Here is a 288358-nt window from a genome sequence, read left to right on the forward strand (position 1 = left end):
TCGTCCAACCTCGTTGTCAGTCCCTCACGTACCGTCTGACACTGCCTCTTTGTCGCTATCAAGTCATCTTATAGTTCTTTCTGTGTCGCTTTTAACCCTCCGAGTACTGCAGTGTTCCTTTGAACCTGCTCCACTAACTCCGTCTGTCCCACTGTCAGTTGTTCTACTCCCAGCGTCAACTCCTCTATACCCCCTTGCAATTTTACAGTCCCCTTTCTCACCTCTTTCTCCATGCGCTCCTTACAGTGCCTCACCTCCTCGCGCACTCCTCCGACCTCCTCACTCACTCCTCTCCTGATCTCCTCTCCCATCACTTGCATCTCCTGCCCAGATGCCACCCTCATCTGCTCCATTTCCTCCCTGTGAGCATCCAGTTTGGTTTCTACCCCCATTCTGACCCCCTCTATCTGCTGCCCCATTTGGTTAACTTCCCTTTCCGCTTGGTCCCTCATGTCCCTCAATTTGCCTTCCATGGTGTTTTCTAACCCCTCTAACCCTTTTTGCATCCCTTCCATTTGATTCTCTTGAGCGGCCATTCTGTTTTCTACCCCCGTTAACCCCTCCTGTATTTCCCCTAATCTATCGTCTAATTTCCCAAATTTCATGTCTAATCCCTTAAAATTATTGTCTAATCCCTCACTGGTACCCCTCGCTTCGTCCCTCATTACCCCTATTTTGCCCTCCAATCGCTCACCCTGAGCATCCATCCGGTTCCCCATTACCCCCATTTGGTCCTCCAATCGCTCACCCTGAGCATCCATCCGGTTCCCCAACCGCTCACCCAATCGCTCAATTTGGCTCTCCATACTCATCTGTACAGCTGCCTGTAACTGCGCAATGAGGGCCTGCATGTCAATCGGCTGCATGTTAAAGCCCGTTGATACAGCGGCCTCGGCTACCACGCGCTCTTGCGAGGCGCCATTTTGCGCGCCCGCTACTTCGTGCGTGACGGCGCTATTTTGCGAACCTGCCGCCCTCACTGCTTCGCTCTCCTCTTGTCCCTCAATTTGGTCCTGGATCGACCCTACCTCACTCTCCTTTACCGGACCCCAGCTGTCTTGATCCGCCATAGCGCGACTTTCAAAATTCGGTTTTTTTTTATTTTCGTAAAACAAATTCAAATTTCGTCGTTATAATTTCGCGCGGGAAACGCGCTCCGAATCGATTCTACTTGTTACAAATTTGGGCCTAATAACGCGCGGGAAACGCGCTCCGAATCGATTCTACTTGTTACAAATTTGGGCCTAATAAATTTAGTCCCGGGTTCGAATTCCACTCCTCGACACCAATTGTTACAGACGTGGCTTAGATGTTATTTTACCGAGCGGTTTTGGGATGACCACGTCTGCACAAGTTACCGATTATACTCGAAGTTGACTAGTCGCGCTATGCTAGGTCAATGAAGGAACAGACACACGGCTGGGTTTCAAATGACACGACTCCAAGGGTTCAGTTCTCAAGACCTCCGGAGGAGATTATATTCGTTACGGAAGGTCAGATTACAGGGACGAGAGGGACAGCAAAGGAAGATAGGCACTTAGACACAACCTTATATTAACCCCAACAGACGACAGGTAAACGGGACAAGGCTGACTCACACGGGGGTTGATGGCAGGAAAGCGGTTGTCGATGGCTCCAGGTGCACCTGGGCTCAGGGCAGGATCGACCCGGTCCGGTCCAGAGATGCGGAAGGTTGCACAGCGCTCGAGGTGGCGTCTTTTCGTCTCAAGCTGGGGGCGCATCTGACGTCACATCCGGGTCCGGCGCGGGGCCGCGTATATCCGGCGGGGAGTGACACGCCCTCGGCTCGTTAGCTCCGCCTCGTGGAATCGGCACGTTGCTTCTCATTGGGTGCGTGCGGGGGGGTTACCGGCTCCGCCCTTGACGAGGAGCTGACAAGGAGCCCCTTTGTGGTAACCCCGTGGAGCGCATGGTCTGGAGCGCGTTGTCTGGAGCGCATTGTCGATGGCGGCTAACCGAGCCGGTGGGAGGACGCACACTCCCCCCCGCGCAGCGCCGTGCCCCTCTGTTGTTGTAGACGGGGAAGAAGATGGGAGGAGGTATGGGAAAGGTCCTAAACTCACTACTGGTGCCATATAATCACATTCTGGTGCAACGAAGAGTCATAATTAATGGAAACGAGGCCTTAACTGACATAGACTAAGAATAACTAGCAAGATGTCCGAAAGTTGTCTACGTGTGATGCGGTGGACCTGGGCACGACATTTAATGGGGGAAAAAGGGGAAGGTCGGCTCTACTGATTGTTGTTTACAGACAATGGGACTAGGGAATGGGGGATTGGGGATAGTTGGGGAGTATTGGGGAAATAGGGGAATATTTACAAGCGGATATGGAGGCCAAATTCCATATTCGCAACAGTATGTATAATTAGAATGTGAGTACGTCTATAAATTATGTCTGGAACAATTGGAATGGGAGTATAGTACATCTATAAAGTATGTATGGGGCAATTAGAGGGCGAGTATGTCTACACGATACGTACGATAAAACCACACAAAACAATTCCGGGCGAGGTACATCTTTTCCGGGCGAGGTACATCTTTGCTTGTTCTCGTTCATTTTGGGGTTTTTGTCCTTGTGTTTTCCCTACAATATATGGGATCATGGAAAAGCAAGGTGGCAGATGGTATAAAACCAACATATTTGAGAGTGGGACTATGCTGAGGTGGAAAAAAAGCCAAGGAAAACATCAAGAAAAGAGGGGAAGAAACACAAATACTTAACGGTATGGATCGAAGGTATGGACCGAAGATATTAGTCGATTAGACTCTATTAGATGATGAACTTGTTATTCATACAAATGTTCATGTTCAACTCTACTGTAATCACACAGATAAGAAACAAACTGAAACTGGTTTATTCTTTCATTTTAATTTGAAATGCCATAAATATACAGTTCTGGAAAAAATGTAATAATCACCTAGGATTCGCACAAATTTGCGTAATCACTTTTCAAGTCAGTTAGCATGAAAGAAAGAAGGAAGAATTAAAGAAAGAAAAAAGATAATGATCAAAATTGCCACTGAGTGAAAGGGTCTTTAAGAACAAATAGCACTGGACCGAGATAGGCTCGGATCAAGCATCAATAGCGAACGGGCCTCGAGTGGCAGACTAGCCAAATGGACATCTTCAGCAAGCAGGCCACCAGGCCGACACAGGCCGGGGAGTGAAGCGAGTTCAGCTGGCAGGGACTCCAATGGGTTTCCACGTACATCAAGTAGGGAAAGGTTGACTAGATCCATGATGCGTGCTGGCATCTGGCGCAGAGCATTTCCAGCTAGACGTAATGTCTGCAGGCGCGAGCATAAGAATAGGCCGTCTGGGATTGTGGAAATCTGGAAGGTGAATGTGTAGGAGATTCAAGTTAGAAATGCATGATCAATACTCTATCTCAAACATCTCCCTCTCACAATTCTCTTGACGTGATACAATAACGTTACTGTATAATTATTTCTGAGAGGTTTCGACCTCATTTGGGAATGTCCGTTTCCAGGTCTGTGCACGTGGACATTGGATCTTCGGTTCTTCCTTCCAGTTCATCAAAGCTAAGTTTTCCTGTGTCTGTTACATTTTTGTCTTGTGTTTTCGTCCAATTTTCCATGTTGAACAGTACCATGTGTTGTATTGCCAAATGTATGCCTTACTTGCTGCCGTGCAAATTCTGTCTCTGCTCTGACGCCACATGGATCATTCCACTTCTTTTCTCTCGAATATTGTGCTTTAAACTTCCTCAACTTTACCCTATTCCCCCTTCTTCAACTTTTTTCACTCAAAAAAAAATCACGAACTAAATCTGCCTGTACTGTACTTCCTTCTGTCTGTACTTCCTGTACTTCATTCTTTATTTTTCAACTTATTTTTACAATTCTTATTCAAAATTATTATTTTACAATATAAGTGTACAATTCAACTTATTTTTCTCAATATTACCAAACTGAATCTTCAATGAATTAATTAATTGCTCCTTCCTTTAAAAACTCTTAATGACATTTTAAAATGCTTCACTTACCTTATTTCCCCATCGGGAACACTCTACTTGTTCCTCTTCTTCATTAGGATATATTATTATTATTATTGTTATTATTATTATTCATAAGACTTATTTATTAAACCTGTCACACTCCAAAACGCTTGGTATATGAACTCTCTTCCCATACCAACAGCACCACTTTCTTCCATGCCTTCAACAATCGTTCATTCCACCTCTCCCATGATGTCTGTCTCCGTATATTCAGATTGGGAATCTTTAGAAATCCAGTTTGCAGAGGTTGCCTGCACAAGACAATCACTTCTCCTTCACGTCCATTAACAGCATAAAATCCCTCCATGTCAGTACCATCCATGACCTGATTGGACCTCTGACCTTTTACCTCTTGACCCCGTAATCTAATTGGTTCATCTTTGCATGATTATACATACTAGTACCAAGTTTAACTTAGATCCCTTCAGCCATTCTTGAGTTATTGCAGTAAAGAAAACCTACCACGAACGGATGGATGGACGGACAGACAACTCAAAAACAAAATGAAGTCGCCAGAGGCGTAAAAACAAAATCTGTCATTGTGAATAAAATTTAAACATTCTTCGGAGGACTCCTGAAACATTTTTAAAACTTAGCCTTATTATTGCAATTTAAAACAAATATTCGTAAAGCTATTATACTTCTCCATTATCTATTTTACTGTTCTTTCATTCCCTTGCTTGTTGTGCCAACCTGTTTCTCCACTGCACGACTGTCAGCATATTGCCTTTTTACCTTCCGTCATCTTGTCACCTTACCCATGAGGCTACATTTCATATACAAAATCAAAAAATAAAACACTCTGTATAATGTTTCATCATTTTCAATTTCAGGCTGCCCCAGGGTATGTTCAGAAAGTGATAACGAGTTGCCCAGTAACAAAACGAAGTGGCATAAAAATGCAAGGGTGGTCGTTCAACGATTGTATACATGTAAGGAATAGATGCCTTTAGGTTTTTGATTCTCTTCAAGCATGAATGTACAGAAATGGACATAAAATTTGTTCAAGCAAGTTTCAGCGCAAAGTCAAGTGAAAATTCAAAGTGAACTATAAGGCTATTTTAAAATGCAAAGTCCGTCTGCGTCCATTTGTATTCAGACGTATTCTTCTTCTTCCGTATGCTCAAAATACCGAAAACAATTGAAAACAATAAAGAGCAATCAGAGATTACAGACCCTCGCCAGGACGTGTTTTTAGTGTTTTTTAAGGCTTTTGTTTGAAAACAAATATGGCAGCCGAACGACATGACCGATGACGTCATTATTCTTATTTTTTCTCCACCAATTTATCTCTAGATGACGCTCACCAAATTTCATCTTGATCGGATGAAGTTTTGTGCTTGTCAAATTATGACGTCATAATGGAGACACCTATGGCATCATCATTAACATATGTTATTCCTTATGGAGAGCTCTTTACAATGAGCCATGTCTCAATTATTTCTATGCAGTGTTTTCGGAGATATAGAGGTGCAAAGTTTTTCGGTTTTTCCAAGATGGCGCCTGTACCACGTGACCTATGATGTCATAATTATCATTCAAATTATACAGGAGGAGGTGCACCTATGGTGAAACTCTCCTGTCAATTGGACCAACGGTTGCAGAGAAAATCATATTTATTCTGTGTGGACAAAGACAGACAGACAGACAAACAAACAGACAGACAAATAAACAGACAGACAAATAAACAAACAAGAAATATGTCGTGCATAGCAAGATACTTGCGAAATCCCTAAAATAAGTTGTTGGCCGATGATGACCTCAAAAATAATTGGTGGTTGAGTTCAGTGACCAGATATACAAATCCTCTTCAAATTTCAAGTTAATCGGATAAAAATTGAGGATTTTAGAAATTTGTATTCACCCCTCCAAAGTAATCACATTTTAATGCCACCTAAACTTCTTTCATGATGCTTTAAAATCAAACTTAATATATAGAGTCTTCACAAACTACTCCAAAGTGATAAAGATTTTTTTTAATGCAGATAAAGTGTGAAAAAGTTAGATTAACAGTGAAAAATCAGATGATTCAGTTGCATAAATATTCAAACCCTTTGCCTAATTAACCCCAAATCACTTTAGGAGCAAATTATATGACTGAAAGGTTAAAAAATAAGTGTGATAGGTTTCACCTATATGTAGTCAGCAGCTCAACTGAAAAATTAAGCTCCCCCACTTATCCAAGGAGTTTTAAGGTGCAACTCACTTGGTCAACCAACAAGGCAAACATGAAGATCAAGGATCTTTCCAAAAAAGTCAGACATAAAGTGGTGGAGAAGCACCGTTCAGGAAAGGGTTCTAAAAAGATTTCAAATTCACTCGTTATCCCTTTGAGTATGGTGAAATCCATTATTAAGACGTGGAAGACGGATAATACCACCCCGACTCTACCCAGATCAGGTTGTCCATCCAAACTCAGCAGCCAGACAAGCAGGAAACGGGCTTGGGATGTCACTGTAAATCCAACAATTACTTTGAAAGATCTGCAAGGCTCTGAGACTGGGGGTCAGTGTTCATCAATCAACAATATCCCATTTCTTTCACAAAGCTGGTCTCTATGGACAGGTTGCAAGAAAGAAGCCATTACTGAAAAAGATGCATCTAAAACCTCACATGGGGTTTGCAAAAAAGCGTCTTAATGATACTGCAGGCATGTGGACAAAAATGTTGTTGTCAGACGAGACAAAAATTTAACTTTATGGTCTAAATTTAACACGTTATGTCTGGCGCATGCTGAACACTGCACACGACACAGTCAACACCATCCCTACGATCAAGCATGGTTGTGGCAGCATCATGTTATGGGGCTGCTTTTCACTAGCAAGGACTGACAAGCTTGTCGGGATAGAAGGAACAATAGACGGTGCAAAGTACAGGAGAATCCTTGATGAAAACCTGCTCAAGTCAGCCATGAATCTGAAACTCGGTCGGAGATTCACATTTCAGCAGGACAATGATCCAAAGCACAAAGCTAAAGCTACAATGGAATGGCAGAATAAGTAGAAAATAAATGTTCTTGAGGTGCCCAGTCAAAGTCCTGACATGAACCCAATTGAGCATTTATGCCCAGACTTGAAGATTGCAGTCCATCAATGATCCTCATCAAACTTGGCAGAACTAGAGCAATTTTCACATGAAGAATGGGCAAAGATTTCACCATCTCACTGTGCAAAACTGGTATAGACCAGCCGTACCCAAAACACTCATAGCAGTCATTGCTGCAAAAGGTGCTTCTACCAAGTACTGACCCAATGGGCTGAATACTTTTGCAACCGGTGAATTTTGAATAATTGTACATGCATTTTGCAGGTATTCCTGACATGTAACCTTTTCAACTATAACAGTGTTTAGTTTTATCTCATCAGTTATGAATAAAAAAAGCTCATTTTGAAAAATTGTTTCGACATCATTCATAATTCATCTAAATGTGGCATTATTGATAGAGGGTGAATACTTTTGTAGGCCACTGTAGATTAAAAAGAACTCTACATACTGTTCTTTTGTGCCCATAAAAATTAATCAATGTCACCTTCCCAAGCACCTTGTTGTCTCCAACATCGAGAAGCTGAAGGTTCTGGAATGCAGCGACCTGAGCTGGCAGAGTCGTGAGCAAGTTGCGAGCAAGGGAAAGCTCTCTCAAGCGCACGCAAAAGAAGAGGCCTGACGGCAAACTCCGCAAAGAGTTCGCAGTGACATCCAGTGCCTCAAGGCTTCTGAGGAACCGGAAGTGATCAGGCAGCGTGGTAAGGCGGTTACGAGGTACACGGAGCGATGTTAAGCCCCAAAGAGATTCCAGCGACGACAGCTCATCAAGTGACTGCAGACCATTGTCCTATGGAAGAGATACATCCATTGGTAGTTTACCTGCTCTGTAGCAGGAGGGTGAAGGTTTAGATCTAAGTCGACCAAACATCCAGTTTGTGCATTTACTCGATCACTCCGTATTTGCGACACAACACCTCTAGCTATTATCCTGTGCACGCAAAGCGAAAAGCAGGGTTAAGCAATTGGGTCACTTTGTCTAAATGGCTGCCTACAAATGTCAGTTTATGATCAAAGATCAACTTAACTTAAATTGAATGTTATATTTTGAACACGAATTGGAACATGAAATGGTTGGCTCTGAATTCGTCCCAATTGCACATGCGTAGAGACGAGTGAGATTTAAAAAAAAAATAGTCTATCTGCCTATCTGGCAGTGAAACAAAATTGAAAATCATTCCAAACAGGAAACTTGCTGTTTTTAAGGATGTCATAAAGGACACAAACAACAGGTATGAATAATAATGAATGTGACATGTTAAATAGGGTGGTGTAAAAGACACTGCATCAATGGCGGTAGTGTTTAAACTCGCAGTTTTCTTTCCTACAATATTTTTAATCTTTATTTTATTTCAATTGAATTATACATTTGTACACTGCAGAACACAAATCGTCTTTTTGGCACTTTCAAAACCCTTCCATTTAGTAGTACTAGGGCATGCCCGTACGTGGGTGCCCGTTCCTTGCCAAAAAAAAAACAAAACGCTACCCGTACGCTCTACCCCGCCCGTACGCCCGTACGCCCGTAAACAAAAAAAACAACGCTCTTCGCTTCCGCCCTTCGCTCTGACTGAATTGGGAGAAATAATGCGCATAAGAAATCGAGAAATTATTATTTTCTCCGGAAGAAATCGAATTACGAACCGTAATGGCGCACGCGCTCGGCTCGGCTCGCTCTCACATCGGCCACGCCTACGCAACAACGTGTTCTGTGATTGGCTGCCGGAAGTGCAGTCTTCACTGTCCGGAAGGTCGCATATCGCAGTTACGATGAATCGCAAATTAGTTTTAATTAGTTTTAAAACATAGTTGAACGCCAACATAGTTTGCCAACGTGAAATAAATGAATACGCTCTCAAATGTGCCGTCCGAGGCAGAGTCTGTTCGCCACGTTCGGCACACGTGATAGCTCGCTGCTCTCTGATTGGTTGAATCGTTTTTTGGACATAGCTGGGTAACTACTTCTCCGATTAATATGAAACCTTGAAAAGGCACATCCTCGGGTCCCCAGCAATATACCTGGCAAGTTTAAAGTATATCGGACCGGTAGTTGTCGAGAAACAGCGGTCACAGACAAACAGACATACATACATACATACATACATACATACATACATACACACAGAGATTACTGGAATTATAGATAGATTGGATAAAATATTATGGCATTTTACATCATCTTGATCAATCAAATTTGCCAATCACAGACCCCGCCCATGTCCTTGTTTCTCAAGACTGTGTGGGGTAAGGTTTTCTATGAACTCTCTAGTTGATTTTGTTACAACAACTCTTCTTTTTTTCCTCTAAATGTTGAAATTCAATGATATTTTATTTGCCTGAGCATTTATATTTAGTATTGGACCATTTGGTGCAATTTATAAGAGGAGAAGTTTGAACTAGGTTCCTTTTCAAAGATTTTGCATTTACTGTATCTGCTTGCAAAATAGCAATCCACAATCGATTCCAAATATTCATCGGTCAATGCAAAATGAAACCTGTTTCGAATCAGCTTATATAAAAATTTTAATTCAGTATTTATCAATCTAATGAATGATAATTTGATTTGATGACAAATTCAGTTTTCTGGTTGCGTTATGAATGAGGGGCAGCTATGCCACAGATTGACTTTTAACTGAAAGTGAAACATTGAATCAAAAGACAGAAAAAACTTTTCATTTCCAGCTGTTTTCAATCTTAAAATCACAGTTTATTATAATTGAAAGATTAAAGATGATACTTTCCATTTATGAACCTTTCAAATATTTTATCCCAATATGACATGCCTCAAACGCCAACACAATATGATGGACCATTCCCTGATATTTAATTATAGCCTGGTGTTGGCTTAATGGTTAAGGTGGCTGCCTTGAGATCTTAGAGTCCTGAGTTTGTGCCCTTGTCATGCCGTTGAATAAACACGAGGTGCGTGACTCAACAAAATGAGTACCAGATGACTGGTTATAGAGAGGCATTGCATCAGTGACAGCCACACCCCCAGAAAATGATGCAACCAGCAGCCACAGGCTACACACGAAGCACCACCCCTGATATATATATATATATATATATATATATATATATATATATATATATATATATATATATATTGTTGTGGATATGAGAATTGTGTTTTTTTATTGTTTTATTGTGGACCCTCCTGCCTCCAGTCTGTGTATAAAGGTCAACGGTCGTTCCGCAGTTATTTCATAAACATCCACCAGCCAATCATAGATTTCCTCCTTGTTGGTAGTTATTTCCTTATTCTGTGTATTAGGCTAAGGATTTGTCTTCCATTAATTGACACTCCATTGCACCGAATTCAAATAGATAGATCCCCTTTCATTCCAATTCCCAAAGCCTTTCCTGCCAACTGCATTCGTCGCAGCTGCTGGGCGGTTTTCACCGCGACTCCATTAGCCACGAGGTAGGCTTGGAGAAGAAGGGGGAGGAGGTGCCGAATCCTGGGCGTGCCCGCCCATCGTCATCAAGGGTGGAGCCAGAGGGCCCGTGCCGACCAATCAGGGCCGAGGCGAGCTCACCGATGGGTGTGTTCTAGAGGCCGGCGGCTTGATCGCCCGCGGGCGTTATAAAAAAGCGCGGGGGAAGCCTTGACACAAGTGCGAAACCAGAAGTGCGCCAGAGACGGCAGAGGAGTCCAAGTCCAGAAGTGCGAAACTAGAAGTGCGCCAGAGACGGCAGAGGAGTCCAAGTCCAGAAGTGCGAAACCAGAAGTGCGCCAGAGACGGCAGAGGAGCCCAAGTCCAGAAGTGCAAAGAAAGAGTTCTGCAGAGAGCCGCTTCAACCAGCCGCGTGAAGCCCTGGCGGGGCAGCGAGTGACCCTGCCGGTGTGCTGTGAAAGCCGAATACAAGGAGCTGCCGGCTCCTTGCTTCCCGCCCGGAGTGGACCTGCTCGCTGTGCCCTGTGATTCCACCTGCTCATCCCTCCAAACGATTCCTGTCCTTCCATCCTTTTGTGTACGTGAGTTTGTTTTGTTTGTTCTGTCCAGGGTATAAGTTAAGCCTGTGTAGATAAGCTAGCATTTCACTGTGTCTCCTTGATTTCTTCTGTAAATTATTTTATTATCCTTCCTTCTCCTTGGTTTCTTTTGGTTGTAAATAACAAATAAATTATATTCGTATTTCCTACTTCTGTCTTCCTCTTCTTCACATCTGTGTCGTCTTTGTCTTTTCCTCATTGAATATCTGTGGCACGATTTGGCCAACGTTTCAGGATCGGGTCTAGTCATTGTAAAAACGGTTCGGGCCGCGGCGCCATCCGCTCGGCAAATTAACATCTTATCCGCGGTCCGTAACAATTGGTGCCAGGAGTGGGATACGGACCTGAAGCGCTCAGTGCGCTCAAATTACGAGTGGGCCGAAATTTGTTTTATAAAATCTTAAATTGAACATCGTGCCATGGATAGTCAAGGCGGCGGGATGCCGGTGGGGGAATTATAAAAGGGGTTAGGGGTAACCCAGGACCAGAGGGAAGATATGGAGGAGAACAATGAGGAGGTGGTTGAGGGGGTATCAGGTGCGCAAGATGGCGCCCTCGCGCACGTGGTTGGAGAGGCGCAAAATGGCCCCTCGCACAAATGCGCGGTAGCCGAGCCCGCTGTACCAGCGGGCTTTAACATGCAGCCGTTTGACATGCAGCAGTTCATGGCACGGTTCAGCGAATACATGGCAGAGTCGAAGTGCGACAACGAAAAAAGAAGCAGGGAAATGAAAGAAATGGAAGACAGAAGAAGGGCTGATAGTGAGAAAATGGAAAACAGAATGGGGGAGCGACTAGGAAATCAAATCGGGGGGCTAGAAGCTAAATTTGAGGGTTTAGACAAGAAATTTGAGGGTAAATTTGAGGGGTTAGACAATAATTTAAAGGGGTTGGACAATAAATTTGAAGGGTTAGACAACGGGATAAAAGAGGTGAAGAATGGGTTAACGGGGTTGGAAAATAGAATGGCTGCCCAGGAGAACCAGATGGAAGGAATGAAGAATGGGTTAATGGGGTTGGAAAATACAATGGACGACAAATTGCGGGAAGTAGGGGAGCAATCCGCCCGGGAAATCAAACGGATGGGGAACCAGATAGAGGAGGTGAAAATCGGGTTGGAAGGTAAACTGGATGCTCAGAGGGATGAATTGGGACAGATGAGGGCGGCATCTACTAAAGAAATGGAGGAGATGGGGGAGGAAGTAAGACGAGGTATAAGCGAGGAGGTCTCGGGGGTACGCGAGGAGGTAAAGCGAGGTGACAAGCATATGGAGAAAGAGGTGAGGAATAATACGGCTAAGTTACAAGGGGGCATAGAGGACCTGACGCAGGAGGTGGAACAGCTGACGGTGGGACAGACGGAGTTAGTGGAGCAGGTACAAAAGAACACTGCGGTACTAGGAGGGTTAAAGGCAACACAAAAAGAACTAAAAAATGACTTGATAGCGACACAGAGGCAATGGCAGATGGTACGTGAGGGACTGACAACGAGGTTGGACGAGGTGACGGAGGCAATGGAGACAAAGGACCGAGAGGTGAGGACGCACATAGAAACGGTTAAGGTGGCATTAGAGGACGAAATTGAGGAGACGCACCGGGAAATAAAAGAGGTGAAGCAAAAATTAGAGGAGGTGGAAGAGGGGGTGAGTGAAATTAAGAAGAGACGGAGGGAAACTAAGAGGGAGATAAAGGAGGAGGGGGTGGAATATGTACAAGGTCGGTGCTCAAATCGTGATGTTGTGCTTGCTAATCAGATAAAGAGTTTGCAGGTGGCGAAGGAGGTGCGACGACGAGGTGCCGAGGTGAGTGGCGATATACGCGGAAATGTATATGGTGTGAGGGGAGCTTCAGTCGGCTTGGAGGTTCGTGTGGACCCGGGTGTTTGTGAGAGGCCGCTGGTGAAGTGTGCGACAGGTACAGAGTGTATGGACAGAGGAGGTGTGCGAGAATGTCCGACTCTGGGGTGTGTGAGGAAAAAGTGCGCGCCAAGGAGTGAGTGTGCTGCCGAGAGTGAGTTGGTCGTAGCGCGTGTGCGAGGGGGCACATGGAAGCGCGGGATGGGGAGTGTTACAGAGGATGTAACGAGAGAGTGCACACCTGTGGTGAGTGTTACGGAGGATGTAACGACAGAGTGCACACCTGTGGTGAGTGTTACAGAGGGTGTAACGAGAGAGTGCACACCTGTGGTGAGTGTTACGGAGGGTGTAACGGGATAGTGTGCGCGAGAAAGGTGTGTAACGGACGGGTGCATGAGCACAGAGTGCGCTGTCAAAAGTAAGGGTGAATGCGCGACCGAGTGTGGTGGTGAAAGTAGTAAGAGTGACACGGAGCATGAGTTGGTTGTGGCAGGTGAGAGAGGAAGTACACCTGGAATGGAAGGATGCACACCTGGAATGGTAGAGCGCGTATGGGAATGCACACTGGAGTTGGTAGTGAGGCACGTGATTGGGTGTGCAAGTGAGTGCACACCCGTGGTTGTCACAGAGGAGGTGACCGAGGAGGGAGCGCGAAGAGGTGTGTTGGTGAGGTGTGCGAACGACGAGTGTGTGTAAAGGTGTGCGGTGGTCAGGTGTGTGACAAAGTCTGTAAGCGGTATGAGTGTACCTGGGTGTGTAAGAGAAGGTGCAATGACGAGGAGCATGGGAACGGCTGGATGTGTGAGCAAGGAACGGGCTGCGGGGTGTGAGCATGCGAGTGGAGCATCGACGCTAACCGGGTTAGCGGTTAGAGCGACTTATAGCCGAAGCGGGCCTTCGGTGCGTGCCGGGCAGCTAGGTGTGCCGCGGGGAGCCGCGGCGGTTTCGAAAGAACCGCCGTACGCGATCCACGCCGGGCCTCGCTCTGAACGGCCGCGTCCGTGCTCTGCTAGGCGGAGCGGGCGGCCCGGTAGGAAGGGTCGTCATGGCGACCCCCTTTTGTTGAGGCGTTCCGGCAGGGCGAGATCGGGCCATTGGACGGCTCTGTGCCGAGATGGTGCGTGGGATCTCGGCCCAGGTAAACCTCCTTCCCTGCACCGAGTGCCGGACGGATCCAGCCGCCGGCACCAAGCAACCCGCATTCATTGCTCGGCTTTACGAAGCCGAACTTTAGAAATGAATTGGCGCACCGAGAGGCTCAAGTGAGTAGACGTGTGATGAGGATAGTGTTTTGGACCCGAAATTGAAAAGCAAAATTTGATGATTGGCAAAGGATTGGCAGATTGATGAATGGCGGACGATTGGTTGTGATTGGCAAATTTTTAATTAGCTGGAATTTGGTGTGCAAAATTGGTAGTGGAAGATGCCCGATGTGGTGGGATGGCAACTTTGCCATCTCTCACAGCGGGGGCAAAGGAGCAATAGATTTATGGGGTTGGCAGTGAAAACAAGCCCGGGAGGGTTAGGATAATGATAGGGATCTAGAGAAGATGACCTTAGGTAACGTTAAGGTTAGGTAGTGACAATGATACCTGTAGTGGGGACGCAGGTAGATTAGTTTGGATGATAATGACGTGGTATGTGCTTAGTTTAAAGGGAAAACGGGGAGCACTAAGTTAGCAGGGCAACAGGTAGTTCAGATGATGCCGTGTGTATGGTTAAAAGGTGTGATTTGGTCCAGGTGTGCAACTGGACAGGTGTATGGAGCAGTGTTTGAGTGAGTAATAGTGATGTGAGTTGTGCTGACCAAATGGTCCAGGAAGGAAGGAGGGTGCAGGAATCACCACCAGGATTGATTGCACAGGTGTGCAACACCAGGTGAATGGAGTACAGGTGTATGGAATAAATGGTCTGGAGTATATGGAGTATTGGAATGGATGGTCGTGGAGTGAGTATGGTGGAAACTGTGGAGTGGAGTGGATGGTGCGAAGGTGTGGATGGGGGAAAGGAGGATGGACCCCATCACGAATACCCGGGGAGGGTAGTGTAAGTGTTAGGTAGAGGGTACAGGTAAATTGTGGTTGGATATTGGCATCTGTGGTGCGGATAGTTGCACAGGAGTGTAGTGGATGGGTGCATTAGTGTTGTGGAAATGGCTGGGCGTGTAGCCTGTTAGTGTGTGTAGTTGGTTGAGCACTCCACCACTGTGAGGATGTCGGCCAGGTGAGGCCGCAGGTGGGCTCTGGGAGCCGGTAGAGTTGTTGTGGATGGGGCCCGAGGATCCGGAGGACGGACCCGGGTAGCCCAGTGCCAGAGGGCACCAAGGGGTGACAGAGCCAGGAGGGGCCTTCCCCAATTAGATAGGTTAAGTCAAGGAGCTGGGTAAGCTCGGGTGGCAACTACAGTGGTGGAGGTGTGCAGATGGGTAGACCTGCTGGGAGAGCTACACGACTCAGCCCGGAAATTGTGCAAGGGCACAGGGAGTTGCATCGGGGGAGTGAGACCCCAAATTGAGGAAGCACCACAGTTTGGTCAATGGGAATTTGGTTCTTAAAACCGCATAGAGTGTAAGATGGCCAATGGTTTGGCAGGGAAAGACCCCGGGTAGGGTAAAAGTGTGTTAATGTCATTTAGAGGATAGTTAGGATTAAGAATCTCCTCGCACCATCTACATCCACTCACCTGAGGTGACGCTACTCCACACCATGCCATGGATGTTTTGTTATTTCATTATTTTGTTGCAAATGTTTGGAATGTGAGATGCATCATGACGTGGGTGTGACATTGTGCTGATGTTCCATCTCTTCCTCCTTATGAGGATTGATGATGAATTGGGTGATGGCAAATTTTGGTTAGAGGGATTGTGGAGACGAATTTGGTATAGGGGAAATATGGGGAGGACGTGACAGTCGTGACGAATTTGTAATGTGTAGATTGTTGTAAATATGGGGTAAGGGCAAGGGTAGAGTAGGTGACAGGGGGGGTGACGTACGGTAGGGACGAGCTTTTCTCCGCTCCGTCTCCATACGCACCTCACCTTGCATTGCCTTGTTTGATGTGTACCCTTGAGACCTTACCCCTCGCTCATCTGTCTTTTCCCCCCCCCCCCCTTGTCTCCCACACGAGGACTGTGCGCCACTGGGCGCCGAGGGGAGCGTGCGTGAGGCCGCCATTGTGCGCCCGGAACTCTCGCAACCACAGCTGTCTGCATCGATGCACCACCTTATGGACCACATGTCTGTGGCTGAGCACCACTTATGGACCCCATGGGTTGGGGCATGGCCCTTCTGCTGGAACCGGCCATGAAGGCCCGAGATCTTGCTGACGGACCTTGGTCACAGGGCACCGATGCCCCACAGGTGAACGACACATAGTCGGCCCTGTGGGCCATAAATAAAAATGGACACGTTCTGTGCTTTTTATTATGACAAATAGGCCGCCAGCAAAGAAGATGACATCAGGAAGAGAGCATTAGCCAGCAGAGGGGGCCGAAGAGCAAGACACCACCAAGGGTTTGTTGTTTTTATTTTTATTGAACAGTGATGACTGTGCACCGATTGGTGCTTGAGGGTGTATTGGTGCGTTTTTGGGTGCTTCATGGTGCGTCGATGCAGAGCAGGCTGTCTCCCCCCCCCCCCCCCCCCCAAAAGAACAATCACAGGTCCTGGGTTAGTTTTGTAAATACCAGTAGTCATTGTAAATAATGCGCCCCCACCGTAAATGTTTAGTTTGAAGACAATTCCGCAATTCGGTTAGCTGTGGGCGTGTATCTGTTAGGCAGGGTGCAATGGAGCAGCGGGACATATTTATTTATGTTTTAAAACTGTCACACTCAGGGTCAGGTTAAATGTAGAGGGAACTACACCTACGTGCCACACTAAAAGTAAAGGTAAGAGGCCCGGGACGTGCCTAAGAGGAGGATGGTGCAGTGTTGTGGATATGAGGATTGTGTTTTTTTATTGTTTTATTGTGGACCCTCCTGCCTCCAGTCTGTGTATAAAGGTCAAAGGTCGTTCTGTAGTTATTTCATAAACATCCACCAGCCAATCATAGATTTCCTCCTTGTTGGTAGTTATTTCCTTATTCTGTGTATTAGGCTAAGGATTTGTCTTCCATTAATTGACACTCCATTGCACCGAATTCAAATAGATAGATCCCCTTTCATTCCAATTCCCAAAGCCTTTCCTGCCAACTGCATTCGTCGCAGCTGCTGGGCGGTTTTCACCGCGACTCCATTAGCCACGAGGTAGGCTTGAAGAAGGGGGGAGGAGCTGCCGAATTCTGGGCGTGCCCGCCCATCGTCATCAAGGGTGGAGCCAGAGGGCCCGTGCTGACCAATCAGGGCTGAGGCGAGCTCACCGATGGGTGTGTTCTAGAGCCGGCGGCTTGATCACCCGCGGGCGTTATAAAAAAGCGCAGTGGAAGCCTTTGACACAAGTGCGAAACCAGAAGTGCGCCAGAGACGGCAGAGGAGTCCAAGTCCAGAAGTGCGAAACTCGAAGTGCGCCAGAGACGGCAGAGGAGTCCAAGTCCAGAAGTGCGAAACCAGAAGTGCGCCAGAGACGGCAGAGGAGTCCAAGTCCAGAAGTGCAAAGAAAGAGTTCTGCAGAGAGCCGCTTCAACCAGCCGCGTGAAGCCCTGACGGGGCAGCGAGTGACCCTGCCGGTGTGCGGTGAAAGCCGAATACAAGGAGCTGCCGGCTCCTCGCTTCCCGCCTGGAGTGGACCTGCTCGCTGTGCCCTGTGATTCCACCTGCTCATCCCTCCAAACGATTCCTGTCCTTCCATCCTTTTGTGTACGTGAGTTTGTTTTGTTTGTTCTGTCCAGGGTATAAGTTTAGCCTGTGTAGATAAGCTAGCATTTCACTGTGTCTCCTTGATTTCTTCTGTAAATTATTTTATTATCCTTCCTTCCCCTTGGTTTCTTTTGGTTGTAAAATAACAAATAAATTATATTCGTATTTCCTACTTCTGTCTTCCTCTTCTTCACATCCGTGTCGTCTTTGTCTTTTCCTCATTGAATATCTGTGGCACGATTTGGCCAACGTTTCAGGATCGGGTCTAGTCATTGTAAAAACGGTTCGGGCCACGGCGCCATCCGCTCGGCAAATTAACATTTTTTCCGCGGTCCGTAACATTATATATATATATATATATATATATATATATATATATATATATATATATATATGTATATATATATATATATATGTATATATATATATATATATATGTATATATATATATATATATGTATATATATATATATATGTATATATATATATTATATGTATATATATATATATATATATGTATATATATATATATATAGTATATGTATATATATATATATATATAGATATATGTAATATATATATTATATATATATATATATATATATATATATATATATATATATATATATATATTGTTACAGATCGCGGTTTTGATGTTACGATGGGCCGAGCGGATGGTCCAACCGCGACCTAACAGGATCCCCAATTGGCCCGATTCCACCCGACGTTGACCAGATCGCACCGCAGATATTCAATCGGGAAACCTCTAAAGCGACCGAAAGAGAAGGAAAAGAGGAAAAAGACAGAGTACGGAGGAAGAACAGATTTATTATACACACACAAGCAAAAAGAAAGAGCGACCAAAATTATTTACAGCAATGGATGGAAGAAGCAGTCACACAGTGCATCGTTAGCTTAAACTATTCAATTTACTTAACCCCAGGACAACGATTAGGACAGACGACGTTCACACTTACACGGGGGATATTGCAGGCAGGTAGGGCTTGAGGGTGGATTGCTGGAGAGGGAGGCAAGGTCGGAGGCAGCAGCTCTCAATTCCTCGCGTTTTTGGCGGGGAAAACCCTCCGTCGCGTATCCGCTGCCGATGCTGTAGACGTCACGCGCTGGCTCGGGCACACCTGCTCCTCTCCTTCTGGTGGAGCCGTCTCCCTCCTTTCAGCGCGTCTCTCCAAAGCTGGTTTCCTCTCCGAGTACCTCTCCTCTTTGGCTTGGAGCGTCTCGCATCTCACCGCTCCTCTCGTATGTCACCTCTTCGCTCATCTCCCAGGTCATCTGCCGAAGCAGTCCCTTCCAGTCCCTTTTATTACTCCGGGCGGAATCAAGCCGCCGGCTGCGAGGGCACGCCTACCGGGTCGCTAACCGCGGTGCTGGTTGGCCAAGTGGGGTTGGCTCACTCCTCCCCTCTATGACGAGGTGGAGACACGCCTTTCTTCTCCGAGATGAGCACATGGGCAATGGCGGCTTGCGGGATTGAACACCACTCGCACCGCTTTTGAAAGGAACTTTGGAGAGCGGAGATGATTGGGGAAATTGGAAGGGCCTACGCTTATTTCGTTTGATACAATGCAGAGTCAATCTAGTGGGAAACACATATTTAGCCTACATGGAATAAGGAAATACACTATTTAAAAAGATATATCGTGGCCTGCGTGTAAGTTTCATGGAATTAACTAGGAGGACGGCTGCGACCATTATTTACATTACGAGGGTGTTACACATAACAAAACCATACTTTTTACATTCGTTACACTTCCTCCAAAATTGTTACACTTCTCAAAAACCGTTACACTTCTCAAATTCGTTACACTTCTCAAAACCGTTACAATATATATATATATATATATATATATATATATATATATATATATATATATATATATATATATATATATATATATATATATATCTATATATAAATATATATATATATACATGTATATATATAAATATATATATATACATGTATATATATATATATATATATATATATATATATATATATATATATATATATATATATATATATATATATATATATATATATATATATATATATATATATATTGTAACGGATTTGGGAAACCCTGCACTTGGTGTAATTATTGTAAATACCACCCTCTGTAAATGTAATGATTCTTGCAAATACCTCCGTTTCATGTAAAGATCAAGGGTCGTCCTTTTAGTTAGTCCATCGCACACACGTAGAGAACCATAGGATCCCTCAATAGTTATATCATTATTATGTATTCCAGTTTAAGGCTCTGTTTTCCATTAGTTGACTCTGCATTGCACCAAATCAAATAAGATAGATCCCCTACAATATCGCCGTGGCCTCCAAAGCGCCAGCACGGCAGCGTTCGCCACCGTTGCATTGGGTGGTTGTTATTGGCATCATCATCGCCCCAAAACTCCATTGAACACGAGGTCATCTCGGAGCAGAAGGTGGGAGGAGTCAGCCAAGCGCCAGGAACAAGGCGTGGCTCTGCCAGCACCTCATCAAGGGGCGGGGACCGGTGAGCCCTCGCGACCAACCAAGGCCGAGGCGAGCTCACCGGTGGGCGTTTTCCAAAAGGCAGGCGGCTTGATCGCACCAGGCACAATATAAGCGCACGCGCAAGCCTATTCAGGGAGATGCGTGATCCAGCTGAACCGGAGAAGACAGAAAGACGTGAGGGGGTGCTGATATTGCGGCAATAAACCGAGACCCTCTAGGGGCCCTATTGTCGCCGGTTGTGAAGACGCAGAGCTGCCAGCTGCTGTTCGCTCCGAGCCCGGAGCGTGAACTTCAATGCTTACCGCTGCCTGGATCCTTCTCCCCCCCCTGACGCATCCTTACCATCGGCCTGGACCATTCGCTCTCTGAGCCATTCCTGCCTGCAATTTCCCTTTGTCGTGTAAGTCCGTTGGTCTGTCCTTTGTGTTGTCTGGATATAAGTTAAGCCTGTATAAGTAAGAATTGCCCTGTGTATCTGCTTCTTCCTCTTCCCTGTAAATTACTTCGTTCTTCTTTTCTTCTTTGGGATATTGTATATAGTTAATAAATATCTGTTCCTCCATTCTTTGATTTCTTCTTTCTCATCCGATCGTTTTAGAGATTTCCCAATTGAGTTCCTGTGGTGCGATTTCGGCCAACGCTTATGAATCGGGTTAGTCTTTGCTAATGGTTTCGAACCGCGGGCTGCTAAAACCGCTCGGCAAATAACATCCTGCCCGTGGTTTCGAGCGGAGTTGCCCACCTGCCTCGTGGAGGGATTGCCGGAGGTGTACGGGAATCCCCTTGACCAATCACTTGAGGCAATCCCGCCCCACAGGGGAGTGGGGTAGCTTCAGGATCGGAGACGCCAGTGCAAATAGAAGGGGGATTAACCCCTCCCCCACCCTCCCCCACCCCCCCCCCCCCCCCCCCCCCCGCTAAGGGGAGCGCCGTCCTCCGTTTCCGTAACAATATTATATATAAATATATATATTATATATATATATCTATTGTTATATCGATGTGGTAGTGATATGTAGAGCAGATAGATCTGAGTAGGTAACATGCTTCGTGTGTCGCGGTAAGGAAAACTACCTGTAATAAGTTTCTCATGTGTAGGCGTTTTGTCGGGTAAGGAGTATACTTGTGAACCTACCAGGAGGTTCGTGTGTTAAGTAGAGTTAGGGATTAAAAAGTAGCGCCCCTGTGTGTTCTCACCTGGTCAGCCAAACCTTTGTCCCTTTTGGCACCGCAACCACTTAGACACTTAGTTTAGGATCCTTATTGCAACACTAAATAACGCCCTCCCCTGGCATGACTTAGGAAGGAAACCAGGCCAGGACACCGCCGCATGGCCGCCGCCATTTGCACCTCCGACGGACCTAACCAGATCGAGTGCCACGTGCTATGACCACACCACAGGTCTGTGATTCGGTGGAGGGCCACTGATTGGGTGGCGCGCCAAGGCTGACGTCACCGCCACGGAGTGATACGAGGGGCGGCAGGACTTCTTTTCGTGAGTGAGGGAGTTGGCAAGCAGAGATCAGCAAGCGCCGAACGCGATTGTGGAGTCTGGCAGTGGGTCTTGCAGTGGGTCAGTTGGTCTGGCAGTGGTCATGTGGCCGAGTGAGTCTTGAGAGAATTGCTTCTGGCAGTGAGTCTTGAGACGCAGTGGAGTGAGTGAGTTGGAAAGCAGAAGAGTTGGCCAGCAGTGGAGTTCGGACAGGGAGAGAATTGTGAGAGTTGCTTCGTTGGCTTGAACTTAGCTCGAAGCGGCACTTGGCGTGCAGTGGACTCGTGCTCTCTTCCCCCCTTTGCCGTTCTTTGTCGTTCTGTGTTCGTGCTCGAGTCGAGGGTCGACCTTGTGTGGAGCTCGCGGGCCTGCGTTGGACGCGTGGTGCTTGGTGCACGGACCTCGTGGGCGGTGAGAGGATCGGAGCTTGGAGCGAGGCCTGGTGGCGGCCGAGCAGGGCCGTGTTACACGGAAGACGACCAGAGACAGATAAGACCAAGTTGCGCGTGCACAATTACATGACGTGTTCTTTTCCTTAATTCAAATTCCCTCGTCTCGTTTCTGAAATCAGTCATGTGGGGACGTCCCGATTAGGATATTTATTACTGGCGTGTGCTTTTCCCTGTCCCGAATTTCTTTGCAATAAACCCTTGTATTATTTTCTGTATATATTCCTAAACGCAGTTTTCCGTGTGATTTGTTTAATTTGCAGCAGCATTGGAGACGCCCCGAGAACAGGTAAGACTGCAAGGGTCTCGCTGCCCCCCTCCATCCCCCGCTCTTTGGTGTAGCTTTTTGGTTCCGGAGTCCGCCATTGAGTTTTCGCCTCAGGGGTTAAGGCCTTCGCAATCGGCATCCGTGACCGCCTGATATTAATCAAAGGCGGCCGCGCGACAATATATTACATTACATTACATTACGTAATCAAGCATTACATTATCTTCTATCTATCTTCGATATACAGTGCATTCAGAAAGTATTCAGACCCCTTCACTTTTTTCACATTTTGTTATGTTGCAGCCTTATGCTGAAATCGTTTATATTAATTTTTCCCCTCATCAATTTACACTCAATACCCCATAATGACAAAGAGAAAACAGGATTTTAGAAAGTTTTGCTAATTTATTAGAAAATAAAAAACTGAAATATCACATTTACATAAGTATTCAGACCCTTTGCTATGACACTTGAAATTTAGCTCAAGTGCCTCCCATTTCTCTTGATCATCTTTGAGATGTTTCTCCACCTTGATTGGAGTCTACCTGTGGTAAATTCAATTGATTGGACATGATTTGGAAAGGCACACACCTGTTTATATAAGGTCTCACAGCTGACAATGCATATCAGAGCAAAAACCATGCCATGAGGTCGAAGGAACTGCCTGCAGAGCTCAGAGACAGGATTGTGTCGAGGCACAGATCTGGGGAAGCCTACAAAAAAATCTCTGCTCCATTGAAGGTTCCCAAGAGCACAGTGGCCTCCATAATTCTTAAATGGAAGAAGTTTGGAACAACCAGGACTCTTCCTAGAGTTGGCCACCCGGCCAAACTGAACAATCGTGGGAGAAGGGCCTTGGTAAGAGAGGTGACCAAGAACCCGATGATCACTCTGGCTGAGCTCCAGAGATCCTTTGTGGAGATGGGAGAAACTTCCAGAAGGACAACCATCACTGCAACACTCCACCGATCTGGGCTTTATGGCAGAGTGGCCAGACGGAAGCCTCTCCTCAGTGAGACACATGAAAGCCCACAGAATCTTGTTTCTCACAGTCTGAGAGTCCTTTAGGTGCTTTTTTGCAAACTCCATGCGGGATATATATATATATATATATATATATATATATATATATATATACACATGTTGGAACCCATCTGTGGATCGGTCCCATCGGCCGATGGGTCTGACCCATCTGTGGATGCACGAGAAATGACAATGCAGACCCATCGGCCGATGGGTCTGCGCCATCTGCGGATGTGTTGTTCACCTTGAAGGTGAACCCATCTGTGTTTCCTATGCATCAATGGTGGATGAGTATGTTTATTTGAACCTAAAAATAAGCAATTGATGTCATAAATGTTTATAAAGCAGTCCGTGACATGTGGTTTAATCTGTTAAACATTTAAAAATCATCTCTGTTAAATTCCTACCACATGTAATTCCAATGAATGTGTACCTGATTGAAGAGCACCATTCTGTCAACACATTCCTTCAAGGTGAACAACACATCCGCAGATGGCGCAGACCCATCGGCCGATGGGTCTGCATTGTCATTTCTCGTGCATCCACAGATGGGTCAGACCCATCGGCCGATGGGACCGATCCACAGATGGGTTCCAACATATATATATATATATATATATATATATATATATATATATATATATATATATATATATATATATATATATATATACATATATATATATATATATACATATATATATATATACATATATATATATATATACATATATATATATATATATATATATATATATAATATATATATATATATATATAATATATATATATATATATATAACTGTAAGAAATAGTAGAAACTCCAAAGTACGAGCAGGGCGTCTCATTTGTATTGAATATATAATCGTTAGATTAAATAAGACGCGGACGTAGCTTCAGGACGTCGATCTTTAATTGTCGACCAAGCTTTCGACCAACAAAGGTCTTCTTCTGAGTCAGCCCCAAGTTCAACGGAAGTCACACACATCACGGCAGGGGCACATACACATCCACATGCAGCAACTACACCTGGATGCGTACATACCCCCCACGCCCAGCCAAAGTCCTCTGTCTTTAAACCCAACTGCCATCCTCTTTGCTCGTCAGTCAGTGACTGTTTGCTGTAGAAATATATATATATATATATATATATATATATATATATATATATATATATATATATATATATATATATATATATATATATAAGTTCAAAACACACCTGGACATCCTGGACACATCGTTCCTGGACACATCGTTCCGTTGAACTTGGGGCTGACTCAGAAGAAGACCTTTGTTGGTCGAAAGCTTGGTCGACAATTAAAGATCGACGTCCTGAAGCTACGTCCGCGTCTTATTTAATCTAACGATTATATATATATATATATATACATATATATATATATATATATATATATATATATATATATATATACATATATATATATATACATATATATATATATATAATATATATATATATATATATATATATATATATATATTATATATATATATATATGTATATATATATGTATATATATGTATATATATATATATATATATATATATATATATATATATATATATATATATATATATATATATATATATATATATATATATCTAACAGCAAACAGTCACCATATCGGGCCGAAACGGGATGACGCTGAGGACCTCGACTGAGGACCCGGTCAGTGCGGCACACTTGTGACCAGGTGTGTTTTGAACTTATGTTTGTGCTGGTGCTACCAGTGACTCCCAGGGAAGACTGGGTGGCGACCAGGAATAGGCTGGTGACGCTGGAGAGACAGCATCGGGGGTAGGTGGCCTTGTCAGAGCCGGATGGGTTGTGTGCGTAAGGTGGGTGAGGAGGAGGTACAGCAACGCAGTGCCTTTGAAAAGGGGACACGTAAGACGGCCGGGAGAAACAGCCAGGTAGCAAGCCACAGTGTTGTATGTCCTGGGGTTGTACTTCAGCAGGGAAAGGATGTGATGAGGAGAGTGAAATGGCCAGGTATGGGAGAAAGGGAAGTATAAAGGTGGGTGTTTGAGTGTTCCACCATGTTTGTTTGGTGCTGTGGATTCTGGATGTGGAGGCGATTTTGTTATTGTAGTCTGCATTCGCACTGGCTGGGCGTGGGGGTATGTACGCATCCAGGTGTAGTTGCTGCATGTGGATGTGTATGTGCCCCTGCTGGCCCACCGTAGCTGACCGTATCGAGGTTGAAAGGCCGAAACGGGATGACGCTGAGGACCTCGACTGAGGACCCGGTCAGTGCGGCACACTTGTGACCAGGTGTGTTTTGAACTTTTATATATATATATATATATATATATATATATATATATTTCTACAGCAAACAGTCACTGACTGACGAGCAAAGAGGATGGCAGTTGGGTTTAAAGACAGAGGACTTTGACAAAGTTCTCCAATCTTTTAATTATGATGAATATACGTAACATTTTGGCAGGCAACGCACACCAAAAAACGATTTGTGTGTGCTACTGTCTTCATTGGGACTATAGATTACTTGTCTAATTCAAGACGAGTAATCTATAAGCCTGATGGATGAGTAATCTATAAACCTGGTCCAGTATGAGCAATGTTTCGGCCAATTCCAGGATGAGTAATCTGTAAACCTAGTCCAGGATGACTTATGTATAGTATAGGCCTGATGAAGGCAGTTGCACACACAAATCGCTTTTTGGTTTGTGTCGGCGGTCGAAAGATTGCATTTATAAATCACAATAAAAAGGTTGGATACCGGTACAGTGCCCTCAATAAGTATTGGAACAGTTAAGTCAAATTTGTTATTATTGCTTATATACTCGATAAATTTGGATTTGAGATGAGAAGATGAATATGAGGCAAGAGTACAGGTCAGCTTTTATTTCTTGGTATTTCTATGTTTATACAGTGACTTCAGAAAGTATTCACACCCTTGACTTTTTTCACATTTTGTTGTTTCACAGCCTGAATTAAAAATGGATTAAATTGAGATTTTTTTTTTGTCAATGATCGACTCATAATACCCCGCAACGTCAAAGTGGCATTTTATTTTAGTACAGTGTAACTCCGCCACCAGGACGAGGCTCAGGTCTATCATATCGGAGCAGGGAGTAACCAATGAGAGATGCTAAGGAGTCAGGGATATCTTGAAGGAAGAAACTTTCTGTTAAGCAGATTAAGTCTGGTTCGTGAGAAGCAACCTGTATGGAGAGATCAGTCAGGTGTGAGCGAAGGCCCCGGATGTTTGAGATGAGCAAATTGACAGTTGATTGAGGCGTGCCTTTGTTGTGTTTTAGTGTTAAGGCCAAATGTTTAAGGGGTTCTTTTATGTGCTGGAGGGGGGGGGGGGGGGGTAAGACTGTTTATTTGTGACACTGCATCATATAAATACTTGACGTAAATGCATGCCCTTGTTAAAACAATATAGACTTTCTAAACCGACATGACTGTCTGTTTCCTCCATTTGGTTATACTTAGTGTGTAATAAGGAGACGGCAGGTTGTATCCCACTGATTCACTAAGGTCAGACTAGCCAACATCTCACTTGCAGTTCCGCTCATCTGTATGTAATTAATAGATAAAGGTGGGGCATCGAGAGGATGGTTCCCCATCTGGGATAACTAACTCGCCCAGAAAGTAACCCGTTGTGCCATGATGTTGGTGCTAAGATGCTTAGCAACCGATCGTGCAGCGGAGTTATCTGCGGCTCGTTAGATTCAGGGTCAAAGATAGGCCACTGTTGACCCGGGCCAACATACCCGTCACAATATATGCACACACTGTCTATAGTGCATATTGGAAGTGATACACAATCTCTGAGCTAATTTTAATTTTAAAAATAAGAATTGCTGCTTACTCCGAGATGAAGGTGCTGCAAGTGTCTGAGGCAGCCGAATACAGGTAGAAGGCGTTCTATCCCACAGCCTCGAAGCTCCAGCTCTACCAGACCGGCCATGCGGCGCAGTGGGGAAAGGGTTGCAAGACGAGGTGTGCAGGCAGCCCGTACTGCAAGCCTCCGCAGTCTTGCAGCTGCTTCTATTGGAAGCGGTGGAAGACGAAGACTGGGACCCTCAAGTATGAGGATGAGTGAGGAAAGTGCACGCAACCCCCCTAGAGAAGCAACGACATCCCGACTGTCATCATCAGGACCTAGGGGTCCACGCAATTCCAATTCTCGAAGGCTGAGGAGGGCAGGAAGCCAGGCAGGCATGTCAGCTGTATCGGAGAAATGGACACGCAGGATCTAGGTAGGGATTGTTGGAAATGAAGTTCATTACAAATGAGGTTTGATACCCTTTTAAAAATCGCTGAAAACCTTTCTCATACTGCTCCAAGGTGTTTTGGAAAGTAAACTTTCAAGAAAAAAATTGTGAAATTCTAAGGCACATTTAATCAGGAATTTAAAAAAATTTCATCTTAAACACCAATCACGCAAGTTCTGCTGCTATTCAAAAAACCTGTAGCTGAGAAGCGAGAAAGTCGAGTGCCTCTGGATGTGGGCGCACAGGTGAATTGAAGAGGCCAATTTCTTTTAGGCTGCTCAGCTGGGATAGCCATGCTGGCAGAAGCACATCATGCATGTCCTCCAGCTATATCAAGGGGCAGAACAACGTTTTCCCATTTGTCATTTTGTGATATGATTAGGCAAGAACATGCAAAAACAGCAAAGCATAAAACTGTAATTTGGAAACAATAGAGATAAAACATCTATGGAGGCCATTATAGTAAACCATCATCATCAATGTACCATATTCTTTACCAAAGCAATCTCTTGTGCTGGATATCTCTTGGCAAGGCTTGTGCTGTGTCGTTTGCCATTGTATGAATTTGCCCAGGATGTAGGCGAGAATCTAAAGATATCAACATTATTGTAATTTCCCACGATGAGGCTGAATGAATTGCATAAGGCCTGTTGCTCTTACATCACAGGCAGGCCTATGACTTCTCTTTTTTACAGTCTCTCCTTTGGTTTGGCCCACTCACCCAGCCCTCCGACCCTCCCCAACAACTCCAGGATGCACAGGTTATTCCAAAATCTAAGCTGATTGTCCACCATTCAAGTTCAGTAATTCAAACTCCTTGGACTCACTATCAGCCATGATCTTTCTTCGTCAAACCACATTTCAAAATTGGTCTCCAAAGCCAGCCACCAACTGGGCATCCTTCATCATACAAAGTCCATCCTTGGCACACCTGAACTGCTATCCACCTACAAGGCCTTCATCTGTAACTTAATGGAGTACTGCTCTACCCTCTTGGCTGGCTCCCACTGCCTCACATCTTACTCAACAAGATGTCATGGAACCAAGGCCTTCAAGATCATTGGAATCTCCTATGATGATGCGTAGTCTAGGGGCATATCACTTCATCATTGCAGACAGGTCGATGGTCTCTCTGTCTTCTACTGCCTGCTTTCTGGTCTTGCACCCTCTGCTCCTTCTGTGATTTGTCCCTCAGCCCCCCGTCCCCCTCCCAGGTCCCATGTTTCTGCAGGGCACACAGGTCCACCAACAACCCAATTCTGGTGAAACTACCTAAATCCAGGATCACTGCTCACCAACACTCATTCGTTCCCCTTTTTTCCTTCCTGTGGAATCAACTTCCACATTCTCTTCAATCTCATTCTTCCTTCCAGATCCTCAACCAGCTGCTCACCACCATCTCAGATCATGTACCCCAATCCAAAACCATGACCTTTTCTTAACCCCTACCCCTCACCCCCCTGAAACCAACCCCAATCCCTCCTTCCAAATTTCCAGTTTTTCCTCCTCAGAATTTCCTTCTCTATCCATATTGTCCAGCCCATACACCATCCTGTCCACCACATCTTCTCCTGCTCCTCATTCCTCCCCACGCCCATTGTTTGTCCAAGTCTGCCTCTATTTTGGCCTTCGACACTGCTGGTAGTGTTTCCCCCCTCTCTCAACTGTCCGTTTTGTCATGTTGTGTCCTGAGCCTTTCAATGTACTCGTACTAGCTCTTCCATGAGCCTCGACTATGTATACAAATTAATTTTTTTAAATACAAAATAAAAAAATTAAAATCACCAAACAGACCTCCAGTTGGCCAACCACTGTGTCGGTATAAAAACATCGAGCAAAGCCTTTTCTTGTTCATTTTCAGCTCAAATCATTCCACAACAGGTTCATCCAGAGTGTTATGACATATGGCTCTATTTGATGGGTTCTCCCTTCTCTGAAGGCAATGGAAAGTCCCACAGTCTTCTCTTTAACAATAGACACAGGTTGGTGTCCTTAGGGTCTTGTACCATTTTCTTCTAGTCATGTCCTTCCTGCTATCTCTCCACTCCATCCCTCCACATCCTCACTAAGTTACCACATTGATCCAGTCACATTTTCTTTATTATGCTCCCAAAGTATACACTTTCTACTTACCTCTAGTCCTTTGCCATTTTTACGGCGTAGCCCCGAGGTCAATGCCGTCTGGAACAGTGTTTGTCTCTCCGTCCAGTGTATGTATGACTGTATGTCCCTTCCGCTGGTATTTTGTGGGCTTATTCCCTTTAAAATTCGTTTTCTCTGCAACTGTTGATCCGACTGACACGAAATTTCCACCATAGGGGCGCCTCCTCCTGTAGAATTTGTTTAATGATAATTATGACATCATAGGTCATGTGGTATGGGTGCCATCTTGGAAAAAAAGAAAAACTTTGCACCTCTATATCTCCAAAACCGCTCCATGGAAGAAAATTGAAAGGTGGCTCATTGTAAAGTACTCCCATGGGGAATAACATATGTTAATGATGATGTAATAGCTGCCTGCCTTCATTGTGATGACATAAATTGGCAAATAGGACGCTTGATCCGATCAGTATGAAACGTCTTGAGCATGATCGAGGGATAAATTGGTCGAGAAAAAAATTGATGACATCATCAGTCAGGTGGTTGGGCAGCCATATTTTTAAGGTGTAGCCTGTAGGACAATACCGTCTAGAACAGCATTTATCTGCCCGTCCTGTGAATGTATGTCTGTCCCTCACAAACGTCCACCAATCAGAGCTGAGGATCTGGTCACATGACAGGGAAACAGCTCATCCTCCAATCAGCAGATCCACGCCCAGCTATGCCGTTGTTCGGCGATCGATCTTGTTTCTCTTATCTGTATAAATACCTTTCTGCATTTGTTATGTTGAGATCCTTTAGTCTTATAGCTATCACCCCATCAGAACATTGTCTTGTCTCTAATACCTATCCATGAGCTTTTCTGTTCTCTAAAACTCTGCCTTCTATCAGCCTGTAGCTTTATCTACTCACTCTGACTCATCAACAACTTTTGGAGGTTTGTTGCCCACACACACTGTTTTTCAATGCTTTCACGACTCTTTCACTCTTCTATAACCACTGCTACCATGTCGAGATTAGTGAATCGGATGAAACTTTACAGCAAATTGACAATGTCCCCAACCGTATTTGGTTGGTGAAATGTATGTATGTATGTATGTATGTATGTATGTATGTATGTATATTAAATGTATGTGTATATATATATATATATACATTACATGACCAAAAGTATGCGGACACCACTTCTAATTAATGGATTCAGCTGTTTCAGCTACACCTATTGCTGACAGGTATATACATATAATCAAGCACACAGCCATGCATGCTCAAAATCTCCATGGACAACGGCAGTTGAATGGCGAAACGAAAAAGCTCAGTGACTTTCAACGTGGCATCGTCATAGGATGCCACCTTTCCAACAAGTCAGTTCGTCAAATTTCTGCCCTGCTAGAGCTGCCCCGGTCAAATGTAAGTGCTGTTATTGTGAAGTGGAAACGTCTAGGAGCAACAACAGCTCAGCCGCGAAGTGGTAGGCCACACAAGCTCACAGAACGGGACCGCCGAGTGCTCAAGCGCATAGCGCGTAAAAATCATCTGTCCTCGGTTGCAACACTCACTACCGAGTTCCAAACTGCCTCTGGAAGCAACGTCAGCATGACAACCCTTCGTCGGGAGCTTCATGAAATGGGTTTCCATGGCTGAGCAGCCGCACACAAGCCTAATATCACCATGCGCAAAGTCAAGTGTCGGCGAGAGTGGTGTAAAGCTCGCTGCCATTGGACTCTGGAGCAGTGGAAACGCGTTCTCTGGAGTGATGAATCACGCTTCACCATCTGGCAGTATGACGGACGAATTTGGGTTTGGCGGATACCAGGAGAACGCACCGCCCGAATGCATAGCGCCAACTGTAAAGTTTGGTGGAGGAGGAATAATGGTCTGTGGCTGTTTTTCATGGTTCGGGCCCCTTAGTTCCAGTGAAGGAAAATCTTAACGCTACAGCATACAATGACATTCTAGACGATTGTGTGCTTCCAACTTTGTGGCAACAGTTTGGGGAAGGCCCTTCCTGTTTCAGCATGATAATGCCCCTGTGCACAAAGCGAAGTCCATACAGAAATGGTTTGTCGAGATCGGTGTGGAAGAACTTGACTGGCCTGCACAGAGCCCTGACCTCAACCCCATCAAACACCTTTGGGATGAATTGGAACGCCGACAGCGAGCCAGGCCTAATCGCCCAACATCAGTGCCCGACCTCACCAATGCTCTTGTGGCTGAATGGAAGCAAATCCCTGCAGCAATGTTCCAACATCTAGTGGAAAGCCTTCTCAGAAGAGTGGAGGCTGTTATAGCAGCAAAGGGGGGGACCAACTCCATATTTATGACAATGAATTTGGAATGAGATGTGTGATGTTCGGGTGTCCACATACTTTTGGTCATGTCGTATATATATGTATATATATATATATAGTGTTGTGGATATGAGAATGGTTTGTTTTTTTTGTTGTTGTAGTGTAAATTGTTGTTAGAATATCGCCCTCCTTGCTCCAGTGTTGTATAAAGGTCAAAGGGCGTTCCCGTAGTTAGTTCCATAAAGCATACATGAAGGACACCATAATATCCCTGTTCAGTAGTTTATTTCCTTATTCTGTGTATTAGGTTAAGGCTTTGTTTTCCATTAAGATGACACTCCATTGCACCAAGTGAAATAAGATAGATCCCCTTTCATTCCCATTCCCAAAACCTCCATTTCCAACTGCGTCATTGCCAAGCCTCAATTGCCAGCTACATCCCCTCCAAGCCTCCATTGCCAACTGCACTGGGCAGTTTGCCAGGTTTGCTACAGCAGTGGGTTGTTGATTTCGCCCCAAAACCACCATTAAGCATGTGCTCAGCTCGGGGAAGAAGGGCGTGCCCGCCCATCGTCATCAAGGGTGGAGTCAGAGGGCCTGTGCCCACCAATCAGGGCCGAAGCGAGCTCACCGAGGGGCGTGTCCTGAAGGCCGGCGGCTTGATCGCCTGAGGTGCTATAAAAGCACGCGCGCAAGAGCAAAGAGAAGTGGTTGGACTAAGCAAGGGAGTTGTTGAGTTGTTGAGTGTGCGGTTGGACCAAGCAAGAGAGAAGTGTGTGGTTGGACCAAGCAAGAGAGAAGTGTGTGGTTGGACCAAAAGGGAGACGTGAAAAGAGACGTGGTTGGACCAAGCGAGAGACGTGCAAAGAAAGGCGCGTCAGAACGTTGGTTGGTGGTTGGACTAAGCAAGGGAGTTGTTGAGTTGTTGAGTTGTGTGGTTGGACTGAGCAGGAGTTGAGTACGAGAAGAGTTGAGTTGAGTTGAGAAGAGTTGAGTAAGGGATCCCGGAAAGAGCAGCTCCAGCCACCGCAAGTTCAGCCACAGCAGCTTCAGCCACAGCAGCAGCAGCCACAGCAGCTTCAGCCACAGCAGCTTCGGGGCCTTGATGGCAGTTTCGAACGGGGCCGCGAAGGAACGGCGGCTGCTAAACGCGCCGATCGAGAAAGGGGCAGTGGCTGCTAATCCCCGACCCGACCGTGCTGCGGGTCCAGCTGAACCTTCCTCCCCCTCCAGCCATCCACCTCCTGCCATTCCTATCATCATTGCCCGCGTGAGTCTGTCTTTGTTTGTTCTGTCCCTGGGTAATAATTAAGACTGTAGGTAAGCTAATAATTGCACTGTGTCTCTGATTCTTCTGTATATTATTTTATTATCCTTCCTTCTCCTTGGTTACTTTGAGAGTGTAAATAGTAGGAATAAATTTAGTAGTATTTCCAACCTTTTTGTCTTCTTCTTCTTCTTCACATCCGTGTCGCCTTTGTCTTTTCCCTATTGAATACCTGTGGCGCGATCCGGCCAACGTTCGGGAATCGGGTTAGTCGGGGTAACTGTTAGGGCCGCGGGGCCATCCGCTCGGGAAACCAACATCTTATCCGCGGTCCGTAACAATTGGTGTCAGGAGTGGGATCGGACCCGAAGCGCGCTTCACGCGCTCAAAATTACGAGCTGCCGAAATTTGTTTTGTTTTAAAAAACCCGAACTTTGAAATCGCGCCATGACTAGTCAAGGCGATCGGATGCCGGTGGGGGAACTAGAAGAGGGGTTAGGGGTAACCCAGGATCAGAGGGAAGAAATGGAGGAGAGCAAGGAGGAGGTGGTTGAGGAGGTGTCAGGCGCGCAAAATGGCGTCCTCGCGCACGTGGGTGTAGCGGCACCAAATTTAGCGGCGCCCGTGACCGTAGCAGCACCAGTGGATTCGAACCTTTTTTTGCTACAAATTGGAGCCCTTATGGACAAAATGGGTGAGCGAATAAGGGACGAAGTGAGGGCTGATAGTGAAAAAATGGAAAACAGAATGATGGGGGCAATGAGGGACGAAGCGAGGGGTACCAATGCCCAAATTGGGAAGTTAGACAATAATTTTAAGGGGTTAGACAAGAAATTTGAGGGGTTCGACAATGGGATAGAAGGGGTGAAACATGGGTTAACGGGGGTGGAAAATAGAATGGCTGCCCAGGAGAATCAGATAGAGGGGGTGAAAAATGGGTTAAAGGGGTTAGAAAACACAATGGACGACAAATTGCGGGAAGTAGGGGAGCAATCGGCCCGGGAAATTAAACGAATGGGAGAGCAGATAGAGGAGGTGAAAATCGGGGTAGAAGGTAAATTGGATGCTCAGAGGGATGAATTGGGACAGATGAGGGTGGCATCTACAAAAGAGATGGAGGAGATGAAGGAGGAGATACGACGAGGTGTAAGCGAGGAGGTCTCGGGGGTACGCGAGGTGAGAAGCGTATGGAGAAAGAGGTGAGAAATGGGACGGCTCGGTTACAAGGGGGCATAGAGGACCTGACGCAGGAGGTGGAACAGCTGACGGTGGGACAGACGGAGTTAGCGGAGCAGGTACAAAGGAACACTGCGGTACTAGGAGGGATAAAAGCGACACAAAGAGACATCAAGGACGACTTGATAGCGACGAAGAGGCAATGTCAGATGGTACGTGAGGGACTGACAACGAGGTTGGACGAGGTGACGGAGGTAATGGAGACGAAGGACCGGGAGGTGAGGACACACATAGAAACGGTCAAAGTAGCCTTAGAGGACGAAATTGAGGAGACGCACCGGGAAATAAAAGAGGTGAAGCAAAAATTAGAGGAGGTGGAAGAGGGGGTGAGTGAAATTAAGAAGAGACGGAGGGAAACTAAGAGGGAGATAAAGGAGGAGGTGATGGAATATGTACAAGGTCGGTGCTCAGAGCGTGATGATGTGCTCGCTAAACAGATAAAGAGTTTGCAGGTGGCGAAGGAGGTGCGGAGACGAGGTGCCAAGGTGAGTGGCGATATACGTGGAAATGTATATGATGTGAGGGGAGCTTCAGTCGGCTTGGGGGTTGATTTGGATCCGGGTGTTCGTAAGAGGCCGTTGGTGAAGTGTGCGACAGGTACGGTGTGCGAAGGAGGAGGTGTGCGAGAATGTCCGACTCTGGGGTGTGTAAGGAAAAACTGCATGCCGAGGAGTGAGTGTGCTGTCGAGAGTGAGTTGGTCGTAGCGCGTGTGCGAGGGGGCACATGGAAGCGCGGGATGAGGAGTGTTACAGAGGATGTAACGAGAGAGTGTACACCTGTGGTGAGTGTTACAGAGGAAGTAACGAGAGAGTGTGCGCAAGAGGATGCGCGAGAAAGGTGTGTAACGGATGGGTGCATGAGGAAAGAGTGCGCTGTCAAGAGTAAGGGAGAATGCACACCTGTGGTGAGTGTTACAAAGGATGTAACGGATGCATGCACGCCTGTGGTGAGTGTTACAGAGGGTGTAACGGGAGAGAGTGCACAAGAGGATGCGCGAGAAAGGTGTGTAACGGACGGGTGCGTGAGGAAAGAGTGCGCTGTCGAGAGTAAGGGTGAATGCACGACCGAGAGTGGAGGTAAGAGTAGTAAGAGTGACACGGAGCGTGAGTTGGTTGTGGCAGGTGAGAGAGGATGTACACCTGGAATGAAAGGATGCGCACCTGGAATGGTAGAGCGCGTATGGGAATGCACACTGGAATTGGTAGTGAGGCACGTGATTGGCTGTGCAAGTGAGAGCACACCTGTGGTTGTCACAGAGGAGGTGACCGAGGAGGGGGCGCGAAGAGGTGTGTTGGTGAGGTGTGCGAACGACGAGTGTGTGCAAAGGTGTGCGGTGGTCAGGTGTGTGACAAAGTCGGTAAGCGGAATGAGTGTACCTGGGTGTGTCAGGGAAGGTGCAATGACCAAGAGCATGGAGACGGCTGGATGTATGAGCAAGGAACAAGCTGCGGGGTGTAAGCATGCAAGTGGAGCATTGACGGTAACCGGGTTAGCGGTTAGAGCGATGTATAGCCGAATCGGGCCCTCGGTGCGCGCCGGGCAGCTTCGCGTGCCGCGAGGACCAGCGGGGATCCGAACCACGGCGGTTTCGAAAGAACCGCCGTATGCGATCCACGCTGGGCCTCGCTCGGAACGGCCGCGTCCGTGCTCCACTAGGCGGAGTGGGCAGCCTGATAGGAAGGGTCGTCATGGCGACCCCTTTTTGTTGAGGCGTTCCGGCAGGTCGAGATCGGGCCATTGGATGGCTCCGTGCCGAGGTGGTGCGTGGGATCTCGGCCCGGGTAAACCTCCTTCCCTGCACCGAGTGCCGGACGCATCCAGCCGCCGGCACCAAGCAACCCGCATTCATTGCTCGGCTGTGCGAAGCCGGGCTGTAGAAGTGAATTGGCGCACCGAGAGGCTCTAGTGAGTAGACGTGATGATGAGGATAGTGTTTTGGCCCCGAAATTAGAAAAACAAAATTTGATGATTGGCAGAGTGAGGATTGGCAGACGATTGGCAGATGATTGGCAAATTTTTGAATTGTTGAATTTGGACAAGCAAAATTTATCGTGAAAGATACCCGATATGATGGGATGGCAACTCTGCCATCTCTCACATCGGGGGCAAAAGAGCACTAGTTATGGGGTTTGGCAGTGAAAACTAGCCCGGGAGGGTTAGGATATAGTGTGTAGGGACCTAAAAGATGACCTTAGGTAACGTTAAGATTAGGTAGTGACAATGATACCTGTAGTGAGGACGCAGGTAGATTAGAGTGGATGATAATGACGTGGTATGTGCTTAGTTTAAAGGGAAGACGGGGAGCACTAAGTTAGCAGGGCAACAGGTAGTTCAGATGATGCCGTGTGTATGGTTAAAAGGTGTGATTGCACAGGTGTGCAACTGAACAGGTGTATGGAGCAGTGAATGAGTGAGTGATAGTGATGTGTATTGTGCTGACCAAATGGTCCAGGAAGGAAGGAGGGTGCAGGTGGCACCAGGTGTGATTGCACAGGTGTGCAACAACAGGTGTATGGAGAATGGTTGTGTGAAATACATGGAGTGTGGAATACATGGAGTATGGGAATGGATGGTCGTGGAGTGAGTATGATGGAAACTGTGGAGTGGAGTGGATGGTGCGGAGGTGTGAATGGGGGAAGAGTGGACCCCCATCACGAATACCCGGGGAGGGTAGTTTAAGTGTTAGGTAGAGGGTACAGGTAAATTGTGGTTGGATATTGGCATCTGTGGTGCGGATAGTTGCACAGGAGTGCAGTGGATGGGTGCATTAGTGTTGTGGAAATGGCTGGGCGTGTAGCCTGTTAGTGTGTGTAGTTGGTTGAGCACTCCACCACTGTGAGGATGTCGGCCAGGTGAGGCCGCAGGTGGGCTCTGGGAGCCGGTAGAGTTGTTGTGGATGGGGCCCGAGGATCCGGAGGACGGACCCGGGTAGCCCAGTGCCAGAGGGCACCGAGGGGTGACAGAGCCAGGAGGGGCCTTCCCCAGGTAGATAGGTTAGGTCAAGGAGCTGGGTAAGCTCGGGTGGCAACTACAGTGGTGGAGGTGTGCAGGTGGGTAGACCTGCTGGGAGAGCTACACGACCCAGCCCGGAAATTGTGCAAGGGCACCGGCAGATGAATCGGGGGAGTGAGACCCCAAATTGAGAAGCACCACAGTTTGGTCAATGGGAATTGGTTTTTAGAACCCATAGTGTAAGTTGGCCAATGGATTGGCAGGGAAAGACCCCGGGTAGTGCAAAGTGTGTTAATGTCATTTAGAAAGTAGTTAGGATGAAAATCTCCTCGCACCATCTACATCCACTCACCTGAGATGACGTACCTCCACACCATGCCAGGTTGTTTTTATTTTTTTTATGATGCAAATGTTTGAAATGTGAGACGCATCATGACGTGGGTGTGACATTGTGCTTTGTGTTCCATCTCTCCCTCCTTATGAGGATTGATGATGAATTGGGTGATGGGAAATTTTGGTTAGAGGGATTGTGGAGACGAATTTGGTGTAGGAGAAATATGGGGAAGACGTGACATTAGCGACGGATTTGTAAATGTGTAGATTGTTGTAAATATGGGGTAAGGGCAAGGGTAGAGTAGGTGACAGGGGGGGGTGACGTACGGTAGGGACGAGCTTTCTCACTTCGCTCTCCGTAAGCACTTCGCCTTGCATTGCCTTGTTTGATGTGTACCCTTGTGACCTTACCCCTCGCTCATCTGTCTTTTCCCCCTTTTGTCTCCAACATGAGGACCTGTGCGCCACTGGGCGCCAAGGGGAGCGTGCGTGAGTCCGCCATTGTGCGCCCGGAACTCCCAGAACCAGCTGTCTGCATCGATGCACCACATTATGGACCACATGTCAGTGGCTGAGCACCACTTATGGACCCCATGGGTTGGGGCATGGCCCCTCTGCTGGAACCGGCCATGAAGGCCCGAGATCTTGCTGGCGGACCTTGGCCACAGGGCACCGATGCCCCCCACAGGTGAACCACACTAGTCGGCCCTGTGGGCCATAAATAAATAAAAATGGACACGTTGGGTGCATTTTAATTCCACCAATAGGCCGCCAGTAAGAAAATGAAAGAAAGACAACACCTGGAAGATAGTAATAGCCAGCAGAGGGAGCCGAAGAGCAAGAGACCACCTGCAGGGTTAGGGGTTGTCGGTTTACTTTATTCATGAACAGTGATGACTGTGCACCGATTGGTGCTTGAGGGTGTATTGGTGCATTTTTGGGTGCTTTCATGGTGCATTGATGCAGAGCAGACTGTCTCCCCCCCCCCCCCCCCCCCCAGAAAGAACAATCACAGGTCCTGGGTTAGTTTTGTAAATAAAAGCAGAGCCATTGTAAATAATGCCCCCCCACCGTCAATGTATAGTTTGAAGACCATTCCGCAATTCGGTTAGCTGTGGGCGTGAGTCTGTTAGGTAGGGTGCAATGGAGCAGCAGGACATATTTATTTATGTTTTAAAACGGTCGCACCCAGGGTCAGGTTAAATGTAGAGGGAACTACACCTACGTGCCACAATAAAAGTAAAAGTAATAGGCCCGGGACATGCCTAAGAGGAGGAGGGTGCAGTGTTGCGGATATGAGAATGGTTTTTTTGTTTTTGTTGTTGTCGTGTAAATTGTTGTTAGAATATCGCCCTCCTTGCTCCAGTGTTGTATAAAGGTCAAAGGGCGTTCCCGTAGTTAGTTCCATAAAGCATACATGAAGGACACCATAATATCCCTGTTCAGTAGTTTATTTCCTTCTGTGTATTAGGTTAAGGCTTTGTCTTCCATTAAGATGACACTCCATTGCACCAAGTGAAATAAGATAGATCCCCTTTCATTCCCATTCCCAAAACCTCCATTTCCAACTGCGTCATTGCCAAGCCTCAATTGCCAGCTACATCCCCTCCAAGCCTCCATTGCCAACTGCACTGGGCAGTTTGCCAGGTTTGCTACAGCAGTGGGTTGTTGATTTCGCCCCAAAACCACCATTAAGCATGTGCTCAGCTCGGGGAAGAAGGGCGTGCCCGCCCATCGTCATCAAGGGTGGAGTCAGAGGGCCTGTGCCCACCAATCAGGGCCGAAGCGAGCTCACCGAGGGGCGTGTCCTGAAGGCCGGCGGCTTGATCGCCTGAGGTGCTATAAAAGCACGCGCGCAAGAGCAAAGAGAAGTGGTTGGACTAAGCAAGGGAGTTGTTGAGTTGTTGAGTGTGTGGTTGGACCAAGCAAGAGAGAAGTGTGTGGTTGGACCAAAAGGGAGACGTGAAAAGAGACGTGGTTGGACCAAGCGAGAGACGTGCAAAGAAAGGCGCGTCAGAACGTTGGTTGGTGGTTGGACTAAGCAAGGGAGTTGTTGAGTTGTTGAGTTGTGTGGTTGGACTGAGCAGGAGTTGAGTACGAGAAGAGTTGAGTTGAGTTGAGCTGAGAAGAGTTGAGTAAGGGATCCCGGAAAGAGCAGCTCCAGCCACCGCAAGTTCAGCCACAGCAGCTTCAGCCACAGCAGCAGCAGCCACAGCAGCTTCAGCCACAGCAGCTTCGGGGCCTTGATGGCAGTTTCGAACGGGGCCGCGAAGGAACGGCGGCTGCTAAACGCGCCGATCGAGAAAGGGGCAGTGGCTGCTAATCCCCGACCCGACCGTGCTGCGGGTCCAGCTGAACCTTCCTCCCCCTCCAGCCATCCACCTCCTGCCATTCCTATCATCATTCCCCGCGTGAGTCTGTCTTTGTTTGTTCTGTCCCTGGGTAATAATTAAGACTGTAGGTAAGCTAATAATTGCACTGTGTCTCTGATTCTTCTGTATATTATTTTATTATCCTTCCTTCTCCTTGGTTACTTTGAGCGTGTAAATAGTAGGAATAAATTTAGTAGTATTTCCAACCTTTTTGTCTTCTTCTTCTTCTTCACATCCGTGTCGCCTTTGTCTTTTCCCTATTGAATACCTGTGGCACGATCCGGCCAACGTTCGGGAATCGGGTTAGTCGGGGTAACTGTTAGGGCCGTGGGGCCATCCGCTCGGCAAACCAACATCTTATCCGCGATCCGTAACAATATATATATATATATATATATATATATATATATATATATATATATATATATATATATATATATATATATATATATATATATACAGTGCAACGTTGACTTACGAGTGCCCCAACTTACGAGTTTTTCGAGATACGAGCCGTCGCTCGGGCAGTTTATTGCTTTGAGATGCGAGCCGAGATCTGAGTTACGAGCTTTCGCCACCCGGTCACGTGGTTATCTTGCCGTGCAAGTACAGTATCTCTGTCGTATAGCACTGCATTTTTGTTTTCGCATGTTGGTTATTTTGAGTTTACGCCACCAGGTGGGTTCCGGTCACGTGGTTATCTTGCCGTGCAAGTACAGTATCTCTGTCGTATAGCGCTGCATTTTTGTTTTCGCATGTTGGTTATTTTGAGTTTACGCCACCAGGTGGGTTCCGGTCACGTGGTTATCTTGCCGTGCAAGTACAGTATCTCTGTCGTATAGCGCTGCATTTTTGTTTTCGCATGTTGGTTATTTTGAGTTTACGCCACCAGGTGGGTTCTGGTCACGTGGTTATCTTGCCGTGCAAGTACAGTATCTGTCGTATAGCGCTGCATTTTTGTTTTCGCATGTTGGTTATTTTGAGTTTACGCCGCCAGGTGGGTTCCGGTCATGTGGTTATCTTGCCGTGCAAGTACAGTATCTCTGCCGTATAGCGCTGCATTTTTGTTTTCGCATTTTGGTTATTTTGGAAAATTTCATGTTCATGTCGAACATTTCATGTTCATGTTCATGTTTTCATGTTCATGCCATGCCAGGCCACAACTTGTTCAGAGTGCCGGCGATAGCTCGCCTTCTCTTTGTGGAAAACACGGTGAGATCCTTTACATCCAACAACTAATGGGACGCAAACGGGGCGCCCAGTTTAGCGGTACACACATTGATGAATCACCCTGCCTGTGATTCACCCATGACAGGTTATAGCTGGGTCGGGATTCAAACCCAGGCTGGACAGTTTAGACTTTAGAGTCAAGTGTGCGTACCTCCAGTCCAGGCCATCCTGCCAACTTGTATGCTGCATACAGGTGAAATATAAAGCGCGAGATATTTTTATATATACTGTATATTTAAAAAAAAATTGGTGTGGTTTTTGGCGGGCTGGAATGGATTAATAGCATTTCAATGCATTTTAATGGGGAAATTTGATTTGAGAAACGAGCAATTTGAGTTACGAGCTCGGTCACAGAACGAATTAAACTCGTAAGTCAAGGTTCCACTGTATATATATATATATATATATATATATATATATATATATATATATATATATATATATATATATATAGATATAGATATATATAGGAGTGTCCAAGGATGCAGCGACGTGCTGACTGGATCAGCACGTTGCTGCAGGCTTGGACGATTCCTCAGCACCATATTGACACACACCACCGTGTGTGCTATGGAATGAGGTGGTTTTACAGTGGCCGGAGTGCAAATCCTACCACCAACCTCCTTGAGAGAGGACCCAGTACCCTGTTACTCATTTTGCTGACCTCGGAAAGATGACAGGCTGAGTCAACCCCACCTGGTCTTAATTCAACAGCTGAACGGCATTCAAACTCAAGACCTTAGGATCCCAAGCCCGCTGCTCTAACCATTAGGCCAACACCAGCTATGTGCAAAGTAGCAAATATTTAAAAACTTCAGATATTCTGCTGCTGCAAAGTTTGAACCCAGAACCTCCATCATGCCAAGGTAATGACATAAATGGTGCATTCGCCATAAAGTCCTGCAAAAGTATGCAACAAATGAAGATGGCCACTCACGTACTGTTAGAACCTCCAAATTGGCAAGCTGTCCAAGGCCATCGGGCATGCCTATTAGGCCTCGCAGTCTCAAAGTCTCTCGGCCAGTCGTATCATGCCGTATGGCATCACGTAGGCACTCCACCGACCATTCCTGGTTTAACTGCAGTCGCCTGAGTCGACCCTCACAGGACCCCGACAGGAATACGGCAAAACGACGAGCAAACAGGGGGTCATAATGATCCGAGAGGTGCAGCATGAAAGCAAAGTCATTTCGCACATCTGGAATATCATGGGTATTCGTTTCTCGACGAACCTGCAGTCAAAACAGACATATAGAATGAGGATGTAGACAAAGAATATTGTCGCGTTCCCGGGGTGAACACTCCTGGGGACGGATTAGCCGAACGAGCTTAACACTCCGAGGCGTTCAATTCAACTATTGCGGAGTTAATACGCGCGGGGGAATGGGGCAGTGAAGGGTAGCGAAGCTCTTGCCTTCACGGACCCCACTGGACGTCTTCGAACCTGGATAATCAACTCAAACCCGACACGGAATTATAATGCAAAAATACCGGCTTTATTGAAAGAAATGCCGGTAAGAAAAGAATGCACGGTAAAACTAATATCCTAAACAGAGCGTCCCCGCACAGATTCGTATACAACACAAGGGGATGATAAAAGAACGAAAGTAAAATTGTGAATTGTGAATTGTTTGAAAAAATTGCAAAAATGTCAAATTCAGAGATTGTGAATTTGACATTCATTATTATTTACTTTTAAAATTGTTTTTAATGATCAGGAATAGGAACAACATACAGGAACAGGAACAGCATACAGGAACCGACATTAATTTATATATTAGCAAGGTAGCGGTTACGAGGGAATATGATATAGATGTTTAAGATAATGAAGCGTTTCGACAAAATAAGTGTGGAAAGGTTTTCCAGCAGAACCGACTGATAGAACTAGGGGGCCATAGCCTGAGAGTGAAGAAGAGGACAGTTAGGCCAGGGTCTTTTACTCAGAGGGTAGTCAATGCATGGAATGGTCTCCCTGGAAAGGTAGTGGCAGCAAGAACAGTTGATAAGTTTAAATTGGAATTAGATAGGTCTCTAGAAGCATTGGGAAGTGGGGTACAGGGATGTAGGCAGAAATTCACAAGCATGGTGGGCTCCTCCTGCAGCAAACTTCCTTCCATCTGAGGGTAAAAGTTGTATGTAGAGTTGTGTTTTTGGAATTATACATCCACTAGTGTGCCAGTTTTGGTGTGATATAAGCAGACAGTACTCAGAGAAAGATATGTTGTGTCCAAAATAAAGGAAAATTCATAGTTCATGAATATTGCAAATCGATGGTGAAATCGCCCAACATCAGTGCCTGACCTCACTAATGCTCTTGTGGCTGAATGGAAGCAAATCCCTGCAGCAATGTTCCAACATCTAGTGGAAAGCCTTCTCAGAAGAGTGGAGGCTGTTATAGCAGCAAAGGGGGGGGGGGGGGGGGACCAACTCCATATTTATGACAATGAATTTGGAATGAGATGTGTGATGTTCGGGTGTCCACATACTTTTGGTCATGTCGTGTATATTTGTCATGTTGTGTGCTGAGCCGACCTGCGGGTCGGTCGAGATTGCATCACTTATTTACAAACACTGTTTTCATTTGCATTGTGGTTTCATGGAAACTTTTGACTATTTCCAAACTGAAAGGGTTAGGGTTAGGGTTAGTATACACAGTATGAATATTGCAAATCAATGTATATTGCATCACTTATTTACAAACACTGTTTTCATTTGCATTGTGGTTTCATGGAAACTTTTGACTATTTCCAAACTGAAAGGGACAACGAAAATGAACACTGACCTGTTCAAAGGAGTACCGTGTTAGTTTGCACCGGATAAGCCACACAAGCGCGTAGAAGCAGAGGAATCCATAAATGACGAGTAGGCACATGTAGGCTGCAGCTAGTTTCCCAAGCAGCGATCCGAGTCCGTGATGGCACACGAAGTTCTCATAGCCAAGGAGGGCAAGTGCTTCAGCAGCGTGACATGATGGTGGGCTTCCGAGTGACGCAGCTCCAACTAAGTGCCCAGCTGTGAATAGTGCTGCAAGGAATGCACGTAACGCTGTCTGGCGCACGTAAAGACGTCGCAATGATGAACCCCGCTCCACATGCTGTCTGAATTGACGTACCTGCCCAACAGGATTTTGGAAGACAGATTAATAACACGACAAGGGGTCAATTTATTGAAGGGTGGAAAAGTAATTGAGTTGGGATTTTGTGATGACCAGGGGCATTTTGGAAATTGTGTATAAAAAGAGGAAGGTTAAAGCGCGGCGTTACGCGCGCTGCTTGTGAGCAAGGAGGAAGCGGACAAGCGGTAACATATAAACGTCTTTATTGTAAGACTACACTGTAACACTGTACTGTCCCGGGCTGGGCGCCCGGTGTATATCATGAGGCCACGCCTACCCCTGGTGCGTGGCCACCGCCCACTTGGTGCGCGGAATGATGTCACCACGCCAGTGGGCTTTTGTGTCCGCCACACGCGCCCCCCCAGAATTCCCGCGCACCTGGAGGGCCAGTTTGCGGGGCAGACGAATGACCCGGCCGAAGCGCCCCCTGGCGATCGGCGGCGTCCGGGGTGCAGGGATGCCAGGTGGGATGCCCCTGGCTGCCCCTGGGATGGGTGCAGGACCGGGGGGCGGCGTGGCGGCGGGGCTGGGCGGTGCCGGGGGTCCGCCCGCAGGAGGGCGGCCCCGACGTGGGGGTCGGGCCACTGGCGGTGGATGGTCCACATCGAGGTGGGCCGGCTTGAGGCGGTCTACCGAAACGCGGTCAGGAGTACCGCCGATGTCCAGGGTGAAGTGCTTCGCCCCGGTCTCCAGCACGCGGAAAGGCCCGTCGTACGGGGGCCGCAGTGGTGTCCGATGGGCATCGTGGCGGACGAAGACGTACTCCGCCGTGCGAAGCTCCGGGGCGACGTGCGTCGGTGGGTGCCCGTGGCATGCCGTTGGCACCGGGGCGAACCTCTGGGCGGTCTCTTGTAGAGCGGAGCGCTGCTGTGCCGCGGACCATGGTGCCGTGGAGTCGGGGAGGAACTCGCCCGGCACCCGCAGCGGTTGCCCGAAGACCAATTCCGCCGCGGATGCGCGCAGGTCCTCCTTGGGCGCCGTCCGGAGGCCCAGCAGGACCCAGGGGAGCCTGTCGACCCAGCCGCCGTCGCGGAGGGTGGCCCGGAGCGCGGCCTTCAATGAGCGGTGAAATCGCTCACACAGGCCGTTAGCCTGGGGATGGTAGGCCGTGGTTCGGTGCAGCCGGACCCCGAGCCCCTGCGCAACCGCCCCCCAGAGCTCCGAGGTGAACTGGGGGCCGCGGTCGGATGAGATGTCTGAGGGGGCGCCGAACCGGGCGACCCAGGTGGCGATGAAAGCCTGCGCGACATCGGCCGCCGTTGTCGACGCCAAGGGCACGGCCTCCGGCCACCGGGTGGTGCGGTCCACCATGGTGAGGACGTAGGTGAAACCCCGCGAGGGGGGCAGAGGTCCCACCAGGTCCACGTGGACGTGGTCAAACCGGCGTTCCGGCACCGTGAACGGGGCCAACGGGGCCTGGGTGTGCCGGTGCACCTTGGCGCGCTGGCACGCGAGGCACGTCCTGGCCCAGCCGCGGACGGCCTTCCGGAGGCCATGCCAGACGAACTTGTCGGCGATCAGCCTTTGGGAGGCCCTCGCGCCCGGGTGGGACAGGCCGTGGATGGCGTCAAACACCTGGCGCTGCCAGCCCGCGGGCACGATGGGGCGAGGACGCCCGAGGGAGACGTCGCACAAGAGGGCCGCGCCCGCGCCGTCAAACGGCACCTCGGTGACGCGGAGGCCCGTGACGGCGGTCCGCAAGGCCTGGACGTCGGGGTCAGCGGCCTGGTCCGCTGCCATCCGGGCATAGTCGATGCCGAGGTGGACTGCGTGGGCGACGGCCCGGGAAAGGCAATCCGCCACCGGGTTGTCCTTCCCCGCGACGTGCTGGATGTCCGTCGTGTACTCGGACACGGCCGAGAGGTGACGCTGCTGCCGGGCCGACCACGGCTCGGTGACTTTGCCCATCGCAAAGATCAGCGGCTTGTGGTCGACGAAGGCAGTGAACGCCCGGCCCTCGAGCAGATGGCGGAAGTGCCTGACCGCCAAGTGAAGTCCGAGCAAGTCGCGGTCGAAGGTACTGTAACGGCGTTCGGGCGGGCGAAGCTGCCGGCTAAAGAACGCCAGCGGTTGCCAAGCTCCACGCACCCATTGCTCATGCACTGCGCCCACCGCGTAGTCCGAGGCATCGGTGGTGAGGGCGATCGGTGCATCGGGCGCCGGGTGCGCGAGCATGGTGGCGTTAGCCAAGGCGAGCTTCGCGCCCATGAACGCCGTGTCCATCTGCTCGGTCCAGGTAACGTCGCCTTTGCCCGGCTTACCTCGGAGAGCTTCGTGCAGGGGGCGCAGGAGCTGGGCGATACGGGGCAGGAACCGATGGTAAAAGTTCACCATGCCCAGGAACTCCTGCAGCCCTCTGATCGTGCGGGGGCGCGGAAACCCCTTCACCGCCTCCACCTTGGCCGGTAGGGGGACGGCTCCGTGCCTGGTGAAACGGTGCCCCAGAAAATCGATTGTGGCGGCGCCGAACCGGCACTTTGCGGGGTTCACAATCAGGCCATGCTGGCCCAGGCGTTCGAAGAGCGTGCGGAGGTGGCGTAGGTGCTCTTTGCGGGACGCGCTGGCGACGAGGATATCGTCCAGGTAAACGTAGACAAAATCCAAGTCGCGCAGGACGCTGTCCATCAGTCGCTGGAACGCCTGAGCCGCATTCTTCAGACCGAAGGGCATGCGCAAAAACTCGAAGAGTCCGAATGGCGTGATGACCGCCGTCTTCGGGACGTCCTCCGGCCTGACGGGGACCTGATGGTAGCCGCGTATGAGGTCCACCTTCGAGAAGAAGGACCTGCCCGCCAAACGGGCGGAAAAGTCCTGAATGTGGGGGACGGGGTAGCGGTCGGGAGTCGTGGCGTCATTGAGACGGCGATAGTCCCCGCACGGTCGCCATCCCCCGCCGGGCTTCGGCACGATGTGCAGCGGCGACGCCCAAGCGCTCTCTGAGCGCCGAACGATGCCGAGTCGCTCCAGGGTAGCGAACTCCGCTTTTGCCACCGCCAGCTTCGTCGGCTCGAGGCGGCGTGCCCGGGCGTAGACCGGTGGCCCGACGGTGGGGATGTGATGGGCCACCCCGTGCTTGACGGCCCCCGCCGAGAAGGTGGGCCGCGTGAGGGCCGGGAAGCCGGCGAGGAGGCGGGTGAATGCGTCCGCTGCCGGAAGCGTACAGACCAACGTGGCCGGAACCGAATCGTTCGGCAAGCCGCTTGGCAAGCCGCTCGTTGAGCTGGGCAACGCACAAGCAAGCGAGCTGAACGTCTCGGCCTGGACAAGCCGTCTGCGCTTGACGTCGACCAGGAGCCCATTAGCGCACAGGAAGTCCGCGCCAAGCAGTGCCATGGGCACGTCGGCGGTGACGAACGTCCATCGGAAAACCTGCCCTCCAAACCGCAGAGAGAGGCAGCGTTTTCCGTACGTACGGATGGGCGTCCCGTTCGCGGCAAGCAGTGCGGGGCCCCCACCCGCGGCGTGCTTGTCTGACGTGCCGGCGGGAATGACACTCACCTGCGCTCCCGTGTCGCACAGGTAACGGCGCCTGGAGAAGGTGTCCGTTATGAACAGCAGGCTGTTCGAATGGCCGGCGCTCATCGCCACTATTGAGCGCCAGCCCGGGCGTTTCCCGACCCGTTGAAGGAGCACGGCGGATGACACCGCCGAGCTTCGTGGCCGAACTTGGCATGGAACCAGCACCAGGTGGTGGAGCTGGAGGAGCGCGGCTGGCTCCGCCAGGCCGGTGGAGTTGGCGGGTTTCCCCGCGGTGGCGGTTTTCGCCGCGGCGGTGGGCGGGGCGTGGCGGCGTTCACGAGGTGCGTATCAGCATGCTGCTGAACATCAGCGTGCTGTAGAAGCTGATGCTGTGGAACATGCTGCTGAACATCAGCGTCGAGGGCCGTGACGGCCACGCCGACGCTCGCCCGCATGTCCGAAGCGGCGAAGTACCTGTCCGCCTCGGCCGCCAATGCTCGGGGTTCCGTTAGCTCGGTCCCGGCCAACGCGAGGCGGACCTGCGCTGGAAGTTGGCGCCGGAAAAGCGCCCGGAATAGCGAACCGGGGGCTTCGTCGCCCAACAGTGACAGCATATGGTCCATTCGGACCGACGGGCGCGTCTCACCGAGCTCGGGGAGATCCAGGAGGCGGTCGGCCCGTGCGTCGTCCGTAAGGCCGAACGTGGCTAGGAGTAGCCGCTTGAGTGCCTCGTACTTGTGGCCGTTCGGTGGGTGGCGAAGGACGGACACAACTCGAGCGGCCGTGCCGGGCCCGAGGGAGGCGACGACGTGGCAATAGCGCGTGTCATCGCCGGTGAGGCGCCGAAGCTGAAATTGGGCTTCGGCCTGGACGAACCAGACTTCGGCCTGAGCCTCCCAAAATTCCGGAAGTTTGACGAAGTCGGTCATGGCGATGGCATCGCGTGTGGAAGGATCGCTCCAGCAGATCCAACGTCGAGGGTCACCAGTAAAGCGCGGCGTTACGCGCGCTGCTTGTGAGCAAGGAGGAAGCGGACAAGCGGTAACATATAAACGTCTTTATTGTAAGACTACACTGTAACACTGTACTGTCCCGGGCTGGGCGCCCGGTGTATATCATGAGGCCACGCCTACCCCTGGTGCGTGGCCACCGCCCACTTGGTGCGCGGAATGATGTCACCACGCCAGTGGGCTTTTGTGTCCGCCACAAGGTCATGGATTATAATTAGACCCTGTTGGACTTAGTCCGAAACGGGAGCTTATGGATTGGGTCTCGTCCATGCTTCAGTGTGTCCTTCCGCAACCATATCTCTCAACCTTGTATGGAACAATTTGGTTCATACTTGGCACAAAGACAATACATGATGGTATACATAAGCACATCATTTTGTTTCGTGATGCGATCAAACATGACCTCTCGTTGGAGATATGCATCTCCAACGAGATACGTTGTAAAAAATCTGATGTTAAACATATCCTCAACCATTTCTCAGACATGCATTTACCGACCTTGTTTAAACTTGGCACATAGATAATGAATGATGGCTTACATAAGCATGTCATTTTTTTCGAGATCAAGTCCAAGATGGCCGACTGGCGGACATTTTGTTACTTAAACGTGTCCTCAAATATTTTTAGCCGCGTCGCAGATGCTCGTCATAGAGTGCCCTCTGCTGTTGTTGTTGTTGTTGTTGTTGGTCTTCTTCTTCTTCTTCTTGTTCTTACAGAGAAGACAAAACCTCAAAGCTCCACCCATTCTGGGAACCATAGCTCCACCCATTTTGGGAGAGGCTTCATATAAACAAATATCCACCATTTTATTAACTCGCATAGCTTTGAGGCCTGTTTTGTAGGCCCGTGGTGTCTTCCTCTCTCACAGTTTTATTTCAAATCAAATTCGATATATCATTTCATTTTTCACAGTCGCTAACATAGTTTTAGACTCGGTTGAAAAAAAACGGGAAGAAAATCCGATGAAAGTTGCCCTTTATAGAACGAAATGAATTCTCAAAGGCCTGTAACTTCAAGTCCATTGAGATTTTTTTTTTTAAATCGCGGCATGGTCAGTCATACACCGCCCGAAATAACAGACGGGAAAATGCCGAGATATATTTAAAATTCGTCCATTTGATAACAATCGTCACGATGAAATATTTAATTTATACGTCGTCACAATAATGTGGAGAGAGGAGCATAGCTTCGTTCACGTGTCGCCACACACGGGAAATTGCCGAGATATATTTTCACTTTGCACAAAAATAACATCAAGTAATCGAATCAATAGGAATGTCCTATGCCTATAACATCGACGTTATAGGCACAGCTGCATCTAGGCATTGTGTAACATCGACGCGGCTTTTGTTTTAATTAAAACTTTTTGTACTTGTTTGAACATGCATGGACCGATTTTGTTGAAACATGGAAAAAACACAGCACATGATGACATACACCTGCGCCTCACGTTATTTTTCGATGTGATCAAAGATGGCCGACTAGTAGACTGGCGGCCATTTTAGTTGTAAAAAAAAAAACGATATTGAACACGTCCTCAACTATTTCTTGGACATGCATTTACCGATCATATTGAAACTTGGCACACTGATAAGGAATGACGGCTTAGATATGCTTCCATTTTTTTCGAGATCAGATCCAAGATGGCCGACTGGTGGCCATTTTGTTACTTAAACGTGTCCCCAACCATTTCCCGACATGCATGGTCCGCTTTTGTTCCAGCTTGGCACAAAGACAATACACGAGAGTATACATACGCAGAAGAACTTGTTTTGTAATCTGACTAAAGATGGTTGACTAGGGGCCTTTAGCTCCGTACAGCCAAATTACTAAAACCACGGGGGCCATGCCATTTAATGTCTTTTTGTCCTTGTTTAAAATGGAAATTTAAAAACATTGGTAAAGTAGTGTTCGGCAAAATATGGGCCTTGTGGTGAGGGTACTTTGTATTGCCATCTTTGAGATTGAAATCTAGCGAAGGCAACAGTATTAATTAAGGATTGGGATTGTAAGCTTCAGGTATTCGAGCTCATTCCAGGAAACATATAACATTTTGCAATCACACATTGTCAATAACAACATGGTTGGTTCACTGATCTTCTTCTTCCCATGTTGTCTGCATTGCATGGTGGTGGGTAGAAACATTTGCTGGGAGTACAGCTTTGCTGCTTATGCAGTGGCTCCTGTAGATTATAGCAGCAATTTGGCTCTTGTTCAGGAATGGTATGAGTAGGCGAGCTGTCGAAGAATGGAGGTGATCAGCTGCAACTCACGAAATACACTGTGGGATCTTTAACGTCCACCAACTAATACACCGGCAGATGGGACGCCCAGTTTAACGTCCATCTGAGGGAAAGCACATACAGTGGTGAATCACCCTTCCTGTGAAACACCGGTTTGACCATTTGTATGGGAGCAGAGATTCAAACCCTGGCTAGACAGCTTAGAGGTGAGGCTGCGTCCCTCTAACCTAGGCTTTCCTGCCAGCCCTGGTTTACTGATGATATTCTGGGAGAGAGTAATTCATCTGTCTCACTCGGTCTCAGGTGTGTGTGTGTGTGTGTGTGTGTGTGTGTGTGTGTGTGTGTGTGTGTGTGTGTGTGTGTGTGTGTGTGTGTGTGTGTGTGTCACCTGCCTGCTGGACTCGGGGGGTCTTTTGAGTCCTCTCGGTCTTTTGGGTTGTCAGGGACTTTTGGGTCTACCTACTAAATAATTTGGGTCTTTTGGGTCCTCGGGGACTTTTGGGTCTACTGGATAATTTGGGTCCTCCAGGACTTTTAGGTATTTTGGGTCCTCGGGGACCTTTTGTTCTTCTGGGTCGTTTGCGTCCTCAGGGACTTTTGGGTCTACCTACTAAATAATTTGGGTCTTCTGGGTCTTTGGGGTATTTTGTGTCCTCTGGTCCCTCTGGGTCCTTGGTGACTTTTGGGTCTTTTGTGTCCTCGGGGACTTTTTGGTCCTCTGTGTCTTTAGGGGTCTTTGTGGTCTTAAGGATCTTAGGCCTCTTAAAGGGTCTTCAAAGGTCGAAGGGGTCTCAGCAGTCTAAAGAGTTAAAAGGAACATTTCAATTGTAAGTAAGTAATTAATGTACGTACGCAATTAATAGACACAAAAGGTATGCCTCACACACACGCACGCACACACAACTCGTCCATTTCTAGTAGATGGATGGCCAGGGTGCTGGTGGTAGCAGCTCACCTACTCTTCGTGAGGGACACTGTGGGTTCTTTACCATCCACCACCTAGTGCCGGCAGACGGGATTCCCGTTTAAAGTCCATTCGCAAGGGCACAAACATTTATGAATCACCCTGCCTGTGTAACCCCCTGGTGTTGGCTTAGCGGTTAGGGTGCCGGCTTGGGATCCTAGGATCCTGGGTTCGAATCCCGGTCGATCGCTGAATTAACGCCAGGGGGGTTGACTCAGCCTGTCATCCTTCCGAGGTCGACAAATTGAGTACCAGTTCACTGGTAATTCCCTGTGTCGGAAGAGGCGACCAACAGGGTTGGCGGCAGGAAGGGCATCCGGCCATAAAACATTGCTTCAAAAAGGGGACCAAGGTGCCTTTAAAAGGCCAACCCCTGCTCTGTGGGGAAAATGACTGCAAAATGACTGGGTCCAGAGTCCAAAAAAAAATGTCTGCGGGGAAAAGTAACCCCAGGATGACTGGGTCCAGAGGGGGAAAAGTAACCCCAGGATGACTGGGTCCAGAGTCAAACCCTGGCTAAGACAGCTTAGAGGCGAGTGTGCGTACGTCTAGGCCAATCTGCCAGCCCTTTCTGATGTCAGGATGAGCTATTAAACACGAGCAGTTAAAGACGGCCTGAGATGTTTGATGATACAAAGGCAACTAGTATTCAATCAATCGTCAGTTATCTTCATGTGTGTGGATCTCTTCCATACAGCACATGCATACTCTGTTGAATGAAAAACTATCGTCTCGCTGATAGATGTTCGTGTCGATCTTCATCGGCAGACATGTAGAACAATGGATGAAATGAACAAGGCGTTAATTGAGATGCGCTATCTGCCTTGGGAGGCAACGTGAAGCTCACATTTCAGGCGTTACCCCTTCATTGGAGCAAAAATCTCCGATGAAGGGTTAACACCCGTGCTGTTTTCGCTTTGACTCCCACTACGAGTTTTCAAGATTGTTTACCATTACGGACACGCACTTTACCCTTAATCTTTCCAATATGCACTTTATATGTCAGCCTGCGGGTCGGTCGAGAGTCACTCCCAGACAAGTTGGATTGGAGCAGTGCTTCAGTTGTTTCCCATTTCACGTGACCTTAAGTTGGGCTTCAGCCTCTGGATTATTCAAGTGGAAAACATAGACTTTTTTTTTGTATACAAGATCGAGGCTCGTGGAAGAGCTAACATTGATCAATAAAAAAGACAAACTGACACATAAAACATATGATAAAGGGAGTGGGAGACAAGATAGAGAGCAGGGACATCGGGAGATCTGTGGGAGGGAGAGGGCTTGGGGGGAGGAGGCATGGGGGGGGGGGGAGGTAAAAAAAACAAAGCACATGGACACTGCTCGGACTTCCAGGAAAGAAGTCGGTATTTCAAAAAAGTGGATCTGGGGTGAATCAACAGGGGTAGAAAATATCAAGGTTTTGGATGGGGGAAGATAAGAGATGGTGGTGAACAGCTGTTTTAAAGACCTGGAGGGAGGAGTGGGATTGAGGAGAGTGAGGGAGTTTGTTCCAGAGGCGGGAGAAAAGAGGAATGAAGGAGTGAAGGTGAGCAGAGAGTCTTGATTTTGGCAGTTTAACCATGAGGGTTGCAGGCAGTGGAAGAGTGGAGTTTTGTTTTGATTGGGTCAGTCCAATACGTTTCTCCTTACAATACGAGGTCAAGCCATCTCGAGTCCTCATTATGGTGAAACTGTTTATCCTGAGCCGTCAAATATAGGTCATCAGCGCAAATGGAGATAATTTGCCTGGGTGGATTGGTTGGTCCTTTTTTTGTAGATGTTGATTAGCATTGGTGCTTGCACACTGCCTTGTCGAAGACCATTAATCTGGTGAAGCCAGCAGCTGCAATTTCCGCACCATTACACCTAGAATCGTTGATTCCCCAACCGAGTGCGTACAAGCTGCAGTACATGAGGTCTTCGATTATGATGAGAACCTTGACAAGAAGTCACTGATGGTTGACAAGGTTATATGCGGCCAACCAATCGACAAACATGGCTCGTTTCACCAAAGATTTTTCAAAGCTATATCCTCTACCTATTGCGCTAAATGGAGCATGACCTTGAAGGATGGAAGCCACCTTGCTTGTTGATCAGGTATTGTTCAGTTTATAGAGTGAGGTGTATAAGACGTTCAAATAATTTGCATGTATGGCACAGCAGGAAAATTGATCTGAAGTTCTTTGGCTGATGCTGCATCCTTTACTAGTTTCAGGAGTGGCACTGATGACTGATATGATACTGATATATGGCACTGATATGAAATGATATGATAGACCTCCACATCAGACTGCATCCGATGCTCCCCCTCCCTCTTCCTTAACGGTATGGACCTCAAACATCCGGGGCCTTCGCTCAAACCTGATTGATCTCTCCCTACAGGTTGATTCTGACAAACCAGACTTGATCTGCTTAACAGAAACTTTCCTCCTTCAAGATGTCTCTGATTCCTTGGTATCTCTCCCAGGTTACTCCCTCCTCCGGTATGATAGACCTGAGCCTCGTCCTGGTAGTGGGGTTGCTATCTTTATCGAAAACTCTCTTCCTCACTCTCCTTGCACTGCCCTCTCTCCACCCCACCCCCAGGAGTACCTCTGGCTTCGACTTCCTCCTTTTGTTCATATGTGTTTTTTACCGTGTTGTTTGGGTTGTGTTGTTAGGGTTAGGATAGGTTGTTACCGTGTTGTTCGGGTGAGGATACATATTGGGTTTTCTGCTCGGCTTTTGCTGTTTGAATCTTACCCACAGTACACCAGTTGTATAACTGCAGTACTTCTTAAGTATGGCTTAAAACGGCTTCTTAAATCCAAGGTCGCCCAAATGTTTGTGTCATTCATGTGAGGATATGGTTGTTTGTCCTGAATTGGAGTGCGTCGGCCATTTCCAAGCATATGGTAAGTGACCTGGTGCACAGTGGTGTTATAGCTCCGATTCACCTTTCTTGGGTCATTGCGAATGTTCTGTAATGTGGTCCAGACCTTGTTGCTGTTTAGTATCAACTCCATCGATGCAATCAAGGATTTCTGGTGTTCTTCCGAGATTGCCAGTGGATTACCCCACCCATCGCAAAGGCATTGTTACAGATATGTCTTGGGGTTAATTGTATTTAGTGTATACTAGTTATTTCCATAGTACATGTTCAGTACAAGCATAGGCTGACAGGATAGCGTAGAGGTACAGGATGCACAATCACCTCTAGCTATTTAGCCTAGATTTGAATTTTGTTCCAGCTGTAAACTGTCATCCCGGTGTTTCAAAAACAGGGTGATTCATCATTGTGTGTGCCATCCCTCGGGTGTACATTAAACGGGTGTGCCATATGCCAGCATTCGATGGTGGACATTAAAGACCCCGTGGTGTCCTTGCGAAGAGTAGGTGAGCTATAGCCAGCACCAGGGCCAAATTACAAATTCTTGCCCCAACCAGCAGAGGGCATTGCATCAGCAGCACAGCTGCGCCCTCAGTCAATGATGCTACTCAGCAGCCTTATGCTGCATCTATCTATAATTCCAGTAATCTCTGTGTGTATGTGTGTGTGTATGTGTGTGTGTATGTGTGTGTGTCTGTGTGCCTGTGACCGCTGTTTCTCGACAACCACGGGTCCGATATACTTGAAACTTGCCAGGTATATTGCTGGGGACCCGAGGATGTGCCTGTTCAAGGTTTCATATTAATCGGAGAAGTAGTTACCGAGCTATGGCGATTTATTTACCAAACTCCGCAAGCCGTTCGCTTTGGCTTTGCGAATGGACCAAACCATTTCATGTAAATAGAGGGGGGGGATTGTCACCGTACTCGCAAGCCGTTCGCTTTGGCTTTGCGAATGGACCAAACCATTTCATGTAAATAGAGGGGGGGGGATTGTCACCGTACTCGCAAGTCGTGCGCTTTGGCTTTGCGAATGAACCAAACCATTTCATGTAAATAGAGGGGGGGGGGGATATAATTTTAGATATATATATAGTACGGGCATGCCCTAGTATGTATAAAGAACAAAGTGTCAGCATACGTAATAAGTGTATGACAGACAATCTCCCCTCCAAAAATGCTTGTGTCTACACACCCATATCCCCACCTTTGTGTTTTATGCGGTTTTCCACATTGTTTTCTGTTAAGTGTTTTCCTTAAATCGATCATGGTAGCGCAAGATTCCACATAGTGTGTTTGTGGCGCTGGGCAGCCAAGTGGACAGACACACCAAGAACAAGGTACATCCACATGGTTGGAATGCCATGGAGGACCACAAGGCTCCAGTAAGGTGGGGGAAAACCCTCCAGATAGTCAGCCAATGGGCACACAACGGGAGGTCTAAGCACTACCCTGGGGAGAAGTAATAAAAGGGAGCCACTTTACTGGATCGGCTCGCTTTAGTTCCTGGTGGGCTCTGCTTTGGTTCAGCATAAAAGCTCTCTTCAAGGTGTGAGCGCACAAGCCGCCTATCGAGCCGTATGCCTGGGAGTGTTCAGCACCAAGGCGATGCACAAGCAACATCGCTCACTCAAGAGGTTATTCCTACCTAATCCCTCTATGCTCTCCCCCCCACTGCTCCTCCGCCCCCCCCTCCCCCTTTCACCTTCTATCTCTCTCCCCTCTATCTCTCCCCCTTTCCCTCTCTCTCTCTCTACCTGTTATGTCACTCGTACAAATGAGCTAAGGGCAAAAATAAATAAGTGTGATGTTGAAACTCTGGACATGAGGGGTTGTTTTTACCCTCGCCAGAGGAGAAGGTATTGCATTTACGTCCGTTTGTTTGTCTGTCTATCTGTCTGTTTGTCCGCACAGAATAAATATGATTTTCTCTGCAACCGTTGGTCCGATTGACTGGAAAATTTCACCTTAGGTGCAACTCCACTTGTATAATTTTTTTATGATAATTATGACGTTATAGGTCACGTGGTTCGGCCGCCATCTTGGAAAAACCGAAACATTTTGCACCTCTAACTCCAAAAGGGCTGAATAGAAAAAAATTGAGACATGGTTCATTGTAAAGAACTCTCCATGGGGAATAAAATACGTTAATGATGTCATAGGTGCCTCCATTATGACGTCATAATTCGACAAGTACAAAACTTCATCCTATCAAGATGAAATTTCTGGAGCGTCATGTAGGCATAAATTTGTGGAGAAAAAAATAATGTTGACGTCATCGGTCACGTGGTTCGGCCGCCATCTTGGATAAACGGAAAATATTTGCACCTCCACAGTGCATTCAGAAAGTATTCAGACCCCTTCACTTTTTTCACATTTTGTTATGTTGCAGCCTTATGCTGAAATCCTTTAAATTCATTTTCTTCCCTCATCAATCTACACTCAATACCCCATAATGATGAAGAGAAAACAGGATTTTAGAAAGTTTTGCAAATTTATTAAAAAGAAAAAACTGAAATATCACATTTACATAAGTATTCAGACCCTTTGCTATGACACTTGAAATTTAGCTGAGGTGCCTCCCATTTCTCTTGATCATCTTTGAGATGTTTCTACACCTTGATTGGAGTCCACCTGTGGTAAATTCAATTGATTGGACATGGTTTGGAAAGGCACACACCTGTCTATACAAGGTCTCACAGCTGACAATGCATATCAGAGCAAAAACCATGCCATGAGGTCGAAGGAATTGCCTACAGAGCTCAGAGACAGGGTTGTGTCGAGGCACAGTTCTGGGGAAGCCTCCAAAAAAAATCTCTGCTGCATTGAAGGTTCCCAAGAGCACAGTGGCCTCCATAATTCTTAAATGGAAGAAGTTTGGAACAACCAGGACTCTTCCTAGAGCTGGCCGCCCGGCCAAACTGAGCAATCGGGGGAGAAGGGCCTTGGTAAGAGAGGTGACCAAGAACCCGATGGTCACTCTGGCTGAGCTCCAGAGATCCTGTGTGGAGATGGGAGAAACTTCCAGAAGGACAACCATCACTGCAACACTCCACCGATCTGGGCTATATGGCAGAGTGGCCAGATGGAAGCCTCTCCTCAGTGAAAGACACATGAAAGTCCGCTTGGAGATTAAATGGTCAGAATTTTGATGTTAACCTGCACCAACAAAGTGAAAAGTGGGGATAAGCATCTAGTTCACTTTGTCTGTCTGTCTGTGTATACAGACATCAGTTTATGATCGAGGAACAACTCTATTTCAATTGAATGCTATATTTTGAACGGAAATCGGAACAATAACCTGCAGTTTAGTACTACTTTGGCTCTGAATTTGGTAAATTGTTCGGAATCTCGCCTGATTGCGCAAGCGCAGAAAGGTGTGAGATAATTTATTTTAGTCTGTCTGCCTCCGACAGTCATACAATATTGAAAATCATTCAAATCAGAAAACGTACTGTTTTTATGCCTCCATCGACGAAGTCACCGGAGGCATTATGCTTTCAGTTTATCCGTTTGGCTGTCCGTCCGTCCGTCTGTCCGTCCGTCCGTGATAGGTTTTCTTCACCGTGATAACTTGAGAACGGCTATAGGGATCTTAGTCAAAACTGGTGCAGGTATGTATAATGAGGTAAAGATGAACTGATTGGATTTTGGGGTCACGAGGTCAAAAGCCAAAGGTCAGAGGTCATGTTAGGTAAAAATACTATTACCACGATAACTTGTGAACCAGTGATGGGATTCTGACCAAATTTGGTACAATTACATAGAATGATGTAAAGAACTGATTATAATGATGAACTGATTATATTTTGGGGTCAAGAGGTCAAAGGCTAAAGTCTGTAATAGGTCTATAACTGGAGAACGGCTGAAATGATATCATTCAAACTTGGTACAGGTATGTATAATGATGTAAAGATTAACTGATTCGATTTTGGGGTCAAGAGGTCAAAGGTCAAAGTCTGTAATAGGTCTATAACTGCAGAATGGCTAAAGGGATCTAATTAAAACTTGGTACAGGTATGTATAATGATGTAAACATGAACTGATTAAATTTTGGGGTTAAGAGGTAAAAGGTCAGAGGTCATGTCAGGTAAAAATGTGATAACTTGAGAAAAGCTGAATAGATTTAAATCAAATTTGGTAGAAATATTATAATGATGTAATAATGTGGGTGGAGGCATATAGGTAAACGTCGTGACGTCGATGAGTGTCGTTCTAGTTAAGGATGTCATAAAAGACACAATTAACAGGCATGAAGAACAAATGTAACGTGTTAGATAAGGTGGTGTAAAAGATGATGCATCAATGGCGGTAAACCTTTGAATTTTTTATTTTTCTAAAACTCCTAAAATCATTATTTTATTTCAATTGAATTCTATATTTGAACACATTAGAACACAAATCGTCTTTTTGGCACTTTCAAATCCATGCTGCTTAGCAGTATTTGAGTAAAATATAATGGCATTTTACATCATCACGACCAATCAAATTTGCCGTTAGCAGACCCACCCCATGTCCTTTTTCTCAATACTCTGTGGGGTAATGTGTTCTATGAACTCTCTAGTTTTCCTCTGTTTTTACTGTTTCGACAAATATGGTATTTCCATAGTGCTCATGAGGCCTCTCTGCTCATGAATTCTCAGTATGGAAATTCCTCGTATTTTGAAGTTGGCCGTGGTACGATCCACAGTGTATCTTTTACATGCAATGGACATTGCACTGATGTTTCATGAAGGGACTAGTAATGAGGTCTTTTTTAGCTACGCTACCCCTTGATGTTCAAACAAATGAGTGTCTTTGCAAGCCCTGAAAAGGGTCTTCTTTCATTTATAATATTGATGATTGAGCCTGTTTTGACGCATTCTTGGTGCCAGAGTTAGTCTAAGCCGAAGACTTACTCGAAGGTAGACTCTAAGGTGTGAGCAGAATCAGCAGGTTAAGGAACCTGATAGGGTCTGCAATATGAGCACGTTTGCTATGTAGTCTCTAATTTTTTGGGATTTCATTTAGCTGTTTGGATACTTTCCTGACGTGTAGACCATGTCAGCAGTACTGAAACCTGTAGGTGGTAGTCATTACTTCTCGGTTGCTTTTCTATAAATTTTAAACATTGTGGGCATTTGGAAAAATGCAAGTATTGCTTGTCTGTGCTTTAATATTCCCTAAATATGTTTTATTTAGGGATGCTCATATAGCAGCATGATGCAATGGTCTATTGGAAATAAACCTCAGAAAAGGATGAGGTTTGGTTAGTACACTGTTTTTACATGACTATCCACAACTTCTATTTCATTTGTTTACTTGTGGAAAGCCTTATACATAATGAGATTCCCTCCAACTGAACAACTCAACAGAATCTCATCCTGACGTCATTGGTTGCCTGTTGTAAATCGCAATGGCTGTTCCCATTGGTGTGGTGAGCTTCCCATTAGTAAAAGGGGGGGAGGGAGAGAGGAGCGAGACAGAGAGGGGTGGGGGAGAGAAATAGAGGGAGAGGAGAGAGAGGGATTCCGTTGGGGCCCAGAGGGAGAGAGTTGGGAAGGGGGAGATGGGAGTGGGAGGGGGGGGGGCAAGATAAGGGAGAGAGGAAGAAAGGAGGGAGAGGGAGGAGCAAAGCCTCACCACATGTCATTATTCTGTACACTCTGGAGGGAAGGGTAGTGCGAGGGAGAAAGGGAGGAGGAGTGATGGAAAGAGAGGAGAGGAGGGTGGAAGGTGGTGGGAGGTAGAGAGAGGGGGCGGGAAGAAAAATAGAGGGAGAGGAGAGAGAGAGATTCAGTTGGGGCCCAGAGGGAGAGAGTTGGGAAGGGGGAGATAGGAGTGGGAGGGGGGGGGAGGATAAGGAAGAGAGAGGAAGAAAGGAGGGGGGGAGGAGCAAAGCCTCACCACATGTCATTATTCTGTACATGCTGGAGGGAAGGGTAGTGCGAGGGAGAAAGGGAGGAGGAGTGATGGAAAGAGAGGGGAGGGGGGTGGAAGGTGGTGGGAGGGGAGAGACAGGAGGGAGTGGAGGAGTGAGGGGCTAGAATGAGGAGGGGGAGGTAGAGAGAGAGGTGGTGGATGAGTAAGGGGAGGGAAGAGTGAGGAGGGAGAGGGAAGAGTGAGGAGGGGAGAGAGAGGAGCGGTTGAAAATCTGGTAGATGTTTAACAATGATGAAAATCCGGTAGATAATGACGCCCACTTTAACGTCGATTTGAGGAACAACACACACATTGATGAATCACCCTGCCTGTGAAACACTGGGACAACAGTTTATAGTTGGGCTGGAATTTAAACCCAGGCTAGGCAGATTATAGCGAGAACGCATACCTCTCAACCATCGCACTTGTCCCGTTGCTTTTAATCCTCTAATTTATTTTGCCTTCCTAACTCCTGGGATGTTCCCACAAAGTACCGGGCTGCCATATCACCATGAAAGCTAAGTGGCTTTAACACTCAAGCAAGCACTCCAGCAATAAGCCGTTTCAGTTCTATCCTGAGTTTGAATTTCAACTCAGCAATAAACTGTCATCCTGGAGTTTTGCATGCACAGCAAGGGATAAATGTGGTGTCATCCATCAGATAAATTTTTATACGGAGGACTTGATTGCTAGTACTGCATGTTTGTGGAGGTTAAAGATTCGACAGACTCTTTAGCAAAGTGTGGATATTTATCTTCTTTATTTATCTTCTGGTGTTTTGCAAACAGGGAGAGGAGGCATCAATGTGTGTCTTCCCTCAGATGGAAGTTAAACTGGGTGTCCCATCTGCCAGAATTAGTTGGTGAATGGTAAAGATCCCACAGCGTCCTTCACAAAAGGTCCCACGGTGGTGAGCTATCACCAACATCCTGGCTAAATTCTGATCTAACGTGCAATGGGCACTGCATCAGCGGCACAACTGTGTCCCCAGCAAATAATGCTATCCGCAGCTATGTATTGCACACAAAAGTAGATCTTCTCTTTTTTTGTATACAGGATCGAGGCTCGTGAAACAGCTAACATTTATCACACAAAAAAATCAAATAATATCTCTGGAATATTGAGTAAATTCCAAATTCCTGCCAAAATCACTTATAGTCGAACATTAGGCGTGGCCAGTCGGGCCTCTCTGCTCATAAATTTCCAGTATGGAAATTCCTCGTATTTTGAGGTTTGCCGTGGTGCGATCCACAGTGTATCTTTTACACACAATAGACATTGCACTGATGTTTCATGAAGGGACTAGTAATGAGGTCTTTTTTTGGCAACGCTACCCCTTGATTTAGGTCGTAAATGTAAATTAATTACGTAAAATTAAAATTAAAATTACTAGAAATTATTTTTAATTATAATTTTAATTTAATTATAATAATTAAAAATTATTAATATTAATTCTAATTAATATATTATATTAATATTATATTAATTATAGTATTATGTATTAATTATAGTATTATATATTATTATTATATTAATTAGATTAATTATATTATATTAATTATAGTAAAAAATTATTAATTATAATTAATTAAAATTAATTTTAAAATTAATTTTAAAATTAAAAATAAAATTAATTAAATTAAAATGAAAATTTTATTTTAAAATTAAAAATTAAAATTACAATTATTTACATAAATTAAAATTACGTAAATTTACGGGTCGTAAAAAATATAGGCCAAAAATTTTGTCTGGCTGACCCCTTAAGAAGGTAGGAATAATTTGGCCATTAAATAAGTCGTAGTTAGTTGTATGTAGTAGATGGATATCCTTTCTCTATGGTAATGTGCTTGTCTTTTTGCTTTTGAGCCAATATGCTGTCGTTATCACCTTTTCTGGCAAACTGTTTACTGACTTAATTTGTTTCCTTAAAACATTTTCATTTGAGGCAAAGTGTTTATGAATTTAAAATGTTTACAAAAGGGTATTTACATAGTCTTTTAATGATAAACACTTGTTTTTAGCCGCGTCGCAGACGCTGCTAATAGAGTGCCCTCTGCTGTTGTTGTTGTTCTTCTTGTTCTTCTTCTTCTTCTTATTGTTCTTGTTCTTGCAGAGAAGACAAAACCTCAAAGCTCCACCCATTCTGGGAACCATAGCTCCACCCATTGTGGGAGAGGCTTCATATAAACAAATATCCACCATTTTATTAACTCGCATAGCTTTGAGGCCTGTTTTGTAGGCCCGTGGTGTCTTCCTCTCTCACACAGTTTTATTTCAAATCAAATTCGATATATCATTTCATTTTTCACAGTCGCTAACATAGTTTTAGACTCGGTTGAAAAAAACGGGAAGAAAATCCGATGATAGTTGCCCTTTATAGAACGAAATGAATTCTCAAAGGCCGGTAACTTCAAGTCCATTGAGATATTTTTTTTTTAAATCGCGGCATGGTCAGTCATACACCGCCCGAAGTAACAGACGGGAAAATGCCGAGATATATATATATTTTGTTTAAATCGCGGCATGGTCAGTCATACACCGCCCGAAATAACAGACGGGAAAATGCCGAGATATATTAAAAATTCGTCCATTTGATGACAATCGTCACGATGAAATATTTAATTTATACGTCGTCACAATAATGTGGAGAGAGGACCATAGCTTCGTTCACGTGTCGCTACACACGAGAAATTGCCGAGATATATTTTTTTACAATCACGGCATGGTCAGTCATACACCGCCTGAAATAACAGACGGGAAAATGCCGAGATGTATTAAAAATTCGCCCATTTGATGACAATCGTCACGATGAAATATTTAATTTATACGTCGTCACAATAATGTGGAGAGACGAGCATAGCTTCGTTCACGTGTCGCTACACACGAGAAATTGCCGAGATATATTTTTTTACAATCACGGCATGGTCAGTCATACACCGCCTGAAATAACAGACAGGAAAATGCCGGGATATATTAAAAATTCGTCCATTTGATGACAATCGTCACGATGAAATATTTAATTTATACATCGTCACAATAATGTGGAGAGAGGAGCATAGCTTCGTTCACGTGTCGCCACACACGGGAAATTGCCGAGATATATTTTTTTTAAATCGCGGCATGGTCAGTCATACACCGCCTGAAATAACAGACGGGAAAATGCCGAGATATATTAAAAATTCGTCGCCACACACGGGAAATTGCCGAGATATATTTTCACTTTGCACAAAAATAACATCAAGTAATCGAATCAATAGGAATGTCCTGTGCCTATACTATAACATCGACGTTTTAGGCACAGCTGCATCTAGGCATTGTGTAACATCGACGCGGCTTTTGTTTTAATTAAAACTTTTTGTACTTGTTTACACTAGTTGTCGACTGAAAAATAGCATGCACAGATAAGCTGTCACCTGAAAAACGGAAAAATTCCACGCAGATGATGAATGTCTATTTTGCACCAACACAGAAGAAACAAAATTACACAATGATAAAAACTTTATGCCGTGCCCCTAATGGCTCGATAATATGGTTGCATTTTAAAAATGATGATCATGAAATATTTGCAAAAGTCCATGATAAAAATACTATGACGTAAAAAAAATAAACAAATAAGGAAGCCGTTTATTCTTGCACTGGTTGTTAGAGCTAAAAATGGGAGGTTTAATATATTTATTTAACAGCAAAGAAAATATAAATTTGGGAGCAACGGAGGCAGCGGTCTGTTGCCTATACACCGCTTGGCTTAAAAAAATGTTTTAACTGTTCAAAATATTTTACTTTTCCCATAGATCTTGATTAATTTGAAGCAACTTTTACTTCTTTTTTTTCTCTCCGAGGAGCGTTTGATATCCGTGCTTCAGGTTGGGACAGAAAGACAGAGAGACAGCATTGGACTATTACATATGCAGATGTTCATTAAGAAAGCTACCACCTGGAACTTTTCTCACCTTCTCAAAGAGGGCACGAGCTTGCTCTGCGTCTTTTTTGTCCAAAACAGTGAGCCCAGCTTCAGTCTCTGTCCCACCTGGCCCCACATTGCTGCACACAAGTAGGACATTAAACATCAGTTACCATTGTTTTTATCCCAGTATTTCAGAAGAATGCCAACCCATACTTTTGCTACAGTGCCCATTTTACGACTCGTCGGAAAATGTATGAAATAAATATATAGAAAGAAAGCTGTGGTTATTAAAAAAAGCTATGATTATAAAAGAAAGCTGTGTTAAAAGAGGGAATGAGGCATCGCAGGGTTTATAATGGTCAGAGGTTTTATTGCGATTTTGTATTTGAGGCGATGTATCCATTCTCGCCAGGCCAGAGTGCATAGTTACAGTGCCTTCAGAAAGTATTCACACCCCTTGACTTTTTCACATTTTGATGTTACAGGATTGCAGCCTGAATTTAAAATGGATGAAATTTAAAAATTTTTGTCACTGATCTTCACAAAATACCCCATAATGTCAAAGAATGTCAAAGTGAAAACATGTTTTTAGAAATTTTTACAAACTTACTGACAATAATTAAATACAGAAATATCTCATTTATACAAGTATTCAGCCCCCTGAGTCAATAATTCGTCAAAGTGTCTTTGGCATTGATTATAGTTTTGAGTCTTCTTTGGCATGTCTGTATTAGCTTTGCACATCTGGATTTGGGGAATTTCTCCCATTCTTTCTCGCAGATTTGCTCAAGCTCTGTCAAGTTGGATGGGAAGAATCAGTGAACAGCAATATTCAAATCTTTCCACAGATTCTCAGTGGGATTCAACTCTGGCCTTTCGCTGGGCCACTCAAGGATTTTTATGTTCTTGTTTTGAAGCCATTCCAATGTTGCTTTGGCTGTATTATTGGGGCCATTGTCCTGTTGAAAAATAAATGTTCACCGCAGTCTAAGGTCTTTTGCACTCTGAAGCAGGTTCTCCTCAAGGATTTGCCTGTATTTGGCTCCATTCATTGCTCCCCCTATCCTTACAAGTCTCCCAGTCCCTGCCATTGCATCCCCATAATGTGATGCTGCCACAATCATGTTTCATGGTAGGGATGGTGTTCGATGGGTGTTGAACTATGCTCGGTTTCCACCAGATGTAGCACTTCGCATTCAGGCCAAAGAGTTCAATTTTGTTTCATCAGACCACAGAATATTTTGCCTTATGCTCCCAGTCTTTCGCATGCCTTTTGCAAACTCCAGGCATGCTGTCATGTGCCTTTTTCTCAGGATTGGCTTCCATCTGGCCAATCTCCCACAAAGCCTAGATTTGTGAAGTGCTGCTTCTGGCAGGTTCTCCCATCTCAACCAAGGAACTCTGCAGTTCTGTCAGAGTGGTCTTTGGGATCTTGGTCATATGTGGTGATTGTCATATATGTGGTCATATTTTTGTGGTCATATTGTTATGAATTTGGGTAGAGGAATATCTAGAGCCAGGTAGATCTGTATAGGTAGGTAACTCGACTGTCGTGATAGGGAATCTATATGTAATAAGTTCTGTGTGTAGCCCGGATGTCAATATAAGTGCGTATCTGTGTCCCCGCCGCGAGGGGGGCGGGGCAGGCTAATTAGTGCAGGGATTATGGGTAAAATTCTTTTGTCGTTCCCTCTGTCGCCAATCCAGTGTCCATTATGGCAACACACTCACATAGACATGAGATAGGCCCATTAGTGCACCACAGTAAATAATTCCCCTCCCTTACAACAATGACTTTGGAAGACAAGCAGGCAGCGGCCACATACGACACCACCATGGGCGACAAACATCGTGGCAGGCTGGAGCCACGCCTAGGGAACGTGTGATTGGTTGAGGGGAAGGCGCGAACATTCGGCCAATCAGGGCGGAAGGCGCCAAACGACCATTTAGAACCAGGTCGCTAGTTGGAGGAAGAGCGCCGGTGACGTCGGAAGGCGGGAAAGACCACGAAGAATCGAGGGTCTGATTGGTAACGCGCCAGAATTTACGTCACAGGGCGAGTGACAAAACGTCTCGCTCGCGGGCTTTTTGGCTCTCTCTGCGCTGGGCACTTGGAGATCACTCTTCGCTCTTGATTCGTTGAGGCAGCTCTGAGTTCGAGGCTCTTCGTCCTGGGTTCTGGCTTGTGCTTCGGTGTGTTCGGTCGTCGTCTTCCCTGGTGGTCGTTGACGTCTTCCCTGGGTTCTTCTTGGTGCTCGGTGCTCTTGGTGCTCGGTGCTCTTGGTGCGTGGTGCTACGAGCGAGGCTTGCAGGTGGAGCGAGGCGCTCGGTGAAGCCTGATGGCATGCGAACAGGTGCGCATCGAGGCCTGCTTCCCGCCGACATTGAAGCCACGGCGGGCTTGTGCGCTGGGAGCCGTCGATTCCTGACGACGCTACACTGCCAGACAGATAAGCTCGCACCCGCAGATGCATCCACAACACGACGGGACATTTATTTTATTCGTTCTCCCTTTGTCCTGTATATGAAGTCTGTGTGCGGGATCCCGATCTAGGAACATTATTTATTTACCGTCGCGTTCCTTGTATCGGGTTTCATAATAAATCGTTTATTTTTGTACATTTTACCCCCGTCTCCGTTTTGGGTTTATCCCCTGCAGGATCGGAGCTGCCGTCGGATCGCGTCAGGTAAGTGCTTGCCACTTCTTCCTCTTCATTCTTCCTCCCGCGCTTTTATCGTCGAATCCGCATTGATCGTCGCCTCCATTAAAGCCCGTTCGGCTATCCGCGAGCCCACGGTATTAACCGAGGGATTCGCGCGACAATATTTTTGTGGTCATATTCATATATATGGTCATATTTTTCGGGCACCTTGGTCCTCTTTTTTAAGCAATGTTTTATGGCCGGATGCTCTACCTGCCACCAACCCTATTAGTCACGACACACAGGGAATTACCAGTGAACTGGTACTCAATTTGCCGACCTCAGAAGGATGACAGGCTGAGTCAACCTGCCTGGCGTTAATTCAGCGAACGCCCGGGATTGGAACCCAGAATCCTAGGATCCCAATCCGGCACCCTAACTGCTAAGCCAACAACCATATGTGGTCATATGTGGTACATCTCCCTGACCAAGGTTCTTCTTTCCCAGTTGTTCAGTTTGGTCGGATGGCCAGCTCGAGGAATGGTCTGTGTAGTTGCATTTTCTTTCCATTTCCTAATGATGGAGCTCACTGTGCTCTTGGGAACTTTGATCACTCTAGAAATTGTTTTATACCCTTCCCCAGATCTATGCCTCCTCACAATTCTATATCTGAGTTCTACGGACAATTCCTTGGACTTCATGGTAGAATTTCTGCGCTGACATGCACTGTCAACTGTGGGACCTTATATGGAAAGGTGTGTTTCATTCTAAATCATGTCCAATCAATTGAATTGGCCACAGGTGGACTCCATTCAAGTTATAAAGACATCTCAAAGATGATCAAAGGAAATTGGATGCAGCTGAGCTCAATTTGGAGTGTCATAGCAAAGGGGTTGAATACCCATTGACTCAAGATATTTAACCTTTTCATGTTTAGTTAATTTGTAAAAATTAAAAATTAAAAATTTCCACTTTGACATTGTGGCGTATTATGTGTAGATCAGTGACAAAAAAATCTCAATATAATCCATTTGAAATTCAGGCTGTAACACAACAAAACGTGAAAACGTCAAGGGGTGTGAATACTTTCTGAAGGCACTGCATATGGTAATTGAAAATCACAACGTGGGATCACAAATTAGCGATATTATAAAATTTCTTTTATAAACTGAATGTAAACACATAAATAGCTGTGGGTTCGTTAAATTCGTTAAATTCATACAGCTCCACTATACATCTAAACTCTAAAGGAATTGAACGCCAGTCTCCTTTTTCAAATTTACCTGGCTGACTCATGACGTGACAATGAGGTACAAAGGGAGTAACATATGAAAGAGTAACATTGCATTCACAAAACATTAATTTATCTTTCTCTTCCAGTGCCATAATTACTACCAAGTGCACTTAATTTTCCAAGGAATCAGCTTTGGCAATACCAATCTTCTCAAAGGGAACACTTGGACCTGCTGTGAAGTAGATAATTCTGAGTCAGTGCCATAACTACATTACAAATATAAAAGTGCCAGGAAACTTGAAAGTGCTTTTGAAAGTGCTTTTTGCTCACCTCTGCCCTTCTCCACTCATTTGGTCCTCTTTTCTCTCGCATGTGGAACCAACCTACCTCCCCAGTCTGTTCAGTTGCATTCTTCCCTCCAGGATTAAGACAGCAGTTCACCACTACCTCAGGTCATTGCCCTTCCATATACATACTCATGATCTCTTCTACCCCGAATTACCCCATTTCCAAGGACTACCTTTTTACAGGTTATTGTGAATTTTTTTCCTCCTCTCCTTCACTTCTTTTCGTTCGGTCATTCGTTGCCGGTTGGTTTGTTTCTTTTCTGTTTCATCCCCACTTTCTCCTTCCTCTTCTTGCAGTGTTTCATTCAGCTTGTGTACAGCTTGTTCACCCCCAAATGTCCTTCTCGCCCTCCCCTTGATCTCACTCTCTCTTCTACTCTGCCATTTGTGGTTTCCCTTTTCTATTTTGTTCCCTTACATTCTGCTCATGCTCTTCCACGAGCCTCGATCATGTATTCAAAAAGAGAATAAAAAGCATTGTGGAACTCTATGGGAAAATCTACAACGTGTATGCAAGAGAAGGTAGGAGAACAGCAAAACTATAAAGAGGAATTTGAAAAAAGAGAAGGGACGGCATACGTACAAGGACAAAATGGAGGGTAGGAGTGTTTTCTATGAGTAAGAATAAAGAGGAGATTTATAAATCGTACAAGGAAAGTTGGAGTGGGCAGTTGCTTTAAAACATGCCCATTTAAGTACGTAATATGTAGATGACCCCTTATGGAACATCACCAGTAAAAATAATCTCCTGTAGATGCAGAGAGAAAGTGATCAATTCCACTGATTGAAGTTTATGTAACATGAAAATCAACTGCACTATCAGTTCTACCCTTGTTTTGGCATTTTCAGAACCGCAAGTTATGTAATACTTGTGTATTTTTATGAAAAAAATTTCCCACTGAGTTTTACAAACCTGGTGTTGTCTTAACGGTTAAGGTGGCTGGCTTAAGACCTTAGGATCGAGAGTTTGAGCCCCTGTCATGCCGTTAAATAACACCAGGTTGGTTGACTGTGCCTGTCATCCTTCCAAGGTCGGAAAAATGACTGAAAATGACACAAAAGAATAATAAACTGATATCAAAGACTAGTTTGATCGTCATAAGGGACAGGCCGGAATGACAACCGAGTAGTCATTTTTAGAGGTTAGAAGAGGTTATTTTTAATTTCCGGTTAATTGCCAAAAGTGAGGACTGTATGCAGTTTAAACATGGAATGGTATGGTTTGGTTTTTGTGTTGGTCTGTCAGTGCAAGCTTTGTGCCTGCATTTTTGTGTGTGGAGCTGCGAGTGCAATACATTTAGGAAGTGAAAGCCGAGCGTTCCTTGGGTCTGAAGTCCGAACCGAATGCGTTTCTGCGGACCAGACGCAATCTCTCTGCGGGCCGGATACGGCCCTCGGGCCGTCGGTTGTCTACCCTTGTCCTAATGTATCTACTTCTTTAACCTTTAACCTTTCCTATTATATCGACCTTCGTGTGGGGTTAGACGGGTCTTTCACGAAATGGCTGGCTATGCCTAACGTGTTTCACTCGGTGGTTGGAACCCTGGTAGAGTCATCCCAAAGACTTTTAAAATGGTACATGCTGCATCCTCACTTGATGCTCAGCATTTAGAGTATATAACATGAACAAATGCCAAGGGTTGGCATCCCATGGAGCCAAAATATCCCAAAAAAGTGCTCCGCTGACTGCAGAAAGACAAATGCCACCACTACATTGTGTCACCTATACATAGTGTGTTCTGAGGAGCTAATTCCAGTTTGTTCAAGGAAACTACTGCAGAAAATTAATGCTGATCAGCGGAACAGAAAATGTTGGGGCGGATGACGAAACCGGTAGGGAACTATAGGTTTGCTCTCCGTCTGTCTGTTCGTCTGTCCGTCCATCCCACCTGTGGTTTTCCAGACTTTCCACTCTTACCTTTTAACACATTCAACTGAAACTTCGTACATGGCTTTATTATGATAAGTTACAGAACACATTCGAGTTTCAGGGTATTTCGGTAATTTTTCACAGTTATTTTTCAGAGTTATTTTGGACTTATAAAATGTCACATCGGTAGGGGACATGTATTGCAAAGCAAGTCTCGCTCTTGTTTAACCATAATTTTCAACTTGAAAATGTTGAAATTTGAATTGCTCATTGTTCTCCCTAATGTTTCCTAATGATTTTGGTGAAGAATTTGTGTAAGTTGCAAAAATTGAAATTTTTCTTGATGTGAGTGGGATGGAGTATTTAAATATTCCTTATGAGTTGGTGTTGAACAGTCTATTGTGTTCAATGCATGGTTAATACTTGTAAACTTATGATTTGATATGGAACAAGTTGTTTATTATATATACTACTCTGCAATGTTTGTTGATGCTAGAATTATAAAAGTTGAGTCGAGCAAAATGGTGATTCGAGTAAATATTTCCGTTGGATTTTACAACTTGTGGAAAGATCCTGAGTGCTCAGTGAAGTTCTAGCTGCTTTCAGTTATAAAACGACATCATAGTAATGAGCGGTTTCCTTGTAGATACAGCATATATTGAGCCATGTCATATTTGTGAGTGGTTTTCTAGAGGAAGAGGCTTTCAGAAATGGTTGTGAGCAGTCTATATAAAAAGTAAAGAGAATATGACAGAGGAGCAGATAGAAGAGCCATGAGTCACCATTTACTTTGCTGTGTAGAGTGCCATTTCTGTGGATTCGTGTATTGCTTGTGTTTTATCATCATCATACTAAAACACGCCATTTGTGTCTGTCTGATGAATTTTTGACGCCAATACATTCTGTCGTTACTTATCCAATCTCAACCAAACTTGATGACAATGGACGATAGAGGATGACGAAGGGTTACACAATGAAGGTTGTAGTGCATTCATTTCCCCCCCTCCCCAAGGGGGTTTTCTCCCCCCGAGCGAGTTTGCCCGCCATTGCCATCAATGGGGTTGCACGTTGAGGTGTATATCAATGTTAAATTAGCTTTATCGTGGTGTTTTTCCAAAGATGATTTATTGTGGCGTTTTTCCAAAGACGCTTTTAACCCCCACTCTAGCAGGGAAAATGGCCTTAAAATGCATGTTGTTGTTGTTGTTGTTGCTTTTAATAACAAAATTAATGATAATAATCGCATATTGTTAATGTTATTACAAAACAATATTAAGACTAATAATGTCCCACTTCCCCAATGCGTTTTTCCTGCAGTGATAACGTGTATAAATAGCTTATTGTTATAATGGTGTTTCTGTGGGAACAACGGCTTCTACAGGAAGTAAACATATTATAAACCACAAACACGTATGCTTAGCTTTTTAAACAGTCGCTAATGCTCTTTATAACACTGAATAAATTTGGAGGAATCCCGACATCCGTGAAGTAAGGTTTACTTACAGAACTGAGCAAAGATCCACTGTACGCTATATACCCCACAAATGTTGGGTTAATAACATGGCCCTTTCTGCCGCTACCGTGGCATTTTTCGTAGCGAACATTTGAAACTCGCTCCTGCTGTTTGATACGAAACTGAAAGGGAGAAGCTCGGGTTGTGCTCCTTTACCAAGCAGCTAGCTAGCGCTTGCCAAGCCAGCCGTTCCTTAACGGTTTTGAATGGAGTGCTTGCTCAAATGCTTAAACCACTTGGCAATCTCTTCACAAAAAACTTGGTAAATGAACACACACCCAATGTTCTTGAGACCCGGCCATAGATCGACTATAATCTATATACCCCAAAGAGGAATGACCCTTCCTGCCCCTCCCGGAGTCTGCAGGTGTACTAACTAGTCTTTTAAATATACGTAGTACTCAACTTCGGACTATGCCAGACTGCTGGTTGGACATCCATAAACAAAATAAGCTTCAGTTTTGCGACAGAAGCAACATGCTAGGCAATAGCAGAAAGCATGACCATGATCGGCACAAAGTGCGTGCTTCTTTGCCAATGGAAATCGAGCTTAGCTGTTTAATTCTGCAATATGGTAAGCCTTAACTGATCTTGGCAGGGCCTGCTTAACGAATCTCTGATCAGTGAACCAGGCCCAAGCAGCCAAGCTTAACTGATATTGGAAGGGCTCCATATAAATATTGTGCATTTGTCACCAAAAACGGTTCCCAGGGCAGAGATGCAGCAAAATGGTCCATGGGAAAATAATCAAGCACGATGACAAGCATGTGCTAAGAGAACTATCATATTCAAAAGAGGCTCGTGGGCCTGCAGACCTCACTGGCTGTGATTTTTTTTTAAACGTCGTTGCTAATTTCAGCAAAGAACTTGCCGTTTGAATTGGTGGCACGTGAGAATAGATATGTGAGAATCCGACAGTGAAAGTTATCTGCCATATAAGATCACAAATTGTTGATGTTTTGGCCTTCACCCTTCGTCGGAGCAAAGGAGTACAGGTAAGGCATGAAACATCAGCACTTTGTGATATTTTGCGGTGAATGACTCCAAACATTTTATTATAAAGTTTCCGCACACTGTTGGTGAACATGATGGATCAGTAGCAGTGCTTACTGTGAACAGTAACCCAGTCATTGACTGAATTCATACAAATATGTGGATCAATTTTGGGTAGCAGGCAGCTGCTCAGTTATTGGCAGACCAGTAAGAAACCCGAGTTGCTACTTGAGAGCTGACCATGCAAAACCTTGGGTCTATTGGAAACCAATGAAGATCATCAAGCCTGCTAGAGGTTTGCAGAGACAACAGAGACCCCAATATATGGATGTGTGCACTGAGAGCCGGCGCAGCAACCGAGGCACAACATAAGCACTGCGGGACTAAACTCACACTGTAAAGGACCCATGCTAGCAAGTGAGCTCGTACGAGTAGTGCATATGTTAGAGCATGCTGGCACAGACCTGTGCTGGCTAGTGAGCCACCTAAAACATTGCAGTCGTGAGCGCATGCTGGCACAGACCTGTTGTAACCGGTTTGAAGGTGCAAGCACTGCGGCAGTAAGAGCAAATGAATACGGTAATGTGCTATACCTGGTGAGCAAGGGTGAGAGCCAAGGGGAACTGATTGAAGTAGAGAAGCCTGGGCTCACTCAGTAGGATGGATGACTATTCTTCACATTATTATTATTCATCTTCCACTTCCTCACCTTCACCTTGTTTGTAATACATTTGGAAAATGAGATGGTATTCATAGAATACTTTCACCACGCAGTCAACTTGATGCGAGCCAACTCTTCTGTTTTTTTTGTTGTTTTTTTCTTTGATCCAATATAGCTGCCAGACCATGTGACCAATGACATCATAAATTTCCATTCTCCAATATAATTGTTGGGTAGATCACACTCAAGATATTTCAAACTGATCGGACTAAGTGTTGTACTTCTCAAATTATGACGTCATAATTAAGGCACCAATGACGACATCGTTAACCAAACTTATTCCCCGTGCAGAGTTCTAATGAGCCACATTTCAATTTGTTCCATGGAGCGGTGTCGGAGATAGAAAGGTGCAGCGTTTTTCGTTCTTCCAAGATGGTGCCTGTACCACGTGATCTATGACGCCATAATTATCATTTAAAATTTGTACAGGAGGTGGCACACATATGGTGAAAATTTTATGTCCATCAGACCAACAGTTGCAGAGAAAATAAAAATTTCATACTAATCGGATCAAGTATTGTACTTGTCAAATTGTGACATCATAATAAAGGCACCGATGACATCATCATTAACATATCTTATTCCCCATGGGAGTACTTTACAATGAGCCACCTTTCAATTTTCTTCCATGGAGCGGTTTTGGAGATATAGAGGTGCAAAGTTTTTTCAAGATGGCGTCCGTACCACGTGACCTATGACGTCATTATTATAACTAACAAATTCCACAGGAGGAGGCACTCCTATTGCACAAAATTTCGTGTCAATCGGACCAACGCTTGCTGATAAAATGAATTTTAAAAATGCAAACACGTACGTACGCACCCGATCGCTTAACTCCGCTTTTGGATTCACGAGCGCACGGTAATAAAGCTTTAAACTTCACCCTAGTATCAACTATCATTCCTGTGGGTAAAAACTAAAAACCAGACATCACATACACAATGAACTAATACCTATTCTATTTGAATCTGGGTTCTGAACATGATTCATCACTTTCAAATGGGAACATTGTGGCGGACACAAGGGACAAGAATTCAGCGCACCAGCAGTTGGCGCGAACGTCCAGGCGGGGAACTGTAATGCATGCCCCGCCTATCGGCCGATCGGCCACGCCCGGGGGAAAGGCGTGGCCTCGGGACATATATGCGGGCTCTAAGCTCGAGCCCGCCCAGTGCTGAAGTGTGAGCTTTGAATAAAGACTCTTTGTTGTACCAACGCGTTGTGGCCTACCTCTCTGGCAATCGAGTCGTGTGTGCGCAGCACCACACTGGTGACCCCGATTGGTTCAGCCATTGCTGACCACCGAACACGCCATGGCTACCAATGCCGTCGCAGTCGAACTCCCAGAGTTTTGGGAAGCGCAAGCCGACGTTTGGTTTTTGCAAGCCGAAGCTCAATTCCAACTCCAAGGCATAACGGCGGACGAGACACGGTACTACCACGTGGTCGCCGCCCTCGGGCCCGACACTGCCGCCCGAGTCGTGTCCATCCTTCGGCGCCCGCCAGGCGACAACAAGTACGAGGCGCTCAAACGTCTCCTCATCGCCACGTTCGGGCTCACGGAGATCGAACGGGCCGACTGCCTCCTGGACCTTCCCGCCCTCGGCGACACACGACCATCCGTCCGGATGGATTCCATGCTGTCCCTGCTTGGAGACCAGCCCCCGGATTTCTTATTCCGGGCGCTTTTCCTACGACAGCTACCTGCACAGGTACGCCTCGCGCTGGCCGGTTCCAAAATAAAGGAACCCCGCGCCCTGGCTGGAGAGGCCGACAAGTATTTTGCGGCCTGCGACACGCGGTCGGTGTACGGTGCTGCCGTAGTGGATCCCGGCGCGGAGGCTCCAGCGCTCCCGACTTCCCTCGTGGCCGCTGCTACGCCCCGTCCACTACCGCCGCCGCCACCACCACCACCGCCGCCGGCACGGCCGCCGCGGCCGTTACCGCCGCAAACCTGGTGCTACTACCATGCCAGGTTCGGCGCCAGGCTAAAACGTGTCGCCCGCCGTGCTCTTTTGACGGGTCGGGAAACGACCGGCGCTCACTTGCGGCCATGAGCGTCGGCCATTCCGGCAGCCTCCTTTTCATCACGGACACCTTGTCCGGGCACCGTTTCCTTTGCGACACAGGAGCGCAGGTAAGCGTCCTCCCCGCCTCCGCGTCCGACAAGCAAACCGCGGGCCGGGGCCCCGCTTTGCTTGCCGCCAACGGTACACCCATCCGCACATTCGGGAAGCGTTGCCTCTCACTGCGGTTCGGAGGGCAGCGCTTTCAATGGTCATTCGTCACCACCAGCGTGTCAATGGCACTGCTCAGTGCGGACTTCCTATGTGCAAATGGGCTGTTGGTCGACGTGAAGCGCAGACGGCTCGTCCAGGCCGAAACCTTTAGCTCGCTCGCTTGTTCGCTGAGTGGCTCATTGAGCGGCTCACTGAGCGGCTCACCGAGCGGCTTGCCAAGCGGCTTGCTGGAAGGTTCCGTCCCGGCGAGTTTAGTTTGCACGCTTCCGGCAGCGGACGACTTTACCCGCCTCCTAGCCAGTTTCCCAGCCCTCACGCGGCCCACCTTCTCAGCGGAGGCCGTTAAACACGGGGTGGAGCACCATATACCCACGGTCGGGCCGCCGGTCTATGCCCGGGCACGCCAACTCGAACCCACGAAGCTCGCCGTGGCGAAAGCGGAGTTTGCCACGCTGGAGTGGCTGGAGATCGTACGGCGCTCCAACAGCGCTTGGGCTTCTCCTCTGCACATTGTGCCGAAGCCCGGCGGCAGATGGCGGCCGTGCAGGGACTACCGCAGGCTCAATGATACCACCACCCCCGACCGCTACCCGGTCCCGCATATCCTGGACTTTTCCGCCCGGTTGGCAAACACGACCGTGTTTTCCAAGGTGGACCTCATCCGGGGCTACTACCAGGTCCCCGTCCAACCAGACGATGTCCCGAAGACGGCCGTCATCACCCCTTTCGGCCTCTTCGAGTTCCTGAGACTGCCTTTCGGGTTGAAGAATGCGGCCCAGGCGTTCCAATGGCTTATGGACAGCGTCTTGCGTGACTTACCTTTCCTCTTCGTCTACCTGGACGACATCCTAGTCGCGAGCGCGTCCCGGGAGGAGCACCTGCTCCACCTCCGCACGCTTTTCGAACGCCTGGGCCAGCATGGCCTAATCATCAACCCTGCAAAGTGCCGTTTCGGCGTCACCATCATCGACTTCTTGGGGCACCGCATCACCAGGCACAGGGCCATCCCTTACCGGCCAAGGTGGAGGCGGTCAGGGATTTCCCTCGCCCCCGCACGATCAAGGGGCTCCAGGAATTCCTGGGCATGGTAAATTTTTACCACCGCTTCGTGCCCCACGTCGCCCAGCTCCTCCGCCCCCTGCACAAGGCCCTCCGGGGCAAGCCGGACAAAGGTGACGCCGCCTGGTCGGAGCCGATGGCCGCGGCGTTTGCGGGCGCAAAGCTGGCCCTGGCCAACGCCACCATGCTGGCGCACCCGGCGCCCGATGCACCGATCGCCCTCACCACTGACGCGTCGGACTACACAGTGGGCGCGGTGCACGAGCAGTGGGTGCGTGGTGCTTGGCAGCCGCTGGCGTTTTTTAGCCGGCAGCTTCGCCCGCACGAACGCCGCTATAGCACCTTCGACCGCGAGCTGCTAGGGCTCCACCTGGGGGTCCGACACTTCCGCCATCTGCTCGAGGGCCGCCCGTTCACGGCTTTCGTCGACCACAAGCCCCTTGTGTTCCCGATGGCCAAAGTCACCGAGCCATGTTCGGCACGGCAGCAGCGTCACCTCTCTGCCATGTCTGAGTACACGAAGGACATCCGTCACGTGGCGGGTAAAGACAACCCGGTGGCGGATTGCCTTTCCCGGTCCGTCGTGCATGCCGTCCACCTCGGGGTCGACTATACCTGGATGGCGGAGGACCAGTCCGCCGACCCTGGCGTCCAGGCCTTGCGCACCGCCGTCACGGGCCTCCGCGTCACCGAGGTGCCGTTCGACGCCGCGGGCGCGGCCCTCCTATGCGACGTCTCCCTCGGCCGGCCTCGCCCCATCGTGCCCGCTGGCTGGTGGCGCCCAGTTTTCGACGCCATCCACGGCCTGTCCCACCCGGGCACAAAGGCCTCCCAGAAGCTCGTCGCGGCGAAGTTCATCTGGCATGGCCTCAGGAAGGACGTCCGCGACTGGGCCAGGACGTGCCTCACGTGCCAGCGTGCAAAGGTCCACCGCCACACCCAGGCCCCGTTGGCCCCGTTTACAGTGCCCGAGCGTCGGTTCGACCACGTTCACGTCGACTTGGTGGGACCTCTGCCCCCCTCGCGAGGGTTCACACACCTCCTCACCATGGTGGACCGCAGCACACGGTGGCCGGAGGCCGTGCCATTGGCGGCGACGTCTGCGGCTGATGTGGCACACGCCTTCATCGCCACTTGGGTTGCCCGGTTCGGTGCCCCCTCGGACATCTCGTCCGACCGCGGCCCCCAGTTCACATCGGAGCTCTGGGGCGCAGTGGCGCAAGGGCTCGGTGTCAAACTACACCGCACCACGGCCTACCACCCCCAGGCCAATGGCCTGTGCGAGCGCTTTCATCGCTCAATGAAGGCCGCGCTCTGGGCCAGCCTCCGCGACGGCAGCTGGGCCGATAGGCTCCCCTGGGTCCTGCTGGGCCTCAGGACGGCGCCTAAGGACGACCTGCGCACGTCCTCGGCGGAGCTGATCTTCGGGCAACCACTGCGGGTACCGGGCGAATTTATCCCCGACTCCGCGGCTCCTTGGTCCACGGCGCAACACCGCTCCACCCTGCAGGAGACCGCCCGGAGGTTCGCCCCAGTGCCGACGGCACACCACGGTTGCCCGTCTTCCCACGTCGCCCCGGAGCTTCGCACGGCGGAGTACGTCTTCGTCCAGCACGACGCCCACCAGGCACCGCTACGGCCCCCGTACGACGGGCCCTTCCGCGTGCTGGAGACCGGGGACAAATATTTCACCATCGACATCGGCGGTGCCCCGGATCGTGTCTCCGTGGACCGCCTCAAGCCGGCCCACCTCGATCTGGACCACCCCCCGCAAGCAGCTCTGCCTCCGCGTCGAGGCCGCCCCCCGGCGGTCAGACCCCCGGCACCCCCCAGCCCCGCCGTCCCGCTACCCCCCAGCCCTGCACGCATCGCCAGGGGGCGTTTCGGCCGGGTCATCCGGCTTCCCCGCAAACTCACCCTTCAGGTGCGTGGGAATTCTGGGGGGGCGCGTGTGGCGGACACGAGGGACAATAATTCAGCGCACCAGCAGGTGGCGCGAACGTCCAGGCGGGGAACTGTAATGCATGCCCCGTCTATCGGCCGATCGGCCACACCCGGGGGAAAGGTGTGGCCTCGGGACATATATGCGGGCTCTAAGCTCGAGCCCGCCCAGTGCTGAAGTGCGAGCTTTGAATAAAGACTCTTTGTTGTACCAACGCGTTGTGGCCTACCTCTCTGGCAATCGAGTCGTGTGTGCGCAGCACCACACTGGTGACCCCGATTGGTTCAGCCATTGCTGACCACCGAACATGCCATGGCTACCAATGCCGTCGCAGTCGAACTCCCAGAGTTTTGGGAAGCGCAAGCCGACGTTTGGTTTTTGCAAGCCGAAGCTCAATTCCAACTCCAAGGCATAACGGCGGACGAGACACGGTACTACCACGTGGTCGCCGCCCTCGGGCCCGGCACTGCCGCCCGAGTCGTGTCCATCCTTCGGCGCCCGCCAGGCGACAACAAGTACGAGGCGCTCAAACGTCTCCTCATCGCCACGTTCGGGCTCACGCAGATCGAACGGGCCGACTGCCTCCTGGACCTTCCCGCCCTCGGCGACACACGACCATCCGTCCGGATGGATTCCATGCTGTCCCTGCTTGGAGACCAGCCCCCGGATTTCTTATTCCGGGCGCTTTTCCTACGACAGCTACCTGCACAGGTACGCCTCGCGCTGGCCGGTTCCAAAATAAAGGAACCCCGCGCCCTGGCTGGAGAGGCCGACAAGTATTTTGCGGCCTGCGACACGCGGTCGGTGTACGGTGCTGCCGTAGTGGATCCCGGCGCGGAGGCTCCAGCGCTCCCGACTTCCCTCGTGGCCGCTGCTATGCCCCGTCCACTACCGCCGCCGCCACCACCACCACCGCCGCCGGCACGGCCGCCGCGGCCGTTACCGCGGCAAACCTGGTGCTACTACCATGCCAGGTTCGGCGCCAGGCTAAAACGTGTCGCCCGCCATGCTCTTTTGACGGGTCGGGAAACGACCGGCGCTCACTTGCGGCCATGAGCGTCGGCCATTCCGGCAGCCTCCTTTTCATCATGGACACCTTGTCCGGGCACCGTTTCCTTTGTGACACAGGAGCAGCGCAGGTAAGGGTAAGCATCCTCCCCGCTTACTGAGCAGCGCAGGTAAGCGTCCTCCCCGCCTCCGCGTCCGACAAGCAAACCGTGGGCCGGGGCCGCGCTTTGCTTGCCGCCAACGGTACACCCATCCGCACATTCAGGAAGCGTTGCCTCTCACTGCGGTTCGGAGGGCAGCGCTTTCAATGGTTGTTCATCACCGCCAGCGTGTCAATGGCACTGCTCAGTGCGGACTTCCTATGTGCAAATGGGCTGTTGGTCGACGTGAAGCGCAGACGGCTCGTCCAGGCCGAAACCTTTAGCTCGCTCGCTTGTTCGCTGAGTGGCTCGTTGAGCGGCTCACTGAGCGGCTCACCGAGCGGCTTGCCAAGCGGCTTGCTGGAAGGTTCCGTCCCGGCGAGTTTAGCTTGCACGCTTCCGGCAGCGGACGACTTTACCCGCCTCCTAGCCAGTTTCCCAGCCCTCACGCGGCCCACCTTCTCAGCGGAGGCCGTTAAACATGGGGTGGAGCACCATATACCCACGGTCGGGCCGCCGGTCTATGCCCGGGCACGCCGACTCGAACCCACAAAGCTCGCCGTGGCGAAAGCTGAGTTTGCCACGCTGGAGTGGCTGGGGATCGTACGGCGCTCCAACAGCGCTTGGGCTTCTCCTCTGCACATTGTGCCGAAGCCCGGCGGCAGATGGCGGCCGTGCAGGGACTACCGCAGGCTCAATGATACCACCACCCCCGACCGCTACCCGGTCCCGCATATCCTGGACTTTTCCACCCGGTTGGCAAACACGACCGTGTTTTCCAAGGTGGACCTCATCCGGGGCTACCACCAGGTCCCCGTCCAACCAGACGATGTCCCGAAGACGGCCGTCATCACCCCGTTCGGCCTCTTCGAGTTCCTGAGACTGCCTTTCGGGTTGAAGAATGCGGCCCAGGCGTTCCAATGGCTTATGGACAGCGTCTTGCGTGACTTACCTTTCCTCTTCGTCTACCTGGACGACATCCTAGTCGCGAGCGCGTCCCGGGAGGAGCACCTGCTCCACCTCCGCACGCTTTTCGAACGCCTGGGCCAGCATGGCCTAATCATCAACCCTGCAAAGTGCCGTTTCGGCGTCACCATCATCGACTTCTTGGGGCACCGCATCACCAGGCACGGGGCCGTCCCTTACCGGCCAAGGTGGAGGCGGTCAGGGATTTCTCTTGCCCCGCACGATCAAGGGGCTCCAGGAATTCCTGGGCATGGTAAATTTTTACCACCGCTTCGTGCCCCACGTCGCCCAGCTCCTCCGCCCCCTGCACGAGGCCCTCCGGGGCAAGCCGGGCAAATGTGACGTCGCCTGGTCGGAGCCGAAGGCCGCGGCATTTGCGGGCGCAAAGCTGGCCCTGGCCAACGCCACCATGCTGGCGCACCCGGCGCCCGATGCACCGATCGCCCTCACCACTGACGCGTCGGACTACACAGTGGGCGCGGTGCACGAGCAGTGGGTGCGTGGTGCTTGGCAGCCGCTGGCGTTTTTTAGCCGGCAGCTTCGCCCGCACGAACGCCGCTATAGCACCTTCGACCGCGAGCTGCTAGGGCTCCACCTGGCGGTCCGACACTTCCGCCATCTGCTCGAGGGCCGCCCGTTCACGGCTTTCGTCGACCACAAGCCCCTTGTGTTCCCGATGGCCAAAGTCACCGAGCCATGTTCGGCACGGCAGCAGCGTCACCTCTCTGCCGTGTCTGAGTACGCGAAGGACATCCGTCACGTGGCGGGTAAAGACAACCCGGTGGCGGATTGCCTTTCCCGGTCCGTCGTGCACGCGGTCCACCTCGGGGTCGACTATACCTGGATGGCGGAGGACCAGTCCGCCGACCCTGGCGTCCAGGCCTTGCGCACCGCCGTCACGGGCCTCCGCGTCACCGAGGTGCCGTTCGACGCCGCGGGCGCGGCCCTCCTATGCGACGTCTCCCTCGGCCGGCCTTGCCCCATCGTGCCCGCTGGCTGGTGGCGCCCAGTTTTCGACGCCATCCACGGCCTATCCCACCCGGGCACGAAGGCCTCCCAGAAGCTCATCGCGGCGAAGTTCGTCTGGCATGGCCTCAGGAAGGACGTCCGCGACTGGGCCAGGACGTGCCTCGCGTGCCAGCGCGCAAAGGTCCACCGCCACACCCAGGCCCCGTTGGCCCCGTTTACAGTGCCCAAGCGTCGGTTCGACCACGTTCACGTCGACTTGGTGGGACCTCTGCCCCCCTCGCGAGGGTTCACACACCTCCTCACCATGGTGGACCGCAGCACACGGTGGCCGGAGGCCGTGCCATTGGCGGCGACGTCTGCGGCTGATGTGGCACACGCCTTCATCGCCACTTGGGTTGCCCGGTTCGGTGCCCCCTCGGACATCTCATCCGACCGCGGCCCCCAGTTCACATCGGAGCTCTGGGGCACAGTGGCACAAGGGCTCGGTGTCAAACTACACCGCACCACGGCCTACCACCCCCAGGCCAATGGCCTGTGCGAGCGCTTTCATCGCTCAATGAAGGCCGCACTCTGGGCCAGCCTCCGCGACGGCAGCTGGGCCGACAGGCTCCCCTGGGTCCTGCTGGGCCTCAGGACGGCGCCTAAGGACGACCTGCGCACGTCCTCGGCGGAGCTGATCTTCGGGCAACCACTGCGGGTACCGGGCGAATTTATCCCCGACTCCGCGGCTCCTTGGTCCACGGCGCAACAGCGCTCCACCCTGCAGGAGACCGCCCGGAGGTTCGCCCCAGTGCCGACGGCACACCACGGTTGCCTGTCTTCCCACGTCGCCCCGGAGCTTCGCACGGCGGAGTACGTCTTCGTCCGGCACGACGCCCACCAGGCACCGCTACGGCCCCCGTACGACGGGCCCTTCCGCGTGCTGGAGACCGGGGACAAATATTTCACCATCGACATCGGCGGTGCCCCGGATTGTGTCTCCGTGGACCGCCTCAAGCCGGCCCACCTCGATCTGGACCACCCCCCGCAAGCAGCTCTGCCTCCGCGTCGAGGCCGCCCCCCGGCGGTCAGACCCCCGGCACCCCCCAGCCCCGCCGTCCCGCTACCCCCCAGCCCTGCACGCATCGCCAGGGGGCGTTTCGGCCGGGTCATCCGGCTTCCCCGCAAACTCACCCTTCAGGTGCGTGGGAATTCTGGGGGGGGCGCGTGTGGCGGACACAAGGGACAATAATTCAGCGCACCAGCAGGTGGCGCGAACGTCCAGGCGGGGAACTGTAATGCATGCCCCGTCTATCGGCCGATCGGCCACGCCCGGGGGCAAGGCGTGGCCTCGGGACATATATGCGGGCTCTAAGCTCGAGCCCGCCCAGTGCTGAAGTGCGAGCTTTGAATAAAGACTTGATGTTGTACCAACGCATTGTGGCCTACCTCTTTGGCAATCGAGTCGTGTGTGCGCAGCACCACAACGTTAAGCAAACCAACTGAGATAGATTGAAGTTAACAACACATGTTGGACACGACTTGTAATTGTAATCAAGTACAGTAATTCAATACCTGTCATTGGGTGTTGTTAAGACCTTTGAAGATTCATCTTCATTGGGCTCATCCTTGCTTTTCCTCTTTTCAGCTTCTCCCCCTTTGCATCCCACTCCCTAAATCACAAGTAATTACATTTTGAAGTAATTACAATTCCAAGTAATTACCAGGTATGTTTAATTTTAACTTGCATCTTAAAGTTCATCTCTGGAGGTTATTGACAAACAATATAAATTCTTAAAACATCAAACATTGTATGGAAGTTAACTTCGTGTGAAATGGAAATGCCACTAAAGAGCAAATTCCACGAAAATTGAAGAAACTTATTGAAATTATAAATTTACTACATTTATTTTGTATTATTAGTAGTTGCAGAAATGTGAAGATGTTGATTATTATTTTATCACAGTGTGTGTTGTTTTGGTGAGAGGTTATTGTCTAGTCTTGCAAACAATGTTGCTGGACATACAGGTGTGAATGTTACCTTGGCAACAGCAAAATACACATTAGCCCAAACTTGTCTCAATATATGTGTAGCTGCTCGAAAATAAACACTCCCGATAAGTGTTACTCAAGGAAAAGTCTGAAATGGCATGTGACCACAAAGAGTGCGATTAGAAAAGCTGTGAACATGTGTTTTTTTTGTTTGTTTGTTTTGTATACAAGATCGAGGCTCGTGTAAGAGCTAACATTAATCACAAAAAGACAAACTGACACATAAAACAAGATAAAGGGAGTGGGAGACAAGATGGGGAGAGAGAGGGAAGCATACAAGTACAACATGGACATCGGGAGATCTGTGGGAGGGAGAGGGCTTGGGGGGAGGAGGCACGGGAAGGAGGGGGGGTGGGAGAGGTATAAAACACAAGGACACTGCTTGGACTTCCAGGAAAGAAGTCGGAATTTAAAAAAAGTGGATCTGGGGTGAATTAACGGGGGTAGAAAAGATCAAGATTTTGGATGGAGGAAGATAAGAGATGGTGGTGAACAGGTGTTTCAAAGATCTGGAGGGAGGAGTGGGATTGAATAGAGTGAGGGAGTTTGTTCCAGAGGCGGGAGAAAAGAGTAATGAAACAGTGAAGGTGAATAGAGTCTTGATTTTGGCAGTTTAACCATAAGAGGGTTGCAGGCAGATCTTGTGCGACCTGTAGGAATATTTTACCTTTGAATTTAAATTGAACTTATTCAGCAAACTACCAAGGACTGTATGTTTTTCTGGTAGAGAAGATTTTTGAAAGTCTGGCCAACACTTGTCATGTTTTGAAGAAGCTCTTTAACTTTTATATACATACATCTAGGCAAGTGGGGGATTTATATGACAGAGGAAAGCGAGCCGTATAAGATCACAACACTGATATCTGACACTATCAAGGGGAAAGGAATAAAGAGACAAAGATATACATGAATGGTAGAGTGCATGGGTGGCGAAATAAAATGCGGATGAAGGAGGTGGGCTTGTAGTGACCTCTAGTTTCCCATGCATTATTTTCTACATGAACAAATGGTGCAGGCAGAATCAACTGCAGAGCAGTCGACAAGTAATGCGTCCATTTAAAACTGTCTTGCACCGATTAGCCAAACTTGTAAAAATGCGATTTGAACTTGTCATTTTCAATGAACATGTACTCGGTCATGTGTGACAGCAATGATGCATGAAAGGCATCAATGGAAAGCTGAGGATCTCCTCATAATTGGTAAACCACATGTAAATTGTCAAACTAAATAACCTTTGCATATTAACCCCTTGAATTCTGATTACCTTTTTTTTAATATGCACTGTATATATATATTGTTGTGGATATGAGAATGGTGTTTTTTTGTGGTAAAATGTTGTTGTAAAAGGTTGTGGTAAAATATCACCCTCCGTCCTCCATTTGTTGTTGTATAAAGGTGAAAGGTCGTTCCGTAGTTATTTCATAAACAATCACGTTAGCCAATCATAGATTTCCTCCTTGTTGACAGTTATTTCCTTATTCTGTGTATTAGGCTAAGGATTTGTCTTCCATTAATTGACACTCCATTGCACCGAATTCAAATAAATAGATCCCCTTTCATTCCCATTCCCAAAGCCTTTCCTGCCAACCGCATTTGCTGCAGCTGTGGGTTGCTGTCTTCACCTCGACTCCATTAGCCACGAGGTAGGCTCGGAGAAGAAGGGGGAGGAGCTGCCGAATCCTGGGCGTGCCGCCCATCGTCATCAAGGGTGGAGCCAGAGGGCCCGTGCCGACCAATCAGGGCTGAGGCGAGCTCACCGATGGGCGTGTTCTAGCGGCCGGCGGCTTGATCGCCCGCGGCGTTATAAAAAGCGTACGCGGAAGCCTTTGGTAGGAGTGATGAGAAGGAAGCCTCTGAGAGAAGTGCGAAGGAGTGATGAGAAGGAAGCCTCTGAGAGAAGTGTGCAGGAATGATGAGAAGGAAGCCTCTGAGAGAAGTGCGCAGGAGTGATGAGAAGGAGGCCAAGAGAGAAGTGCGCGGGAGAGATGAGTTTCTGAGTCCCCCAGAGAGTTGCGCCAGAGACGGCAGAAGAGTCCAGACTGATTAGAAAAGGAGTCCTGAGAAAGCACACGACGTCCCCACGGCAGCAGTTTGAACCACAGGAGCTTGAACCACAGCAGCTTGAACCACAGCAGCTTTGAACCATCGCAGCTTTGACCGCCGCAGCTTGAGCGTTGACGGCAGGTTGCTGTTGAGAAAGGGCGGCGGCTGCTCCCTCCCGGCCTGGCCGTCCTCTGGTCCGAGCTGAACCTTCCTCCCGGTCCAGCCATTCACTCCTGCCTCCATTCCCCATTCGTGTGAGTCTGTCTTTTGTTTGTTCTGTCCAGGGTATAAGTTAAGCCTGTGTAGATAAGCTAGCATTTCACTGTGTCTCCTTGATTCCTTCTGTCATTATTTTATTATCTTTCCTTCTTCCTTGGTTTCTTTGGTCCTGTAAATAGAAATAAATCATATTCGTATTTCAAACCCTTTTTGTCTTCTTCTTCTTCACATCCGCGTCATCTTTGTCTTTTCCTCATTGAATATCTGTGGCTCGATTTGGCCCACGTTTAAGGGATCGGGTCTAGTCATTGTAAAAACGGTTCGGGCCGCGGCGCCATCCGCTCGGCAAATTAACATCTTATCCGCGGTCCGCAACAATTGGTGCCTGGGAGTGAGATTCGGACCTGGAGCGCGAATAGCGCACTCAAAATTACAGGTGGCCCAAAATTTGTTTTATTTAACATCTTAAATTTGAAAATCGTGCCATGGATAGTCAAGGCGGCGGGATGCCGGTGGGGGAAATAGAAGAGGGGTTCGGGGTAACCCAAGACCAGAGGGAAGAAATGGAGGAGAATAATGAGGAGGTGGTTGAGGAGGTTTCAGGCGCACAAAATGGCGCCCTCGCGCACGTGGTTGTGAGTGCACAAAATGGCGGCTTCCTGTACGTGACGGGGATAGCCGGGCCCCCTGTGCAAGACTGGGTGAGCATTAAACTATTGCTAATCCAGATGAATGCAAAAATGGACGCCATGATAGACGAAACAAGGTGTGATAGGGGAAAATTGGAGGGAATAAATGACCAGGCCAAAGAAGTAAATGAGGGACTGGCGAGGGACAAGGCCAGGTATGAGGCAAAGAGGGTGGAAGGGGACAGAGACCGCAGGTTGAGCGAAAGGGTCCCAAGGGTGCATGACGAGGTAAAGCGGGTCGAGGAGCACTGGTTGGGCGAAGCGGAGGAAAGCGCGGGTAAAATGACGGGTATAGAGATCGCGACCCAGGGTATGGGGCAACCAGCGACCGCTGAGGTAGAAGAGGGAATTTTAATAAAGCCAACGGTCGTCGTGGTGAATAAAGAAAAAGTGCTGGGAATTAAAATTGAAGAGACGACGGAGGTAGCCCGGGAATTGCAGGGAGAAATGGATTATGCTCAAAGTCCCTGCTCACATCACGATGCTGTGCTTAACCCAAATGGAAGTTTGCAGGTGCGCGTGGAGAAAAGGATCCCCCAGGTGAGTCGTGCTGTGTATTGTGCGGGGCGATTTAGTGGAAGGATGTTTGGCAACAACAGGATTGTCGCACGATTGGCATCGATATGGCACCCGGGCGTTGGTGAAGGGTCCCGTGTGAGTGGAAATGGCGCGCGTGTGAGGAAAAAGTGTGCGTCGGCGAGTGGGTGTGTTATAAAGTGTGGGAGTGAAACCGAGTGCGAGCGAGAATGCACGACGGAGTGTACGTGCGAGGGTGAGTGTGACACGGAGAGTAAGGTGGTGGTGGAACGTGTGCGAGGAAGCACACCTGAGTTGGTTGTGGCGCGGGTGTGGGAGAGCCCATCTGAGCGCGTTAGTGGGTAGATGCAAGAGTGCACGCCAATGGTGAGTGGTATGGAGTACGTACCGAGGGAGAGTGCGCAAGACGGTGCGCGAGGTGTGTTAAGGAGGTGTGTGAACGGCGAGTGTGCGCGAGAGGTGTGGTGTGTAACGGGGAGTGCGGTGATGGAATGGACGGAGTGTGTGGGATGCACTGGAAGCGTTGGAACGCCGGGCTTTGTGAGTGTGAAACGGGTCGCGTGGTGTGAGCCTGCAAGTGAAGCATCGACGTTGACCGGGTTAGCAGTTAGGGCGACGGATAGCGGGCGCTTGGTGCGCGGCGCCCTTTGTTGGATGCTGGGCCTCGCACGGTCGAGTCCGGGCCTTGTCGGGCGAGGCGACTTGTCCGGTTTAAGGGCGAGTAGGAGGAGGCGGAACGGTGCCCCCTGGTGGGGACGGGGTTCCGACCGGGCGAGCCTCAGTCATCGGGCCCGGGACCGCAAGGTACTGAGCCGCGATGATGCGTGGAACCTCGGCCCGAGCATGCCTCCTCCCCAGAGTCGTGAATGCCGGACGGATCCAACTGCAGGCGACCAAACCACCCGAAGTCATTGCTCGGCTTTGCGAAGCTGAGTTTTAATGATGTGACGACGCACCGAGGCTCAGATAAAGCGGACTGTGATGATGATAGTGTTTTTGATCCAAAATTTAGAAAAGTGAATATAATTGGCAGTAATTGGAAAATTTTTGATTGGTTGCAATTGGATGAGCCAAATTGGTAGTGGAAGATGCCCGATGTGGTGGGATGGCAACTTTGCCATCTCTCACAACGGGGGCAAAGGAGCACTAGTTTGATGGGGTTGGCAGTGAAAACTAGCCTGGGAGGGTGAGGATAATGATAGGGATCTAGAGAAGATGACCTTAGGTAACGTTAAGGTTAGGTAGTGACAATGATACCTGTAGTGGGGACGCAGGTAGATTAATTTGGATGATAATGACGTGGTATGTGCTTAGTTTAAAGGGAAGACGGGAAGCACTAAGTTAGCAGGGCAATAGTTAGATGAGATGATGCCGTGTGTTTGAGGATCGGAAGTGTATTGAGCAGGGTATGAGTAAATGATTGTGAGTGTGAGTTGTAGTGAGATTGCACAGGTGTGCAACTGAACAGGTGTATGGAGCAGTGTATGAGGGAGTGATGGTGATGTGTGTTGTGTTGACCCAAATGGTCCAGGGAGGAAGGAGGGTGCAGGTGGCACCAGGTGTGATTGCACAGGTGTGCAACAACAGGTGAATGGAGAACAGGTGTATGGAATAAATGGTCTGGAGTATATGGAGTATTGGAATGGATGGTCGTGGAGTGAGTATGGTGGAAACTGTGGAGTGGAGTGGATGGTGCGAAGGTGTGGATGGGGGAAAGGAGGATGGACCCCATCACGAATACCCGGGGAGGGTAGTGTAAGTGTTAGGTAGAGGGTACAGGTAAATTGTGGTTGGATATTGGCATCTGTGGTGCGTGTGGAAGAATGGTACTTGGATGGGTGCATTTGTGTTGTGGAAATGGCTGGGCGTGGAGCCTGTTAGTATGTGTAGTTGGTTGAGCACTCCACCACTGTGAGGATGTCGGCCAGGTGAGGCCGCAGGTGGGCTCTGCGAGCCGGTAGAGTTGTTGTGGATGGGGCCCGAGGATCCGGAGGACGGACCCGGGTAGCCCAGTGCCAGAGGGCACCAAGGGGTGACAGAGCCAGGAGGGGCCTTCCCCAATTAGATAGGTTAGGGTGAGGAGCTAGGTAAGCTTGGGTGGCAACTGCAGTGGTGGAGGTGTGCAGGTGGGTAGGCCTGCTGGGAGAGCTACACGCCCCAGTCCTGAAATTGTGCAAGGGCACAGGGAGTTGCATCGGGGGAGTGAGACCCCAAATTGAGGAAGCACCACAGTTTGGTCAATGGGAATTTGGTTCTTAAAACCGCATAGAGTAAGATGGCCAATGGTTTGGCAGGGAAAGACCCCGGGTAGTGTAAAGAGTATTAAAGTCATTTAGAAGGTAGTTAGGATGGAGATCTCCTCGCACCATCTGCATCCATTCACCTGAGGTGACAGGACTCCACACCATGCCATGTTTTTGTTATTTTTATTGTGCAAATGTTTGGATGTGAGACGCATCATGACGTGGGTGTGACATTGTGCTGATGTTCCATCTCTTCCTCCTTATGAGGATTGATGATGAATTGGGTGATGGCAAATTTTGGTTAGAGGGATTGTGGTGACGAATTTGGTATAGGAGAAATATGAGGAAGACGTGACGTAGTGACGAATTGGTAAATGTGTAGATTGTTGTAAATATGGGGTAAGGGCAAGGGTAGAGTTAGGTGACAGGGGGGGGTGACGTACGGTAGGGACGAGCTTTTCTCCGCTCCATCTCCATACGCACCTTGCCTTGCATTGCCTGTATTGATGTGTACCCTTGTGACCTTACCCCTCGCTCATCTGTCTTTTCCCCCCTTGTCTCCCACATGAGGACTGTGCGCCACTGGGCGCCGAGGGGAGCGTGCGAGAGTCCGCCCTTAGGCGCCCGAACCTCTCGCAACCACAGCTGTCTGCATCGATGCACCACCTTATGGACCACATGTCTGTGGCTGAGCACCACTTATGGACCCCATGGGTTGGGGCATGGCCCCTCTGCTGGAACCGGCCATGAAGGCCCGAGATCTTGCTGGCAGACCTTGGTCACAGGGCACCGATGCCCCACAGGTGAACCACACGTAGTCGGCCCTGTGGGCCATAAATAAATAAAATAAAAATGGACACGTTTTGTGCAAGTTTTATGTCCAAATAGGCCGCCAGCAAAGAAGATGACAACAACTGGAAGATAACATGGCCAGCAGAGGGAGCCGAAGAGCAAGACACCACCAAGGGTTTGTTGGTTTATTTTTATTATTGAACAGTGATGACTGTGCACCGATTGGTGCTTGAGGGTGTATTGGTGCGTTGTGGGTGCTTTCATGGTGCATCCATGCAGGGAAGACTGTCTCTCCCCCCAAAAGAACAATCACAGGTCCTGGGTCGCATTTTGTAAATAAAGTAGAGTCATTGTAAATAATGCGCCCCCACCGTAAATGTATAGTTTGAAGACCATTCCGCAATTCGGTTAGCTGTGGGCGTGAGTCTGTTAGGCAGGGTGCAATGGAGCAGCGGGGCATATTTATTTATGTTTTAAAACTGTCACACTCAGGGTCAGGTTAAATGTAGAGGCAACTACACCTACGTGCCACACTAAAAGTAAAAGTAATAGCCCCGGGACGTGCCTAAGAGGAGGAGGGTGCAGTGTTGTGGATATGAGAATGGTGTTTTTTTGTGGTAAAATGTTGTTGTAAAAGGTTGTGGTAAAATATCACCCTCCGTCCTCCATTTGTTGTTGTATAAAGGTCAAAGGTCGTTCCGTAGTTATTTCATAAACAATCACGTTAGCCAATCATAGATTTCCTCCTTGTTGACAGTTATTTCCTTATTCTGTGTATTAGGCTAAGGATTTGTCTTCCATTAATTGACACTCCATTGCACCGAATTCAAATAAATAGATCCCCTTTCATTCCCATTCCCAAAGCCTTTCCTGCCAACCGCATTTGCTGCAGCTGTGGGTTGCTGTCTTCATCGCGACTCCATTAGCCACGAGGTAGGCTCGGAGAAGAAGGGGGAGGAGCTGCCGAATACTGGGCGTGCCGCCCATCGTCATCAAGGGTGGAGCCAGAGGGCCCGTGCCGACCAATCAGGGCCGAGGCGAGCTCACCGATGGGCGTGTTCTAGCGGCCGGCGGCTTGATCGCCCGCGGCGTTATAAAAAGCGCACGCGGAAGCCTTTGGTAGGAGTGATGAGAAGGAAGCCTCTGAGAGAAGTGCGAAGGAGTGATGAGAAGGAAGCCTCTGAGAGAAGTGCGTAGGAGTGATGAGAAGGAAGCCTCTGAGAGAAATGCGCAGGAGTGATGAGAAGGAGGCCAAGAGAGAAGTGCGCGGGAGAGATGAGTTTCTGAGTCCCCCAGAGAGTTGCGCCAGAGACGGCAGAAGAGTCCAGACTGATTAGAAAAGGAGTCCTGAGAAAGCACACGACGTCCCCACGGCAGCAGTTTGAACCACAGGAGCTTGAACCACAGCAGCTTGAACCACAGCAGCTTTGAACCATCGCAGCTTTGACCGCCGCAGCTTGAGCGTTGATGGCAGGTTGCTGTTGAGAAAGGGCGGCGGCTGCTCCCTCCCGGCCTGGCCGTCCTCTGGTCCGAGCTGAACCTTCCTCCCGGTCCAGCCATTCACTCGTGCCTCCATTCCCCATTCGTGTGAGTCTGTCTTTTGTTTGTTCTGTCCAGGGTATAAGTTAAGCCTGTGTAGATAAGCTAGCATTTCACTGTGTCTCCTTGATTCCTTCTGTCATTATTTTATTATCTTTCCTTCTTCCTTGGTTTCTTTGGTCCTGTAAATAGAAATAAATCATATTCGTATTTCAAAGCCTTTTTGTCTTCTTCTTCTTCACATCCACGTCGTCTTTGTCTTTTCCTCATTGAATATCTGTGGCACGATTTGGCCCACGTTTAAGGGATCGGGTCTAGTCATTGTAAAAACGGTTCGGGCCGCGGCGCCATCCGCTCGGCAAATTAACATCTTATCCGCGGTCCGCAACAATATATATATATACAGTGGAACCTTGACTTACGAGTTTAATTCGTTCTGTGACCGAGCTCGTAACTCAATTTGCTCGTTTCTCAAATTAAATTTCCCCATTAAAATGCATTGAAATGCTATTAATCCGTTCCAGCCCGCCAAAAACCACACCAATTTTTTTTTAAATATACAGTATATATAAAAATATCTCGCGCTTTATATTTCACCTGTATGCAGCATACAAGTTGGCAGGATGGCCTGGACTGGAGGTACACACACTTGACTCTAAACTGTCCAGCCTGGGTTTGAATCCCGACCCAGCTATAACCTGTCATGGGTGAATCACAGGCAGGGTGATTCATCAATGTGGGTACCGCTAAACTGGGCGCCCCGTTTGCGTCCCATTAGTTGTTGGATGTTAAGGATCTCACCGTGTTTTCCACAAAGAGAAGGCGAGCTATCGCCGGCACTCTGAACAAGTTGTGGCCTGGCATGCTCTTCTCCTCTGCCGTTATATACGTCCTCCTCGGCATCTTTTTCCAGAAGAGCCCTGTCTCGTCACAGTTGAAGATTTGCTGGGGGATGTATCGTTCGGCTTCTGTCAGTTCGGCAGAAGTTATAATAAAATCTTCAGCTGCCTTCACATCCGCCTCACCAAGTCGACAACACGCACACCTCGCTCATGTTTTTCGACGATTGCGTGTTTTATATCCAAGCACATCATCCTCTTCTTCTTCTCAGTACTGCCCTTGGCACTCAATTTCTTAGGACCCGTGGTTAAAACTAAGAAATTTTCCAAAATAACCAAAATGCGAAAACAAAGCAGCAGCGATATACGGCAGAGATACTTGCACGGCAAGATAAGGATTTGTCTGGGATAAGGACGTGACCGGAATATCTGGGATAAGGATAAGGAAGGATAAGGATATCCCTTATCTGGGATAAGGAAGGAGATAAGGACGTGACCGGAACCCACCTGGTGGCGGGTAGCGTAAGCTCCAAAATAACCAACATGCGAAAACAAAGCAGCAGCGATATACGGCAGAGATACTTGCACGGCAAGATAACCACGTGACCGGAACCCACCTGGTGGCGGGTAGCGTAAGCTCCAAAATAACCAACATGCGAAAACAAAGCAGCAGCGATATACGGCAGAGATACTTGCACGGCAAGATAACCACGTGACTGGAACCCACTTGGTGGTGGGTGGCGTAAACTCAAAATAACCAACATGCGAAAACAAAGCAGCAGCGATATACGGCAGAGATACTTGCACGGCAAGATAACCACGTGACCGGAACCCACTTGGTGGCGGGTGGCGTAAGCTCGTAACTCAGATCTCGGCTCGCATCTCAAAGCAATAAATCGCCCGAGCGACGGCTCGTATCTCGGAAAACTCATAAGTTGGTGCACTCGTAAGTCAAGGTTCCACTGTATATCAACAGACGGTGCAGGCAGAAATTCAAATACCACAACTATCATGTATATATGTATATGTATATTATATATATATATATATATATATATATATATATATATATATATATATATATATATATATAGTGATAAATGTCGGGGTGTACTTACTTTTTCCACATGGGAAATTTGCATTTATGTTTATTGAAATTATACAATGGACTACAAAATGTAAATGTTTCATGATATTTGTTATATTGTATCACCTTTATCTATCAATATTGTTGAAATGAAAATCAAATAGCTGTATGTTGAAATATGTTGAAAAAGTCAAAACTTTACATGGGGTGTACTTACTTTTTCACGTGACTGTATATAAACTGTATGTGCATCGATACTTTTTTCAGCAAATGTCAGCCCTGCTTGTTTAAATTTGTGGTGTGATGTAGTGCAGGCTTGGTGGGCCAAATTACCTCCTCCAGTGTCAAAGTTCTTTGTGTGTGTCCTTGTGTGCACAGATTAGATATGCCATTTATTTGAGTCTTTCTAGTCTTAAAAATGTTATAGTTTATAAAGTTGCTGTCCCATTTCTTTTTCAGATGGTGATCCATAGACCTCTGTGTTTGGCCAGTTCTGTTTTTCCATCACCTTACCAATCGGGTGATGCATTTTACAAACGGAGAGTCCATTTAACTTATTTAAGGTAATAAACAGTTTTATTTTTCTTTCATACCTCAACGTCTCTTCGAGCTACTGTATTTTATCCACTGTCTGTGTGAGGTCAGGTCCTGGATGGATTATTGAAGGAGTTGATGCAGCATACTGCTCAGCAACAATAGGTCAATATACAGTATGTTGAAATAATAATAATATACGTTCTGGAAAAATTTCTTCATTCACATAAGCGATGCAAGATGTGAAAATGAATGGCAACGTACCTCTGCTGCAGAGTCAGTGTAAATCTCATCCGGCCCAGATTGAGAGCTGACCTTCCGCTCCATGTCCGTTTTGCTCTTCCATCGACACTTTGCTGTGTCCGATAAAGCCTGTGTGGTCCATGGAGAGTCATAGCACTTGCCTTGGAAGGATAGGGTGGAGGATAGAGGGACGAGTACGCACATGTGACTTCGACAAAAGAACAGACGATATTATTGTCTCACGTTGTAGGAATCAATTTTGACACATTGAAACAATGTCTCTATGCAAGAGAAGGAGGATATGCGCTACACAAGTGAAAAGCCCAATTGACATGGTAATGTGAAACTTGCGTCATGTACCCTGAGCACTGCACCAAAGACCAAAGAAAGACCGCTTAAGATTTCATGGAGAATATTTCGACAGATGCATTCAAATGTCCATGAGCATCTCAAGTACACATATAAACGATGCTTTCAGGTTTTATTACTTGCAAAAATCGAAGATTTTTCAAGTATATAGGTTGGTCTTGTCTGTCTGTTTGTCTGTATGTCAATCGCCTACAGGCCACAATTTTAAACCAATCTTTACGAAACTTCACCAACTGGTAGAGTTGGTCATAAGGAAGAGGCCAATATATTTATTTTGAGGTCAAAAGGTCAAAAGGTCAACATAGGCCAAAAGTCCACAGCTTTGTTGAATTTATAAAATCCGAAATTTTAATCCGATGTACTTGATATTTGAAGAGGATTTCCATATCAGGCCAATGAATTCTACCACCAATTATTTTTGAGGTCAATATAGGCCAAAAGGTCAACATAGGCCAAAGATCAACAACGTAGGTGGAATTTCTTAAATCCTCAATTTTCATCTGATTGACTTGAAATTTGAAGAGGATTTGCATATCAGATCACTAAATTCAACCACCAATTATTTTTGAGGTCAACATAGACCAAAAGGTCAACAACTTATCTCAGCGATTTCGCAAGTATCGTGCTATGCATGACATATTTCTTGTTTTAATTTTTGTATTGTTATGGATATCTTAATTTGGTTTTCAAAGATTATGTCACTTTTCAGGATCTTCCCAAACACAATCGCCTATATTCTATAAGCTGTCTAGCCTAGGTTCAAATCCCGACCCAGCCATAAACTGTCATCCCTGTCGGTGTTTCACAGGCAGACTGATATTCATCAAGGTGTGTGCTATCCCTCGGATGGACGTTAAACTGGTGCCCCTCTACTGGCATTAGTTGGTGGACCTTAAGGACCTCACGGTGTCCTTCGTGAAGAGTAGGCGAGCTATCGCCGGCACCTTTAACAAATTACAAATTCCTGCCATGACCAGCGGAGGACGTTGCATCAGCGGCACAGCCACGCCCACAATCTATGATACTATCGTGCAGCCTTGTTCTGCATATTGACGAAGAAGAAGAACACGTAATGGCGGTCAGGCGTACTTTTCTGATTTGCTGCGGAATAGGATCCAACCACAGAGAAGAAAGAATAAAAGCTGCTAACCTGCACGACATGACGTGCTCAAAGTCTATACGTATGTTTAAGCATAATTGAGGCTGTATGGGCTTTTCGTAGAAAAACGGGGTCATACAATAGTCAGGTTCACTATGTTAACAAATATAATTTCGTTCAAAATTTTGGAGATTAGCAAAACTATACATTTTTGGAATATTCAGAGCATGAGGAATCCAAAAATTAATGTTTACATTTGCGTAGACACCTTTGCGAAAATGACACTCAGGACAGTGATGAAGATAGTCAGGTTCACTATGTTAACAAATATAATTTCTTTCAAAATTTTGGGATTAGCAAACCTGTACATTTTTGGAATCTTCAGAGCAAGGAGAATCTGAAAATCAATGTTGGCATTTGCACAGACACCTGCATGGCCGCCATTTTGGATTTTGAAAATGGCCGCCATAAAATACATATTTTGCGCGATCTCGGCTTCCAGTCAACCTAGAGACTTAATTAAATATACTAATCCTATGTTTTCTGGGTCAAGGAATCCAATAAAGGCCTCAAAATAGTGCTCAGGATTATAGAAAAGCAACAAACAAAGGTAATTGAAAACCATTGTCTTGAAGGAACTGCGCTCCAACGCGAGTCGAAAGAATTGACGCGACCAAAGACGGAATTCGTCCGAGTTGCTTTATTGAAACAAAACAGCTCAGGTATTCTGACAAGCCCGTTTATCGGGCAGCAATATATATACACATTTATGTCGGGAAGTTTGCCCGGCAAAAGCTATACCGGGCATGCCCGGGTGTCAAGGGCGAGCCTTGGAAAGGCGAGTCTGGACCTGCCCGGGCGTGTTTGGCTGCGGCCTGGCAAGTCGAGGCTGGGCGTGCCCGGGCGCTCTGGACGAGCACTGGAAAGGCGAGAGCGGGCATGCCCGGACGCTCTGGGCGAGCCCTGGAAAGGCGATAGCGGGCATGCCCGGACGCTCTGGGCGAGCCCCGGAAAGGCGATAGCGGGCATGCCCGGACGCTCTGGGTGAGCCCTGAAAAGGCGATAGCGGGCATGCCCGGACGCTCTGGGCGAGCCCTGGAAAGGCGAGAGTGGGCATGCCCGGGAAAGACGAGACCGGGCGTGCCCGGGAGGTTCGGGCGTGCCCGGGAACAGTGAGTCCGGGCATGCCCGGGAGAGGCGCGTCTGGCCGTGTTCTGCCGCCGGTGCAAGGCGATTGTGTGCATCCAGCGGTAACCGCTACACACGCCCCTCCAGAATCGACCTGCACCGGCAGGGTCAATTTAAGGGGGGTCCGGATGACCCGGCCGAAGCGACCCCTGGAGGGTCGTGGGGAGGGGTCCGACGTGGTGGTGGGTGGTCGAGCGGGGGGAACTGTGGACGAGGGGCGGCCTCGCCGCGGAGGAAGGGCCAACCGTGGTGGTCGGTCGACGTCCATGTGCGCCGGTTTGAGGCGGTCCACAGAAATCCGGTCCGGCCGGCCACCGAAGTCGATGATGAAAGACTTGTCGCCCCGTCGCAGGACCCGGAAGGGCCCGTCGTACGGCGGCCGGAGTGGCCCCCGGTGCGCGTCATGACGCACAAAGACGTACTCCGCTGTGCGAAGCGCCGGGGGGACGTAGGACTGGGGGCCACCGTGGCGGGACGTCGGCACGGGGGCAAATCGTCGGGCGGCCTCCTGGAGGTCCGAGCGCTGGCGAGCGGCGGACCAGGGACTGGTAGCGTCGGGCACGAATTCGCCCGGGACGCGGAGCGGCTGGCCGTAGACGAGCTCGGCGGCGGACGCCTGGAGGTCTTCCTTGGGGGCCGTGCGAAGGCCCAAAAGGACCCACGGCAGCCGGTCGGCCCAACCGTCGTCCTGAAGGCCGGCCATGAGTTCGGCCTTCATGGAGCGGTGAAACCGCTCGCACAACCCGTTGGCTTGGGGGTGGTAGGCCATGGTGCGGTGCAGCGTGACCCCCAACGAACGGGCGACCATGCCCCAAAGCTCAGACGTCAACTGTGGGCCGCGGTCGGACGAGATGTCCGCTGGTGCGCCGAAGCGTGCGACCCAGGTGGCGATGAACGCCTGCGCCACGTCGGCGGTGGTGGTGGAGGCGAGGGGCACGGCCTCCGGCCACCTGGTGGTCCTGTCCACCATGGTGAGCAGGTGGGTGAACCCCCGCGAGGGGGGCAGCGGACCCACCAGGTCCACGTGGACGTGGTCGAAACGCCGTTCAGGCACGGCGAAAGGTGCCAGCGGGGCCTGGGTGTGGCGGTGGACCTTGACCTGCTGGCAGGCCGTGCAGGCGTTGGCCCAGTCGCGGATGTTTCGTCGAAGGCCGTGCCAGACGAAACGCGCCGACACCAGCTTCTGAGAAGCTTTCCGGCCCGGGTGAGAAAGGCCGTGGATGGAGGCGAAGATGCGGCGCTGCCAGGAAACGGGCACGATGGGGCGAGGCTGGCCCTGGGAGACGTCGCAGAGCAGGACGGTGCCCGCGAAGGGAATGTCGGCCAGGCGGAGGCCCGTGTCCGCCGCACGGAGTGCCTGCACCGAGGCGTCGGTGGTCTGGTCGGCCGCCATGAGCGCGAAGTCCACGCCGAGGTGGACCGCGTTCGCGCTGGCCCGAGAAAGACAGTCGGCCACGGCGTTGTCTTTGCCGGTGACGTGCCGGATGTCCGTGGTGAACTCCGACACGGCGGAGAGGTGGCGCTGCTGGCGGGCCGACCACGGCTCCGTGACCTTAGCCATTGCGTAGACCAACGGCTTGTGGTCTACGAAAGCCGTGAACGGGCGGCCCTCCAGGAGGTGTCGGAAATGGCGAACGGCCAGGAATAGCCCGAGCAGCTCGCGGTCGAACGTGCTGTAGTTTAACTCGTTCGGCCGGAGTTGCCGGCTGAAAAAAGCGAGTGGCTGCCAAACCCCGTCCACCCATTGCTCATGGACGGCGCCCACCGCGTAGTTGGAGGCGTCCGTAGTGAGGGCGATGGGCGCGTTGAGCACCGGGTGAGCCAGCAGCATTGCGTCGGCGAGGGCCCGTTTGGCGCTGGCGAAGGCCGCGTCCATGGCCGCGGACCAAACAATGTCATGCTTGGCCGGCTTGCGCCGGAGGGCCTCGTAAAGGGGCCGCATGAGCTGAGCAGCGCGGGGCACGAATCGGTGATAAAAATTCACCATGCCGAGGAACTCTTGGAGGGCCTTGATGGAACGGGGACGCGGGAACGTGGTGATGGCCTCGACCTTGGTCGGCAGCGGCACGGCCCCGGTCTTGGTGATGCAGTGGCCCAAAAAGTCAACGGTCGTCGCGCCGAAGTGGCATTTGACCGGGTTGACAATTAAGCCGTGCTCGCTGAGGCGACCGAACAGTGTTCGGAGGTGGAGGAGGTGCTCGGCGCGGGACGTGCTGGCGACGAGGATATCGTCCAGATAGACGAAAAGAAACGGCAGGTCGCGCAGCACGCCGTCCATCAAGCGCTGGAACGCCTGGGCCGCGTTCTTGAGGCCAAACGGCATCCGCAAAAATTCGAACAGGCCGAACGGCGTGATGATGGCCATCTTCGGGACGTCGGCCGCCCGGACAGGTACCTGGTGGTAGCCCCGTATCAGGTCAATTTTCGAAAAGATGACCCGTCCCACCAAACGGGCGGAAAAGTCCTGAATATGCGGGATCGGGTACCTGTCGGGGTGGTAGCGTCGTTGAGACGGCGGTAGTCGCCACACGGGCGCCATCCACCCCCCGGCTTTCGCACGATGTGCAGTGGCGAGGCCCACGCGCTATCGGAGCGCCGCACGATGCCGAGGTGCTCCAACGCGTCGAACTCGGCCTTCGCCACGGCGAGCTTGGCCGGGTCGAGGCGGCGGGCCCTGGCGTAGACCGGCGGGCCCGTAGTGGGTATGTGGTGCTCGATCCCGTGCCGCACCGCGATGGCCGAAAACGTCGGCCGCGTGAGGGCCGGGAATTCCGCGAGCAGGCGAGCGAACTCGTTCGCTGCCGGGAGGGCGCACGCCAGTTCGGTCGGCGCGGAGCTGCTCATCGTGCACGCCAGGGAGCTGAAGGTCTCGGCGTTGACAAGGCGACGACGTTTGACGTCGACCAGCAGCCCGTGCGCGCAGAGGAAGTCGGCGCCCAGCAAAGCCATGGGGACACAGGCGGTCACAAAAGTCCATTGAAAACGCTGGCTGCCGAAGCAGAGGGTGACAACGCGTGGGCCGAAAGTGCGTATGGCCGAGCCATTAGCAGCGACCAAAGAGGGGCCGCAAACAGCGTCCCGCCTGTCCTGCTCGGAGGCAGGTATGACGCTCAGTTGGGCGCCGGTGTCACACAGGAAACGCCGCCCAGACGCTTTGTCCCGAATAAACAGCAAGTTGCCCGAGTGGCCGGCGCTCATGGCTGGGAATGAACGCCGGCCCGGCCGTTTCCCGACCTGCCGAAAGTGCACGGGGGCCGGCACGTCCGAGCCTTGTGTCCGAACCTGGCGTGGTAATAACACCACGCCCGGTCAGGTGGAGGCCCCGGCCGTCGTGTCGGAAGCGGGCGGTGCGGCGTGGCGGCCGCCAGTTGCACCGGCAGTTCGGCCTCCAACCGCGCAGGGCGCTCGGGCGTCGTGGGCGTCGCCTCGGACGGCGGCGGGCTCCAGGTAACCGCGCCGATGTGCTGGCCCGCCGAGGAGATCTTATCGGCTTCCCTGGCGAGGGCGCGGGAATCCGTGATCAACGTGCCAGCCAGGGCGAGGCGTACCGGGTGAGGCAGCTGGCGAAGGAACAGCTCGCGGAACAGAAAATCCGGAGAGTGCTCACTGAGCAACGAGAGCATATAGTCCATGCGCTCGGACGGGCGCGTGTCGCCGAGCTCGGGCAGAGCGAGCAGGCGCCGTGCGCGTGCTGCCGGTGAGAGGGCGAAAGCGTCGAGGAGGAGTGTCTTCAGCGCGTCGTATTTGTCAGCAGCCGGCGGGTGCTCGAGGAGGCTCAAGGCGCGGGCCGCGGTGGCGGAACCGAGCGCCGCCACAACATGGTGGAAGCGGGTGTTGTCCGCGGTGATGCCTCGCAGGGCGAACTGAGAGTCCGCCTGAGCGAACCAAACAGCCGCGTGAGCCTCCCAGAAGGTAGGCAGTTTAAGCGTCCCTGCCGTATCCATGTCGGTAGGTCACCAATGAAGGAACTGCGCTCCAACGCGAGTCAAAAGAATTGACGCGACCAAAGACGGAATTCGTCCGAGTTGCTTTATTGAAACAAAACAGCTCAGGTATTCTGACAAGCCCGTTTATCGGGCAGCAATATATATACACATTTATGTCGGGAAGTTTGCCCGGCAAAAGCTATACCGGGCATGCCCGGGTGTCAAGGGCGAGCCTTGGAAAGGCGAGTCTGGACCTGCCCGGGCGTGTTTGGCTGCGGCCTGGCAAGTCGAGGCTGGGCGTGCCCGGGCGCTCTGGACGAGCACTGGAAAGGCGAGAGCGGGCATGCCCGGACGCTCTGGGCGAGCCCTGGAAAGGCGATAGCGGGCATGCCCGGACGCTCTGGGCGAGCCCTGGAAAGGCGATAGCGGGCATGCCCGGACGCTCTGGGTGAGCCCTGAAAAGGCGATAGCGGGCATGCCCGGACGCTCTGGGCGAGCCCTGGAAAGGCGAGAGCGGGCATGCCCGGGAAAGACGAGACCGGGCGTGCCCGGGAGGTTCGGGCGTGCCCGGGAACAGTGAGTCCGGGCATGCCCGGGAGAGGCGCGTCTGGCCGTGTTCTGGCCGGTGCAAGGCGATTGTGTGCATCCAGCGGTAACCGCTACAGTCTTTATATTTGTGATATTGTGGCGGTTACCTTATGTGCAGGTAACCGCATGTGGCGGTTACCTTATGTGATTACCTTATTTGGGCATAATACACGTACACGGGCCTGTTGGACTTGTGGTTGTGCGGACGTGACGCACGCGCGGTTGCCGGAGCCACGCCCTCCGAAGAGGGCGTTTGGCTTTATATAAGCATGCTGACTTCCGTTCGAGTTTAGTGTGCTGGATCTTGCTGTTACAATCAACCATCTTCGAACCCTACGAATGGCCTCGTTCTCGCGCCTTCCGCGCCTCCTAAAATATAACTGTATTACATAATACATGATATTGCAAGTCCTTTGAAGTTATAGGTTGTTATAGGAAGTTATAGGTAGTATCAGATTGAACTATAAGTCCTATACACAGGATCTACGAGGTCTACGCCGTTCAGGAATATGCTTTTACAGATCTTCATCACTGTCCTGAGTGTCATTTTCGCAAAGGTGTCTACGCAAATGTAAACATTAATTTTTGGATTCCTCATGCGCTGAATATTCCAAAAATGTATAGTTTTGCTAATCTACCAAAATTTTGAACGAAAAAACATAGTGAACCTGACTACAATGGCCAACCAACTTATTTGCATTATGGGAAGAAATTAAGGCAGTGGTCTTTGAACAATATGTTCCGTAATCATATACCTTAATAAACTGTGTGACAGCATTAAAACAAAGTGGAACATCCACGAAAAGCAACATCTTTACAATGCAAGCAACGCCTCCCTTCCATTGCTCCTCCATTCCCTCATATATGACAATATATGGTCATTCTTTCTCCGCACACGAGCTATGGAAAATCCTTCGCTATTTCTCCTTATCTGCGTCATCCTCCAAGATCTTCCCAATCACCCCCCAGGATCGCTCGTATTTCCCCTTAGTCATCCCTGGGTAATGAATAAGTCCATGATTGTGTAGAGAAAAAAGAATTAGCCAATGATAAAAAATATAGCACCACTGTCCCAAAAATTGACTAAGTCGGCCATTTTGAAACACTTCCAGTCACGTGATTGGAACGAGCTTTAAAATCCCCGTTAGGAACCTTGCTGACAAATTTCAGGCGGATCGGTCCAGAGGTTTGGATGGAAAAATCAAAATAGGAGACAGACGGACGGTGCACGATGACAATACCTTATCTGGAATTCAAACTCCAGCTGGTAAGCTAATAATGTGGATGTCTACGAATTAACTAGAAAGTAAATGTAAAAATCAATTTGAAAATGGCAAAGCTGAAAATGAATGACGTCACGACTCACCAAGAATGTTGAGAAACTGTTCTAGCTTGGAACCTGTGTCTGGAAAACGGAACCAAAAGTTGCTGCAGGCAATAAGGCACAGAGTGGGTAGGAGGACAAGGTAAGGAAAGTAGCGTGTGTACCCTGACAGGGAACGCTGGTAGCATAGTTGGTTGATGAAGACGTATTGTTGAGGATCGAGGTGAGTCTTTAAGCCATGTCCCACTTCTCTCTTATTGTCCTCCCCACTCCATAAAGACTCTCTCTCAGCTTCTTCCCCTGCTTTACTTGTGTCCTTCTCTTCTCCTGCTTGCCGTTCTGTTTGCTCACCATCTACCCTTCCACTCACTCTGTCATTGTCCTCTACTCTCTTGTTTTCTCTTAGTATTCCGAGCTTTTTCCCAACATTGTGTTCCTCCATCTCATCTCCATTTGTCTCACTATCCTTTTTTGCCTGGCATCTTCCTACCACCTCCTCTGCTTCCCCACAGCTCCCTCCTTTGACAGCCACTTCCACTACCTGGCCATTGTGATTGGACAATCGGATGGGATTATCAGAACCATTGGTTGAAGATGGGGAGCCAGGCTGTATCCTGGTGACGTGCTGAGATGTGCAACATGGGCACTCCGCCTCTAGGGAAGGCCCTCTGGTGGAATTTGGAGGTGTGCGTAGAGGCAGACAAATCAGCTTGTCTTGTGTAACCTGAAAGTTTGAAAATAACACACCAGTGACAGTTAATACGAGGATTGAATAGAAAATCAGATCAAAATTGTTTATTGATCAATGTGTATTGCAATGAAATTGTGATCTTTATTTCCGAACAACAGTGGTGTTCCTGTTGTTTCTTAATCCGTAGAGGTCAGCACTAATAAAGATTAATCAAAGATGGTCAGTAACTTTCGCTGTGAAAACATTACCTCAAGGACAAGTGTCTTACGCTGAGATGGAGGATGTGGGGATTGAAGGATGCAGCGATAATAAAATTTATAAACGAGAATTACTACCATTGAGATTTTATCGCTTTGCAAACTTAAATTTCAAACTCCAGGTTTGGGGAAGTAGTACATTTCTAAGATGTTTTGAATTCAAATTAATAATGATTGAAATATATCTTGGAAATATAATGATGAATGCTCAACAGTACCAATGGGGGAAAAAAATCTGTAAATGTATGAGGGCGTGTTGAAAGGTAATGCCTCCCATTCTTTTTCTCCATAACAGGAAAAGTTATTCAAATGAAACAAAGCACAGTCTACACATTAGTGCTTCCCCAATGGGTGTGAGGTTTCGCGATTCTGACACTCCATGTCTCAATGCTCCGTTAGTAAAGATGGCAAAGGGCAGTATGACGTTGTCAGTGCTGTGAAACATAAAGCACTGGAGATGAGAGTTGGGATGACGAGATGAGAGTTGGGATGACTGGATGAGAGTTGGGATGACGAGATGAGAGTTGGGATGACGAGATGAGAGTTGGGATGACTGGAGATGAGAGTTGGGATGACGAGATGAGAGTTGGGATGACGAGATGAGAGTTGGGATGACGAGATGAGAGTTGGGATGACGAGATGAGAGTTGGGATGACGAGATGAGAGTTGGGATGACTGGAGATGAGAGTTAGGATGACTGGAGATGAGAGTTGGGATGACGAGATGAGAGTTGGGATGACGAGATGAGAGTTGGGATGACTGGAGATGAGAGTTGGGATGACGAGATGAGAGTTGGGATGACGAGATGAGAGTTGGGATGACGAGATGAGAGTTGGGATGACGAGATGAGAGTTGGGATGACGAGATGAGAGTTGGGATGACTGGAGATGAGAGTTAGGATGACTGGATGAGAGTTGGGATGACGAGATGAGAGTTGGGATGACGAGATGAGAGTTGGGATGACTGGAGATGAGAGTTGGGATGACGAGATGAGAGTTGGGATGACGAGATGAGAGTTGGGATGACGAGATGAGAGTTGGGATGACGAGATGAGAGTTGGGATGACTGGAGATGAGAGCTGGGATGACGAGATGAGAGTTGGGATGACGAGATGAGAGTTGGGATGACGAGATGAGAGTTGGGATGACTGGAGATGAGAGTTAGGATGACTGGAGATGAGAGTTGGGATGACTGGAGATGAGAGTTGGGATGACAAGATGAGAGTTGGGATGACGAGATGAGAGTTGGGATGACTGGAGATGAGATTTGGGATCACTGGAGATGAGAGTTGGGATGACTGGAGATGAGAGTTGGGATGACTGGAGATGAGAGTTGGGATGACTGGAGATGAGAGTTGGGATGACTGGAGATGAGAGTTGGGGTGACTGGAGATGAGAGCTGGGATGACTGGAGATGAGAGTTGGGATGACGACATGAGAGTTGGGATGACTGGAGATTAGAGTTGGGATGACTGGAGTGAGAGTTGGGATGACTGGAGATGAGAGTTGGGATGACTGGAGATGAGAGTTGAGATGACTGGAGATGAGAGTTGGGATGACTGGAGATGAGAGTTGGGATGACTGGAGATGAGAGTTGGGGTGACTGGAGATGAGAGCTGGGATGACTGGAGATGAGAGTTGGGATGACGACATGAGAGTTGGGATGACTGGAGATTAGAGTTGGGATGACTGGAGTGAGAGTTGGGATGACTGGAGATGAGAGTTGGGATGACTGGAGATGAGAGTTGGGATGACTGGAGATGAGAGTTGGGATGACTGGAGATGAGAGTTGGGATGACTGGAGATGAGAGTTGGGATGACTGGAGATGAGAGCTGGGATGACTGGAGATGAGAGCTGGGATGACTGGAGATGAGAGATGGGATGACTGGAGATGAGAGTTGGGATGACTGGAGATTAGAGTTGGGATGACTGGAGTGAGAGTTGGGATGACTGGAGATGAGAGTTGGGATGACTCTAGATGAGAGTTGGGATGACTGGAGATGAGAGATGGGATGACTGGAGATGAGAGTTGGGATGACTGGAGATTAGAGTTGGGATGACTGGAGTGAGAGTTGGGATGACTGGAGATGAGAGTTGGGATGACTGGAGATGAGAGTTGGGATGACTGGAGATGAGAGATGGGATGACTGGAGATGACAGTTGGGATGACTGGAGATTAGAGTTGGGATGACTGGAGATGAGAGTTGGGATGACTGGAGATGAGAGTTGGGATGACTGGAGATGAGAGTTGGGATGACTGGAGATGAGAGATGGGATGACTGGAGATGAGAGTTGGGATGACTGGAGATGAGAGCTGGGATGACTGGAGATGAGAGTTGGGATGACTGGAAATGAGAGCTGGGATGACTGAAGATGAGAGCTGGGATGACTGGAGATGAGAGCTGGGATGACTGTAGATGAGAGATGGGATGACTGGAGATGATAGTTGGGATGACTGGAGATGAGAGTTGGGATGACTGGAGATGAGAGTTGGGATGACTGGAGATGAGAGTTGGGATGACTGGAGATGAGAGCTGGGATGACTGGAGTGAGAGTTGGGATGACTGGAGATGAGAGTTGGGATGACTGGAGATGAGAGTTGGGATGACTGGAGATGAGAGTTGGGATGACTGGAGATGAGAGTTGGGATGACTGGAGATGAGAGTTGGGATGACTGGAGTGAGAGTTGGGATGACTGGAGTGAGAGTTGGGTGCACTATTATGATCCTGAGAGTAAGAGACACTCAATGGAGTATGGCCAAAAGGGATCACCGGCCCAGACTTGGCTCCGTCAGATTTTCAGCTCTTCCCCAAACTTAATGAACCTTTTCGTGGAGAACATTTTTCTTCAAACGATGATGTCAAGGCTGCTGTGAAGTGCTTGTTAAGTCAGCAGGATGCACAGTTGTATCGTGAGGGCATCACAAAACTACTCGAAAGTTGGCATAAATGTGTTTACCGCAGTGGTTATTATGTTGAGAAATATAAATGCACCATGGTAGAATAAAGATTGATGTTAGTGTCATGTATCGATGTTTTGGTTAATCGAGGACAAGGATTGCAAACAATTTAATTCGGTTATTGCAGCCATCCTGCACACCCAGCCCCAGCTACACTTGTGCACTTCACCGGAAGTGATACTCCCACTTCCGTGTCAACCGGATAATGGTCAGCTGCATGGTATCAGGAGGATGCCATTAGGCCCATCAAAGCCTGTGCTATTATTACCAACTTATGGTTGTTTGTCCGTGCTCTATCCTTTTTAAATGCTGAACGTCAAGCAAGGAAGCAGCACGTACCACTTTTATTGGTCTTTGGTATGACTCACCTGGGCCGGGGTTCGAACCACCACCCTCCCAGGCACTCCACGAATTATGCCATCTGGGCAGTTGCTGGGTCAAACAATATACAACTAATTGCTGTTATTTGCTTCTTGTTAATAAACTACATCTGTGAACACTTGCCGTATTGTGCAAGCCATGCTATAAACTCTCAACTTCTGTGAAGAAGTCTTAGCAATGCTAATTCTTTCAACGTCTGGAATAAAACTCCTGAATGAATTACACTCTTCCCTCAAGGCTTAATTCAAGCAGGTACACCCCCATCTCATGTCATCCCCCACTTGTGATATTTTCCACCCTAATTAACCTGATGTTACTCAATCTTCTTTCTTGCAGGTTCATTTGTTTCCACTCCTCTTTTTCTGTTTGTTCATTCCCTCGCTTGTTTTGTCCAACGATGGCTAAGCTGCCCCGATGTCACGATGTTGCCTGTTTATACGATCACCTCGCTCCTCCATTGGCCTAGATCAAGTCCAAAAATATATAACTGCACTGTAATACCATCACTCAAACACCCTTTTTGCTCTCGTCAGTAAATTATAACAAATTCATACATCAAGAGAGTTTATACCTGAAGTTATTTTGTCCATTTTTTATTTAATGTTAAATTGTTAATGCTCTACTAGATGTACTAGCAGAGTAGCCGGTCTACGGGCGATGTTGTACCAAGCATGAAACACGTTCTTCTGACACGGCCCTTTATTGGGCGATGTATATGCAACAGACTACTGTGTCAATCGCTCCTGAAAATAAAATTAACCTGGGTTAAGTACTGAAGCAAAAACATACGTACTGCGCTTATGTGCATGCATATAAATACATCGTGGTCATATAGCTCGGATAATTCAAATTGCACCCTCCTGCCCCCGCCCCACAAACACACACACACACATACCCCCATCAAAAGAAGACAATGCAAAGATGGGTTAAAAAAAAAAATTCTAAACTTGAGGAATCAAACGAAAATATTATAAACCAAAATCACGTTTGATTTTTACCTTTTCAAACACTAATCTGCAAGCGAGGAAACCCGACGTTCTTGAGGCATTACATGCTTATGGTGACCCACACAGACTAACGGACCCGAGCCGAGATCTACTGTAATCTATATACTCCAGAGTGGATAATACCATGACCCTCACTGCCGCGCCTGTATGGCACAGGAATATTGGTATGTAGAAAGCTACGTTATATATAGATGTTATGAGTGTTCCAACCTCCATCATCTGTCTTGATGTGATATCAATTTAGGGTGCAGTAGTTGCAGCTACCTGCAACTACTGCACCCAAGATGGATTTCTATATAATTAGCTGCTTATACAACACTCTCATTTGTGGTCTCTTGTTGTTGTACAACTACTACTACTACTACTACTACTACTACTACTACAACTACTACTATTACTACTACTAGTATTTTTTCAAATGCTCGAATCTCATTGGTTCCAGTGTTTGGTGACGATTTTCGTTGAAGATAATCAGGGCCCGTGCGGGCCCGGGGAACGAGGTTGGTCTTAAAGTATTTTAATTACAAATTAGAGGTGCATGAGATTGTGAATCAAAAAAAGACTGGTGAAACAAACTCCTATTGAACCTTTTCGCAATTTTTTATGCATACTTCCGCAGCCGCAAGATGACGGCCTCCATGGAGCGATTTGGTTTTTGAAATATTTATTCAAATACTCGAATCTCATTGGTTCCGGTGTTTGGTGACGATTTTCGTTGAAGATAACCAGGGCCCATGCGGGCCCGGGGAACGAGGTTGGTCTTAAAGTATTTTAATTACAAATTAGATTTTGTAATTAAGATTAATAAGATTGTGAATCAAAAAAAGATGGGTGAAACAAACTCCTATTGAACCTTTTCGCAATTGTTTATGCATACTGCCGGATCCGCAAGATGGCGGCCCCCAATGCACGATTTGGTGCGTCAAAGTTTCGAAATTCTCAAGGGATCCAGCAAAATCTGGCGTTTCAACATAATACGTACGATTTCATTCACAACACCGGTTTCGCTGGCTACTACTACTACTACTACTACTACTACTACTACTACTACTACTAGTACCCGACTGCAAAGCTGCAATGAGCCGGCGAAGCCAAAGCCTCTTGCCACTATTTTACCTATCACTATGGCATCAGTAGGTTCGGTAGTTGGTAGTAGGTAGGTGTAGTAGGTACCGTACCAAGTTCAAAATGACACCATTTGCATTTTGGATGAGATTAAAATTTATAAAATTTCCTTCTTGATGAATTCGGTGATTTCCTTCTCAACTTCGGATATTTCCGGCCGTGAAAAACTATCCCCTACGGCCGCGAGATTTCTAAAAAAGAATTCTTCGTCAATTTTAGAATATTTGACGCCGTTTTCAGCGTCCGAAATGTGGTAAAAAGCCTTTTTGAAATATTTTTTCAAATGCTCGAATCTCATTGTTTCCGGTAATTGGTGACGATTTTCGTTGAAGATAACCAGGGCCCGTGTGGGCCCGGGGAACGAGGTTGGTCTTAAAGTATTTTAATTACAAATTAGATTTTGTAATTAAGATTAATAAGATTGTGAATCAAAAAAAGACGGGTGAAACGAACTCCTATTGAACCTTTTCGCAATTGTTTATGCATACTTCCGCATCCACAAGATGGCGGCCTCCATTGAGTGATTTGGTGCGTCAAAGCTTGGAATTCTCAAAGGATCCAGCATAATCTCGTTTTTCAACATAATACGTACGTGTTCATTCACAACACCGGCTTTGCCGGCTACTACTACTACTACTACTACTACTACTACTACTACTACTACTAGTACCCGACTGCAATGCCGCAATGAGCCGGCGAAGCGAAAGCCTCTTGCCACTATTTTACCCATCACTATGGCATCAGTAGGTTAGGTAGTTGGTAGTAGGTAGGTGTAGTAGGTACCGTACCTAGTTCAAAATGACACCATTTGCATTCTGGATGAGATTAAAATTTATAAAATTTACTTCTTGAATAATTCGGTGAATTCCGTCTCAACTTCGGATATTTCCGGCCGTGAAAAACTATCCCCTACGGCCGCGAGATTTCTAAAAAATAATTCTTCGTCAATTTTAGAACACTTTTAGAATTTTAGAACCTTTCGCCCCGCATTTAATCCCGTGTGCGCCAACGACCCGCGGGGAGCTTCTGCCGTCCTGACCATCTTCGCGGTGCGAGTCGGGGACCGGAGCGAACCGCCTGGACGCCATCATCCCTGGACCATCAACCTGACCATCTGCAATCCCCGTGTGAGTGTCTGAGTATGAAACGGGCCCGTGTTCTTGGATAAGTTAAGACTGTATAAGGCTGCACTGTGTGTTCTTCTTCTTGGTACTGTACATAGTGTAATAAACCAATTGTTATTCCTTGTTTCTTCCTAATTCGACCGTATCAGTGATTTCCGCCATTGGGTAAGCGTGGCACGATCAGAACCGCTCAGATCGGGTTTAGTCATTGTTAACGGCTCGGGTCACAGTTCGCTATCGCTCGGCGTTTCCACCTATAACCGTGATTCGGGCGGGGCTTATTTCCTTGCTTCCTCGGCGGCGTTGGTACTTAGGTAATAGGAATTCGGCCTACAACCCTATTTAACGCCATCCGGAAGGGACGTCATAGCCTCGGATCCCGTCGGCTAGTCAAAGACAAGGGGACTAATCCCCCCTTGGTAAGGGGAAAGGCCGACCAGGAGATCCGCAACATTTGGAGATCAGGAGATTTGGACCAGAAGATCCGCAACCGTTTTCAGCCTCCGAAACGCGGTAATAAGCTTTTTTGAAATATTTTTTCAAATGCTCGAATCTCATTGGTTCCGGTGTTTGGTGACGATTTTCGTTGAAGATAACCAGGGCCCATGCGGGCCCGGGGAACGAGGTTGGTCTTAAAGTATTTTAATTACAAATTAGATTTTGTAATTAAGATTAATAAGATTGTGAATCAAAAAAAGACGGATGAAACAAACTCCTATTGAACTTTTTCGCAATTGTTTATGCATACTTCCACATCCGCAAGATGGCGGCCTCCAATGAGCGATTTGGTGCGTCAAAGCTTCGAAATTCTCAAGGGATCCAGCAAAATCTGGCGTTTCAACATAATACGTACGCGTTCATTCACAACACCGGCTTCGCCTACTACTACTACTACTACTACTACTACTACTACTACTACTACTACTACTACTACGCCATTTTGTTGTTCCTTGAGTTGCTATTCCATTCACCTTTCAGCTACATCTATCCTCTGGTTCCATGAGTACTTTTGTTTTGTTTTGGTTTTACGAACGTCGTGGGTTCATTTGTTTGTTTATCGAGGTTTGGGTGATTAATAAGCCTTGTTTGTGTTGAGGCCTAGCCGCGGCAGTGCGTCGCGCTGCGTGGTGCTAATTTTGCCGCGCCCGTTTTGTGGTGTATCACAAAACTGTTTGACTTCCTTGTTTTTGCTTAATCACCCTTGACTTTCTGTGCTAAATTTGCATAGTTTGGCAATTGAGCCGATAAGTTATTTGCTCAACATGCGTTTGATTATCCTTTTGAGTTAATCCTTAGCATACCGGTACGGTAGTGCTAAAACAAGCAAAAGCTCGCGAACGAGCTAATTGTTATTTTGTTTCATTTTCATTTGATGGGAAATATAGGTTAATACCGTTAATACCTACCGTTAATAGCAATCATGCCTCTGGATGGTGCATGGGCAAGAATGGCCGCTACTACCTCTAGTGCAGGTGTGAACTGCCCTGCCCACCCGTTTAAGGCATTAACAAGGAAGCACGGGGTGAAATGCGAGTTGGCACAAATCACCCAAATAGAGGCCTATGTAAAAGCACTCGCTAGTGTGGTTGATCCAGTAACGATAGTTGCAGCCTCGAAAATGTATGGACAAGCTGTGTTCTTTCTTAACTCAGAGGCTGCAGAAAATAAGGCCATAGAGAAAGGGATTGGTGTGGGAGGACTCTTTGTACAAGTTGAGCCGCTCTCAAGTCTTGGTACAAGTGCAGCGTGGTGCTACGCATGCAACTTGTTTGCCAACGAAGGTAAGCCACAACGAGTAGGGTCCAAAAGAGTCTTTATTCAATAGCTCAAACTGTAGCACTGACGTGCTCGGGGCTGCTCGCCCCGTGTATATCACGAGGCCACGCCTATCCCTCGGACGTGGCCGACACCCTCTTGGTGCGCGGAATGATGTCACCGCGCCAGCGAGCCATCGTGTCCGCCACACGCGCCCCCCCCAGAATTCCCGCGCACCTGAAGGGTCAGTTTGCGGGGCAAATGGATGACCCGGCCGAAGCGCCCTCTGGCGGCTGGCATGCCGGGATGTCATCTGGGATGCCTCCGGCGGCACCTGGGATGGGTGCAGGACCGGGGTGGGGGGGCGTGCCGGTGGGGCTGGGCAGTGCCGGAGGTCCGCCCACCGGGGGGCAGCCCCGACGCGGGGGCCGAGCCACTGGCGGGGGGTGGTCCACGTCGAGGTGGGCCGGCTTGAGGCGGTCCACGGAAACGTGGTCAGGAGTACCGCCGATGTTGAGGGTGAAGTGTTTCGCCCCAGTCTCCAGCACGTGGAAGGGCCCGTTGTACGGGGGCCGCAGCGGTGTCCGGTGGGCGTCGTGGCGGACGAACACGTACTCCGCCGTGCGAAGCTCCGGGGCGACGTGCTTTGGCGGGCACCCATGGTGCGCCGTCGGCACCGGGGCGAACCTCCGGGCGGTCTCCTGCAGTGCGGAGCGCTGCTGCGCCGTGGACCATGGTGCCGTGGAGTCGGGGAGGAACTCGCCCGGCACCCGCAGCAGTTGTCCGAAGACCAACTCCGCCGCGGATGCGCGCAGGTCGTCCTTGGGTGCCGTCCGGAGGCCCAGCAGGACCCAGGGAGCCTGTCGACCCAGCCGCCGTCGCGGAGGGTGGCCCGGAGCGTGGCCTTCAAGGAGCGGTGGAAGCGCTCGCACAGGCCGTTGGCCTGGGGGTGGTAGGCCGTGGTGCGGTGCAGCTGGACGCTGAGCCCCCGCGCGACCGCCCCCCAGAGCTCCGAGGTGAACTGGGGGCCACGGTCGGACAAGATGTCCGAGGGGGTGCCGAACCGGGCAACACAGGTGGCGATGAACGCCTGCATGACGTCCGCCGCCATCGTCGCCGCCAAAGGCACGACCTCCGGCCACCGGGTGGTGCGGTCCACCATGGTGAGGACGTGGGTGAAACCCTGCGAGGGGGGCAGAGGTCCCACCAAGTCCACGTGAACGTGGTCGAACCGACGTTCGGGCACCGTGAACGGGGCCAAGGGGGCCTGGGTGTGGCGGTGCACCTTCCCGCGCTGGCAAGCGAGGCACGTCCTGGTCCAATCGCGGACGGCCTTCCGGAGGCCATGCCAGACGAACTTGTCGGCGACCAGCCTCTGGGAGGCCTCCTTGCCCGGGTGGGACAGACCGTGGATGGCGTCAAAAACCCGGCGCTGCCAGCCCTCGGGCACGATGGGGCGAGGCCGCCCGAGGGAGACGTCGCACAAGAGGGCCGTGCCAGCGCCGTCGAACGGCACCTCGGTGACGCGGAGGCCCGTGACGGCGGTCCGCAAGGCCTGGACGTCGGGGTCGGTGGTCTGGTCCGCCGCCATCCGGGCATAGTCGATCCCGAGGTGGACCGCGTGGGCGACGGACCGGGAAAGGCAATCCGCCACCGGTTTGTCCTTTCCCGCGACGTGCCGGATGTCCGTCGTGTACTCGGACACGGCCGAGAGGTGACGCTGCTGCCGGGCCGACCATGGCCCGGCGACCTTGGCCATCGCGAAGACCAGGGGCTTGTGGTCGACGAAGGCCGTGAACGAACGGCCCTCGAGCAGATGGCGGAAGTGCCTGACCGCCAGGTGGAGCCCGAGCAACTCGCGGTCGAAGGTGCTGTACCGGCGTTCGTGCGGGCGAAGCTGCCGGCTGAAAAACGCCAGCGGTTGCCAAGCACCACGCACCCATTGCTCGTGCACTCGCCCACCGCGTAGTCCGACGCGTCGGTGGTGAGGGTGATCGGTGCGTCGAGCGCCGGGTGCGCGAGCATGGTGGCGTTAGCCAAGGCGAGCTTCGCGCCCGTGAACGCCGCGTCCATCTGCTCGCTCAAAACAACGTCACCTTTGCCCGGCTTCCCCCGGCGGGCCTCGTGCAGGGGGCGCAGGAGCTGGACGACGCGGGGCAGGAAACGGTGGTAAAAGTTCAACATGCCCAGGAACTCCTGGAGCCCCCTGATCGTGCGGGGGCGCGGAAACCCCTTGACCGCCTCCACCTTTGCCGGTAAGGGGGTGGCCCCGTGCCTGGTGACACGGTGCCCCAAAAAGTCGATTTCGGCGACGCCGAACCGGCACTTGGCGGGGTTTACGATCAGGCCATGCTGGCCCAGGCATTCGAAGAGCGTGCGGAGGTGGCGGAGGTGCTCTTCGCGGGACGCGCTTGCGACGAGGATGTCGTCCAAGTAGACGTAAACGAAATCCAAGTCGCGCAAGACGCTGTCCATCAGCCGCTGGAACGCCTGAGCCGCATTCTTCAACCCGAAGGGCATCCGCAGAAACTCGAAGAGGCCGAATGGTGTAATGACGGCCGTCTTCGGTATGTCCTCCGGCCTGACGTGGACCTGGTGGTAGCCGCGGATGAGGTCCACCTTGGAAAAGAGGGACATTTTCGCCAACTAGGCGGAAAAGTCCTGGATGTGAGGGACCGGGTAGCGGTCGGGGGTGGTAGCATCGTTGAGGCGGCGGTAGTCCCCGCACGGCCGCCATCCCCCACCGGGCTTCGGCACGATGTGCAGCGGCGATGCCCAAGCGCTCTTGGAGCGCCGCACGATGCCCAGCCGCTCCAGCGTAGCGAACTCCACTTTCGCCACCGCGAGCTTCGTCGGCTCGAGGTGGCGTGCCCGGGCGTAGACCAGTGGCCCGACGGTGGAGATGTGATGCTCCACCCCGTGCTTGACGGCCACCACCGAGAAGGTGGGCCGCGTGAGAGCCGGGAAATTGGCGAGGAGGCGGGTAAAGTCATCCGCTGCCGGAAGCGTACAAACCAAACTCGCCGGGACGGAACCGTTTAGCAAGCTGCTTGGTGAGCCGCTCGGTGAGCCACTCAGTGAGCCGCTCAACGAGCTGCTCAGCGAACAAGCGAGCGAGCTAAAGGTTTCGGCCTGGACAAGCCTTCTGTGCTTCACGTCCACCAACAACCCATTTGCACATAGGAATTCCGCACCGAGCAATGCCATGGGCACGCTGGCGGTTACGAACGACCATTGAAAGCGCTGCCTTCCGAACCGCAGGGAGAGGCAGCGCTTCCCGAATGTGCGTATGGGTGTATCATTGGCTGCAAGCAACGCGGGGCCCCGGTCCGCGGTTCGCTTGTCGGATGCGTAGGCTGGGATGATGCTTACCTGCGCTCCTGTGTCGCAAAGGAAGCGGTGCCCGGACAAGGTGTCCGTAATGAATAAGAGGCTGCCGGAATTGCCGACGCTCAGGGCCGCTACCGAGCGTCGGCTTGGTCGTTTCCCGACTTGCCAAACGAGCACGGCGGGCAACACTTCTTAGCCTTGTGGCCGAACCTGGCGTGGAGACGGCACCAGGCTTGCGGCGGGAGCGGCGGAGGCCGCGGCGTTCGCCGCTGCAGTGGTGGTGGGCGGGGCATGGCGGCGGCCACGAGGTGTGCATGCGCATCAGCCTCGGGATCCACGAGGTGTGCATGCGCATCAGTCTCGGGATCCGCGACGGCCGCACCGAAGCTCGCCCGCATGTCACAAGCCGCGAAAAACTTGTCGGCCTTGACGGCCAGAGCGCGGGGTTCCCCTATGTTGGAACCGGCCAACGCGAGGCGTACCTGTGCCGGCAGCTGGCGTAGAAAAAGCACCCGGAATAAAAAATCCGGGGCTTTGTCACCCAGCAACGACAGCATGTAGTCCATCCGTACCGATGGTCGTGTGTCGCCGAGTTTGGGAAGGTCCAGGAGGCGGTCCGCCTGTTCGAACTCCGTGAGGCCGAACGTGGCGATGAGGAGCCGTTTGAGCGCCCTGTACTTGTGCTCCGCCGGTGGGTGTCGCAGGATGGACACGACTCGGGCGGCCGTGCCGGGCCCGAGGGCGGCGATCACGTGATAGTAACGCGTCTCGTCCGCCGTTATTCCTCGAAGCTGGAACTGTGCCTCGGCCTGCACAAACCATACTTCGGCCTGAGCTTCCCAAAACTCAGGGAGCTTCACCGCTACCGCGTTGTTGGCCATGGCACGTTCTGTGGTCAGCGACGGCTGAACCAAAAAGGGGTCACCAATGTAGCGTGGTGCTACGCACGCAACTTGTTTGCCAACGAAGGTAAGCCACAACGAGTAGGGTCGAAAAGAGTCTTTATACAATAGCTCAAACTGTAGCACTGACGTGCTCGGGGCTGCGCGCCCCGTGTATATCCAGAGGCCACGCCTACCCCTCGGGCGTGGCCGACACCCTCTTGGTGCGCGGAATGATGTCACCGCGCCAGCGAGCCATCGTGTCCGCCACACAAGGATAATTATATCTAATATACCTCCTTATGTGCCTGCCAATGTCGTGGTGCCTTTCCTGGAACAACTGGGAGTGTTGAGATCACCCATCAAGCCTGTGTCTATGTGCTGTCATGAGCCCTCCCTGCAACATATTGTTACAGACCGCGGATAAGATGTTAATTTGCCGAGCGGATGGCGCCGCGACCCGAACCGTTAACAATGACTAAGACCCGATTCCTTAACCGAATCGTGCCACAGATATTCAATGGGGAAAAGACAAAGGCGACACTGATGTGAAGAAGAGGAAGACAGAAGTAGGAAATACGAATATAATTTATTTGCTATTTACAACCAAAAGAAACCAAGGAGGAGGAAGGATAATAAAATAATTTACAGAAGAAATCAAGGAGACAGTGAAAATTCTAGCTTAACTAAACAGGCTTAACTTATTACCCAGGACAGAACACACAAAACAAACTCACGTACACAAAAGGATGGAAGGACAGGAATCGTTTGGAGGGATGAGCAGGTGGGATCACAGGGCACAGCGAGCAGGTCAACTCCGGGCGGGAAGCGAGGAGCCGGCAGCTCCTTGTATTCGGCTTTACACCGCACACCGGCAGGGTCATTCGCTGCCCCGTCAGGGCTTCACACGGCTGGTTGAAACGGGGCTGGTTGAAGCGACTCTTTGTCAAAGGCTTTTCGTATCTCACGCAACAACCACCCAAAGGCTTTCCGTATCTCTCACGCAACTCCGGTGCAACTCTCAACTCTCTCCCGGTGGACTGCCAACTCTCTTACGCACCTGGACTCATCTGCCGTATCTCTGGTGTATCTTCTCCCAGCGATCGTCGCACCCTTCTCTCATACCTTCAGCGCGGGTGTGACACGCCCTCGTCGGTTGCGGTACCACCCTCCCCCCCCCCCCCCCCGTGCTCTGTTTCGTGACCTTGTATGGCAATCCCACGGGCTTGTCTCCTTATTTGGGCATGGCGCCGATGGCACGGCCCTCGTGGCGAGCCACGGGCTTGTTTCCTTATTTGGGCATGGGGCTGAACAGCCCCGCCCTTCGTGGCGCGCTTGGGCTTGCCTCTCCCTGGCGACCCCGCCCCTCCTGTTCAAACAGAGCACGGAGCACATATTCACTATAGCAGCGAAATGAGAGGGCGCGCACCCCACGCTTGTGAACTGCTTTACCCAGAGATGGAGAGTTTAGCTGGGAAATGGAATTATTGAAGGGGAGCTATTCTTAATTGATTCGGTGCAATGGAATATTAATTAATGGAAGACAAATCCTTAGCCTAATACACAGAATAGGGAAATAACTACCAACAAGGAGGAAATCTATGATTGGCTAAACGTGATTGTTTATGACCTAATTACGGGACGCACTTTGACCTTCATACACAACTGGAGGAAGGAGGGCGATATTTTTACAATGTACTATACAATAAAAACACTTTAAAAAAACACCATTCTCATATCCACAACAATATCTTGTCTTTTAAAAGACAAGTCTCCATTGAATTGGGAAAGGATGCTGAATGTGAGGGGTCATTTGTAATTCCTTTTGACGGAAGGAATTACAGTGTGTTTTATATGACAAACGAACCCCGTTGTTATGTATGCAAAGCGAAGGATCACAGGAGAGCAGACTGCCCCACTATCATAAAAGAGGTTGCAGCTCCTCAACGCCCAGAGCAGCCTCGAGAGGATCCCAGCGTCACTGAAGGTATCCTAAGAGAGGCAGCTGCTCCTTTGTGCTCGAGGGCAGTGGTACTCAAGAAAGTTTTATACCAGCTTCTCATCCCATCTCTTCTGCTGCCATAAATCAATGGCAAACAGTGGGATCAGGGAAGGCTAAGAGAGCACAGAAGAGAAAATCAGAACCTGCAGAGGATGGGACCACGGAACACCCTGATACAATTGAGGATGACATGGGAAGTAATGTGTCAAAGGGATTTGTAAGGCCGAGTATTCTGAAGGAGAAAAGAGGTGTAACCCAATCTGAAGAAATGGAAGAAGAAGAAGAGGAAACTATACATCAAACGACAGGATATGGGGAGTCTTCTCTCCCAAATCCACCCAAAGACAGTTTGAAGAATGAACAGGAAGGGAGACCGTCAAGTAGTAAACCCAGCATGGTAAAGATAAACAACCCAGGGGTATCTGACTCGACAGGGCCAAACTATACTGTGATGTTGGTTGCTGAGAAAATGCATCCAATAATAATAACTGCAACGAAGCTTCAAAATAAACCAGGGATTGAAACATCTACAAAATCAGTTCTGAACCAAAGGATTAACACCAAAGTTTCAAAGGATGCTGAAGTAGCATTCATTGGTGGGACAGACAGACAGATGGAACCAGACACACAAGCATCAATAAAGCTGCTGGCACTGACCGACATCTCGGGTGATGTCACTTCACTCACTGTTGGTGCAGAAAGGGGAATAGTTGAGCACATCTCTATTTTACCACCCCAAAAGGATGGATCTCCTATACCAACTGAGGAAGAGGCATCCATTCCCACAGTTTTACCTGGAGGTGAAGCAACGACCGCCGCATCAGTGCCAAAGGAGCGTTCCTCTGTGCCAGAAGACTATGCCAAGTCAGCCTTAAGAAACGACATGGCAGAAGACTTGACACATTGTATAAGTACACCAAAGGAGAAGGATCTTGAACCTCCAGACAGCAATGATGAGGAAAGTATTGGTGATGGGGAAGACGATCAAGGGTCACTGACTGGTTTAGAGCCAGACCTACCTGCAGGACACCATTCCTGCATTCCCAGCCAGGAAATACTCGAGTTCCTGGAACAAAGCTTACATAGCAGGAAGAAAGTGGAAAATGCACTGAAACGGTGGAAAGATTATGACTTGCTGGTGCATGTACTAAGGAGAGAGGGATATAAAACAAGGACTTCAGGCTTGGCCGAGCAAGCCGGAGTCAGGAAGTTTCTAGCAAAGCTGTTGAGTTACGGGCCTGAATATGAATTGGTTTAAGATTGTGACTTTCACAGGAAAAAACTCTCAATACAGTAATGACATGAAACTTAGGAATAGGGTCATTGAATGTCAATGGCTGTTAGGATGCATTCCGTGTGCACCAGGTATTGTCATTCTGTGTGAAGGAAAAACTTAAAGTAACCTTTCCGCAGGAAACCCACACGACCCCAGAGGCTGCATCCCGATGGGAACACCAATGGGAAGGTTTGGCCTTTTTCAGTCACCTAACGGACACATCTTGTGGAGTGGCTACCCTCTTTTCACCGAAAAGGAAATCTGAAATACTTGTCGTAAACGAAGCCAGTTTGGTCGGTTGCTACATAATGTCGCGTGACCGTCTTTGATTAATATCAGGCGGTCACGGATGCCGATCGCGAAGGCCTTAGCCCCCGAGGCGAAAACTCAATGGCGGATTCCAAAAACAATAGCTACACCAAAGCGCGTGGGATGGAGGGGGGCGCGAGACCCCTGCAGCCTTACCTGTTAAAATCAACCACACGGAAACTGCGTTCAGGTATATGTACAGAAAATAATATAAGGGTTTATTAAAGTAGAAAGGCAAGGACAGGAAAAGCACGAGCCAGTAATGAATATCCTAATCGGGATGTCCCCACACGACAGATCTCAAACACAGACGAGGGAAAGGAATACCAAAAGAAATGTCTCGTCATGCAATTGTGAGCGCACAACTCGGTCTTATCTGTCCGTCGTCTTCAATCTCCGTCGCCCACATGCGACTCCTTTCGTCCAGCGGCATGCCTCGCTCCAAGCTCCAAAGCACCGAGCACCAAGCACCAAGCACCGAGCACCACGAGGTCGACCCTCACGCATGGTCGACAAGCCAACTCAGATCTCACCGGGACTGCCAACTCAAACCGTGAACTGCGAACTGAGCTGGTCAACTGCTCGCAACTGCCAGGGCTGGGATCTCTGTCCGAACCGCTTGCCAACTGCTCTGGCTGGGAAAACTTCTGCGCTCCTCAACTCGGGCAACTCTCTCACTCACTGCCAAGTCTCTCTCCATCCTTCCAACTCGCTTCTCATCGTCGCGTTCGGCGCTCGCTAATATCTGCTGGCCGGTGACGTCAGCCTTGGCGCGCTGCCAACCAATCAGTCCCTTCCACCGAACCTCCCAGCTTCGCTCAGGCCCACGCCCACCGTGCCTCCCAACCTCGCTCCCTACTCCGTGGTCATAGCGCGTGCTATTCGAGGTGGATAGGTCCACCGGAGGTGTAGGTGGCGGCGGCCATTATCGGCGGTGTCCCGGCCTGGTTTCCTTTTGCCGGTTCTCTTCCAGAGTCTCGTCAGGGAAGGGAATTATTTATTGTTGCGCTAAGGACCTATCGGAATGTCTATGTTGGTCTGCAGTGCCAAAAGGGACAAAGGTTTGGCTAACCAGGTGAGAGACACAGGGGCTTTATCCTTTAATCCCTACTCTATTTAACACACGAACATCTAGGTATGTCCACAGGTATACATCTTAACCGAAAAAACGCCTAAACATGAAGCTTATTACAAGTCAGATTCCTTACCACGACAGACATAGCACGCTACCTATACAGATCTATCTGCTCTACATATCACTACCCCACCAGACATAACAATATAAAAGCAAAGTTTGAAGAATTTGTTGTCAATTTCGTCAACATTTATGCACCCTGTGAAGGAGTTGCAAGGGGGGTTTTCTTCAACCGGTTGCAGAGGTTCATGCTCACCTTGCCTGGTGAAGAGTGTGTAATTCTAGGAGGAGACTTTAATTGCACTCTAAACCCCTCCCTTGATTGAATAGGGCAGGAGCCACATAATCCCTCTGTAAGAATATTACAACAAACCATAACACTGTTAAACTTGAGAGATACTTGGCACTTACAACACCCCACCGACAGAACATTCACGTATACAAGTATCGGAGGTGGTCATATATCACAATCCCGGCTCGATAGAATTTACGTGTCTCACTGTTGGCGTAAGAGTGTCAGTGACTCTGGCATAAAAGTTGCCCATTTCACTTATCACAACTTGGCCTGGATCAAGTTTTCCCTGCCTGGAACAAGGCGAGGTCCTGGCTCGTGGCACCTGAACAATGCTTTAAGTCAGGATGAAGCTTTTTTGTCAATCCTTTTGAATTTTTGGCAAGCCTGGAGGAATAAAAAAAAAAGGAGATTTTTGTTCACTTGGACTCTGGTTGGATGTAGGCAAGGTACGATTGAAATTGCTGTGTTAGGAATACTCGTATGGATCGAGCAAAACACATGGGGTAGGTATCAAAAGACTGGAAGAGGAACTGCTGCACCTTGAGAAGCACCTGACCACACTTACCTCCACTGAACTGCAGGCATACGAAGAAAAGAAGAGCACCCTTAAAGCATGTAGTCGTGTGAAGGCACGAGGGGCGTATGTGCGCTCTCGTTTGCAGTTTATTTCTGAGGATGAATATGTCCTGAATGGTCTCAAAGGGGTGGAAAAACGCAAAGGTTAATTCAGGACTATATCGAGTGTTCTAGCAGAAGATGGTCTCTTGCTCAATGGCTCGGAGGGTGTTCAAAAACGAATTAGAGCCTCTTACACTCAGCTATATTCGGGTAAGAGCACAGATGCAGGTGCAGGTGGCACTTTATGGAGTAGTCTTCCTGAAGCCTCTGTGGAAGACCGGGAGCAGCTGGAGACTCCATTGTCTCTGGAAGAATTGAAAACCGCCCTGCACAGCCTATCAAGAGATAAATCCCCTGGCATGGATGGCTTATTATGTGAATTCTATACAAAAGTATGGGACTTGGTTGGACCTGATTACCTAAGCATAGCTCAGGAAGCATGTGATACAGGTATAATGCCCCTTTCTTGTCGTCGAGCGATTCTGATCTTGATCCCCAAGGAGGGTGACTTGAGAAACTTGAAGAACTACCGCCGAGTGTCTCTGCTGTGTCTGGATTATAAGGTCATGGCTAAATTGTTGTCACTCTGTCTCGGACCAGTACTGACAAAATTAGTCATCCCTGACCAATCATATGCCATTCCAGGCAGGACAATACATGACAACATATCCCTGGTCAAAGACCTGATACAGTATGCGGACATGACTCGGACTCAAGTCGGATTTCTTTCCTTGGATCAGGAGAAAGCCTTTGACCAGATGAACCATGATTATCTCTTTGAGACCTTGCTAACTTTTGGGTTGGGGAGGAGATTTGTAGGCATGATTCAGACGTTGTACATGTCGGCAGAATGCCTAGTTAAAGTCGACGGTTACTTGCTCACACCCTTTCCATTTGAGAGGGGAATAAGACAAGGATGTCCCCTGTCCAACCAATTATATTCCCTATGTATCGAACCCTTCCTTTGTTTGATGAGAAGAAGGCTAACTGGCATTGTGGTGCCACACAACAGGGTCAACCGCAAACTTTCTGCATATGCAGATGAAGTTCTCGTGTTTGCCAGTAATGCAAGGGATATGCAAGTAGTTTATGATTGTCAGCAGGTCTATTCAGCAGCATCGTCTGCTACAATAAATTGGAGGAAAAGCTCTGGGCTTCTAATTGGACAAATGCTGATAAAGGAGTTACCAACACTTTTTCAGAAATTGACCTGCAGTCGCAATGAGCTCAAATATTTGGGGGTGCACTTGTCCACTTCTCATGGGTACTCACCACTCATTAACTGGAACACTTTAGGGGACAAGATCGAAGCAAAGTTGAGAGACTGGAGTGGACTACTAAAAGTCCTGTCTCTGAGAGGGAAAACACTCCTCATTAAACAGTTTATAATTCCAAAGTTAGTATTCAGGCTCTCTTGCATAAGCACTCCAGAGGAGTTTCTGGTTAAGATGCAGAGGAAGGTATTAGACTACTTTTGGAATGGTAAACACTGGGTTTCCTTGGGCATTCTGAGCTTGCCTTTGGCAGAAGGTGGACAGTCCTTTCCCTGCCTTCGAAGCCACTACCACACATCCAGGCTGAAGACCATTCAACGATACCTACATGTGAACCCTGCACCGCAATGGTGCTCACTGGCATCATACTTCTTCAGCAAAGTGCTCAATCTTGGGTACAAAAGGAATCTTTTTATCATGACATCTCGGAGCCTGTCTCGTGCTACATTGCCTCCCTTTTATCAAGAAATGCTGAAGGCTTGGAATGTAGTCGACAGACAAAGAACAGTTCCTTATCCAAGCAAGGACCTGTTCGAAGAACTGCTCATTCTCAACCCTCTTCTACAGGGCCCAACTCTGGCTTCCTTTTCAGTAAGAAGGAACCTCTTAACTGGTAGCATATCCACAGTGGGAGACCTTCTGAATGATGGGAAGAGAAGTCTTCTTTTACCCAAGGAACTCGCAGCGAAAATGGACCTAAGGACAATCAGGATCCCCTCCAGGATACTTGAAGAGGTCAAAAGCTCCTTGCCTCCCGATTGTCTGGAATATATAGAAAATCCCAAAGAGGGTGATGGAACTGGACAGATGTCCATCGGTAACTCCATGGATTTTTAAAATCAGACCACGATGTTGCGAGCTCTCTTAGCCAATACCTGCAAACAATATGAGTAAGGCCCCTGGCACAGTGGGAATGTCGTTCTGTGGGCTATCAAGGAAAAATATATACCTGCTAGTGATCCACTCGCTCCATTATATATCTCTTGCAACCTGACTAGATACTCCCTGGCGTGAGATTCTTCCACTTCCTTCGACTGTTCATCCACGTTGGGATTCACTCTATCTCTACCCAACACCAAGAATGATGGCAGACTTAAGTTGGAGGTTGCTACATGGTGCTCTGAGCTCTGGATCTATGATGCGGCATTTCACTAACTTCCCAGATGAATGCTGCTTTTGTGGTGAAAGGGAAACTATATTTCACATATACCTACAATGCCACCGTCTTGAACCAGTTTCTTACTGATGAAAAATCTTCTCTTGCGCTTCTGGCTTCACTTCTCTCCAACACTTTTTATCATCGGGCACCCAGTAAAGAAACTAAGCAATTCACGAGATATCCTTGTTAACTTTATTTTAGCCTGTGGGAAAATGGCAATATATAAAACCAGGAAGGCAAAAATTGAGAGAAATGTGGTGGAACACAGTTCTGTAGGTCTGAAGGGCTTAATACGCTCACGCATTATTTCGGATTACAAGGCGGCAGAATATAGTAACACTGTTCAAAGTTTAAGGAAACCTGGACCATAAATTATGCACTTTGTAGTTTTTCCCCACAAGGTACTTTGCTCTTATTTGTATAAATGTGTTATTTTGGTTATTTTTTGGTGTTCTTTGGTGTTCTTTTACCTTCTCCTTATCTGTCTTGGTAGTGCTTTCTCTTCAAAATGCTCTACCTTGTCTACTGTAGTTCAAACCATGGACTTGCAGAGATGAGGAATTGAGCGACATTAAACAGGGAACATATTGTTGTGGTTTTGTAAATAAAGGCAACCCCCCTATAGTTAGTTACACCACAACATGTAGCCTCGCTTAGTTAGTTATTTCATATTAAATGTGAAGTATAGTCTCCTTCCCAGTGTTAGTATGTGTTGAGGCAGCTAGAGTAATGGTAGGCCTCATTGCAGCCTGAGGTGCCGTGTCATGGGCCTAGGACAAGTCTAGCAGGCCCGAGGGAGGAGCTGGAGGACGTGGCCAGTAAGCAGCGAACAGCCAATGGTAGCTAAATAGAGTGGCCAGTAAGTTACAGCCAATGAGAGCTAAAGGGAGTGGCCAATAAGTTACAGCCAATGAGAGCTGAAGGGAGTGGCCAAGAGTCACCAATAAGGGGCTGTCACAACACGTGACCCCCGGCGGCCAGTGGAGGCCCATGGAACATTTGAGTGGGGCTCCGGGTGGGCTATAAAACCCGGCCCGGACCCCCGTTCTCTCTCTCTCTCTGGCCCGGGACTTTGAACGCTCTCTCTGCCCTGACGACCTCTGCCTGGACTCCCTGCACGTGCGCTCTGCCTCGCTGACCTTGGGATACGCTCCTCGGATTCCTGTTATGTGCACGATGGTGATCAACGCCCCTGCCGCGAACAGCCTTGGGGGGGGGGGGGGATCCGCCGAACGAGCCCGTCCGGGCAAACTGCACGAGCGGCCGTGCTTTGGGCGCATTCCCCTCTTCCTCCCCTTCCCCGAATGAGTCTGAGGGCCCTTGTCTGGGACGTAAGTAAGGCCATTAAGATTCTCCACTGTGTCCCTTTTCTATAACTATTGTACATTTGTGAATAAATCCTGTGGTTTGTTTCCAACCTGGCCATCATCGTCTTTTCACCATTGACCGAGCATTGCACAAATTAAAACCGCTCGGTCGGGTTCCATAGTGTTAACGGCACGAGTTACGCGACGCACAACCGCTCGGGCGTTAAAGACCAGCGTGACTCGTGCGAGGTTCAGCCCCCGTTCTCACGGCTGCGTGTGTCGAAGGTACTCGGGTCGTGACTGTTAACCCTTCCACACGTTAGCTGTGTGTTCAGCGGCTGGAATTGCCCAGCAATCCGTCCACCATGAGTATAGTGTGGGGGCAGCCTCGTGGACCCAAAGCTCGAGGGGGAGCAGGGCTTAACCCCCCCCCTCAGTACGTCGACGAGCTCGAGATCCGCAACAATATGTTTGCTTGAGCTTTCATGAGCTCTGAGCGCAAATCTCTATAGCCTTTCCAACAAAAGCACTACTACTACTACTACTACTACTACGACTACTACTACTACTACTACTACTATTACTACTTCTACTACTACTACTACTACTACTACTGAAGTCTAATTTACTTGTCAAATGTTTGCTGTTTTGTTTTACAATGCCATGAAAAGATATGATTGACCCATTTCCTACGCATCCTTGAAAATTAATTTGAGGTTGGTGATATAAGCAGAGCAATAGTGCTCTAAGAGCAAAGCAGTGCAGATAAGCAGAGCAAAGCAGAGCAGTGCGAAAGTTCAGGATACTTTTTCTGCGCTTTACTATTATGGATACATCTCGACTGCTAATATGGCCTACATTTTGTAATACTAAATGCATTTTTCGATGTCTTACCTGCAGCGTGCATCCAAACACACCGATCATTAGCATGGCCAGAGCAAGGTAGTCTGTGAACACATCCCACCACGGCTTGATCGCACGGTACGTCTCTCTGGACTCCATGAAGTATCGAAACTCCGATACAGGAATCATCTTTTCGAGAATCACCAAGGTGAGAAAGAACCCTGTCTATAAAGCATGTTCATTTTCCGTCGAGACGAATACAAAGCTGTACTATGGAAGTTTAAAGGAAGAATAAATGTGTGTCGAGGTGAAAACAAAGCATACCGGTATGTACAATCTGCCTAAAAATTCCTGTGGATCAAAAACCTCATGGCTCACCTTATAGAAACATGAACAACATGAAGCCTGACGTTAGACTTGCACTTTTAAGTCATCATTCGTGTTGCTTGCCTATTTGTCTGAAAACCAGTGGCAGCCACTCCCAGTAAATACTTTAATTGTAATAAGCTGAGAGTTGCTTCACCCATGGATGCTTTTTATGACTATTATAAATGTTTTCTTTATTTACAAATTATGTAACATTTACAAATGTTTAAAATTCCTTTATTTATTGTGTTCCTGACTATTAAGTGTATAGGAACATGTTGGTTTAAAAAAAATAAAAACTACGAAAAACCGATATGTGCTAATTCATTCAAACAAAGTCCTGTAATTGTATGCAGTTGGTGTTCACACAAAGTTAATTAAACTGTTGAAATTCAAAGAAAGTTGGTTAACCGTGTAAATTCACAGAAAGTTGGTTAAACCGTGGAAATTCACAGAAAGTTGGTTAAACCGTGGAAGTTCACAGAAAGTTGTTTAAACCGTGGAAGTTCACAGGAAGTTGGTTAAACCGTGGAAGTCCACAGAAAGTTGGTTAAACCGTGGAAGTTCACAGACAGTTGGTTAAACCGTGGAAATTCACAGGAAGTTGGTTAAACCTTGGAAATTCACAGGAAGTTGGTTAAACCTTGGAAATTCACAGACAGTTGGTTAAACCGTGGAAATTCACAGGAAGTTGGTTAAACCTTGGAAATTCACAGGAAGTTGGTTAAACCTTGGAAATTCACAGAAAGTTGGTTAAACCGTGGAAATTCACAGAAAGTAGGTTAAACCGTGGAAATTCACAGAAAGTTGGTTAAACCGTGGAAATTCACAGAAAGTTGGTTAAACCGTGGAAATTCACAGAAAGTTGGTTAAACCGTGGAAGTTCACAGAAAGTTGTTTAAACCGTGGAAGTTCACAGGAAGTTGGTTAAACCGTGGAAGTCCACAGAAAGTTGGTTAAACCGTGGAAGTTCACAGGAAGTTGGTTAAACCGTGGAAGTTCACAGAAAATTGGATAAACCATGGAAGTTCACAGAAAGTTGGTTCAACCGTGGAAATTCACAGAAAGTTAGTATAAACCGTGGAAATTCACAGACCGTTGGTTAAACCGTGGAAATTCACAGAAAGTAGGTTAAACCGTGGAAATTCACAGAAAGTTGGTTTAACCTTGGAAATTCACAGAAAGTTGGTTGAACCGTGGAAATTCACAGAAAGTTGGTTAAACCGTGGAAATTCACAGAAAGTTGGTTGAATCTTGGAAATTCACAAAAAGTTGGGTAATCTTGGAAATTCACAAAAAGTTGGTTAAACCGTGGAAATTCACAGAAAGTTGGTTAAACCGTGGAAGTTCACAGAAAGTTGGGTAAATCTTGGAAATTCACAGAAAGTTGGTTAAACCGTGGAAGTTCACAGGAAGTTGGTTAAACCGTGGAAGTTCATAGGAAGTTCTTTAAACCATGGAAGTTCACATGAAGTTGGTTAAACCGTGGAAGTCACAAAAAGTTGGCTAAACCGTGGAAATTCACAGGAAGTTGGTTAAACCTTGGAAATTCACAGGAAGTTGGTTAAACCTTGGAAATTCACAGACAGTTGGTTAAACCGTGGAAATTCACAGGAAGTTGGTTAAACCTTGGAAATTCACAGGAAGTTGGTTAAACCTTGGAAATTCACAGACAGTTGGTTAAACCGTGGAAATTCACAGGAAGTTGGTTAAACCTTGGAAATTCACAGGAAGTTGGTTAAACCTTGGAAATTCACAGAAAGTTGGTTAAACCGTGGAAGTTCACAGGAAGTTGGTTAAACCGTGGAACTTCACAGAAAGTTGGTTAAACCGTGGAACTTCACAGAAAGTTGGTTAAACCGTGGAAATTCACAGAAAGTTGGTTAAACCGTGGAAATTCACAGAAAGTTGGTTAAACCGTGGAAATTCACAGAAAGTTGGTTAAACCGTGGAAATTCACAGAAAGTTGGTTAAACCGTGGAAATTCACAGAAAGTTGGTTAAACCGTGGAAATTCACAGAAAGTTGGTTAAACCGTGGAAATTCACAGAAAGTTGGTTAAACCGTCGAAATTCACAGAAAGTTGGCTAAACCGTGGAAATTCACAGAAAGTTGGTTAAACCGTGAAAATTCACAGAAAGTTGGTTAAATCTTGGAAATTCACAAAAAGTTGGTTAAACCTTGGAACTTCACAGAAAGTAAATGAAATGAAAGGTACTCATCCACAATGCCATGGGGTACTCCCAGAATGTCCCTCTCTATGTGTTGGCTGGTGTTTTCAGTGAAATCCAAAGCCCTCAGGTTTAACATGATCTCTCAGCAGGAAGGTGAGGTACAAGGCCTTCTTTTGTACGACAAACATTTTGTGGCTGTGTGGTTCTGTGTCACTTAATTGTGAAGGTCTAGGGGTCCATGCGCTTTGTGCTTGTTTCTCTCTAAAGCTTTTCCAGGTCAGACACATTCTTACAGAAAACCCATTGCTTATTATCCTCCGAAAGCATACGTTTTGCAAACATCTCCACATTTTCATCCCTCTAAATAAACCCATTTACGCAATCACCTTCCAGAGTCTGTCCTTTCCTGCTCTTCACTTTAGTCCTTCAAAAAGGCAGTGGCCTTCTTATCTCCAGAAGGCACCGGCCTTCTTAATATCTCCAGTGCCTATTAGTTGGTTGACATTAAAGATCCCACGGTGTCCTTCTCAAAGAGTAGGCGAGGTATCGCCGACACTATGAACAAATTCCAAATTCCTGCCCTAACCTTAGTCGAATGTCAGGCCAGCTGGTTTGTGAAAGAATTGGGTCAAGCTTACCCTAGCCATACCCACACGAATGTGGGAATATTTGTGTCCGTTAAAAAAGAAGTCATGACTTTACTGAAAATACTTCTTATAATTACCCTCGCCAGAGGAGAAGGGTATTATTACATTTGGGTCAGTTATTTATTTATTTATTTATTTTTGTATACAAGATCGAGGCTCGTGTAAGAGCTAACATTAATCACAAAAAGACAAACTGACAAACAAGAAGACGTCATGCGTAGCACGATACTTGCAAAATCCGCTCCCCTTTTCCCCCCAAAGGTTTTCCATTGATACAGCAAATTGTACATTTCATGAAGATTAAAATTTACGATCTTGATCAAAGCTTGGGTCAACAGGATGAAAAGTGACGATTTTTCAGATGAAAAATGATTTTAGAAGTTTGACCATGAGTTGACCTTTGACCTTTTGACCTCATAAATAGGTAGTTTCCCAATTCAGTGAGGCAATACACAAATGCTGTTCTATTTTCAAGTCAATCGGATGAAAATTGATGGGTTTTCAGATGAAAATTGATGATTTTGGAAGTTCGACCTAGAGTTGACTTTTGACCTTTTGACCTCAAAAATAGTCGGTTTTCCTATTTAGTGACACAATGTGCAAATGCTGTTCAATTTCCAAGTGAATCGGATGAAAATTGACGGTTTTGCAGATTAAAATTGATGATTTTGGAAGTTTGACCTTCAGTTGACCTTTGACCTTTTGACCTCAAAAATAGTTGGTTTCCTAATTCAGTGAGGCAATATGCAAATGCTGTTAAATTTTCAAGTCAATCGAATGAAAATTGACGGTTTTTCAGATGAAAAGTGATGATTTTAGAAGTTCGACCTTGAATTGACCTTTGACCAATTGACCTCAAAAATAGAATGTTTCCCAATTGAGTGACTCGATATGCAAATGCTGTTCAATTTTCAAGTCAATCGGTTGAGAAATTGATGGCTTTTTAGATGAAAATTGATGACTTTTAAAATTTTACCTTGAGTTGACCTTTGACCTTTTGACCTCAAAAATAGTTCATTTCCCAATTTATTGACTCAATATACAAATGTTATTCAATTTTCAAGTCAATCGTATTTAAAATGGCGATTTTAGAAATTTGACCTCCAGGTGACCTTTGACCTTTGACCTCAAAATCAATAGGCTTTTCAATTGGGACGACCTAGACAACTTGGTGAAGTTTTGTGACGATCGGTTTAGAATTGTGACCTGTAGGCCGGTGACAAGCAGACGCACAAACGCAACCGACCAATATATACTGAAACGCAAAAGAAACTTACCACCTTTGAAACCTTTAAATATCAACAATAACACTGCGTGTAGTAAATGTGTGAACTTATTTGTGGACAATAGTGTCCTCACTGTCAGACAAAACGGTCACGGATGGTCACTTGAACCTTCAATGGTCACTTCATAGCACAGCTGTTGAACAGCCGTTTTGACTGTCAGTGATTAGCCAACGGGTACGGGATGATTTTAATGAGCTGCACGTGATGTCTTGATATTGGCTTTAAAAAGGCCAGTGCAAAATGGGCATTTCAATCAGCATGCCACGATTGTCAAGGGATCAACGGCAGCGTGTCCTGGGCATGCTGCAAGGCGGACTGAGCTACCGTGAGGTGGCACGTCGCCTTGGCTGTTCACACCAGACGATATCGGCCCTGGTGGACAGAGACACCCTCCACAACTCTGCAGATGACAGACCTCGATCAGGGAGGCCAAGAGTCACCACTGCAAGGCAGGACAGGCAGATGGTCCGAAGTCACCTGCGGGATCGATTCCGTCCAGCATCCCGCACTGCGGCAGAAACTCCGGGGCGTGCAAACCCACGGATCTCCAATGATACTGCACGAAGACGACTGCAGGACTATGGTCTGACTGCCAGAAGACCATACAGAGGCCGCGTGATGACGGCTGCCCATCGCCGCAACCGACAGAGATGGTGCCAGCAGCATCAGCGGTGGACCTTGGCGCAGTGGAACGAGGTCGCTTTCAGCGATGAGTCAAGGTTCCGTGTGGACAGTCCTGATGGGCGTGAGCGTGTCTGGAGAAGAACTGGCGAGCGATATGCCGATTGTTGCGTGCGTCAAGCCAAAAGGTGGGGTGGCCCAAGTGTGATGGTGTGGGCCGCCATATCAGGCCGGTACAGGACGCCACTGGTGGTTGTGGATGGGAATCTTAACGCCCAGCGGTATGTGGATAACATCCTGCAACCTCGTCTGCTGCCATTCCTGCTAGACCACCCAGAACTGAGAACCTTTCAGCATGACAACGCTCGTCCCCATGCTGTTCGCTTTACCACTGCATTTCTCCAAGGCGAGAACATCAACACCATGCAGTGGCCTGCGCTCTCCCCTGACCTGAATCCCATAGAGCACCTGTGGGATGAGCTTGGGAGACGCGTAGTTGGCAGGGCCAGGACACGGGCAGAGCTGCTTCAGACATTGAGGACTGAGTGGGACAGAATCCAGCAGCAATCCATCCAAAGACTGGTAGGCAGTATGCGCCGACGATGCACTGCCTATATCCAAAACAATGGTGGCCACACACGCTATTGAAAGGGGACTGACATTGCACCCTGTGCTGTTCTGTACTGTAGAACAAACTGATGAGATGGTGTATCTTGGTCAAAAACTTGACATGTCATCAATAAAATGCCAATGTTCCAATTAGCAATTGTTGGTTTGTTTTATTTTGAACTGTTACAATTTTATTACATTTCAAACAAGTGGTAAGTTTCTTTTGCGTTTCAGTATACTTGAAAAATCTTCGATTTTGCAAGTAATAAAACATAAGATAAAGGGAGCGGGAGACAAGATGGGGAGAAAGAGGGAAGCACACAAGTACAACATTTGAGAGCAGGGACATCGGGAGATCTGTGGGAGGGAGAGGACTTGGGGGGGAGAGGGCACGGGAAGGGTGAGGTATAAAACACATGGACACTGCTAGGACTTCCAGGAAAGAAAAAAGTTTGTCTGTTTGTCTGTCTTTGTCCGCACATCATTTCCCAAGGTAGACTACAATTTTTACGCGTTATCTTTTTTCAACTGAGTACCTCTATAAAGTATGTATAAGAACAATGCGAGTAAATCTATAACGTATGCATGGTACAATGTGAGGACGTCTATAAAATACGTACTATAAAACCACACAAAACAAGTCCGGGGGACGGTAACTAATCATTGATTGTTCGTGATAGTTTCTTGTGTTTTGCTTCTATAAAAAAGATAGCTGATGGATTTTTTTTTTTTTTGGTATACAAGATCGAGGCTCGTGAAAGCTAAAAATTATAGGTATCTAAAATTAGCTAAAATTTTAGTTAAAAAAAAAATTATAGGTAATTATAGGAAACAATTATAGGTATATGTGGCGATTATATAGGTACCTGGAAGCATTGGTGGTAGAGGGTACAAAGATATTGGCAGGACGTGTGTGGATGAGTGATAGTATAGATGTGTTGTGATTGTGATGTCTGTCAGGAGATAGTCTCATCAAAAGGTGAATGTGTGGTCAGTATTTGTGCATTCCTCACCTTGCATCCTTCTTTGTCCTGTCCCCGTTCCTCCGAATCCTCTTAATAATAATAATAAAATTTTAGTTTCAGACATAACACCTCCCCCATTGAAATGTAGTCTGTAGCCTGACAAATTTATTTAATGTGGTGTTCGTGTAGCACAGGTATGATGGGCTGAATGGCCTCCTCCGGCAAAGTTCCAATTGTTATCCTAGTTGATACATCGGTATCAACTAATTAATCGGCCGATTACCGATTGGAGCATCCCAAGTGTCATACCTGTAGCATAAAAACTTGGCAGGAGTGTTATAAAGTTTTGATAATTCTGACTTGAATCAAAACAATGAGGTTCAAGCTATAAGGAGGAGCAGTACAGAGTTCTGATAAGCACAGAGTGTGTCAGGCCCCAGACAGGCAAAACAAGTGCTTTCGAGGTCTGGAGCTGCCTGGTGATGTGGCACAATTACGTAGAGTTTTGGCCATATGATGAATTACTTGGGTGGATATGTAAAGAATCTGGCCGATGTTGCACAGACTTTTCATGATTTTCTGCATTAAAACACGGCCTAGATGTAGGGTAAGCCACAACAACAGGCTTTAAGAAGGCTTGTTGTTTGTTGTTTGCATCCTCAGCATCTATACTGGCATTTTATGAGGCACACAAGCCCACTGTATAGTCAGTGCCGATACAAGTCAATACAGGTAGGGTGCACTGATAGACCGGATCTGGAAATTCATACCAGAACCAAAATCGATTCGGCTTGTTCTTGTCGCCTAACCAACTCCTCCACGTAGTTTTGTCATAATCCGTCCATAACCTTTTGAGATATCATGCTCACAGGCAAACACACAGACAATCAGAGACAGGTGAAAACATAACCTTTGTCCCATAATCTTGGAGGTAAAATGGGGAAATATATTTATTTTAATTATAAAAATAGTTATTATACAGTTATGTGTGTATATATAGTTCGTTATGTGTATATATATATATGTGTATATATATATATATATATATATATATATATATATATATATGTATGTATATATATATATATATAATTATCCCTCTGCCCCACTTTTTAAGGGGTGGTGTGTTGGTTAGGTGGAGGAGTTGGTTAGGCGACAAGAACAAGCCGAATCTGTTTTGGTTCTGGTGGGCTGGGCGATGGCGGTGTTTGGGTGAGAAATATACAACACCAACCATACACCGTGCACCCCCTGACTAGTCCCTCAGAGACATAACACTCCACACGGATGCACACAAAAGACACCGTGGGATCATCCTCACTCAAGCTACTTGCGCTTGAGGAACAGCGGAGCTTTGTGGAGCATGGAACGAGCGGAGGAGGGAGTTTTGCCGTCGCTTCACGGGTTGGTGGCTGCTCTGGGCATGACTGCGCACCATCTTGTGCGGTTCTTGCACGGTGGTTTAGGGACCGGTCAAAGACGCCAGGCGGAGTATCAGCCAACACACCACACTACGCATTTATTTTCATTTATCATTCCCTTGTGTCGTATACGGGTCCGTGTGGAGGGTCCTTCAATTTAGGAATTTAGTGTCACCTTTTTATTGTATTGCGGTTGTTTTCATTAAATTCATTATTTATTGCATTTCTGTGTCGTGCCTGTCTTGTACGTTTATTTGTTGTGGGGATCGGATAACCCCCGTGCCGCATCCGTCCGTGCAGGTAAGCCCTCGCTGCCCTCCACCACCCCCCACGTGTGCACAAGGTACCACCATAGTTGGGTATACTCCTTGGAGTTAAAGCTCGTTTGGTCATCTGTCGCCCTGAGGTCTTCACTACAGGGTGGACATGACAATATTAATTGGCAGATGGGTTCTCCGGCTTAATGTCCTTCCGATGGACACACCGATGCTTAGCCATACATGTGAAACTCCAGGATGACAGTTTATAGCTGAGTTGAGATTCAAACAGTTCAGAAGCTCAGAAGTGAGTGTGCACATCCCTGGGCTTTACAGTCAGCCATATTAAAAAAGCTAATTCCAGAGGAGACAATAAACTATATACATTATGTATATTAAGTCAGTATTATATCATAACAAATACAAGTAATAAGAATGACGAATTAAAAAAAACCCATTCTTATTTGATATGCTAAAAAAGGAGAAAAATAAAAGGTAAAATTGAGGAAGAATTCAATTTCTGGAAATTGTCTTTTTTCTTATCTTTAACTCCTCCCCCCCCCCCCCCCCCCCCCCACATATCCTCCCCGCCCCCCCACCCCATTTTCTCCTCCTTCTTTCCCCCACCTTCTTCAGCTCCCCTTACTCCCTCCCAGCCACCATTCTCCCCTTCCCTCCCCTCGTGCCCCCCACCCCCCACACCTATTCTTATTACTCATATTTGTAATGACTATGTTCCGATCAAAGCAAGGGTGGAAATCATTCCATTTATGACGACGAAACGTCTGATGCCCGACGTGGAGATCGGTTTCTGAGGTTTGGGACATGGAATGTAGGGACAATGACAGGGAGATCAGGAGAAGTGGTGGAAGTATTGGTCAGAAGAAGAGTGGACATATGTTGTGTGCAGGAGACGAGATGGAAGGGAAGTGGTGTGAGAATGGTGAAGGGTAGGCAGGGACAGAAATACAAGTTTGTGTGGCAAGAGTGCCCGGAGGGCGTGAATGGCGTTGGTGTCCTGTTTTCTGAGGAGTTTGTAGACAGTGTGGTGAGTGTGACGAGAGTGAGTGAAAGGTTGATGATGGTGAAAATGATGATTGGAAAGCTCTTGGTGAACGTCATCTCGGGATATGCTCCGCAGGTTGGTCAGAGCGATGAAGAGAAGGCCAGTTCTGGTGTGCTATAGACAAGCTGATGGAAAACGTGAAAGATGAGAAAGTTGTTGTGGTAGGAGGAGACCTAAATGGACATGTGGGAAGGAGTATGGACGGTTTTGAGGGAGTTCATGGGGTTACGGATATGGTGTGAGAAATGGAGAAGGTGAAAGGATTTTGGAGTTTGCTGATGGAGCTGATTTGTTGATTTGTAATACTCAGTTCCAGAAAGAGAATAATAAGCTTGTTACATACACGTCAGGTGGATCGACGACAACCGTTGACTACCTGCTGGTGCGTAGGCGAGATAGGGGGCACCTCCGGGACACAAAGGTGATCCCGGGGGAGGAGGCTGTTTCACAGCACCACTTGGTTGTCGGCGACATAAGGGTGAAATGTGCGAGGAGAGCTCGGCAGGTGAAGTACCAACCGAGAATGAAGGTGTGGAGGTTGAAAGAGGTGACAGTGAGGGAGGCATTAAAAGAGAGGCTGAGTAGGGTAGAGGATGATGTGGTTGAGCTTGAAAGTGGTTGGACGTCAATGAAAGATAGTCTGTTGGGAGCCGTTGGTGAGGTATGTGGATGGACAAAAGGACCACCGAGGCACTCGGAAACATGGTGGTGGGATGATGAAGTTGGAAAGAAGATTGCCGAGAAGAGGAAGAAGTTCAAGGAGTGGCAGAAGACGAAGGTTATGGGGGCAGAAAAGGCAGAGCATGAAAGTTATAAGGCAGCCAAGGAGGCTGCCAAGAAAGAGGTAGCAAAGGCACAGGAGCCATGTCGGAAAATGTTCGGAGGATGCTTGGATTCGGAAGAGGGTCAGAGAGCGGTATTCAGGATTGCAAAGCAGATAGCGAAAGAGAGGTGTGATGTGATGGGGGTGAGTTGCTTGAAGGATGAAGTGGGCCAAATCGTTGTGGACCCAGATGGAATTAAAGGAAGATGGAAGAGATATATGGAAATACTGTTGAATACAGAGAATGAATGGGATGGCAACATAGAGAGTAACCCAGTTTTAGGACCGGCAGAGAAGATAACCGAGAAGGAAGTTGAGGAAGCGATAAAAGCAATGAAGAGTAGAAGAGCGGGAGGGCCAACGGGAGTTGTGGTAGATATGTTGAAGGCAGCGGGAAATTGGGGTGTGAAGAGAATGACAGAGATCTGCAATCTGGTGATGAAAGAAGGCCGCATTCCAGTGGATGGGAACTGAGTACCCTCGTCCCTCGAAACAAGGGGAAAGGTGACCCTCTGGACTGTGGCTCGTATCGAGCGATAAAGTTATTGGAGCATGGAATGAAGGTATTGGAAAGGGTGTTGGAGAGGAGGATAAGGAAGAAAGTGAAGATCGACGAAATGCAGTTTGGATTTATGCCAGGAAGAGGAACGACAGACGCGTTTTTTATTGTGAGGCAGTTGCAGGAGAAGTATATGCAGAAGAGGAAGAAGTTGTTTCTTGGGTTTGTTGATCTGGAGAAAGCATTCGATAGGGTTTTTATTTTTTATTTTTTTTTATTTTTTTTTGTATACAAGATCGAGGCTCGTGAAAGAGCGAACATTAATCACACAGAAAGACAAACAGACACACAAAACAAATAACATCGGGAGCGGTAGACAAGATGGGGAGAGAGGGGGAAGGACACAAACACAACATTTGAGAGCAGGGACCGAGAGACATGGAGACATCGAGAGAACTGTGGGAGGGAGAGGGCTTTGGGGGGAAGGCATGGGAAGGGGGGGGGGGGGGTGGGAGAGGTATAAAACATATGGACCCTGCCAAGACTTCCAGGAAAGAAGTTGGAATTTCAAACAAGGAGGATCTGGGGTGAATTAGTGGGGGTAGAAAAGATCAAGGTTTTGGATGGGGGAAGATAAGAGATGGTGGTGAACAGCTGTTTTGAAGACCTGGAGGGAGGAGTGTGATTGAAGTGAGTGTGGGAGTTTGTTCCAGAGGCGGGAGAAAAGAGGAATGAAAGAGTGAAGGTGAGCAGAGAGCCGAGATTTCGGCAGTTTAACCATCAGAGGGTGGCTGGCAGATCTTGTGCGACCTGTAGGAATATTTGGGGGACAGAGCACAGAGAGAGCTGGGGGAGCAAGGCCGGAGAGGAGTCGGTAGAAGACAGAAAGACCACCTACCTGCCTGCGGTGAGTGAGTGAAAGGCCCTCAGAGATAGCTTCATCGCGGGAGATTCCAATGATTCTGAAAGCTTTGGATTCAACAGCGTGAAGCCGAGCCAGGTGTGAGGCAGGAGCACCGGCCCATAGGGGAGAACAGTATTCCATTGAGCTGCGGATGAAAGCCTTGTATGTGGTGAGGAGCTCAGGTGTGCCTAGGAAGGACTTCGCACGACGGAGGATGCCCAGTCGGCGACTGGCTTTGGAGGCCAGCTTGGAAATGTGGTTTTCCCAAGAAAGATCATGGCAGATGGTGAGACCCAAAAGCTTGAGCGACAGAACTTCTTGGAGAGGATTGTTGAGAAAGTAGATGGGAGGGTTGTCCAGTCGATCTTTTCGGAGAGAACATGGGTTCCACGTGAAGTAGTGACATGGGCATTGAGGAAGTTAGGAGTGGAGGAATGGTTGATCAGAGTAGTGATGGCAATGTACAAAAGAGCGCGCACAGCTGTAAGGACGAAGGACGGGAACAGTGGTGAGTTTGAGGTGAAGGTGGGAGTGCATCAGGGGTCGGTACTAAGTCCACCAATATTTGTAGCTGTGATGGAGGTGCTGACTCAGAACGTAAAGGGGGGTTTACCGTGGGAGTTGTTGTATGCAGATGATCTGGTGTTGATTGCAGAAAGTATGGATGGACTGAAGGAGAAGATGAACAAGTGGAAGGAATGTATGGAGACAAAAGGTCTGAAGATGAATATCGGAAAAACGAAGGTGATGGCAAGTGGTAAAGCATGTGGTGAGGTGGAAAGAACTGGGAAGTGGCCCTGTGCTGTGTGAAAGAAGGGTGTCGGAGTGAATTCCATTCAATGTACAATGTGCGCTGAGTGGGTTCATCAAAAATGTAGTGGTTTGAGAGGGTCATTAACCAGTGTGGCAGCTACATTCAAGTGTAAGGTGTGCACAGAGGGAGCTGCAGATGGAAGAAATGTTGAGTTGGATATTGGAGATGGCATGAAGCTGGAAGGTGTGAAAACATTTTGCTACCTCGGAGACATGCTGAATGGAGAAGGTGGATCAGACTCGGCAACGGTTGCTCGAGTGAGATGTGCATGGAAGAAGTTTCGGGAACTGAGTGGCGTGCTGACGAGGAGGGGAGTGTCGTTGAAGCTGAAGGGAAAGGTGTATGCTGCATGTGTGAGAAGTGTTATGATTTATGGGAGCGAGACATGGGTAATGAACGTAGAGCAGCAACAAAGGTTGGGAAAGGTGGAAATGAGAATGGTTCGACGGATGTGCGGAGTATCGTTGAGAGAGAGGAAGACAAATGATGAATTGTGAAAGATGATGGACAGAAGCCTGTGATTGATGCTGTGAAGAGCAACAGGTTGAGATGGTTTGGTCATGTGTTGAGGAAGGATGAAAGTGACTGGTTGAGAAGAGTGATGGAAATGAATGTAGAAGGAAGTAGAGGACGGGGAAGACCGAGAAAGACTTGGCTAAAGATGGTGGAAGAAGAAATGCGGGCAAGGGGGTTAACAAGGAGGGATGCAGAAAATAGGGCAAAATGGAGAAGATTGTCATGGGGACCGCAAGGCTAACCCCCGCACTTGCAGGGAAAATGGCCTTAAAATGCCTTTTGTTGTTTGTTGTTGTAATGACTATGTTGTTTGTTCGTATATAACACTGTCTTAGCAATTTTATCAATTTCAGTTATTTTGCTCAAATGCTGATATTGTTTCTTTAACATATTTTATAGAAATAAATGATATTATTGCACTAATAATTTTAACTAAATGCTTTATTTACTCAAATGCTGAGTTTCATTGTATTAGAAAAAGGGAAAGAAGGATACAAAGAGAAAAAAGGATACAACGAAAAATAAAATGAGATGAAGAAAAAAGAAAAGAAAAATAACACCATGTTCAGTTACCAAGCGGCTATCTATCGCTTTCCAAGCCAGCCGTTCCGTATCAACAGTTTCCGATGGAGTGCTTAAGCCATTTGGCGAGCGCTCAACAAGAACTTTGCTAACGGAACACACCCCTGCTGTTCCTTCGAATTCGTTTAAAAATGATAAGGATCGTTAGATGAAGAAGAAGAGCAAGTACTGTAAATAAGATTAACAGAGAAAAATATCAGTTCAAGCCACCAGTCCTGAAGAAGATTCAGGATAATTGACACAATAAAGGATACACGAATAAATATAGAAAGAAAGTTTAAATAAGAAAAGAAAGGTATGAGCTTACACCTATTTTTTTTGCAGTACTTATTATTTTGTTTCGTATAACTTTTAAGCAGAAAAATATATTAAACAACAACAACAACAAGAGTTAAGCAAGTCGGACTGTTATTGGTTTGTTAATGTCGGTGATTGTGATTGGCTGCTGTAAGCGCACGCTCGGATCGTGGTTTTGCTTGTGTTTCTTTGGTTTTTCCCCTTCCCGCTTCCTCATTTCTTTTATCTTCTATCTTTCATCTCGTCCGCTCTCCTCCTCTTGGTCACTCCGCTGAGTCATCGTGTCCTGCTCCCAAGGTGCGCGCTCTCCTTTGAGGCATGTTGCTAGGCCTTGGAAGAGCAGGTTTTGGGATTGGGTTTGTGATTGCAGGTTTCTTGACGTCCAAGGGCTGGCGTGTGCACGATCTAGTGAGCTCTTGCCAGTGTGTTTGTAAATATGTCTGATAGTTGGACGAGTGTGAAGCCGAAGCCTTGTGACGTGTGACTGTGTTCGTGCTCGTCAAATTTAAACTTGAGCAGCGTCCTCGGGCTCATGCTTTGAGACGTGATGCTTGTGGTTGTTAGGACGAGGAGCATGTTTTCCAGGCCTGCATGTTTTGATCTGTGGATTTGAAACGCAACATGGTCCGCCTTATTGTGCGGTACAGTGCACCAAAGGGTAGGATATGAGGAAGTGGCAAGGAAAAGGGAAGTACCCGGCCAGGCGACACACAGGAATGAAGACGAGGACTATGATGATAAACTAATGTAATATCACGTTTAAAACTGCTGTTTAATAATTAATCTGTCCCTCTGCCCTCCTGTCTGTCCCTGTACCACTCCCAATGATGTCTTTAACTTTGAGGCAAACTTCCACCTTCCCTTCTCCCACATATGAGGGTCCTGAAGGCTTATTATTCCATTTACAAATAGACTTGCAATCTCTCCCTCTGTCTCTCCCTCTGTCTCTCCCTCTGTCTCTCCCTCTGTCTCTCCCTCTGTCTCTCCCTCTGTCTCTCCCTCTGTCTCTCCCTCTGTCTCTCTCTCTCTCTGTCTCTCTCTCTCTCTCTTACCATACTCATTACAGAGCGATGCTGAAGCAGCTTCCTGAGCAAGAGTTCTACTGGGTGGTTTGTCATTGCCTTCCCAGCAGTTGTTCTGGTAGAATTTTGAATTTGTTCATAGTGCCGGTGATGGCTCACCTCCTCTTCGAGAAAAACACCGTGGGGTCTTAAATGTCCACCAACTAATGCCAGTAGATGGGGCACCAGTTTAACGTCCATCCGAGGGACGACAAGCACGTTGATGAATTGTCGTGCGTATGAAACACCGGGACGACAGCCGACAGCTGTTGTGAAGAAAGTACTCCCAGCATCCAATGTGATGCCAAAAGAAGTATGCAGGATCCCCTAATTGATAGCTTTCTCACTCAAAGATTACAAACTAACCCCAAGCCAGGGATTTGCCCAGAATACTGCATACAATGGCATGATATTCTTGGGCTGCCTTGGATTCTTTAACATTGACAGCATAAATGTAGATGGGCCAACAACCATGCTTAGGTGACTATCATTCACGTGCTCTGATCTCTCTTGCTGGCACCGCATCAGGATGGCATTTTGGAGGGAAGGAGAGAGGGGGGGGGGGGGGGGGGGGTTACATGGGTTAAGTTCCAGTCTTGGGTTTAATCCAGACAAGGAAGCTTTTTTTTTTTCTTTTTTTTTTGGTGTACAGAATCGAGGCTCGTGAAAGAGCTAACATTTATCACACAAACAAATCAAACAGACAAACGAAATCTATCTATAATTCCAGCAATCTCTGTGTGTCTGTGTGTCTGTGTGTCTGTGACCGCTGTTTCTCGACAACCACGGGTCCGATATACTTTAAACTTGCCAGGTATATTGCTGGGGACCCGAGGATGTGCCTTTTCAAGGTTTTAAATTAATCGGACAAGTACTTACCGAGCTATGTCCAAAAAACGCTTCAACCAATCAGAGAGCAGCGAGCTATCACGTGTGCCGAACGTGGCGATCAGACTCTGCCTCGGACGGCACATTTGACAGCGTATTCATTTATTTCACGTTGGAAAACTATGTTGCCGTTAAACTATGTTTTAAAACGAATTCAAACTGCGATTAAATTAAAACGATTCATCGTAACTGCGATTTGCGAACTTCCGGACAGTGACGACTTCACTTCCGGCAGCCAATCACAGAACGCTTTGTTGCGTAGGCGTGGCCGATGTGAGACGAGCGGAGCTGAGCGCGTTACGAGCTGACCGCCATTACGGTACGTAATTCGATTTCTTATGTGCATTATTTCTCCCAATTCAGTCAGAGCGAAGGGCGGAAGCGAAGAGCGTTGTTTTTTTTGTTTACGGGCGTACGGGCGGGGTAGAGCGTACGGGTAGCGTTTTTTTTTTTTTTTGGCAAGGAACGGGCACCCACGTACGGGCAATGCCCTAGTATATAAAAAGAGGGAGTGGTAGACAAGATGGGGAGAGAAGGGGAAGCACACAAACACAACATTTGAGAGCAGGGACATCGGGAGATGTGTGGGAGGGAGAGGGCTTGGGGGGAGGAGGCGTGGGAAGGGGGGGGGGGTGAGTATAAAACACAAGGACACCAAGGATTCCAGGAAAGAAGTTGGTATTTCAAAAAAGTGGATTTGGAGTGAAATTAGCGGGGGTAGAAAAGATCAAGGTTTTGGATGGGGGAAGATAAGAGATGGTGGTCAACAGCTGTTTTAAAGACCTAGAGGGAGGAGTGGGATTGAAGAGAGTGAGGGAGTTTGTTCCAGAGGCGGGACAAAAGAGGAGTGAAGGTGAGCAGAGAGTCTTGATTTTGGCAGTTTAACCATAAGAGGGTTGCAGGCAGGATCTTGTGCGACCTGTAGGAATATTTGGGGGACAGAGCCCAGAGAGAGCTGGTGGGGGGGGGGCAAGGACGGAGAGGAGTCGGTAGACGACGGAAAGACCACCAACCTGCCTGCGGTGAGTGAGTGAAAGGCCCTTGGAGTTAGCTTCATCGCGGGAGATTCCAATGATTCTGAATGCTTTGGTTTCAACAGCGTGAAGATGAGCTAGGTGTGAGGCAGGAGCACCAGCCCAGAGGGGAGAGCAGCCCAGAGGGGAGAGGGGAGATGAAGTGATATGCCCCTAGACTCCGCTTCATCATAGGAGATTCCAATGATCTTGAAGGCCTTGGTTCCATGACATTTTGTTGAGTAAGATGTGAGGCAGTGGGAGCCAGCCAAGAGGGGAGAGCAGTATTCCATTGAGTTGTGGATGAAAGCCTTGCATGTGGTGAGGAGCTCAGGTGTGCCAAGGAAGGACTTCGCACGACGGAGGATGCCCAGTCAGCGACTGGCTTTGGAGGCCAGATTTGAAATGTAGTTTTCCCAGGAAAGATCATGGCAGATAGTGAGACCCAAAAGCTTGAGTGACAGAACTTCTTGGAGAGGATTATTCAGAAAGTGGATGGGAGTGTTGTCCAGTCGGTCTTTTTGGAGAGACATCGTAAGAGTGTGAGATTTGTCAGGATTGAAAGACATGTTCCACTTGTTTGTCCAGGTCTGCAGAGAGTGAGGAGGCTGCAGACTGCCGATCTGAGGGATGAGGAATGGAGCGACAGATAGTAGAGTTATCAGCAAAGAGATAGAGAGGATTTTCAAAAGAGTCAGAGAGATCATTGATGAAGACCAGAAAAAGCACAAGGCCCAGAACACTGCCTTGGGGAACTCCAGCCTGAACAGGAAGAGGAGATGAAAGAAACCCATTCAGGGCCACACGTTGACCGACTAGAGAGGAAGTCCGCCAGCCATGCGTGGAGATTTCCATGGATACCAAAGGAGGATAGTTTGGTGAGCAGAGCGGGGTGCCAGACCGTATCGAAGGCACGTGATATGTCAAGGGAGACGGCTCTAATTTCCTGTTTGGCATTGAGGACCTCAATCCATTGTTGACAAAGCAGAAGCAGCATGTCCTGAGTAGAGTGACCAGGTCTGAAACCAAATTGATGATCAGAGATCAAGACATTGGAGAGGAGGAAAGATTTCATATCCGAAGCAATGATGGATTCCATGACTTTGCTGATAATTGGGAGAAGGCTGATTGGTCTGTAGTTGCTAGGATCTGTTTTTGCACCTTTTTTGTGCAAAGCGGTCATGTTGGCTGATTTCCAAGCAGATGGCAGATGACCTTGAGCAAAGGAGAGGGTGAAGAGAACAGAGAGAGTGAGTGAAAGAGCGGAAGAACAGGATTTTAGGACACGTGGGCTGATGCCGTCAAGTCCAGTTGCAGAATCAGTCGAGGGTTGACAGAAACTTTTCCACCTTGTCAGGAGGAAAGGACACAGAGTCCAGGAGCAGCGGGGTACGGTGGGTACAGAGAGGGATGGGTTTGGGACACAAGATTTAGAGGCAAACACAGAGTTGAGGCATTCAGCTTTTTCACGTGCGGCGTCAGCTGTGTAGCCGGTTGAGGTGAGGGAGGGGATGGAGGGGGAACAAACACCAGAAACAGATTTGACCAGACGCCACCAGGATTTGGAAGAGGGAGACAGATAAGAAAGTTCGGTCTTGAGAACGGAGAGATATTGTTTCCTGGCTCTCCTGAGGGTGGACACACACTTGTTTCGGGCTTTGTGAAAGGAAATGAGATTTCCTTCCGTTGGATTTGCTTTCCAGGAGACGAAGGCAAGTTGCTTCTGGGCAACAGCCTCACCACAAGAATCCGTGTGCCATGGACGGGAGGAAGGGTATGACAACTGAAGACGAGATGGGATAAATCTGTGCATAAGAGAGAGCAATTTACTTTGGAAGAATTCCCAGGATGAGTTGATGTCAGAGGCGGTAGAGATGGGAGACCAGTCCAGATGATTGATGGCTGCTTGAAGACCGTGCCAGTTGGCCTGAGTGAAATGCCAGACTTGTCGACGCTGAGGAGGCTCTCTGAGAATAGTCAGAGAGATGTCCACTGTAACAAGCACATGATCAGATGAGCCGATTGGAGCAGAAGAAGAGCAGCAGACATTTTCAGGGAAGTTGGTCATAACCAAGTCCAGAAGAGAATATGCTCCGTTGACTGAGATCCGGGTCGGGAAATTGACAGATTGTGTCAGTCCCAGTGAGTCGCAGAAGTCCTTTGCTGAGGAGCCATGGCTGGTGAGAGAGGTACCCACACCCAGCCAACTGGCATGGTGACAATTGAAATCACCACATATGAGGAAGAACATTCGACCAACTGAGCTTTAAGGTGAACATTCGACCAACTGAGCTATCTTATTAAAGTAGTGCAATGTCCAGCATTGGTTGTAGCCTTGAAACGGTTCTCGTCTTGCTTTGAATGCCTTGAGGTCTGTCAAAAGTATGGGCCTCCATTTTTTTTTTTATTGGCCATCTGTTGTAAAGACTTGTTTTCACAAACTTTATGAATCGCTTTATCCTTTTCACCCCTCAGCCCAAATTGGGCTAAGGGGTATTGTCGTCCGGGCGTCCGTCAACTTTTGGTTTCCGTCAATTTCAAGGAGAACGGCTTGTCCGATTAAATCCATTTTTGCAGTGTGTGTTGGGGTTGAGTAGAGGAAGGTTCCTTTCGAAAATGGGCGCGTTGCGATTTTCAATATGGCCGCCACGGCAGCCATCTTTAAATTGGTTTCCGTCAATTTCAAGCAGAATGGCTTGTCCGATTAAATTCATTTTTGCAGTGTGTGTTGGGGTTGGGTAGAGGAAGGTTCCTTTCGAAAATGGGCGCGCTGCGATTTTCAATATGGCCGCCACGGCAGCCATCTTGAAATTGGTTTCCGTCAATTTCGAGCGGAACGACTTGTCCGATTAAATCCATGTTTGCAATGTGTGTTGGGGTTGAATAGAGGAAGGTGCTTTTCGAAAATGGGCGCGCTGCGATTTTCAATATGGCCGCCACGGCAGCCATCTTGAAATTGTTTTCCGTCAATTTCGAGCAGAATGGCTTGTCCGATTAAATTCATTTTTGCAATGTGTGTTGGGGTTGGGTAGAGGAAGGTTCCTTTCGAAAATGGGCGGCCAGCGATTTTCAATATGGCCGCCATGGCAGCCATCTTGAAATTGGTTTCCTTCAATTTCGAGCGGAACGACTTGTCCGATTAAATCCATGTTTGCAATGTGTGTTGGGGTTGAATAGAGGAAGGTGCCTTTCGAAAATGGGCGCGCTGCGATTTTCAATATGGTCGCCATGGCAGCCATCTTGAAATTGGTTTCCTTCAATTTCGAGCGGAACGACTTGTCCGATTAAATCCATTTTTGCAGTGTGTGTTGGGGTTGAGTAGAGGAAGGTTCCTTTCGAAAATGGGCATGCTGCTATTTTCAATATGCCCGCCACGGCAGCCATCTTGAAATTGGTTTCCACCATGCATGGGCTGAGGGGCTACGCCTGCTTTGCGGTGCTATTTTTTGTTTCTACGCGAGTGTCTCGGCTCATGCAGGAGCTAAACGGCATAGGGAAGCACATTTGCAGATTTTCAAAGGGTACGTCAGGGAGGGGAAACGTATACAGGAAGAAATGTAATGCATTAATGAGAGCTGCTGAGACACACCATACATGGTTCTTACCTACACCACCAAGTGTGGAGGTTACGTTTTCACCCTCTTCTGCCTGTTTGTCTGTGAGCATGATATCTCAAACAGTTATGGATGGATTTGGCCGAAACTTGGTGGACAGGTTGGGTGTTTGACACGAAATACAAGGTTCAACTTTGGCGATGATTTGAATCCGCATCTGGATCAGAGATTTTTTAAAAACTGATTCTTCTCCATTAAATGATAGGGCTAAAACTGATATATAGCATGATATCTCAAAACGTTATGGACAAATTCGGACCAAACTTGGTGGATTAGTTTGTTAGGTGATGAGAACAAGCAATTATATATGTTTTTTTTAACGTCCGAATCCACATCCGGCCTATCGATGGGATACAAAATGTAGGCTATTGAGCCTGGTGGAGGTACGCTCGCTACTGAGTGCCATTGTCGCTTGTTTTGTTATCACATCTCGATGAATAAATTTCATACTGGACTCGTACTTTTGTGCGTGTGTGTTTGTGTTTGTGTTTGGTTGATCCAGCTTAAACCATGCATTCCTACTTTGTGTGCAAATGTCAATTTATTTTGCTTTACTGCTGAAGTTTAATTGGATCTGGAATCTCTCTTCTTCCACTTTTGCTTCAAAAGTGTCATTAATGCTGGCTGTTGGTAAACTTGTCTGTCATTATTTTTTTTATTTTTTTTGTCTTATTTACTTTGACGACATTTTGCTAAATAAGGCTCTGTGTAAATTAATTAAATTGGGGGTAAAGGGAACGGTGTGTGGATCATTAGAATATTTATGCTGCTCATATTATTACCCTCGCCAGAGGCCCATTGTAGTATTGCATTTGAGGCCATCTGTTTGTTTGTCCGCACAGAATAAATATGATTTTCTCTGCAACCATTGGTCCGATTGACAAGAAATTTTCACCACAGGTGCACCTCCACCTGCAGGATTTTTAAATGATAATTATGACGTCATAGGTCATGGTACGGGCGCCATCTTGGAAAAATCAAAAAACTTTGCACCTCTATATCTTGGAAAGTGCTGGATAGAAAAAATGAGACATGGCTCATTGCAAAGAACTCTCCATGGGGAATAAATTGTTAATGATGGTGTCATAGGTGTCTCCATTATGACGTCATCATTCGATAAGTACAAAACTTTGTCCGATCAAGATGAAATTTCTTGAGCATCATCTCAGGATAAATTGGTGAAGAAAAACAACAACAATGATAACGTCATAGGTCACGGTTCGGCCGCCATATTATTTTTTTAACACAAAAGCCTTAAAACTACGAAAAACACATCCTGGCGAGGGTTTGCAATCTCAGATTGCTTTCTTGTTTATCATTGTGATTTTGTCTTTTTGAGCGTGACCAATTAAAGTTACGTTTTGCTCTGCTAAGGCATGTAATCGTTTGTGTTTGTGAGTCATAGCATGGTCATAGTTTGTGAGTAAAACTAAAGTTATTTGTTTGTTTATTTATTTTTTAAATAAATGTTGACCATACTTGCAGCAGAAATGTTTATCTGTGCAATATTGTATACCATTTGTGTGTTCATTGCAAAAAGATGTACCTGTGTGTTGCTTACCTTGACCTGATTGTATACTGCTGGCACCTAATTGACGGAATTGTTTTTGTCCTTTCCAAAAGCTTACCCAATACTTGTATGCATGTTCTTTTCATTGTTCATACTGTTGCTTTTAGATGGCAAGTTATGACATTAAATCAAAAGACCAACCCCTGCCCAATCTTTATCTCCCCATTACAAAACCCTCACCTACACTTTCTTTGGCCAAGGCAGCTGTTTCCACATGAACACGTTGTTGTAAATGATTTACAGAACGTTGTATATCCTTTAGCTATCGAAGCATTGAAAAACTTGCTGTTACTTGGAATACAGCTTGGTGGGTGATGCAAGTTAACCTCACTCGTTCCTGAAGAGGTCTGCGGCGGTCCGTGTACTAGTTTGCAGGTAATAGGTCTGTGTCGGTCAGTGTACTAGTTTGCAGGTAATAGGTCTGTGTCGGTCAGTGTACGTACTAGTTTGCACGTAAATAAAGTTGAATACTCTTCAGACCACCTAATATGTACAGTTCGACATGGTTGTCTAATTGAACAAGAAGTTTCTTTTTTTACCTTGAATCATGTTTATGCACACATGCCCATGTGTGTTTGTGTCCACACCTAGATGTAGTTCTGGGAAAGGGGTCACTTGATGAGACAAACGCTCCTGTGAGGTATGGCATTGTTAATTGCTCGTCTTGTTTTGAAACTTGTAGGAGCTCACCATTTGTTTTTATTTACTTATTTATTTTCATTTTAGTTTGACACGATCAATGTTGAAGATATAGAATAGTACAGAGGGAGCATGCCTTTTGAGCTGCTTAATCCAGATTTGATTCTCAGCCTGACTATAATTATTGGATTGGTGTTTCTGATACTGTTCGCATCGCTGACATTAGAAACAAGTAAGCTGCACACACCCAGGTGACCCAATGTCACATGTGAACGTCCATATTCAGTTATGCAGGCAACCATTTTTCTTTTTTCTGTATACAACGTCAAGGCTCGTGTAAGAGCTAACATTAATGACAAAAACAAACAAACGGACACATAAGACATAAAGGGAGCGGAAGACAAGATGGGGAAAGAGGGGGAAGCACTCAAGTAGAAAATTTGAGAGCAGGGACATCGGGAGATCTGTGGGAGGGAGGCGGCTTGGGGGGGAGGAGGCGTGGAAGGGGGGTGGGGGTGCTGAGAGGTAAGAACCACATGGACACAGCTAGGACTTCCAGGAAAGAAGTCGGTATTTCGGAAAAGTGGATCTGGGGTGAATTAACGGGGGGAAGAAAATATCAAGGTTTTGGATGGGGCAGATAAGAGATGGTGGTGAACAGCTGTATTAAAGACTTGGAAGAAGGAGTGGGATTGAAGAGAGTGAGGAAGTTTGTTCCAGAGGCGGGAGAAAAGAGGAATGAAAGAGTGAAGGTGAGCGAGCAGCGAGTCTTGATTTTTGCAGTTTCACCATAAGAGGGTTGTTGGCAGATCTTATGTGACCTGAAGAGTATTTGGTGGACTGAGCACAGACAGGGCTGGGGGCCAAGGCCAGAGAGGAGTCTGTAGAAGACAAAGACCACCAACCTGCCTGCGGTGAGCGAGTGAAAGGCCCTCAGAGTTAGCTTCATCATGGGAGATTCCAATGCTTTTGAAAGCTTTGGTTTCAACAGTGTGAAGCTGAGCTAGGTGTAAGGCAGGAGCACCAGCCCAGAGGGGAGAGCAGTATTCCATTGAGCTGCGGATGAAAGCATTGTATGTGGTGAGGAGCTCAGGTGTACCAAGGAAGGACTTCGCATGACGGAGGATGCCCAGTCGGCGACTGGCTTTGGAGGCCAGCTTGGAAATGTGGTTTTCCCAGGAAAGATCATGGCAGATTGTGAGACCCAAGAGCTTGAGTGACAGAACTTCTTGGAGAGGATTGTTGAGAAAGTAGATGGGAGGGTTGTCCAGACGGTCTTTTTGGAGTGACATAGTGAGATGTCACTATGTCACTTTGTCACTATGTCACACTTTAGCCTGGTGTTGGCTTAGCGGCTAGGGTGCCAGCTTAGGATCCTGGGTTTGAATCCCGGTCGATCGCTGAATTAACGCCAGGGGGGTTGACTCAGCCTGTCATCCTTCCGAGGTCGGCTAATTGAGTACCAGTTTACTGGTAATACCCTGTTTGTCGTAAAAAGGCGACAAACAGGGTTGGTGGCAGGAAGGGCATCCGGCCGTAAAACATTGCTTCAAAAAGGGGACCAACAACCACAACAACCACAGTGCCCAAAAAAGGCCAACCCCCGCTTTGCGGGGAAAAATGGCCTCTAAAGGTCGTTTTTTTTTTGTTGTTTTTTTTTATAGTGAGAGTGTGAGATTTGTCAGGATTGAAAGATAAGTTCCATTTGTTTGACCAGTCTGTGATTTTGTCCAGGTCTGCGGAGAGTGAGGATGCTGCAAACTGCCGATCTGAGGGATGAGGTATGGAGCGGTAGAGAGTGGAGTCATCGGCAAAGAGATAGAGAGGATTTTCCAGAGAGTCGGAGAGATCATTGATGAAGACCAGAAAAAGCACAGGGCCCAGAACACTGCCTTGGGGAACTCCAGCCTGAACAGGAAGGGGAGATGAGAGAAATCCATTCAGGGCCACACGTTGACTATGACAAGAGAGGAAGTCCGCAAGCCATGCGTGGAGATTTCCATGGATACCATAGGAGGAGAGTTTGGTGAGCAATGCGGGCTGCCAGACCGTATTGAAGGCACGTGATATGTCAAGGGAGACAGCTCTAATTTCCTGTTTGACATTGAGGACCTCCATCCATTGTTGAGACAGCAGAAGCAGCATGTCCAGAGTAGAATGACCTGGTCTGAATCCAAATTGATGATCAGAGATCAAGCCATTGGCGAAGAGGAAGGATTTGATATCCGAAGCAATGATGGATTCCATGACTTTGCTTATAAATGGGAGCAGGCTGATTGGTCGGTAATTGCTAGGATCTGTTTTTGCACCTTTTTATGTAAAGCGGTAATGTTGGCTGATTTCCAAGCAGATGGCAGATGACCTTGAGCAAAAGAGGGTAAAGAGAACAGAGAGAGGGTGTGAAAGAGCGGCAGAGTAGGATTTTACGACCTATGGGGCTGATGCCGTCTGGTCCAGTTGCACAATCAAAGTTGAGGATTGACAGAAACTTCTCCACCTTGTCAAGAGAGAAGCACACAGAGTCCAGGAGCAGCTGAGTATGACTGGGTATGGTGGGTACAGAGAGAGACTTGTATGGTACACGAATGTGAGGCAAACACAGAGTTGAGGCATTCAGCTTTTTCACGTTCGGAGTCAGCTGTGTAGTCGTTTGAGGTAAGGGAGGGGATGGAGGGGGAACAAACACCAGAAACAGATTTGACCAGACGCCACCAGGATTTGGAAGAGGGAGACAGATAAGAGAGTTCGGTCTTGAGAACGGAGAGATATTGTTTCCTGGCTCTCCTGAGGGTGGACACACACTTGTTTCGGGCTTTGTGAAAGGAAATGAGATTTCCTTCCGTTGGATTTGCTTTCCAGGAGACAAAGGCAAGTTGTTTCTGGGCAACAGCCTCACCACAAGATTCCGTGTACCATGGACGGGAGGAAGGGTATGACAACTGAAGACGAGATGGGATAAATCTGTGCATGAGAGAGAGCAATTTACTTTGGAAGAATTCCCAGGATGAGTTGATGTCATAGGCGGTAGAGATGGGAGACCAGTCCAGATGATTGATGGCTGCTTGAAGACCGTGCCAGTTGGCCCGAGTGAAATTCTAGACTCGTCGACGCTGAGGAGGCTCTCTGAGAATGGTCAGAGAGATGTCCACTTTAACAAGTACATGATCAGAAGAACCGATTGGAGCAGAAGAAAAGCAGCGGACATTTGCAGGGAATTTTGTCATAACCAAGTCTAGAAGAGAAGATATACTCCATTGACTGAGATCCGGGTCGGGAATTGACAGATTGTGTCAGTCCCAGTGAGTCGCATAAGTCCTTTGCTGAGATGCCATGCCTGGTGAGAGAGGAACCTACACCCAGCCAGCTGGCATGATGACAGTGGAAATCACCACATATGAGGAAGAGAGGGTTGGGATGAGTAGATAGAAGTTGGTCCATGTTACCAGACAGCGAGATGTAGATGGAGTCATCACTGTTTGGTGGACGGTACAACATACATATGAACAAAAGGTGGGAGCGAAGGGGATGCCGTAGCCAGAGGTACTCCTGGGAGTGAGGTGCAGGGAGAGTGAGTAAGAGAGTTTTTGATAAAGATAGCAACCCCACCTCCAGGACGAGGCTCAGGTCTATCATACCAGAGGGAGTAACCAGGGAGAGATATTAAGAAATCAGAGACATCTTGAAGGAGGAAAGTTTATGTTAAGCAGATCAAGTCTGGATTGTCAGAAGCAACCTGTATGGAGACTTCAATCAGGTTTGAGCGAAGGCCCCTGATGTTTGAGGTCAATACCGTTAAGGAAGAGGGAGCATCGGATATAGGACAGGGGAGGGAAGAGGTAGAGTAAGATGATGATGAGGAGGAGGAGGAGGAGGAGGAGGAGGAGGAGGTAGGGAGAGCTGTTGATAGTGTGTCATAGATTTCAGAAGAGCTAGGAGAAAGTGAAGGATGAGGAGGACAAAATGTTTGATGGTGATTGGACGAGGCACAGTGAGGTGTTGTTTGAGGGGGTGCAGAGCGAGGAAGAAGATTGGAAGAGATGGAGGTAAGAGGAGGAATTGGGGAGGACGTTTTGAGGAGGAGGGGTGAGAGGGGCTCATGGTAGAACTTATTTTAATATTAACCATTAATTAATATTTTATTTTATTACACTAAGGCTCATGGTGGAACTTGTTAATGTTGTACAAGAATGATAGTGGATGATCAAAACATTGATACAGTGCAGGGCTTGCAAAGGATTCGACATTGTGGTTGCCCTTCGGGCAGGCACCATTGTAAATTTGCTTGCCTTAATATGTTTTTTATTTTAGTGTTCTGGCAAGAGTACACATTTTTTTGCAATGTTTTACTTCATAGCTGTATTTACTGAGATGATGTGGTGCAGCGGGCCTTGACGATGCTGGATTAGAAATTTGTTGAACAGGAGTCACCCAAGTGCAGCATTCCTTTGCAATTTTCAATGGCCTAATCTGGATACTATTCATGGATTTTCCAACAGGACACTAATCAAATATCAGATGCACAATTTCAGTGCAGAATCACTACTAGGTTGCAAGAACATGTTGGAAGACCAAAGCAGTCTTTAAGATTCCATATTATGTTGGCAAAATTGAGAGATGGTAAGAAGACGTTATTTTTTTCAGACAGCCATTTAACCTTGACGTTTAACTCTGAGGAGTATCTATGATTTAAATTGTGTTTAAATGCACCTTGCTCTAAACTATCCAGTGAGGGCAATTTCATTCTGATCGGACAAACCTTGTTGGAGTTATGGTGAAAAAAAAAAAAATGTTAAAAGGTCTATAATTGGTTTACGACCTTAAAAATTAGGTCAATTTCAAAAAAGATGATGTCTCCACATACTTTTTATTCCCATTTTTGATGCAAATTTTCATTGCAAAAGTCCCAGCCGGTTCCGAGATGCAGCTAGGGAATTCGGAGTGCAGGAAGAAGAAGAAAATGTAACTGATACCATTAAAAATAGCCCTGGGCACGTTGGAGAATAAAGCAGTATACTACACCCACTAAAAACAGTATCATTGTATTTTAAACCAATTTCAATGGTTGATGGAAGACAGGGGGCAGCCTGCAGAATCAAACAAGCGTAATCACAAGACTTTTACTCACTTTGGAGGGCTTAACCCTCCTTGTGGTTTTGTTGTACGTATTTTATAGCCGTACTCACTCGGTTTAAGAAAAAAAAAAAGAAGAGAGAACGTGTATTACTGGATACCACTAGGTGGCATTTGTGGCCTTAGTTCGCGCATTTTGTGTAGACAAACATACCGCTCCACCTGTTATGAACTTCATTTAGAATTCGCTTCCCAAGAACAAAAATGACACCCCCTCCCCTAACATTGAACGAGGTGCTTTAAACCGGCATAGGGATGAGTAATGAATGGGTTTGGTATTTCATCTTTTCTTATGCCTCTGCTGACGAAGCCACCAGAGGCATTATGTTTTTGGGATGTCCGTCTGGCTGTCTGTCCATCTGGGCATCTGTGATAGGTTTTTGTTACCGCGCTAACTTAAGAACGGCTGAAGGGCACCAAGTCAAACTTGGTATAAGTATATATTTTGATGCAAAGATGAACTGATTAGATTCTTGAATCAAAGGTCAGAGGTCCTGTCAGGTAAAAATACGATACTTGAGAACAGCTGAAGGGATTTAAATCAAACTTGGTACAAGTATGTATAATGATGTATTAATGTGGGTGGAGATATATCGGTCGAAGAGTGCTGTTCTTGCTTTTTTTTGATACATCTTTGATTTTATTCTTTACTATTTCAAGTCGAAATTACAACAAAACTGAGTTCATTGAACAGGATCATCGCATATTCAAACAAATATAGTAAAAAAAAGAAAAAAAGAAGGGCTTGACGAATACAAAAACGAGGGGGGGCTTAATCCTCACTTTTTCTTTTTTGGGGTAGGGGGCTTGAAAGCGCTAAATCCTCTTTTATCTTTAATCGCCCCTCTTCTCCCTGCCCACTCCCCCCTTCTCCCCCCCCTGGCAGAACAGCAGGACGTTTGCAAGAATGACCAGTAACAGGTCCATCCGTACAAGCAGCCGAATGGCAACAGACTGTAGACGGGATTTTCCCCGTTGGCTGAACTCACGTGGGGTCAGCACCGAAGTAGCACGGGCACTCGACACCGAGCTGGGTATCCGTGACCACGGTGCTTTATCTGCATGTGCGGCAGACCTGCAGGTCAGATAGTGCGTTTTTGTCAGTAATGCTTGCTGTGCTTAAAGTGTCAAAAGTTTTTGTTTTTTTGTTGTTTTTTTACATAATTTATCATTGCAGTAATCATCTCCAGCATTTTGAGAGCAACCAAATTAAATTATTTAATTGACCTGCAATAAAAAAAAATTAGATGCCTTTGGAAAGCATTTATTTAGCCCTGAAATATTTTTCTTTATTGTTATTATTTTAATCGTTTGAGTGATGGTGGTTCTTAAAATGTATGGAAAATGTATGAGATTCGGTACGAAAGTGATGCCTCTTGTTTTATTTCTCACCAACTAGAATTACAATGAAAAATACAAGGAATATGCATACATAGGTGACAAATATGAAGTTATTTTCTTCATTGTCTCCATCAACTGCAATGCACTTTTGCCAACATTGAGCTAGGTGCTGTATATCGGTGTAGTAAAACTCCTTGTCTCAACATCAGAACCAGTCATGAACCTTCTTCATTCCAGCATTGTCATCCTCAAAGTGTACCCCATGTAATCCATTATTTAGCAGGCCAAATAGATCGTTATCACGAGGTGCAAGATCTGGACTACAAGCAAGATGCGGGAGGACAGTCCATTCCAAAGCCGTGATTGCCTCCTGTGTGTGCAGGCTGGTGTGTGAGGCTGAGCATTTCCATGAAGGAAAAGCCCCTCATTCATGTCTCAGTTCGGACGAGTTCTTTGTATGCAGCATTTCAGGTTCATTAATTGCTCAATGTGTACCGCTCTGAGTTAATCGTGGCCTCCTTTGACATAAAATCCACAAGAAGGATTTCCTCTCTGTCTCAAAACACAGATGCCATGAGGGCTGCATTCTGAATTTCTTCTTTGTTGGTGATGTCTTATGGTCCCACTCCATATCTCCATATGCTGTCACTTGGTTTCTGGGTCATAATTGTGAACCCATGTCTCGTCGCCTGTGATTGTGTGATAGAAATTCCTCACCTTCATCTTCGTATTGTTCGCAGAAGTCTATACAGATGGACTTCCGATTTTCTTTTTGCTCTTCTATCAACAATCTTGGGACCCACCACAAACATATCTCGGAGTGTCTGAGTTCCTGTATGTTACTTATGCCTGCTGGTTTTCCAATACCTACTGCCTTACACAACTCATGTGTTGTGCTGCGATGATCCTGTTTCATGAATGTGTCAAACTGACTTGATTGCCGGTGTCACTGCAGTTGCAGCCTGACCACTTTGAGGCTTGTTGTCGATATTGGTTTCCTCGCTGAGAAACGGTGGATATCGAGCTTAGATTCTGATATTTATTCGACTGTCGTTAGCAATTCTGAAGGTTCTCAATATGTTGAAACTGATCATTGGGATTTGGAAGAAACAATTGGAGACAAAATTAGTGATATAAACCCTTTCGGGAAAATTATGGAGCCGTATCGTTTTGAGCCTTATGCCAACGATTCAGATGAACATGGTGACAATGGAGGTGTTAGTGACAAGAAACACACCGGTCCCATGTTCACTACAGATTGGTAGGTTTTGTTTTTCTGTTAAATTGATGGTTTATCAGGGATTTTGTATTGATTGATAAATCAGTTGTATTACCCCAGAAGAGGCACTGACACTTGTACACCGCCGACAAAATGGGCAACAATTGCTTTGACCCACCGTTGCAGGCTGACCCGGTATCCTGTCTGCTACAGGATCGTCCCATTTCATACTTTCCCTGGATGCTATTTGTGTCTGTGGTCGTGCCGTGCTGTGCCGTGTCATGTTCCAGTGTCAGGTCGGGTCTGTGCCATGTCAGGTCAGTGCTGTGCCGTGTCGTGTCCCAGCGTCGGGTCTGTGCTGTGCCGTGTCGTGTCCCAGCGTCGGGTCTGTGCCGTGTCGTGTCCCAGCGTCGGGTCTGTGCTGTGCCGTGTCGTGTCCCAGCGTCATGTCAGTGCCGTGTCATGTCCCAACATCATGTCTGTGTCTGTGCTGTGTTGATGGCCTGCCCCAGTGAAAGGGGAAGGGATTATGGGGTGGTGGCGAGGCGAGATCAGTTGCCGGCAGGCCAACACTGGTGTTTGATTCACCGCTCAAATCACTCGTGCACATGTGCTGGTAGCCGAGTAGAGATGGTCTTGCAGGTCTTGCAGAACAGCTGTATCTTCCACTTGATCTGCTTGCATCCTCTCAACCATGGCAGATAACCACAAGAACTATGCTCATCTCTGTCTCGCAGCTCTAAAATGGTCCGAGCAGAAAAGCGAACATTTTGTCACCTCGATCCACACTCGGGTATTTTGGATAAACCTGGTCCAATTTCTGGCAAACTTAGGGTCTTTTGGCCATTGATGTAGCATGATACCATCTCGGTTTGTATTACTACAACCAGCAAGAATGCATCGACCTGACATATTTGTGGAAAATCGAAAATTATTCGCTGTTTTAGTTAAATCGTACCACAATGTAACCCGTAGACAGTACAAATATGGCGGTCGACTTCTGAGAGTGACGTCATGGCTAAGCGTGAAGCAGATTTTGTCGTTTAATCACAAAGTTACCTACTTTATAGTTTGGAAAAAGATGCATCATATCTATTTTGTAGGTTGTAGAGGTGGTCTGAGCGTTTGGGTTTCCCTCTCAGGTTCATAATTTGTAAGAATTATGCCTCTGAAGTCTGGTGACGATGTGCAAAGTAGTAAAAAAGGAGATGAGATGCTGGGCAGGCGGACAACATTATAGTATTATTTATAGAGATGAGAAGGGAGTGTATAATGCACAAAAGTGCAGTCTATGACTGATATAACATGTATTTGTCATGTTTAGTCTCTGTCATCCTGGAATATGGCACATTGTGTGCCTAAATGGACTGAATTAATTCCTGCTTACGTATACAAAAAATGCCATCGGCTTGGCAAGCAGTAGTTCATTCAAAACATCACTCAAGACCCACCTGTTCAACACTGCATTCAACATTTAACCCACAGCATTTAACCCCTGACTATCTCTTCTCCTTCTCCTTCCTTTTGCTTTGATTATTTACCTATTGATTTTGTCTTTTTGCACTTGTTTTTTGTACTCTGTCAAAGCGCCTTTGGGATTCTTGAAAAGCGCTATATAAAATAAATGTATTATTATTATTAAGATGTGCTAAGATTGATGACGTCACCATCTATTTGTTGCTCGATGCACACTTGCTCCTTTGTCTTTTAAAAGTGTTTTTTTTTTTCAGAAAATATTAACTTTTATTCTGAAGTATTAGGCATTATGGAATGGAGAATAAAGTTGTGTTTATGTATACAGTAAACCCTTATATTAAATATCATGGGGGTTATGTTCCTGGAAAATTACGCAATATTTAAAACCAATTTCCTATGGGAATCGGGGTTTAGTTTCCTGGGCTTCGGAAATGTAGAGCAATGTGGACTGCAGCCAAAACTAAACATCACAATATAAATAAAAAATAAAAATACCCTTTTTAAGGCCATTTTCCCTGCTCGAGCAGTGGTTAGGCTTGCGGTCCCCATGACATTCATCATGGTTCTCTTTTTGAGGGAATGTTTTCATGACCGGATGCCTTTCCTGACGCCAACCCTTTAGTCGCCTCTTATGACACGCAGGGATACGGTGTACCTATTCTAAACCAGCACACACCGGCAAACACAATATAAATAAACTTGTAAAATAAATATAAATCTCCTTCCAGATGAAGATTCCTGATGCGTTGAAGCAGATTAAATGTGCATCTCTCTTTTGTAATGTGTCTAACACAACCCTCCCTTTCTCATCCCTCCCCCGGCCCCCCCTCAAACTCCCAACTCCCCCGCCCCACCCCCACCATTCTTCCCTTATTACCCTGCGCTTGCAAAGCAAAAATCAGGGTTAGGCACTTGGATGCGTACGTGTGGTGTGTCTGCATTTTTTAAAAATCATTATCTCTGCAACCATTGCTCCGATTCAAACGGAATTTTACCATAGGAGCACCTCCGATTGCAGATTTTTTTTTAATGATAATTATGACGTCATAGGTCACATGGTACAGGCACCATCTTGGAAAAATCGAAAAAAGTTGCACCTCTAACTCAAACTGCTCCATGGAAATAAGTGAAACATGGTTCATTGTCAAGTACTCCCTATGGTGAATAAGATATGTTAATGATGATGTCATCGGTGCCTTCGTTATGACATCATAACTCGGTAAGTATAACGCTTCATCGGATCAGTATGAATTTTTTTTTTCTCCACAACTGTTGGTCTGATGGACACTCAATTTTCACCGTAGGAGCGTTTCCTTTTGTAGAATATTTTAATGATAATTATGATGTCATCGATCACGTGGTCCAGGCGCCATCTTGGAAAAAATGAAAAACTCCGCACCTCTATATCTCCAAAACCACTCCACGGAAAAATTTAAACCTGTCCCCATTGTAAAGAACTCTGCATGGGGAATAGGTGTTAACGATGACGTCATTGGTGCCGTAATGATGTCACAACTCGACGGACAATGCTTCGTCTGATCAGTTTGAAATTTATTGAGCATGATGTATGTTACTATGTTAGAGAATGTTAGACTATGTTAGGCTTTGTGCCAACTATGTTAGAGAATATAAATTTATGATTTAATAGCTCACGTAGTTTGGCAGCCATATTGGATCAAAGAAAAGAAAAAAAAGAACCTTCAAAAACAGAAGAGTTGGCTCACACCAAGTTGACTGCACACAGCATAAGTATCCTATGAATACCATCTAGTTTAATCTCTTGAATTGTTTCCCTTTGCAATCTGTCAATGCATTTCTTTTATTAATCGCTCCGCAGCTTTGTAAATCAGCGAATAAAATAAGATCACTTTTGTCATCGTTTTATGCTTCAGCACCATTATTAATGGTGCGCAAGAAATAACAAAACACTTGTGGTGCGAGATAACTGTCGCAACTCGGTTCAAAGGCCGTGATTTGTTTAAAATAAGCTCCGCAATAACTAAATCGGCACATAAAGTATATGCTTATGCTTCGATTTATAACTATCGTACTGTCCTTTTCTCATATATTCCCCAACACATCTGTCTTCTATATACAGGTCAGGGCAGAGCTGTTTGCAGAAGCACGACGCAGACTGCCCTTCGGTTTCTATGCTGTCCTCCGCCGCATTGTAGTCTCTGCAGCCCCCCAAGGTCAGGGATTGTTCCTGCAACCATCAGTCAATGATGGTCACCCCGATGCTGGTGGGCTCTCCAGCCTGCTTCATGTCCTCGTTGTGCTGCTCGATGGCCTGAGCCGAGAGCTGGCACGTTCTGCACGAAAACTCAGTTCTCTTGAGGAACGCCGTTGGGATGAGTCTGGAGACGGCACAGGCAGTGGTGGAAATTCTGGAGCCGGTGACAACAGAAGCCCCGACTGTCATGAAACGTTACATGAGAGTGGTGCGTTAGAAATCTCGGCTTATTGCTTGAGATAGAATTGGAATGCACTTGATATTGCACTATTTAGCTACTGTGAGTGCATTTGATTTAGTAACGTTGTCATGACAATTTGATGTGTGTAGCATTTTGATGTCCGTGCTTGCATTTTGGCTTACATGGTGAACTATTAGTTGTTGTGGTTTGTTTTCTTCAGGGATCTTTCATCAATTTGGGAGTGATTGCAGCATTGAACGTTAGTGCTGTATGTAGCACTTGTTCAGATGTCTGCCTGTGTTTGTACAATTAGCGGAAGTTAAAGCAAACTTTAGCCTCAGATTGAAGAGGCACAAAAATTGAATTTTGATTACGAGCACAAATTACTTCCTTCTTGTATATATTTTTTGAAAGATTCCAGATCTTTAACGTTCTATTAAGTACATAAGTACAAGAATACAAAACAGCCAGCTTAACTATATACTCTGAGGATGTTTGTAATATTTCCTTGTGTCAGTTGTAAACTGAAAAGTTTTTAGCTTTGTCTTGTTTCTTTGGGAAGGAAACCTGGGCAGGATAATTTGTGACTTTGTTTGGAGTCTATAACTTGTGACTTTAATTAGCCATTTCTTTCTTTGCTTGTGTAACTTGTCATTCCTTTACAATTCTCAGGTTTTGAGGCAGAGATGGCAATGGAAGAGGCAATGAGTGGATATTATGAGAAAGCTCTTGAAGACCTACCTGGTGAGTGTTCATGTGTGCACGCACGCTTGTGTACTTGCAAGTATTTGAAGTTCAAGTCCACAATTGTCGACTTTTTTTTTCTTCTTTTTTTTTCTACAAGCGATATTTTTCATAAGCATTTCAACTTTGCCTGTATTTGTGTGATGAATTGCACAATACCGCAATAAACACTTTCTATAGCATCGTCTGTGGTGCAGTTTTGTATGGGATCATCCGACTGATTTAACTTTTATCTTTGCAAGTATGTCAAGTTATTTGAATGTTACCACCGTTTTTGAAATTTATGAATATGTAGATTATTTCTGTGAATAAATATACATCTCACAAATATACATCCCACAAATTATATTGTAGGCTCATTACATGTCTGAATGCCAGACTGGTAACGTTTTTAATTAGGCAAGTTGGTCAATCCCATCTTCAAGTCACCCAGGAAGTTGAGATATTTGTCCAAAGGCTGCATTAACACCATATGTAAGTAACAATGTACCTGATGATTCCTTTCTGAGTATATGCAACACTTGCTGCTGGTTGTATCATTACTGGCTGGCTGCTGGTTGTATCATTACTGGGGTGCTGCTGATGCAGTGCACCCTTTAAATTAGGGTATGAATTTGGCTGAAGTGTCAGCATACTGCACATACAAAATTAAATTTATTATCCCCTTTAAAAATAACTAGGAAAATTCCTGGGATCCTAGGATCCTGGGTTCGAATCCCGGTCGATCGCTGAATTAACGCCAGGGGGGTTGACTCAGCCTGTCATCCTTCCGAGGTCGGCAAATTGAGTACCAGCTTGCTGGGATGAATGATCCCGGTGTGTACCCCGATTTAGAATAGGTACACTGCATCCCTGCGCATCGTAAGAGCGTGACCAAGGGTTGGCGTCAGGAAGGGCATCCGGCCATAAAAACATTGCCTCAAACAGGGAACCCATGATTGTCATGGGGCCCGCAAGGCTAACCCCCGCTCTAGCGGGGAAAATGGCCTTAAAACGATCATTCATTCATTCATTCATTCATCCCCTTTAAAAATTATCCCCTTTAAATGTATTATCCCCTTAACCCCCACACCCCTCCGCTCCCTCGGTCACGTCCTTAAGCATGAACCTTTGAGTTTCCAATTGGCACTCTTTATGGAAATTGGTTATGAAGAGGACAATTATCTCTGCGCAAAACGTCACAAACGTGTTTTCAGAGACCCCCCTCAACCCGCTTGATGTCTGTGATGATGAACACTTGTACCAAACATTTAGGTTTGACAGGAGAGGGACTTACTGGCTGATGGACCTGTTGCACGGAGATCTCGACCATCCTACCCAGAGGAATTTCACCCTATGCGCTGCACTACAAGTTTGTACGTTTTTGAGGTTCCCGGCTTGCGGAAGCTTCCAGCCAGTAATTGCAGATACCATCAACGTCCACAAATCGACAGTTTGCCGCATCATCCAGAGGACAGCAGGAATCCTTGTTCACCACGTTCGGGAGTTCATCAGCTTCTCAGAGAAGGAACATTCCCACCAAGTGAAGCGCAGTTTCTTCACCATGCGTGGATTCCCGGGTGTAATCGGTGTCATGGGGAACATATGTTCATGATGAGGTCATCGGTGCCTTCATTATGAAGTCATAATTAGACAAGTAGAGCGCTTGATCCAATCAATTTGGAATTTCTTGAGCATGATCGAAACAAAAATGATATGGGAGAATTAAATTGATGATGTCATTCGTCACGTGTTTTGGCAGCCATATTGGATTGAACATAAATCTACATCATCAATAAACCACACAAACATAGCAACTAATAAACACTCCACAAAATACACCACATAAACACGTCCTGGCGAGAGTCTGCAATCTCTGATTGCTCTTTCGTGTTTTTTTTGTAATACCAAAACCTCTTTCTGCAAGAACAATTGCTCTTTCTGTGGCAGAAGAACCTTCCTTTGAAGGTCCTGTGTCCTAATCCCGTTTGAATTAACGCCATGTGTGGTTGACTCAGCCTGTCATCCTTCCGAGGTCGGCAAAATGAGTACCAGATAACTGGTTATAGAGAGGCATTGCATCAGCGGCAGAGGCGCCCACTGAAAATGATGCAACCAGCAGCCGGGTGGCTGCACACAAACCACCCACATTTGCAGTCTGACCGCAGGATGCTTTGGAGGAATAGGAGGTCCACCTGATGGATATGGAGATGTCCGGCAATGATTTGGCAGTTGTTGTTGGCCAGTCCACGGGCTATTTTGAATGACTGCATTCCTGTTTGTCTGACATCCCACTTTTCACAGGCCTTAAAATGAAAAATATATACAACGCTGAGGAACGTTGGGATGAGAGATATAATAGTTGAATTCCGGTAAATCTGATATGTATAGTGCAATCCATGCAAACAGAATGCATATATACTAACAACACTGATTCATCTGTATAATAATCGTCATCTGCAGAGTTACACCTGCCCTTCCAATCCCGACAGTTGTTGGTGAGTCATGCCCAAAAATGTGCTACATCTTTCGAGTGAGGGGGGGGAGACAAAGTAGGTGGAAGAGATCCGTCACCTTAAATGCAAGGAAAGGACAATGAAAGGACCTGTTGGTGAATTAGGAAAGAATATGCGTGAATGCATTGTTATAATGCTGCCCACACTACCATGACTTTTCTCGCGATTTTGTAAGGACATTGGCGTGATGTTTGATTTTGAAAATGATGGTACACCTACCGGTTTTGCGGCTTTGTTTCGTCCATTGGCCGATCTTCCGTCACAAAGGGGGTTGAGACGTTGTCCTATGTCTTCATTTCAGGCACGATCCGAACAGCATGACCAACAGCATTGATCGATTCGGTCAGGCCTTTCCAGGCTCATGCCTTCTCCTCTGGGGTGTTATAAGGCATAATCTTCCCCTTCAGGATGTTCTTGTGCTTTACAAAAGCCCCCATTAGTGCTTCTTTCTGTCTCTTCAGGAAGCCTTTTAGTGGATCACTTTGCCACCATCATGCTTCAGGGCAGCTATTCATATCTTTCATCTAATTGGTTGCCTGGCATAACGGCAACTAAGGATTTCCTTAGCCTTAAGGAAATCCTTAGCTGAGGATTTCCTATTGGTTGTTTATGCAGCAGCACTTGAGGAAATCCTTAGCTAAGGAAAATAAATCCATCTTAAAGTAAAAAAAATTTGATGTGTTGAGTTTCAAATGAGTTTCAGCTGACATCAACACAAACAACGAATCATTACCTTTCTTACAATGTATAATACCCAGGTAACTTATGAAAGCCTGCTTCTAATTGGTGGAAAAAAACTGATGGGAATTTTTTTTAAATAATAATGAATAAATAACATTTCTGGCCTACTAACCAGTAAATCCAGCACTTTATGGGTTGCAAATAAGGGGATTTTTTTTTTTGCAACCAGGCCATTGTTATGTCAGCCTCATGTGCCGTGCTGTGATCATTGTCCTCTGTGACCAGTTTCCATGAAGAGCACCTTTTAGAAACTCAAAGGTTCATGTTGAAGGACAAGGGTGGGAGGAAAGGGGTGTCCCTTAACTTTAAGGAAGGATTTAAGAAAAACCTAAAGGAATATTCATATATGCAACCATCCTCAACCTGATGATGTCCTCAAGGGTAAAGTTAAGGAAATGCTTAAGTAAATCCTCAAATCTGTCTTGAGGATGGTTTTGCAACCGGGCCTTATTGTTTGTATGGTTATCCTTTTCCCTGAAAATGTGAAGCGATGAGTTGCCGTGGATTTCATGCACAACATGCAATTGTTGCCCAATCAATATAAAGGCACTTTGTTCTCGATTCGTGCATTATAACCCTTTTGACCCATAGACAGACATATGGCTGTAATGTAGTTTTAAGCAGTTATCATCCTGCATTGTTGACCCAAGTGTTCTTTTAAATTGTTTCACAGTTGTTGTTGTTTGAAGAATACATTGACATGATTGTGGCATGGCTAGTAATACTAGTGGCATGGCTAGTCCTTCCTTGGCACACCTGAGCTCCTCACCACATACAGGGCTTTCATCCGCAGCTCGATGGAGTACTGCTCTCCCCTCTGGGCTGGTGCTCCTGCCTCACACCTAGCTCGTCTTCACGCTGTTGAAACCAAAGCATTCGGAATCATTGGGGTCTCCCGCGATGAAGCTAACTCCAAGGGCCTCTCACTCACTCACTCACCGCAGGCAGGTTGGTGGTCTTTCCATCTTCTACCGACTCCTCTCTGGCCTTGCCCCCCCCCCCCCCCCCCCCAGCTCTCTCTGGGCTCTGTCCCACAAATATTCCTACAGGTCGCACAAGATCTGCCTGCAACCCTCTTATGGTTAAACTGCCAAAATCAAGACTCTCTGCTCACCTTCATTCCTCTTTTCTCCCGCCTCTGGAACAAACTCCCTCACTCTCTTCAATCCCACTCCACCCTCCAGGTCTTTAAAACAGCTGTTCACCACCATCTCTTATCTTCCCCCATCCAAAACCTTGATCTTTTCTACCCCCGCTAATTTCACCCCAATTCCACTTTTTTGAAATACCAACTTCTGTCCTGGAAGTCCATGGTGTCCTTGTGTTTTATACTTCTCCCCCCGCCCCCCTTCCCACGCCTCCTCCCCCCAAGCCCTCTCCCTTCCACACATCTCCCTGCTCTCAAATGTTGTGTTTGTGTGCTTCCCCTTTTCCCCCCATCTTGTTTTCCGCTCCCTCTTTTTATATATTTTGTTTGTCTGGTTGATTTGTTTGTGAAGTAAATGTTAGCTCTTTCACGAGCCTCGATTCAGTATACAAAAAATACTGTCCTTTAGTCAAACACTACATACTTGTAAGCTCACTTATTCATCTCCAGTACTTTCCAATTTGATGATTGTGCTGGGCCTATTTAATAGTCACAATTTTGCATCTATCTATAATTCCAGTAATCTCTGTGTGTTTGTTTGTACGTTTGTTTGTTTGTCTGTGACCGCTGTTTCTCGACAACCACGGGTCCGATATACTTTAAACTTGCCAGGTATATTGCTGGGGACCCGAGGATGTGCCTTTTCAAGGTTTCATATTAATCGGACAATTACTTACCGAGCTATGTCCAAAAAACGATTCAACCAATCAGAGAGCAGCGAGCTATCGCGTGTGCCGAACGTGGTGAACACACTCTGCCTCGGATGGCACATTTGAGAGCGTATTCATTTATTTCCCGTCGGCAAACTATGTTGGCGCTATGTTGGCGTTAAACGATGTTTTAAAACTAATTAAAACCCCGGGGGGATTGTCACTGTACTCGCAAGCCGTTCGCCGTTCGCTTTGGCGTTGCGAATGGACCAAAACATTTCATGCACCAAACCATTTCATGTAAAGCGTTCGCCGTTCGCTTTGGCGTTGCGAATGGACCAAAACATTTCATGGACCAAACCATTTCATGTAAATAGAGGGGGGGATATAATTTTAGATATAGATATAGTACGGGCATGCCCTAGTATTAGTAATTCTGCCATTACTAAATTCTCACTCGCAACTTTGTGTGTATTCGTCATTGCTGTTTTACCAATTAAAGTTAGTATATTTTTGAGCATCGTTATTTAGTTTTAACCAGATTTGAAGCTCACTTTTCAGGCCTTTGCATCGGAGTTATTTAGGACAGAGGAAAATTAGTAAACAATGAAATTGCATTTTCATGACTGGACTGATGAGTACAAGTTAAGGCAAAGTGTGCAAAAAGCAGGTTGACTTATCACTGTCGACAATATTATTCTGACATCGGTTTTCGTTTGTATCATCGTGGCATCATCGTATGGTCAAACTTTGTCAATTGACAGATTTTTCTTTTATTGTCCCCTTCTCCACCCACTCCCTTAAAGTTGCTTTACACATTACATGCATCCTGCTGCTCTTGCTTCTTCCTACCTCTTAAAAACATTTTTGGAAGTTTTATCTCCCCTATCATCCACTCTTCCTTTTCTTGATTTTAATTATTAAATTTATCACTCCCTCTGAAAGGTTGTACCTACGTAAGTGCATTGCCATCATCAGCGAACACACATTTTGTTTTGTTTTTACTCTACTTGATTGGACTTGCATGCTACTCATCCTAGAAATAGCACTGACTTGATAAAATAACTATTACCAAACGGGACCTGCACAACAAAAACAAGCTGGAAGTCACGACGTGTATATGTATGTGTGTGTATATATATATATATATATATATATATATATATATATATATATATATATATATATATATATATATATATACAGTATATATATATATACGATATATATATATATAGATATATATATATATAGATATATATATATATATATATATAGATAGATATATATATGTATATATTTATATATATATATATATATTTATTTATTTTCTGTGTGTGTGTACAGTGCCGTCAAATCGATTTCATATGTTATTGTGTTACAGCTGGAATTTTAAATGGATTGAAATGTTTGTCACTGATCTACACATAATACCCCTTAATGTCAAAGTGGAATTTATGTTTTAGAAAATGTTACAAAATTATTTTTAAAATGAAATACAGAAATATCTAATATACACAAGTATTCACCCCCTGAGTCAATACTTCATGTAAGCGCCTTTGGCAGCGATTACAGCTTCGAGTCTTCTTGGGTATGTCTGTATCACCTTTGCACATCTGGATTTGGGGAGTTTCTCCCATTCTTCCTTGCAGATTTTCTCAAGCTCTGTCAAGTTGGATGGGGGAGCATCAGTGAACAGTAATCTTCAAGTCTTTCCACAAATTTGCAATGGGATTCAAGTCTGGGCCTTGGCTGGGCCAATCAAGGACTTTCACATTCTTGTTCTGAGGCCATTCCTGTGTTGCATTGGCTGTATGTTTGAGGTCATTGTCCTGTTGGAACATAAATCTTTGCCGCAGTGTGAGGTCGTTTGCACTGAAGCAGGTTCTCCTCAAGGATTTGCCTGTATATGGCTCCATTGTTCCATCTATCCTTGCAAGTCTCCCATTGCACGATGCTGCCACCACCATGCTTCACAGTAGGAATGGTATTAGATGGGTGATGAACTGTGTGTGCTGGGGGGGGGGGGGGGGGGGCCTTTTTGCAAACTCCAGGTGTGCTGTCATGTGCCTTTTTTCTCATGAGTGGGGTCCGTCTGGCAACAATCCCATAAAGCCTAGATTTGTGGAGGGCTGCAGAGACTTTTGTTCTTATCCAGCAGGTTCTCCCATCTCAACCAAAGAACTCGAGTTCTGTCAAAGTGGTCATTGGGTTCTTGTTTTCCTGCCTGACTAAGGTCCTTCATGCCCGGGTTGCTCAGTTTTGGTGGACTGCCTGCTCTCAGAACAGTCCTAATAGTTCCATACTCTTTCCATTTCCTAATGATGGGGGTTACTGTGCTCTTGGGAACTTTCAACTCTTGAAATTGTTTTTCACCCTTCCTCAGATCTATGCCTCCTCACAATTCCATCTCTGAGGGCACCTGCCGCCCCCCTCCCCATCCCTCATCTCCTCCCATCAAAAGCGATCTTTTTTTCTTTTTTTACCTCCACCACCAAAGGTGGATGTAGGCTATGTTTTTACCCCTGTCTGTTTGTCTGTTTGTGAACAGGATATCTCAAAACGTTGTGGATGGATTCAGAGGAAATTTGGGGGATAGGTTGGGTACGTGACAAGGATGAAGCAATTGGATTTTCGTTCAGGTCCGAATCCAGATCTGATCAGTAGGATACAACACGTAAACTGTTTAGCCTGGTGGTGGTATGCGCTCTACAAAGTGTTGTTCTAGTTCTATCTGTATTGAGGTGTATATAACCAAAGATGTGGTGTCGGAATGTGGGATCACCCGATATTCCTCAGACTACAGCTGGTGTGAACCGTAGCGTACAACATGGAACTGATTTGTACCATTCAGTTTGTTCCCATGGTGGATTCTTGATGATTAACAAATTACTAGAATAATTTGTCATCAGAGATCCTTTTGTCCTAACCAAGAAGTGGAATGTTATCCCAAATATCAGATAATCCAGAGTCTGTCATTCTGTTTAAATTCGGCACTCGGTCTTTTTTTTCATGACTCAAAATTGTGCTTTTTGACTTTGGGAAATTCTCCAGCGTTTATAATAGGCATTGAATGTGTTGCAGAAGAAAGCTTTGTTATAAGTGATTCACATAGTCAAGATGAAGAAAGCTGGATGGGGAGCATCAGTGAACAGCAATCTTCAAGTCTTTCCACAAATTTCCAATGGAATATCTGCAGTTGCTGTGGTTGTCCCCAAGTGTTCATTTTCAATAGCGGTCATGATTGAGGGCTTTTTATGATGCCTCCTCCTCCGAAGTCGCCAGAGACATTGTTTTCTGGCTTTCCATCCTTCCGTGCGTCCATGATAGGTTTTTGCTACAACAGCTGAAAGGGGTCTCACTCAAATTTGGTACAAGTATGTACAATGATGCAAATATAAACTCCTTCGATTATGGGGTCAAGACGTCAAAGATCAGAGGTCCTGTAAGGTTAAAAAAAAAATTGTTACTGCATTAACTTGTGAACCAGTGATGGGATTTTGACCAAACTTGGTACAGGTATATATTATGATGCAAAGATGAACTGATTAGATTTTGGCTTCAGAGGTCATTTCAGGTAAAAATGTTCATACTTGAGAACAGCTGAATGGATTTAAATCAAACTTGGTACAAGTTTGTATAATGATATAATAATGTGTATTAATAATAGCTTGCTAATGGAACATGCTCCAGATTTCATGAATGATCGATATCGTAACAAATCGAAACGAGATAGTTCATAGAACTCCTTACCCATTAGTTTTGAGAAAAAAGGATATTCGCGGGCCTGCGAGGAGCAAGTTTGATTGGTCGTGATGACGTAAATGGCATAATATTTTGTCCAAGTACTTAAACGGATGGATTTTTAAAGTGCCAAAAATGTGGTTTGTGTTCTCATGTTCGGTATTTTTAAAATTAAATTTAAATAAAATAGAGATTTGAACCCTTTGAACCCTACCTCCTACCACATGATTTTTTTGTTATATATATATATATATATATATATATATATATATATATATATATATATATATATATATATATATATATATATATTGTCAGGCTCGAAATGGAGCTTGTTTTATACACTCCGGGGCCAAAAAAAAAATTTGGAGCTATAGATGTAGAATTTGAATACAAATATAATTTGAATTGGTTACTCATGCGTCAATGGCTAAAAGCCCTCCACGTGGTTTACAGCTATTTTTATGAAAAAAAGTCGTGTTTTAAGAAGTTTTGTTCTCGAAAAAAACGACAATTACAAAATTTCTGTATTTTCACCTTTCATCTTTAAAGGCCAATATCTCGGGTAAGACAAAATAGATAAAAAATTTACAAACACAAAAGGAAGATATGACTATTTTGAGTTATTCTGTGTCACAAAAATATATATATATATTTAACTGTTAGAAGTATACTTTTAAAGATCTGCAATACATTTTTCGGGTGTTGCGTTTTGACTGTTTAGTTCAAATCTAGTGCCGAAATTGCTCAAATTTATGATTTGTACAGTTAGTGTAGGTCTTGTTTTTTGTGTTTCAATTTAGAAATGCCTTCAAAGAAAGAGAGAGAAGTTACATGCTGATGCGGATATTAAAAATCCAATTGCTTGTCTTCGTCAAGCGAGCAAGACATTCTGAAATCCACAAGCTCCTGAAGAAGTGGAAAGGTGCTATTTCTCTGCCTACCATAAAGAGATTAGTTCTGTAGTTACAGAAAACTGGTTTTACTGCAACGAAGAAGGGATCTGGCAGGCCTTGAGCCACTACAAGTAAAGATGACGGGCAACTGAATTTCCTAGTTCTCCAGGAAAGAAAGCAAAGCCTGCAGAAACTGTCAGATGAGTTCAAAACTGCTGAAAACAAGACTTTCCAGAAGGACCATCACAAGAAGAAGATTTACAAGAAGATTTGCTAGTTTTGCCTCAAGAAGACATGCTAAGAAGCCTCTATTATCGAAGAAAAACATTCAGCACAAATTGCATGTTTTGGCCGAATATGGGAACTGTGATTCAGACTGGTTTCAGAGAGTTCTGTGTGTGAAGTGATGAATCAAGATTTCAGCTTTGCTGTGATGCCCCAGAAGGCTGCCTTTGCAGATCTGTTGAGAGATTCAACCCTGAGTACATTTCAACAACTGAGAAGCATGGAGGAGGTAGAATCATGATCTTAGGTGCAATTTCGTCTGCTGGTGTTGGTGAACAGATAAGGTGTGAACCGTCAGGGACTGCCAAGGAATACCAGAAAATATTAGGGAAAAAATGACTTCCCAGCCTCCAAAAGATATTTCTTGGAAAGAAAAGCAACAAAGTTATGCCACTGCCCATACTGTAAAAGCTACCCCAAAGTGTTTCGAGAAGAAGTCTCTGAAACGTATGGTCTTGCCTGGTCAGAGTCTCGATTTGAACCCCATAGGGATTCTTTGGACCTATATTCAGCACAAACTTATTGGAAGGAAATTTTCAAATTCTGATCAACTTTGAGAAGCTGTCAAACATGAATGGGACAATATTGACATTTCTCAATGCAAGAAGCTTTGTGAAAGTTTGACCAAAAGAACTGGATTAGTTAAAGAAAGCTAAGGGACAAGCTATTCCATACTGATTTGTACAGTTATTGTCCCCTGTCGCACCGCGGAGCAAAAGGGGGACGATGGTTTTCTCCTCTGTCCGTGCGTGCGTAAGCGAAGGACCGAATTCTAATTTGGTGTGTGGGTGCAACCCACGTCAAAATCCAAGATGGCCACCGCCATGTATGTCTGAACCTTGTGAGATGAATATCTTGAAAAATAAGCGAAGTACCAACTTCTAATCTGGTGTGTGGGTGTATCTCGGCATAAGGCAGAACGCTATTGAAAATTGGGTTGTCACGTCAAAATCCAAGATGGCCGCCACCATATATATGTCTGAACCTTGTGAGCGAAATATCTTGAAAAATAAACGAACTACTAACTTCTAATCTGGTGTGTGGGTGTATCTACTCATAAGGGAGAATGCTATTGAAAATTGGGTCGCCACGTCAAAATCCAAGATGGCCGCCTTGCGTCTTCCACTTTGTCAACTCACATCACTTCACCGACGGGGGACCTAGGCGTAACGGTTGTTTCTACACGTTCTAGTGGTGCACAGTTATTTCTACATACACTAACTCTCTGCCAAATTCCGTCCGAATCCATCCACAATTTTTTGAGATATCTTGTTCACAGACAGACAAACAGGCAGCTTTGATGACAGAGGTAATTATTCTACAGACTTGGCATTTAATATGGAATATTATTTTTTTCTTGACTTAGGTTTACTTTCTGAACTCGGTATATCAATCTCGTGAGTTTTTTTTACCCTTCGGTGATGTCTTTGTTGAAAGAACCATGTCACTGAATGTCTTTCGCAGCAAGAAGTCAATAACAGGATTATATCACAGGTGGCGTGACAAAATGTAAGGACAGGTACATTTGACGATTGGCTTCACAATCGGGTATACAAGGGTTGTTGCGTTCTGTATTAGTGGAAAACAACTGCTGCACGTCTACAAAAGTTATTGCCGCTTCCTCGGGAGATGGTCCGTCAGCTTGACAATGCTGTTTGTCATGGAGTGGTGGCTTTACGAAATTCTGGCATGAAACAGCGTGCTATTGCTCGGCAGTATGGCATCACTCAAGGTCAGGTGTCAAAGATCCTGAAACAAAATGCTCAGAGGGGTGTCCCTACTCCAATACCGAGGCCAGGACGTCCACGCAGAACCACAAGGAGAGATGATCGCCAGCTGCACCGGTTAGTCTGCAATGGCCGTACCAAGTCAGCTAAACGGCGTAGGGCTGAGTGGCATCAACTGACAAATGTGCCTGTATCCAGAAGGCTAGTCAACCAACGACTGGTTCAAGCAGGCTATCGTGCCAGGCGTCCCCTGAGAAAGCCATGCCTGACCAGACAACACAGCCAGCGCCGATTGCAGTGGGCCAGAGAGCACCGTCAATGGCAGCCAGGACACTGGAATCCCGTGACCTTCAGTGACGAGTCTAGATTTCTGGTCTATCGTCAAGATGGCCGCGTCCGAGTGCGCAGACAAGTGCATGAAGCCCACAACGAAGATTGTATAGTGCCAACAGTCCAAGCTGGAGGTGGTGGGGTTACCGTTTGGGCTGCTTTTCATGCAGGGGGCAAAACTGACCTGGTTGTTCTGAATGGAAACCTGAACCAGTTTAAGTACAGGGTCATTCTGGAAGAAACATTGCTTCCATTTGCTCGTGCAGCCTTTCGAGGAAACTTTGTCTTCCAAGATGACAATGCACGGCCTCATCGTGCTCGCATGATCCAACACTTTCTTGCTGAACGTGGTGTAGAGCATATGGAGTGGCCTGCCATGTCCCCGGATATGAATCCGATAGAGAACTTGTGGGCAGAATTAACGCATCAAATCGACAACTTGGACCAGCAGTCGACCTCTGTGCGTGAATTGCAGCAGACTATTGTCACTGCATGGCAAGCGATTCCTGTCCAAACCTTGGCAAATCTCGTGAACAGCATGCCTCAACGTGTAAGTGCTCTCCTGAATGCTCGTGGGGGTTACACGAAGTACTGAACTGTAATTTTACTGTCCGTAATCCCAGTCATAATTTAGCTTTTGTTTTTGTTGAAACATTTTTTGGCTAATGTGCAAAATAAAGAGATACTTCTGGAAAACGTACAGAAGTTTAACACAGTACTGTCCGTGAATTGAGTTCGATATCGGTTTACATCACTTTCGAGGATCAATTTATTTGCTTTGAAATGTCAAATGTGGTTTTTGTTTCTTTTAAACATCACATTAACAAAATCTAGAATAATTTCAACATAATTCCAATGAACTTTTGGTTCTAAGTCATCTTGAAAAGTAAGTTCACCCCCACAAAAAAAATATTCCATATTAAATGCCAAGTCTGTATTTATCTAAAAAAAATCATTGTAAAAGTTTGCACCATTCCGCTGATTAGGTTAATTTCATCGCACAATCACGATTGCATGTGGATTTTGTTTTGGCTCACTTTGCAATTCCTTTAAGGTAAATGATTTTTTTATGAATATTACTCTGATATTTTAATTACAAGAGTGAAATTTATGGCTCTGGCTTTTGTGTTATTATAATCATCATCAACGAATGTTAATTGGTATAGTTTTTTCGTAACTTCTCACCTCATTCGAAGCGACAGCTATGGCCATCGCAGAATTTGTCCAAATGTATGCTTCACTGATTAAAGCATTGGGGAATACTTCCCCCTATTCCCTTCATGAGATGTACAGAATTTGTTTTTTGAGACGATGCCTTTGATGTGGATAGGACGTCGTGGAACGATAAAATGCCCCCATGTAGTCCAGATCTAACGCCACTTGACTTTTATTTGAGGACACCTGATATCAGTTTTCAAATCACGAAACCACGTCATACCACAAAACCACGTAGTTTTCATACCACAAAACCACCAATCAGAAACGAATGTGCTAAAATTGATGTCATTGTTAAGAAACCTTCAAATAAATCTTAATACAAGAATCAACATGTGTATGCAATATGCATGTCAGTGGCTCACAATGAATTTGAGCAATCTATCGGAGAGACATCGTAAGAGTGTGAGATTTGTCAGGATTGAAAGACATGTTCCACTTGTTTGCCCAGTCTGTGATTTTGTCCAGGTCTGCAGAGAGTGAGGAGGCTGCAGACTGCCGATCTGAGGGATGAAGAATGGAGTGACAGAGAGTAGAGTCATCAGCAAAGAGATAGAGAGGATTTTCAAGAGAGTCAGAGAGATCATTGATGAAGACCAGAAAAAGCACAGGGCCCAGAACACTGCCTTGGGGAACTCCAGCCTGAACAGGAAGAGGAGATGAGAGAAACCCATTCAGGGCCACACGTTGACTACGTTGACCCTATATAGATTACAGTAGATCTTCGCTTAGTTCTGTAAGTAAAACTTACTTCATGGATGTCTGGATTCCTCCAAATTTCTTTGTTTAATGTTATAAACAGCATTAGTGACTGTTTAAAAAGCTAATCATGTGTGTTTGTGGTTTATAATATTTTACAAGCCCGGCTACGCCGCTGTTAGACTTTCGGTCTTGTTTTTTTAAATCCAAATGGCATGCATGATGAGATTTTTTTTGGATTTTTTTTACCTTCTTCACTTCACCATATATAGTCTGGTTTTCTATACTTGTAGAATATTTTTAGTTTCAGGTAATATTTAAAAGATTTTTGTGTGAAATGGAGATGACTTCAGTGAAAGGTAAAAAATAAATGCTTGTGAAGGAAAAAGGAAAACGCGTCAAAGAAACCAGAGGAGGAGGGAGGAGAAGGGAGGAGGAGAGAGGAGGAGAGAGAGGAGGAGATTGGAGAGGGATGAGACAGACATGAGGGAGATACAGCTGTGAGTCGCATCGAGGCTGCGAGCAGACTTTTTTGATATTGGTTGCGAATGAGTTAAGGCTCCCCGTGAAAGGGATTGCCCGCGACATCGTCCTATATTGCGATTGCAATTAAACCTGCATCTCAGGTTCTATTACCAAGCGTGAGTTATTGTTGGTGGGAAAGCAAGAGCCTCCATTACAGGCTGATCTGCCAATTTGTCCTCGAAGAGGCCATCCACTTGGTGCATTGTGTTTGGTCGTTGGGATTCCCATGTTGACATCATCGTGTTGATTGCCGTTGGTTTCCATATCGGCTCAATTCCTATATCGACCTCTCACCTCGTAACTCCTCGTCCGCCGCCGCGCCGATAACTGCATGTTCTTGTCGTTCTGCACGATTTCAAGCTGCACCCAGCATGGGGATCCGTGCATGGACTTTGGGATTGTTCCATTCCACTCACGTTTGGCGTATCATGAGTTTGCTTTGAGAGCATTTGGGAATGATGGTACCATCATATCTATTGTTCATTTGATGCAAGTGATATTTTCATTGTACTTTCTTCAAGAGTGTTATTTTTGTGTATGTGAGAGTTATTAATACAATTACTTGTTTTGTTCTTCAATTGCATTGGTGTGGTGTTACCATGGTTTATTAGAACACTCAAAATATCAAATCTTTCTGCCGCGTTCCCTCTCGAGACCTTGAGCGGCACAGTAACCGGAGTTTGGGGAGGTAACACGTAACAATATATAGTCACGTGAAAAAGTAAGTAGGTGCCTGAGCTGGTGCACCTGATTCTAATTTTAGGTATTTGAAGTAGTGATAAATGTAGGGGTGTACTTATTTTTTCCACATGCAAAATTTGCATTTATGTTTATTTAAATTATGCAATGGATTACAAAATGTAAATGTTTCATGATATTTGTTATATTACATCACCTTTATCTATCAATATTGTTGAAATGAAGATCAAATAGCTGTATGTTGAAATATGTTGAAAAAGTCAAAACTTTACATGGGGTGTATTTACTTTTTCACGTGACTATATATAATGTTTTACTGGTCACCAATGTTGTCAGTTGACTAACTGTAGCCCGTCTGTTGCTCTGTCAGCCTCCTTTGGCCTCTTTCATCAATGAGCCATATTTGACCACTGGCCTGCCATTGGCTGGATGTCCTTTGGGTGGTCGACCATTCTTGATACACATAGGAAACTGTTGAGCATTAAAAACCCAGCAGCATTGCAATTCTTGACACACTCAAACCGGTGCGCCTGGCACCTAATACCATACCCCGTTCAAAGGCACTTAAATGTTTTGTTTTGTCCATGCACCCTCTGAATGGTGCACATGCACAATCCATGTCTCATTTGCATTAAGGCTTAAAAATCCTTCTTTAACCTGTGTCCTCCCCTTCATCGACACTGATTGAAGTGGATTTAGCAGGTGCAATCAATAAGGGATCATAGCTTTCACCTGGATTCACCAGATCAGTATTTCATGGAAAGAGCGGGTGTTCCTAATGTTTTGTACACTGAGTTTTGTCCTTCCTTTTTTCCTAATGTTTTGTACTCTCTTTTTACCTAATGTTTTGTACTGCCTTTTTACCTAATGTTATGTACTGCTTTCCTGCTCTTTTGTCGTTTTCGCTGTTGTCGGTGTATTTCTGTTGATATTTCATGTCATATTTTTCTTTCATCTTTTTTGCAATTGTTGGGGCTGCACTCGTTTCGGTTTCTTGTGTGATATCTTCCATTCGCACCTGACTACCAAAACATTTTCAAAGACGTGTTGGGGATACCTTCTCTGGTTTTGTTGTCTTTGTGTTTGTGTACAAATTGGATTCTGTAGTCTGTTGGTTTTTACGTATTCAGCTAATCCTGCAGTTATCATTCTGTGCACTTAGTTGACCTCCATCAGGCCGCTACCTCCTCCTTGTCTCGGCAGGTACATTCTCAGGATGCACTGGTTTTTGTAAAACATTTTGTGGATGGTGAAGAGTTTCCTTGTTTTGATATCCAGTTTATTGATTTCTGATTGTGGCCAGTTTATTAATCCGCAGCTGTACTGGAATACTGGTATTGCGAGTTGGTTTATGGCATTGATTTTGTTCCTTGTAGATAGGTATGTTTTCAAGATCAGACTCGTTCTACACAGCTATTCGTTAGCAATTGTTTTGCCCATTTGGTTTGTGACATATTTGGTGGCCCTCTTTTTGGAGCTTGGAGTCAATTTTTGTTGTCAGTATTTGTTGGTATAACTTGTATGAATGTGCACTTGGCACACTTATCCAGGCCAAATTCCATGTGAATATCATCAGAGTACCGTTCAACTAATTTGAGCTGTTCTGCCAATTTTTCTTCATTTAGTCCAGATTTTAAATCATTCATGTAAAGTAGATGTTACCTTTTTGTGTCTCATGCTGTCATTCTCTGATTTGATGTCAGGATTTAAACATGTCATTGCTCATTAATGAGGTTGTTCAGTGGGTCCCGGGCCAGGCAAAACAGGAGGGGGCGTAAGGCTATCACCCTGGAAGATCCCATGACGTATCTTCTCCCCTGGTATTTCGATCTTTCCTTCCTCGTGCTGTAATATCAATGTGGTATTCCAAAGCTCCATTGCTTTCTCTATCAGTTTGATTATTTAGGTTTAGGGGTTGATCTTGTACAATTGCCTGTCTTTGTATCCATTATTGGGGGACACTATCAAAAGCTTTTTTGTCGTCTATCCATGCCGTGGATAATTTGGCTGTTCTTGTATTGCAATTTTCGAGTATGGTCTTGAGTATGGCTGTTGTAAAAATCAGAGTTACAACATTGGCTCAGTTCATGAGTTTAATCTCAATCGATCTCGAGCAATACCTGTAAGAGAACCAGTGAACATCATATCAATATTCAGCATGCATCTGAATCAGTATTGAGTTTAAAGATGAGCACAAGCAAGCCTTAACAAAGTGGCGATATGTACCATCTATTTAAGCACCTACGTAGCATTCAGTAAATGTCTCAGGTATGATCATTGCACTGAATGACCAAGTTCTTATAACGGCCGTGTAGTGGACAGAAGTCACATGACACCTGGGTTCAGACTTAGGCAGAATTTCATGACAATGGCCTTGTTCAGTCATAGGTGATCTATTTTTCCATAGCATCCTCTTACATCCCTTATGTTCTGCCCCTGGGCCTCCTCCCTCCTTGTGTTCGGTGATGGTATATCATTTCTGTGATTATTCCCGTCAGGTGTTTGTACGTTGTTTGCAGACATTTTATTGGTTTATACTTGAGGTAGGTGGGTTTTTTAAAGATTTTGGAGAAACCCAACTACTTTTAAAATTAGCCATCCGATTATCATTAATGACAGCTCTGAAGGCTCTTTTCAGTGAATATGAGCACTGAAAGTAGATTGTGTAATTATAGCATTTTGAAGGTTGTGTGCCCTACACCATAAAACACAATACTCTCTGTCTCTCTGTCTCTGTCTCTCTGTCTCTCCCTCTCTCTCTCTCTCTGTCTCTCCCTCTCTCTCTGGCTCTCTCTGTCTCTCCCTCTCTCTGTCTCTCCCTCTCTCTGTCTCTCCCTCTCTCTCTGTCTCTCTCTGTCTCTGTCTCTCCCTCTCTCACTGTCTCTCCCTCTCTCTCTGTCTCTCCCTCTCTCTCTGTCTCTCCCTCTCCCTCTGTCTCTCTCCCTCTCTCTCTGTCTGTCTCTCTGTCTGTCTCTGTCTCTCTCTCTCTCTCTCTCTCTCTCTCTCTCTCTCTCTCTCTCTCTCTCTCTGTCTCTGTCTCTGTCTCTGTCTCTGTCTCTGTCTCTGTCTCTGTCTCTGTGTCTGTCTCTGTCTGTAATCCCGTACATGAAGATTGGTCCAGCGGTGTAGTCATTTGCGCATGCGCGGTTTTTTTCAGCATTCAAATGCTTAGGCAATTTTCCAGCATTCAAATGCTCAGTGGCCTGTTAGACCACTTGCGTCTCTCTCTCTCTCTCTCTCTCTCTCTCTCTCTCTCTCTCTCTCTCTCTCTCTCTCTCTCTCTCTCTCTCTCTCTCTGTCTCTGTCTCTGTCTCTCTCTCTCCAGATTCTACTAAATCACCCATGATGTACTCCATTTAGTGAAGGTTTTCACGAGGTAAGAAGTTGTCCTTTGATAGCAAACCCTTCCCTACCTCTTCACATTTATTTGCAGGTTGGTATGTTTCCTTCCTGCTTCTCTTCCAACATCTGTACATTCACAAATCGGCCCATTGCCCTATTCTGCATCATCCTTTCTTCCCTCTGTTGCCTTGCTCTTTCACAAATCTTTACTTTTATGCAAAGCAGGAACAAACATTGTTTCTCCACAAGGATCGATAATCAAACTATCCAATCAATTTCTGGATCGCTATTGGAAGAGGAGCAGTCCATCAAATTCCTTGGCCTCACTCTCTCCTATAATCTTGTGTGGGAGCATCATATTACCAAACTAGCATCAAAGGCTAAGTTTTTCTCTCGGTATTCTCCATAGAGCTAAGCCATCCCTGAACCACACCAGGCTTATCACGGTGTACAAGGCTTGCATTATAGCTCCATGGAGTATGGTTTCCCACTTTGGGCTGCGACTCCTGCTTTACACTTTGCTCGTCCTGTGGTGGTCAAAAGTAAGGCCATCTACAACATGGAAATCTTGACACAATAGGCAGATTCCTAAGAACTGTCGTTCTCCTACAGGTGGAAAGCTTGTGGCCTCTCTAATTCATACAAGCTTATATCTCGCCTTTTTTGTATGCTAAGTCGAGGCTCATGTAAGAGCTAACAGAACATATAACAAAGGTAGCGGGAGACAAGGGGGAGAGAGAGGGAAGCACAACAGCAGTAGAGAATTGGGACATCGGGAGATCTCTGGAAGGGAGAGGGCTGGGGTGGGGTAACATGGGATAAATAAGATGGACACTACAATGACTTTCAGGAAAGAAAACGGAGGTTGATTTTGAAGGAGGTGGATTTGGGGTGGATTAACGGGGGTAGAAAAGATCAAGGTTTTGGATGGGGAAAGATAAAATATTGTGGACTGGTGGTCCCTCCTGCTTCCTGCCTCTGCCCTACCAAAGCCACACCAAGTCACATGCATTCATCAAGAAACCTCTACTTGCTCATTTCCCCAAAGTCCAGGTTGTTTGCCCAGCTGCAATCATTTGTCCTCTCTGTCTCCCGATTGTGGAATTGTCTCCCTATGTGTCTGTTGTCTCGGCCTTCTCACTTTACTCCGAGAATGTAAAACTGAAAATGAAGCAGCAGCAGCGATAATGTTAGGGCTAACAGGTAAAAACATTTCTACCTTGCTAACCCCATTTTCCCCGAGTTATAGTTGGTGTGTTGTTTGGCGAGCCCAATACAATTCACACAGATGTCAAATGTATCTAGTCATTACATTCCTATTATAATATTAATTTTCTTTTATAATAATAACTAGCAGAAGTACCCGGCATTGCCGGGCGGGGGAGGGGGAAGGGGAGGGGAGGAGAACGGGGGGAGAGCGAGCCCTTTGGTAAAGCGAGCGATTTTTTTTTTTTTTTTCATAGCGTCATAGCTTCATAGTGTCATAGCGTTCATATATCGTTCATAGCGTCATAACGTTTCATAGCGTCATAGCGATTTTTTTTTTCATAGCGTCATATCGTTCATAACGGTCATAGCTTCATAGCGTTCATAGCGTCATAGCGTTTCATAGCGTCATAGCGATTTTTTTTTTCATAGCGGTCATAGCTTCATAGCTTCATAGCGTCATAGCGCTTCATAGCGTCATAGCGATTTTTTTTTTCATAGCGTCATATCGTTCATACCGTTCATAGCGTCATAGCATCATAGCGTCATCGCGTTCATAGCGTTTCATAGCGTCATAGCGATTTTTTTTTTTCATAGCGTTCATAGCGTCATCACGTGATCGCTCTGAGCGAATCAGCGCCCACCTGCTCTGATTCCGTTGATTCCGTGTGCTGAAATGCGCTGAGGTAAATATGAATAAAAAATATGGATCGTCAAATATTTTGAGTTCGGCCATGTTCGTCCCAGGCTCAATAGCCATGTCTATGCCAAATATCAAGCACGTAAGCCTCTCCGTTTAGGAGTCTATCGGTAACAATTACACACACACACACACACACACACACACACACACACACACACACACACACATACACATACACATACACACACACACACACACACACACACACACACAAACTGTGTTTTATATATATATATTGCAGGAGGAGGTGGTGGTCGACTCCAAGGGATCTGGGTGATATTTAGTATTGCAGGAGGAGGTGGTGGTCGACTCCAAGGGATCTGAGTGATATATAGTATTGTAGGAGGGGGTGGTGGTCGATTCCAAGGGATCTGGGTGATATTTAGTATTGTAGTAGGAGGAGGTGGTGGTCGATTCCAAGGGATCTGAGTGATATATAGTATTGGAGGAGGGGGGTGGTGGTCGATTCCAATGGATCTGAGTGATATATAGTATTGTAGGAGGGGGTGGTGGTCGATTCCAAGGGATCTGGGTGATATTTAGTATTGTAGGAGGAGGTGGTGGTCGATTCCAAGGGATCTGAGTGATATATAGTATTGGAGGAGGGGGTGGTGGTCGATTCCAATGGATCTGAGTGATATATAGTATTGTAGGAGGGGGTGGTGGTCGATTCCAAGGGATCTGGGTGATATTTAGTATTGCAGGAGGAGGTGGTGGTCGATTACAAGGGATCTGAGTGATATATAGTATTGTAGGAGGAGGTGGTGGTCGATTCCAAGGGATCTGGGTGATATTTAGTATTGTAGGAGGGGGTGGTGGTCGATTCCAAGGGATCTGGGTGATATTTAGTATTGCAGGAGGAGGTGGTGGTCGATTCCAAGGGATCTGGGTGATATTTAGTATTGCAGGAGGAGGTGGTGGTCGATTCCAAGGGATCTGAGTGATATATAGTATTGTAGGAGGAGGTGGTGGTCGATTCCAAGGGATCTGGGTGATATTTAGTATTGTAGGAGGGGGTGGTGGTCGATTCCAAGGGATCTGGGTGATATTTAGTATTGCAGGAGGAGGTGGTGGTCGACTCCAAGGGATCTGAGTGATATTTAGTATTGTAGGAGGAGGTGGTGGTCGATTCCAAGGGATCTGAGTGATATATAGTATTTATTGTAGGAGGGGGTGGTGGTCGATTCAAGGGATCTGAGTGATATATAGTATTGTAGGAGGAGGTGGTGGTCGATTCCAAGGGATCTGGGTGATATTTAGTATTGTAGGAGGGGGTGGTGGTCGATTCCAAGGGAGCTGGGTGATATTTAGTATTGCAGGAGGAGGTGGTGGTCGACTCCAAGGGATCTGAGTGATATTTAGTATTGTAGGAGGAGGTGGTGGTCGATTCCAAGGGATCTGAGTGATATATAGTATTTATTGTAGGAGGGGGTGGTGGTCGATTCAAGGGATCTGAGTGATATATAGTATTGTATGAGGGGGTGATGGTCGATTCCAAGGGATCTGAGTGATATATAGTACTAGCAGAAGTACCCGGCATTGCCGGGCGGGGGAGGGGAGGGGAGGGGAATGGGGGGAGAGCGAGCCACTTGGTAAAGCGAGCGATTTTTTTTTTCATTGCGTCATAGCGTCATAGCGATTTTTTTTTTTCATAGCGTCATAGCGTTCATAGTGTCATAGCGTTCATATCGTTCATAGCGTCATAGCGATTTTTTTTTTTCATAGCGTTATATCGTTCATCGTGGTCATAGCTTCATAGCTTCATAGCGTCATAGCGATTTTTTTTTTCATAGCGTCATATCGTTCATCGTGTTCATAGCGTCATAGCGATTTTTTTTTTTTTATAGCGTCATATCGTTCATCGTGTCATCGTGTTCATAGCGTCATAGCGATTTTTTTTTCATAACGTCATATCGTTCATACCGTTCATACCTTCATCGCGTTTCATAGCTTCATAGCGTCATAGCGTCATAGCGATTTTTTTTTTCATAGCGTCATAGCGTCATCACGTGATCGCTCTGAGCGAATCAGCACCCACCTGCTCTGATTCCGTTGATTCCGTGCGCTGAAATGCGCTGAGGTAAATATGAATAAAAAATATGGATTGTCAAATATTTTGAGTTCGGCCATGTTCGTCCCAGGCTCAATGGCCATGTCTATGCCAAATATCAAGCACGTAAGCCTCTCCGTTTAGGAGTCTATCGGTAACATTACACACACACACACACACACACACACACACACACACACACACACACACACACACACACACACACACAAACTGTGTTTTATATATACTAGGGCGTGCCCGTACTATATATATATCTAAAATTATATCCCCCCCCTCTATTTACATGAAATGGTTTGGTCCATTCGCAAATGGTTTGGTCCATTCGCAAAGCCAAAGTGAACGGCTTGCGAGTACGGTGACAATCCCCCCCCTCTATTTACATGAAATGGTTTGGTCCATTCGCAAAGCCAAACCGAACGGCTTGCGAGTACGGTGACAATCCCCCCCCCCCCCCCCCCCTCTATTTACATGAAATGGTTTGGTCCAAAGCGAACGGCTTGCGGAGTTTGGTAAAGAAATCGCCATAGCTCGGTAACTACTTGTCCGATTAATATGAAACCTTGAAAAGGCACATCCTCGGGTCCCCAGCAATATACCTGGCAAGTTTAAAGTATATCGGACCCGTGGTTGTCGAGAAACAGCGGTCACAGACAAACGACAAACACACAGACATACACACAGACATACACACCGACATACACACAGACATACACACAGACATACACACAGACATACACACAGACATACACACCGACATACACACAGACATACAGAGATTACTGGAATTATAGATAGACTAGGACGTGCCCGTACGTGGGTGCCCGTTCGGAAAAACATTCCAAACCGCGTGGCAGTAACGACCACAGAACCCCCCCCTCTATTTACATGAAATGGTTTGGTCCATTCGCAAAGCCAAAGCGAACTACCACAGAACCCCCCCCCCCCCCCCCCCCCTCTATTTACATGAATGGTTTGGTCCATTCGCAAAGCCAAAGCGAACGGCGAACTGCTAAATCGCCATAGCTCGGTAACTACTTCTCCGATTAATATGAAACCTTGAAAAGGCACATCCTCAGGTCCCCAGCAATATACCTGGCAAGTTTCAAGTATATCGGACCCGTGGTTGTCGAGAAACAGCGGTCACAGACAAACACACACACACACACACACACACACACACACACACACACACACACACAGACACACACACACACAGAGATTACTGGAATTATAGATAGATATATATCGATTGCAGGAGGAGGAGGTGGTCGACTCCAAGGGATCTGAGTGATATATAGTATTGTAGGAGGGGGTGGTGGTCGATTCCAAGGGATCTGGGTGATATTTAGTATTGCAGGAGGAGGTGGTGGTCGATTCCAAGGAATCTGAGTGATGTATAGTATTGTAGGAGGAGGTGGTGGTCGATTCCAAGGGATCTGAGTGATATATCGTATTGTAGGAGGGGGTGGTGGTCGATTCCAAGGGATCTGGGTGATATTTAGTATTGCAGGAGGAGGTGGTGGTCGATTCCAAGGGATCTGAGTGATATATAGTATTGTAGGAGGAGGTGGTGGTCGATTCCAAGGGATCTGGGTGATATTTAGTATTGTAGGAGGGGGTGGTGGTCGATTCCAAGGGATCTGGGTGATATTTAGTATTGCAGGAGGAGGTGGTGGTCGATTCCAAGGGATCTGGGTGATATATAGTATTGTAGGAGGGGGTGGTGGTCGATTCCATGGGATCTGGGTGATATTTAGTATTGCAGGAGGAGGAGGTGGTGGTGGTCGATTCCAAGGGATCTGAGTGATATATAGTATTGCAGGAGGAGGTGGTGGTCGACTCCAAGGGATCTGAGTGATATTTAGTATTGTAGGAGGAGGTGGTGGTCGATTCCAAGGGATCTGAGTGATATATAGTATTGTAGGAGGGGGTGGTGGTCGATTCCAAGGGATCTGGGTGATATTTAGTATTGCAGGAGGAGGAGGTGGTGGTGGTCGATTCCAAGGGATCTGAGTGATATATAGTATTGTAGGAGGAGGTGGTGGTCGATTCCAAGGGATCTGGGTGATATTTAGTATTGTAGGAGGGGGTGGTGGTCGATTCCAAGGGATCTGGGTGATATTTAGTATTGCAGGAGGAGGTGGTGGTCGATTCCAAGGGATCTGAGTGATATATAGTATTGTAGGAGGAGGTGGTGGTCGATTCCAAGGGATCTGAGTGATGTATAGTATTGTAGGAGGGGGTGGTGGTCGATTCCAAGGGATCTGGGTGATATTTAGTATTGCAGGAGGAGGTGGTGGTCGATTCCAAGGGATCTGAGTGATATATAGTATTGTAGGAGGAGGTGGTGGTCGATTCCAAGGGATCTGGGTGATATTTAGTATTGTAGGAGGGGGTGGTGGTCGATTCCAAGGGATCTGGGTGATATTTAGTGTTGCAGGAGGAGGTGGTGGTCGATTCCAAGGGATCTGAGTGATATATAGTATTGTAGGAGGAGGTGGTGGTCGATTCCAAGGGATCTGAGTGATATATAGTATTGTAGGAGGTGGTGGTGGTCGATTCCAAGGGATCTGAGTGATATATCGTATTGTAGGAGGGGGTGGTGGTCGATTCCAAGGGATCTGGGTGATATTTAGTATTGCAGGAGGAGGTGGTGGTCGATTCCAAGGGATCTGGGTGATATTTAGTATTGTAGGAGGGGGTGGTGGTCGATTCCAAGGGATCTGGGTGATATTTAGTATTGTAGGAGGGGGTGGTGGTCGATTCCAAGGGATCTGGGTGATATTTAGTATTGTAGGAGGGGGTGGTGGTCGATTGTGAGGGATCTGAGTGATATTTAGTATTGTAGGAGGTGGTGGTAGTCGATTGTGAGGGATCTGAGTGATATTTAGTATTGCAGGAGGAGGTGGTGGTGGTCGATTGTGAGGGATCTGCGTGATATTTAGTATTGCAGGAGGAGGAGGTGGTGGTCGATTCCAAGGGATCTGGGTGATATTTAGTATTGTAGGAGGAGGTGGTGGTCGATTCCAAGGGATCTGGGTGATATTTAGTATTGTAGGAGGGGGTGGTGGTCGATTGTGAGGGATCTGAGTGATATTTAGTATTGCAGGAGGAGGTGGTCGATTGTGAGGGATCTGAGTGATATATATAGATAGTCGCGCGGCAAGGAACATCACGTGATCGCTCTGAGCGATCGATTGCAACTCTGCGTCCTGTCGTGGGCGTGGCCAACGTGGCCTCATGCTCCCAGGTGATTGGCTAACTCGAGCTCGAGAGAGCCATAATGCGCTACGTGATGGCAAAAAATATGAATCTAAAGATGAAAGGGAAAAAAACCTATGTGGTGTGAATGGCAATGTTCGTCGCTTAAATGTGAAAAAAGGCAATTGCTTTTCGCTCTGAAATACGTGCGAACACGTAACTGAGTTAATGGCGGCAGGGAACATCACGTGATCACTCTGAGCGAATCAGCGCGCTGCTCTGCGACTGGTCAGATTCCGGTCATAATATTTCGCGCTGAGATAAAAATATGGTAAAAGCATGTTATGAAATAAATTTTTAGGTCAGCCATGTTCGTCCCAGGCTCAATGGCCATGTCTGTGCCAAATATCAAGTACGTGAGCCTCTCCGTTTAGGAGTCTATCGGTAACATTACATACACACACACGCACACACAAACTGTGTTTTATATATATATAGATAGCTCAATGTTTTCTGTATTGTTTTGGTGAATTTTGGAGAATAGAGTGAAGTCAATTCACAAACTGCAGTTCATTATTGAAGGGGCATGTATTGTGAAAATTGAGTGCTTTATTCTTGTTCAAAGTGGGTTGGGTGGGAATAAAGGGGATGTGTAAGGCCCAATCCTGACTTTTACCCAGGGCCACTAAGAATCATGAAGACTGCCCCTGGATATACCGTTTACCCTGAACTTGTGTACCATCTCCCATATCTACTTCCGTCACCTTTACAGAAATGCACATCTTACTATACAGTACTTAAGGGACCAAAACAATCACATCCTTATTCAAAAATATGCCAGCAGTGAAGCCTGGTACAGTCCAATGAATGTTTTATGAGTTAAGAGTCCAGTTATTTGTGGCAGGGAGGCTGCTGTGGCTGATAGTGCAATCCGGGGTACCAGGGCTGCAGACGGTGTTGCTGATTTATCGATGGAGTTGCAGGGGAATGACAGATGTACCAAATGCCACCAGATCATCCTGGGTCGAGAAGCTTTGTCAGGTACACCAGCTCGTGACAACTGTATCCTCATTGACCAAGTTTGCGCACAATAATGTGGAAAACAGGAATGGCCCCTTTACCGCCACCTTGTTCTATTTTGTCCACTTTTCAAATAGTCTCCCCTGTTTTACAAGGCCTTCCTTGCACTAGCACAAGAGGGTTACTTGTCTACTGTTCAAGCTTTCTCTTTCTTTTCATATTTGGATGCTTTGTGCAGACAAAAAACATCTCTTGCCAATGTAGAAGCAAAGGTGGTCATTATGAACGGTCTGTGGCAGGGTACAAGGATCAATCCAAAATTTATGAACCACATTTGTGAACTGCTGAACCACAATTTATGAACCACATTTGGACATGAGAACATTGCCAGCTAGATGTCAATTTAGGGCATATTCCCTTCTTTCTCTTAGGAAAGCAAACCATATTTGCTCACTTGGGGCAAACTCTTCCAATCTTTTCCTAGCCTCATACTAGTGTTCGTGCAATTGCCTGCCAACTCGATACATCAGCGGGGCAAATGAGTGGACCCTCGCCACCTTGCCCTCCAGACTTCAGGCGTACCCAACTATGTTGTGTTCATTCTGGTCCCTGTGAGACTTCTGAATAGCAAATCAACTGGGCTCTCTCTTTCCTTTCCATTTCCATGTCTTTGCTTTTGAAAGATGCCTCTTCCCTCACCTCTGCTACTCTACTAATGGGGGCACTGCAGGCAATCTTTGTACCACCTCTAATTGTGGTTTCATGCATGTTACAGAACCCCCTCACAACCATTTTTGCATGTCCCCCATCAGGCCCTTTATCACCGGCAATTCACAGGGATCGCCAAACCATAAGGTCTACCTGTGTCAGTTCCTGCTGCCTGCAACACCATTACTACCACTTTGGAGTGTGGCAGGACCATTACAGCTGTAGGTATTACCCACCCTTGCAGATTAACTTCATCATGGTCTGCCACTCCAAGCATTTGGAACTCCTCAGGTGGTCATGCCGTAGGTCTAGTAGTCTGGTTTTTAAAGGCAAAGAAAGGGTCCTACCCAGAAAAACGGTAACAAGCTGATTTTGGTCTAATTAGAAGTGCAATAGTTCATAGAGAAACATGTTAAAAATCTGCTATAATCCCTTTTGGGGGAAATTTTGTGGAACCCTTTGAATTTTAGGTGCTTTTTCATGTTGACAGTGTAAAAAAAAAAAATTAGGCTGCGCGGAGCACAGCAACTGTCGCCACTTTGGTAATAGCAAGTAAAATGTGGGCATAAATTAGAAGAATTACATCCTCGCGATTAGAAGAAGCATTCGAAGAATCATACGGTCCTAATGCGGTTACCCACATTATTTCAGGAAAGACTGGTTCAAGGGCTTTGCATGGGCGTTTCTTGTTCGAGGCTGCGTTCGTGAATAAGTTAATGATGACTGTTTTACCAATGGAACAAAATGCAAATGAGACTTTTGACCCTAATGAATCAAAAGAGCTATCAATGTATCAAATATCAAAAGAGCAACCACTTGGTGATATAAACATACAGGACAAGCTTGCTGCTGTGGAGGTAGAGAAGGTTCGTGATTTGTATGAAGGAATTACAGATCAATCTTTACCCGTTGCCATTGCTGTGGAATCAAAGGAACTGATGAAGTTGGAGGAGTGTTTACTTGAGTATAGAGCATTGCTTGCTGCAAGATCACCAACAGCAAAGCTGTTGCAATATATTAAATGCATGGAAATATTGAAACTATTTATTCAAGCTGAGAGCACAGGAAATTGGACCTTGCATCAACCAGTCATACAAACTATACAAAAAGTTCTCGCCTTTATTTGCAGCTGATGCTCGAGTTGCCAACTGATCATCCTTGACTATCGATGCATTGAACAAGGAGTTCATACCGTCCACAGAAGCAGTAGAAACACTACATGACCAAACGTATGTGGACACCCGAACATCGAACATCTCATTCCAAAATCATGGGCTGCTATAACAGCTGCTTGTTGTAAAAACCAGATCTACAACATTGTCCCAATAGTAGGTTTAATTCAGTTTCGATCTCTAGCAACACCTGTAAGAAATCACAAGCATTGTATCAGTGTACCATAATCATAGAAGTAACAATGGATTAGCAATTAGTACAAGCAAGCCTGGAACATCTAGCAATACGCACCATTCGAGTATCCACTACCACACAGAATAAATGTCACAGGAATGTGTCGGAGCGATGTCCGTCCGAGTTCTTATAGAAGCCTCTCAGTGGTCGGAGACAGCATAGCACCTGGGTTCAACTTAGACACAATTTCATTACATTCTCCCCGCCGTTAAAACTACACTTCCGCTAGGGCAGAATCAAGCTAGCAGCACATATCAGAAAGCAACAGAGTAATATCAATGAGCAGCAGTTGTCGGTCTATGTCAGTCAGTCCAACCATAGTGGTCGGGGCGGTGAATTTCTCTCCCAGCGCGGGTCCGGTAACCACCGGGTACTACATCCCCAAGACCGGAGTCCCCCATGTCGAAGTATCCGCCGAAATCGGGTGACGGCGGTGGCCCCACAGGGCCAACTGGATCGGGTGCATGTAGCAGGGAGGAAGCCGGTAGATGCTCCATTGTCGGATCAACTGGGTCGTAAGCCAGCTCGTAAACTTCCCTGCATGGGGCCAGGTGGCGTACCGAGACCGTAGACTCCCGTCCATTGGGCAACAACACATGAGCATGCTCGGGATTAGCTTGGAGAACCTGCACCTTGTCCACAAGCAGGTCATATTTACTCGTGCGAACCGCGCGTTTGAGAAAAGCCGGTCCTGGCTCAGCAAGCCAGCCCTGTAAAGGTCGAGTACTGCCCGAACGCCGCGAGTAATGAAACATCCGGTCGTGGGGAGTTTGATTTGTAGCGGTGCACAATAAAGTCCTGATCGAGCTTAATGCCCCGGGTAGTGACCAAGCCCATTGGTCAGGTCCTAGGCCGCAGGACTTAAGACTCAGAGTAACAGCCCTCCATATAATGCCATTGAAGCGTTCTACCTGTCCATTCGCCTGTGGCCTATACGGAGTAGTATAGCTCGAAGCGACATTATGCTGGAGCAAGAAGTTCCCTCACATTCCTGGGACATGAACACCGCGCCTCGATCGGTGTGCACATAGACCGGATTCCCAAACATAGAAAACAAGTTCCACAGGCACCGGATAACCGTAGCAGCAGACATATCACCACACGGAAGAGCAAAGGGGAATCTAGAGAACTCATCAAAGATCGTGAGGAGATAACGAGAATTACTCGAAGCCGGTGAAGCCGGCAGGGGTCCTTTGAAGTCCATAGCTAATCTCTCCCACGGCCTCGTGGCTTGGACCAATGTACCCATCGGAGGGTTGTAGAAGCGAGGTTTGAGTTCAGCGCAAACGGAACAAGTGCGACAGAGCCGACGAACATCCTCAACGGAATAGGGCAAGTTACGACTGCACATAATGAGCGAAACGCGTCACGCCGGGATGGCACAAGGTGTCATGAAGAACGCGCAGATTCTCAAAAGAGGTGAGGCTCGCACACATCGCAGGCCGCAATAAAGCATCGGCAACGAGGTTATCCCTCCCTGGGCGATATTTGATTTTGTAACAGAAATCGGCTAGTTCAATCCGCCAGCGAGTGATTTTCTCATTCTTAATGCGTTGAGCATGTTGCGTGTCGTACATAAAGGCAACACTTTGTTGGTCCGTAATTATCTCAAAACATTTGCCAAGCAAATGTGGCCGCCAGTGCCTGATAGGCTCAATGATGGCATACGCCTCCTTTTCAACAGACGAGTGTCGTCGTTCCACGGAGGAGAGAGTCCTTGAAAAGAAGGCCACAGGTCGCCCCCCTTGAGAGAGTGTAGCAGCTATCGCGTGATCCGAAGCATCGCTTTCCAAAACAAAGGACTTGTTTTCGTCTATCGTCGACACAGCGGCGCCAGCTATGTCGGACTTCAGGCCATGGAAAACAGCCTGAGCAGCGCGACTCATGGGGAACGCATCGCAATCGACAAGTGGGCGGAGCTTCTCAGAAAAATTTTGAACCCACTTAGAGTAATGGGCAAACAGCCCAAGAGCGCGCTTCAAAGAAGCTCGATCGCGGGGCGGGGCCATGTCGAGTAAGGGTCGCAGACGCTCCTTATCTGGAGCAATATAGGCCGTGGGTCATGGTGTACCCCAGGAGATCTATCGGTCGAGCAGAATAGCGACATTTAGCCTCGTTCATAGTCAGGCGATACTTGTGCGCAACCTCGAGGAAGCGCTTCAGATTAGCATCATGATGTTCTTTGTCGTACCCACAAACCGTGAGATTATCCAGATAGACAAAGACATCGGTTAAATTCTCCTTAGCGATGAGGTCGTCCATAGCCATTTGGAAGCACGATACCCCATTCGTGACCCCGAAAGGCAGCCGGGTGAACTGGTACAACCTCTGTCCGGATTCGAACGCAGTGTAGATGCGATCTGCCTCGGAGATTGGAATCTGATGATACGCACTACGTAGATCGAGAGTGCTGTATACCGAATATTGTGCGACCTGCCGTACCAGAGAATCCATTCCCGGGAGAGGGTAGGCGTCCAATTGGGTAAACCGATTAATCGTCTGCGAATAGTCGATTACCATGCGTTTGCAGTGCGATTCTGTTCGAACCACCAAAACTTGGGCCCGCCAAGGTGACCGATTAGGTTCTATAATACCTTCCTTTAACAAGGCGATGTGCCTGCAACCCTCTTATGGTTAAACTGCCAAAATCGGGACTCTCTGCTCACCTTCACTCCTTCGTTCCTCTTTTCTCCCGCCTCTGGAACGGGCTCCCTCGCTCTCTTCGGTCCCACTCCTCCCTCCGGGTCTTTGGGGCGGCTATTCGCCGCCATCTCTTGTCTTCCCCGGTCCAGGGCCTTGATCTTTTCTGCCCCCGCTGATTTCGCCCCAAGGCCGCTTTTTTGGAGTGGCTTTTGGCTTCTTTCCTGGAGATCCTTGGTGTCCTTGCGTTTTGTGCCTGTCCTGCCTCCCCCCAGGCCCTCTCCCTCCAAAAACGTCTCCCGATGTCCCTGCTCTCAAGTGTTGTTTGTGTGCTTCCTCCCCTTCTCTCCCCGTCTTGTCGGCCGCTCCCCTTTTTGTATACTTTGTTTGCTTGTTTGTTTGTTTGATTTGTTTGTTTGATGGATGTTGGCTCTTTCGCGGGCCTCGACTCTGTACACAAAAAAAAAAAAAAAAAAAAAAAACATATCTGCACAAGATGATAATGCGATTTTGTATTCAACTCTGTTTTTGCATGATAGATGGCAGTTTAACATGGATGGAAAAGGCCAATTCACATTTAATCGAAAATGTTACTGGATTGCGGGTTTTTATGCTTCCGTTGATTAAGTTGGTGGAGGCATTATGTTTTTGGCTTGTCCATCCGAAAGCCAAACAGGCCAGACGGAAGCCAAACAGTTCAATCTTTGTTTCATCAGACCACAGAATCTTGTTTCTCACAGTCTGAGAGTCATTTAGGTGCTTTTTTGCAAACTCCAAGCAGGCTTTCATGTGTCTTTCACTGAGGAGAGGCTTCCGTCTGGCCACTCTGCCATAAAGCCCTGATCGGTGGAGTGTTGCAGTGATGGTTGTCCTTCTGGAAGTTTCTCCCCTCTCCACACAGGATCTCTGGAGCTCAGCCAGAGTGACCATCAGGTTCTTGGTCACCTCTCTTTCCATGGCCCTTCTCCCACGATTGCTCAGTTTGGCCGGGCGGCCAGCTCTATGAAGAGTCCTGGTTGTTCCAAACGTCTTCCATTTAGGAATTATGGAGGCCACTGTGCTCTTGGGAACCTTCAATGCAGCAGAATTTTTTTTGTAGGCTTCCCCAGATCTGTGCCTCGACACAATCCTGACTCTGAGCTCTGCAATTCCTTCGACCTCATGGCTTGGTTTTTGCTCTGATATGCATTGTCAGCTGTGAGACCTTATATAGACAGGTGTGTGCCTTTCCAAATCATGTCCAATCAATTGAATTTACCACAGGTGGACTCCAATCCCGGTGTGTACCCCGGTTTAGAATAGGTACACCGTATCCCTGCGCATCGTAAGAGGCGACTAAGGGTTGGCGTCAGGAAGGGCATCCGGCCATAAAAACATTGCCTCAAACAGGGAACCATGATTGTCATGGGGCCCGCAAGGCTAACCCCCGCTCTAGCGGGGAAAATGGCCTTAAAACGATCATTCAAGAGCACACACAGCAAGAGTATCCGTACCACCAAATTCCATTTCCAAACGCCCATGTCGCTGGAGAAAGTCGTGTCCTAGTAAAACTTCTGCACATAGTGCTGGTAAGACCATTAAATGTACATCCGGAAACATTCGACCCTTAATTACAAGCTTCAGTCGACATTCCCCCTTTGTGCTGAGCCATAGCCCTTGAGAAGCCATGAAGATTCTGCGTTTTGTCCCGAGAATCGGCCAGCCATGCTTCTGAACAAGTCGAAAATCGACATAACTTATCAGTGGATCCCGTGTCAATTAAAACATTTGCAAAAAATTCCTTCAATCATGAGTGGGATAATAGCGCGGGACAGGCCAGGTGGCCATGCAGATGTCGAGTCGTCGAGAGGAGGCGCTCGTGACACGTGTGGATCTGACGCCAGCTAATGTCTTTCGTGCAGTTGAAGTCGCTTGTAGGCCAGTCGTGCCGCCACCAGAGGGCGCTCGCACCGCACGCGAAGATTTGAAGCCAGCGTACGCGGATCGGGAAGCCGAACCCGGAAGTGGGCTGGGCGTCGAAAGAATTCCTGTCAAGGACGATCGTGCTGCGTACCGCTGTGATTGCGCGAGTTGTTTAGTCGGCGCGACAAGTCTCATCAAGGTCGAGCTCTCAGCTCGGGGCCCATGGAGAGGGGCGATTCCAATCAAGGCCGGGCGAGGCGCCGTTCGTAACGCGGGCGTGGAGATAAGCACATTCAGCGTCGAGCGAGCTCGCCGGCCTCGCAACGAACGACAAACTTTTGCAAAGTGACCCGTCTTCGAACACAAATGACACTTCGCCTCCTTAGCCGGACAAACTGACCTGAGATGGTGCCGATTCCCGCAGAAATAGCACTTAGCGTTACTTCCTGGCTTGGGTCCAGCAGCAGCAGCCGCTGACAAACTCTGGTCGGGTCCTCGGGCGCATCAGGTGCCTCCAATCCCGGCGAGGATGCAGCGACCTCTAACTCGGCGGTAGCTCTCTCCGGTCGTGTCTGTCGGGTTATCTCTGCAGTGACGTATGGGCGTTCATACGAGTCAGCTTGTACCTGCGCTTCAGTGTACACGTGAGATAACCGAAGGGCTGTTTCGAGGGTCAAGTCGTCTTGTTCGAGTTGTCTTTGTCTGACGACCTGCGACCTAATGCCTGAGACAAAAGCATCGCGCGCAAGGTCATCAGACTTGTGCATGGGTGCGAACCTCAGTGGTACAGTCCTTCAATAATCGTCGGAGGTCTTGAGCGAATTGGTCTAGGGTCTCCGTGGGCTCTTGTCGTCGAGACGCAAGCAAATGTCGGGTGAAGACCGCGCTTCGTGTTTTGATGTTGATCCGTTGCAGCTCGGCCACAGCAGTATCGTACGTAGTGCACTGTGTAATGGACATGTACACAGTATGATTCACCTTGGATTGCAACACTGCAAGCTTCGTGTCAGCGGTGATTTCCTCCTGCGCATTCAGATGATTAGTCAGAAGCTTCAGCCAGTGTAGCAGTTGAGCGGCCCCGTTCAGAGCTTGGGGGTCCGCGCAGAAAACTGGAACTTGGATCAGCTTATGAGCCATGTTGTTCTCGTTCAAGACGAAGAGAAGAAACTGAATTAATTGTTGTAAAAACCAGATCTACAACATTGTCCCAATAGTAGGTTTAATTCAGTTTTGATCTCTAGCAACACCTGTGACAAATCACAAGCATTGTATCAGTGTACCATAATCATAGAAGTAACAATGGATTAGCAATTAGTACAAGCAAGCCTGGAACATCTAGCAATATGCACCATTCGAGTATCCACTACCACACAGAATAAATATCACAGGAATGTGTCGGAGCGATGTCCGTCCGAGTTCTTATAGAAGCCTCTCAGTGGTCGGAGACAGCATAGCACCTGGGTTCAACTTAGACACAATTTCATTGCACTGCTATAACAGCCTACACTCTTCTTGGAAGGCTTTCCACTAGATGTTGGAACATTGCTGCAGGGATTTGCTTCCATTCAGCCACAAGAGCATTAGTGAGGTCGGGCACTGATGTTGGGCGATTAGGCCTGGCTCGCAGTCGGCGTTCCAATTCATCCCAAATGTGTGCGATGGGGTTGAGGTCAGGGCTCTGTGCAGGCCAGTCAAGTTCTTCCACACCGATCTCGACAAACCATTTCTGTATGGACCTCGCTTTGTGCATGGGTCCATTGTAATGCTGAAGCAGGAAAGGGCCTTCCCCAAACTTGCCACCAAGTTGGAAGCACACAATCATCTAGAATGTCATTGTATGCTGTAGCGTTAAGATTTCCCTTCACTGGAACTAAGGGGCCTAGCCCGAACCATGAAAAACAGCCACAGACCATTATTCCTCCTCCACCAAACTTTACAGTTGGCACTATGCATTCTGGCAGGTAGCGTTCTCCTGGCATCCGCAAACCCAGATTCATCCGTCGCATTGCCAGATGGTGAAGCGGGATTCATCACTCCAGAGAACGCGTTTCCACTCCTCCAGAGTCCAATGCCGGCGAGCTTTACACCACTCCAGCTGACGCTTGGCATTGTGCATGGTGATCTTAGGCTTGTGTGTGGCTGCTCGGCCATGGAAACCCATTTCATGAAGCTCCCGACAAACAGTTGTTATGCTGACGTTGCTTCCAGAGGCAGTTTGGAACTCGGTAGTGAGTGTTACTACCGAGGACAGACGATTTTTCCCCGCTTCAGCACTCGGTGGTCTTGTTTTGGGTGCTTGTGTGGCCTACCATTTCGTGGCTGAGCTGTTGTTGCTCCTCGACGTTTCCACTTCACAATAACAGCACTTACAGTTCGTTGACCGGGGCAGCTCTAGCAGGGCAGAAATTTGACGAACTGACTTGTTGGAAAGGTGCCATCCTATGACAGTGCCGCGTTGAAAGTCACTGAGCTCTTCAGTATGGCCCATTCTACTGCCAATGTTTGTCTATGAAGATTGCATGGCTGTGTGCTTGATTATGCATACCTGTCATCAATGGGTGTGGCTGAAACATCCAAATCCACTAATTAGAAGGGGTGTCAGCATACGTTTGGTCATGTCGTGTACAAGGCGAACTGTGGACTGACCTCGTTATCATTGAACAAGTTATGATGAATTATATCAAGAGCCATGGAGGAATAACGAGAGGAAGAGGAGTAACAGAAACCGTCCACCTGCAGTGGATTTACAATATGTACAAGTGTTCTGGGATCCATGACGCTATAACAATGCTGACAAATTTGAAACACACCACAAGTGAACAGCACATCGAGTTGGGCACTTCTCGGTGCAGTCGTTATTTTAAAAACCTAAGCAACATTCAGCAATGGTTCAATCAACACAATCCATTTGATTTGTATCAACAAAGACTTCGTTTCTTGTCGTTGTGTTTAGCTGCTACTGATGGTGATGGTGTGAACTGTGGCAAGACAGCAGGTTTCAGTCCAGAAACAGTTTGATGCTATGAGTATCATAGAAGGATCAATTAGAAGAAGTGATCAAGTTCAATCTTTGGACCATCTGTATCCAGGAATAGAAGTTGATTAGCAGAAAGTTCAACTCAACCCAACCCTTCTATTCTCTCGGCTGATGGCTATTGTGCCGAGAGAGAGAGAGAGAGAGGGGAAGACATGACCCCATACTTCAGTTACGAACTTGCAATAATCCCAACTTCTCTATTCAAAGACGATGCTTTATGTAAATCTGTGAAGGCACAATTAGCAAAAGCATTTGCAACCATCTTAACGAGAAGGAACCAATGCATGTTCTTGATGGTGGAGCCCTTATTCACAGGGTTAAATGGGTGAAGAAGGCAACATACAAAGATGTAGTCAAGCAATATGTAAGCGATGTGCAAACAAAGTATGAACACAGTTGCGTTGTTTTTGATGGCTATGAATGGGGTCCGTCAACAAAAGATCACGAGCATTGGAGTTGGGAAAATATGTGAAAAAAAAAACCAAAAAAAAAACAACCTTTAGAGGCCATTTTTCCCCGCAAGCGGGGGTTGGCCTTTTTCGGGAACCGTGGTTGTTGTTGTTTTTTGGTCCCCTTTTTGAAGCAATGTTTTACGGCCGGATGCCCTTCCTGACGCCAACCCTTTTCGCCGCCTTTAACGACAAGCAGGGAATTACCAGTGAACTGGTACTCAATTAGCCGACCTCGGAAGGATGACAGGCTGAGTCAACCCCCCTGGCGTTAATTCAGCGATCCACCGGGATTCGAACCCAGGATCCTAAGCCGGCACCCTAGCCGCTAGCCCAACACCAGGGTTTGTTTTGGATGTGTGAATATTCAGTTCATTTATTCTATGGAGGCTCACAAACACTGGCAGACATTTCTTTCGATTGAGAGGAATAAAAGTCAGTTCATCGCGTTGCTGGGACACTACAGAGTGGCCACAAAGTCCCTATGCAGAATAGTGTGTCCTCTGTTACTTATTTGTTTTATTTGTTTTCCAGGTACGGCTTCAGCATGACGGACACCAGTGAGTACACGATAGAAGAGAGACTGATTGCTTGTGTTTGGGTTCATGACCGCGTGCGAGAATGAGCAAGTTTTGAAGACATAAGGACAAGATTTTCGCATAGGTTTGATAAGCCCGCTCCATGATGCGGGCATGGGAGAAGAAGGCTTTTTCAATGGAGTGTCCTTGATTTGACGTGATTTAGAGCAAGGTTCTTCTGCAGCGATTTCCCACCATTAAATCAAGACGAAGCGTGTTTTTTTTGGATGAGTGTGCTATTTACCTCAGCAATCGATCCAGGAATGTTTATTTTTGGTGCAAAGAAAATCCTCATTTCATGAGGAAATTGAACAGCATCCTCCCCATGTCATGATGTGAGCAGCCACTTCAGAAGATCACTTGATAGGGCCATATTTTTTCGATACAAGTGCCAACCACACTGCTTATTTGAACATACTTCAGATGTGGTTTGTTGCACAAATGCGCGAGAGAGGTCTCAAGGCAACAGCTATCCTGCAACAAAATGGTGCACCAGCACATTATGCTCTCGCAGTTAGAGAATATCTCGACAACAAATTCAGTGGACGATGGATTAGACGTGGATCTGAGATAGTGTGGCCTCCTCGAAGTCCGGACTTAACAACATGTGACAACTCGTTTTGGGGCATTCAGAAAGAGGAAATTTCTCATCTCTGCCTAACTACAGTTGAAGAGCTCAAAACAGCGGTCAGGGGATGCTTTTATGACCTCCAACCCTCAACATGGATGAAGATGCCCAGAAGGACATGGAGAAAAATTCAAATTTGTGCGGAGAATGGAGGGGAGCAACACTTTGTGGCCACTCTGTACATGGAAGTCGATGGGCAGATTGTTCATAACAATACTCGCACACACACGCGATGATAGTTGCATGTGGTCTTGGATTTGAAATTCGAGGGAGCGAAGTCGATGTAGTAGCAGATGACACTGATGTGTTATCCTTTTGATTTCCCACTGGAACCAGAATATGGCAGATATCCACTTTCTGTCAGATGCAAAGAAGACCCAGAATAAATATTTGATGGTGTGGAAAATGCTGTATATTGTAAACAAAGCTGACAAAGAAGTAACATTGCATATTCTTATTATTCATGCCTGAAAATGCTGAAGATGTTATCCTTGAGGAAGAAAGAGAAAACGTTGGCACAGATAATTTGAATATGTTTGAGCAATTTAGAGATTATGCCTTCATTGTGTGTGTGTGTGTGTGTGTGTGTGTGTGTGTGTGTGTGTGTGTGTGTGTGTGTGTGTGTGTGTGTGTGTGTGTGTGTGTGTGTGTGTGTGTGTGTGTGCGTGCGTGCGTGCGCGCATGCGCACATACCACATGGCCAAAGGCATGCGGACACCCCTTATAATTAGTGGATTCAGCTGTTTCAGCCACACCTATTGCTGACAGGTATATACAGACTTGGCATTTAATATGGAATTATTTTTTTTTCTTGACTTGGGTTTACTTTCTGAACTCGGTCTATCAATCTGGTGAGTTTCTTTTGCGCTTCGGTGATTTCTTTGTTAAAAGAACCATGTCACTGATTGTCTGTCGCAGCAAGAAGTCAACAACAGGATTATATCACAGGTGGCGTGGCAAAATGTACGGACAGGTGCATTTGATAATTGGCTTCACAGTCGGGTATACAAGGGTTGTTCTGTTCTGTATTAGTGGAAAACAACTGCTGCACATCTCCAAAAGTTATTGCTGCTTCCTCTGGAGATGGTCCGTCACCTCGACAATGCTGTTTGTCATGGAGTGGTGGCTTTACGAAATTCCGGCATGAAACAGCGTGCTATTGCTCAGCAGTATGGCATCACTCAATGTCAGGTGTCAAAGATCCTGAAACAAAATGCTCAGAGGGGTGTCCCTACTCCAATACCGAGGTCAGGACGTACCTGCAGAACCACAAGGAGGGATGATCGCCAGCCGCACCGGTTAGTCCGCAATGGCCGTACCAAGTCAGCTAATCGGCTTAGGGCTGAGTGGCAGCAACTGACAAATGTGCCTGTATCCAGAAGGCTAGTCAACCAACGACTGGTTCAAGCAGGCTATCGTGCCAGGCGTCCCCTGAGAAAGCCACGTCTGACCAGACAACACCGCCAGCGCCGATTGCAGTGGGCCAGAGAGCACCGTCAATGGCAGCCAGGACACTGGAATCACGTGATCTTCAGTGACGAGTCTAGATTTCTGGTCTATCGTCAATATGGCCGCGTCCGAGTGTGCAGGCAAGTGCATGAAGCCTACAACGAAGATTGTATAGTGCCAGAAGTCCAAGCTGGAGGTGGTGGGATGACCGTTTGGGCTGCTTTTCATGCAGGGGGCAAAGCTGACCTGGTTGTTCTGAATGGAAACCTGAACCAGTTCAAGCACAGGGCCATTCTGGAAGAAACATTGCTTCCATTTGTTCGTGCAGCCTTTCGAGGAAACTTTGTCTTCCAAGATGACAATGCACGGCCTCATCGTGCTCGCATGATCCAACACTTTCTTGTTGACCGTGGGGTCGAGCATATGGAGTGGCCTGCCATGTCCCCGGATATGAATCCGATAGAGAACTTGTGGGCAGAATTAACACGTCAAATCGACAACTTGCTCCAGCAGCCTACCTCTGTGCGTGAATTGCAGCAGGCTATTGTGACTGCATGGCAAGCGATTCCTGTCCAGACCTTGGCAAATCTCGTGAACAGCATGCCTCAACGTGTGCGTGCTCTCCTGAATGCTCATGGGGGTTACACGAAGTACTGAACTGTAATTTTACTGTCCGTAATCCCAGTTGTAATTTAACTTTTGTTTTTGTTAAAAAAAAATTTAGGCTAATGTGCAAAATAAAGAGATACTTCTGGAAAACGCACAGAAGTTTAACACAGTACTGTCCGTGAATTGAGTTCGATATCAGTTTACATCACTTTCAAGGATCAATTTATTTGCTTCGAAATGTCAAATGTGGTTTTTGTTTCTTTTAAAGGTGACATTAACAAAATCTAGAATAATTTCAACATAATTCCAATGAACTTTTGGTTCTAAGTCATCTTGAAAAGTAAGTTCACCCCCACAAAAAAAAATTCCATATTAAATGCCAAGTCTGTATATTCAAGCACACAGCTATGCAATCTCCATAGGCAGTAGTTGTAGAATCACATTGGCAGTAGAATGGGCCAAACTGAAGAGCTCAGTGACTTTCAACGTGGCACCTTCATAGGTTGCCACTTTTCCAACAAGTGAGTTCGTCAAATTTTTGCCCTGCTAGAGCTGCCCCGGTCAACTGTAAGTGCTGTTTTTGTGAAGTGGAAATGTCTAGGAGCAACAACAGCTCAGCTGTGAAGTGGTAGGGTTAATATCCTGAAGCGCGTCGCATGTAAAAATCGTCTCCTCGGTTGCTACACTCACTACCAAGTTCCAAACTGCCCAAAACTAATTAGAGAGGGTGTCCGCAGACTTTTGGTCATGTGGTGACCCTCAGGCATTGATAGCTACAAAAGGGGCTGTGCCCATGCATGCCTACAGTGGTGAAGAGAGGAAGGGGAATATGAGGTATTCATAACTATTAAGGGTGGAGGGGGGGGGAGGTGAGGGGGGGGGTGAAAAGGGCACATGAAGACGTAGACTTGCGAGTCAAATAAAGTAGTCTGAACTTTATTTGACTGAAAGTACACCTTGGCAGCATTGTGCTTTTTATATGCACAGTCCCGATATTAAATGATTACAACTATCAACGTGGAGGCAAAATCGCCCCAGAAACACCCCTTCCCCAACCTTCCTCTGCACAATGATGTGCATATCGGAACAATTGCAATAAAAATGGTATTGTAGCTCTTTTGTCAAATACAGTGCTGCGTGGTATTATTATTTACAATATTTAACACTGTGAGCCTCAAAGTACACCAGAAAAATCAAACAAACTTTACACTTAAATCAACCACCTGTTTTTTATGCCACCTGGCAGGTCTATTTGTGACTTGATTCCATTGAATGAAAAAAAAATAGATTATCAATATTTGATTTTCGAGTTTATACTAGCTGAAGTACCCGGCGTTGGCCGGGGAAATTCAATGAGATATTTATTTAAATATTTCTGCATGACAAATTGGGGGAATGTTGACCTCATGGCTTCGTATGAATACCAATCTTGGGAGTTGCAATATGTGCTTGGACCGCTTTGTCTTCTTTTAACTTCTTTTTTTAACTTCTTCACAAAACGCATTACTCGATCGCTACTGGGAAAAAGCCAGGCAGTCCATAAGAACATATTCGATCAAGATCTGGACACGGAAATGTTTTAATAAACTTGTGTAAAGGAATCATTTTAATAACAGGCACACGTGTAAATAGCATACTAGTTAAATTTGTGTTGTTGACAACAAATCTAACAACCTCAACATGCGATCTTCACAAAACATGTTACTTGGTCACTCTTGGGGGGAGAAATATTACTTGGTCACTCTCGGGGGAGAAAACGCAGGCAGTGTATAAGCACAACATCCGATCGAGGCCTGAAGGACAATTATCTGTTTTAATTTATTTTTTCAATTTTTTTTATCCAAACATAGTCCTTGACCTTCCTCTGGATGAAAAACGTGGGGCATGAAAAGTTTGGTTGCACTGGTTCATGTATTAGGTCTGACCAAATGCATAACAAACAAACACACAAACTTTCTTCTTTTTATATTGGATTCATAAGTTTGTCCTTATGAGAAAGTAAGAAATTTATTTCATACATGCACGTAATAGGCTGACAGGATGGCCTAGCCTGGAGGTACACACACTCACCTCTAAGCTATCTAGCCTGGGTTTGAATCCCAACCTAGCTATAAATGTGTGTGCCGTATCTCGGATGGACATTAACCTGGGTGTCCCGTCTGCCAGCATTAGTTGGTGTATTTTAAAGATCCTATGGATGGTGTCCTTCGTGAAGAGTAGGTGAGCTATCGCTAGAACCATGAAAAAATTACAAATTCCTGCCTTAACTACTGCTAGAAACACAATGGCAAATCCCTCAGTATAACCGTTGCCAATAAACTTCTTCAGCAGTACTGAACCTGATTTCGGTCAGAACACTAGCATACATGATATACAGGCCATGGAACTCGATACATGAGAAGCAAAATGAAATTTTCAACTCTGACCTTTGACTTATTTCAACATTTAATATAGCAGGTGCTGAAGGACAAACAACATCGTTGGTGTTTTTTTTGTTGTTGTTTGTTTGGTTTTCCCTGGCAGCAGGTGAGTGTACCCTGTCAGAGTCTAACATGCATCCCCCTCTGCATTTTGATAATGCCAAAACCAACCTTTCAAATTGCATTGCTTTGAAATGCCTCCTCCATCCGGACCAAATTCAGATCCTGGGGGGACAGGGCCTTCTCCATCGCTGCTCCCACCCTCTGGAACTCACTACCTCACACCATCAGGGACTCCTCCTCACTCACCACATTCAAAACATCACTAAAGACCCACCTGTTCAACACTGCATTCAACATTCAACCCACAGCATTTAACCCCTGACTATCTCTTCTCCTTCTCCCTCCTTTTGCTTTAAATATTTCCCTATTGATTCTTGTCTTTTTGCAATTGTTGTTTTCATGTATTGTTATGCATTATGTTTTCCACTCTGTCAAAGCGCCTTTGGGCTTCTTGAAAAGCGCTATACAAAATAAATGAATTATTATTATTATTATTATTGACAGGATCATATTGCTCGCTCACATCTCATGTGGTAAAATCATACTATATATAACTTGAGAAGTGTCAAATTTGTTTATTTATTTGTGTGTTCACTTCTATACATTCTTAAACCACTGCTCAGAATGACTTGCAATTTGGTGGTGGACTTGGGGAGTTGTTTTTGGGGGTTAAAAAAAAATCATAACCCCTGTGTTTTGGGTTTGGTGGAGGATGCCAATTCCCTTTATGGAAATGTGTATCTTATAGCACCACCTCGTGGGAGACAGTATTTACGACAAGTCATAATTAGAGAGTTGATACAACACAATACCTTGTGCAGTCTTGAGAAACAAGGACATGGGCGGGGTCTGTGAGCGGCAAATTTGATTGGTCGAGATGACGTAAAATGCCGTAATATTTTGTCCAAACAAACTGAAGTGTTCTGAAAGTGCCAAAAAGGCAATTATAGATTGTAGGAAAAAAAACGTTTTTCAAAAGTTTACCGCCATTGATGCAGCGTCTTTTACAACTTATTTAACATGTTACATTCGTTTTTTCCTGTTGTTTGTGTCCTTTATGATGTCCCTAAAAATAGGAAGTTTCCTGTTTGGAGTGATTTGCACTTTTGTTTGATTATCAGGCAGGCAGATAGACTTAAACAATTTCCTTACTCCTTCCTCCTCTCAGCGTGCTCAGGACGAGATTCTGTTCAATTTGCCAAATTTAGAGCCCAAGGACAGTTGAACTGCATGCTCATGTTCCACTTCATGTTCTACAGTCTTAAAAATATAACATTCAATTTAAATTGAGTTGTTCCTCAATCATAAACTGATGTTTGTGGACTGACTGACAGACGGACAGAGTGAACCAATTTCTTTCTCCCACTTTTTGCTTCGCATGTGTAGGGGATGGTTCTTTTCTCATTGATGAAAATAAATAATTTTTGTGTGTCCATGTGAAAATAGCTCCTGTGTGTGTAAAAGTGACTGGGTCAATACCTTGGCCAATATCCAGATGTTGTTTGGGTTGAATGTATCGTTAACTATTTTCATTAGGTTACAGTGGACTCATTAAAATGAAGTGTATGAGATGAAATTAGATAAATTTTAAAAATAGTAAAAATAAATAAATAAACACCCCAAAATATTTATTTATTTATTTATGCAATTTTCAATGTTCATCTCAACGCTTTGTTTTAATGGGTCTACTCATTATTGTGGAATCTATATGAAGATGCATGCATGGTGAAGCTGCAACGGTTGATCGGATAATGTACAGATACATATCGGCTACAAATAGGGATTTGGTTGTGTGAGAAGATACAGGCATTGGATTTCTTTGTCAAAGCACTTATTGCAGATGGACGAGGGAAACTGGGATATAAATGCTCCTTCTCATATGAAACAAAATACTGGTTTTCAATGTATTTCACTTGCTTGCATCTGTTATTTTCTGGTGATTTGTCTGATCAGAGAGGAACCGAGTGTGTTTCGGAAACATCATGCTCAATGTGTGGATATATAAATGAGGCGGAAACTGTTAAAGCACAATCACCTCCCCCTGCACCCTGCCTTGGTGTCGACTCGAGCGTAGCAATCTCCTGCTTAGCCCCAGTTGAAGGCTGACTCTGTGTGTACAAAATGTCCACCTTTTCAGTCTGTTCTCGGATGACACCTTCAGTTGGCATTGCTTTGTACTTATTATTTTTCCTTTTTTTATTTTAACTCCACACATTTTTAAAGTTGAAGGAATGTCCTTTATGATGCAGTTGAAGGAATTCCCAAATCGCTGATGTTTATTTTGCTACTATGCACAGCGGAGGATGGCTGCTACACTGAAGACGTCGATGAGGCAGAAACCCCGCACTCGCAGAATGACGTTGTTCACATAAAGCGTGAAAACCTTTATGACAGTAAGTTTTGAAATTATCGAAAATGGCCAAAATAAATAAGTAAAAAAGGTGAGAGCTGTGTTTGCGCAGAATGGATTTGCATCTTCATTCTCCCAATAGATCAGAATATGCTGGAACCAGCAGAAGAAGTGGAGGTGAGCCAAGACAATGATGGCGGATTTAGCCTGAATACGGAATGGACAGGCGTAAAACCAGAACCGGGACCCGAAGCACATGGTAAACGGCACAGTGTTGTTTTCTTGTTGCTTGAAGGAAAAAAAGAGGTGGTTATTGCCTGTTTCCTTCCACATTTGACTTTCCTGTGCATAAATTAGCCTGACCTATGCTGCTTGTGGCTGTACCGATTTGTTTGTCATGTCCGAATTGCATTGAAAAGGACAACCCCTGTACTATGGAAGCATCCGGAGATTCCTTGCCGAGAAATGTCCATCTAATATTTGTGACGTTGGCAGGCATTGTCATTATGAAAAATATCATCCTTCATAGGTCACAGGAAAATATGTTATTAACCGCAAGGAATTTTTAATTAATTTTTTAATTAAAAATTTTTAATTAATTTTTAATTAACCGTAAGGAAACCAGGAATGCCTGGCGTTGGCTTAGCGGTCAGGGTGCCGGCTTGGGATTCTAGGATCCTGGGTTCGAATCCCGGTCGATCGCTGAATTAACGCCAGGGGGGTTGACTCAGCCTGTCATCCTTCCGAGGTCGGCAAATTGAGTACCAGCTTGCTGGGATGAATGATCACGGTGTGTACCCCGATTCAGAATAGGTACACTGTATCCCTGCGCATCGTAAGAGCGTGACCAAGGGTTGGCGTCAGGAAGGGCATCCGGCCATAAAAACATTGCCTCAAACAGGGAACCCATGATTGTCATGGGGCCCGCAAGGCTAACCCCCGCTCTAGCGGGGAAAATGGCCTTAAAACGATCATTCATTCATTCATTCATTCAACTGTAAGGAATTTTTGATTTCAATCAAAATATAGATGAAAAAACGAATTCAAACCTTTAGTGTTTATTTGACTAAAGTGAGTACCTTGTTCTACAACCTTTTGAATGCCACACGTGCCATCAGGCTGCCACGTCACACTTTCCAGTCGTTCCTAATGCAGATGTATATACTCCACACCATGATACAAGGCTGTGTGAAATCTGTGAATCTGTGAAATTGGCGATGAAACAACATTCTCCACTTGTTCAATGTCAGCCATGCCACTACCTGTCATTTGTAGCTCTGTCTATTAATTTTGGCAGTTAAAGCAGCGTAGATAATACAATTCTAAAAATGATTACAATTGATCTCGCATGCTTCAGTTACGATGCTGTACCCTGGCAATTTGAAAAGCATATTTCACTTGCAAAGTGATAAATCTATATTTTACTCTTTTGAAGGCCTTTCTCTTCATTGACAGAACCAATCTTTTGGGGCTAAGCCATGTTTAACATGTGGGCTAAGCTTTGAGGTTAAAGTACAAAAGGTTATGGAATCCTGTATTGGTTTGAGTGATCGACTTTGCAGGATAATGTTAAAATGCATTGTAATGAGACGTCATTAATTGTTGTAAATGATAATACATGTTGGTCTACTTGCCAGCAATGTGAACCCGGAAATGTTGAGTATCCCAAAGTTTTAAGTTAGAAATGTACAGTATGGGTCCCCAGCACTTAGAAACTGCCGGATGCTAACTTGCATATGTTGGGCAATTAGCAAAATTAGCATTAATAGCATTAACCCTATCAAACATAGGCCTGGGACACTGGAATTTCTCTTTCGCTCTATTGCTCCACTTTTATTCACAGGTATTAGAGGTAACAAAGGCAAGTACCATACCAAACTAGAATAATATGACTATCGGTAAATAATATCCTCAAAATTAAAACACAAGTATACCCAAAATTATCAGAGCTGAAAAATATGTGCACTAGTTACACAACATAAAACTTCCATCAAGAAAGAGCGTCTTGCACTTCTACTACTCTGCACTGTTATAAAGCATATCCTCATCATAAAACTCATCCTCATCGTCTTCATCTTCTTCTCCTGACTCTACATTCTTGTCATATTGCTCTTCTTGCTGTGAGTGTGTTGCAACATGTACTATCAGATCCTTTGCAGAAGCAGTAGCTGGTACAGGCCAGGCCTGCAGCTACGCAGCTGCACTTTGCTGTTAAACAGGGCTTTAACCCAGCTTTGCAGCTACAGCTGATCATTTCCAACACGGCAGGAGGAGCAACGGGGCTTGCATCCAGGATGGGCATGATGACTTCCTCTCCCTTCTCGCCTTCCTTCTTATTCCATCCAAACTCTGTTATGTCCACAGCTGGTGGGTCAGGGCAGTCTGCTGCTTTCCAAAGCAGCACCTGTAGATGGGCACGCCGTCCATGGAGGAGAGCGTTGCGCTCTGTAGGAGGCAGTGTCTTCAGTGCTGGGGGGGTTTTGCGCTTTCGGTAGATGTCATATCTGGCGACGTTCAGAGATGCCGACTTCCTCTCGTTGTACAGAGCCAGGAAGAAACCACTCACTGCCTCTGTAATCTGTAAATCAGTAGCTCCCTCCTCTCGGATGAAGTGAAGCAGGTCACCAGGTACTACTCTCATGGCCTTGAGTGCGGACACCTTCCCTTTCCCCGCGGGATAGGAGGTGGTGTCACATCCGGAGAGAGCATGCATAGCCAGGATGGAGCGACACTGCTCACCGAGATTCTCTACTGTCGAATTGATGTTGAGAATAGTGCCATCCCATCTCTCCATCTGCAGGTTACATGTGATACCCACCTTCCAGCACCAATAGACCATGAGTACGAAAACATCAGTGTCGTCGCTGAGAATGCGGACAGTTTCAGCTCCGCGACTGGCTGCATCCAACATGTATGAGATGAGGGAGACATCAGCCTCGTCATGCGTGACAATACTGTCTGCTTTGCTGACCATCTTGATGTGATCTCCTATGCTGTGTGTGCACAGGAGCTCACCCAGTCTCTGTTTGTTTGTCTTGTTCTTCATCACTTTGTCGCGGCTAGGTAGAGGGGTTGTCAGTGAGAGTCGGTACTCTGTTGAGCTCTCCCCAGCTCGTCTCTGCCTCTCGTGGTCTTTGGCAGAGACTTGCTCATACCGGTCAAAGATGACAAATGTTTCGGTGATGTAGCGATTAAGCCGGCGCCCCATGCTGGCTGCGAGGTCAGCCACAGTGCCTGACGATGGCCACACCACGTGGTAGATGAGCTGCGATGTATCAACGAGTACAACATGTGGTGGGTGGGGATTGGGGGCAAGGATTCCAAGACGCTGGACGATCACAGACTTGTTACCCTTCCTGAGGCATCCATACTCATCGATGATGGATGCAGGGACCGGGCTGAGCTCGTAGTCAAAGAGGGCAGAGAGCTCCATTCTTCTCTTGCTCCCCACCACCAGCAGCCGAGCAAACAACGCCTCAAGGTCACATATGATCTTCGCATTGACCTTCACTCTTTTTTTGGTGAATGTCATTGTCACCACCTTATTTGAGATGGGCGCATGAAATCTCTCAGGAGGTGTTGAAGAGAACAGTGTGCTCATGTCCTGTCCGATCTTCAATGCATCTTGCACATTCACCTTTTCATCTGCCACCTGGCCATTTATGATATGGTGGAGGGTCGCGGTCTCTATGGTGAGTGGATGGGAGTTTTCCTGTAGCACTCTCAGGATTTTAGCCCGGTCCTCCGCGTCCAATTCCCGCCATCCTTTACCCTCTTCTTTGTGTCTGTTGGGCTTCATTGTCTTATCCGGTGCTTCAGCATCATCGTAAATCTCATCCAATGACTTGGAGAGATAGGAGCAGATGCCGAAAGATTGGATCCACACGGCGACCTGCTCAGGGTTGGTGGAGATGCCCTTCATGCCTCCTACTCCCTTCCCTTGCTTGATGCATGTCTGCTCCCCAAACATGTCTCCACTCACGGCTTTTACATCCCTTTTTTCACATGAAATTTTGATCGCAGGAAATTTTTATAAGAACACTCACGGAAAGCATATCTGTCTAAGTGTATTATGTCCAAATTTCATACAGATCCTTCAAATAGTTTGCTCACACGAAGCATTCAAACGGAGCAATAGAGCGAAACAGAAATTTCAGTGTCCCAGGCCTATGTTTGATAGGGTTAATGCTATCTATCTATAATTCCAGTAATCTCTGTGTGTATGTTTGTATGTTTGTATGTCTGTGACCGCTGTTTCTCGACAACCACGGGTCCGATATACTTTAAACTTGCCAGGTATATTGCTGGGGACCCGAGGATGTGCCTTTTCAAGGTTTCATATTAATCGGAGAAGTAGTTACCGAGCTATGGCGATTTATTTACCAAACTCCGCAAGCCGTTCGCTTTGGACCAAACCATTTCATGTAAATAGAGGGGGGGGGATTGTCACCGTACTCGCAAGCCGTTCGCTTTGGACCAAACCATTTCATGTAAATAGAGGGGGGGGGATATAATTTTAGATATAGATATAGTACGGGCATGCCCTAGTTAATGCTAATTTTGCTAATTGCCCAACATATGCAAGTTAGCATCCGGCAGTTTCTAAGTGCTGGGGACCCATACTGTACATTTCTAACTTAAAACGTTGGGTACTCAACATTTCCGGGTTCACAAGAGGGCTCTATAGGCTTGGCAAGTAGACTATGTGTGGAAGTGTGTTGGCATCGTTTGATGGAGAGTGAGGCATGGAAGTTATCACGTTGGAATGCCAGCTTCTTTTATTTATTTATTTTTTTGCTTTTCCATGCGAAATGTTTTGATGTTTTTCACAATAGGTTCCAATCATGGTGCATCATTAAGTGGCGATGGGCTCAGTGAGGGAGTGCCCGTGAGCCTGGCCAGCTGCACCCCGACTGCAACGGACGCGGGAGACACGGAAACTCTCCCGGACGACACTCTAGCACTTTCTGCAGGCGAAGGGGACTGGTTGCGTTTGGGAGATGGAGGTCTTTCCACTCACGGGGTTCCAGACGTTTCAGGAGAAGCCACGTTGGAGATGGGCAGTTACAGAACTGATGATATGGGTAAGATTGACACCTGTGCCTTGAGCCATGGCCATTAACCTTTTAAACATTTCATTGAGTTTGCTTGACAATTGCTCATGGATTTATAATCGGTCTAAAACTGCATCAGTGCAATGCTGCGGTGAAGTTAGTCTCGGATCAGAACATGCCGTACACGCGATGGGGATGCAAAGCTGGTGACCTCGTTTTAATATCGATTTTGGACATTTGAGATCCACTGCAGATCTGTTAAGAGTATGCGATTGTGTGCTGGTGTCTTGCCTAAGTTCCCTGCTGTGAGATTAATAGTCTGTGCAAGTTAATTTTAAAGGGGTGTCCATGTGTCGTTTTTAAGGTAAGAATGGGACTAGTTCAGAGAAAAGAATTAAATTTATAGATGTAGTTTATGGATGGAGCAGATGTGATGACTGAAATGGACTCTTCTTCATTTTTACCTCGTATATGATCCCTTCTGCAAGGGTGCAATATTGGGGTTGTGCCTTGTGTGTGATTGAAATCTTGAACTACTGCCATTAAGCTCTTTTCAAATATTTTATTTTTTCCTTTATTCATTTAATCTTCTGTAGGCCTGGAGTAAGTTGTATTTTGTACCTAGATTTAGGAACAGTTGTTTTTCTAAATTCAAGCTCAAATGCAAACCACGTTTGTTAATGGTACTGAGAAAGATGTCTTTGTGGGATTGCTCTTCTTCTTGTTGACACATCATGGAGCTCAACAATTGGACAGTACAGCCGGAAACATTGGTGCAAGGATAATTGGGCTGTAAAACTGAGAAAGCAAATCGCAAAGTTCCACAATGCATAAAACTGGAAAGTTAAGTGTCCAAAGGTATTCTGATCACATCAACCTATGTATAACCAGAGGAAAATAACGTTGCTTTGTTATCCTCCACATGCCGCTTGGCACATAAGACTGCGGAGGCAGTTTCATTGGCCCGTGGTTACAATACTGCACGAGGCAACACTCCGACACTCAATTGAGTGTGAAGGAATTTGGAATTCATGTTACCGGGGATAGCTCACCTATTCTTTGCCGCGAAGGACACGGTGGGGTCTTTAACTTCCATCCGGTAGACAGGATTCCCACTTTGACGTCCATCTGATGGACCGTACAAACATTGATGAATCGCCCTGCCTATGAAATGCCAGGATGACAGTTTATACAATATTAGCACCCTTGCACTTTTTTCAAATAATGCACCATTTATTCCAGAAATTTAAACATATTTTAGCATTCACATATGTATTTCTTTGGTTTGCAGTGGAACAAAACAAAAAAAGCTGAAAAAATTACTAAATCTTAGCTTATTCCGCACAGAAATCCGAAAATTGCCCGGACAATATTATTGGCACCTTTTAGAAGTTGTTAGAAATAATTACATTTCAAGCAGGTGATTCTCCTTTACTTTGGAATTGAACTCACCTATGGTGAGTTGCAGGTGCCTGCGATATAAAAAAAAAATCACTCATTCAACCAGTTTGAATGGAGAAAAGGAGTCATTCTGCTGTTTTGTGTCACTGTGTGTACTGCAATGAGCATGGAGAAAAGAAAAGAAAGCCAGATAATTGGCTGACGAGGTCAGACACAAGATTGTAGCCAAGCATGGACAATCTCGAGGCTACAAGTCCATCTCCAGAGACCTTGATGTTCCTGCATCCACCATGCACAATGTTATCAGGAAGTTTAAGGCCCAAGGCACTGAAGCCAACCTCCCTGAATATGGCCGCAAGAGAAAGCTTGATTGAATATTGCAGCGAAAGATTGTTCAAATGGTGGAGAAAGCACCTCGATCAACTGCCAAACACATTCAAGCTGACCTTCAGACACCAGGTACGACAGTTTCAACTCTCACCATCCGTCGCCAACTCGATGAAAGGGGGTTCTAGGGCCCAGGAGGACCCCACTGCTAAGAAAGCCTGACTGGATTTTGCCAAAATACACCTGAACAAGCCAAAATCTTCCTGGGAGAATGTCCTGTGGACAGATGAGACCAAATTAGAGCTTTTTGTTAAAGCACATCATCTCTATGTTTACAGAAAACAAAATGAAGCCTTAAACGAAAAGAACACCTTCCCTACAGTCAAACATGGAGGGGGTTCAGTGGTGTTTTGGGGTTGCTGTGCTGCCTCTGGCATTGGGTGGCTTGAATGTGTGCATGACATCATGAAATCAGGAGATTACCAAGGCATTTTGGAGCGCAATGTTCAAACCAGTGTCAGAAAGCTGGGTCTCTGTCGCAGGTCATGGGTCTTGCAGCAGGCCAATGACCCCAAACACACTTCAAAAAGCATCCAGGAATGGTTCAAGACAAAACGCTGGACTGACCTGAAGTAGCCAGGAATTAGTCCAGATCTAAATCCCATTGAACACCTGTGGAGAGATCGGAAAACAGCAGTTGGGAGAAGGCACCCTTCAAATCTGGGAGAACTGGAGCAGTTTGCAACAAGAAGAGTGGGCACAGTTGTTTAGGAAGCTCATTCATGGCTATAGGAAGCGCTTGACTGCAGTTATTTTGTCCATAGGTTGTGCTACCAAATAAGTCGAGGGTGTCAATAATTTTGTCAATGCCATTTATTTTTATTTTCTGATTTAAAAGGATATATTAACTTCTGCATCAAAAACAAAGGTTCTGTAATATTAACAGTGAAATAAAGAAATGTGGAGACCAAATACTTTTGTCAATTTCAACTTATTTTTAGAGAAAATTGTGAGTTGTTTTTAAAAAGGGCAAGGGTGCCAATATTTTTGGGCACGACTGTAGTTTGGCTGAGATTTAATCCCAGGCTTGGCAGCTCAGATGTGTGTGCGTATCTCTTGGCCATCCTACCAGCCTGAAATTAACAATAAGCATGAGAAAATAAACCATTAAAGCATGTGGATAAATGGACTACATTTCTATTTTTAGGCAAATGCATTAAATGTATCAAGACAATGTCCATTTGGTGTTTTAATGATTGTTTCGCAGCTGATATCACTACGCAACTACCTCTTTCCCCCTCCATTTACAGCAGGCGAGCGAACGCATCGCTGCGGAGACTGTGGAGAATCTTTTCCTTTTCTTTCACAGCTCGGACGGCACCAGCTTGCCCATTCTGAGGCAAAACCACATCGCTGTCCTGAGTGTGGGCAGTGTTTTCGGCAAAAGCACCACCTGCGTGTCCATCTGCGTAAGCACACCGGCGAGAAGCCTTATCCATGCGATGTGTGCGGAAAGCGCTTCGTGCAGTCCGCGCACCTGGTCACGCATCGGCGCGTGCACACGGGTGAACGCCCGTATGTGTGCCTCACTTGTGGCCGTGGCTTTGCACAGTCTTCACACTTGGCATTGCATCGACGGAAGCACGTCATCGCTGAGGGGCTCCTCGTGCTGGGAAGCAGCGGAGCATCTGGGATGGGTGCCGCGCTACGGCAAATGCACCATGTCCCCACTCCAACCCCACACTCACCCCCAATCCCACAGAACCTTCCTGATGTGGCTTTTGTTCCTCCAATGCTCCCTCGGTGAGGCTGGGTGCAGCGCAGGCCTCGACAAACTTATTGGCAACCCTGCAATTTCAGGTCAAAAATTTTTTTTTTTTTTTTTCCTGGGTTCCCCTACCCATTTCATGGCCATCCATCTGCACAGCCAACGCGGCATCGGAACAACGTTCTGGTGTGCATCCCACACCAATGAGGATACCCATTTCCAGGCAGCTCGATTCAGCACTTCTACGCAGTTCCACTCTGTTGGAATACTGAGGCATTACATGGCTTTGTGGCCATTACAGCATGTTCCTCTCAGAGGAAAAACTTTTGGCTGTGAAAATTTCAGGGTCTATTGTGATTTAACCTCTTAACTTCAAAAGTATTTTTAGGAATAAATGGGTCAAGGGGGTGGGGGGGAAGATGAGAGACACAAGTTGTTAATGGCTAATTGCTGATACAACACGCAAAGCTGGGATGCAAAAAAAATGTCCATTGGACATTATTCTAAATAGTCGGCAATAGTGGAAGAAAGAAATTATTTATGTTTTTACTAACCCAGCTATCTTAATTACTAATTTTAAGGTTTTTTTCCATGTGGAGTTTTAAGGTTCCATGAGCGGGCTTCAACGATTTGCTGACGTTTTCCATTTGCTGTTTTTGGTGATTAATTTTGAAGGCGTGCATCAAATAGACATCGTGCCGAACTTGGAGTATTTCATGCCGAGCTTGGAGACTCTGAACACAGCACAGTTAGAATCGGTCAGGTTGAGACAAGTGATTAACAAAAAGTTTGAAATCCTCTTCCTTAACTGTACTGGTTGTTCATAATGCAGCGCCTTGTTTGGTCTCCAATGTTGAATTTTTCCGGGTAACTTGGAGTTTTGATCACAGTTGTACTTCTGACCTGTTGTCAGTCAAAGTGGATCATCCAGACATTGTTGGAATTTATGGAGCTACATGGTCCAGTTGTTCGTGTTACCCCCTTGTCATGCTGCCCCCAGCCAGGTGCCCCAAGCACAGTGGCCTTAGTGAAGTAACACTTCACTTTTGGTACTTCATGTGACACACACACACACACACACACACACACACGTGGCCTCATAATACTTGTATATATCCCAAAATAAATGAGGCTTACAATTATTGTAATTCTGATTTTATTTTATTTTTTTTAGATTACATAGAATGCCATTTAACTTTGGGATAACTATTCCTGATCTATTTTTATTTTGCACCTACTGGTTTAACAACGGCATCATTCCTAATAGGGGTGGGGCCTTGCCCAGCTGAGTTGGTTTGGGGGAACTAGCACCACCTTGTCATTTGGCTGTGGCTCAAGCTGCTAGTGCATGGGATAGGAAGTGGAGATTTGGGTCTTTGAATGTCAGGATCTGCTATCTTCTTAACACCAATTATATTTGATAGAAAATGGTATGGAGATTGTAAATGTTAAAATCAGAATAGGAGTGTTGGGGGTTGCAAGATAGCCGATGGACAGGGAAGAGTTCAAGGGAACTAGGTGGGGAGTTTGAGGTTCTCTATTGAGATGACTGGCAGGATAGCATATAGGTTTGCACATTGGCTGCAGCAGAGATGGCAGCACAATACCTTTGAGAGAGGGCAGCATACAATTCCTGTCAGTGGCCTGTGTAAGCAACCAAAGCAGTGGAGGCTGAAATTAGGATACAGGGCAATGGTGGCAGGATTGAGTGGCTACAGGAGAAGATGGGGTGCAGACATGAAGTGGCAAAAGACAAAGAACTGACACTGGTTCCAAAATGGGTTTCTTTTCCTGGATCCCAAGTTCAGCAAACAAGAGAGACATCATGACCAGGGTGGTATGCATAAAAGGGGTACTGTATGACCAAGACATTGAGCATGGGTTTTTGAGTGAACCAGGAAAATTAGGGAGGAACAAGTAACTGTAAGCGAGTCTTTTGGGAAAGACATTAAAGAAAGATAAACAACAAACAGGCTGTATTAACAGCCACAGTCATCGTTCGGCTGTGTGTAAAGGTTGGCAGGGCCCGCTGCCGGATTTGCACCTGCAGTTCTGTAATTGATGACCCAATAAGTCTCTCTTTAATGCTGCGCCCCCTGTATTTCAATTCCAATATTCACACGCATCTTGGGGATTGGGAAAACGTACATAACTTACCGGAGCAATCCTGTGGTAAACTTCTCGTGTCAGAGAGGCATTCAACGGGCTGAGAAATCATTAAAAGTAATAGTCACAATTAGCTAACCTGTCACTCGGTCACCATTGCCACTAACACAACTCACCAAAGAAAAAAGATGGGCTTTTTAATTTTGTGCACTGAAAACAGTTTCAAGCCATAAATAAAAACGTGCTTTGTGCCAGAGAAAATAAAATAAATCTCTGTTTTAACTAATGCCTTTCAATATTAAATAGGACAAGACCTTATTGGAACTGCAATTCGAGCTAATTAGCGTTTTGTAACTAACAGCAATGAGGTTCTGGAGAAGGGCAAGGAGTTGAGGATGGAGAGGATGTTGGTGGGGGATAGGGATGGTTGTGCTGTCGACCAAATTATGGCACCCTGGTTTAAATTTCTCGTTGACTGCCTTGGCGAAAACATGTGATGTGGTTCACCTAGGGAGGTGGTGTATTGGTGTTGGCAGGAGAAATCGGGGCTGAAAGTATGGTAAGGATAATTTAGGTGAGTATGAAGGGGCAAACATATTGGACAGAACTTGGAATGGTTGATCAAAGGACTTTAGATAGGTGCGCTTCAATCAGCGGTCCATTACTCTTTGTGGTGGGGATGGGTGTGTTGAATGACGGAGCAAGAAGTACCTGGGTTCTACTTTGGAGAAGGCAGCTGCATCAGGAATATGAGAGAAGGGTGAGGGCAGGATGGAATAAGTGGTATTATTGGTGTGATCTCTGGTTCTTGGATGAAAGCAAATATTTACCAAACCATTATTATAAGACCTGGGGAGTGTTCAGTTACCAAACAAGCACTCGTGCTTTCCAAACCAGCCATTCCTTATCAACGATTTTGAATGGAGTGTTTGCTTGAGTGCTTAAGCCACTTTGTGACTGCTCTACAAGAAACTTGGTAAACGAACACACCCCATTACCAATCAGCTTGTAGAGTGCTCGTCAAATGGCTCGCTTGATTTTAAGCACTCAAGCAAGCATTCCAACAAAAAGGAGCACTGGACAAAATGGCCAATGTTGGTGATGCTGTTGTTATTCAAGCAAATGCTGTCCAGGCCGTCGTTTTCAGTTCTCCTTGGTCCTCTTGTGATAACCTCCCCAAACAAGTTTCTTGTGGCACCAATATCAGCGGTGACAAAAAGCACAAGGAAGAGGTATTGGCTCCCCACCGGTCTGCAGGATTGAAGATTATTTTGAGAGGTTAGTGCCCCACTACTCAGATCAAAGTCTCATTTCCAAATATTCACATCAACTTTTGAGGTATGTTCCATAGTTCTTTTTTGAGAGGTGCTGAGTAATGTGGCTTTTGATGACAAGTTTATTATTCCAAATCTGAATTTTGTGACCTCCTTTGTATGTCCATTGTCTGAATAACATTAGTCCAACCGTTCCCCGTACCTCCCGAACACCCTTTTAACCCCGAACGGGCTAACCTTCATCCCTTCATCCCTTCATCCCTTCATCTTAACCCTTCATCGTGTGAACATTCCCACTCCTGACACCAAATGTTCTGGGTTTCGTGGTGAGTGCACCGGGGTACATGAGGGATTTTCTTGGACCTGCTACTTGGCCTCTGACCCTGAAGCCACCAGGCCCGTATAACCTTGCAGCCTGACAATTGTATTTATTTATATATATATATATATATATATATATATATACACACACACACACACACACACACACACACACACACACACACACACACACACACACACACACACACACACACACACACACACACACACACAGTGGGGAGAACAAGTATTTGATACACTGCCGATTTTGCAGGTTTTCCCACTTACAAAGCACGTAAAGGTCTGTAATTTTTATCATAGGTACACTTCAACTGTGGAAGACGGAATCTAAAACAAAAATCCTGAAAATCACATTGTATGATTTTAAAGTAATTAATTTGCATTTTATTGCATGAAATAAGTATTTGATCACCTACCAACCAGTAAGAATTCCGGCTCTCACAGACCTGTTAGTTTTTTCTTTAAGAAGCCCTCCCATTCTCCACTCATTACCTGTATTAACTGCACCTGTTTGAACTCGTTATCTGCATAAAAGACGTCTCCAGACCGTCTCCGACCACAAAGACCGCAAAGACCGACCGCAAAGCCGTCTCCAGACCTGTCCACACTCAATCAGACTCCAACCTCTCCACAATGGGCAAGACCAGAGAGCTGTCTAAGGACATCAGGGACAAATTTGTAGACTTGCACAAGGCTGGGATGGGCTACAGGACAATAGGCAAGCAGCTTGGTGAGAAGGCAACAACTGTTGGCGCAATTATTACCTTCGCAAAAGCGGAAGGTTATGTTTTGATCGCTGTGTATTTATTTGTATGTCTGTGTGTGTGTGTGTATGTTATTCGCATAACTCAAAAAGTATTCAACCGAATTGCATGAAATTTGGTGGGATGATTGGTTATTATACGGGACACATTTGATTAGATTTTGGGAGCAATCGGGTCAAAGGTCAAGGTCAAGGTCACGAAAAGGTCAAAATCGTATTTTTGTTGTTCTGTTCCCTACACTCCCATGCCAAGTACAGAACAGTAGCTGCGGCGAAGGTATGCGCTCTACCGAGTGCCCGTTCTAGTTAGAAAATGGAAGAAGTTCAAGATGACAGTCAATCTCCCTCGGTCTGGGGCTCCATGCAAGATCTCACCTCGTGGAGCCTCAATGATCATGAGAAAGGTGAGGGATCAGCCCAGAACTACACGGCAGGACCTGGTCAATGACCTGAAGAGAGCTGGGACCACAGTATCAAAGAAAACCATAAGTAACACACTACGCCGTCATGGATTACAATCCTGCAGCGCACGCAAGGTCCCTCTGCTCAAGCCAGCGCATGTCCAGGCCCGTCTGAAGTTTGCCAATGACCATCTGGATGATCCAGAGGAGGAATGGGAGAAGGTCATGTGGTCTGATGAGACCAAAATAGAGCTTTTTGGTTTAAACTCCACTCGCCGTGTTTGGAGGAAGAAGAAGGATGAGTACAACCCCAAGAACACCATCCCAACCGTGAAGCATGGAGGTGGAAACATCATTCTTTGGGGATGCTTTTCTGCAAAGGGGACAGGACGACTGCACCGTATTGAGGGGAGGATGGATGGGGCCATGTATCGCGAGATCTTGGCCAACAATCTCCTTCCCTCAATAAGAGCATTGAAGATGGGGCGTGGCTGGGTCTTCCAGCATGACAACGACCCGAAACACACAGCCAGGGCAACTAAGGAGTGGCTCCGTACGAAGCATCTCAAGGTCCTGGAGTGGCCTAGCCAGTCTCCAGACCTGAACCCAATAGAAAATCTTTGGAGGGAGCTGAAAGTCTGTGTTGCGCAGCGACAGCCCCGAAACCTGAAGGATCTGGTGAAGATCTGTATGGAGGAGTGGGCCAAAATCCCTGCTGCAGTGTGTGCAAACCTGGTTAAGAACTACAGGAAACGTCTGATCTCTATAATTGCAAACAAAGGTTTCTGTACCAAATATTAAGTTCTGTTTTTCTGATGTATCAAATACTTATTTCATGCAATAAAATGCAAATTAATTACTTAAAAATCATACAATGATTTTCAGGATTTTTGTTTTAGATTCCGTCTTCCACAGTTGAAGTGTACCTATGATAAAAATTACAGACCTTGTCGTGCTTTGTAAGTGGGAAAACCTGCAAAATCGGCAGTGTATCAAATACTTGTTCTCCCCACTGTATATATATATATATATATATATATATATATATATATATATAATTACAAGAGAATCTGCTATTAGTGGGGGATATGTTGCTGGAAAATCCGCGTATAGCGAAACCCGCAAATAGCGGGGCATTGTTTCAATGTAAAAGGGGGGATAGGTTCCTGAGTCATGAAAATCTGTGAATAGAGAGGGCCAAACCATGAATAGAGGCAAAATCCACAAATGGCGAGGCAAATCCCACGAATGTCGACGATAATCCGCGATGGTTTTATAAATACAGTATGTGAAGCTAACGGCTCGTGAAAAAAATAAAATTTGCGCCCCTGAAAAACCGCAAATTCGTGGAACACGGCCACGAATAGGAAAATAAAACGGCATTTTGCGGGACACTTATCCGCGAATAGAGAAACGGGTCACATTTTATCAACTGCGAAGACATGGAACCCGCGAATAGCGGGGTCCCGACAGTATATAGTTTTTAGCCTGTCTCAATGGTGACGAATCACTTTTAAAATTCTCGTGTCCAGATCCAGGTTTTCACCAAAATTGCTTCAATTCGTCCTTGTCACGCACCCAACCTGTCTACCTAGTTTTGTCTGTATCCGTCCATAAGTTTTAATATCATTATTATTAGAAACACCGCCTTGCAGCAATCTAACTGTACAATAGCACCACCTTGCACCAAGGAAATAAAAAGGCATTGATTAAACAAACTTTATTCATTTCCATTTGAATTATCAAAAAAAATTGACACTTTCATCTTACTATCAGTCACCCAATTCTGTCCGTCTGTCCGTTCGAAGGTACCGCAAAAACGGCTGAACCGATCGCAACGATATTTTGGGTGGGTAATCCTGGGACCCCCTGGGGTAAAATAGGCTCTATTGTTTTTCCAAATTTTGCAGTTTTTCCAAACACTATGGAATAATATTTACCGATATGAACAGTGATGTGGCTTTTATTGAAATTCTACAAATACTGTTTAAATTTTGATGAAAATTACGAACCTGCAGCGAATGCGGAAGTGGACAGATGACGGCAATGCGCAGGTTTGATAATATCCCAATACAACCTTCATTCAATCGTAATGTTTAAACGTTAAACGTTAATCGTGTTAATCGTTTTGTTAAAGTATCAATTGATGATTGGAATTGAGTGAATACAATTACGATTTTGAATTCGTAATTGTGTTCATCCAACCGTACGGAACTTCACATCAAGATTTAAATATTTGTTTATGTCACGAATGTTGTCGAAAGTTTATTTTTTATATTCATGTTATTTAATTTGTGATTGGAGTTATGCTGTTTGCAATGACAAAAGAGATATCGAGTTCAAGTGAATGACGAAATGCCGTGATGGTTTCTACTTTCAAAACGTGAATTCACAGATCGCCGTATGCAGATTCGCCATTGTCTGGGCATGGAACAAACGTACCTGTTTGTTTGCAAACAGGAACGTTTTTCATGGAAGTCCTTCACAAACTTGCTTCAAATACTTGTTCTCCCCACTGTATATATATATATATATATATATATATATATATATATATATAATTACAAGAGAATCTGCTATTAGTGGGGGATATGTTGCTGGAAAATCCGCGTATAGCGAAACCCGCAAATAGCGGGGCATTGTTTCAGTGTGTCTGAAACGTCTGACGTGTTTGTCTGACGTCTGACGTGTGTTTTCACGTCTGACGTGTGACTGAAGGTGCTACAGGAATGTGGAATTTATTGGTTTCATGCTTTAGCATTCACCGTTTCTGCATTGTTTGCTTCTGGCCTCCCACCTATGCGTAGCACGGGTACGTCACTAGTTTACATAACTTCGTTTATATGTAAGACAAAGATGAACTGACATAATAAAACCCTTGGTTTCAGCATTATTAAACAATCATTTAAATTTCTCTTCCAAATAAGCTCATTTAACCCGCAAATTCGTGATATTCGTGACCCAACATTGATATTCAGGTTCCATGTCCGCTTAGATTGTGTGATTTACTTTTTAAGAGAAAAGAAATTTAAATATCAATTTGCTAATTGTGTTTCTTCCCTCGAGTGAAATAAGGCATTTATGTGATCATTTTGTGTCATACCATGCATGAACTTCCTGGTTATTAAAGGAACAACTATTACTGAAGTGGAGAGCACCAATTTTACAATCTCAACCCAGAAAGTTGTGATTAGTCTTTGTGGTATTTCATTTTGGTTGCAAATGATTAAAAATGTAACTATATAGTTCCTGAATTTTCCCAACTTTTCTGTGCAATTTTGCAGAGATTTGCGGAAAAATTAAGATTTTTGATTTGATTTTGATTTGAAGATTTTTATTTATTTATTTATTTTTTGCGGAAATTTGCAACTTTGAGAGTTTGTTTGAATGTACAAAATCAAGGTTCCATTTCCAAACTTATTGCTACCATGGGAGGGGTGGGGGGGGGGGGGCGGTACACATCCCAAACCTTCCCCCTTCACTCCAACGTGTGAACATTCCCACTCCTGACACCAAGCCCTTTCCATCCTACCGCTTTTTTATGTCATCTCATCTCGATTCTCGAAGAGATTGACTTATAAAATGGATGATGATGTCTGTCCCATCTGTCCATTAACTTTTTGATGTTTTTGCTACTCCTCCCTTATCTCCTGGCTGATTGTTCTGAAATTTGACAAAAACAACAACAACAACATGCATTTTAAGGCCATTTTCCCTGCTAGAGCGGGGGTTAGCCTTGCGGTCCCCATGACAATCTTCTCCATCTTGCCCTATTTTCTGCATCTCTCCTTGTTAACCCCCTTGCCCGCATTTCTTCTTCCACCATCTTTGGCCAAGTCTTTCTCGGTCTTCCCCGTCCTCTACTTCCTTCTACATTCATTTCCATCACTCTTCTCAACCAGTCACTTTCATCCTTCCTCAACACATGACCAAACCATCTCAACCTGTTCGTCTTCACAACATCAATCACAGGCTCTATTCCCATCATTTTTCACAATTCATCATTTGTCTTCCTCTCTCTCAACGATACTCCGCACATCTATCGAACCATTCGCATTTCCACCCTTTCCAACCTTTGTTGCTGCTCTACGTTCATTACCCATGTCTCGCTCCCATAAATCATAACACTTCTCACACATGCAGCATACACCTTTCCCTTCAGCTTCACGCCGTCTCCAAGATCCAACTCAACATTTCCTCCATCTGCAGCTCCCTCTGTGCACACCTTACATTTGAATGTAGCTGCCACACTGGTTAATGACCCTCTCAGACCACTACATTTTTGATGAACCCACTCAACGCACATTGTACATTGAATGGAGTTCACTCCGACACCCTTCCTGCACACAGCACAGGGCCACTTCCCAGTTCTTTCCACCTCACCACATGCTTTACCACTTGCCATCACCTTCGTCTTTCCGATATTCACCTTCAGACCTTTTGTCTCCATACATTCCTTCCACTTGTTCAACTTTTCCTTCAGTCCATCCATACTTTCCGCAATCAACACCAGATCATCTGCATACAACAACTCCCACGGTAAACCCTCCTTTACGTTCTGAGCCAGCACCTCCATCACAGCTACAAATAGTAGTGGACTTAGTACCGACCCCTGATGCACTCCCACCTTCACCTCAATCTCACCACTGTTCCCGTCCTTCGTCCTTACAGCTGTGCGCGCTCTTTTGTACATTGCCATCACTACTCTGATCAACCATTCCTCCACTCCTGACTTCCTCATTGCCCATGTCAATACTTTGTGTGGAACCCTATCGAATGCTTTCTCCAGATCAACAAACCCAAGAAACAACTTCTTCCTCTTCTCCATGTACTTCTCCTGCAACTGCCTCACAATAAAAAGTGCATCTGTTGTTCCTCGTCCTGGCATAAATCCAAACTGCATTTCGTCGATCTTCACTTTCTTCCTTATCCTCCTCTCCAACACCCTTTCCAATGTTCTGAAATTTGACACATGAATACAATACATTAGCTCACACAATCGCGTGGGCTTCGATTTTTCGATTTCGGATCATGGATGGAGGGTTACCCTGTGAAACTTTGGATCCCTACTCGTCCCTTATTTACCAACTGATTGCTCTGAAACCTGATACAACCCTTCTAGTCGATGATTCGTTGATCGCTCGGTCTTTGATTTTTCGATTTCGTATCGGGGGCTTCCCAGAGGGATCCCCACAAATCAGCAGAGGCATGAACTACAACCTGAAGAGATGACCGTCAGCCCAGTCAGGGCTATTTATCTTCTCTCGATGATGGCAACTATGCAAATGGTGCTCAAGTATATATCAAACACTTGCTACTAAATATCACAGGTTTGCTGGAAAAAAAACTGTGGTCACAGGCCATCATCTTGGTACTCACCACACCATGAAAAAGCCCTATTTTAAAATGCGTTTATTTAAAAACCTGCTCATCTTTGATTTTTTTTTTCCCCTGCATTGTTTAATGTGGAACTTTTGGTCGGGACAGTGAGTCCCAATATGGTGGCCACGTGGTCATCAGGTAATGCACTGTCATCGGCCGGAAGTTCCTCCATATTAATATAGAGCTCAGTGGTACAAGCTTAGCTAGCTACAGTTAGGTGGTGGGGGGGTGGAGGGGGAGTGGGTCGACACAGCTAACCTTGTGGGACGGATCTGCGACTTGTATATTCATCATGCGCTCAACCTTCCCACATCACTTCCACCACCACCCACAACATTTGACAGTTCTGGGCCCAACATTGACAGCTGCACGAGTCGCTGATATATTTGGTTCGACCTTTGGCCTCGGAAGTGGTTCATTTCATTGCAAGTAAAGGTGTGTGTTCTGTTAGTCTGCTATCGCTGTCCAAGCCAGCCGTTCCATATCAACCGCTTTGTAAACCGCTCGCCTAGCCCTTTGGCAAGCGGAACAAGGGATTAAGAGTGATGCTTTGTTATGTCAGATTCAAAACGATGCCACAACGAATTCTCCAGATTGGCGTGACGTCACTGTCACGTGATTACGCCAAGTAACGCGATCGCCATTTTGACAAAGGGACGGCTGCCCATAGCGAATGCGTTCAGTGCAGAAAGTCTCGGATCACCACGTAAGCTAAAGTCATTTATATACATATCATCGTTGTATTTTGTTGGTTTTCTTGCAATTTGTACCATTTTGACCATCTCATCAATATATGGAAACATGTCAGAATCGGCTGTGGCAAGGTATTGTGGGACATTGCTGTAAATAGGACTAGATGATTGTCCATATCAGCACCAGCAGATGCTTGGACTGACGTCCCGCAAGATTGGCCGATGGTGGGGTAGGTATCCCATGGCAACTACAACATATCTATCTATAATTCCAGCAATCTCTGTGTGTCTGTCTGTGTGTCTGTGTGTCTGTGACCGCTGTTTCTCGACAACCACGGGTCCGATATACTTGAAACTTGCCAGGTATATTGCTGGGGACCCGAGGATGTGCCTTTTCAAGGTTTGTAATTAATCGGACAAGTACCTACCGAGCTATGTCCAAAAAACGCTTCAACCAATCAGAGAGCAGCGAGCTATCACGTGTGCCGAACCGTTAATGCAATGCAAGCGTTAATGCGTTAATGCAAGGCTTTTCTTTTTTTCCCTCTTCTCTTTCTACTTTTCCTTGCGATTAAATTGCAAACAGCCAAAATACGTTGGCGCTAATTGAATAATTGGCCATTAACACTAAAATAATCGTAACTGCGATATGCCAACTTCCGGACAGTGCAGCCTTCCATGTTGTTGTTGTTTGCAGCAGCTGTTTGCAGCAAGGCAAGGCTTTTCTTTTTTTCCCTCTTCTCTTTCTACTTTTCCTTGCGATTAAATTGCAAAAAGCCAAAATACGTTGGCGATAATTGAATAAATGGGCATTAATAGATAGATAGATAGATATGCGATATGCGAACTTCCGGACAGTGTGCGCGTTACGAGCTGACCGCCATTACGGTACGTAATTCGATTTCTTATGCGCATTATTTCTCCCAATTCAGTCAGAGCGAAGGGCGGAAGCGAAGAGCGTTGTTATTTTTTGTTTACGGGCGTACGGGCGGGGTAGAGCGTACGGGTAGCGTTTTTTTTTTTTTTGGGCAAGGAACGGGCACCCACGTACGGGCAATGCCCTAGTAAATAATGATGAATGGAAATAATGAAAAATATAGTATTCCTTTTTCAACGTTTTAGTGAATGTTCTGCAGCAAATCATTCTAACCTAATGCAGTGGAATCTTGTTAAAACAGTGCACAGGACTCGCCTTATCACTCTATTAATGTAATATTTAACTATAAAGCATCTGAAAATCATCAGTCGCCTTCTTCTTCGTTTGCTCAAAACGAAAACTTCTTTTTTAATGTCGAAGTTAAATAAAAAAAACACAAAATGAAAATTGATGATTTTATGGAGCCTTGACCTTTGACCTTTTGATCTAAAAAAAACATTTGACCCCTGCCTTTTGATTAGTGAACCAATTCAGTGACTCAATATGCAAATTCTTAAACTTTCAGGGCAATCAGATGAAAATTGACGATTTTATGTGATGCTGACCTTTTGACAAAATTATTAATTTGCCGACTCTATTATATTAGTCCCCGACCGGTGTACACCGGAGGGGACTATAGGTTTGCACGCCGTCCCTCCGTCCGTCAGTCTGTTAGTCCGTCATGCAAAGAACAGTTTTCCGGACGTTTTCTCTAAACGCTTAAAGCTAATGATTTCAAACTTGGCACATCGTTTCCTCATGATACGTTACAGATCAAGTTCGAACTTCACGACGTTTCGATCATTTGTGACAAAGTTATGGCACTTTGAGCTTTGGGAATTCTGATAATTCTGATGCTCCTTAACTCAGTGCCATTTTAAGTTTTAATTTCGTTTAAAAACCATTTTCTCTGCAATAGTAGGACCGATTGAGATCAAATTTTCACCATAGGAGGGACTCGGTCTGTAGAATATTTTAATGGTAATTATGACGTCACAGGTCACGTGGTTCGGCCGCCATATTGTTTTTCGTGAAAACCCCTTTTTCTTTGCAATGGCTGAACAGTTCGAGGCCAAACTTTGCAGGCAGAATCGCATACCCATGACGAACAAAAAAGTCAGCGAGCATGACGTCATGCGTCACATGGTTTCAGAGTTATGACGTTTTTAAGCATGAACCTTTAAAACCGAGCTCCTCCCTCATTTTTGATCCAATTGAGGGGAAACCTCACAGCTCTGTTCAGCATGTCAGTCTACTAAAATGTCATTTTGGAATTTGCGATAGGGCACATGGTTTGGCAGATATCGTTCATTAAACGAAAATAGTAAAAAAAAAAATGGATATCTCTTGTTTATTCCAGAGTTCTCCTCAAGTCGCACCGCGCGCCCTCAGCCTCGTCTCGCGAACGTCAACAGCGCGACACAGCGTGCGCTTTCGGGAGGGGCGGAGCCAAGCCGAGCAACATATATAATTATACACATCGATCATTGATCGTGAACCGGAAAATATAATAAATTACTGATATTTAGCGACTTGAAAGGTTTTTTATCAACAACTTATTTATGGTGCTTCTGCTGACCTGTCTGCAAGGTGTATAAATCGAAGTCCCGAGTGCGAATCACAGGTGAGCCCGTCCTGAGGTAATTAGCGATTGGGAACGATTCAGAACCTGTGGGTAAATAACCCTTGGTAATTTCCCCAACAGTTTTCCGGACGACAGACTGCCGGTAGGGGACATGTATTGCAGCGCAATACTCAGAATGCTTGTTTATGGTGCTTCTGCTGACCTGTCTGCCAGGTGTATAAATAGAAGTCCCGAGTGCGAATCACAGGTGAGCTCGTCCTGGGGTAATTAGCGATTGGGAACGATTCAGAACCTGTGGGTAAATAACCCTTGGTAATTTCCCCAACAGTTTTCCGGACGACAGACTGCTGGTAGGGGACATGTATTGCAGCGCAATACTCAGAATGCTTGTTATAATAAAGCTTTGTTGAAAATTTGATGACAAAACTCAAATGGTAAAAAGGTTCCAGCCCAGACAGACGGACACACAGAAGTGATTAAACAATACCCCGTCTCCTGCACTAATAAATAGTACGTGTAGCAACTATAACGGCACTCAGTAGAGCACACCGCCGCCAGGTGAACAGTTTACGTTTTGTAAACCAGAGTAGACCAGATATCCTGCTATGTATCGTTTTTGGCCCTATCTCCCAATGGTGAAGAATCACATTAAATTTCTACTAGCTGGATCCGGATGTGGATATTCATCAAAATCTAATCGATTCTTCCTTGTCAACACACACAACCTGTCCAACAAGTTTGGTCCAAATCCATCCACAACTTTTGTTGGTTTTAGCTCGATCTCCCAATGGTGAAGAATCACATTAAAAATTCCACGAGCCGGATCCGAATCCGGATCTTCACCAAAATCGAATCATTTCGTCCAGGTCACGTACGCGACGCGACATCTCTGCCAAATGTCGTCCGAATCCGTCCACAACCTTTTGAGATATTTTGTTCACAAACGGACAGACAAACAGAGACAGGGGTGAAAACATCACCTCCATCCACCTTTTGTGGCGGAGGTGACCAGCGACGTCATCAAGTGAATTTCATTAGACAGAACACCATATTGGGCACCGAATCCTGCTTGAAGGTGAATCTGTTCAAGTTTCTTGAGTTTCAAAAAGTAAGGACTATTTTATTAGCCTCTGTTGGATGAATTGTCTGTAGAGTTAAGTGTTCTTGTACACAGTACTCTCTCCTAGATTTATAAGAGTAGCGCAAACACGAACAACCTTGTCAATGTTAGCGAGAGGTTTTAGTCAGGTTCACTATGTTTTTTCGTTCAAAATCATGGTAGATTAGCAAACCTATACATTTTTGGAAACGTTATTACATGGAAAATCTGAAAATCAATGTTTACATTTGCCAATTCCGACCAATTCGATTGGACCAATTCGACCAATCGACCAATTCGACCAATTCCATTGGACCAATTCGACCATTCGACCAATCGCTTCGATCGACCATTCGACCAATTCGATTCGATTCGATTCATCGAATTCGATTCGATCGACCATTCGACCAATTCGATTTGCCAATCAATTTGACCGACCTTTGCTTGTGTGGAACTGACTGTGAAAACGATGCGGACTATATTGTCGGATACGACACACAGGACAGTGATGACGAACTCTAAATGGCATATTCTGTAATCGTGTATGTTTGATGCCATTGACTGCCTGTGTATATTTTGTCATTGACTGCCTGTGTCGATGTGAAGTTATACTGACTGCATGTGTATATATGATTTTGCTGACTGCCTGTGTATGTTTGGTGATATGAATTATTGTGACACATTTTGATGTTATTAACTGCCTGTACAAAATGATAACATGTATTTGATTATGCAACTTATCGCGAATATAAAGACAGTATTTTGCAATTCAAAACCTTTGATTCGTGTCTTACCATTCCCCATAGCACTAATTTGATATTCATTGGATTCCTTGTCCCTGAAAATATAGGTTTAGTATATTTTTAAAAGTTTTTAGGGTAATTAGAGGCAGAAATAGAACAAAATATGTATTTTACAGTGGCCATTTTGAAAATCCAAAATGGCCGCCATACAGGTATCTCTCCAAATGCAAACATTGATTTTTAGTTTCCTTATGCTATAACCTTTCCAAAAATGTATAGGTTTGCTAATCTACCATGATTTTGAACGAAATATAATTCATTGACATAGTGAACCTGACTATTTACCTTCAACTTCATTTGAAATCTGCTGAAGACTCAGTATAGGGAGGGCACCTTAACTATTCTTTGGAATTCATGCAGTGAATGCCTTCAGCAAGTATTCACACCCCTTGACTTTTTCACATTTTGTTGTGCTACAGGCTACAGCCTGAATTTAAAATGGTTTAAAGTGAGATTTTTTTTTTTCGTCACTGAATATGTATACATACTCAATGTTATGGAAACATGAGTCGTGTTGCACGAAATGATATGAAACTGCAATTAATTACAAGACACAAGTCCGTTTATTTCACAGCACTCGAAGCCTCCATTTCCAAGATGGCGTCCCGCCTGCGTCACCATCCCACTTCCTGTTACATCATCATGTATCTACACAACAATCCATAACTTCCGGCAATTGAACAACAACATTTGGAAAGAACATAACGTGAATTATAGCCTTGGCGAGGGACTCCTTCTGACGTTTATTTATCTTTCTTTCCCTCTTCCTCATACTCTGCAGCCGTTGATAACACAATAAATTTGTTCGGGGAAATTATCACAACGATTAAAACTGAAAACGACAGCACGGACAGCATGTGCTCGAGTACAACGATACAGGAGCTCTGTGTACATCACTGATCTCTACACTAACTGGATAGGGAGGCTCAATGTTAAATCGCCTATCTCGACGCCACCGGAAGTGCGCTGGCGCCCATATTGGTTCCCCCAAAACACGGACTGTACTGAGTGGAAAGCTGTCGTTGATTTTTTTTTTCTCATTATTTTTCAAATATTGTGATTTAAAACTGACTGCATTACTAACAATATTGTACTTTAAGGCAAAATGCTGTCCTGTGCTGCCTATGGGTGCACAGATCGTGACGAACAGGACGAAGAGAGGCAGGAGTGACTTTCCATTGGTAAATCTGCAAACACTGTTGGTGTGTGGTGTGTGTGTGTGTGTGTGTGTGTGTGTGTGTGTGTGTGTGTGCGTGTGTGTGTGTGTGTGTGTGTGTGTGTGTGTGTGTGTGTGTGTGTTACTGAAACGGAACGAAACTGTCAGCTGAAGGAGCAAAAGAATGTCATTGTATAACACGAATGATTTATTTAATTGTAGAAACATCGCCTGGTACTTCATAAGCAGTTTGTGAGTGTAACATGAAGTTCTTGTTCACAAATGTAGGCCTACTGACTGACTATTCTTTCTTTTTTATTGCCTAAAGGTTGTTTTTTTTGTTCTTTTTTGTATACAAGATCGAGGCTCGTGAAAGAGCTAACATTAATCACACAGAAAGACAAACCGACACATAAAACATATAACATCGGGAGCGGTAGACAAGATGGGGAGAGAGGGGGAAGGACACAAACACAACATTTGAGAGCAGGGACCGAGAGACATGGAGACATCGAGAGATCTGTGGGAGGGAGAGGGCTTTGGGGGGAGGCATGGGAAGGGGGGGGGTGGGAGAGGTATAAAACATATGGACACTGCCAGGACTTCCAGGAAAGAAGTTGGAATTTCAAACAAGGTGGATCTGGGGTGAATTATCGGGGGTAGAAAAGATCAAGGTTTTGGATGGGGGAAGATAAGAGATGGTGGTGAACAGCTGTTTTAAAGACCTGGAGGGAGGAGTGGGATTGAAGGGAGTGTGGTAGTTTGTTCCAGAGGCGGGAGAAAAGAGGAATGAAAGAGTGAAGGTGAGCAGAGAGCCGACATTTCGGCAGTTTAACCATCAGAGGGTTGCTGGCAGATCTTGTGCGACCTGTACGAATATTTGGGGGACAGAGCACAGAGAGAGCTGGGGGAGCAAGGCTGGAGAGGAGTCGGTAGAAGACAGAAAGACCACCTACCTGCCTGCGGTGAGTGAGTGAAAGGCCCTCAGAGATAGCTTCATCGCGGGAGATTCCAATGATTCTGAAAGCTTTGGTTTCAACAGCGTGAAGCCGAGCTAGTTGTGAGGCAGGAGCACTGGCCCATAGGGGAGAACAGTATTCCATTGAGCTGCGGATGAAAGCCTTGTATGTGGTGAGGAGCTCAGGTGTGCTGAGGAAGGACTTCGCACGACGGAGGATGCCCAGTCGGCGACTGGCTTTGGAGGCCAGCTTGAAAATGTGGTTTTCCCAAGAAAGATCAGGGCAGATAGTGAGACCCAAAAGCTTGAGCGACAGAACTTCTTGGAGAGGATTGTTGAGAACGTAGATGGGAGGGTTGTCCAGTCGATCTTTTCGGAGAGACATAGTAAGAGTGTGAGATTTGTCAGGATTGAAAGACATGTTCCACTTGTTTGACCAGTCTGTGATTTTGTCCAGGTCTTCAGAGAGTGAGGAGGCTGCAGACTGCCGATCTGAGGGAAGAGGAATGGAGCGGAAGAGAGTGGAGTCATCAGCAAAGAGATAGAGAGGATTTTCCAGAGAGTCGGAGAGATCATTGATAAAGACCAGAAAAGCACAGGGCCCAGAACACTGCCTTGGGGAACTCCAGCCTGAACAGGAAGGGGAGATGAGAGAAATCCATTCAGGGCCACACGTTGACGACGACCAGAGAGGAAGTCCGCAAGCCATGCATGGAGATTTCCATTGATACCATAGGAGGAGAGTTTGGTGAGCAGAGCTGGGTGCCAGACCGTATCGAAGGCACGTGATATGTCAACGGAGACGGCTCTGATTTCCTGTTTGGCATTGAGGCCCTCCATCCATTGTTGAGACAGCAGAAGCAGCATGTCCAGAGTAGAGTGACCTGGTCTGAAACCAAATTGATGATCAGAGATCAAGCCATTGGAGAAGAGGAAAGATTTCATATCCGAAGCAATGATGGATTCCATGACTTTGCTGATAATTGGGAGCAGGCTGATTGGTCTGTAGTTGCAAGGATCTGTTTTTGCACCTTTTTTTGTGTAAAGCGGTAATGTTTGCTGATTTCCAGGATGCTGGCAGATGACCTTGAGCAAAAGAGAGGGTGAAAAGAACAGAGAGAGGGTGAGATAGAGCGGCAGAGCAGGATTTTAGGACCCATGGGCTGATGCTGTCTGGTCCAGTTGCAGAATCAGAGTCGAGGTTAGACAAAAACTCCTCCAGCTTTTCAGGAGAGAAGGACACAGAGTCCAGGAGCAGTTGGGTTCGACTGGGAAAGGTGGGAACAGAGAGAGATGGGTTTGGGACTAAAGATTTTGAGGCAAACACAGAGTTGAGGCATTCGGCTTTGTTACGTGCGATGTCAACTGTGTAGCCATTTGAGGTAAGGGAGGGGATGGAGGGGGAACAAACACCAGAAACGGATTTGACCAGACACCACCAGGATTTGGAGGAAGGAGACAGGTTTGAGAGTTCATTCTTGAGTGTGGAGAGATCGTGCTTCCTGGCACTCCTGAGGGTAGACACACACTTGTTCCGAGCTTGGTGGAAGGAACTGAGATTGCCTTCAGTTGGATTAGCCTTCCAAGAGGCAAAGGCAAGTTGTTTCAGGGCAACTGCCTCACCACAAGATTCAGTGTACCATGGAAGGGAGGAAGGGTAAGACAACTGAAGACGAGATGGGATAAATCTGTGCATGAGAGAGAGCAGTTTGCTTTGGAAGAATTCCCAGGAAGAATTGATGTCAGAGGCAGTGGAGATGGGAGACCAATCCAGACGATTGATGGCTGCTTGAAGACCGTCCCAGTCGGCCTGAGTGAAATGCCAGACTCGTCGACGCTGAGGAGGCTCTCTGAGAATGGCCAGAGAGATGTCCACTTTGACAAGCACATGATCAGAAGAACCGATTGGAGCAGAAGAAGAGCAGCAGACATTAGCAGGGAAGTTTGTCATAACCAAGTCTAGAAGAGAACATACTCCATTGGCTGAGATCCGGGTTGGGAAATTGACAGATTGTGTCAATCCCAGTGAGTCACAGATGTCCTTTGCTGAGGTGCCATGACTGGTGAGTGAGGAACCCACACCCAACCAGCTGGCATGATGACAGTTGAAGTCACCACATATGAGGAAGAGAGAGTTGGGATGAGTGGATAGAAGTTGGTCCATGGTGTCAGACAGTGAAATGTAAATGGAATCATCACTGTTTGGAGGACGGTACAGAACACATATGAACAAAAGGTGGGAGCAGAGAGGAAGTCGTAGCCAGAGGTACTCTTGGAGGAGAGGAGGAGAGAGAGCAGTGCAAGGAGAGTGAGGAAGATAGTTTTTGATAAAGATAGCAACCCCACCACCAGGACGAGGCTCAGGTATATCATACCGGGGGAGGGAGTAACCAGGAAGAGATATTAAGGAATCAGAGACATCTTGAAGGAGGAAAGTCTCTGTTAAGCAGATCAAGTCTGGATTGTCAGAAGCAACCTGTATGGAGAGATCAGTCAGGTTTGAGCGAAGGCCCCTGGATGTTTGAGGTCCATACCGTTAATGAAGAGAGAGGGGGAGCATCGGGTACAGGACAGGGGATGGGAGGAGTAGGGTAAGATGAAGGATGAGAGGGGGAGGTAGGGAGAGCAGTTGATAGTGTGTCAGAGATTACAGAAGAGTTCCAAGAAAGGGAAGGATGAGGAGGATGAAAGGTTTGATGGTGAAGGGATGAGGCACAGTGAGGGTTTGTTTGAGGGGGGGGCAGAGGAAAGTAGAAGGTTGGGGGGGGGGGTGGAGGTATGAGATAGAAGGGAGACGAGGTGGGGAGGAGGCAGCTTTGAGGAGGAGGGGGGAGGAGGGAGAATTGGAGAGGAATGGTATGGGGGGAGATTTGAATGGGAGGGGTTGGGGGGGAGTTTTGAAGGGGAGGAGTTTTGAAGGGGAGGAGTGATGGGGGAGTTTATGAGGGGAGGGGCAAGGGGGGAGTTTAGGAGTGGAGGGGCAAGGGGGGAGTTTAGGAGTGTAGGGGCAAGGGGGGATTTCGAGGGGAGGGGCAAGGGGGGAGTTTAGGAGGGGAAGGGCAAGGGGGGAGTTCAGGAGTAGAGGGGAAAGGGGGGGGATTAGGAGGGGAGGGGCAAGGGGGGAGTTTAGGAGTGTAGGTGCAAGGGGGGAGATTTGGAGGGGAGGGGCAAGAGGGGAGTTTAGAAAGTGGATGATTAATGAAAGACGAACATTGATAACAAATTGGCTTTGTTGTGATTTTCAAGTTCGCAATCCGATTCAGAACGATGGAGGAGGGGTGGAATGAATGTGAATTTAGACCATGTCGTGAGGGAGACGTATAAGAGATTGAATTTCTTTTTTTTGACGTGGAAAGAGTTGGAGAGGAAATTGAAAAAAGACTGTTTCCGCACTGTGATCCAGAGAGATTGCGAAAATGGGGGAGCAACATGAAGAGGGACAGGTGGACACCGACAAAAATGTCTCATCTTTGCTCTAACCACTTCACCGAAAACTGCTATGACAGAACTGGTCAGAATGTTCGCCTCAGGCCTCCTGCATCTACGATTTTTGCCTTTCTTGAGGTAATTATATTTAATTATTAGATAAGGCGACTGAGAAATTATTGAATGCTTTTTGTGTTTTGTCATAAATTGTTTGTGAACAATGGGAATTATTATTTCATAATGTTTATATTTTCCATTTCCCATTTCACAAAATTACAGTTCGTAAAGCACCATTTGCCATGAACACATCTGCTATGAGAGAAAACATCCCATATTTCAGCAGAAGTAGTGAGTCTTCTGCCACGATAAAATACCAGCCTCTGACAGCAGTACCCACCAAGAACAGTCCTATGCCACTTTGGAGTCTCCGAGGAAGCTGAAATGTAAGCTTAGTCATGTGACTGTGCAGCGAGAAAATTGCAGGAAAAAAATGAAAGAGCAGCAGAAATCAGGACGCCTGATTTGTAAAGTCACAAACTTGGGCTCAGTTATAGATTCCTTGCAAGAAAATAACCTGATGTCAACAAATTGCGCAGAGTTGTTGGAGTAAACTTTCAGTGGATTCAAAAATGCAACAGTAAGAAACAATACAGTGCCTATCCTCACCAATGTTCTAGTTTTATTAGGTCATGGCATCTCGATTCTCGAAGAGATTAACTTATAAGATTGGTCGTGGTGTCCGGCTGTCTGTCGTCTGCTATTTTTTTGCTATTTTTGCTACTCCTCCCTTATCACCCAGCTGATTGTTCTGAAACTTGACAAATGAATACAAGACAGTAGCCTGCACAATTGCCCAGGCTTCAATATTTCGATTTTGGATCTTGGGGGCTTCCAAGGGACCCCCTCTCTGGCCCACTCCCCTCCCCCAAATCAGCGGATGTCTGAACTACAACCTCAAGAGATTTATTAAAAGTTTAGTGTGACACTGCAAGTTGTTTTAATGCAATGCACAATGTGTTGTAGCTGAATTTCACAAGTAATATACTGCACTTCACTTCAATAAAATTAATGTGTTATTGTAGCGGTTACCGCTGGATGCACACAATCGCCTTGCACCGGCCAGAACACGGCCAGACGCGCCTCTCCCGGGCATGCCCGGACTCACTGTTCCCGGGCACGCCCGAACCTCCCGGGCACGCCCGGTCTCGTCTTTCCCGGGCATGCCCGCTCTCGCCTTTCCAGGGCTCGCCCAGAGCGTCCGGGCATGCCCGCTATCGCCTTTTCAGGGCTCGCCCAGAGCATCCGGGCATGCCCGCTATCGCCTTTCCAGGGCTCGCCCAGAGCGTCCGGGCATGCCCGCTATCGCCTTTCCAGGGCTCGCCCAGAGCGCCCGGGCACGCCCAGCCTCGACTTGCCAGGCCGCAGCCAAACACGCCCGGGCAGGTCCAGACTCGCCTTTCCAAGGCTCGCCCTTGACACCCGGGCATGCCCGGTATAGCTTTTGCTGGGCAAACTTCCCGACATAAATGTGTATATATATTGCTGCCCGATAAACGGGCTTGTCAGAATACCTGAGCTGTTTTGGTTCAATAAAGCAACTCGGACGAATTCCGTCTTTGGTCGCGTCAATTTTTTCGACTCGCGTTGGAGCGCAGTTCCTTCATTGGTGACCTACCGACATGGATACGGCAGTGACGCTTAAACTGCCTCCCTTCTGGGAGGCTCACGCGGCTGTTTGGTTCGCTCAGGCAGACTCTCAGTTCGCCCTGCGAGGCATCACCGCGGACGACACCCGCTTCCACCATGTTGTGGCGGTGCTCGGTTCCGCCACCGCGGCCCGCGCCTTGAGCCTCCTCGAGCACCCGCCGGCTGCTGACAAATACGATGCGCTGAAGACACTCCTCCTCGACGCTTTCGCCCTCTCACCGGCAGCACGCGCACGGCGCCTGCTCGCTCTGCCGGAGCTCGGCGACACGCGCCCGTTAAAGCGCATGGACTATATGCTCTCGTTGCTCGGTGAGCACTCTCCGGATTTTCTGTTCCGCGAGCTGTTCCTTCGCCAGCTGCCTCACCCGGTACGCCTCGCCCTGGCTGGCACGTTGATCATGGATTCCCGCGCCCTCGCCAGGGAAGCCGATAAGATCTCCTCGGCGGGCCAGCACATCGGCGCGGTTACCTGGAGCCCGCCGCCGTCCGAGGCGACGCCCACGACGCCCGAGCGCCCTGCGCGGTTGGAGGCCGAACTGCCGGTGCAACTGGCGGCCGCCACGCCGCACCGCCCGCTTCCGACACGACGGCCGGGGCCTCCACCTGACCGTGCGTGGTGTTATTACCACGCCAGGTTCGGACACAAGGCTCGGACGTGCCGGCCCCCGTGCACTTTCGGCAGGTCGGGAAACGGCCGGGCCGGCGTTCATTCCCAACCATGAGCGCCGGCCAATCGGGCAACTTGCTGTTTATTCGGGACAAAGCGTCTGGGCGGCGTTTCCTGTGTGACACCGGCGCCCAACTGAGCGTCATACCCGCCTCCGAGCAGGACAGGCGGGACACCGTTTGCGGCCCCTCTTTGGTCGCTGCTAATGGCTCGGCCATACGCACTTTCGGCCCACGCATCGTCACCCTCTGCTTCGGCAGCCAGCGTTTTCAATGGACTTTTGTGACGGCCTGCGTCCCCATGGCTTTGCTGGGCGCCGACTTCCTCTGCGCGCACGGGCTGCTGGTCGACGTCAAACGTCGTCGCCTTGTCAACGCCGAGACCTTCAGCTCCCTGGCGTGCACGATGAGCAGCTCCACGCCGACCGAACTGGCGTGCGCCCTCCCGGCAGCGAACGAGTTCGCTCGCCTGCTCGCAGAATTCCCGGCCCTCACGCGGCCGACGTTTTCGGCCGTCGCGGTGCGGCACGGGATCGAGCACCACATATCCACTACGGGCCCGCTGGTCTACGCCAGGGCCCGCCGCCTCGACCCGGCCAAGCTCGCCGTGGCGAAGGCCGAGTTCGCGTTGGAGCACCTCGGCATCGTGCGGCGCTCCGATAGCGCGTGGGCCTCGCCACTGCACATCGTGCCAAAGCCGGGGGGTGGATGGCGCCCGTGTGGCGACTACCGCCGTCTCAACGACGCTACCACCCCCGACAGGTACCCGATCCCGCATATTCAGGACTTTTCCGCCCGTTTGGCGGGACGGGTCATCTTTTCGAAAATTGACCTGATACGGGGCTACCACAAGGTACCTGTCCGGGCGGCCGACGTCCCGAAGACGGCCGTCATCACGCCGTTCGGCCTGTTCGAATTTTTTCAGATGCAGTTTGGCCTCAAGAACGCGGCCCAGGCGTTCCAGCGCTTGATGGACGGCGTGCTGCGCGACCTGCCGTTTCTTTTCGTCTATCTGGACGATATCCTCGTCGCCAGCACGTCCCGCGCCGAGCACCTCCTCCACCTCCGAACACTGTTCGGTCGCCTCAGCGAGCATGGCTTAATTGTCAACCCGGTCAAATGTTACTTCGGCGCGACGACCGTTGACTTTTTGGGCCACCGCATCACCAAGACCGGGGCCGTGCCGCTGCCGACCAAGGTCGAGGCCATCACCACGTTCCCGCGTCCCCGTTCCATCAAGGCCCTCCAACAGTTCCTCGGCATGGTGAATTTTTATCACAGATTCGTGCCCCCGCTGCTCAGCTCATGCGGCCCCTTTACGAGGCCCTCCGGAGCAAGCCGGCCAAGCATGACATTGTTTGGTCCGCGGCCATGGACGCGGCCTTCGCCAGCGCCAAACGGGCCCTCGCCGACGCAACGCTGCTGGCTCACCCGGTGCTCAACGCGCCCATTGCCCTCACTACGGACGCCTCCAACTACGCGGTGGGCGCCGTCCATGAGCAATGGGTGGACGGGGTTTGGCAGCCACTCGCTTTTTTCAGCCGGCAACTCCGGCCGAACGAGTTAAACTACAGCACGTTCGACCGCGAGCTGCTCGGGCTATTCCTGGCCGTTCGCCATTTCCGACACCTCCTGGAGGGCCGCCCGTTCACGGCTTTCGTCGACCACAAGCCGTTGGTCTACGCAATGGCTAAGGTCATGGAGCCGTGGTCGGCCTGCCAGCAGCGCCACCTCTCCGCCGTGTCGGAGTTCACCACGGACATCCGGCACATCGCCGGCAAAGACAACGCCGTGACCGACTGTCTTTCTCGGGCCAGCGCGAACGCGGTCCACCTCGGCGTGGACTTCGCGCTCATGGCCGCCGACCAGACCACCGACGCCTCGGTGCAGGCACTCCGTGCGGCGGACACGGGCCTCCGCCTGGCCGACATTCCCTTCGCGGGCACCGTCCTGCTCTGCGACGTCTCCCAGGGCCAGCCTCGCCCCATCGTGCCCGTTTCCTGGCAGCGCCGCATCTTCGCCTCCATCCACGGCCTTTCTCACCCGGGCCGGAAAGCTTCTCAGAAGCTGGTGTCGGCGCGTTTCGTCTGGCACGGCCTTCGACGAAACATCCGCGACTGGGCCAACGCCTGCACGGCCTGCCAGCGGGTCAAGGTCCACTGCCACACCCAGGCCCCGCTGGCACCTTTCGCCGTGCCTGAACGGCGTTTCGACCACGTCCACGTGGACCTGGTGGGTCCCCTGCCCCCCTCGCGGGGGTTCACCCACCTGCTCACCATGGTGGACAGGACCACCAGGTGGCCGGAGGCTGTGCCCCTCGCCTCCACCACCACCGCCGACGTGGTGCAGGCGTTCATCGCCACCTGGGTCGCGCGCTTCGGCGCACCAGCGGACATCTCGTCCGATCGCGGCCCACAGTTCACGTCTGAGCTTTGGGGCGCGGTCGCCCGTTCGTTGGGGGTCACGCTGCACCGCACCACGGCCTACCACCCCCAAGCCAACGGGTTGTGCGAGCGGTTTCACTGCTCCATGAAGGCCGCACTCATGGCCGGCCTTCAGGATGACGGTTGGGCCGACCGGCTGCCGTGGGTCCTTTTGGGCCTTCGCACGGCCCCCAAGGAAGACCTCCAGGCGTCCGCCGCCGAGCTCGTCTACGGCCAGCCGCTCCGCGTCCCGGGCGAATTCGTGCCTGACGCTACCAGTCCCTGGTCCGCCGCTCGCCAGCGCTCGGACCTCCAGGAGGCCGCCCGACGATTTGCCCCCGTGCCGACGTCCCGCCACGGTGGCCCCCAGTCCTACGTCCCCCCGGCGCTTCGCACAGCGGAGTACGTCTTTGTGCGTCATGATGCGCACCGGGGGCCACTCCGGCCGCCGTACGACGGGCCCTTCCGGGTCCTGCGACGGGGCGACAAGTCTTTCATCGTCGACTTCGGCGGCCGGCCGGACCGGATTTCTGTGGACCGCCTCAAACCGGCGCACATGGACGTCGACCGACCACCACGGTTGGCCCTTCCTCCGTGGCGAGGCCGCCCCCCGTCCACAGTTCCCCCCGCTCGACCACCCACCACCACGTCGGACCGCTCCCCACGACCCTCCAGGGGTCGCTTCGGCCGGGTCATCCGGACCCCCCTTAAATTGACCCTGCCGGTGCAGGTCGATTCTGGAGGGGCGTGTGTAGCGGTTACCGCTGGATGTACACAATCGCCTTGCACCGGCCAGAACACGGCCAGACGCGCCTCTCCCGGGCATGCCCGGACTCACTGTTCCCGGGCACGCCCGAACCTCCCGGGCACGCCCGGTCTCGTCTTTCCCGGGCATGCCCGCTCTCGCCTTTCCAGGGCTCGCCCAGAGCGTCCGGGCATGCCCGCTATCGCCTTTCCAGGGCTCGCCCAGAGCGTCCGGGCATGCCCGCTATCGCCTTTCCAGGGCTCGCCCAGAGCGCCCGGGCACGCCCAGCCTCGACTTGCCAGGCCGCAGCCAAACACGCCCGGGCAGTTCCAGACTCGCCTTTCCAAGGCTCGCCCTTGACACCCGGGCATGCCCGGTATAGCTTTTGCCGGGCAAACTTCCCGACATAAATGTGTATATATATTGCTGCCCGATAAACGGGCTTGTCAGAATACCTGAGCTGTTTTGTTTCAATAAAGCAACTCGGACGAATTCCGTCTTTGGTCGCGTCAATTCTTTCGACTCGCGTTGGAGCGCAGTTCCTTCATTATAAACAAAATAAAGTACAATACAGTATATTGTTTCACGTCCTGACCACCTTTGACCTTTCCCTTGAGTGGTTTCACTCTTTCAAAACTGCTGGATATTTTCAAAACTGGTTACTGTAAGAGCAGTATTTCACATTGTTTATATTGTTGTTGTTGTTGTTTTTCATTTAGCAATTTTGTTTAGCCATGGGCAAATGATAAAAAATATTTCATCATCAAGAGAAAACGTGTGTGTGTGTGTGTGTGTGTGTGTGTGTGTGTGTGTGTGTGTGTGTGTGTGTGTGTGTGTGTGTGTGTGTGTGTGTGTGTGTGTGTGTGTGTGTGTGTGTGTGTGTGTGTGTGTGTGTGTGTGTGTGTGTGTGTGTGTGTGTGTGTGTGTGCTCCTTTTATGTGCAAGGGGGCTCGTTGGTCCTTTGGACCAAATTTTCATATTTCGTCTTCATGGCCTTGTAACGTACCTGCCTGCCTTACTGCTTGAGCATCACCTTGCTTTTCACCAATCCCAGATGTCCTGGGACCAGGGTGCGGATTAAATGTTCATTGTTATTCTTGCCAAATGATACTATTATTATTATCTCTATCAGAGTACCTGCCATATGGGCGATCTTGTTCCAAGCGTGCAACACATTTTTCTCCCATCAGATATTTTCTGCTGACACAACTGCTTTGACTTGGATTTCTTGCTGATTTCCTTTGGTAATATTGCTCTTGCTGATTTCTGTTCAACTTCGGTGGCCTTGGTTCATGAGGCATCTCAATTTTCCAGAAAAAAAATCATAAACCTTCACCCTCGCAAACAATACCTACGACCACTCCACATCCAACCCCCCCCCCCCCCACCCCCCCCCCCAACCCTCCCTTCATCATCCACAATCAGTATCAGAATCCGAACTCGCAATGCACCGTTGCAGGCAGCACCAAAGTGAGTTCATAATGTGACGTCACTGGCAAACTCGAAAATTGACAGTCTCGGGTTTTTTTCGGCACTTTGTGATTGGCCAATAAAAAAAAATATTCCCTTCAAATCAGACCATGATTACTGATAGCAATGGGTTTTCAGAATAAAAAAAATTGCATTTGGGTTCCCTTTTAAGGGTCTTTTCAGTCTTGGTCTTTAGGTCTGTGGGGGTTTTCAAGGATTTTCAGGGGTCGTTAAGGGTCTTTGGAATATTTTCGGTCTTTGGGGTCTTTTAGATCTTCAGGTTCTTTTGGGTCCTCGGACTGTTTTGGGTCTTAATGGTATTTAGGGGTGTTCGGGGTCTAAAGGATCGTGAGGTTCTTAAAGGGTCTTCAAATGTCGAAGGGGTCTCAGCATACATTTCAATAGTACATAATTTATTAATATACGTACATAATTAATAGACACAAAAAGCATGAAACACACATGCACAACTCATCCATTTTAGTAGCTGTTGGTTTCAGATATTTCTGGAACAATGATGGATAATAATAATAATAATAATAATACATTTATTTTATACAGCGCTTTTCAAGAAGCCCAAAGACGCTTTGACAGAGTACAAAAAACAAGTGCAAAAAGACAAAAATCAATAGGTACATAATCAAAGCAAAAGGAAGGAGAAGAAGAAGAGATAGTCAGGGGTTAAATGCTGTGGGTTAAATGTTAAATGCAGTGTTGAACAGATGGGTCTTGAGTGATGTTTTGAATGTGGTGAGTGAGGAGGAGTCTCTGATGGTGTGAGGTAGTGAGTTCCAGAGGGTGGGAGCAGCGATGGAGAAGGCCCTGTCCCCCCAGGATCTGAATTTGGTCCGGATGGGGGGGGGGGGTCAGGAGGTTGGTACCAGCAGAGCGGAGGTTGCGGGTGGGAGTGTGTCTGGAGAGGAGGTCAGCCAGGTAGGATGGGGCCAGGTTATGGAGGGCTTTGTAGGTCAAGAGGAGGATTTTGTACTGGATTCTCTGGGGGATGGGGAGCCAGTGAAGCTTGTAAAGGACGGGGGTGATGTGGTCACGGGTCCGGGAATGGGTGAGTAGACGGGCAGCGGAGTTCTGAATGTATTGGAGTTTATTGGTGATTATTGAGGGTGAACCATAGAGAAGGCTGTTGCAGTAGTCCAGACGGGAGGTGATGAAGGCGTGGATGAGGGTTTCTGCAGCCGTGGAGGAGAGGGATGGACGGAGACGGGCGATGTTTTTCAGGTGAAAGAGGCTGTCTTTGTGATCTGTTTAGTGTATTTGTCGAAGGAGAGGGTTTGGTCAAAGATGATGCCAAGATTCCGGATGTGAGGGGAGGTGGATATTGGGAAACCGTCGATGTTGAGGGCAAAGTTATGGGTGGATTTGGTGAGCGTTTTTGGGCCAATGAAGATTATTTCAGATTTATCATAGTTAAGTTTGAGGAAGTTGATTTGAAGCCAGGATTTTATTTCAGTGATGCAGTTTGTCAGGATAGAGTGGGTGGCGGTGGAGATGGACTTGGTGGAGATGAAAAGCTGGATGTCATCGGCGAAGCAGTGGAATTGGAGACCATGACGGCAGATTAAGTGACCAAGGGGGTACAGGTACAGAATGAAGAGGAGGGGCCAAGAACTGAACCTTGGGGGACACCTTGGGGGAGGGGAGCAGTGGGGGATTTGCAGTTATTGATGGAGATGAACTGGCGTCTGTCAGAGAGGTATGATTTGATCCAAGAGAGGGCAGTGCCGGTAATGTTAAAGGTGGTTTCAAGTCGGGTGAGAAGGATGGTGTGATTGATGGTGTCAAAGGCGGCGCTGAGATCGAGGAGGATGAGAATGTTGAGGTTGCCAGCGTCAGAGGAGAGGAGAAGGTCGTTGGTGATTTTGAGGAGAGCAGTTTCAGTACTGTGGTTGGAGCGGAATCCGGATTGGAATGTTTCATACAGGTTATTGGCAGAGAGGTGATGTTTGAGTTGAGTGGCTACAGAGCGTTCCAAAACTTTTGACAGAAAGGGTAGGTTGGAGATGGGTCTGAAGTTATTTAGGGTGTCAGGGTTGAGTCCAGGTTTTTTCAGAATGGGGGTAACAGCAGCAATTTTGAGGGAAGGTGGGATGATGCCTGTAGACAGGGAGGAGTTTATTGTTGCAGTGATAAGTGGAGAGAGCAGGAAGGGAGGCCTTGACAAAGCTGGAGGGGATGGGGTCAAGAGTGCAGGTGGCAGTTTTCATTCCTATGAGGAGTTCAGAGAGGTCAGTAGGGGAGACTGGGGAGAATTGAGACAGGGGTTGGCAGGATAAGGGGGGGCAGGTGGTTTGAGGGGGAGCGGGTGCGGTGGTGGTTAAGCTGTTGTAGATGTTGTCAATTTTGCATTGGAAGAATGAAAGGAAGGAGATGCAGTTGTCTACTGTGAATGACTGGGTGGTGGTGTTCAGGGGGCTGAGGAGTTTGTTTATTGTAGAGAAGAGTGCTTTTGGGTTTCCGGAGCCAGAGTGGATAATTTGAGAGTAGTAGGCGGAGCGGGCGTGGGAGAGGGCATCTTTGTAGTGTTGTAGGTGGTCCTTGTAGGCTTGGGAGTGAATTGTGAGACCTGTTTTATTGCGGAGTCTTTCAAGTTGGCGAGCACGAGTTTTCATCAGGCGGAGTTCAGGGGTAAACCAGGGAGCAGAATGGGTGAAAGAAACTGTTTTGGTTTTTATAGGCGCAAGCTGGTCAAGGCAGGAGGAGAGAGTGTGGTTGTAGTCGTCAGTGAGGTCAGAAGGGGTGTGGAGGTCAACGAAGGGAGAAGTGGACATTTTTTCAGAGAGGGTGGATGAGAATGAGGTAGGTGAAAGAGCGTTTAGCTTACGGAAGTTGATAGTGCGATAATGCCTTGGTGCTGGGGTGGGGATGTTGATGGTCATAGTGATGGCTAAGTGGTCAGAGAGGGTGAGGTCAGAGCCAGAGAGATGGTGCAAAATTAATCCAGTAGAGCAGCGGAGGGAATAAGCGGGGAATAAGCTTTGCGTGTGCGGAAGGCATTGAATTCAGTGGTGGACAGTGCATGTATGATTCCTTTTTGGGTGAACAAAGATGGCGGACGGTGGCGTCAACTTTCAGGGACGAGCCTCCTATCCAGTTAGTAAAGAGATGAGTGGTTTCCATGGAGACTGCCATGTTGTTAAGCAGTGTCGAGCGCTCTGTTCCAGAGCGCTTTGAATCAAGCAAGCGGCTTTGAATCAAGCAAGTAAATTCATTCAATAAAACCAAAAATGTCGAGCGCTCCCGGTGACGTAAACTCGAGATATTTTCACGTGTGTAAGAACATGGTAAACTTCTTTCTTCTATTATATATATAAAAGAAAGTTTTTGTTTGTTTGTTTGTTTGTCTGCACGCGCTAATCTCCTGAACGGTGAAAGATAGGAGGAAACCTCTGAAACAAAAAATGTCGGGAGGGTTATAGGCGAGGTGGTGAGGCCGGTCTAGGCCGCTTCGGGCAGGCTGGGCCCATTTCGCAATTAAAAGCTGAGCTGAATTATCGTAGTCAATCTTCTCCGGCCGCGGGTAAAAGCTGAATTATAGTCGTAAATTAATTCAAAAAGAACTAAAAATGTCGGGACAGGCCCCGGGAAGGATATAGGCGAGGTGGCGAGGCCGGTCGAGGCCACTTCGGCCGGGCTGGGCCATTTCGCAATTAAAAGCTGAGCTGAATTATAGTAGTCAATCTTCTACGGCTGCGAGTAAAAGCTGAATTATTGTAGTAAATTCATTCAAAAAGAACTAAAAATGTCGGGACGGGCCCCGGGAAGGTTATAGGCTCGGTGGCGAGGCCGGTCCAGGCTGCTTCGGCCGGGCTGGGCCATTTCGCAATTAAAAGCCGAGCTGAATTATAGTAGTCAATCTTCTATGGCCGTGAGTAAAAGCTGAATTATGGTCGTAAATCTTCTACGGCCACGAGTAAAAGCTGAATTATAGTAGTCAATCTTCTACAGCCGCGTGTAAAAGCTGAATTGTAGTAGTAAATTTATTTTAAAAGAACCAAAAATGTCGGGACAGGCCCCGGTAAGGATATAGGCTGGGTGGCGAGGCCGGTTGAAGCCGCTTTGGCCGGGCTGGGCCCATTTCACAATTAAAAGCTGAGCTGAATTATAGTAGTCAATCTTGTACGACCGCAAGTAAAAGCTGAATTATAGTAGTAAATGCATTCAAAAAGAACAAAATGTCAGGGCGGGCCCTGGGAAGGTTATAGTCTCGGTGGTGAGGCCGCTTTGGCCGGGCTGGGCCCATTTCACAATTAAAAGCTGAGCTGAATTATAGTAGTCAATCTTGTACGACCGCAAGTAAAAGCTGAATTATAGTAGTAAATGCATTCAAAAAGAACAAAATGTCAGGGCGGGCCCTGGGAAGGTTATAGTCTCGGTGGTGAGGCCGCTTCGGCCGGGCTGGGCCCATTTCGCAATTAAAAGCTGAGCTGAATTATAGTAGTCAATCTTCTCCGGCCGCGAGTAAAAGCTGAATTATAGCAGTAAATTCATTCAAAAAGAACTAAAAATGTCAGGGCGGGCCCTGGGAAGGTTATAGTCTCGGTGGTGAGGCTGCTTTGGCCGGGCTGAGCCATTTAACAATTAAAAGCTGAGCTGAATAATATAGTAGTCAATCTTCTACGGCCGCGAGTAAAAGCTGAATTATGATAGTAAATCTTCTACGGCCACGAGTAAAAGCTGAATTTTCGTAGTCAATCTTGTACGGCCGCGAGTAAAAGCCGAATTGAAGCCGGTGTTGTGAATGAACGCGTACGTATTATGTTGAAAAGCCAGATTTTGCTGGATCCTTTGAGAATTTCGAAGTTTTGACACACCAATTCGCTCCATGGAGGCCGCCATCTTGCGGATGCGGAAGTATGCATAAAATATTGCGAAAAAGTTGAATAGGAGTTTGTTTCACCCGTCTTTGTTTGATTCACAATCTTATGCACCTCTAATTTGTAATTAAAATACTTTAAGACCAACCTCGTTCCCTGGGCCCACACGGGCCTGGTTATCTGCAACGAAAAGCGTCACCAAACACCGGAACCAATGAGATTCGAGCATTTGAAAAAATATTTCAAAAAAGCTTATTACGCGTTTCGGACGCTGAAAACGGCATCAAATATTCTAAAATTGACGAAGAATTATTTTTTAGAAATCTCGCGGCCGTAGGGGAAAGTTTTTCACGGCCGGAAATATCCGAAGTTGAGACGGAATTCACCGAATTAATCAAGAAGTTGTAGCAGTTACCGCTGGATGTACATAATCGCCTTGCACCGGCCAGAACACGGCCAGACGCGCCTCTCCCGGGCATGCCCGGACTCACTGTTCCCGGGCACGCCCGAACCTCCCGGGCACGCCCGGTCTCGTCTTTCCCGGGCATGCCCGCTCTCGCCTTTCCAGGGCTCACCCAGAGCGTCCGGGCATGCCCGCTATCGCCTTTCTAGGGCTCGCCCAGAGCGTCCGGGCATGCCCGCTATCGCCTTTCCAGGGCACGCCCAGAGCGTCCGGGCATGCCCGCTATCGCCTTTCCAGGGCTCGCCCAGAGCGTCCGGGCATGCCCGCTATCGCCTTTCCAGTGCTCGCCCAGAGCGCCCGGGCACGCCCAGCCTCGACTTGCCAGGCCGCAGCCAAACACGCCCGGGCAAGTCCAGACTCGCCTTTCCAAGGCTCGCCCTTGATACCCGGGCATGCCCGGTATAGCTTTTGCCGGGCAAACTTCCCGACATAAATGTGTATATATATTGTTGCCCGAAAAACGGGCTTGTCAGAATACCTGAGCTGTTTTGTTTCAATAAAGCAACTCGGACGAATTCCGTCTTTGGTCGCGTCAATTCTTTCGACTCGCGTTGGAGCGCAGTTCCTTCATTGGTGACCTACCGACATGGATACGGCAGTGACGCTTAAACTGCCTACCTTCTGGGAGACTCACACGGCTGTTTGGTTCGCCCAGGCGGACTCCCAGTTCGCCCTGCGAGGCATCACCGCAGACGACACCCGCTTCCACCATGTTGTGGCGGCGCTCGGTTCCACCACCGCGGCCCGCGCCTTGAGCCTCCTCCAGCACCCGCCGGCTGCTGACAAATACGACGCGCTGAAGACGCTCCTCCTCGGCGCTTTCGCCCTCTCACCGGCAGCACGCGCACGGCGCCTGCTTGACCTGCCCGAGCTCGGCGACACGCGCCCGTCCGAGCGCATGGACTATATGCTCTCGTTGCTCGGCGAGCACTCTCCGGCATTCCTGTTCCGGGAGCTGTTCCTCCGTCAGCTGCCAAACCCGGTACGCCTCGCCCTGGCTGGCACGTTGATCACGGATTCCCGCGCCCTCGCCAGGGAAGCCGATAAGATCTCCTCGGCGGGCCAGCACATCAGCGCGGTTACCTGGAGCCCGCCGCCGTCCGAGGCGACGCCCGAGCGCCCTGCGCGGTTGGAGGCCGAACTGCCGGTGCAACTGGCGGCCGCCACGCCGCACCGCCCGCTTCCGACACGACGGCCGGGGCCTCCACCTGACCGGGCGTGGTGTTATTACCACGCCAGGTTCGGACACAAGGCTCGGACGTGCCGGCCCCCGTGCACTTTCGGCAGGTCGGGAAACGGCCGGGCCGGCGTTCATTCCCAGCCATGAGCGCCGGCCACTCGGGCAACTTGCTGTTTATTCGGGACAAAGCGTCTGGACGGCGTTTCCTGTGCGACACCGGCGCCCAACTGAGCGTCATACCTGCCTCCGAGCAGGACAGGCTGGACGCAGTTTGCGGCCCCTCTTTGGTCGCTGCTAATGGCTCGGCCATACGCACTTTCGGCCCACGCGTCGTCACCCTCTGCTTCGGCAGCCAGCGCTTTCAATGGACTTTTGTTACCGCCAGCGTCCCCGTGGCTTTGCTGGGCGCCGACTTCCTCTGCGCGCACGGGCTGCTGGTCGACGTCAAACGACGTCGCCTTGTCCACGCCGAGACCTTCAGCTCCCTGGCGTGCACAATGAGCAGCTGCGCGCCGACCGAACTGGCGTGCGCCCTCCCGGCAACGAACGAGTTCGCTCGCCTGCTCGTGGAATTCCCGGCCCTCACGCGGCCGACGTTTTCGGCCGTCGCGGTGCGGCACGGGATCGAGCACCACATACCCACTACGGGCCCGCCGGTCTACGCCAGGGCCCACCGCCTCGACCCGGCCAAGCTCGCCGTGGCGAAGGCCGAATTCGACGCGTTGGAGCACCTCGGCATCGTGCGGCGCTCCGATAGCGCGTGGGCCTCGCCACTGCACATCGTGCCAAAGCCGGGGGGTGGATGGCGCCCGTGTGGCGACTACCGCCGTCTCAATGACGCTACCACCCCCGACAGGTACCCGATCCCGCATATTCAGGACTTTTCCGCCCGTTTGGCGGGACGGGTCATCTTTTCGAAAATTGACCTGATACGGGGCTACCACCAGGTACCTGTCCGGGCGGCCGACGTCCCGAAGACGGCCGTCATCACGCCGTTCGGCCTGTTCGAATTTTTGCGGATGCCATTTGGCCTCAAGAACGCGGCCCAGGCGTTCCAGCGCTTGATGGACGGCGTGCTGCGCGACCTGCCGTTTCTTTTCGTCTATCTGGACGACATCCTCGTCGCCAGCACGTCCCGCGCCGAGCACCTCCTCCACCTCCGAACACTGTTCGGTCGCCTCAGCGAGCACGGCTTAATTGTCAACCCGGTCAAATGCCACTTCGGCGCGACGACCGTTGACTTTTTGGGCCACCGCATCACCAAGACCGGGGCCGTGCCGCTGCCGACCAAGGTCGAGGCCATCACCACGTTCCCGCGTCCCCGTTCCATCAAGGCCCTCCAAGAGTTCCTCGGCATGGTGAATTTTTATCACCGATTCGTGCCCCGCGCTGCTCAGCTCATGCGGCCCCTTTACGAGGCCCTCCGGGGCAAGCCGGCCAAGCATGACATTGTTTGGTCCGCGGCCATGGACGCGGCCTTCGCCAGTGCCAAACGGGCCCTCGCCGACGCAACGCTGCTGGCTCACCCGGTGCTCAACGCGCCCATCGCCCTCACTACGGACGCCTCCAACTACGCGGTGGGCACCGTCCATGAGCAATGGGTGGACGGGGTTTGGCAGCCACTCGCTTTTTTCAGCCGGTAATTCCGGCCGAACGAGTTAAACTACAGCACGTTCGACCGCGAGCTGCTCGGGCTATTCCTGGCCGTTCACCATTTCCGACACCTCCTGGAGGGCCGCCCGTTCACGGCTTTCGTCGACCACAAGCCATTGGTTTACGCAATGGCTAAGGTCACGGAGCCGTGGTCGGCCCGCCAGCAGCGCCACCTCTCCGCCGTGTCGGAGTTCACCACGGACATCCAGCACGTCGCCGGCAAAGACAACGCCGTGGCCGACTGCCTTTCGCGGGCCAGCGCGAACGCGGTCCACCTCGGCGTGGACTTCACGCTCATGGCGGCCGACCAGACCACCGACACCTCGGTGCAGGCACTCCGCGTGGCGGACACGGGCCTCCGCCTGGCCGACATCCCCTTCGCGGGCACCGTCCTGCTCTGCGACGTCTCCCAGGGCCAGCCTCGCCCCATCGTGCCCGTTTCCTGGCAGCGCCGCATCTTCGCCTCCATCCACGGCCTTTCTCACCCGGGCCGGAAAGCTTCTCAGAAGCTGGTGTCGGCGCGTTTCGTCTGGCACGGCCTTCGACGAAACATCCGCGACTGGGCCAACGCCTGCACGGCCTGCCAGCGAGCCAAGGTCCACCGCCACACCCAGGCCCCGCTGGCACCTTTCGCCGTGCCTGAACGGCGTTTCGACCACGTCCACGTGGACCTGGTGGGTCCCCTGCCCCCCTCGCGGGGGTTCACCCACCTGCTCACCATGGTGGACAGGACCACCAAGTGGCCGGAGGCCGTGCCCCTCACCTCCACCACCACCGCCGACGTGGCGCAGGCGTTCATCGCCACCTGGGTCGCGCGCTTCGGCGCACCAGCGGACATCTCATCCGACCGCGGCCCACAGTTCACGTCTGAGCTTTGGGGCGCGGTCGCCCGTTCGTTGGGGGTCACGCTGCACCGCACCACGGCCTACCACCCCCAAGCCAATGGGTTGTGCGAGCGGTTTCACCGCTCCATGAAGGCCGCACTCATGGCCGGCCTTCAGGACGACGGTTGGGCCGACCGGCTGCCGTGGGTCCTTTTGGGCCTCCGCACGGCCCCCAAGGAAGACCTCCAGGCGTCCGCCGCCGAGCTCGTCTACGGCCAGCCGCTCCGCGTCCCGGGCGAATTCGTGCCCGACGCTACCAGTCCCTGGTCCGCCGCTGGCCAGCGCTCGGACCTCCAGGAGGCCGCCCGACGATTTGCCCCCGTGCCGACGTCCCGCCACGGTGGCCCCCAGTCCTACGTCCCCCCGGCGCTTCGCACAGCGGAGTACGTCTTTGTGCGTCATGACGCGCACCGGGGGCCACTCCGGCCGCCGTACGACGGGCCCTTCCGGGTCCTGCGACGGGGCGACAAGTCTTTCATCGTCGACTTCGGCGGCCGGCCGGACCGGATTTCTGTGGACCGCCTCAAACCGGCGCACATGGACATCGACCGACCACCACGGTTGGCCCTTCCTCCGCGGCGAGGCCGCCCCCCGTCCACAGTTCCCCCCGCTCGACCACCCACCACCACGTCAGACCCCTCCCCACGACCCTCCAGGGGTCGCTTCGGCCGGGTCATCCGGACCCCCCTTAAATTGATCCTGCCGGTGCAGGTCGATTCTGGAGGGGCGTGTGTAGCGGTTACCGCTGGATGTACACAATCGCCTTGCACCGGCCAGAACACGGCCAGACGCGCCTCTCCCGGGCATGCCCGGACTCACTGTTCCCGGGCACGCCCGAACCTCCCGGGCACGCCCGGTCTCGTCTTTCCCGGGCACGCCCGCTATCGCCTTTCCAGGGCTCGCCCAGAGCGTCCGGGCATGCCCGCTATCGCCTTTCCAGGGCACGCCCAGAGCGTCCGGGCATGCCCGCTATCGCCTTTCCAGGGCTCGCCCAGAGCGTCCGGGCATGCCCGCTATCGCCTTTCCAGTGCTCGCCCAGAGCGCCCGGGCACGCCCAGCCTCGACTTGCCAGGCCGCAGCCAAACACGCCCGGGCAGGTCCAGACTCGCCTTTCCAAGGCTCGCCCTTGATACCCGGGCATGCCCGGTATAGCTTTTGCCGGGCAAACTTCCCGACATAAATGTGTATATATATTGTTGCCCGAAAAACGGGCTTGTCAGAATACCTGAGCTGTTTTGTTTCAATAAAGCAACTCGGACGAATTCCGTCTTTGGTCGCGTCAATTCTTTCGACTCGCGTTGGAGCGCAGTTCCTTCAAAGTAAATTTTACAAATTTCAACTCATCCAGAATGCAAATGGTGTCATTTTGATCTAGGTACGGTACCTACTGCACCTACCTACTACCAACTACCTACCTACCTACTACCAACTACCTAACCTACTGATGCCATAGTGAGGGGTAAAATAGTGGCAAGAGGCTTTGGCTTCGCCGGCTCATTGCGGCTTTGCAGTCGGGTACTAGTAGTGGTAAATTCATTCAAAAAGAACCCGGGCAATGCCGGGTGCATTCGGCTGGTATAATAATAAATATTGATTGCCGGAACCCGGAACCCGATCGCCGGAAGTTGACTGTGAAGTGATTTCGGGATCGAGTTTGTGTTCCTCTTGGCTCTCACTTGCTTTACTCCGCCCTTGAAGCACGATTGCACCATTTATAACTGAATTTCCTACTTATTCTTTCCTCTCGTCTTTGTCGTTCTTCACCAACATTTCCCGACCAATACAATGGCAGCTGCGCTCATATCTGTGAGTGTGACCGCTCGCTGTGTACTTCGGAAAGGGAGGCTCGTGTCGATGAGCCGTCGCCCCGGCGCAACGCTGGCCCTCGCGTGCTGCTCCACAAGCCGAGCTCCATGTTCGTGCCGTCGGCCCCTCCTCAGCATGCATAGTCCGCACTGCGTGGTCGCGACTCAGCGTCGACCGGTGGCCTCGTTGGCGGCTTCGGATCCCGGTTATTTACATCGAAGCATCGTTCCCACCTTGCATTTCCAGAAAAGCCTTCCACGGTGCGTTTCACAATCCATTTTCTATCCTCCCTTTTACCTGTTTCTTTTTCACCTTGGTTTACCCCGACCCAGCTATAAACTGTCATCCCGGTGTTTCTCCAGTCGCAGGCAGGGTAAACCTGGTGGTGCTGGCTTGAGATCTTCGGGTCTTGGGTTCGGACCCTTGCCATGCTGTTGAAATGCCCCCAGGTGGGTTGACTCGACCTGTCGTCTTTCCGAAGTCTGGAAATTGAGTACCAAATTCCTGGGAACAGGGGCACTGCATCAGCGACACAGTCGAGCTTCCAGTAATATCATGCAACCAGCAGCCACGGGCTGCATACGAAACAACAGCAGGCACAGCGATTCATCAATGTGTGTGCTGTCCTTCGGATGGATGTTAAACTGCGTGTGTCGTCTGCGGGCATTAGTTTGTGGACGATAAAGATCCCATTGTGTCCTTAGCGGTCCGGACACATGCTCTAGATCCTAGGTCCAATCGCACACACTCACGTTTCCAGGTCCAGTCGCACAGCCTCACGTTTCCAGGTCCAGTCACACACCCTCACGTTTCCAGGTCCAGTCACACACCCTCACGTTTCCAGGTCCAGTCGCACACCCTCACGTTTCCAGGTCCAGTCGCACACCCTCACGTTTCCAGGTCCAGTCGTACATCCTCACCTTTCCAGGTCCAGTCGCACATCCTCACGTTTCCAGGTCCAGTCGCACATCCTCACGTTTCCAGGTCCAGTCGCACATCCTCACGTTTCCAGGTCCAGTCGCACATCCTCACGTTTCCAGGTCCAGTCGCACATCCTCACGTTTCCAGGTCCAGTCGCACATCCTCACGTTTCCAGGTCCAGTCGCACATCCTCACGTTTCCAGGTCCAGTCGCACATCCTCACGTTTCCAGGTCCAGTCGCACACCCTCACCTTTCCAGGTCCAGTCGCACACCCTCACGTTTCCAGGTCCAGTCGCACACCCTCACGTTTCCAGGTCCAGTCGCACATCCTCACGTTTCCCGGTCCAGTCGCACGCCCTCACGGTTCCAGATCCAGTCGCACGCCCTCACGGTTCCAGGTCCAGTCACGCGCCCTCACGGTTCCAGGTCCAGTCGCGCGCCCTCGCGGTTCCAGGTCCAGTCGCACGCCCTCACGGTCCCAGGTCCAGTCGCACGCCCTCACGGTTCCAGGTCCAGTCGCACGCCCTCACGGTTCCAGGTTCAGTCGCACGCCCTCACGATTCCAGGTTCAGTCGCACGCCCTCACGGTTCCAGGTTCAGTCGCACGCCCTCACTGTTCCAGGTTCAGTCGCACGCCCTCACGGTTCCACGTTCAGTCGCACACCCTCACGGTTCCAGGTTCAGTCGCACTCCCTCACAGTTCCAGGTTCAGTCGCACTCCCTCACGGTTCCAGGTTGTCGCACACCCTCACAGTTCCAGGTCCAGTCACACACTCTCACGGTCCTAGGTCCAGCCGCACACCCACACGTTTCCAGGTCCAGTCGCACACCCTCACGTTTCCAGGTCCAGTCGCACACCCTCACGGTTCCAGGTCCAGTCGCATCCCCTCACGGTTACAGGTCCAGTTGCATCCCCTCACGGTCCCAGGTCCAGTCACACTCTCTCACGGTCCCAGCTCCAGCCGCACACCCTCATGGTTCCAGGTTCAGTCGCACATCCTCATGGTTCCAGGTCCAGTCGCACACCCTCACGGTCCCTGGTCCAGTCACACTCTCTCACGATCCCACGTCCAGTCGCACACCCTCACAGTTCCAGGTCCAGTCGCACACCCTCGCAGTTCCAGGTCCAGTCGCACACCCTCACGGTTCCAGGTCCAGTTGCATGCCCTCGTGGTCCCAGGTCCAGTCGCACACCCTCGTGTTTCCAGATCCAGTTGCACACCCTCACGTTTCCAGGTCGAGTCACATGCCCTCACGGTCCCAGGTCCAGCCACACGCTGTCATGGTTATTGGTCCAGTCGCACGCTCTCATGGTTATTGGTCCAGTCGCACGCTCTCATGGTTATTGGTCCAGTCGCACGCTCTCATGGTTATTGGTCCAGTCGCACGCTCTCGTGGTTATTGGTCCAGTCGCCTGCTGTCACGGTTCCAGGTCCAGTTACGAGATCCCACACTGTGGGATCTTTAATATCCACCAACTAATGCCAGTGGACGCTGAGCTTAACGTCCATCCTAGGGACAACACACACATTGATGCGCCTCGCCTTGCATTAGAACCTCCAGGTTGGCCGTTTTTAGCTGGGACGAGATTCAAACCCAGACTCGACAGCTCAGAGGTGCCTGTGCACACTTCTTGGCAAGGACTAGCCATCACTGTTGTGTGTCATGTGTCGTGTGCGTTACATGGCATCTCAAATCGCAGCCAGATTCACCATTTCGTGTTTTGATGCTGGCACTTTGAAGTGTCGTCTCCATCTGTGCAAAATATCCACATTGCAGTAAAATATAAACTTATTTGCCTGGGCAATATCCAGTTGGCTGTCAATTTGTCTTGTTAGTCATCTACTTCTACTACTGCTGCAGCTGCTACTACTATACGACTACTATTATTCCTGCCTCCAATTAACGACACCTTGTGGGGTTGGCCACACCAGCTTTTCCTCTCCACACCTTTCTATCACCAACATCCTCTCTCTGCACCCCAATTCTCTCATATTCCTCTCCACCACTTGACTTGCTTCCACCTCAGTTATGGTCTGTCCTTTCTCTTCCCCAACACATCCATAATCAAAGATGCTCCATCAAGTGTTGCACTGCCCCATTCGGTTACTTGAGTTGTGATGAAGCGGTCTAACCAGATGGGTGTTTTTCTCAGAGACACCATCCACTTACTGGGTTAGCAATTGGCTCCCAAAGGGAGCTCACCGTCCTTTGTCAGGTTTTGTTTTTAGTCTTGCTTCATGTCACGGTCTTCTCCACTGGCAAGCCAGTGAGGGGAGTAAGTTTAGGGTATGGTCACGGACATCCCGACCATGCAGCAGGTATCACTGCGTTGCAGGTTCCCAGTGGGTCCAACGACTGACATGCCCCAAAAATCTCAATGACTTTCTCAACCCCCCACTCAATTTTACATCATTCTTATGTTTAGTTACAATTGGTATTATTTGTGTTAAAACAAAACTATATCTACAATGTATAAGACAATGTGGCCAAGGTTACTTTAATAGTTTCATTCCTGAATATAGTTGATGGTTTATTGTTGATGACAAATAACCCAAAAATGATCGTGCAATATGATTTCAAAAAGCCGAAATGCTAACCATCGATTCATTCATTCAATCATTCGTTCATTCAGTAAGTAAGTAAGAACAACTGCTTCCTAACCTTTGCCCCACTCTGTATGCTGTACATAGTTAGGATTGATTTATTTATTTTTAACTCGGACTCTAATAATACGAACTGAAAGCCAGCTGGGGTATTGTCCAAGCAGCGGTCATGTGTATAGTTTTTCATACATGGAGAGTTCACTTTAATGTGTCAATTACCTAACATAAAACAGGTTCATGGAGGAGCGAGTACATACATCAGTCACACGAGGATGTTGTTTCATATGCAGCCTGTGGTAGTTGGTTGCATCATTTTCTGGAAGCAACACTGCCGCATCAGCATCGGAAGGATGACAGGCTGAGTCAACCCATCTGATGTTATTTCAATGGCATGACAGGGGCTCAAACTCAAGACTGTAACATGTGAAGCCAACACCAAACTTGCACAAGGATAAGAAGGACATCGTACTAAAATATGCAATTTGGCGTCTGCCTGTCTGGTTGATGATTTTTTTGACCGCGATACATTCCGTCGTTACTTATCGAATCTCAACCAAACTTGACAGGATAATGAAGGTTGTAGTGCATTAATTTGCCCCCTTCCCCAAGGGGGGTTTCTCCCCCGAGCAGATTTTCCCCGCCATTGCCGTCAATGGGGTTGCATGTTGAGGTGTATATCCATGTTAAGTTAGCTTTATCGTGGTGTTTTTCCAAGGCCGCTTCTAATAAAAAAAAATAAACGATAATAGCATAATATTAGTTTGTTTTTTTGTTTTTTGTTTTGTTTTTTTTTGTATACAAGATCGAGGCTCGTGAAAGAGCGAACATTAATCACACAGAAAGACAAACAGACACACAAAACAAATAACATCGGGAGTGGTAGACAAGATGGGGAGAGAGGGGGAAGGACACAAACACAACATTTGAGAGCAGGGACCGAGAGACATGGAGACATCGAGAGAACTGTGGGAGGGAGAGGGCTTTGGGGGGGAGGCATGGGAAGGGGGGGGGGTGGGAGAGGTATAAAACATATGGACACTGCCAAGACTTCCAGGAAAGAAGTTGGAATTTCAAACAAGGTGGATCTGGGGTGAATTAGTGGGGGTAGAAAAGATCAAGGTTTTGGATGGGGGAAGATAAGAGATGGTGGTGAACAGCTGTTTTGAAGACCTGGAGGGAGGAGTGTGATTGAAGTGAGTGTGGGAGTTTGTTCCAGAGGCGGGAGAAAAGAGGAATGAAAGAGTGAAGGTGAGCAGAGAGCCGAGATTTCGGCAGTTTAACCATCAGAGGGTGGCTGGCAGATCTTGTGCGACCTGTAGGAATATTTGGGGGACAGAGCACAGAGAGAGCTGGGGGAGCAAGGCCGGAGAGGAGTCGGTAGAAGACAGAAAGACCACCTACCTGCCTGCGGTGAGTGAGTGAAAGGCCCTCAGAGATAGCTTCATCGCGGGAGATTCCAATGATTCTGAAAGCTTTGGATTCAACAGCGTGAAGCCGAGCCAGGTGTGAGGCAGGAGCACCAGCCCATAGGGGAGAACAGTATTCCATTGAGCTGCGGATGAAAGCCTTGTATGTGGTGAGGAGCTCAGGTGTGCCTAGGAAGGACTTCGCACGACGGAGGATGCCCAGTCGGCGACTGGCTTTGGAGGCCAGCTTGGAAATGTGGTTTTCCCAAGAAAGATCATGGCAGATGGTGAGACCCAAAAGCTTGAGCGACAGAACTTCTTGGAGAGGATTGTTGAGAAAGTAGATGGGAGGGTTGTCCAGTCGATCTTTTCGGAGAGAATCTTTTCGGATGTTATTACAAAACATAATTAATACCCATAATATCCCACCTCCCCAGGGGGTTTTTCCTCCTTGAACAAACGTCGAGTCAACGTTTATAAATAGCTTATCACGGCGTTTTCGTGGGAGCAACGGCCTCCACCAGAAGTAAAAATATTATAAACCACAAACATGTATGATTAGCTTTTTAAACAGTCGCTTTTTTTTTCTTTTCTTTTTTTTTGTATACATAATCGAATGCTCTTTATAACACTAAATAAAGAAATTTGGAGGAATCCCGACATCTGTGAGATAAGTTTTACTTGCAGAACTGAGCGAAGATCTACTGCACTCTGCATACCCCACAAAGGTTGGGTTAATAACATGGCTCTTCCTGCCGCTACCGTGGCGTTTTTCGCAGCGAACTTTTGAAACTCCTTCCTGCTGTTCAACACGAAACTGAAAGGGAGGAAGACCAGGGTGTGCTCATTTACCAAGCAGTGCTTGCCAAGTCAGCCGTTCCTTAATGGTTTTGAATGGAGTGCTTGCTCGAATGCTTAAACCACTTGGTGCGCTCTTCACAAGAAACTTGGTAAATGAACACGCATCCGATGTTCTTGAGACCCGACCATAGATCGACTGTAATCTATATACTTCAAAGAGAAATCGCCCTTCCTGCCAGTCCCACAGTGAGCGGGTGTACCACAACTCGTTAGTCACGTGAAAAAGTAAGTTCACCCCATGTAAAGTTTTGACTTTTTCAACATATTTCAACATACAGCTATTTGATCTTCATTTCAACAATATTGACAGATAAAGGTGATATAATATAACAAATATCATGAAACATTTACATTTTGTAGTCCATTGTATAATTTAAATAAACGTGAATGCAAATTTCGCATGTGGAAAAAAATACACCCTTGGCTCGAATAGGTGGTATTGCCCCCTTTGGCAGAAACAACCTCAAGTAGGCGTTTCTTATAACTGTCTACCAGTCTCTGACATCGACTGGGAGAAATTTTTGCACACTCCACCATGCAGAATTATTTCAGCTGTGTGATGTTTGAGGGGTTTCTTGCATGCACAACAACAACAACAACAACAGGCATTTTAAGGCCATTTTCCCTGCAATAGCAGGGGTTAGCCTTGCGGTCCCCATGACAAACCTCTCCATTTTGCCCTATTTTCTGCATCTCCCCTTGTTATAACCCCCTTGCCCGCATTTCTTCTTCGACCATCTTTAGCCAAGTTTTTCTCGGTCTTCCCCGTCCTCTACTTCCTTCCACATTCGTTTCCATCACTCTTCTCAACCAGTCACTTTCATCCTTCCTCAAAACATGACCAAACCATCTCAAACTGTTTCTCTTCACAGCGTCCATCACAGGCTCCATTCCCATCATCTTTCGCAATTCATCATTTGTCTTCCTCTCTCTCAACGATACTCCACACATCCACCGAACCATTCGCATTTCCACCCTTTCCAGCCTTCGTTGCTGCTCTACGTTCATTCCCCATGTCTCGCTCCCATAAACCATAACACTTCTCACACATGCAGCATACACCTTTCCCTTCAGCTTCAACAACACTCCCCTCCTCGTCAGCTGAAAGGTTTCTTGCATGCACAGCTCGTTTCAAATCCCCCCACAACATCTCGATGGGATTTAGATCTGGGCTTTGACTTGGCCATTCCAGAACCCTCCATTTCTTTCTTTTCAGCCATTCCTTGGTGGATTTACTGGTATGTTTAGGGTCATTGTCATGTTGCAAGGTCCACCCTCGGTTGAGATTCAACTTTCCGACAGATGGCCTCACATTATCCACAAGCACCATCTGGTACAATGAAGAATTCATAGTGGATTATATGATGGTGAGCTGCCCAGGCCCTGATGCAGCAAAGCTGCCCGCAAACCATAATATTTCCACCACCATGCTTTACAGTTGGTATCAGGTTCTTGTGGTCAAGGGCTGTCTTTGGTTTTCGCTAAACATGTCTTCTGGTACTGTGGCCAAATAGCTCTATCTTTGACTCATCTGTCCAGTGCACATTGTTCCAGAAGTGCTGGTATTTGCCTTGGGGTTCATTGGCAAACTTTAGTCTTGCCCTGTTGTTCTTTCTGGACAGCAAAGGTTTCCTCCTGGCACACCTTCCATGCAGATCAAATTTGTGCAGCCTCTTTCTAATGGTAGACTCGTGCACTTTGACATCAACAGTGGCAAGAGCTACCTGTCGGTCCCGTGATGACATTCTGGGGTTCTTAGAGACTTCTTTCAGCATCTTGCGGTCTGCTCTCGGGCTGAACTTGCTGGGGCGGCCTGGCCTGAACAAGTTGGCAGTTGTTTGGAATCTTCTCCACTTGTAGATGATCTTCCGGACAGTCGAATGATTGATTTCAAATTGTTTGGAGATCTTTTTAAATCCCTTCCCAGACTCGTAGGCATCTATAACCTTCTTTCTGAAGGCATCAGAGAGCTCTTTTGATCTAGGCATGGTGACGCCGCACACTTCAACAACAAAGAGCAAACCAAACTAAATATCTGAGGTTTAAATAAGACAGGTTCCTCCAAGATCCTCTAACGATGTTCTAATCATTTGCACCTGAGCTGGTGCACCTGATTCTAATTTTAGGTATTTGAAGTAGTGATAAATGTAGGGGTGTACTTACTTTTTCCACATGCGAAATTTGCATTTATGTTTATTGAAATTATACAATGGACTACAAAATGTAAATGTTTCATAATATTTGTTATATTATATCACCTTTATCTATCAATATTGTTGAAATGAAGATCAAATAGCTGTATGTTGAAATATGTTGAAAAAGTCAAAACTTTACATGGGGTTAGGGTTAGGGTTGTTGTCAGTGTACTTACTTTTTCACATGACTGTATGTTAAAGCAAACAAAAGTACCCGACCCAAGTGATGGTAAAGGTTTACGTTAATCTATCAAAAAAAAATTCAAGAACTTTAAAAGGGTTAATTGTGCTGCATTCTTGGTTTCACTCAAAACCAAAGCTCTGAGTTGCTTATTCCACCAACTGCTAAATGGCAGTGAAATATTGGGCAGCGGAGTTAAATTTTATCTGAAAAGAGGGCAAAATGTCCTGCTTGCAAAATACTATTTGACATCAACGTTATTCATGCCTGTTCTCCTGTCATTTCAAAAGTGATTGAGCTTTTCAAATGCTCAATGGGAGACAGGAGCGGCCTCCGTAAACGGGAGACAGACAAACGCACGCACAGACACCATGGTTCACATTATTTATATATACAAGATCAGTGTACAGTATTTTTACATGACACTTGTTAGGAATTGGTAAATTATCATAGCACATTGGGCTGTAACCAAGGATCTGAGCATCATGAGCCACGTGAGATGGGAATTCCAAAGATGCCAATCCATGATAGCAATACATTAATATATGATGAGTGTGTACATTTTAATAGTAAAACTCGTCATAATTAGTGGGAATATTTATCCTAAACTTTGGAAACTTTTACTAAATTTTGCTCAACGGAGTCCGAGCAAGTCCCAAATCTCTCTGTTTTCATTTGAACCACTTCCAGAAAATTCCTCGATCTCACTCTGACCTACAGGCCTTCAAACAGCCAGTGCACCACCATCTAGCCATCGTTTTAGTGTGGTTCTCCCAAATTGTGTACATCTGTGACGGTGGTGAAACATATTGCTTTCCATTGAAGCTGGTGCTCATGTTCCACTTCCCTCTCTCACGCAGACTGCCTATTCCCAAGCTGGAGGACACGTTAAGACGTTACCTTGCAGCTCAACAACCATTTCTCAATGAAGCTGCGTTCAGGTTTGTTCCACTTGCGTCATTAATTCATCACTCGTTAGCAAATGAAAGTTCAAATTCAGCTGTCATGAATATGAGAACTTGTCAAAATTAACATTACAGTATATAACTATTTTGTATGAAACTTTCATTGTTTTCCAAATAAAAATTCATCATATACTTAGGAGGTGGGATGGTGAGGAGGGGGGAGACACAAATACATGATATATTAGTTGATTTCACAGAAAGGTAACTCGTTCTTCATCTAATCTAGTGAAAGTTATTTGGTAGAGGGAGAGAAGTGGTAAAGACTGAAAGAACTTTTACATTTAAAACAGGCAGGACAAATCCATTAGGAGACATCGGCATACTTTTTAATTACAAGAACATTGGTCGGCAAGTGACAAATTAACACAGCCATTGGTTGGTTTGTGTGTATCATGTGGCAACTTGTTTGCATCAATGCTGGAAGCGCAGCTGCACTGTGCGTGCATTTCCCCCTGTAGGTTAGGGCCAGAACATGGAATTTAACTATCAGTGTTGGCGATAACTCGCCTTCTCATCGAAAAAGACACCGTGGGATCTTTAGTATATCGTGGGTTTGGAAGAGAAGATGTTAGGGAATGAGGGTGGGTGGGGAGGAGGTTATTATTATTTTGTATGTGGCCTGTGGATGCTGGTTGCATCATTGCTGGGAGCACGGCTATGTTGCTGATACAGTGCCCCTGTGCCAGTTATTGTGATCCATTTGAATTGGCTTCATCCAAATTGATCCAAATTCATTGTGATCCAATTTATTGGGCAGGTTTCTCTCTCTCTCCCCCTCTCTCTCTCCCCCTCCCTCTCTCCCCCTCTCTCTCCCCCCCTCTCTCTCCCCCCCCCTCTCTCTCTTCCCCTGCCTCTCTCCCCCACTCTCTCCCCCCCTCTCTCCCCCCCTCTCTCCCCCCTCTGTCCCCCCCTCTTTCCCCCTCTTTCTCCCTTTCCTCCTCTCCCTTTTTTGCTCTCACTTTTCTTCTCTCTTCCCTTCCCTGCTCTCCTGCTCTCTTTCTTTACATTCTCTTTCTCTCCTCTTTCCTTCTATCTTTCTCTCCCCTCTTTCTTTGTCTCCTTCTCTCTTTACTTATTTATTTCTGTACTCTCTTTACTTCTTTCTTTCTTTCTCTCTGTCTCTATTTTTGCCTGAAAATATTTTCTGCCTTTAAATGTGTTATCCTGACTGTAGTTCTTGTGATTTAAAAATTAATGATGAATTTTGTATTTTGTACAAAAGCTGCAAAGGGTACTTTTTGAGTGAGTTTTTATCTGGATATAAGTTGTTGGACTTTTATTCCTGTACTCCAATTTTTAGTGAAGTTATTAATATGCTGCCCTCTGGATGGACGTTTTAATATTCCAAAATGACTGCATTTGTTCAAAGGCGAACAGAGGATTTGACACGTGCATTTGAGGTTGAAGAAGGACAGAGACTTCATAAAGAACTACTGGCCAAGGATAAGAAGAATAAGCACACAAGTTACATATCTGGCAAGTTTGTCCTTTCTAATATAAAGTAACTGGAACAAAAATATTGGGACATCTGTTAAGAAACCATACTGTCGTGGCAAAAATATTGGCAGCCTTGCACTTTTTTCAAATAATGCACCATTTATTCCAGAAAATTGAACCATTTTGGAGATTAAAATTAAAAGAGAGAGAGAGAGACCATTTCTTCCAGAAAAAAAAGGTACACATGGTATCCACATATGTATTTCTTTGGTTTGCAGTGAAACAAAACAATAAAAGCTGAAAAAATTACGAAACTTTAGCTTATTCCACACATAAATCCTAAAATGGCCCGGACAATATTATTGGTACCTTTTAGAAGTTGTTAGAAATAATTAGATTTGAAGCAGGTGATTCTCCTTTACTTTGGAATTGAGCTTACCTGTGGTGAGTTGTAGGTGCCTGCAATATAAAAATCACTCATTCAACCAGTTTGAATGGAGAAACGGAGTCATTCTGCTGCTTTGTGTCACTGTGTGTACCGCAATGAGCATGGATAAAAGAAAGAAAACCAGGGAATTGTCTGAGGTGGTCAGACACAAGATTGTGGCCAAGCATGGACAATCTCAAGGCTCCAAGTCCATCTCCAGATACCTTGATGTTCCTGTGTCCACCATACACAATATTATCAGGAAGTTTAAGGCCCAAGACTGTTAAGAAGCTCTACTGTTAAGAAACTCGTGACTCGTGGTTGTCCCTCTAGGCTCCCTCTCCCCATTGGTATTTTTGTGAATATTAGATTGTTTTTCTTCACGGTTCTGTTTAAATATGTTTAAACTTTCCCCTGCAGTGTTTTATTCAGTGGTATATTACAACACGCTGTTTTTCTTCCTATTTAAAAAGCTTTTTCAATTTCCTCTCCAACTCATTCCACTTCCAAAAAATATTCAATCTCTTATACGTCTCCCTCACAACATGCTCTAAATTCACATTCATTCCACCCCTCCTCGATCGTTCTTAAACGGATCGCGAACTTGTAAATCACAATAAACCGAATTTGTTTTAAATGTTCGTCTTTCATGAATCATCCACTTTCTAAACTCCCCCCTTGCCCCTCCCCTCTAAATCTCCCCCCTTGCCCCTCCCCTCCAAATCTCCCCCCTTGCCCCTCCCCTCCTAAACACCCCCCTTGCCCCTCCCCTCCTAAACACCCCCCTGGCCCCTCCCCTCCTAAACACCCCCCTTGCCCCTCCCCTCCTAAACTCCCCCCTAACCCCTCCCCTTCAAAACTCCCCCCAACCATCTCCCCTTCAAGTCTCCCCCCATTAACTTCCCTCTGAAATTCTCCCCCCTCCCACCTCCTTCTCTAAGCTGCCTCCTCCCCACTTCATCTCCTTTCTATCTCATACCTCCACCTGCCCCAACCTTCTACTTTCCTCTGCCACCCCTCAAAGAACCCCTCACTGTGCCTCATCCCATCACCATCAAACCTTTCATCCTCATCCTTCCCTTTCTTGTAACTCTTCTGTAATCTCTGACACATTATCAACTGCACTTCCAACCTCCCCCGATCCTCCTTCATCTGCCCATATCCCTCCCCTCCCCTCTCCTGCACCCGATGCTCCCCCTGTCTCCTCATTAACGATATGGACCTCAAACATCTGAGGCCTGCGCTCAAACCTGATTGATCTCTTCCTTCAGGTTGCTTCTGACAATCCAGACTTGATCTGCTCAACAGAAACTTTCCTCCTTCAAGATGTCTCTGATTCCTTAATATCTCTTCCTGGTTACTCCCTCCTCCGGTATGATAGACCTGAGCCTGGTCCTGGTGGTGGGGTTGCTATCTTTATCAAAAACTCTCTTCCTCACTCTCCTTGCACTGCCCTCTCTCCACCCCAACCCGAGGAGTACCTCTGGCTACGGCTTCCTCTCCGCTCCCACCTTTTGTTCATATGTGTTCTGTTCCGTCCTCCAAACAGTGATGACTCCATTTACATCTTGCTGTCTGACAACATGGACCAACTTCTATCAACTCATCCCAACTCTCTCTTCCTCATATGTGGTGACTTCAACTGTCATCATGCAAGCTGGCTGGGTGTGGGTTCCTCTCTCACCAGCCATGGCACCTCAGCAAAGGACTTCTGTGACTCATTGGGACTGACACAATCTGTCAATTTCCCGACCCGGATCTCAGTCAATGGAGTATATCTTCTCTTCTAGACTTGGTTATGACTAACTTCCCTGCAAATGTCTGCTGCTCTTCTTCTGCTCCAATCGGTTCTTCTGATCATGTCCTTGTTAAAGTGGACATCTCTCTGGCCATTCTCAGAGAGCCTCCTCAGCGTCGACGAGTCTGGCATTTCACTCAGGCCGACTGGCACGGGCTGCAAGCAGCCATCAATCATCTGCACTGGTCTCCCATCTCTACTGCCTCTGACATCAATTCTTCCTGGGAATTCTTCCAAAGCAAACTGCTCTCTCTCATGCACAGATTTATCCCATCTCGTCTTCAGGTCTGAAGGTGAATATCGGAAAGACGAAGGTGATGGCAAGTGGTAAAGCATGTGGTGAAGTGGAAAGAACTGGGAAGTGGCCCTGTGCTGTGTGCAGGAAGGGTGTCGGAGTGAACTCCATTCAATGTACAATGTGCGCTGAGTGGGTTCATCAAAAATGTAGTGGTCTGAGAGGGTCATTAACCAGTGTGGCAGCTACATTGAAATGTAAGGTGTGCACAGACGGAGCTGCAGATGGAGGAAATGTTGAGTTGGATCTTGGAGACGGCGTGAAGCTGGAAGGTGTGAAAACATTTTGCTACCTCGGGGACATGCTGAATGGAGAAGGTGGATCAGACTCGGCAACGGTTGCTAGAGTGAGATGTGCATGGAAGAAGTTTCGGGAACTGAGTGGCGTGCTGATGAGGAGGGGAGTGTCGTTGAAGCTGAAGGGAAAGGTGTATGCTGCACGTGTGAGAAGTGTTATGATTTATGGGAGCGAGACATGGGTAATGAACGAAGAGCAGCAACGAAGGTTGGAAAGGGTGGAAATGCGAATGGTTCGATGGATGTGTGGAGTATCGTTGAGAGAGAGGAAGACAAATGATGAATTGCGAAAAATGATGGGAATAGAGCCTGTGATTGATGTTGTGAAGAGGAACAGGTTGAGATGGTTTGGTCATGTGTTGAGGAAGGATGAAAGTGACTGGTTGAGAAGAGTGATGGAAATGAATGTAGAAGGAAGTAGAGGACGGGGAAGACCGAGAAAGACTTGGCCAAAGATGGTGGAAGAAGAAATGCGGGCAAGGGGGTTAACAAGGAGAGATGCAGAAAATAGGGCAAGATGGAGAAGATTCTCATGGGGACCGCAAGGCTAACCCCCGCTCTAGCAGGGAAAATGGCCTTAAAATGCATGTTGTTGTTGTTGTTGTTATCTTCAGTTGTCTTACCCTTCCTCCCGTCCATGGTACACTGAATCTTGTGGTGAGGCAGTTGCCCTGAAACAACTTGCCTTTGCCTCTTGGAAGGCAAATCCAACTGAAGGCAATCTCAGTTCCTTCCACCAAGCTCGAAACAAGTGTGTTTCTACCCTCAGGAGTGCCAGGAAGCACGATCTCTCCACACTCAAGAATGAACTCTCAAACCTGTGCCCTTCCTCCAAATCCTGGTGGCGTCTGGTCAAATCCGTTTCTGGTGTTTGTTCCCCCTCCATCCCCTCCCTCACCTCAAATGGCTACACAGTTGACACCGCACGTGACAAAGCCGAATGCCTAAACTCTGTGTTTGCCTCAAAATCTTGTGTCCCAAACCCATCTCTCTCTGTTCCCACCGTACCCAGTCAAACCCAACTGCTCCTGGATTCTGTGTCCTTCTCTCCTGACAAGGTGGAGAAGTTTTTGTCAAACCTCGACTCTGATTCTGCAACTGGACCAGACGGCATCAGCCCACTGGTCCTAAAATCCTGCTCTGCCGCTCTATCTCACCCTCTCACTGTTCTTTTCACCCTCTCCTTTGGTCAAGGTCATCTGCCAGCATCTTGGAAATCGGCAAACATTACCGCTTTACACAAAAAAGGTGCAAAAACAGATCCTTGCAACGACAGACCAATCAGCCTGCTCCCAATTATCAGCAAAGTCATGGAATCCATCATTGCTTCGGATATCAAATCCTTCCTCTTCTCCAAAGGCTTGATCTCCGATCATCAATTTCGATTCAGACCAGGTCATTCTACTCTGGACATGTTGCTTCTGCTGTCTCAACAATGGATGGAGGTCCTCAATGCCAAACAGGAAATCAGAGCTGTCTCCCTTGACATATCACGTGCCTTCGATACGGTCTGGCACCCAGGTCTGCTCACCAAACTCTCCTCCTATGGTATCCATGGAAATCTCCACGTTCGGCTTTCGGACTTCCTCTCTGGTCGTAGTCAACGTTTGGCCCTGAATGGATTTCTCTCATCGCCCCTTCCTGTTCTCGCTGGAGTTCCCCAAAGTAGTGTTCTGGGCCCGGTGCTTTTTCTCGTCTTCATCAACGATCTCTCCGACTCTCTGGGAAATCCTCTCTATCTCTTTTCTGATGACTCCACTCTCTGCCGCTCCATTCCTCATCCCTCAGATCGGCAGTCTGCAGCCTCCTCACTCTCTGCAGACCTGGACAAAATCACAGACTGGGCAAACAAGTGGAACATGTCTTTCAATCCCAACAAATCTCACACTCTTACTATGTCTCTCCGAAAAGATCGACTGGAAAACCCTCCCATCTACTTTCTCAACAATCCTCTCCAAGAAGTTCTGTCGCTCAAGCTTTTAGGTCTCACTATCTGCCATGATCTTTCTTGTGAAAACCACATTTCCAAGCTGGCATTCAAAGCCAGTCGCCGACTGGGCATCCTCCGTCGTGCGAAGTCCTTCCTTGGCACACCTGAGCTCCTCACCACATTCATCGCTTTCATCCGCAGCTCAATGGAATACTGTTCCCCCCTCTGGGCCGGTGCTCCTGCCTCACACCTAGCTCGGCTTCACGCTGTTGAAGCCAAAGCTTTCAGAATCATTGGAATCTCCTGCGATGAAGCTAACTCCGCGAGCCTTTCACTCACTCACCGCAGGCAGATTGGTGGTCTTTCTGTCTGCTACTGACTCCTCTCTGGCCTTGCTCCCCCAGCTCTCTCTGGGCTCTGTCTCCCAAATATTCCTACAGGTCGCACAAGATCTGCCTGCAACCCTCTTATGGTTAAACTGCCAAAATCAAGACTCTCTGCTCACCTTCACTCTTTCATTCCCCTTTTCTCCCGCCTCTGGAACAAACTCCCCCACTCTCTTCAATCCCACTCCTCCCTCCAGGTCTTTAAAACAGCTGTTCACCACCATCTCTTATCTTCCCCCATCCAAAACCTTGATCTTTTCTACCCCCGCTAATTCACCCCAGATACACTTTTTCGAAATTCCAACTTCTTTTCTGGAAGTCCTTACTGTGTCCATATGTTTTATACCTCTCCCACCTCCCCCAAGCCCTCTCCCTCCCACAGTTCTCTCGATGTCCCTGCTCTCAAATGTTGTGTTTGTGTCCTTCCCCCTCTCTCCCCATCTTGTCTACCGCTCCCCTTATTTTGTGTTTTATGTCGGTTTGTGTCGGTTTGACTTTTTGTGTGATTAGGTTGGCTCTTTCACAAGCCTCGATCTTGTTTATACAAAAAAAAAAAAAAAAAAAGAAGCTACTGAAGCCAACCTCCATCGACGTGGCCTCAAGAGAAAGCTTGATCGAATTTTTTTTTTTTTTTTTTTTTTGTATACTGAATCGAGGCTCGTGAAAGAGCTAACATTTACTTCACAAACAAATCAACCAGGCAAACAAAATATATAAAAAGAGGGAGCGGAAAACAAGATGGGGAGAGAAGGGGAAGCACACAAACACAACATTTGAGAGCAGGGAGATGTGTGGAAGGGAGAGGGCTTGGGGGGAGGAGGCATGGGAATGGGGGGGGGGGGGGGAGGGAGAAGTATAAAACACAAGGACACCAAGGACTTCCAGGACAGAAGTTGGTATTTCAAAAAAGTGGAATTGGGGTGAAATTAGCGGAGGTAGAAAAGATCAAGGTTTTGGATGGGGGAAGATAAGAGATGGTGGTGAACAGCTGTTTTAAAGACCTGGAGGGTGGAGTGGGATTGAAGAGAGTGAGGGAGTTTGTTCCAGAGGCGAGAGAAAAGAGGAATGAAGGAGTGAAGGTGAGCAGAGAGTCTTGATTTTGGCAGTTTGACCATAAGAGGGTTGCAGGCAGATCTTGTGCGACCTGTAGGAATATTTGCGGGACAGAGCCCAGAGAGAGCTGGGGGGGCAAGGCCAGAGAGGAGTCGGTAAAAGATGGAAAGACCACCAACCTGCCTGCGGTGAGTGAGTGAGAGGCCCTTGGAGTTAGCTTCATCGCGCGAGATTCCAATGATTCTGAATGCTTTGGTTTCAACAGCGTGAAGACGATTGCAGTGAAAGATTGTTCAAATGGTGGAGAAAGCACCCCGATCAACTGCCAAACAGATTCAAGCTGCCCTTCAGACACCAGGTACGACAGTTTCAACTCACACCATGTCGCCACCTCGATGAAAGAGGGTTCTTGGACCCAAGAGGACTCCACTGCTAAGAAAGCCTGCCTGGATTTTGCCAAAATACACCTGAACAAGCCAAAATCTTCCTGGGAGAATGTCCTGTGGACAGATGAGACCAAATTAGAACTTTTTGGTGAAACACATCATCTCTGTGTTTACAGAAAACAAAAGGAAGTCTTCAAAGAAAAGAACACCTTCCCTACAGTCAAACATGGAGGAGGTTCAGTGATGTTTTGGGGATCCTGTGCTGCCTCTGGCAATGGGTGCCTTGAATGTGTGCATGACATTATGAAATCAGGAGATTACCAAGGCATTTTGGAGCGCAATGTTGAACCCATTGTCAAAAAGCTGGGTCTCCGTCGAAGGTCATGGGTCTTGCAGCAGGACAATGATCCCAAACACACTTTAAAAAGCACCCAGGAATGGTTCAAGACAAAACGCTGGACTGTTCTGAAGTGGCCAGCAATGAGTCCAGATCTAAATCCCATTGAACACCTGTGGGGAGATCGGAAAACAGCAGTTGGGAGAAGGCACCCTTCAAATCTGGGAGAACTGGAGCAGTTTGCACAAGAAGAGTGGGTCAAACTGCCAGTAGAGATTTGTAGGAAGCTATAGGAATTGCTTGACTGCAGTTATTTTGTCCAAAGGCTGTGTGCTACCAAATATTAAGTCTCGGGTGTCAATAATTTTGTCAATGCCATTTCTTATAATTTTCTGATTTAAAAGGATATCTTAAGTTCTGAATTAATAACAAAGGTACTTATTTTTAGAGAGAATTGTGAGTTATTGGAAAAAAGTGCAAGGGTGCCAATATTTTTGGCCATGACTGTCGTTTCTTACTTTTTAGAATGACTTAAGGCCAGGTTTAGAAGGAATCTCAGTGCATTAAATAATTTGGGAGAATGATCTTGCTTTTGAGGGAACCTTTGAATATACAGAGGTCGAGGCTGATGGAGGAGCTAAACTATGGAGGGAAGCAGATTGAAAGAATGACGCAGGTGAACAGGCAGACAAAATTACTGCAAAAAACACATTTCAATATGAGATTGGGAGTGGCAGGGAGGAAACAGGGTTACATCAGGTCATTCAGAATAGAAGAGATTATGAGCAGATCTTGGCGAAACATTGAGGTGGAGGTGGGGAGCATTTTTGAAAGACTGCATGGAACATTATGTGACAACAGTCACATAATTGGTTCCACAGATGAGAGAAAAGTTAGATTAAACGAATGAAGTTGACCATCCAGGCTAGACTTAGTGTGGGTAATTTGGAGTGGGTTTCTTGAACGCATGTGACCCGTGAGGGTGCTGAAGCTGGACTGAAGGAACGCATAAAAGATAATGTTCATTTTGAACAGGTTAGTAAAGTCTACCAGTCAGATCTGAAAATGTGTCATAATCAGAATTAGGCTAACCCATTGACAAGGAAAATGTCATTGGTTCCATGTGTTAAGCACATGTATCGGGGTCATCTCCAGGCTGGATTTAGATGCTGCAAGTGGTGATGGTTTTCTTAGTTTATTGGCAGCCTTCCATCTAAATGAGATTTTGGATATGCAGCTTCCACTTTGGTGAGGTCAGATCATGTATTGCTCTCCGTTGATGGCTGAACAGGTCGATTATGGGAAGAAAGATTAAATACCCCAAGGACCCAAAAGACTGTGTTGTGTGGACCCAGATAACCCCGAGGACCAAAAAAAACCCCGAGGACCCAAAAAACCCGAGGACCCAAAAAACCCGACGACCCAAAAAACCTCGAGGACCCAAAAGACCCCAAGTACCTTAAAGAACAAGAGGACCCAAGGGACCCAAAGGATAAAACCACACAAACACATACTGGCAGGGGTCTGCAATCTCATTGCTCTTTCTTGCTACCTTTGAATTACCTCCAAAATGCACAGCTGTCTATGTCTCTGCTGAAAACCTCTTAAAATGTTTTTTTTTTTTCCATTTTCTGGCCACTTTCAATATGTGCACAAATTGACAATCGTATTTGGCACTTGTGCATCGAATCTTATTGGGATAGAATTACACATCTGTGCATTATGGCTCTTGTGGTTTTGTGATACTCTTTTTTGTTTTGGTGTCCAACAAAATGTTAAAAGGTAACATTACATTAAAATAAATTGCACCACCTTCAGCATCGACATGCATATACACGTCTGGTTCATACAATTAGAATAACACATATACAAGCCTGGTTGGGCTCCATACACAGTTATACAAGTTTCAAAGTTTGCCTCCAAAGCCAGCCACCGAATGGGCATCCTCTGTCGTACAGTCCTTCCTTCGCCCACCTGAACTCCTATCCACCTACAAGGCCTTCATTCGCAACTTGATGGAGTACTGATCTCCCATTTTAGGCTGGCTCCCCCACCTCAAACACATGCTCAGCTTGACACTGTGCAAAACTAAGGCTTTCAAAATCATTGGAATCTCCCACGATGAAACTGAGTCTATGGGCCTATCCCTTTCACATCACAGACATGTCGGTGGTCTTTGTTTTCTACCGCCTCCTTTCTGGTCTTGCATCCTCTGCTCTTTCTGTGCATTGTCAACCCCCCGCCCCCCAAATCTCCCAGGTTTCTGCAGATATACTCACGGTCAACTGTCACCCTCTTTCTTGTGAAACTACCTGATCCAGGATCACTTCTCACCTCCTCATTTCATTCCTCTTTTTCCTCGCCTGTGTAACCAACTTTCACATTTTCTTCAATCTCGTTCTTCCCTCCAAGTCTTCAAGACAGTTGGTTACCACCATCTCAGATCATCCCCGATCCAAAAACCATGATCTTTTCTTCACTCGTTAACTCCTTCCTACCCACACCCCCCGCCCCCCCCCCCCCCCATCTCCACCCCAATCCCTCCCTCCAAATTGCCATTTTCACATTTTCACTGGAAACCAAGTTTCCTTCTGAGAGTTTCGATCTTATTGAGGAAATATGAGATCCCATTATATGAAATATGAAATATGAAATATGAGATCCCATATGAGATCCCATCCCATTCCTCCCCACATTCACTGTTTGGCCCAAGTCTCCCTCTATCTTGGCCCGCAACTCCGCTGCTAGTGTTTCCCGTCTCTTTCTGCTGTTCTTTATGTCCTGTTGTGTCCTTCTCTGCGTTCAGTGTACGAATTCCAGCTATTCACGAGTCTCGACAATGTATACAAAAGAAAAAACGCAGGGACAATCGGTCACGCGCTTAATAAATTGATTAGACATGATCAAGCGCTCAATTTTTCTTAGACATCTGACATCGAAAGAAAGGGTTAACAATATCGTCTCGGAAAAAAAGTTTTTTAAAAATCACAAATATATCTCCTTTTCAACAAAGGACAATGATCAATTGAACCTAAGGCAGCCGTTTCAAAATATTCGAATATGCATTTATTCGTTCCATAAAATTAGAATAATTTGTGTTTTAGGTGAAGAAACAGGAGCAATCACTTAAATACTTGGTTGGTCTTCATTTAGCTTTGATCACACACAGCTTTTGTGTGGTGGGTCATCGATGTGATGAGATGGTTGCATTCTTCTACCATGATGGACTCCCAGCACTGGACCAGTTTATCATTCAGTTTGGGGGTTTGAGCGTTTGGTGTTTTTTTTTTGGTTTTTTTTTGTATACAGAATCGAGGCTCCTGAAAGAGCTAACATTTATTTCACAAACAAATCAAACAGACAAACAAAATATACAAAAAGAGGGAGCGGAAGACAAGATGGGGAGAGAAGGGGAAGTACACAAACACAACACATTTGAGAGCAGGGAGATGTGTGGGAGGGAGAGGGCTTGGGTGGAGGAGGCGTGGGAAGGGGGGGGGAGGGTGGGGGGGAGAAGTATAAAACACAAAGGACACCAAGGACTTCCAGGACAGAAGTTGGGATTTCAAAAAAGTGGATTTGGGGTGAAATTAGCAGGGGTAGAAAAGATCGAGGTTTTGGATGGGGGAAGATAAGAGATGGTGGTGAACAGCTGTTTTAAAGACCTGGAGGGTGGAGTGGGATTGAAGAGAGTGAGGGAGTTTGTTCCAGAGGTGGGAGAAAAGAGGAATGAAGGAGTGAAGTTGAGCAGAGAGTCTTGATTTTGGCAGTTTAACCATAAGAGGGTTGCAGGCAGATCTTGTGCGACCTGTAGGAATATTTGGGGGACAGAGCCCAGAGAGAGTTGGGGGAGCAAGGCCAGAGAGGAGTCGGTAGAAGGCGGAAAGACCATCAACCTGCCTGCGGTGAGTGAGTGAAAGGCCCTTGGAGTTAGCTTCATCGCGGGAGATTCCAATGATTCTGAACGCTTTGGTTTCAACAGCGTGAAGACGAGCTAGGTGTGAGGCAGGAGCACCAGCACAGAGGGGAGAGCAGTATTCCATTGAGCTGCGGATGAAAGCCTTTTATGTGGTGAGGAGCTCAGGTGTGCCAAGGAAGGACTTCGCACAACGGAGGATGCCCAGTCGGCGACTGGCTTTGGAGCCCAGATTTGAAATGTGGTTTTCCCAGGAAAGATCATGGCAGATAGTGAGACCCAAAAGCTTGAGTGACAGAACTTCTTGGAGAGGATTATTCAGAAAGTGGATGGGAGGGTTGTCAAGTCGGTCTTTTCGGAGAGACATCGTAAGAGTGTGAGATTGGTCAGGATTGAAAGACATGTTCCACTTGTTTGCCCAGTCTGTGATTTTGTCCAGGTCTGCAGAGAGTGAGGAGGCTGCAGACTGCCGATCTGAGGGATGAGGAATGGAGCGACAGAGAGTAGAGTCATCAGCAAAGAGATAGAGAGGATTTTCAAGGGAGTCAGAGAGATCATTGATAAAGACCAGAAAAAGCACAGGGCCCAGAACACTGCCTTGGGGAACTCCAGCCTGAACAGGAAGAGGAGATGAGAGAAACCCATTCAGGGCCACACGTTGACTACGACTAGAGAGAAAGTCCGCCAGCCATGCGTGGAGATTTCCATGGATACCAAAGGAGGAGAGTTTGGTGAGCAGAGCGGGGTGCCAGACCGTATCGAAGGCACGTGATATGTCAAGGGAGACAGCTCTAATTTCCTGTTTGGCATTGAGGACCTCCATCCATTGTTGAGAAAGCAGAAGCAGCATGTCCAGAGTAGAGTGACCAGGTCTGAAACCAAAAACTCTGTTGAGTGTTTGAACACATTCAGCTTCCGTTTGACAGTATGACATAGATTCTCTGTTGAGCTTCATTCAGGTGAGTTTGCAGGACAAGATAAAACCAAAATGCCATGTGCAGAAAGCCATGGCGTTGTCGACCGTGCACGATGCACGTCTTGCTGGAAGAAGAAGTCATTGCCCCAAATAGCACCTCAGCATTCGAGATCTTGAAATGCTCCAGCACGTCTTGGTAAATAGACACATTTACTATCTGATTCAGCAGGAAGAGAGGTCCTGCACCCATGGCACTCGTGCCAACCCACACGCCAACCCATACCATCTGGCTTTGCGGGGACTTGACGCTCTGTTGTAGGTTGTTCCATCTCTTTTGGAAGGCGCCATACTCGAGATACCTTGTTCACAAGGACGGCAGTAGGTTGGACACCTGGTTGCTTTGACACCATCATCGTTTTATGTGCAAGCAAGTTTTTTGGTAGACTGGAACCGGTTTCTCTTTGCAATATCGGTCAACTTCCTGTCATTTATTGGTATGGTGACCCGCTTCTGGCCAGAATTATTTCTGGTTGATCCAACGCCATTCACACTATTGAGGAGCATTATTGTACATATGATTCCTGGACCATGTTTTTGAAGTGTAGACAACACCTGTTGCTGTAAGATCTCATTGATGTATTTATTTGCCATCAGATTGCCATGGATATGGATCAAGTTGGTGGGAAAGGTTTCAGCAATACCACCCCACATCATGATACTTTCGCATCCAAAATTTGCAGCTTCCTGGATACAGACAGGGATATATCACTCATTGCGTCTTCTGTAGAGCCATGCACAGCCATCACAGCTTTCACAGAGAAACCTGATTCGTCACTGACAACACTTGACCATTACCTCCGTGTCCATTGGACGTACTGATGTGATCACTACAAGCGTGCTTGGATGTGTTGCAGTGCGTTTTCTTTGGATGCTGAACAAGATTATGACTGCAGATTTATGAATCACGAGATGCCTCAAGACTGTGTTGACACTTGTACTGTGAGTGTGCCTGCAGTACTCTGGGCAGTTTGAAACCGATTGCGTAGATGGCTCGTGCAAAGGTATCGGTCCTGAGTGGGAGGCATTATTTTGGGACGTTCACTTCTTGGCCTATCTCTTGTTGATCCATTGACTTGGTAATGTCTTCTGAGGTCATAAATAATTCCTCTTCTTTCATTAAAGAGCCTAGCAACATGGCTAATGGAAGACGCTGCTTGAAGGTGTCCAATGATTTAATTTCTCTCCTTTTCTGACCGATTTGGCATTTGGCATTGTAATGGCTTGTTAAAGAATGTAATCAGTGTGTGCTTCGCATGATCCACACACTGACGTCTTGGAAAGACTCTAAAATTTGCCCAAAATGCCTCGTGTCACCTCTAAAAGCCTAGGGTGCCTGAGTTGCATGTGCTGAACGATTATTGCATGAAGCAATTATGTTACGTGAAAACTTGCAATGGGATGTTCTGCATATCCCTAGTGCCAAAAAAGGCACTTGGATTGAATGCCGAATGAAAGTTCCTCAACAATTGCGTTGTCATTTTTGGTGTGCGTGTGCGTGCATCTGTGGGTATCTCTGTCTGTCTGCCTATAATATAGTAGTAATGAATTATTTATAATTGGGTTTAACCATTATGTTAAAATTATCTGGTCTGATGGACCAAGTCAAGTTGCTTCTACACTGGTAATTTTGTCATATTTACCTCTACTCCACACCTCTTTCGTGCCTATGCAGAACCATGGTTCAACATGTACCTGTCAGGTCGAGAACCTGTTGTACTCAACCACAACCCCTTCATGCTCTTTGCAAAGGAGGAGCGACCGGCATACAGCACACAGGCAGTGCGTGCTACAAATCTTGCCATATCGGCTGCACGCTTCTTGCGCACTCTGCGAGATGGCGTTCTTGAACCTGATGTTTTTCACTTGAACCCAGCAAAAACTGACACCCCTGGGTTTCGACGCTGGGTCCGTCTACTGCCACCTGCATTTTCTTGGCAAGTTCTACATTCTCTATTTTTATCATTTCTTCTCGTGTCATGCATGGACGGGGATATCTGAGCAGTTCTTTTGTTCTGCTCCTGATTGGCCATCTCTAAAGATATATTTTAACCTTCTGTCCTAAACACTTACAGGACTCCTAACTCTTCTTGTTTATCATCAATCTTTTCAAAATATAAATTTGGCCTTGAAATGATAGCTCATTAGGTGGGGTGCTCACTTTTGTAACTGTCCCTTTGTTGTTTTGATTCCTACGTAACCAGAGTGGTCAAGTTATGTTTAGTGTGAGTAAATTTGTGTATTGCTAAACTTTTATTTAGTCCAAGTGTATAATTGTATATAATATGCATAGAGATGAAAGAGATGTGAGGCCTTTTCATCTTAAAAGATGCCTTCCTCCTTATTATTATTATTATTTTTTTTTTTTTTTTAATGTTGGAGGCTCCAGTCACGGACTATATAGCCCTCATCGAGGCCAGGCCTTAAATAAAAGAGAAGGAAAGTGTATGATGAAAAGTGTATGGTGTTTGTTTGTGAGAAAGAGAGATGAAAGCTAGCCCCATAGCTGTAGTTTGAGTGAGACAGGAAGTAAGACCAACAATCCTGACACGGAGAGTGTAAGATGGTCCGGCACCACTTTAATGCTCCTAAGTCAGGATGGTAGTACCACCCTGGGCGGTTGCTGTCTACAACCTACGACCTAAGGAGAATGATGGAATGTAACGAATTGAGTTTCTTAAGCTTCACTTGCAGCATTGTTTGCATTACCAGAAGATAATTTCTTCTTTGGCTAAAATTTTCATGGTAATGTGTTGGGTACATCTGTATCATGTGTTCTTGTCTCTCCATTCATCTTTATTTGTTTGTTCTCTTCCCCTTCGTGATCCTCATCTTTGTGTGAAGCATAGCGTCTCCCAATTCATTTTTTAATACTTCTCTGCATGCCTCCCTTTCTGTTTTTATTCGTATAAGGTATGGTGCATATTTGCGCAATGCCTACCCCCTAGACATGTCGCAGTACGTGAACCTATTCTCCTCGACAAGGATACCCTGTGCATTGCGAGACCAGCTGTACATGCAGCCCGACGCACGACATGTGCTCGTGATGCGGCGTGGACATTTGTACACATTTGACCTCCTGGACGAACGAGGAGATATACTCTCACCCTTACAAATCCTGGTACAAAATATATTCAGGTCCTTCCTCATTTCATTGGGTCTGAACACCATTGCCTCATGGCTTTGTGTGCACAGGTTGCATGTTCAATGGCAGTTGGAAAACAACTAAATATGTACATACGGTAATTGTTGTGCGAATACTGTGGAGTCTTGATACAATTGACAGATCTGTTCTGTGGAATAGTGGTTGTATTGAAAATTTGTTTTACTGATTGTGCGTACGTGCACACATTTGAAACCCCAACACTGTTATGTGGCCAGAAATGGTTGGGAATTGAATATATGGGTGGGATCATTAAAAATAATAACAATAATTATCTTTACCATTTGAAGATTTCGATTAAGGTTGAATTAATTAAACTTAATTTTAGAGCTGATAGTTATTTTGATAATGTTGGAAATTTTGGTTGCTCTTACCACATGTCCAACATTGTGAATGACTTCTTTCAGGCAAGATTCCAGTACATTATTTCTGACCCTTCTCCATGGCCTCGCCACCCTTTGGGATTCCTGACAACTGAGCGTCGTGACACCTGGGCTGCCTTGCGCCAGCGTCTCCTTGAAACTGGAAACTCTGCTGCCCTGAAGTCGCTTGACTCGGCTGTACTGTGCTTCTGCCTTGATGAGGAAAACGGCACCAGGGTACAGTCCAAGGAAGATGTCGCAGCTTCTGCCTCTGCTCTCTCTCATGCTATGCTTCATGGCCGTGGTGGTGATCGCTGGTTTGACAAGTCCCTCAGCGTAATCGTGGCTAATGATGGCAATGCTGCTGTGAACTTTGAGCACTCATGGGGTGACGGTGTCGCTGTGCTGCGCTTCATGAATGAAGTCTTTCAGGTAAGTTGAACCTCATTTGTGTCTCAGAATATAAATTATTTTGAGGGATTGGCTTGACATTTTAGAGACTAGCAACGGTACCCGCCCTATGGGCAGATTTGCCAAGGTTTGGACAGGAATCGCTTGCCATGCAGTGACAATAGGCTGCTGCAATTCACGCACAGAGATCGGCTGCTGGTCAAGTGGTCGATTTGACGCGTTAATTCTGCCCACAAGTTCTCTATCGGATTCATATCCGGGGACATGGCAGGCCACTCCATATGCTCTACACCACGGTCAGCAAGAAAGTGTTGGATCATGCGAGCACGATGAGGCCATGCATTATCTTGGAAGACAAAGTTTCCTCGAAAGGCTGCACGAGAAAATGGAAGCAATGTTTCTTCCAGAATGGCCCTGTACTTGAACTGGTTCAGGTTTCCATTCAGAACAACCAGGTCAGTTAAGCCCCCTGCATGAAAAGCAGCCCAAACGGTCACCCCACCACCTCCAGCTTGGAATCTTGGCACTATACAATCTTTGTTGTAGGCTTCATGCACTTGTCTGCGCACTCAAACGCGGCCAACTTGACGATAGACCAGAAATCTAGACTCGTCACTGAAGATCACATGATTCCAGTGTCCTGGCTGCCATTGACGGTGCTCTCTGGCCCACTGCAATCGGCGCTGGCGGTGTTGTCTGGTCAGGCGTGGCTTTCTCAGGGGACGCCTGGCACGATAGCCTGCTTGAACCAGTCGTTGGTTGAATAGCCTTCTGGATACAGGCACATTTGCCAGTTGCTGCCACTCAGCCCCAAGCCGATTAGCTGACTTGGTACGGCCATTGCGGACTAACCGGTGCAGCTGGCGATCATCCCTCCTTGTGGTTCTGCGGGGACGTCCTGGCCTCGGTATTGGAGTAGGGACACCCCTCTGAGCATTTCGTTTCAGGATCTTTGACACCTGACCTTGAGTGATGCCATACTACCGAGCAATAGCATGCTGTTTCATGCCGTAATTTCGTAAAGCCACCACTCCATGACAAACAGCATTGTCGAGTTGACGGACCATCTCCAGAGGAAGCGGCAATAACCTTTGGAGACGTGCAGCAGTTGTTTTCCACTAATACAGAACGCAACAACCCTTGTATACCCGGCTGTGAAACCAATCATCAAATGCACCTGTCCGTACATTTTGCCACGCCACCTGTGATATAATCCTGTTGTTGATTTCTTGCTGCGACAGACAATCAGTGACATGGTTCTTTTAACAAATAAATCACCAAAGTGTAAAAGAAACTCACCAGATTGATATACTGAGTTAAGAAAGTAAACACAAGTCAAGAAAAAAAAAAAAATTCCATATTAAATGCCAAGTCTGTGTGTATATATATATATATATACATACACACACACACACACACACACACACACACACACACACACACACACACACACACACACACACACACACACACACACAGTGGAACCTTGACTTACGAGTTTAATTCGTTCTGTGACCGAGCTCGTAACTCAATTTGCTCGTTTCTCAAATCAAATTTCCCCATTAAAATGCATTGAAATGCTATTAATCCGTTCCAGCCCACCAAAAACCACACCAATTTTTTTTTAAATATGCAGTACAGTCGTCCCTCGCTATATCGCGGTTCACTTTTCGCGGCTTCGGTACATCGCGGGTTTTTCTCGCTAGTATATGTAAAATTATATCGTGGATTTTTCGCTATATCGTGGGATTTTGCGGTATAAATGTATTTTTATATACTATTATTTTAAATATTTTTGTGGTAAAATAAGCATTTTCTAGCCTAAAAAATTAAAAAACGTAAAGAAATAAGAAAAATACAGTAATTAAAACATATTACAAGAAATAAAATACTGTACATAGTGTACAGTAGAAGGGTAGACAAAGAGACAAAGAGTCGTGCGTATGGAAAACGCAGATGCGGCAGCTTCCACTTGCGCTAGTTACCCACGTAATGGGTAACTAATGCTCTTTCTGGCTGTGCAGTACATTCATCATCGTCAGCACCTTCATCGTCATCAGTACTGCACAGCTAATTCATCATCATCTTCATCACGCAAGTTGTAGTATTGAAGAGCCGGGGCTCTTGCTTGATACGGACGAAATGACGGGCAAGACACAAACTCGTCCGAGAAGATATTTATTCTCAAAACCAACTCGGGAACACTGAAAAGCCCGTTTATCGGGCTGCATTATAAAGCACAACCAGAAACCGAAAGCCACGCCTCTCAAGCGTGGCGTGCTTCGGTGGTCACGTGATCAACAGGTGTAGCTGATTATACACGCAAAGCGCGGCACGTTTTAGCGGTCACGTGACCAGCCACTCTCGCGCCGGGGATCCCCGCCGGTGACGTCACCGGCTGGAACAAGGAGATTCTGATGCTGTGCTTGCTTGGGGGACCCATGGGTAGCTACAGTATCTTCAATGGTGAGTACCCATTAGAATTTTATATGTTGTTAAAATTACGTATGTTTAAGAGTGTAAAAAGTGTTTAAGAGTATAGGAAGTGTTTATAAGAGTATGGGAAAGGTTAATAAGAGTGTGGGGAGGGTCATAAAGCTTTAAAATATATATAAATAATAATAAAAAAATATGGTCGCTACTTCGCGGATTTTCGTCTATCGCGGTGGGTTCTGGAACGTAACCCCCGCGATAAACGAGGGATCACTGTATATATAAAAATATCTCGCGCTTTATATTTCACCTGTATGCAGCATACAAGTTGGCAGGATGGCCTGGACTGGAGGTACGCACACTTGACTCTAAACTGTCCAGCCTGGGTTTGAATCCCGACCCAGCTATAACCTGTCATGTCGGTGTTTCACAGGCAGGGTGATTCATCAATGTGTGTACCGCTAAACTGGGCGCCCCGTTTGCGTCCCATTAGTTGTTGGATGTTAAGGATCTCACCGTGTCTTCCACAAAGAGAAGGCGAGCTATCGCCGGCACTCTGAACAAGTTGTGGCCTGGCATGCTCTTCTCCTCTGCCGTTATATACGTCCTCCTCGGCATCTTTTTCCAGAAGAGCCCTGTCTCGTCACAGTTGAAGATTTGCTGGGGGATGTATCGTTCGGCTTCTATCAGTTCGGCAAAAGTTATAATAAAATCTTCAGCTGCCTTCACATCCGCCTCACCAAGTCGACAACACGCACACCTCGCTCATGTTTTTCGACGATTGCGTGTTTTATATCCAAGCACATCATCCTCTTCTTCAAAATAACCTTCAAAATAACGCTCCAAAATAACCAACATGCGAAAACAAAAACAAAACAGCAGCGGTATACGGCAGATATGCTTGCACGGCAAGATAACCACGTGACCGGAACCCACCTGGTGGCGGCTGGCGTAAGCTCCAAAATAACCAACATGCGAAAACAAAAACAAAACAGCAGCGGTATACGGCAGATATGCTTGCACGGCAAGATAACCACGTGACCGGAACCCACCTGGTGGCGGCTGGCGTAAGCTCCAAAATAACCAACATGCGAAAACAAAAACAAAACAGCAGCGGTATACGGCAGATATGCTTGCACGGCAAGATAACCACGTGACCGGAACCCACCTGGTGGCGGGTGGCGTAAACTCAAAATAACCAACATGCGAAAACAAAAATGCAGCGATATACGGCAGAGATACTGTACTTGCACGGCAAGATAACCACGTGACCGGAACCCACCTGGTGGCGGGTGGCGTAAACTCACAATAACCAGCATGCGAAAACAAAAATGCAGCGATATACGGCAGAGATACTGTACTTGCACGGCAAGATAACCACGTGACCGGAACTCACCTGGTGGCGGGTGGCGTAAACTCAAAATAACCAACATGCGAAAACAAAAATGCAGCGATATACGGCAGAGATACTTGCACGGCAAGATAACCACGTGACCGGAACCCACCTGGTGGCGGGTGGCGAAAGCTCGTAACTCAAATCTCGGCTCGCATCTCAAAGCAATAAACCGCCCGAGCGACGGCTCGTATCTCGAAAAACTCGTAAGTTGGTGCACTCGTAAGTCAAGGTTCCACTGTGTATATATATATATATATATATATATATATATATATATATATATATATATATATATATATATATATATATATATATATATATATATATAAACGAATGTGGAAACGTTACAATGTGAACGTTACAAAAGTACGGTAACACCCTGTTAATGTAAATAATGGTCGCAGTCGGCCTCCTAGTTAATTCCATGAAACTTACACGCAGGTCACGATATATCTTTTAAATAGTGTATTTCCTTATTCCATGTAGGCTAAATATGTGTTTCCCACGAGATTGACTTTGCATTGTATCAAACAAAATAAGCGTAGGCCCTTCCAATTTCCCCAAAACCTCCCTTCCAATTGCCTTCCGCATTTTGGGCGGTTTTCTTCAACCACCATTGGCCACGAGGTAGGGTTGGGGAAGAAAGGCGTGTCTCCACCTCGTCATAAGGGGGGAGGAGTGAGCCAGCCCTAACAGCCAATCAGCACCGCGGTGAGCGACCCGGTAGGCGTGCCCTCGGAGCCGGCGGCTTGATTTCGCCCGAGGTGATAAAAGCGACTGTAAGGGACTGCTTTACCAGAGGCCTTGGGAGATGACCCTGGGAGATGAGCAAAGAGGCTGCACCAAGAGGAGCGGTGAGATGCGAAACGCTCCAAGCCAAAGAGGAGAGGTACTCGGCAAGGAAACCAGCTTTGGAGAGACGCGATGAAAGGAGGGAGACGGCTCCACCACAAGAAGAGGAGCAGGTGTGCCGAACCAGCGCGTGACGTCTACCGCAGCGGATACATGACGGAGGGTTTCCCGCCAAAACCGCAAGGAATTGCGAGCTGCTGCCTCCCGACTTTGCCTCCCTCTCAAGCAATCCACCTCAAGCCCTACCTGCCTGCATTATCCCCCGTGTAAGTGTGAACGTCCTGTCCTGCTCGTTGTCTTGGGGTTAAGTAAAAATGAATAGTGTAAGTTAACGATTCGCTGTGTTACTGCTTCTTCCATCCATTGCTGTGTGTGTATAATAAATCTGTTCTTCCTCCGTATTCTTCTTCTTCTTCTTTTTCATTCTCTTTCGGTCGCTTTAGAGGTTTCCCGATTGAATATCTGTGGGGCGATCTGGTCAACGTCGGGTGGAATCGGGTTCTAATCGGGGAGTAACTGTTCGGACGCGGTTAAATACACCACCGCTCGGTCAATATAACATCTAAAACCCGCGTCTGTAACAATTGGTGTCAGGAGTGGGATTCGGACCTGGGACTAAATTTGTTAGGCCCAAATTTTGGAACACCAATTGTACTATTAGAGTAACAATTGGTGTCGAGGAGGGAGATCGGACCCGAAATCGGACCCGAAGCGCGCTTAACGCGCTCAAAATTACAAGCTGCCGAAATTAATTTTGTTTTATAAAACCCGAATTTTGAGATCGCGCCATGGACAATCAAGGCGATCGGATGTCGGTGGGGGAAATAGACGGGTTAGGGGTAACCCAGGACTTAGGGAAAGAAAGGGAGGAGGGGAGCAATGAGGAGGCGGTTGAGGGAGTATCAGACGCACAAAATGGCGCCTCGCACATAGCTACGGCGGCCGCACCCGCTGCACAAGTGGGAGGGATGGCCCAAATGCAGGCCCTCATGGAGCAATTTATGGCGCAAATGCAGGCGTCCCTCAAACTGCAGAGTGAGCAATTGGGGGTAATGGGGAACCGGATGGATGCTCAGGGTGAGCGATTGGAGGGCCAAATGGGGGGTAATGAGGGACGAAGCGAGGGGTACTGGTGAGGGGTTAGACAAGAAATTTGGGAAGTTAGACAATAATTTTGAGGGGTTAGACAAGAAATTTGGGAAGTTAGACAATAATTTTGAGGGGTTAGACAACGGGATAAAAGAGGTGAAAAATGGGTTAATGGGGTTAGAAAATAGGATGGAGGACAAATTGCGGGAAATAGGGGAACAATCTGCCAGGGAAATCAAACAAATGGGAGAGCAGATAGAGGAGGTGAAAATCGGGGTAGAAACCAAACTGGATGCTCAGAGGGATGAATTGGGACAGATGAGGGTGGCATCTACAAAAGAGATGGAGGAAATATGACGAGGGGTAAGTGAGGAGGTTTCGGGGCTACGCGAGGAGGTAAAGCGAGGTGAGAAGCGTATGGAGAAAGAAGTGAGGAATAATACGGTTAAGTTACAAGGGGGAATAGAAGATCTGACGGAGGAGGTGGAACAGCTGACGGAGGGACAAAAAGAACTAGTGGAGCAGGTTCAAAAGAACACTGCGGTACTAGGAGGGTTAAAGGCGACACAAAAAGAAATTAAAAACGAATTAATAGCGACACAGAGGCAATGTCAGATGGTACGTGAGGAACTGACAATGAGGGTGGACGAGGTGACAGAGATAATGGAGACAAAGGACCGAGAGGTGAGGACGCACATCGAAACGGTTAAGGTAGCCTTAGAGGACGAACTTGAGGAGACGCACCGAGAAATAAAAGAGGTTAAACAAAAATTAGAGGAAGTGGAAGAAGAGGTGAGTGAAATTAAGAAGAGACGGACAGAAACTAAGAGAGAAATAAAGGAGGAGATAGCGGAATATGTGCAAGGTCGGTGCTCAACTCATAATGTGATGCTCACTAACCAAATAAAGAGTTTGCAGGTGGCAAAGGAGGTGCGGAGACGAAGTACGGAGGTGAGTGGCAATGTATATGATGTGAGGAAAGCTTCAGTCGGCTTGGGGATTGGTTTGGATCCGGGTGTTCGTGAAAGGCCGTTGGTGAAGTGTGTGACAGGTCAGGTGTGCGAAAAAAGAGGTGTGCGAGAATGTCCGACCATGGGGTGTGTGAGGAAAAAGTGCACGCCGAGGAGTGAGTGTGCCGTCAAGAGTGAGTTGGTCGAAGCGCGTGTGCGAGGGGGTACATGGAAGCGCGGTGTGGTGAGTGTTACGGAGGAAGTAACGAGAGAGTGTACACCTGTGGTGAGTGTTACAGAGGATGTAACGAGAGAGTGTACACCTGTGGTGAGTGTTACAGAGGATGTAACGAGGAAGTGTACGCCTGTGGTGAGTGTTACAGAGGATGTAACGGGAGGGTGTGCGCGAGAAAGGTGTGTAACGGACGGGTGCATGAGGAAAGAGTGTGCCGTCGAGAGTAAGGGTGAGTGTGCTGTCAAGAGTGGAGGTGAGAGTAG

General features: G+C 47.2%; 3 protein-coding genes across 13 annotated transcripts in view; 2 read left to right on the forward strand and 1 right to left on the reverse strand.

Annotated features, from left to right (window-relative positions):
* Positions 1 to 3060: 3060 nt before the first annotated feature.
* On the reverse strand, positions 3061 to 127850 carry LOC137436360 (volume-regulated anion channel subunit LRRC8C-like). Its single transcript, XM_068130107.2, has 11 exons — positions 127713 to 127850; positions 103975 to 104656; positions 95460 to 95599; positions 84197 to 84294; positions 65045 to 65135; positions 44320 to 44649; positions 42479 to 42769; positions 27951 to 28082; positions 27350 to 27736; positions 7585 to 7875; positions 3061 to 3357 (listed from the first exon to the last, which is right to left on the reverse strand). Exons 1-11 carry the CDS (start codon positions 127848 to 127850, stop codon positions 3061 to 3063), a joined length of 2877 nt encoding a protein of 958 aa, XP_067986208.1.
* Positions 127851 to 141587: 13737 nt separating this feature from the next.
* Positions 141588 to 217250, forward strand: LOC137434543 (uncharacterized). 9 transcript variants are annotated; one of them, XM_078784046.1, is made up of 9 exons: positions 141645 to 141804; positions 150245 to 150293; positions 156314 to 156503; positions 161557 to 161899; positions 162545 to 162616; positions 207500 to 207595; positions 207695 to 207811; positions 212388 to 212636; positions 215645 to 217250. In XM_078784046.1, the coding sequence occupies exons 3-9, from the start codon at positions 156330 to 156332 to the stop codon at positions 216139 to 216141; spliced, it is 1548 nt and encodes a 515-aa protein (XP_078640172.1). In that variant the 5' UTR covers positions 141645 to 141804; positions 150245 to 150293; positions 156314 to 156329; the 3' UTR covers positions 216142 to 217250. The 9 variants fall into 9 exon arrangements, with proteins under 9 accessions (XP_078640170.1, XP_067983793.2, XP_067983776.2 ...); XM_068127683.2 differs by having other exon boundaries at positions 141675 to 141804; positions 156309 to 156503; XM_078784044.1 differs by lacking the exon at positions 150245 to 150293 and having other exon boundaries at positions 141588 to 141657; positions 156309 to 156503.
* Positions 217251 to 254641: 37391 nt separating this feature from the next.
* The window catches only part of CPT2 (carnitine palmitoyltransferase 2), an 84037-nt gene continuing 50320 nt past the window's right edge, over positions 254642 to 288358 (forward strand). Inside the window, exons 1-6 of one of the 3 annotated variants that reach the window (XM_068127507.2) lie at positions 254642 to 255094; positions 263866 to 263946; positions 265340 to 265446; positions 278880 to 279141; positions 280118 to 280325; positions 280775 to 281161. In XM_068127507.2, the coding sequence (XP_067983608.2) occupies positions 254814 to 255094; positions 263866 to 263946; positions 265340 to 265446; positions 278880 to 279141; positions 280118 to 280325; positions 280775 to 281161 (1326 nt within the window). In that variant the 5' untranslated portion in view covers positions 254642 to 254813. The remainder of the gene's footprint in view (positions 255095 to 263865; positions 263947 to 265339; positions 265447 to 278879; positions 279142 to 280117; positions 280326 to 280774; positions 281162 to 288358) is intronic. The other 2 variants (XM_068127515.2, XM_068127524.2) reach the window with 2 other exon arrangements.

Source organism: Myxine glutinosa, chromosome 1, assembly GCF_964187855.1.
Source record: "Myxine glutinosa chromosome 1, kmMyxGlut1.1, whole genome shotgun sequence".
Taxonomy (NCBI): Eukaryota; Metazoa; Chordata; class Myxini; order Myxiniformes; family Myxinidae; genus Myxine; species Myxine glutinosa.

What these genes read in the sequence shown, in the direction of transcription:
- LOC137436360 (XM_068130107.2), bottom strand. Translation starts at nt 127,850, where the DNA reads ATGATTCCTGTATCGGAGTTTCGATACTTCATGGAGTCCAGAGAGACG. An exon ending in TGTTTGGATGCACGCTGCAG is followed by an intron (nt 104,657 to 127,712) that starts GTAAGACATCGA and finishes TCAAACTTTCAG; the next exon opens with GTTACACAAGACAAGCTGAT. An exon ending in TTAACAACACCCAATGACAG is followed by an intron (nt 65,136 to 84,196) that starts GTATTGAATTAC and finishes ACTTGTGTGCAG; the next exon opens with CAATGTGGGGCCAGGTGGGA.
- LOC137434543 (XM_078784044.1), top strand. Translation starts at nt 156,330, where the DNA reads ATGACCAGTAACAGGTCCATCCGTACAAGCAGCCGAATGGCAACAGAC. An exon ending in CATGTGCGGCAGACCTGCAG is followed by an intron (nt 156,504 to 161,556) that starts GTCAGATAGTGC and finishes TTCTATATACAG; the next exon opens with GTCAGGGCAGAGCTGTTTGC. An exon ending in TGAAACGTTACATGAGAGTG is followed by an intron (nt 161,900 to 162,544) that starts GTGCGTTAGAAA and finishes TACAATTCTCAG; the next exon opens with GTTTTGAGGCAGAGATGGCA.